Source organism: Oncorhynchus mykiss, chromosome 3, assembly GCF_013265735.2.
Source record: "Oncorhynchus mykiss isolate Arlee chromosome 3, USDA_OmykA_1.1, whole genome shotgun sequence".
NCBI classification, from domain to species: Eukaryota; Metazoa; Chordata; class Actinopteri; order Salmoniformes; family Salmonidae; genus Oncorhynchus; species Oncorhynchus mykiss.
In genome coordinates this window covers 21,076,799-21,361,685 of record NC_048567.1, presented here as the reverse complement: position 1 = coordinate 21,361,685, position 284,887 = coordinate 21,076,799, and the positions used below count along the sequence as shown (strand labels likewise).

Sequence of the window (284,887 nt, the reverse complement as noted above, 5' to 3'; positions counted from 1 at the left end):
CAATAATAATAAAGCCATGTTTGTTTTCCATGTGAAAAACATCTGAGCAGTTTGAATTTAGGACATTTCATTGGTATCAATGTCTGTAATTTGGTCATGAGTTACAGTTGATGGTCAGTGAACTACAACAATAACATCTGTGGTTCACCTAACCTACCATAAAAGATCATTCACAGCAGGCATGTTAGTATCATCTGATTCCCTGTCGTCTGCTGTCAGCTCCATAATTATATAATTTTCCATGAGTTACTGTTTAGTAAGGATGAATAAGTGACTTAATTAGTAAAGTGTTGCTCTATGCTCCCTATTGTTTCAATGACAGTGTCAATATGCAGCCCCTCTGCTGAGAGGTAATTTATGAAGGGCCATTGGTAAAATGCAGTGACAGGGTGAGGGTGGTTAGTGTCCACCCTGACATTGGAAGGTTGGGGGTTTGAGTCTTACTAAAGATGGCAAAAATGTGACCTGATGCCTCCCTGCTTGGCACTCAGCATTAAGGAGATGGATTTGGCGTAAGGCCCTGTTAACAGACTAGCGTCCTCTCCAATATATAGTTGTACATCAAGCTGCCTCATGCTACAGAAACAAGAGATAGGCTCCTGCTGTTCAGGCTTGGACAAGGGTTACTTACTGTTCAAATGCATTGACAACCTTGCTGGAATAGAACCAGAACAGACAAATATTTGTCATTCCTTGAAAGGAAGCTAATATAATAAAGGCAAAGAGAGAGGGAAACACTTCAGAATGTAATATATTTATTTTCTTTGCATAGAAAACCAACCCATAGGTTCTCCTCATATAAAATACTTCTCCCATTTTCACATACCCAAATTCAATACATAATGTAGATCTCTCATTTAGTCATTCCCATTCGACAAGAATGGTCGTTACCATGAAGTCACTCTCTTCTACCATAAACCACTGAGTTAAAATTCATGTAAAATGACCTAGTATAATCTGGAAGACTATTATGAATACAAAAATATGTCATTTTTCATTATCTAATTACAGAGCCATTTATATTAATATAAAGTGGAATAGAATGTAACATTAAAACACTTTCTATCCCTTTATTACTTTTGCATGGTCACAGCATCGTATCTGTCTGACCTAAAATGATAGCTGTGCACACTCAATGTATGGATGTGAATTCTAACATTGTTTCATTTCTCTGAGAGAATATGGCAACTGTCAAAATGCTCGAACACACTGAAGTACAGAACTACCGTGGAATGGCAAGAGGGTTACAGACAGACATAGGAACAATCAGTTTCTGAAGACTGCAATGGCGATAGTGACCGTGGACACCAACATCTACAATCCATATTCATTCAGCCTGAATAATTTCACTTAAACTTGACTCTCAAGTCCACATCTCAGTTCTGTTTCTTGAAAGAATCTTCAGAGCTAGGGTCCCCCACTCTTTCTGCTTCACAGCAGTGCTGCTCTTTAACCAGTCACCAGTCCGTTCCCTGACAATGCTTAGACTACAATGGGGATTCATTGCAACTCTTACTCGTGGTTCAGCAGACCTGAAGAACATGGCCCTTGCTGATTGAGATCCTTGTCGACCTGAGAGAAAGTTGGAAAGAAAGAGAAACAGTTGGAAAGAAAATAATTAAGACTACATTTGCAACGGTGCAAATTCAGTGCTATCTGCATCACCTTTCACTAGTAACTGACTATATCTGTTAAATCTCCATCTTCTATTCTCCATCTCCTTACCTCGGAGTAGGCAGGGGGAGGAGGGTACCAAAGCTCGGGGGCGCGCATGAACAGTCCTTCCTCCTCATCTGCGTCATAGTCGACCAGCAGCGGTGTGAGGGGGGAGTCGATACGGCAGTCGCGGGAGATGTTACTGTAGCTGGGGGGTTGTGACGGGAGGCGCAGTGACCCAAAGCTACTGGAGGGGGTGTTCAGGGACTCTGCCTGACTGCTCATGCTGTTGGTGCGGCTGCTAAAGCCATTGAAGGGGATGTTCCCAATGACCAGGGGCAACTCTAGGACCACCTTGTCACTGCCGGGAACGTGGACATAGATCTGATGGATAGATATATATCAGTCATTCCTAGGTCACAAGTCCATTTTCAATGTCAGGTTTATGGTATTAAATCAAGCAACAAGTTGTCTCAAGTTTGTGACTCACCCTAAGGGCATAGTCCACGTGAATGATGTCGCACCCCAGGAGTGAAGGCTTGAGCCTGGGCACTCGGATGGTCTTGCCCTGCCACATGTCACACATGCCCGAGATGATATGGTTGCCCCTCACGACTGACAGCTTCTGCCCTAGGACCTTGGTCCGGCCATTGGCCTGGTAGGTGTGCTTGACCATGATGGCTGCCTTGGGCACCACGATGCGTGAGCAGGTGTTTTCAAACTTGGCATTGATGCAGATGTCCTCGCCCTCGCAGAAGCCCTTGCGGTTGATCTTGGCACTGATGTACACATGTCCATCTGGGATGAACATGCAGGTGAGCTTCTTCTCCTTCGTACCTGCAGCTGGAGCCTGGATGAGAAACAATGAGAAACATTAACATGAGTTAAACATAAATCACTAAGTATGTTGATTCCAAGTCAACCATCATGCCTAACACCAACCATCCAGACCTCAAAATCTCTCATGTATAGCTAGTTATGGCAAAGTTATACAATATGTAATATGTAACCTTTATTTAACAAGGCAAGTCAGTTAAGAACAAATTCTTATTTACAATGACGGCCTAGGAACAGTGGGTTAACTGCCTTGTTCAGGGGCAGAACGACAGAGTTCTACCTGGTCAGTTCGGGGGATTCGATCTAGCAACATTTCAGTTACTGGCCCAACGCTCTAATCACTAGGCTACCTGCGCTCTAACCACTAGGCTACCTGCCGCCATGCATTAAGCCATGCATCATCATTACATGGCTCATTCAGGAGAACAAGGTGTATAATGTAATAACTATCAAGTGGCATATATTCCTTGTGGTGATAATTATGATGATGTGATGAGCTGTTATGTACCAGGAGGTCAGGGGTGTTGACGTCCAAGGGCTCCTCCACCTCAAAGTGTTTCTCGCACTGCAAGGCAGGCTGGGAAGGCCTCTCCATCACTGCCCTGACATAATACTGGACACAGCCAAACTTCCCCTTGTAAGACGACACCAGTTGCCTGTGACAAAAGCAGGAGGAATATTTATTGTGGGAGGCTGTCATTACCACATAATGCTATGCCTTTATAGGTAACAAACAACAAGGTTTTTACAGTCCTTGATGCTTACCCAGCATGTGGCAGCTCAAAGCCAAACATGTACTCATATCTGTTCCCTGGTCTGAGTGTTACCAAGCCATTGGAATCTGAGGATTAGAGAAATACATTATGGTCCATTCATTAAACTATGAACAGGTTCATATATTTTAGGCTATTTGTGCAATCCACTGTAGACCACAGGGCACCCACCATTGGTCCATTTATAGTGCTAATGGGCCAATAAAAATCACCACTGGTGCATTTGATCACCCATAAACATAAACGTATGCAAATAAAACATATAGCGAGTCTATAAAGCAGAATTTCGTATGCTCCATCTTTGCGTACTGTACTCGCAGAATTCAGTAGCCAACTAGTGGCAGTGCATACATCCTGAATGACAGCCTGCCGACTGCAGTGAATGTCTATATTCACATTCGATACAAAAACATTTACTTGTGTTTATATTTTAGTTTATAATCACATTCGATACAAAGACATTTACTTGTGTTTATATTTTAGTTTATAATATTACCTCTAGTCTGTTGGTCCAGATAAACGGTATCTTCGTATTTCAGATAGTCAATGTCTTCACGGCATCTGTGCTTTCCTTTCGCGTACTCTACTTTTGCGCATCCAATTCCAAACACTCTCATAGAGGACACCTTGGTCACCTCCGACACCTCAACCACAATATTCCCGGCTACCTTGTCACCACTGGAGTAGAAAGCCTTAGTAGGATCATGGAAAACGATCTCAAATATTTTCAATTTCTTTGTAATGATTACCATTTTAATATTCGTTTAGTGTGCCAGTGAGTAAGAAAATATAAGTGGAAAATAGCCGACCACTATTATTAGCTAGTTAAGCCTATCGAATTCCACGGATGAACAAATGTCCAACGTCTTGATTGCTATTCAAATAACTATACTGTCACAATGTTAGCTACTTATTGTCATCAACCGTACAATTGGGAGCTGACTGTAAACAGCAAGTCTCCGCTTTGGTTTTATATGGATGCCAATAGACATCCCAACCCAGTCTCGCCCGCTGCATACTCACTATCCCGTTTCGGGACTGTGCATGCTGTCGGTGAATGCACAGTCTGAACTGCTGCATGTACAGCGCTCTCATTGGTAAAAAAAATATTGTTTGTGCCCCTCCTTGCCAATCAGCACACAGAAAGACCGCGTGGACACCTCATGGTAAAGTAACGAAGAAGAGTAGCTCTATCGCATGTATAGGCGTGGTTCAGGGGTTAGATCCATCTAGATCTTGTCCCCCAAAATGAGTCAACCAATCATTATACCCAACATACACGTGTTAACAGAAAATGTTCTCTCAATCTCTAATAATAAAATGTTGATTGAACGCAAGCATTAACAAGTTTGTTACTTCCAACAAACACCTGTCATTTGGGTAGGTAGCCAAATGTGTCTCTGATGGTAGGCTATGCTTGCTGACTGTCAACAACACTCAAAAGGTAGCCAATAGGGTAGAGAGTCGGGTTCAAATCCCAAATCTGACAGGAAGAGCTGGTGTGATGTGAAAAGATGTTGCAACATGGTCTCAGAGCATTTCGTATTGTAGCGACCCGCACAGACAGCTGTGTGTTGTGAGTTATGCTGTTTGTTTGTTGTGTTGTACTTACCAGTACCCCATATTCTGACATGCCAGTCAACCTGCTATCTGCCAGCCTGGAATGTTCCGGTGCGGGCATCCTTGTGGTTGGTGGAGCGGTGGGGGGGTTTGGAAGGGGGTGGAGCACCGCAAGTTTAAGACCATGCTTAGCCATTGTTCTCTCTCTTAAGTTTTGTCTTAAAACTTCTTCGGGATCGGTGTCAAGTTCACGGGATGGTTGAGCTAACGTAGGCTAATGCGATTAGTATGAGGTTGTAAGTAACAAGAACATTTCCCAGGGAATCGACATATCTGATACTGACAGAAAGCTTAACTTCTTGTTTATCTAACTGCACATTCCAATGTACAGTAGCTATTACAGTGAAATAATACCATGCTATTGTTTGAGGAGAGGTCACAGTTTTGAACATGAAAAGTTATTAATAAACAAATTAGTCACATTTGGGCAGTTTTGGTACAACATTTTGAACAGATATGCAATGGTTCATTGGATCAGTCTAAAACGTTGCACGTACACTGCTGCCATCTAGTGGCCAAAATCTAAATGGCAGCTGTGCTGGAATAACACATTATGGCCTTTCTCTTGCATTTCAAAGTTGGTACAAAACAAATACAAAAGAACGGTTGGTTTTTTCTTTGTATTATATTTTACCAGATCTATTTTGTTATTTTCTCCTACATTCCTTTCACATTTCCACAAACTTCAGTGTTTCCTTTCAAATGGTACCAAGAATATGCATATCCTGCTTCAGGACCTGAGTTACAGACAGTTAGATTTGGGTATGTAATTTTGGGCGAATATTGAAAAAAAGGGATCCTGAAGAGGTTATTAACAAGAGATGATTCATTGTACTGTGATCCTTGATTTATTTGGCATGGGCTACGGCCAAACAGGAGCCTGTGTTGGGTTAATAAACCGGGAATTTGGCCTCCCGGGTGGCGCAGTGGTTAAGGGCGAGTGCCAGCTGTGCCATCAGAGTCCCTGGGTTCGCGCCCAGGCTCTGTCGTAACCGGCCGCGGCCGGGAGGTCCGTGGGGCGACGCACAATTGGCCCCTAGCGTCGCCCGGGTTAGGGAGGGCTTGGTCGGTAGGGGTGTCCTTGTCTCATCGCGCACCAGTGACTCCTGTGGCGGGCTGGGCGCAGTGTACGCTAGCCAAAGTGGCCAGGTGCACAGTGTTTCCTCCGGCGCATTGGTGCGGCTTGGAGGACGCATGACTTTCAACCTTCGTCTCTCCCGAGCCCGTACGGGAGTTGTAGCGATGAGACAAGATAGTAGCTACTACAACAACAACAACTCCCCACGAAATTGGGGAGAAAAAGGGGGTAAAATTCAAAAAGTAAAATAATAATAAAAAATAAAAAACGGGAATTCATCAACTGGTTGGAGGATCTTCAGTCGTACGACTTCATAGTGGTGCACAGGGCAGGGGCACGCCACTCCAACACCATGTCCCGTTGGCCCTGTACTGCAGACGGGTGCCGCCACTGTGAGTGGAGAGATGCCTGTGAGAGAGAGCTGTGTGCGGAGGAGGGGGTCTGGGCCACAGCATTTCGGGCGAGCGGGCCTGTCTGCTCTGAGCCGCAGTCTGTCGCCGTGACTGAATGGGGGCAGCAGCAGGGACGGGACACAGACCTACAGCCAGTGCTACAGTGAGAAGAGGTGGCAGTGCCATCACTCGTGACCAAAGGGTTGTGGTCAAAGTTTGAAAGACTGCGGCTGGCTGATGGTGTGCTACAGCGGGCATTGAAGGAGCCAGCTACGAGAGAGGAGAGGTGGCGGGTGGTGGTCCCTAAAGCACTGCGGTAGACTATGCTCCATGGCATTCATGGGGGGGTGGGGACTGGACAGTTTGGGGTCACAAAAACCCTCCACCGCCTCAGTCAGGGCTTTTACTAGAGGCAGCAGAAGAGGGGTGTGGAGGACTTTTGCCGTTCTCATGTTCGGCTCCAACAGTTCCCAATTGGGGCTCCCATGGAGAGGGTGGGAATGGATGTGGTTGGGCCATTCCCCACCACAGACAGTGGAAACCGCTGGGTGCTCACAGCCATGGACTATTAACAAAATGTCCTGAGGCCTATGCTCTGCCCGACCAGGAGGCAGAGACCGTCGTTGACGGGGAATAAAGGTGGCACTGCACCGGGACAGGTTAGCCCCATACAGAGGGGCCTCTTTTCCCCAAACCCCAGGGACCCCCACAATCCCCCCTCTGGCAATGACATTCCCCAAGCACCAGCACCCAGACAAGGCTCCAGACAGCCCACTCATCAAATCTTCCTCCCTGTGTCACCGAGTGGGTCCCCGGAGCCACGGACTGTATCCCCTGTTCCCTCATCCTTGTCCCCCATGTCCCTCCCTTCATCCCCTAAGCCCCAGAGGGGCTGCCCTCTACCATGGACTGAGCCCCCTGTTCCACATCTGGACACTCTTTATACGGTGATCCTTGATTTATTTGTTGTGGGCTACGGCCAAACAGTAACCTGTGTTGAGTTGTTTTAATAAACCCAGAATTTGTAAACTCAAGCCTCTGACTGGACATTTGTTAATTTATGATCTAGCCAGGTCATTACAGTATTATTCTGTTTATCTGAGACACTCCATTTTGTATGATATGTTACGTTTCGTATGGTATGTATCCATTTCTGGATGTCCATCATCCATTTCTTATGTTATGTTACAAATTACAATTCATATGATACTCTACGAATTTCAATTTGTACAATATGTTACATATTTGCAAAACATGTTAGGAATTCCAATTTGTTATGGCTAATGTTAGCTAGGTGGCTAACACTAACGTTTTCTAGCTCTAGGGGTAAGGGTTAGGAGTTAACCTTTTAACCTAAGGTTAGGGTTAGCAAAAAAGGTTTGGGTTAGGGGAAGGGTTAGCTAAAAGGGTTATGGGATAGCTAACATGCTAAGGAGTTGCAAAGTAGCAAAAAAGTTGAAAGTAGGTGCAAATTAGCTCAAATTGTCCGCAATGAGATTTCAACAAATAACCTTTAGGTTGCTAGACGTTCTTGTTATATGCCCACCCCGAACAACCACCCTCCTTTTAATTCTTTAACCATACCAAACCAAACGTATATCCTACTAATTTGAGTGTCCCGGATGTACATTTACTATGTTACGTCTAGTCTATAAGACCAGTCTGGATAATGAGGGGGATGTTGCTGGTTTAAATCTTTTAACTCGTTCATAAAGCACCTGTGGTTCCCTTTGCAAGGCATGGTCATAAAGCCTGGTTGCTATCTGGAACAGTGAAAGACTATCTTTCACGACACAATCAGAAGTTAAACATAGGCATAATCGTTTCACAGCGCTGAGGTAACAAGTAACAACCTTCAAAGGCATGGAGACACCTGTAGCGTTTGCCGGCAGAGTGTACTTGACAGAGAGTTGGCTACTTGGCACCTTTGGAACAGAGTGCAGGCTGTAATGTGCAAACCAAGAGCAAACCCATTGTGCATTTTAGAAACGGGCGAAAATGTTAGCAGTCAGAGACCTATATCTAGATTTGTTTAAGGAGAAAACACATCGCACTGAATGATGGTCTGCCTTGCCTTAGAATGTTGGTAAGCCTCTGACTACTGACATTTTCCCCTGAATCCCCTTGCAAAAAAGATTGCAGTCAGAGAGCAGTATAACTGCAGTATGCTGCAAATACTGCATCCAAAATAACACAGTTTTTAAAAACTGTAGTAATTTTGCAGTGTAACTGCAGTTAGAGTGCAGTTTAACTGTAGTTCACCTGCAGTACACTGCAGTTATTCTGCAAATACTAGGTCCAAAATACCACAGTTAAATCAAATATTGAATCAAATGTTATGTCACATGCGCCGAATACAACAGGGGTAGTAGACCTTACTGTGAAATGCTTACTTACAAGCACTTAATCAACAATGCTTTAAGCATTTAAGAAGAAAAGATAGCTACATTTTTTTAAAATTTGAAAACAAAAGTAACAAAGAATTAAACAGCAGCAGTAAAATAACAATAGCGAGGCTATATACAGGGGGTACCAGTACAGAGTCAATGCGCGGGGGCACCATTTACTCGAGGTAATTGAGGTAATATGTACATGTAGGTAGAGTTAAAGTGACCATGCATAGATAATAAACAGAGAGTAGCAGCAGCGTAAAACAGGGTCTGGGTAGCCCTTTGATTAGCTGTTCAGGAGTCTTATGGCTTGGGGTAGAAGCTGTTAAGAAGTCTTTTGGACCTAGACTTTACAATATGGTACCGGGCGGTAGCAAGGAGATTAGGGTAGCTGGAGTCTTTGACCATTTTTAGGGCCTTCCTCTGACACCGCCTGGTATAGAGGTCCTGGATGGTGGGAAGCTTGGCCCCAGTGATGTACTGGGCCGTACGCACTACCCTCTGTAGTGCCTTGCGGTCAGAGTTCAAGCATTTGCCATACCAGGCAGTGATGCAACCCGTCAGGATGGTGCAGCTCTAGAACCTTTTGAGGATCTGAGGACCCATGCCAAATCTTTTCAGTCTCCGGAGAGGGAATAGGCTTTGTTGTGCCCTCTTCATGACTGTCTTAGAGTGTTTGGACCATGATAGTTTGTTGGTGATGTGGACACCAAGGAACTTGACGTTCTTAACTTGCTCCACTGCAGCCTCGTCAATAAGAATGGGGGCGTGCTCGGTTCTCCTTTTCCTGTAGTCCACAATCATCTCCTTTGTCTTGATCACATTGAGGGAGAGGTTGTTGTCCTGTCACCACACGGCCAGGTCTCTGACCTCCTCCCTTTAGGCTGTCTAATCATTGTTGGTGATCAGGCCTAACACCGTTGTGTCATCGGCAAACTTGATGATGGTGTTGGAGGTGTGCCTGGCCATGCAGGCATGAGTGAACAGGGAGTACAGGAGGGGACTGAGCACGCACCCCTGAGGGGCCCCCGTGTTGAGGATCAGTGTGGCGGATGTGTTTTTACCTACCCTTACCACCTTGGGGCGGCCCATCAGGAAGTCCAGGATCCAGTTGCAGAGGGAGGTGTTTAGTCCCAGGGTCCTTAGCTTAGTGATGAGCTTTGAGGGCACTATGGTGTTGAACGCTGAGCTGTAGTCAATGAATAGCACTCTCACATAGGTGTTCATTTTGTCCAGGTGGGAAAGGGCAGTGTTGAGTGCAATAGAGATTGCATCATCTGTGGATCTGTTGGGGTGGTATGCAAATTGTAGTGGGTCTAGGATTTCTGGGATAATGGTGTTGATGTGAGCCATGACCAGCTTTTCAAAGCACTTTATGCCTACAGATGTAGCTACTGGTGTGTCCGTGCCTTTAGTATGGCCATCCCACTGGGCACAGACGTCAGTTCAGCGTGTAGTTTTGATTTACATCAGTTTCACGTTGATTCAATGTCATCACATGCATTTCTGGGGTTGAAATGGGGTGGAAACAACTTTAATTCAACCAGTTTTTGCCTAGTGGGATGGCTTCTGTTCAAATTCCTGCCAATTCAATCAAAACTTGCCAGTAGCTGTCTATGGCCCAGTCCTTTCTGTGGTTTTTGAGAGTAGACTAATGGAGTGGTGGTCTCTATGGATGTATAATGTTCTGAAACCACTTGTGTCTGCTGCATAAAATTAGTCAGACCAGGTAACTTTTCATGAGTGACTGCTGAGAGAGAGGAAATGGGCTTGTTACGTTATGGCGCCATCTAATGGTTAGAATAATTGGGGTTTGGTGTTCAGAATGAATGTTCAGAGCTCGACTTGTCAGTTAAAGCAGGCACACCATTACCACAACTGTCTGTCTGTGCACCTACTGCAGAATTTTTTTAAATTCAAATACTATTACTTCGGCTATCCGTCCTAAAAATATACCCCCTAGGGCAGGGCATCCTCATCATGAGCCTATAACGCCCGATTCATACCGACTACATTCACCCTACCTCCTCCCCCACGGGAGACTGCCCCACGTTGGGTGCCATTGTAACGGGCCGGATCTAAACCCTGGTCTCCCATGGGAGAAACTAACATCTTGACCATTAGAGAAGATTCCCTTTGGGCTGAGGGTGACACTGATTTTGAAGTCGCAGGCAGGGCTACCTCATAACGAGACCATGAGCCTGACTCATGTCCACTACATAGACATTTTGTACACATACATGTTGGTTGGTGTAATACCGGTAAAAAGCAATAAAGATTCAAACAAATTGGTTTGGTGACATCAGAGACTCTGACCATGAAGGGTATTGCCTGGGTCACATATCAGCTGGGCCAAAACATGTAATCCCCTCATGGAAGGCCCCAGTGATAATTGAACTTGCGAACCCTGATTAACAAGACCAGTGTTCATCTCCCAGGTGGCGCAGTGGTATAAGGCACTGCATCGCAGTGATATCAGTGCCACCAGAGATTCTGGGTTTGAGCCCAGGCTCTGCCACAGCCACAGCTGGTTTGGCAGGCAGGGATATCGTTGTCTCATTGTGCACTAGTGCACGCTGACCAGGTTGGTAGGTGTACTATGTTTCCTCTGACACATTGGTGTGGCTGGCTTCTTGGTTGGATGTGCGTTGTGTCAAGAAGCAGTGCGGCTTGGTTGGGTTGTGTTTCGGAGAATGCATGGCTCTCGACCTTCGCCTCTCCCGAGTCCGTACGTGAGTTACAGCGACAAGACAGTAACTACTACTAATTGGGGAGAAAAAGGGGTAAAATAATCATTTTAAAAAGAAGACCAGTGTTCAAGACAAGACCTGATCCTCTTCTAGGCGCTGCCCGTCACAGTCGATGAGGTGACACAACAAAGGCGGATTAATGCAATGAAACACATTTAGTTGGGCAGTAATTAGACCTATGGGGGGTGATTTGTGCCAGAATTAAGCCTTGTGAAGCTACTGATACCTCTCACCAAGTCACCTAACATCTTCCTAGCGCCATTAAATACCGGCATGAATTAACATGCACTGTCAATGGAGACAACTTTTTTTCTAAGGCGTCAAACTGCTGACGCGTTCCAGTCATGTTCATGTCACGTGACACATACACATTATGTAGACGTAGTGTTCACGTCACGTGACGTGGCACTGACACGTCAAGTGTCAGTTTGCTTGTAAGTTTACTATGAAAGATCTCACCATGAATTTCTTAAAAACGTCTACATGACATCTACGTGTACATCATGCTTTCACGTCGTGTACGTTAGTTTAAGTGTGTTTAGTTTATTATTAAAGATCTCACTATGATCTTTGCAACAACAACAAAAATTAATTGCCAGAGTAATCTAATCAATTTCATTTGTCTATTTAGCTAAAATAGGCATATCACTTCAATACAAATATTATTAGGCGAGTTGATTTGCAGCCAGCCACCATTACTGTGCACTGTAGATATGCATATTTCTCAAATCAAAGGGCTTCTTTGTTGGAGGTAGCCCTATTCAGAAATAAGAGGTAGCCTAGGTCTCAAGTGGCACATTCAAAACAACTCAAAACTTGTCAATCTCTGACTTCCGACATCAGCACAGTCGTGGCCAAAAGTTGAGAATGACACAAAAATTAATTTTCACAAAGTCTGCTGCCTCAGTTTGTATGATGGCAATTTGCATTTACTCCAGAATGTTATGAAGAGTGATCAGATGAATTGCAATTAATTGCAAAGTCCCTCTTTGCCATGCAAATGAACTGAATCCCCCAAAAACATTTCCACTGCATTTCAGCCCTGCCACAAAACACTCTGTCATGCTGATTGAGTTCGAATAACAGATTGGAAGCTTCAAAAGGATGTTGGTGCTTGGAATCATTGTTCTTCCTCTGTCAACCATGGTTACCTGCAAGGAAACACGTGCCGTCATCATTGCATCATTGCAACAGTTAAGCATCCTGAGACCATTCATGTGTGGGGTTGCTTCTCAGCCATGGGAGTGGGCTCACTCACAATTTTGCCTAAGAACACAGCCATGAATAAAGAATGGTACCAACACATCCTCCGAGAGCAACTTCTCCCAACCATCCAGGAACAGTTTGGTGACGAACAATGCCTTTTCCAGCATGATGGAACAACTTGCTATAAAGCAAAAGTGATAACTAAGTGGCTCGGGGAACAAAACATCGATATTTTGGGTCCATGGCCAGGAAACTCCCCAGACCTTAATCCCATTGAGAACTTGTGGTCAATCCTCAAGAGGCGGGTGGACAAACAAAAACCGACAAATTCTGACAAACTCCAAGCATTGGTTATGCAAGAATGGGTCAACACTGCAAATATTGACTCTGCATCAACTTCATGTAATTGTCAATAAAAGCCTTTGACACTTATGAAATGCTTGTAATTATACGTCAGTATTCCAAAGTAACATCTGACAAAAATATCTAAAGACACTGAGGCAGCAGACTTTGTGAAAATTAATATTTGTGTCATTCTCAAAACTATTGGCCACGACTGTTCGTTCAAGACAACTGGGAACTCTGAAAAGAACGAAATGTTTGAACAGTCATCCAACTTGGAATTCCAACCTAAAAATCACTGATAAAATGATTCAACCTTGTTTTTCCCCCAGAGTTCCCAGTTTACCACAAATTTAACGATTTAACAGACACAATCACTGTCACCATGCAATCCTTAGGCTATACATTTCTGTGGAGATGTTTTATGGTTAAAAGCAGGGCTTGAATTGAGGATATAGGCCTAACCCTTATATGCTACCCCTTGTTTGCTTAGCCTTAGGAAAAACAACGGTCCAGATTATATAATGTGATCTAGGCTGTAACAATGATTAATTCCACTATTATTTCTGCATAGTCTACTAGCCTATCGTAGGTCTTGCTCAGCCTCAGCTTAACAGATAAACACCTTTCTCTTAAGGAGAATCGCATTGAATCAGGCTATTCATTTCAGTGCAATTGCATTCTTACGCATAACCTTAGCCTAAACGGAACCGAAAACACCCCATGCTGTTTTGATCACAGACCATTAAGCCTGAACATTTCAGCTGTTTGTCATTGATTTAGCCCAAAATTGCAGACAGATTCGATACACATGAAGACCTATATTTAATCTGGATTTAACAAACAAAAGATTGACTAGGATCCTGACTTTTCCCCACGTTATATTTGTTCCCAATTAGGCTAAATCTTGTCCTATTAATAAGCTTTTAATGTTTTCCTATTCATTTGCATAGGCTAACCATTGCGATGAATGTTATTTACCAACTTTCGCTTTTTATGAATAAACAGGCATCAGGGTAAAACATTTTTTATATAATGTCAATGCCACCCCCACACACATTGTTACTTGCCTTACAGATCACAAAGTCAGGTTATTTCCACTACATTCATATGCAAATACATTTGATACGTATACTGGCTGGTCTGGCTGACATGTTTTCATTTAAAACTGGCCTTCCCTTATTATTATTTTTTTTTAAATTTTAGCCCTTTTTCTCCCCAATTTCGTGGTATCCAATTGTTGTAGTAGCTACTATCTTGTCTCATCGCTACAACTCCCGTACGGGCTCGGGAGAGACGAAGGTTGAAAGTCATGCGTCCTCCGATACACAACCCAACCAAGCCGCACTGCTTCTTAACACAGCACGCATCCAACCCGGAAGCCAGCCGCACCAATGCGCCAGAGGAAACACCGTGCACCTGGCCACCTTGGTTAGCGCACACCCCGCCTAGCCCGCCACAGGAGTCGCTGGTGCGCGATGAGACAAGGACACCCCTACCGACCAAGCCCTCCCTAACCCGGGCGACGCTAGGGGCCTTCCCTTATCTACACTGAAATAATATTATTTCAGTAGTCCTCTATTATGATTTAAATATTTTTTTAGTACACCCTTGTGGTTGAATATATATCTATCATAGGTCGTGGGATACACCAATGCATAATGTTGAACTAACAAATACCATCAACGGATACCTTACACCTTGTGAAACAGCTGTGAAAACCAATCTGTCAATATTTAAGGGATTTTTTTGGTACATGTGTGTCAATTGACTTTCACAGATTTTTTTTGTACATTCACATGGCAATCATAGACAAATACTGAATTATGGAGTGTGGAATAGAGAGGAGGTGCGTGCTCTGTGGGTGGGAGGTTCTGCCTGTCTCTTTTTCTCAACAGGCAGTCAGTCTTCGAAGGAGGACTCAAAGACAGAGACTGCAAAGTCAAGGCACTGCTGCTCTCTTTGTTCTTGTAGTATTGCATATTATGTGCCCAGTATGATAGTTTTCTTGCTCTTTCTTTCCTCCACATCTTTCTCAGCCCGTGTCTGAAGGTGGTCTTCGAAGGCGTTCTGATCTGGTTCGACAACTTCCACCACATCAGGTGGGGTTTCTGTGATCTCAAAGCACGTTATACAAAAACAGCAATAGACAAACAACACTAAGTCAATCACACATTTTTTATACTACATTATATGCAATAATTGGCTATACAACTGCATTGTTTACATTAGTAAACAGCTGCGGCTCCCGTCCGTATATCAGGTGATAGAGTGAGTACTCTGGAGGCCTGGACGCTGCTGTTGTGTGCAAATATAATTACCTTTAGGTGCAAAGATAATTATCTTCAGGTTGTCTTCCCACAATTAATGGTACCCTTCAAGTGATTTACCAGCCTTGAGGGTCTGGTTGGTCTGCTCATCCAAACCTGGTAGGCCTATATATAACTCACAATACTATCAGTGTCATTTTCGAGAAAATAACTATACATTACTGGAGGCCTATGTGAAACAATGCTACAACCATTACATTATTAACAACTAACATGTAAGCTAACAATGACTGAAACCAACTAGCCTAGAGCTAAATAATGTTAGCATTTAGCCAAGCTAAATTTGGTTAGCATCAAGTTGCGAACTGTTATATGCTATTTTTGTACAAATATTAACACTAACATATTTTATCGTGACATAACATATTTACATATATAGTTGAAGTCGAAAGTTTACATACACTTAGGTTGCAGTCATTAAAACTTGTTTTTCAACCACTCCACAAATTTCTTGTTAACAAACTATAGTTTTGGCAAGTCGGTTTTTATATGAACTTTGTGCATGACACAAGTCATTTTTCCAACAATTGTTTCCAGACACTTATAATTCACTGTATCACAATTCCAGTGGGTCAGAAGTTTACATACACTAAGTTGACTGTGCCTTTAAACAGCTTAGAAAATTCCAGAAAATTATGTCATGGCTTTAGAAGCTTCTGATAGGTTAATTGACATTATTTGAGTCATTTGGAGGTCTACGTGTGGATGTATTTCAAGGCCTACCTTCAAACTCAGTGCCTCTTTGCTTGACATCTGTCACGGCCGCAAAAAGAACTGGACCAAGATGCAGCGTGGTGAGCGTACATTTTCTCTTTTATTCGAAATGACGCCGACAAAACAATAAACAATACTAAACAAACCGTGAAGCTTAAGGCTATGTGCCATCAAACAAAGTTAACTTCCCACAATCACAGGTGGGAAAAAGGGTACCTAAGTATGGATCCCAATCAGAGACAACGATAGACAGCTGTCCCTGATTGAGAACCATACCTGGCCAAAACATAAAAATGGAAAATCATAGAAACACAAAACATAGAATGCCCACCCCAACTCACGCCCTGACCAAACCAAAATAGAGACATAAAAAGGATCTCTAAGGTCAGGGTGTGACAGTACCCCCCCCCCCCCCCCCAAAGGTGCGGACTCCGGCCGCAAAACCTAAACCTATAGGGGAGGGTCTGGGTGGGCATCTATCCGCGGTAGCGGCTCAGGTGCGGGACGCAGGCACCGCTCCACCCAATTTGCTCAGGTGCGGGGACCCTCGCCACCGACCCCGGACTGGGGACCCTCCTAGCGGGCCCCGGACTGGGCGCCCTCGTTGGGGGCCCCGGACTGGCGGCCATCGTCGCTGGAAGCTCCGGACTGGCGGCCGTCGTCGCTGGAGGCTCCGGACTCGCGGCCGTCGTCGCTGGAGGCTCCGGACTGGCGGCCGTCGTCCCTGGAGGCTCCGGACTGGCGGCCGTCGTCGCTGGAGGCTCCGGACTGGAGGCCGTCGTCGCTGGAGGCTCCGGACTGGAGGGCGTCGTCGCTGGAAGCTCCGGACTGGCGGCCGTCGTCGCTGGAGGCTCCGGACTGGCGGCCGTCGTCTCTGGGGGCTCCGGACTGGAGGGCGACACTGGAGGCTCCGGACTAGAGAGCGTCGCTGGAAGCTCCGGACTGAAGGGCGCCTCTGGAGGCTCCGGACTGGAGGATGACACTGGAGGGACTGGACTGGAGAGCGACACTGGAGGCTCCGGGCTGGAGAGCGTCTCTGGAGGCTCCGGGCTGGGCGCAGGCACAGGACTCACCAGGCTGGGGAGACATACAGGAGGCCTCTTCCTTGGCCGAGGCACCGGATACACTGGGCCGTGGAGGCGCACTGGCGGTCTCGAGCGCAGAGCTGGCACTACCCGTTCTGGCTGGATGCCCGCTTCCACCCAGCAAATGCGGGATTCTGGCACCGAGCACACCGGCCTGTGAATGCTCAGCCTCGACACAGTGCGCATCACCCCATAGCACGGGGCCTGACCAGTCACATGCTCGCCACGGTAAGCACCGGGAGTTGGCTCAGGTCTCCAATCTGACTCAGCCACACTCCCCGTGTGCCTCCCCCAAAAAATATTTTGGGGCTGCCTCTCGGGCTTCCTTGCCAGCCGTGTTCCCTCATAATGTTGCCGCTCCGCCTTAGCTGCCTCCAGTTCCTCCCGTGGACGGCGATACTCCCCAGCCTGCCTCCAGGGTCCCTTACCATCCAGGATCTCCTCCCATGTCCAGGAGTCCTCTTTACCACACTGCTTGGTCCTTTGGTGGTGGGAAGTTCTGTCACGGCCGCAAAAAGAACTGGACCAAGGTGCAGCGTGGTGAGCGTACATTTTCTCTTTTATTCGAAATGACGCCGACAAAACAATAAACAATACAAAACAAACCGTGAAGCTTAAGGCTATGTGCAATCAAACAAAGTTAACTTCCCACAATCACAGGTGGGAAAAAGGGTACCTAAGTATGGATCCCAATCAGAGACAACGATAGACAGCTGTCCCTGATTGAGAACCATACCTGGCCAAAACATAAAAATGGAAAATCATAGAAACACAAAACATAGAATGCCCACCCCAACTCACGCCCTGACCAAACCAAAATAGAGACATAAAAAGGATCTCTAAGGTCAGGGTGTGACAGTACCCCCCCCCCCCCAAAGGTGCGGACTCCGGCCGCAAAACCTAAACCTATAGGGGAGGGTCTGGGTGGGCATCTATCCGCGGTAGCGGCTCAGGTGCGGGACGCAGACACCGCTCCACCCAATTTGGTGGCACCTCTGGTGCGGGGACCCTCGCCACCGACCCCGGACTGGGGACCCTCCTAGCGGGCCCCGGACTGGGCGCCCTCGTTGGGGGCCCCGGACTGGCGGCCATCGTCGCTGGAAGCTCCGGACTGGCGGCCGTCGTCGCTGGGGGCTCCGGACTTGCGGCCGTCGTCGCTGGAGGCTCCGGACTGGCGGCCGTCATCGCTGGAGGCTCCGGACTGGCGGCCGTCGTCGCTGGAGGCTCCGGACTGGCGGCCGTCGTCGCTGGAGGCTCCGGACTGGCGGCCGTCGTCTCTGGGGGCTCCGGACTGGAGGGCGACACTGGAGGCTCCGGACTAGAGAGCGTCGCTGGAAGCTCCGGACTGAAGGGCGCCTCTGGAGGCTCCGGACTGGAGGATGACACTGGAGGGACTGGACTGGAGAGCGACACTGGAGGCTCCGGGCTGGAGAGCGTCTCTGGAGGCTCCGGGCTGGGCGCAGGCACAGGACTCACCAGGCTGGGGAGACATACAGGAGGCCTCTTCCTTGGCCGAGGCACCGGATACACTGGGCCGTGGAGGCGCACTGGCGGTCTCGAGCGCAGAGCTGGCACTACCCGTTCTGGCTGGATGCCCGCTTCCACCCAGCAAATGCGGGATTCTGGCACCGAGCACACCGGCCTGTGAATGCTCAGCCTCGACACAGTGCGCATCACCCCATAGCACGGGGCCTGACCAGTCACATGCTCGCCACGGTAAGCACCGGGAGTTGGCTCAGGTCTCCAATCTGACTCAGCCACACTCCCCGTGTGCCTCCCCCAAAAAATATTTTGGGGCTGCCTCTCGGGCTTCCTTGCCAGCCGTGTTCCCTCATAATGTTGCCACTCCGCCTTAGCTGCCTCCAGTTCCTCCCGTGGACGGCGATACTCCCCAGCCTGCCTCCAGGGTCCCTTACCATCCAGGATCTCCTCCACATCAGGTGGGGTTTCTGTGATCTCAAAGCACGTTATACAAAAACAGCAATAGACAAACAACACTAAGTCAATCACACATTTTTTATACTACATTATATGCAATAATTGGCTATACAACTGCATTGTTTACATTAGTAAACAGCTGCGGCTCCCGTCCGTATATCAGGTGATAGAGTGAGTACTCTGGAGGCCTGGACGCTGCTGTTGTGTGCAAATATAATTACCTTTAGGTGCAAAGATAATTATCTTCAGGTTGTCTTCCCACAATTAATGGTACCCTTCAAGTGATTTACCAGCCTTGAGGGTCTGGTTGGTCTGCTCATCCAAACCTGGTAGGCCTATATATAACTCACAATACTATCAGTGTCATTTTCGAGAAAATAACTATACATTACTGGAGGCCTATGTGAAACAATGCTACAACCATTACATTATTAACAACTAACATGTAAGCTAACAATGACTGAAACCAACTAGCCTAGAGCTAAATAATGTTAGCATTTAGCCAAGCTAAATTTGGTTAGCATCAAGTTGCGAACTGTTATATGCTATTTTTGTACAAATATTAACACTAACATATTTTATCGTGACATAACATATTTACATATATAGTTGAAGTCGAAAGTTTACATACACTTAGGTTGCAGTCATTAAAACTTGTTTTTCAACCACTCCACAAATTTCTTGTTAACAAACTATAGTTTTGGCAAGTCGGTTTTTATATGAACTTTGTGCATGACACAAGTCATTTTTCCAACAATTGTTTCCAGACACTTATAATTCACTGTATCACAATTCCAGTGGGTCAGAAGTTTACATACACTAAGTTGACTGTGCCTTTAAACAGCTTAGAAAATTCCAGAAAATTATGTCATGGCTTTAGAAGCTTCTGATAGGTTAATTGACATTATTTGAGTCATTTGGAGGTCTACGTGTGGATGTATTTCAAGGCCTACCTTCAAACTCAGTGCCTCTTTGCTTGACATCTGTCACGGCCGCAAAAAGAACTGGACCAAGATGCAGCGTGGTGAGCGTACATTTTCTCTTTTATTCGAAATGACGCCGACAAAACAATAAACAATACTAAACAAACCGTGAAGCTTAAGGCTATGTGCCATCAAACAAAGTTAACTTCCCACAATCACAGGTGGGAAAAAGGGTACCTAAGTATGGATCCCAATCAGAGACAACGATAGACAGCTGTCCCTGATTGAGAACCATACCTGGCCAAAACATAAAAATGGAAAATCATAGAAACACAAAACATAGAATGCCCACCCCAACTCACGCCCTGACCAAACCAAAATAGAGACATAAAAAGGATCTCTAAGGTCAGGGTGTGACAGTACCCCCCCCCCCCCCCCCCCCCCTCCCCCCAAAGGTGCGGACTCCGGCCGCAAAACCTAAACCTATAGGGGAGGGTCTGGGTGGGCATCTATCCGCGGTAGCGGCTCAGGTGCGGGACGCAGGCACCGCTCCACCCAATTTGGTGGCACCTCTGGTGCGGGGACCCTCGCCACCGACCCCGGACTGGGGACCCTCCTAGCGGGCCCCGGACTGGGCGCCCTCGTTGGGGGCCCCGGACTGGCGGCCATCGTCGCTGGAAGCTCCGGACTGGCGGCCGTCGTCGCTGGAGGCTCCGGACTCGCGGCCGTCGTCGCTGGAGGCTCCGGACTGGCGGCCGTCGTCCCTGGAGGCTCCGGACTGGCGGCCGTCGTCCCTGGAGGCTCCGGACTGGCGGCCGTCGTCGCTGGAGGCTCCGGACTGGAGGCCGTCGTCGCTGGAGACTCCGGACTGGAGGCCGTCGTCGCTGGAAGCTCCGGACTGGCGGCCGTCGTCGCTGGAGGCTCCGGACTGGCGGCCGTCGTCTCTGGGGGCTCCGGACTGGAGGGCGACACTGGAGGCTCCGGACTAGAGAGCGTCGCTGGAAGCTCCGGACTGAAGGGCGCCTCTGGAGGCTCCGGACTGGAGGATGACACTGGAGGGACTGGACTGGAGAGCGACACTGGAGGCTCCGGGCTGGAGAGCGTCTCTGGAGGCTCCGGGCTGGGCGCAGGCACAGGACTCACCAGGCTGGGGAGACATACAGGAGGCCTCTTCCTTGGCCGAGGCACCGGATACACTGGGCCGTGGAGGCGCACTGGCGGTCTCGAGCGCAGAGCTGGCACTACCCGTTCTGGCTGGATGCCCGCTTCCACCCAGCAAATGCGGGATTCTGGCACCGAGCACACCGGCCTGTGAATGCTCAGCCTCGACACAGTGCGCATCACCCCATAGCACGGGGCCTGACCAGTCACATGCTCGCCACGGTAAGCACCGGGAGTTGGCTCAGGTCTCCAATCTGACTCAGCCACACTCCCCGTGTGCCTCCCCCAAAAAATATTTTGGGGCTGCCTCTCGGGCTTCCTTGCCAGCCGTGTTCCCTCATAATGTTGCCGCTCCGCCTTAGCTGCCTCCAGTTCCTCCCGTGGACGGCGATACTCCCCAGCCTGCCTCCAGGGTCCCTTACCATCCAGGATCTCCTCCCATGTCCAGGAGTCCTCTTTACCACACTGCTTGGTCCTTTGGTGGTGGGAAGTTCTGTCACGGCCGCAAAAAGAACTGGACCAAGGTGCAGCGTGGTGAGCGTACATTTTCTCTTTTATTCGAAATGACGCCGACAAAACAATAAACAATACTAAACAAACCGTGAAGCTTAAGGCTATGTGCCATCAAACAAAGTTAACTTCCCACAAACACAGGTGGGAAAAAGGGTACCTAAGTATGGTTCCCAATCAGAGACAACGATAGACAGCTGTCCCTGATTGAGAACCATTCCCGGCCAAAACATAGAAATAGAAAATCATAGAAACACAAAACATAGAATTCCCACCCCAGCTCACGTCCTGACCAAACCAAAATAGAGACATAAAAAGGATCTCTAGGGTCAGGGCGTAACAACATCATGGGAAAATCAAAAGAAATCAGCCAAAACAATTGTAGACCTCCACAAGTCTGGTTCATCCTTGGGAGCAATTTCCAAAAGCCTGAAGGTACCACGTTCATCTGTACAAACAATAGTACACAAGTATAAACACCATGGGACCATGCAGCCGTCATGCCGCTCAGGAAGGAGATGCGTTCTGTCTCCTAGAGATGAACGTACTTTGGTGCGAAAAGTGCAAATCAATCCCAGAACAGCAGCAAAGGACCTTGTGAAGATGCTGGAGGAAACAGGTACAAAAGTATCTATATATATAGTAAAACTAGCCCTATATCGACATAACCTGAAAGGCCGCTCAGCAAGGAAGAAGCCACTGCTCCAAAACCACTATAAAAAAAGCCAGACTACAGTTTGCAACTGCACATGGGGACAAAGATCATACTTTTTGGAGAAATGTTCTCTGGTCTGATGAAACAAAAATAAAACTGTTTGGCCATCATGACCATTGTTATGTTTGAGGGGAAAATGGGGAGGCTGCCTCCCGGGTGGCGCAGTGGTTAAGGGCGCTGTACTGCAGCGCCAGCTGTGCCACCAGAGACTCTGGGTTCGTGCCCAGGCTCTGTCGTAACCGTCCGCAACCGGGAGGTCCGTGGGGCGACGCACAATTGGCCTAGCGTCGTCCGGGTTAGGGAGGGTTTGGCCGGTAGGGATATCACCAGCGACTCCTGTGGCGGGCCGGGCGCAGTGCACGCTAACCAAGGTTGCCAGGTGCACGGTGTTTCCTCCGACACATTGGTGTGGCTGGCTTCCGGGTTGGATGCCCGCTGTTTTAAGAAGCAGTGTGGCTTGGTTGGGTTGTGTATCGGAGGACCCATGACTTTCAACATTCGTCTCTCCCGAGCACGTACAGGAGTTGTAGCAATGAGACAAGATAGTAGCTACTAACAATTGGATACCACGAAATTGGGGAGAAAAAGGGGTGACATTTAAAAAAACAACAAACAAAAAAACACACAAAAAAAAGGGGGAAGCTTGCAAGCCGAAGAACCCCATCCCAACCGTAAAGCACGTGGGTGGCAGCATCATGTTGTGGGGGTGCTTTTGATGCAGGAGGGACTGGTGAATCACAAAATAGATGGTAGGAAAATTATGTGGATATATTGAAGAAACATCTCAAAACCAGTCAGTTAAGGCTTGGTCGCAAATGGGTCTTCCAAATGGACAATGACCCCAAGCATACTTCCAAAGTTGTGGCAAAATGGCTTAAGGACAACAAAGTATATAAAATAGCTACAAGCTATTGGAGTGGCCATCACAAAGCTCTGACCTCAATCCCATAGAAAATTTGTGGGGAGAACTGAAAAGGCGTGTGTGCGCAAGGAGGCCTACAAACCTGACTCAGTTACACCAGCTCTGTCAGGACAAATGGGCCAAAATTCACCCAACTTATTGTGGGAAGCTTGTGGAAGGCTACCCGGAACGTTTGACCCAAGTTAAACAATTTAAAGGCAATGCTAAACTTCTGACCCACTGGGAATGTGACGAAAGAAATAAAAGCTTAAATAAATCATTCTCTCTACTATTATTCTGACATTTCAATTTCAAATTCTTAAAATAAAGTGGTGATCCTAACTGACCTAAAACAGGGCATTTTTACTTGGATTAAATGTCAGGAATTGTGAAAAATTGAGTTTATATGTATTTGGCTAAGGTGTATGTAAACTCCCGACTTCAATTGTATCCTATAGGACCATGTGTATATTTTTATTTACAATTTAATTCATCCATTAAATAAATACTAGCACATCAAATTACTTTATTGTACACTAGCCTACTCCCCTATCGACACATTAAATAATATTGCCTACGTGCTTTCGACAATACGTTATCAAGTTGTGTAGTTGATCACTATGTGTTCTCTCCCAGGTGCTTGTAAGGGCACAGCTGACAGACAGGTAGGATTAAAATCAAATCAAATTTTATTGGTCACATACACATATTTAGCAGATGTGTAGCAAAATGCTTGTGTTCCTAGCTCCAACAGTGCAGTAGTATTTAACAATTCACAACAATACACACAATTCCAGTTGAGGTAGTTTATTAATGACGCTGATTCACATAGAGCAGGAACAGTACAGTGTATGGCTTGACAATTGTGTTAACCAAGAGTGTGTATGGTTCTGAAAAGGGGGAAATTAATTACAATAGTAAATGGCAGGTATAAACGTAATACAACCTCCAATTACATAAGCTATAAATAATATGGCTACAATAGGTTATCTGCTGCACAGGGCAATACAACCTAACAACATGGCTGTGACTTCACTAATGAATGATCAGAGGAGTGCAACTACACAGCCCTACCAAACAGCACCATCATCCTCCCAAAACTGGATGAACTTGAATGTATATAGCTACATCCACAAGGCTCATTGCTAACAAAATACCCACATAATATATACAGTATATTAGGTAAGACCTAAGTGCAGAGAGTGTTGAAGTAACAATGTTTATTGCAACAACAGGGTCAGGCAAATGACAGGTCAAGGCAGGCAGGGGTTGATAATCCAGAGTAGTGGCGCCAAGGTACAGGACGGCAGGCAGGCCCAGGGTCAGGTCAGGCAAGGGTCAAAACAGGAGACAGGAGACAAAGGGCAGTGAGACGTGTTTAGATCTAGTCTCATGAAAAGGAGGAAGTTTGTGGGCTATACTCGGCCTTGTCTCAGGATGGTAAGTTGGTGGTTGAAGATATCCCTCTAGTGGTGTGGGGTCTGTGCTTTGGCAAAGTGGGTGGGGTTATATTCTGCCTGTTTGGCCCTGTCCGGGGGTATCATCGGATGGGGCCACAGTGTCTCCTGACCCCTCCTGTCTCAGCCTCCAGTATTTATGCTGCAGAAGTTTATGTGTCGGGGGGCTAGGGTCAGTCTGTTATATCTGGAGTACTTCTCCTGTCTTATCTGGCGTCCTGTGTGAATTTAAGTATGCTCTCTCTAATTCTCTCTTTCTTTCTCTCTCTCGGAGGACCTGAGCCCTAGGACCATGCCTCAGGACTACCTGGCATGATGACTCCTTGCTGTCCCCAGTCCACCTGGCCGTGCTGCTGCTCCAGTTTCAACTGTTCTGCCTGCGGCTATGGAACCCTGACCTGTTCACCGGACGTGCTACCTGTCCCAGACCTGCTGTTTTCAACTCTCTAGAGACAGCAGGAGCGGTAGAGATACTCTTAATGATTGGCTATGAAAACTGACATTTACTCCTGAGGTGCTGACTTGCTGCACCCTCGACAACTACTGGGATTATTATTTGACCATGCTGGTCATTTATGAACATTTGAACATATTGGCCATGTTCTGTTATAATCTCCACCTGGCACAGCCAGAAGAGGACTGGCCACCCCTCATAACCTGGTTCCTCTCTAGGTTTCTTCCTAGGTTTTGGCCTTTCTAGGGAGTTTTTCCTAACCACTGTGCTTCTACACCTGCATTGCTTGCTGTTTGGGGTTTTAGGCTGGGTTTCTGTACAGCACATTGATATATCAGCTGATGTAAGAAGGGCTATATAAATTAATTTGAAGTATATGGAGGGTACGGGGCAACAGAGGACGAACAGCACAGAGGCTATTGATTTTGGAGCAGGGGGGGGGGGTCTCGGCTTCCGGGGATGTAATCACGGGGCTATAGCGGTGTGCCAGCGCATCCGGCTTAACCTCCTTGGGTACCGATCGGTGTTGTGGAAGCGAAGTGGCCCGGGCCTTACTGAACTCCCCCCACCGGAGGTCCTGGTACTCCGCGGGAATGGCGGAGTGGTTTGGGGCAATTTCCAAGCCCCCAAGACGATGTCCCAGGGCAGGCAGAGCTGATTTTAGGCAATGGGCGTGGCAGAACGGGCTCCAGCCCACAATGGCACCAGTAAACGAGTAGATTGAGGGATTGTGCCGCTGGAGCCAAGATAATCCAATACCACAGGAACCTGCGGGGACTCAATTACTTTCTACTTTTAAACTCGGACAAAACAGAGATGCTTGTTCTAGGTCCCAAGAAACAAAGATCTTCTGTTGAATCTGACAATTAATATTAATGGTTGTACAGTCGTCTCAAATAAAACTGTGAAGGACCTCGGCGTTACTCTGGACCCTGATCTCTCTTTTGACGAACATATCAAGACTGTTTCAAGGACAGCTTTTTTCCATCTACGTAACATTGCAAAAATCTGAAACTTTATGTCCAAAAATGATGCAGAAAAATGTATCCATGCTTTTGTTACTTCTAGGTTAGACTACTGCAATGCTCTACTTTCCGGCTACTCGGATAAAGCACTAAATAAACTTTAGTTAGGACCATGCCTCAAGACTACCTGGCATGATGACTCCTTGCTGTCCCCAGTCCACCTGGCCGTGCTGCTGCTCCAGTTTCAACTGTTCTGCCTGTGATTATTATTATTTGACCATGCTGGTAATTTATGAACATTTGAACATCTTGGCCATGTTCTGTTATAATCTCCACCCGGCACAGCCAGAATAGGACTGGCCACCCCACATAGCCTGGTTCCTCTCTAGGTTTCTTCCTAGGTTTTGGCCTTTCTATGGAGTTTTTCCTAGCCCCCGTGCTTCTACACCTGCATTGCTTGCTGTTTGTGGTTTTAGGCTGGGTTTCTGTACAGCACTTTGAGATTTCAGCTGATGTACGAAGGGCTATATAAATAAATTTGATTTGAGTTAGCAGGAATTGGATCGTCTCGCTGTGGTTCCCCGACACTCGTAGGTTGATGGGGGTGGTATGTTGGGTGACCTGGCCTATAGGGCGCCTGTCCAGCACTCTAACATCCATGGGAATGGAGAGGGGTTGAGTGGGGATGCCCAGCTCGGACGCCAGGGTAACGTCCATAAGACTCATTTCGGCCCGAGTCGATGAGTATCTGGAGAGACTTCGACTGGTCGCCCCACAGCAGGGTGGCATGGAGAGGGGGGCGAGTAGGGGGAGAAGCAACATTATCCTTAAGAACCACCAGAGTACTCATTCCTACCAATGAGCTAGGTCTCTTGAAGGGACAGGTAGACACATAATTACCGGCAGTACGGCAATACAGACAGCTTTGGGTGTTAAGTCTGCATATGCGTTCGGCTGGAGACAGCCTAGCCCTGCCGAGCTGCATCGGCTCTGGAAGGGGTAAATCAGAGGAGGCTCTTGGAGGAACTCGGGTAACCTCGGATCCTCTTAGGGACGAAGAAACCGGGGACTTCCGAAGTTCATCAGATGAAAGGTGGGATCCTTGATTGAGCGATAGTGACCACAATCAGACCTCTTCTCACTCCTACGTTCCCGTAGCTGACCATCAATCCGGATAAATAAAGCGATGAGTGAGTCGAGATCCATCGGTAGTTCCCGGGCTGCGAGCTCGTCCTTTACTTCCTCCGATATTCCTTGCAGGAACGTGTTGAACAGCGCTTCCGGGTTCCAGACACTCTCCGCTGCTAGCCTGCGGAAATCCACTGCATTGTCTGCCACACTGAGCGAGTTCTGCTGAAGCTGGAGTAACTTCCGGACAGCCTCTCTCCTGGACACCTCCGCCTCAAACTTTTCTCACCTCCTCCACGAATACCTCCAAACTGAGGCAGACGGCGGATTGTTGCTCCCACACCGCTGTGGCCCAGGCGAGTGTCCTCCGGGATATCAGTGTAACAATGTACGCTATCTTTGAGCGGCCCGAGGGGAGCGAAGAAGGCTGCAGCTCGAAAACAAGGGGGCACTGGGAGAGAAAAGCCCGGCAGGTTCGTTCTGGAATCTCCATCGTAGCGCTCCAGGGGAGGTAATCGGAGTACCCAGGAAACCGGGGTGAAGGCGCTGCTACCAGCCGGGTTACTGGGGGGCTGGGAGGTTACTGTCGTGGTAGGCTGCGTAGTAGGCAACCCACGGAATTGCTCCCACAAAGTGTCCAATGCTAGGTTGTGACGTTCGGCCACATCCTGGAACCCTTCCATCAGCCCACGAAGCAACTCCTCGGGTCTACAAATGAGGGCTCCTTGGGAGGAAATGGCATTGCAGACCTGGTCCAAGTCTGCTGGGTCAGTCATGGCGAGTTCGTACTATCAGGTTTCAGGTAATACCCAAGTGCAGACTGTGTTGAAGTAACAATGTTAATTGCAACAAAAGGGGCAGGCAAATGACAGGTCAAGGCTGGCAGGGGTCGATAATCCAGAGTAGTGGGGCCAAGGTACAGGACGGCAGGCAGGCCCAGGTTCAGGTCAGGCAGAGGTTGGTAATCCAGAGTAGGGGCAAAGGCATAGGTCGGCAGGCAGGCTCAGCGTCAGAACAGGCAAGGGTCAAAACCAGAGGGATGAGAAAGAGAATCTGGGGAAAAGCAGGAGCTGAGACAAAATGCTGGTTGACTTGAACAAACAAGATGAACTGGCACAGATAGACAGAAAACACAGGTATAAATGCACACAGGATAAGTGGGGAAGGGGGGGTGGAGACAAGCACAAGGATAGGTGAAACAGATCAGGGCGTGACACAGTATACATCCATACAACCACAGCGCATGTTAGACTAGACACTGGTGGACATTATACAATACACTGAAATGCTAAATGTCTTGAAATGAGATAACAGAAACAACAGGGTTAGCAAGCTTACATTTGCTAGCTTGCGGTAAAAATGCGTGTGTCCACAATACATGAATAGTAAGAAATATGAACTCACATTTTTGAAGGACGCACACTGGCCTTGGCTAAAACAAAGAATGCTAACTAAAGGTAATCACAGAAGATAGCTGGAACTTATCACTTTGTTTGTGTACGTTTTCTAGTTACTTCCTTCTCCTTAGTTAGAGATTGCCTAGCATACTCTGCTCCACATCACTGGTGGGTGGAACTACAGCTTTCCTATGATGAACTAATATTTACTCTCAATAGTCTTTCGTACAACTCGTTATCAACAAAAAGTTATTATCAACACAGTAGGACAAATAATTTCCTAATGATATCACAACTTAAAAATTGCGTATTTACTCCTCAATCAGATCAAGGACATTTTGGTAATTATTTTCATAGTCTCTAAAGAAACTACCTCTCGAAAAATCGCATCTGCCGCTTGTAAAAAATGTATGTCTGTGTCGCTGCCGAGCTCTCAAATATCGTGCCTGTCTCTCACTCTATCCAGATATCCAGCTATCCAGATATCCAGCTATCCAGATTCCTTGTTACATCCCTAAATTGAACCCTAAACTATAACCCTTAACTAACACGAAACTGAACTATTTTACTTTTATACTTGATTGAGGTATGGACATCCCAAGGAACACGAATAGCACAGACTTTCTGGGAATGCCTATGAACTCCTCTATTTGACTGAAAGCCACTGACAAAACTCTTAGTGGTTGTCTGATACTGGGACCTGGTAACAACACAGTCTGTGATTGGCTAACAACATTTAAATCAGTATACAGCGAGATAAGATAACATTCCATTCCATGAGGTGTTGAGGGAAAGACAGACCTATAGATTACCATAATATTTTCATTAGCGATAACAGGAAATACACAAGCCGTAGACTACACTATAGCGCAAGGTGGCTACATCGGAATGTTGGCTAGCACGGGAAAAATTGTACATTTCTAACATTTATGGTTGAGATTTAATTAATATGAATATAAACTATGCACCTTATGACTTTCATTAACATGTAAACGTTAGTAGGATGTTGGTATCATGTCATGTCAATCAGATGTTCAATGGTAGGCGACATTGTGGTACGATTGTCTAGGTTCAATTCGGGCACTTATCACCCACTCACTCACTATAAGACCTTTGCCAACTAATCGACGAGCGAAAACCACACCTCATGACACTCACTCGACCTTACTCAGCTGTTAGTGCAGTCTGCCCCAAGCAGTTTAACAGGCTGTTAGCAAAGTCAACTACTCTAGGCTTGAGTGTCTGCTGGTTTTCAGTATTTCCATTACATACAAATGTGATTCAGACCTAATACTTTTATTTTTACATCGCAATTTGATCAGAAAACACACACGCGGGCGAGCGATTTCCGTAGTACTGCCAGGACTAGCCACTAGAGAGCAGCAACAGACCATAAGATGCAGAGCCATTGATATACAGAAAACAAACACCTATAGGTGATGGGTCCATACTTACGACATATGCCTATACTGCTATCTGGCAGTTGCCCTCCAGCGGAAATGGCCGTCAATGACAAGCCCTTTGTAACCCGGAATCAGGTAGAGGATTCAGGACCACACCGCACGATTTGATGGACAGACAACACTATTGAAATTCACAAGAGTACTTGTCCCTGTACCACCTCTGGGTAGCTAAGAAAACCATATGGGTTTGTTGAGCATACAGGGTGGCGGGTAGCCTAGTGGTTAGAGGCGAGCCAGAAACTGGAAAAAAATGAAACCTTTATAAATTGTGTCTTTTTGGAGTGGTTGGGTTAAAAGCGGAAGTCAAATTTCAGTTGCATAATTTACCGATAAAATCATGTTAATCTTAAAAATTGCGATGAGTGTTGGCGGAGTGTACCATCGAGTCACTCACTATCAGTCGACACTTGAAAAATGTCCATTCGTTAATGCTTACTTTGTACCTATGTTTGTCCTGTGTATCTGCGTTTTTTTATTTGGGTGCTGCAATCAGTAGTTTTAGTTAGACACATCATTTGTCCTGTGCCGCAATCCGTAGTGTTTGTTAAAAATGTAATTCTACATACGGTTGTTAGCTATCTGGAAACGGCGTCCAGAGTTTGGTCCCACAGGCACTGCGTTTTTCTACACAAGAGAGGAGATCCAATGGAGTTGGTGAAGCGAGAATGGGCGGGGTAATCTCACCGGCGCCACTTTAAAAAAAAATCAGCCGCACAGACCTGTCAATCAACAAGCAACCCAGACAGACATCAGCCCCCGGTGGCTGGCTGTTAGCTGTAAGAGAGCAGCGTCATAGTTGGCGGAGAGCCCCACCGTCTGGAATGAAACGGGCGCAGCGATTGGCTCGAAATTTTGCCCGAGACAACTCACGCGTACGATGTTCTCTCTCTCCCCTTTTGTTATTGCAAGCAAACTAGAGAAGAGTCGAGGAAGCAGCAGGATGAACGAAGGGAGCGAGAGAGGGTGATAGACTGACAACAGTCGAGACAGTCAGCTCCACAGAGAGAGGGGTAAAGGGGGAAATACATTTGGAATACTGCTTCAGAGCTCCCTCTACATATTTGTCTAGTTCTCCTGTTGATTTGTAAGTAAACTACATTTTGGTATTGATTATTCCCATAGGGATTTTTTAGCTGACCAAACCAGTCTGAGTCACATGGATTGTTGACAGATTTATAGCCTACAGTTAGTGAGATAGACAGCCAAGACAGACCCCCCCATCCATCCAACTACTCTCAAGTCAATGTGTCTATCCTATGTCAAAGTACTGTGTACACTGTAGCCTACAGTGGTGATTATGTGTTTCCCCCCTAGTAGGCCTACATGCTTTTGTAAACATGTAAACAAATTACTTTTGACCTCCTAAATGCTCTTAGAATTTCTTGAGTGGAGCATTTATGTTTATTATAGTTTATTACAGTTTTATTATCATTATCAAAGTGGATTGTTATTTAGCCTACTTTAGGAAATCACACATTTTCTGCATTATTGTTTTTTTCAGACTAGTTGTGCAAAGCAAAACAAGCTCAACTTCATCACTAGTATGACACACATGGGGGGGGATGTTTGTAAACAACGTATGTCACACTCAGTCACCTACATTTACATCATTTAGCAGACTCTCTTATCCAGAGCGACTTACAAGAGCAGTTAGGGTTAAGTGCCTTGCTCAAGGGCACATCGAAAGATGTTTCACCTGGTTGGCTTGGGGATTCAATCCAGTGACCGTTTGGTCACTGGCCCTACGCTCTTAACCGCTAGGCTACCTGCCACCCTACTTCACATGGATCATAAGAATGTCAATTTTCTTTAGGTTAATGTAATGTATTTTCAAATAAGTAGTAAATACCTATTTAAGGATAAAGTCATTTTGGCCAACTGAATTCTGTGTTTACATGGCCTGCTTTGTATCTTCTGCTCTGTAAAAGTCCCATACATTTTGTGTTGTTAATACTGGTAAAGTTGTTATTTGATTGTTATTGGGTCCTTGGTTGCTGATAGCCTATGACTTGAATCTTGATCTGAAGTACCATCTCAGGTCCAGACTTCAGGGTTGTGTCAGTGATCAAACAACAATCAAATAAATCAATTGCATTTGGTTGCTTCACCATAGTGGTCTCTCACCTCCTCCTCTCCAACCCCCCTCAACCCAGGGAGATGTCAGTGAACCCCCCCAACAGCAACGATGCCTGCCTGAGCATCGTGCACAGCCTCATGTGCCACCGACAGGGCGGCGAGAACGAGGGCTTTGCCAAGCGTGCCATAGAGAGCCTGGTAAAGAAGCTGAAGGAGAAGAAGGACGAGCTGGACTCGCTCATCACCGCCATCACCACCAACGGAGTTCACCCCAGCAAGTGTGTCACCATCCAGAGGACGCTTGATGGACGCCTGCAGGTAGGCTACTGTTATGTTGGGTTGAATGAGGCCTAGGCCGGTATGGTATCACTGATTGTAGAGGGACTGTTTATGAAATCAGTGGATCTCATTAATTAATTATTCACTGATGAATTGTTATTGGTGGTATGGCACAAAGACTCTGTCAACTCAGTGACCAATAGCTGGTCGCTTTTGATGACTGACTAATACACCTTTCAGGTACTGCCAGCAACAAAGCCTATACTTTTATTTCAGCCAGTCATGATTGTGGTAATACACTACATGACCAAAAGTAGGTGGACATCTGCTTGTCGAACATCTCATTCCAAAATCATGGACATTAAAATGGAGTTGGTTCCCCCTCCATTCAGCCTCAAGAGCATTAGTGAGGTCAGGCACTGATGTTGGGCGATTAGGCCTGGCTCGCAGGCAGATGAAATTCACTTCCTTATGTTATAAAATATATTTTACCAAGACAAATATGATTATTCATGTTTTGAATCATTCAGTGGGGTCTTTCTCTAACATTTCATTAACAGTAACCTAATACATCCGATAATAAGCACTGAGCTTTGTTGACATAGCGGTGCATGTTTCTTGTAACAACTTTTGAGGATTTTACATTTTGAGGTCGTTGTCTTCAAAGTTATTTCTACTGGTCGCAAAAAGCAAAGTTATCATGACACAAGAATAATTAAATGTAAAAGGCTTTGAAAATAAAAAGCTTGTTATACGCTCAGTGCTCCGTTGACATTTCACAGAGACACGCTTGTTTGGGCAAAAATCCGGTGTTTCTATGTCAAACAGTTTTGTCATATTTCAGTCTTCTGTGATGTATATAAAGTGTAATATTGTGACGCAAAATCAAACCTGAATACATTTCAATTCTATATCTGACATGGCACAGGTGTCTTCCTTTTTTTTAAGCCCATACCATGTGTGTGCAACCTGGTGTCAGAGCATTTCATATTATTCTGTAGGTAAATCCGAGACACTTCATTTAGTAAGATATGTTACGTTTCGTATGGTATATATTCATTTGTGGATGTCTATCACCCATTCTATATGATATTTTGTGAATTACAATTCGTATTATATGTTATGAATTTGCAAAACGTATAATATGTTGTGAATTTTCTAAACTTATGATATGTTACGAATTCTAGCTACGTGGCTGTTAGGGTTAAGTTTAGGGGAAGAGTTAGCTAAAAGGGTTAAGGTTAGGGGAAGGGTTAGCTAATGTGCTAAGTAGTTAAAAAGTAGTAAGTAGTTGAAAAGTTACTAATTAGCTAAGTTGTCCGTGATGAGATTCGAACTCAACAAGTGAATCATTCAACTCGTGGGTTACTTACACACGTCAGGGAGGAGGAACAGGAGAAAAAGGTCAAGGGGTTTAGGTCTCCCTATAGGCTAAATTCTAGAGAATGAACATACTATTGAATATGTAGAAGTGTTACCCAAAAGTTGCTTACAGAGAGAGCAAGGGAATTAGAGAGAAGGAGACAGAGGGAGTTCCCCTCCCCCAGCTCTTGTGAGGGGGAGAGAGGGAGGGAGGGAGTACTGGAGGGGTAGCGCGGGTTGTTTTGTCTGAGACACAGGAAAGGGGCAGGGTTAAGTTAAGCCTGTCTGTCTCTGGTGTGTGTGTGCGTACGTGCGTGTGTGTGTGTGTTTGTGCCTGGAGTTTTTCAGTGTTAAAGTTTGTGGAAGTATATTTGTAATCTCAGACATACCACAGTATTCTCTGTGTGTGTGTGAGATTGTGATTATGAGAGAGAGATAGAGAGAGAAAAGTGTTTATTATTGAATGCAGGTTTTGACTTACATCAACAGTTTCTACAATTGAGATTGCCTGTGGATATACGGATGTTAGTGACACGTATTAATGTGATGTGTGAGAACTAGATATGACAATGTACTGTATTATTCTCTGTTCAGGACTGTAGGCTGTGTGTGTGTTTGTCAGTCTGCTGGCTGGAATTGGGCTGGCACTCTGCCAGCTCTGACTCTTTGTCTGAGGAAGGTCACTTTGGTTTTCAAGAAGAAAGAATAATAAAAAAGAAAAGGTAAAAGTTTACAGAGTCCATTTTGGCTTTCTCTTTATGTTAGTGGAGAAAGGATATGTTGATCCCAAAATACTGATCTCTCTCTCTCTCTCTCTCTGTCTCTCTCTGTCTCTCTCTCTCTGTCTGTCACACACACACACACACACACAGCAAAAGTGAGACAAAGTCATTCCTTTCCAGCTCAGCCTGCATTTTAAATCTCCCCCTTTTGTCACACTCTTCCTCAATAACAAATACTCAGATAGTCACTATTTGTGCTATTCATCTCAGTCTGAGATGTTTTAATGTCTCCAAGGCTATTCCTCCCCACCAAGAGTGTGTGCCTGGAGAGAGTGTGTGTGTGTATGTGAGTGTGTTTAACATTGATGTAAATTTCCATTCATGACCTGTTTCCTCGACCACTCCCTGTCTACCAGCTCCCTCTTGCTCTCCTCATTCTCATTCTCCCTCTCCCATCTTTTCTCTCCGTTTCTTTCCCTTGTTCCCCTCGACTTCGATTCCCCACAGTTACACTCCCTCCATGCTCAAATTCCAACACAGTCAAAGCCTCCATACTGTCCCTCATTCCCTTTCTGAGACCCACCATCCTATTGTAAATAATCACCCTAAATTTCCTGGATGGATGTTGGAAAGGAATTCCTCCAGGCCCTCATATTCCATTCTCTCTCCTCTCTCGATCCAGGTAGCTGGGAGGAAAGGGTTCCCCCATGTGATCTACGCTAGGCTCTGGCGCTGGCCAGACCTCCACAAGAATGAACTGAAGCACGTCAAGTTCTGCCAGTTCGCCTTTGACCTCAAGTATGACAACGTGTGTGTCAACCCCTACCACTACGAGAGAGTGGTATCGCCAGGCATTGGTGCGTCTGTTCACAATTTCACTTCCTCTAATGAAATAGGAGGACAAATGGGGAAGGGGAATATTAAGTTGTTAACAGGCTCTTTGGGTCACAGGCTTTTTCAGAACTACCATGCTGTTTCTAACTTTGTTTCCCTTTCTGTCCCTCTCCTCAAGTTGGTCTCAGCATTCAAAATGCAGGTGAGGAGGAAAACACTATTTTCAGCATCATCAAACATCATCAAAATGGTAATAAGCAATAGCAACTCATTCTAACCAATCTGTTTTTATCGCATTTCCCAAAGTGCACAGGCAATACTACTGTTTTTATACAGATATACTGTAGATGTGCTCTTGGCAATCTGATGAAAAATATGGAATGCAGAGCTTCTAAACCAGCCAGATTCATACCTGTCTGAGCTAGTCTACACAACAAGTAGGACGCCTCAATCAAATTGCAACAAGGTGTCACAGGCTGCATGACAGGGCAAAAATCACTCCCAGATAGAGGCAACAATAAATACCATCCATCAATTTGATCAAAATTACATTCAATTCCGGAATTTATTCTAAATGTATCCATTCATGAATCGAAAAATATAATAATTATCAGGTATGAAGGTAAGACACAGATGCAGACAATGTCGAATTAACAATGGTTTAATAATTCAACAGGGGCAGGCAATAGACAGGTCAAGGCAGGCAGGGGTCAGTAAACCAGAGGTGAGGCAACGGTACAGGGTCAGGGCAGGCTCAGGGTCAGGGTTAGGCAGAGGTCAGTAAACCAGAGGTGAGGCAACGGTACAGGGTCTGGGCAGGCTCAGGGTCAGGGTCAGGGTTAGGCAGGGGTCAGTAAACCAGAGGTGAGGCAACGGTACAGGGTCAGGGCAGGCTCAGGGTCAGGGTTAGGCAGGGGTCAGTAAACCAGAGGTGAGGCAACGGTACAGGGTCTGGGCAGGCTCAGGGTCAGGGTTAGGCAGGGGTCAGTAAACCAGAGGTGAGGCAACGGTACAGGGTCTGGGCAGGCTCAGGGTCAGGGTTAGGCAGAGGTCAATAAACCAGAGGTGGGGCAAAGGTACAGGTCCACAGTCAGGGGCAGGCAGAGTGGTCAGGCAGGCAGGAGAGAAAAAGAGAAAGAGAAACTGGGAAAAGCAGGAGCAGAGCCAAAAACGCTGGTTGACTTGACAAACAAGACGAACTGGCAACAGACAAACGGAGAACACAGGTATAAATACACAGGGGATAATGGGGAAGATAGGCGACACCTGGAAGGGGGTGGAGACGATCACAAAGACAGGTGAAACAGATCAGGGTGTGACAATAATAACATGACATGACTCATGCCTCATTTCTGCCTGTCTGTCTATCTCTCTCTCTCTCTCTCTCTCTTTCTCTCTTGCTTTCTGTTTCTCTCTCTGTTTCTCTCCCTCTCCATCCATCCCTCCCTCTCTCTCCCTCCCACTCTGTCTCTCTCTTTCTCCCCCTCCCTTCATTACAAGGTCCTCCAGGTCGGCTGATCAAAGAGGAGTACATCCATGACTGTTATGAGATGGACCTCCCCTCCAGGATGCCCCCCCAGCCCGAGCACTACAACCAGCCCCTCCCCCCTCTGCAGATGCCCCCCGAGCCGCCCCGCGCCCCATCCTCCGTCAACCTCTACCCCAGCATGCCCCTCTCTCCGCCAGGTGAGATAAACTGAACCTGGTAATAAGAAGTACTTCTGTACAAGCAATTCAGCTGAGAAGAACTAGACTCTTTTGCTTTCATGTCTAACTCTATCCCTTACAATTTCCACCCTTTATTCCCCTTCCCCCATCTTCCTCCTCCAGTGAGCAGCTCCATGATGGGTCCCATGTCTGGGGGCCACGGCGAGGGCCTGCTCCAGATCGCCTCTCCCCAGATCCAGGGCATTCCCCAGACGCCACCCCCCACCACCCCCACACACGGACCACCCCCCCAGCCCCCTACCCCTCACAGCCAGAGTGACTACAGCAGCAGCTCCAAACACACACAGACACAGAGCTCCTATCACAGTGAGTTACTAACAGACCAGGTTGGCAGTGTCACAGAGATGGTGTCAATTCCATGGTGTCAGTTTCAACTGTTTTTGTCCTCTTCCTTCACAATCTTCCAGCAACCTGGACAGGCACCAGCACGGCCTCCTATACCCCTGTAGGACCCCAGCAGAATGGGCGTGGCCACCAGCAACCACCACTGCACCACCCCAACCACTTCTGTATGTCAATCACCTGTCAATCAATCTTTCTGTTAGAAATGCAGGACTGTTACTTAATGTATATGGTAGCGTTGTCCTATTTGCTAATTCATTTATCTTAAAAGGGTCTCAGCAACATCACAGCACACCCGCCTTTCCTCAGCCAGTCTCCAACCATCCAGGTACACACCCAACGTTTACCCACTCACACACACTTACCCACACACATGGTGTTGGGCAACTCACCCCATCCACCACCAATGGACAGTACCCACATGAGGGACACATGGCAGCCATTTTGCAATGTTTCATATTATATTTCATGCTTTGTGTGTTGCCAGGTCCAGAGTTCTGGTGCTCCATCTCCTACTTTGAGATGGACATCCAGGTTGGGGAGATGTTCAAGGTCCTGGCTAACTGCCCCGTGGTGACAGTGGACGGATACGTGGACCCCTCGGGGGGCGACCGCTTCTGTCTGGGCCAGCTCAGCAACGTGCACCGCACCGACGCCAGCGAAAGAGCCAGGTCTATCAGCGTGCCCCTAATACACCCACCTTGCCTAACCGCTAGCTATTGGAGAACTTTGTTGGGGTGCAGAATACACAGGGAAAACATGTATTTATCGCCTGTATAGAAATAAATACAATCCCCAGTGCCTGTGATTTTCTCTTCACTGTGTGAACTCCTATTTCCATTTCACAGGTTGCACATTGGGAAGGGGGTGCAGTTGGAGTGTCGTGGTGAGGGGGATGTGTGGATGCGTTGCCTTAGCGACCATGCAGTGTTCGTACAGAGCTACTACCTGGACCGGGAGGCGGGGCGAGCCCCGGGAGACGCAGTTCACAAGATCTACCCTGGGGCCTACATGAAGGTGTTTGACCTGCGTCAGTGCCACAGGCAGATGCAGCAGCAGGCAGCCACGGCCCAGGCTGCAGCAGCAGCACAGGCTGCAGCAGTGGCAGGCAACATCCCAGGGCCTGGCAGTGTGGGGGGAATCGCCCCGGCAGTCAGTGAGTGCTTCTGTCCTTCTCTCTCACTCTCTTTCTTTCTCTCTTGCACTCTCTTTCTTTTTTTCCTCTCTCGCCCTCTTAATCACTCAGTAAATCTCTCTTCTCCCAGGTCTGTCGGCGGCAGCCGGGATAGGTGTGGACGACCTGCGGCGGCTGTGTATCCTGAGGCTCAGCTTTGTGAAGGGCTGGGGGCCCGACTACCCTCGGCAGAGCATCAAGCACACCCCCTGCTGGGTGGAGGTCCACCTGCACCGCGCCCTGCAGCTGCTGGATGAGGTGCTGCACACTATGCCTCTGGCTGACCTAGGAGGACATGGACATGTCAACTAAGCAGTGTGTGTGTGGGTGTATGTGAGAGAGAGGTGGCGGTGTCTCAGTTGCTTGGTTTGGATGATAACCTTCATGAACACTATAGTACGTTTTGGATTGGATACCTTTTTCCTCAGCACCTGAAACAAAGACTGTAGACTTTGATAGAAACTTATTGAACTTCTATCGAAAAGGTATTTTAATGCTTTTATATATTTTCCTGTTTGAATCGCCTGATTTTCCTGAAGCAGTTTAGACTGCAAAATGTACTTGCTCAACAGCCAATCTTTTCACAGAGACTGGAACTTGCACTAAAGGCATCAATGCTTTTTAGTAGTGGAAACTAGCCTCGCACCGCCAATGACCTGGTAACCTGCCTGGATAAAACACTTTGGGAATTGTTCAGAAAGTTAGAATGATAGCACATGTGCTGCAGTGGATTCTCACTTAAGCAGTGTTGGAATGATGCCTTGATTACAGGGCAGCAGACTCAGACAGGTATATTGCATCTGGAGAATGCTGCTGTCCTTTAACTGCCTTCAGTAGGGTCTGTTAGTTATTCAGGGAGAAATTGAAACAATAGTCACCACAATCTCCATCAACCTTTTCTCTTATCAGTATTTTTCATTAACCTGCATCATTTGACTCAGTTATATTTATACTGAACAAAAATATAACGCAACATGTAAAGTGTTGGTCCCGTGTTTCATGAAATCCCAGAATTTTTCCATATGCACAAAAAGCTTATTTATCTCAAATTTTGTGCACAAATTTGTTTACATTAATGTTGGTGGGCATTTTAGCCTTTGTCAAGATAATCCATCCATCTAAGAGGTGTGGCATATCAAGAAGCTGATTGGACAGCATGATCATTACACAGGTGCACCTTGTGCTGAGGACAATGAAAGGACACTCTAAAATGTGCAGTTGTCACACAACACAATGCCACAGATGTCTCAAGTTTTGAGGGAGTGTGCAATTGTCATGATAACTGCAGGAATGTCCACCAGAGCTGTTGCCAGAGAATTCAATTATCTGCCATAAGCAACCTCCAATGTTGTTTTCGAGAATTTGGCAGTACGTCCAACCAGCCTCACAAGCGCAGTTCGCATGTAACCACGCCAGCCCAGGACCTCCACATCCGGCTTCTTCACCTGCAGGATATTCTGGGAGTGGGGTATTTCTGTCTGTAATAAAGTCCTTTTTGTGGGGAAAAAAAACAATTCTGATTGTCTGGGTCTGGCTTCCCATTGGTTGAGCCTGGCTCTGAAGTGGGTGGGCCTATGTGCTCCCATGGCTGCTCCCCTGCCCAGTCATGTGAAATCCATAGATTAGGGCCTAATGAATTTATTTCAATTGACTGATTTCCTTATATGAACTGTGGCTCAGAAAAATATTTGAAATTGTTGCATGTTGCCTTTATATTTGTGTTCAGTATAGCTACCAAAAACAAGAAATGGAATATCAAGAATCTCCTCATTGATTATATTTATTGATGGAAGGTTTTACACAGTATTTGTAACGTTTTATTCAGTCAGACCAAAGTTGTCAGAAAGTGAAAGATTTTTCACTGCTATTTTATGGCCATAAAACCTTTGCTGAATGTGCCTATCTTCATTTTGTGTCCTGCCTTTGTTCAACCAAAGCATGTATTTGTGTTGATGTATGCCAAGATATGCCTTTAACTAAAGTACTTCTAGGCCTAATTAAAGAATAGGTAATTCATTAATTAAATTGGTGCCTTAATTTTGAAGTACTGACAAAGATTACAAACCCCACAGAAAAAAACGGCCTTCATTTGTTGGTTTTCTCAGTACATTCCTGCTGCAATGCGCCTCTTGTCAGTATCTACTGCAACTTACGATTGTGTTTTAGTAAAGTGGGAAAACAAATAGCCTCATGCTGTACATGTCGTGCAGTATGACTTCATTGGCTGTATTACATTTGTCCAGTAGGACACCTAGTGAACTTTATGGGTACTACGTGCATTTGCAGTCCATCCATGTTGATGTAGGGCCTGTGACTGGTTTACTTCACCAAATGATATGTCCAGAATATAGCGGTTTATAAAACAAATGTATGGTTTTATATGTTTATTTATGTCTAATTTGGGACATTTATAAAACACACATGAGGGTCTCTGCTTCTCTTCAAGCTCCTATAGGTAATCATGTGAGGGTTAAAGATGAGAACATATCTATAATATTAAATTATTTGTCATGTATTCTACTTGTAAATCATAATATTAGTAGCAGTCATTGTTTTTTACAGTGTACTTTCAGCTGTCTGTAGTCAGCTTGTTTCGGTCTCTAGTAGATATCAATATGATTTATTATTGAGTTAGAATTGACCAAAATATAATATTTTTGCATTAGTCTTGAACATAGCTTTATAATGGTTGTTTTAGTGGGGGCAGTATGTAAAATGATGTGCTTTGCAAATGCTGTATGTATGTTATAATTATTCCAAAGTTTGCCAAGAATTAAACAGTTTTTATAAAATCTGTATGGTCCTTAGACCTGTTGTGTAATGTTGCCAAGCAACTATTTGAATGAAAGTGAGCTACCCATCCACCAGTAATTGGTCCTTTACATACATACACTGTATCATATAAGAAAAAATGACATTCTGACGCCACCCGGGGGCGGGTCTAAACCCTCCTGCGAGTCGGTGAGTACCAGTCTCGAGCCCCACGCAGCATCCGAGATATAATAGCATCATTGAGTTTGGCGTATAGAGAGCGAATAGACCATACGAAAAGAGGAAGACAATCATTATTTATTAACCTGTGAGCTCATTTACTGGAATAGTTGGTTGAAGTATCGTTACTCATTCTCTATGGATATAAAATAGGGACAAATCAGCTTTATATTCTTTAATTTACCCTTTTTATCTGGGCTGCCAGTAAAGCATCCTGCGTTAATTCTCAAAATGGCTGAGATTACAGAATTACGACCTGCATATGGTAAGTAGCAGACATTTTTCGGAATTATTTGGCATTTTGTTTATTGTGTCGTCAGATGTTAACGTTATATGATGTCTTGTATTTACATTAGGCAAAATGTTCAAATAATGCCCATGCGTTTTAGAAATAAGGCCATATGAGAGTGAACACACCCAAATAGCATGATTAAATTGATTGCTATCATCAAAGATTGCCAAATGTAAATTTGACATTTATTCATTACCATGGCCTATGTAAATGTAAATAGCATCGAATGTAATTTGGAAATTGAACGAAACTGATTACACAGGCATGTTCAACAGAGATAGTAACATTACTAGGCACAGACGTCAATCAATTCAACGTCTATTCCACGTTGGTTCAACTTAATTTCATTGGAATGACGTGGAAACAACGTTGATTCAACCAGTGTGTGCCCAGTGGGAGCCTATTATTACAGTATTTGCTATTATGAAATTATTTGTTTTCAATCAGTGAGTAATTTGGTCCAACAACATAATAATTGTAGGCCTATTCTATCAAAAGATATTGAGTACTGCGGCCCATTCGCAACATTGTCACTTCTCCCCGTGGTCTTCAATGTGCGCGTACGATGGGGTGGATAGGATGACGTGATGTCTATTCGTGCATAAGCATCGCCAGCCCCGTTCCTTTGTTTTTGTTAAAACAAGCATCCCGGAACTAGGAGCTTGGCCAAATGGACATATTTTCATTGTATCAGACCCCGAGCTTTAAATTAAGATCCCTGAACAGTAGTTTAATGCCACATTGCCATAATAAGAAGTGTAGTGCTCAGAAGGCAGGGGGTGTTGGTGACCCAAACAGTGCCAGATCCTCTCAGCAAGTAACTTGAATAGGTGATGGGGAATGGGGAGGGTTATGGATATTATATCATCAGAAGAATAGGACAACCCAAGTGCAGAAACAAAACGGATTGTTCTAAAATATAAACCAATAAGCACTGCCAGGAATGGGCCTGTAACCTGATGGAGTTGATTAATGTCCATGCGGAAGAGGAGGCTTTTGTTAATAAATGCATTCTCATATTTCTTGGTTGATTTAAGATTAAACCATCAAGAGCATCTAAACATTGAACTGCTTTCAAGAACCTCATTACAACAAGCAGTTGACCTTTCATCTCATACAGGCTCAAGATAAACAGTTGTGCAATCTAGGCTGGAGTGTTAGAGATGTGTTATTGCAAACATAATGTTGGCCCTGAGCCTGCCGGATGCAGCAGAACATGAGAGTTGGATATCTGCAATTCAGCCCAACAGACTCCAGAAACCCAGATTACAGCCAGTGATCTAATCTGGGTCACTCATCAGGATTAAGACACATCTGGTCCACATCACAATCTGAGTTCTGCAAATCAACTGAATCTTATGTTCACAGGCAGTATACAATAAGACATGTTGCCAATGCAGACAGATTGTCTCTCAGTGCTCCATGGTCACTCAGCACTGTTTACCAGGCTGGTGGATGATGGGGTTTATGCTGTACCAACCGGTGCCAGACAGAAAGAAAGACGGGCCGTTGGTCAGAAGTTGGATAATTTTGCATTCTTCAAACACCAGAAACAGCTTTTTTCTTGCTTTTTCTTGCAATCTAGAGCCATAGTTATTATGACTAATTATATGTCAAAATTATGTCTATTTTTCTGCATAAATTATCTAAGCATATCTTCTTACCTCCTTATCTAAGCATATCTCCTTACCTCCTTATCTCTTTATCTAAGCATATCTCCTTACCTGTTCAACTGTCATGTTAATTAAGGATGCACATTGATTCTTTAAGAACCGTTTTGCCTTAGAAGTTTAGTGCATCATAACCCAATAATTAAAGCAATTTTAGTCAATTATGTATCAATTTATTGTCATTTGAGTTTTGAAAAGAACAATCAAATTGTCTGTCAATCTTTGCATGCATAGCTCTGTCTATGAACAGTGGTTAAATTCCCCAGCCCCATGACTCAGTTTATCAAACAAAGTGGCAGGGTCAGGCACTGGAAATGGCTCAAATCAAATCAAACGCTGTGTGTGTCACTCTACACCCTCTCCTCCACTGACGATACCTCACACACTAGAGTATCTAGCTTCCTGCCAAGGCATCTCTGCTCTGTGCACCTTGGAAGGAACCACTTACTAGGGGAGAATAGGTAGGGGGGTACACTTTGCCTGGTCCAGTCAGTGTGCCCCCTGCGAAAAGTACCGCTGACATATCTTTTTATAAATAATTATGATAAAATTAATTTTAAAACATGACAAATCTTAGGGGGCGCATGCCTTTGTGTCCCCTATAGGCATGATGCCACTGACAGTAGCTGTGCATATTTAAACAAAAAGGATGTCTTGAACTCGGCATGCGTGCTGTTCATATTTGGAATGGCAAACTACCTATACAGTAGTGTGGTCTGATCTGTAATCTATGGTTAGATAGAATTACATAATTCCTTGCAAATCAACCTGAGCTCTTTTTCTTGATGAAGGATCTGAAATGGGTTATGCAGAAGGCTAACAGATGGAATCCACAGAAAAAAAATATCTTTAAAGTTACCCACAGAAAAAAAAACTGAACTGAGGAGATTGGCATTGTGTCTAGTTAATAAAAAAAATGTACGGTGTATTTTTGGTTCTGTTAATCAGCACATTCAATTTATGCTTTTACTTAACACATTTTGTGGACAATTCCTGGACCCACTGAAGCGGCAGATTTGAGAGCTCACTACTGCCGTCCCCCTGGGGTATGTTTCCAGGGCAACGGGCTCAGCTGGCATTAAGCTCCTTCCAAAATCTGACATCATCCTCCTGGTATCCCTACCCAGAATGCCAATGAACAACAACAGGAAGGAAGGGCACAGTATTTTGTTGAAAGACAGACAGTTGAAGGAGGGAGAGGAGAGACAGACAAAGACAGATGAAAATGGAGACGGGAGAGAGATATAGAAAAACAGACGTAATATAAAAATAGTTCGATAGCTGAGGTAAAGAGGGTGAAAGATAGAGTCTGTGCGTGTGTATGTGCATGCATGTGTGCCTCGTGCATCACATATGTGCATGCTCATGCACATACACTGTATAGACTGACAAGTTTACCAATTGGAGTATGGTGACATGCTCAGAAGGCCAGCGCAGCTAGGGAAATGTTCCCTGTGGAGGGCTGAAGGGGGAGGGGGGCGGCACAATGCGTCTCTTTTCAGGGGCTTGGCCAAACAAAGGGCCCTCTCCCGGCCCTCCCGCCCCGCTGCAGCAGGCTCTGTCCACTGAGTCCCATTACAGCTGGGATCAGCACAGTCAGCCTTACCATGTGCACACAGCACATAGTCACAGTCTCACATTAACCCCAGCAGCAAATTAGTGGGTGGTGGCTCGCACACACAGTCACACATAGATTCATGCATACCTGCATGTGCACAGACACTTAGAACCTCACCCCTCGCACATACACATACACAGAGACACACACACACAGACAGGGTATGGGGCTATACCTCCCAGACACATTGAGGCAGACAATACACGACCTAGTCTGGCGTAATGACCAGCCCTGGAACATGGTCTGTCTGCTAGATAAAGCACACCGTCACTGGGATCAATTAAGGGAGGCAAATGACTAATGACTTAAATAAAGAGGTGGACTGTGTGTGTGGATGTGTTTAACTATAGTAAACTAACAGTAAAACATTTTTTATCAACTGGGGACATTTGGGGACATTTGTTTGTTGGTCCCCACAAGGTCAAATGCTATTTCTAGGGGGTTTAGGGTTAAGGTTAGAATCAGAGTTATGGTTTGAATTAGATTTATGGTTAGGAGCTAGGGTTAGGGTTAGGGTTAATGTTAGGTTTTTGTTTTAGGGTTAGGTTTAAGGTTAAGGTTAGGTTTTAGGGTTAAGGTTAGGGTAAGGGTTCGGGTTAGGGAAAATAGGATTTTGAATAGGACTGAATTGTGTGTGTCCACAAGGTTAGTTGTACAAGTCTCTCTCTCTGTGTGTGTGTGTGTGTGTGTGTGTGTGTGTGTGTGTGTGTGTTTGTGTGGTGTTGGGGGCTGACATTTAAGCAGCCTGGTGACACCTGGTTGAATGACGTCCATATTGCTCATGTGTTTCCCACTCACACCTTGCCTTGTGCTCTGTGACACTGTAGTGAAGTCACTCCTGCTGTATGGCACAGTCACAGTGTTGAGTCACAGTGGAGTGGAGTCACTCACCCTGGGTGGTGTAGTCACACGACTTACATTGTTTAGCCTACCTGACAATAATGAGCCACTGGAGGGCAGTTACATGATTTCCTATTTGATGTTCAGTACTGCATCACTTAAAGAGTTGAATTTCTTTAATCTGAGTCAGTTCCAGTTCCTGGATGAACTAAATGCAACCGACAGTTTGACTATCTACTTTATTTAGAGACTTCAGTATGAATATTTCTTACACCAGACATTGCAAACACATCCCAGTCTAGACTGTGCAAAGGCTTTTACTCATTCTATCTTCCCCTCTCTTTTAGACATGTCACCGGTGCTGGCTGGTTTTATCGGTGCAGCGGCTCTGGTGGTTGCCGTGGTGATCCTGGTTCTCCTGTGGTCCTTCTGCCAGCGTCGCAACCTCCGGGTGATGGGCCGGTACAAGCTCCATGGTGATCAGTACACCGACTCGGCTGAAGACCCGCCTTACAAGTTCATCCACATGCTGAAGGGCATCAGTATCTACCCAGAGTCCCTCAGCAGCAGCAAGAGGATAGTACGGGTGGCCAGACGTGCTGGGTGGCAGGGGGAGAGAGACAGAGAGAGGGGTGGTGGCCGCGGGATGGTCCTGGTGGATGCTGAGAACAACATCCTGGATGCTCCTACCCATCTCCAGATGAGCCACCTGGTGCCCCCTGCTGGCCAGCCCAGAATGGAGGCGGCACTGCCCGTCAGGGCCGACTACTGCTGCCTGGATAGCTCAGCTACCAGTAGCGAAAACAGCAGCAAGACTGTTTCACCTTTCACCCCCGCGTCCTCTGACCCAGAATCAGAGCCTGAAACCAGCCTGGGCTCCCTCAGCCTGGCTTTAGACTACAACTTCCCTAAGAAGGCCTTGGTGGTGACCATCGTTGGAGCCCATGGCCTGCCTGCAGTAGACGAACAGAGGAACAGCTCCGACCCCTACGTGAAGATGACCATCCTCCCTGAGAAGAAGCACCGGGTGAAGACCAGGGTCCTGAGGAAGACACTGGAGCCGGTGTTTGACGAGACGTTCACGTTCTATGGAGTGGCCTACAGCTCGTTGCCCGAGCTCACGCTGCACTTCCTGGTGCTCAGCTTCGACCGCTTCGCCCGAGATGATGTCATAGGAGAGGTGGTGGTCCCGCTGACAGAGTTGGAACCCAGCACGGGGCGGGTGCACATCACCCAGCAAATCAGCAAGAGGAACATGCAGGTGAGGAATGGGGGGGCAACCTACACATGTTTAAAAGCATGAACAGACAATTCCAACATATTCTTAGAAGTAGGGGCCCGGCGCACACATACACACACACACACACATGGAATTGAGCGCAGTGCAGTACACAGAGGGGGTTGTCTGACAGGAAGGTCAATGTGTCTCTATTGATTCGGTCCCCATTCAAGTCTTAACTGCAGCCAAACTGAGGAGACAGAAACAACGCCTCCATGTAATCTCTCAATCTAGCCAGCCATCAATCAGGCTCCCTTCATCATCACAGCCACACGTGTGCATGTGAGTGTGTACCCAACTCGGACTCACCAATAACTTTTGTTTTTTGTTCCTACATGTACCTGTGGCACTAGTCCTCCCTGTGTGACCATTGTGTATAACTCATCTGCTGTTCAATATAAGAAGGGCTAGATATGTTTTGTATGGATGCAATGCAGGGGTTATTACTTCCTCATTGAAAGAAGACGTCTGATCGTAAAAACGGGTCGTGTTCCTCAGTACTCAGTGTGGAGGGCAAGGTATTGCAGTAGCATGGGGGAAGTCGATACACCATGCATGGGAATCAACCTCATACCTGACTAGGATAGTAAGTTGCAGGTGTATTAAAACTACACTAGAATGAGAAGAGAACTTTGGCTCACTGTAGTGGTGTCAGGGCAAATTTGTGTGGCTAAGCTTTCGGTCAAACAACCTTCATCAAAGCAATGTCATCTTCTTGCTTATTGAAATAATCCATCATAAGCATACCAATCACCAGGACACTCACCTAGGGATTCTTCTCAGCAAATCCTCATTTTATAATCATTAGATTAGAAAATGCCCTTTTAGTGATGGGTTGGAATAATATGAAATCAATTGCAAGTCAGTGAATATGAGAAAGTGCATGTGTGTGCTGGTCTGTAGCATCATGCATCATGTCTACCTACTGTCATCTGTATTAATGTATACAGTACCAATATCTGATTTACATTTATATGGATATACAGTGTAAAGGCCAGGCATGACAGATTTTGTTCACAGTTTATCTGATTCATTGTTTAATTTCCTTGCTCTTACTATGCAGAACACCTAGATTATACAAACCGCTATACTGTATACGTTGTGCTGTTTCTCACATAAACACTAAAAGAATCACACTAGTCTGTTTCCACATGCAGATATGTATGGTATATTTACGCAATAAGGCCTGAGTGGGTGTGGTATATGGCCAATATACCACGGCTAAGGGCTGTTCTTAGGCAAGACGCAATGTGCCTGGATGCAGCCCTTAGCCGAGGTATAATGGCCGTATACCACAAACCACAAATACCACAAACTTATTGCTATAATAAACTGGTTAACAACGTAATTAGAGCAGTAAAAATAAAAGTTTTGTCAAATTGTGCATGTAGAACAAGGTTGGCAAATAGATCATTCCAAAGACTGCTGAGTTTTATTGTCTTGGCAGTTGGTGCCCAATTACTCTTTTAATCTATGACTGTACGATTATGGCTGTTTCATTGTTGTATTGTGTCTTAAAGGCTGAGTAGGTGGGTTTGATGATTGTTCCTTTTGAATGAGTCAATAGTTAAATCCTCTATGTGTCTGTCTCTTCCTGCAGTGCGAGAGCCGTGGGGAGCTGTTGGTGTCTCTGTCCTACCAGCCTGTCTCCCACCGCCTCAGTGTGGTGGTGCTGAAGGCCAAACACCTGCCCAAGATGGACATCTCTGGCCTGTCTGGAAGTGAGTTCAACCACTGTGTATGTCAGTGTGTGCGTGTGGACAATTTAAAAAAGCGGAGCTTGTGTAATGTCCCCTTTACATATGACAATATTCCAAAATGTCCTTCTCTCCCTTAGACCCATATGTGAAGGTCAATGTGTTCTACGGACGCAAGCGCATCGCCAAGAAAAAGACGCACGTGAAGAAGTGCACGTTAAACCCCGTCTTCAACGAGTCCTTCATCTACGACGTGCCCCCCGAGCTGCTCCCTGAGATCTCCGTGGAGTTTGTGGTGGTCGACTTTGACCGTACCACTAAGAACGAGGTGGTGGGGCGCCTGCCCCTCGGCCTGCACAGCCCCTGTCCCTCTGGCGCCGCCCACTGGCGGGAAGTCTGCGAAAACCCCCGTCGGCAGATCTCAAAGTGGCACAACCTCAGTGAATACTAGCTCCTCACACCACCTAATGCATATAGTTCTACCTGTGTATAGGGGGAGGTGGAGGAGGGGAAGAGAGGGACTTCTTGCCGAGAGAGTGGCTTTTCCCCATGCCATACATTCTCTTGTGAATAATACCAACAAAAAATGAACAACATTCCTGGTGGGACTTGTACAGTGGACTTTACAGTGGTTAAGGTTCAACTACAGGATCGAATTAAAGTAACAAACATGCATACAGATAAACATACATATATATAACCCACACCACTACAGAATTATAGAGACACTCAGTCTCAGCATTTGGGTACGAGTAATGAAAATAAAAAAGTTTGTTAACCAAAGTCTGACCAGGATCACACATTCAAGGCTGTTATTATTGTCTGGCCATGTTGTATGAAGTTTAGGCGATGGGAGGATACATGCAAATGCTTAAAAAATAAAGAATTGTCAGACTTCAAAATCCTCCCCTTGCCAATATTGTACTTCATTCATCGCATGTCTGAATTAAACAGAAATATCATCAAATCAAATGTAGGAAGGAAACAGAAGTATTGCTTATATTGATAGTGAGAATTTTTTTCTCTCTCTAAAGGTAGCAACGAATAGGACAGCTAGAAAATTCTACCCATGAAATGTTTTGGGGCCTAACTGTTGTCGTTCAGTGGCATTACCATATTTGATGACAAGCTCTGTATCTAACATGAAAACCATCAAGGTTTCAAACCAATTGATTCTTTGTTGTTAAGACAAATGTGATTTCACTGCAAATATATTTATTTTGGGTTCATTTTTAGAACAAATTCGGTCTGAAAATATGAATGTAATAAACAACCAAAACATTATTACATGGATACATGTAGCGTTTCGCTACACTCGCATTAACATCTGCTAACCATGTGTATGTCACAAATATAATTTGATTTGATTTGATTTAACATGTGATCACAAGAAATATGACATCTTCTCATACTGTGGCATTGAAAAAGCATTTACCACAGTATAAGCAAATTACTGAACTATCACTGCAGCAGGTTAGTCTTAGTACTGTAATAACCAGGTAATAACACATGCTAGTTAGGAGCTTGTAGTGCCAGATGTTTTTTGAAAGTCACTGATATTATTGTGAATAATGGTTTTGACATGAAGAGTTGTAAAGGGTCATGTTTTGCTGTGTGGTTTCCAAAAGGTTTATACAGAATATTCCAGATATATTTTGGCCTTTGCTGCCATGCTCATCTTTTAGGACTCGATTCAATCCGAATCACCGAAGTTCTGCGCTATAGCGTGCTTGAAATGTAAACGTAATTTTTTATTGAGCTGTCATATGCAGCGTTTACCGTGAATGCAGTCTTCGCGAACTTGGGAACATTGGCTTTACATTGCCTTTACATTTCAATAGCGCTGAACTTGAGCGATACGGATTAAATCGAGCCCTTTGTGTATTTTTGTCTCTTTCATTTGGCTAATTTCAAGATTATATTGTATAAAAGAACAGTACTTTATATCTTGAAGGCAACACTTTTCTATAGTGAATAGCCTCACAGGTTGAAGCTCCTGTATGTGTGTGTGTGTGGAGACTGCAGAGCCCAGGTGCACTGTTTAGAATAATATAAGTGGTGATGGGGTTCAGAGCAGGACATGGCAGTGGGGTGGCTACTGCTAACTTCTGGCTTGGCTAGGCTTTATGACCAGAAGGACGAGACACAGGTGGGCAAACCCCCACACCTCTACTATCACCAACCTCTCCATCCTCTCTTCCTCCTCTTTTTCTCCCGCTCTCTCACTCTCTCTGACCCTCCTTCGCACTTTCTTTCTAGCTCTCTCTTTACAGTCCCTTATTTCCTCAATCTCCTTCGTTCTCCCGTCTCCTCTCTCTAACTCTTTCTTTGCACCTTCTTTATTTGGATCACTAATATCTCAAATTCCTTTTAATGCTTCATTCCTCATAATGAGAGAAGTCACAGTATTTGACATATTAGTGAACCCATCATAACACCTATCACACCCTGTGAGGATTTGGCTGTATGACTGATGCTCTGTCATCATTGTACATCGTAGGTCAGGGGTGTCAAACTCATTCCATGGAGGGCCTAGTGTCTGCAGGTTTTTTGGTTTTTCCTTTCAATGAAGCCCTAGACAACAATTAGTGGGGAGTTCCTTACTAATTAGGGACCATAATTCATCAATCAAGTACAAGGGAGGACTTGCAGACACTCGGCCCTCCGTGGAATGAGTTTGACACCTGTGCTGTAGGCCTACTCAGTGGAGACATGGGGAGTCTAGCTGCAATGGCTTTACATCACACTGTGTAACATTTACTGCAGTGCAGTCTGGCAAATTGACTGTGTGAAACTCTGGGAGAACAGTAATCTCAGTGAAGCCAAGGTGAAAATACTTAAGTAAGACTGCAGGTTTGTGTCTTGACAGGGCAAGGGGAAAGCATAAAATTGTGTTGCAATACATATGAGCTGCCTTGTTTGCTTTTGGCAGCAAACTCCTGCGATCAGAACCCCCACCATTTTGACTGTCTATAGCCCCGTTTATACCTGGTGCTAACATGGGTCCTTAGTCCTGATCTTGTCTACATTCTGATTGTGCCCACATTTCCAGAAGTGTGTCTACACATGGTATTAAAATGAGTCTGTTATCTGTCCACTGTGTCTGCATTGTGACCAGAGTTCCTGGTCCCTTCCTTTATGCAAATCATGTCACAGCTATAATATTTGTATATATATTTACTGTAAGACACATATTGATGTAATCAGCCTCCTGTCACTGATTTTAGAGGCCGGAATAATGATGATTTAAATGGTTTTTCTGTCCAGATCTGTCTACACTTGTAAGATGTCTAGACACAAAAAGATCACAATGAGATCACAATGTGTCTTTTGATTGTCAACACCTGTCTAAAAATGTGGGCACAATCAGACTGTGGACAAGATCAGGACAAAAGACGCAAGTTAGAACAAGGTATAAAAGGGGCTTACTTCACCTTGTCTCCCCACCTTCGACCTTCAGTGTAGCTACTTCCTTTGTTGAAATATCCTTGTTAACTAATTTGGAATAAAATATGAAACGTAATGTAAACAAACTGTAATAATGACTGATCGTGGACTGGTACAAATGATTATTTCAAGGTATCTTCTATCCAAATACATGGAGTTAAACTATGTAATGAAATACTTGCCAGTAATGCAAACGGTGTCTAAAACGTACATTTTCCTATGTGCTGAGTATATTACGCGGATGCTAACTTGTGTGTTTTTTTTCATTAACAGTCATTCAACGTGCAAATAAAAAGTTATACTCCAGTGTTTGCAGCTCATTTTTTTAAAACAGCTTTACATCACCAGAATCTTGACACACATGCATGGAGGCATGCACGCACACAGGCTTGTAAGCGTGTACACACACTCACACACTTCTCATAACTGAGCTACATTAAGCACAATATGCAACATGAAAATACTGAAAATATCATGACAATCAACACCCTCTTCTGGTGTAATCTAGTTCTGTGACTGAAGTAACACTAGTCGTCTGTGTAATTTAAGAAAGTTGTCAGTCACATACATAGATCAGTGGAATAAAAGCGTTGATCATTGGTCCGTAAAGATTTTCATTTGAACTGTTACAAACAACAAAAAACAAGCAACAATATTCATACAACTGTAATAGAGTAGCAACAAGGATAACTTCAATAATCATAGAAGTAGACATCAAGGTCAAATTTAACAACAAAAGAATCATGTAGAAACAAGATGTGAATTATTATGTGGATTATAATTAATGGACATTTTGGTAGGGGTTATAACATTTTTCATTAGCGCAAATCAAGTCTTACATTTTTAAGTGGAAATTACAAACTTAAGAAGTGTTACACCCTGATCTGTTTCACATGTCCTTGTGCTTGTCTCCACCCCCTCCAGGTGTCGCCCATCTTCCCCATTATCCCCTGTGTATTTATACCTGTGTTTTCTGTCTATCTGTTGCCAGTTCATCTTGTTTGTTCAAGCCTACCAGTGGTTTGTCTCAGAGACTGGGTTTCCCTAGTCCCTCTTTTTCTCGCCCTCCTGGGTTTTGACCACTACCTGTCTCTGAGCCAACCTGCCTTCCTGTACCTTGGCCTCTGTTCTGGATGATCAACCCCTAGCAGCCTTAACCTGTCATTTTCCTCCTCCTGTGGTTACAATAAACATTATTACTTCACACAGTCTACACTTGGGGCTTACCTTGATTCCTGATAAGAAGCCTTTTTAAAACTTGAATACACTGCTGTGCAGGAAAATGTTCTGTTACAACAGAGATTCGGTACCTAATGGCAGCAGACTCAAGGAGAATTGGATCATTATCCTTTTTTTTTTTACATTATCTTGTAGTAGCATTGTTTGTGGACTTTGGCCTTTATACACTATATATATATACAAAAAAGTATGTGGACACCCCTTCAAATTAGTGGATTCGGCTATTTCAGCCACACCCGTTGCTGACAGGTGTATAAAATCGAACACACAGCCGTTCAATTTCCATAGACAAACATTGGCAGTAGAATGGCCTTACTGAAGAGCTCAGTGACTTTCAATGTGGCACCGTCATAGGAGGCCACCTTTCCAACAAGTCAGTATGTCAAATTTTTGCCCTGCTAGAGCTTCCCCGGTCAAAGGTAAAGGCTGTTATTGTGAAGTCTAGGAGCAACAATGTCTCAGCCGCGAAATGGTAGGCCACACAAGCTCTCAGAATGGGACCACCAAGTGTGTTACACTCACTACCAAGTTCCAAACTGCCTCTCGAAGCAACAGCACAAGAACTGTTAGTCGAGAGCTTCATGAAATGGGTTTCTATGGCTGAGCATCCGTACACAAGCCTTAGATCACCATTCGTAATGCCAAATGTCGGCTGGAGTGGTGTAAAGCCGGTCGCCATTGGATTCTGGAGCAGTGGAAATTTGTTTTCTGAAGTGATGAATCATGCTTCACCATCTGGCAGTCCGACGGAAGAATCTGGGTTTGACGGATGCCAAGAGAATACTACCTGCCCCAAGCATAGTGCCATCTGTAAAAGTTTGGTGGAGGAGGAATAATGGTCTGGGGCTGTTTTTCATGGTTCTGGCCAGACCCCTTAGTTCCAGTGAAGGGAAGTCTTAATGCTACAGCATACAATGACATTATAGACGATTCTGTGTTTCCATCTTTGTGGCAACAGTTTGGGGAAGGCCATTTCCTGTTTCAGTATGAAAATGACCCCGTGCACAGTGAAGTCCATACAGAAATGGCTTGTTGAGATTGGTGAGGAAGAACTTGACCCCTGACCTCAAGCCCATCGAACACCTTTGAGATTAAATGGAACCCCGACAGTGAGTCAGGCCTAATCGCCCAACATCAGTGCCTAATGTTCTTGTGACTGAATGGAAGCAGGTCCCCACAGCAATATTCCAACATCTAGTGGAAATCCTTCCCAGAAGAGTGGAGGCTGTTGTTGCAGTAAAGGGGCGACCAACTCCATATTAATGCCCATGATTTTGGAATGAGATGTTCGACGAGCAGGTGCCCACATACTTTTGGTCATGTAGTGTAGCTATGGTGATTAATGGCACTGCCAAGATGGAGAGGAGGTCCAGGAAAATTGATTTCATTGTGGATACGAAGGAGCTGTTCTTGGGACTGAAAGATTTCTCTGTGGAGAGGTTGCATGGAGTATTGTCACAAGCCGTACAACCCTCTCAGGCCCTAGAGCCTGAGAAGGGAGATATGGAGATTTGAAGGAAGGAAGAAGTGTTTTTTTAATTTTGTTTTTTTTCAATGTACAATTTTTTGGGGGGGGTGACTAAGTTAGTTTTCCATATCACGCATGGATTTTCTTTTAATCTTGTTTTTTCTCAATCCGTCCAGTTAGTGGTGGCAATACACCTTTTTGGGTTGTCGTCTACCATAAAACCCACAGAAGAAGGAGAAGGAGGAGGAGGTATGGGGTGAGATTTTCTTGTAGGCAGAGAGCATTGGAGTAGGATTCTATTGCATTGACAGGCACGACTCAGGCCTGTAATCTACACCTACCGGTGCACCTCAACCAATCAGAGCTGCAGCAGCCATCTTTGAAAAGCTAATCAGGTAAAGAACTTTCTTATGTCTTAAAAGGATGTGTGGTATTTTTAGATGGTCTTGAATAAGCTAAGTAGCCAATTAGCACAGCGTAGCATAATTTGTCTGATTCTCTGTAATAACGGTACGGGAATAATAATGTATTTTATTTCTGAAAGTAGTTTCTTTCATCAAACACAACATTTTCAGTCACTTTAATAGCTGAAGAACAAGTGGAAAACAGGATAATGTCAAGCACTGCATGTTTTTTTTTCAAAAGTCTCATGGAATGTAGACATTGAACACTACACATTGGCAACGGGAAGCGTTTTTCACATGGGGACAAAGATCATTCTTTTTAGAGAAATGTCCTCTGGTCTGATGAAACAAAAATAGAACTGTTTGGCCATAATGACCACCGTTATGTTTGGAGGAAAAAGGGGGAGGCTTGCAAGCCGAAGAACACCATCCCAACCGTGAAGCGCGGGGATGGCAGCATCATGTTGTGGGGGTGCTTTGCTACAGGAGTGTCTGGTGCACTTCACAAAATAGATGGCATCATGGGGTAGGAAAATTATGCGGATATATTGAAGCAACATCTCAAGACATCAGTCAGGAAGTTAAAGCTTGGTCGCAAATGGGTCTTCCAAATGGACAATGACCCCAAGCATACTTCTAAAGTTGTGGCAAAATGGCTTAAGGACAACAAAGTCAAGGTATTGGAGTGGCCATCACAGAGCCATGACCTCAATCCTATAGAAAATTGGTTGGCAGAACTGAAAAAGCGTGTGCGAGCAAGGAGGCTTACAAACTGACTCAGTTACACCAGCTCTGTCAGGAGGAATGGGCCAAAATTCACCCAACTTATTGTGGGAAGCTTGTGGCTACCCAAAATGTTTGACCCAAGTTAAACAATTTAAAGGAAATGCTACCAAATACTAATTGAGTGTATGTAAACTTCTGACCCACTGGGAATGTGATGAAAGAAATAAAAGCTGAAATAAATCATTCTCTCTACTATTATTCTGACATTTCACATTCTTAAAATAAAGTGGTGATCCTAACTGACCTAAGACAAGGAATTTTGCTAGGATTGAATGTCAGGAATTGTGAAACTGAGTTTAAATGTATTTGGCTAAGGTGTATGTAAACTTCTGACTTCAACTGTACATATGAGATGAGTAATGCAAAATATGTAAACATTATTAAGTGAATGAGATACCGTAGAATAGTATAGAAAACAGTATACACATATGAGATGAGTAATGCCAGATATGTAAACATTAAGTGACTAAGATACCATAGAATAGTATAGAGTACAGTCTATACATATGAGATGAGTAATGCCAGATATGTAAACATTATTAAAGTGACTAGTGTTCCATTCCTTAAAGTGGCCAGTGATTTCTTGTCTATGCCCATAGGCAGCAGCCTCTAATGTGCTAGTGATGGCTGTTTAGCAGTCTGATGGCCTTAAGATAGAAGCTGTTTTTCAGTCTCTCGGTCCCAGCTTTGATGCACCTGTACTGAGCCTGCCTTCTGGATGTTGGCGGGGTGAACAGGCAGTAGCTCGGGTGATTGATGTCCTTGATGATCTTTTTGGTCTTCCTGTGACGTCGGGTGTTATAGGTGTCCTGGAGGGCGGGTAGTTTGCCCCCAGTAATGCGTTGTGCAGACTGCACCACCCTCTGGAGAGCCTTGTGGTTGCGGGCGGTGCAGTTGCCATACCAGGCAGTGATACAGCCCGACAGGATGCTTTCAATTGTGCTTTCAATTGTTTTCATCAGTAAAGGTTTGTGAGGGTTTTAGGTGACAAGCTAAATTTATTTAGCCTTCTAAGGTTGAAGAGGCTCTGTTGTGCCTTCTTCACCACACTGTCTGTGTGGTCCATTTCAGTTTGTCAGTAATGTGTATGCCAAGGAACTTGAAGCTTTCCACCTTCTCCACTGCGGTCCCGTCGAGGTAGATAGGGGGTTGCACCCTCTGCTGTTTGCTGAAGTCCACGATCACCTCCTTTGTTTTGTTGACTTTGAGTGAGAGGTTGTTTTCCAGGCACCACACTCCCAGAGCCCTCACCTCCTCCCTGTAGGCTGTCCCGTCATCGTTGGTAATCAAGCCTACTACTGTTGTGTTATATGCAAACTTGATGATTGACTTGGAGGCGTGCTTGGCCACGCAGGCATTGGTGAACAGGGAGTACAAGAGGGGTCTGAGCACGCACCCTTGTGGGGCCCCAGTGTTGAGGATCAGCGGAGTGGAGGTGATATTTCCTACCTTCACCACCTGGGGGCGGCCCGTCAGGAAGTCCAGCGCCCAGTTGCACAGGACGGGTTTCAGACCCAGGGCTTCAAGCTTAATGATGAGCTTGGAGGGTACTATGGGGTTGAATGCTGAGCGATTGCATCGTCTGTGGATCTATTGGGGTGGTAAGCAAATTGAAGTGGGTCTAGGGTGGCAGGTAAGGTAGAGGTGATATGATCCTTGACTAGTCTCTCAAAACACTTCATGATGACTGTGGTGAGTGCTATGGGGAGATAGTCATTATGTTCAATTACCTTTGCCTTCTTGGGTACAGGAACAATGGTGGACATCTTGAAGCATGTGGGGACAGCAGACTGGGATATGGAGAGATTGAATATGCCTGTAAACACGTCAGCCAGCTGGTCTGCGCATGCTCTGAGGATGCGGCTAGGGATGCCGTCTGGGCCGGCAGCTTTGCGAGGGTTAACACGTTTAAATGTTTTACTCACGTTGGCTATGGAGAAGGAGAGCCCACAGTCCTTGGTAGTGGGCCGCATCGGGCGGGCACAGTCTTACCCTCAAAGCGTGCGGAGAATAAACTTAATGATGGTGTTGGAGTCGTGCCTGGCCGTGCAGTCATGAGTGAACAGGGAGTACAAGAGTAGACTGTGCACGCAGCCCTGAGGGGCCCCCATGTTGAGGATCAACGTGGCGGATGTGTTGTTACCTACCCTTCCCACCTGTGTTAAGTCCCAGGGTCCTTAGCTTAGTGATGAGCTTTGAGGGCACTATTGTGTTGAACGCTGAGCTGTAGTCAATGAATAGCATTCTCACATAGGTGTTCCTTTAGTCCAGGTGTGAAAGGGCAGTGTGGAGTGCAATAGAGATTGCATCATCTCTGAATCTGTTGGGGCGGTATGCAAATTGGAGTGGGTCTAGGGTTTCTGGGATAATGGTGTTGATGTGAGCCATGACCAGCCTTTCAAAGCACTTCATGGCTACAGACGTGAGTGCTACGGGTCGGTAGTAATTTAGGCAGGTTACCTTAGTGTTCTTAGGCATAGGGACTATGGTGGTCTGCTTGAAACATGTTAGTATTATAGACTCAGATAGGTAGAGGTTGAAAATGTCAGTGAAGACACTTGCCAGTTGGTCAGCGCATGCTCGGAGAACACGTCCGGAGTACACGTCCTGGTTGGGGTATGTACGTACAGTCACTGTGGGGATGACGTCATCGATGCACTTATTGATGAAACCAGTGACTGATGAGGTGTACTCCTCAATGCCATCAGAAGAATCCCGGAACATATTCCAGTCTGTGCTAGCAAAACAGCCCTGTAGCTTAGCATCTACTTCATCTAACCACTTAGATGTTGCTGTTGCTTCCTGCATTCATTTTTGCTTGTAAGCAGGAATCAGGAGGATAGAATTATGGTCAGATTTGCCATTGAGTCATCTGAGAAATTCAGCAGGGTTTCTGGGAACTTCCACTATACAGAAGCCCATTCGTGTCAAGTGTATTCAACTCCTTGGAAATTGAAATTATCTAAATTTCAGATTTGGCTTAAAATAAGAGAAAGTGTATTATGTGAATAACCTTTGCCTTAAGCTAGCATCTAAACTAAGAATTAGCCTTCTATTGTGATAGGATTGTTTTAGTAGAAAGAAAAAATGAAAATGTTCTTGAATGTGGGAATAAAGTTCAATAAAGATGCCTCCTTTTCTCTATAATGGATGAGATCAGGGAAAATTGCAGTAACAGTGTTGAAAATAAAAAACATTTAAAAAGTTTTACCACAATAGGCCTTCTTTGTTCAGGTCAAGTAGCTAAGTCTAATCAAATCAAATCCATTTTTTTTGTCACATGCACCGAATACAACAGGTGTAGGTAGACCTTACCCCTAAAATGCTTACTTACGAGCCCTTAACCAACAATGCAGAGTATTTAAAAAGTAAGTAAGAAAAACGTGTTAAATAAACTAAAGGAAAAATAGTAACACAATAAAAATAACAATAACAAGGCAATGTACAAGAGGTACTGGTACCGAGTCAATGTGCAGGGTTACGGTGTAGTTGAGGTAATTAAGGTAATATGTACATGTAGGTAGGGGTAGTGACTATGCATAGATAATAAACAGAGAGTAGCAGCAGCGTGAGTGAAGAGTGTGAAGGTGTGTGTGTGTGTGTGTGTGTGTGTGTGTGTGTGTGTGTGTGTGTGTGTGTGTGTGTGTGTGTGTGTGTGTGTGTGTGTGTGTGTGTGTGTGTGCGTGCGTGTGTGTCTGTTGCGTCAATATGCATATGTGTGTGTCTTGTGTTGTGTGTGTTTGTTGGAGTGTCAGTGTAGAATGTGTGGGTGTGTGGTTATGTGTGGGTGTGTGGTTAGAGTCCAGTGGGTGTACATCGATCCTGTGCAAGAGGACAAAATCCTGTGTCATTGCAACAAATAATAATAGATAAGGATAAAACAAGGGGGTCAATGCAAATAGTCTGGGTAGCCATTTGATGAACTGTTCAGTAGTCATATGGCTTGTGGGTAGAAGCTGTTGGTGTCAGAGAAACTCTGTTTAACGATATCTGTGGCATTTCAATTCAATTAGCTTTGGGCAACTAAGAACATGTAAAGAATGTAGGTTTCACACAATGTATCCTCTGTTAAAATTTGGAAATGTCCAAAGATTAGTTAACCGGAAAGGTTCTTGGGTTGTTTTTGCCATATCATCACACGTCATTTCTAAACTGGTTCACATAATTGAGTCATTAGAGCTGACCAACTTTAATAGCCTCCTCAAGTGGGGCTCTGTGTACATCGATGGTGCTGTTTTTATTTTGTTTCTTAACCTTTATTAAACTTGGCAAGTCAGTTAAGAACGAATTCTTATTTACAATGACGGCCTACACCAGCCAAACCCAGACGACAGTGGGCCAATTGTGCGCTGCCCTATGGGACTCCCAATCACGGCTGGTTGTGATACAACCTGGAATCGAACCAAGGTGTCTGTAGTAACACCTCAAGCACTGAGATGGAGCACCTTAGACCGCTGCACCACTCAGGAGCCCATGTTATGTTAGCCTACCAACCAGGACCCCTAAGTCATGGAGTTAAGTGGCATAGCTATAGTTGGCCATGTTTATCTAGACACGAATCAATGTATTAGTCTACCTAGACGACTAATAGGGTTGTAGTAAGCTTTCAGGTACTTTTAACATATTTTCAAAAGTGGTAACATCATCTACTATGTCAAGGTCAAGCCCTCTTACGACCTTGAGCAACTTCATCTCTAAATAATTTCAGTAGTCACAGAAAATTGACTCAATCTTGTGCCTGTAGGCCTATTCATGTTTTCTGGTTGAACCGTTGTATGGTGTTTCCAATGATGCTTTGGAAATCAAATCACTTATGCATGTTAAATGTATTTATTCAGTGACTGTTGCAAGGGATAGGACATTAAAAGCCCCTACTTTAACATTAGGTTTCTAGTACAGTTTCTGAAGGGCTAAGTAGTAGGCTTTAATTTAGATTTAGCGCTCAGGCTTCAGAATCCTGTTCAGCTTGGAATACCTGATATTCAAATGCTGACCCTTCTACCTCCGGAGGGAGTTTTCAGCTGTTATCGTGACTGTTGTAGACATTCCACCACAGAACAAAAAAATAATAACAAGCTGGCCCTTAACAAACTGTACAAGGCTATAAACAAGCAACAACAAAAAAAATACATCCAGAGGCTGCTTTTGTGGTGGAGTAAAGCCTAATGCATGAAATATCAATGCAGAAGCAACGTATCTGTCAATTTGCTATGCTCCTCTAATTGCTGAGAGCAAAACTGTGATTCGCAGTTCGATCACATGCGCATCCTTTCCAAATTGCAAAGATGTCATAACCTGCGCACTTCAGCAGCGATACTTATTTGGTGCTGAACGGCTCTGGAAGATAGGGAGGTGATAGGCCGTAGTGACAGTTGAGCAAGCCAGACCTGCATTGAAACTTGGAGAAGAGTTCGTTAAATTTCATACTATACTTCAAATCTTTAAAACTAAACTTTTCTGAGGTAAGAATGTTATTCCATAGTTTTTATCAGCCTTCAAGAAATGTTATATTTTTTGCCTAGGCGAGGCTACCTAGTTGGTCAATCTTGAGGCAGATGGAGTCATTAGCCTGGGCTACAACAAGGTGTTAGTGGTAGCCTATGTTGGTATGTATTTTTTATATGTATCATTGACAGTAATTATATCCAAAGCTCTGCTAACTTGATCTTATTCCAAGCATATAATTGTCTTGTCTTTCAATATTTTCCTTTAAATTTGATAGTCTGAGCAAAATTGCTTTCTGTTTCTGGTCAATACCACTAGGCTGTGGCTTAATATTTGATCATACTGAAACTTTGATGTAAGGATGGATGACCTCTGGTTTATGTAAATATTTATTCAGTTCCTTATTGTTGCCTAAATTAATTACAGAATGGTTAGAAATTGTTTCTTCATTACAGCACTTCTGAACAGATCATTCCCTTTCATGACTCCCATTGTTCACTGTCATCCTCCTTGGGTATGGTCAGCGCCCACTGAAGGGATAACTAGATTTCCATGCTAGGAGTATAGAACAGCTGTTATCATTGTGGCACCCTAGCAGCTGACATTACCATGTAAACAGGATGTTAGATTCAAGATAAGGAAGTCATTATGAAACAGATGTGGGAAAGAGCACTTGGGGTATTCTGCTTGGGTGTGCCCCTATGAGGTGTTTGCCTGACAGTCACTAAGGTAATTCACTCTTTATACATATTCTGTTTTACAGGATTGGTGAAAAAGACATGTCGTACACAAATAATCATCACATTGAGGTGAGCTGGAAAATATATAAAAACAATAACCAGGGATTAAACGTTTGATTCCAAGGGAGTAAATTGTCCTCTTTTCTCTCCTCCTTTCTCCAGGCCAACGCCGTGCAACGTGTGGCTAGTCTGCCTCTCTTCGACTCCGCCCTGAAAACTGTTGTTTCAGTTTACACGGACGTAAAGGGCCGTTACCCGCTCCTGAGTGTGGTGGGGGGCGTGGCTGAGATTGGGGTGCGTAATGTGTCCCAGGCTGCCATTCTCCGTGCCACCCCCCTCCTACTTAGTCTGGAGCCCCAGAGTAAGTCCATTGAATACCGAAAATTTTACTGATTGATTCTACCCTATTGCCTTATAACTCTCATCTGCCATAATATAAAATGTCAAACTTAAATAACTTTAACTTGAATGCCACCGCTGCCACCAAATACATTTTGGTTCTCATCCCTCACCATTGCTTCCCTCCTCCATATTGCAGTTGAGGTCGTCAATAACTATGCTTGTATGGGCTTGGACCAGCTGGAAAAGAACTTCCCCGTCCTGCACCAGTCTACAGAGGAGGTGGGTGTCTTCTCTCTCTGTTTCTGTTCTGCCTGGCAAACTGGGTGATGATGCAGTGTGTGAGGCTGACTGACTGGTCTGTTATAGTAGACACATTATGATTGTTCCAGCATTAACTGACCTTTCACACCACTTTATAGTCTATTAGATGCATTACCAGAGTTTCAATAGTTGACATTGAGTTTTAATGGCGTTAGACTATGTGGAAGGATACTGCTACTGTTCATTAATCATGTTGGATGGATTCCATTTATAATATCCTACTATTCGTCTGACTGATTATTTCTCCCTTTTTCCTAATTACAAATTGTCTCTCTCTCCCCCTTTCTTTCTGCCTTATCATCTACAAATATTCTGCCACTCCCACCTCCCCCTTTTTCTTCACTCGCTATCTTTCACTTCTTTCATTATCTCAACACCCTGCTACTTCTTTATCACCCTATTCCCTACAACCCTCCTCTCCTCCACCCCCCATCCTCCCCACAGGTATTGGGTCACCTGAAGGATGCCTTCTTTCTGACCCTGGATGACGTGCAACTGCGTGTGAATGATGAGCTGGACGGGATGCAGGGGCGCTGGGACAAGCTGACCAATGTCACCTGGTACTACCTCCTGGCTCTGCAGGAGTCACAGCTGGGTCAGATGGCCACCTCGGGCCTGGACGACATCCTCACACGCTCAGAGGAGGCCATGGCCAAGTACATGCCCCTGACGGCTACACTGCGTGAGTTTGGGTGAAGGGTTGTGGAGGGGCTAGTGCACTTTACACAGTCTTTGCCGAATGGTGGATTGGGAGGTTGTCTTTCCGCAGAAGTGTATTCATGAATGCTTTATGAGGTCTTTTGTCTAAAGTCAGGTTACAGTATACAGTGTGCACCACAATCTGCATGGTCATCCTATTGCTGCTTTCTGAACTTTACCACAGGGGGGCGTTAATGCTCTTCAAGTGTTAGATAATGTCCCTACTAATTTGCTTTGAGGCTGTTCTAATACACAATGATATCCATAATAACAGATTTGAAAATAAAACTTATTTTCAAATATTTCTATTATTTTGTTTTGTAAATATTGAAATCATAGGAAAAATATAATAAATAACTCATTAAAATAGAGTAGAATTGATATCCTGCTGTCTTGTAAAGGAGATCAAATCAACATGAAAACCAGATTGATGTGATGCACTGTTGTCTTGGTAACATTGCAGTACATTATCAAATCATACTGACTCATATCCTCACTTGAAATATAAAGTGTGCTTGAAAATTCAATTTTCTTTCATCATTCATTAACTTGTAAACAATCAAGTATGTTTTTAGATGATGGTGTGTAATTGTAGAGTGCATAGACTGTGTTGATAAGACAGTGTGTCACACTGATGACGCTCTGTGTGTGTGTGGGAAGAGGTGTTTGGAAGGGGTGATAGGAGTTGAAATGACACAGTCTACCGTGCAAATACAACCAACTACCAGTAACCCACTGGGCACAGACGTCAATTCAACGTCTACTCCACATTCGTCATTTCATTGAAATTGATTCAACCAGTGTGTGCCTGGTGGGAAGTACTAACACCTCACTCTGTCTATATGGCTATGTCCAGTCAGCTTCGAATATTGGACACTACAGTTACGAGGGCAAGTTTTGGCAACAAAGACACATCGACATCTTGCTGTTGAGTTTACTACACCATATTTGTATTTTGACTTGTCTCTGTGTGTTCCCCAGGCCTAGAGTGGGAGAGGAGGACACAGCAGTATGAGGATGAAGATGGGGAGGATGAGCCTGGGTTGTGGACGCGGTTCCGAGGCCTCCTGCTCTGTCTGAGCCTGCAGCTGTATCACCGCCTGCTGAAGCTCAGAAACAGGCTGGAGCGGGCCATGGGGATGCTACAGGATGCTACCGACAGGGTGAGAATCCCCTAGAACCCTCTCTATGGCTGTGTCCCTAAAACAAACCTTTGTCTGCTTTCGTCCCCTGTAGTCTCAACTACAGGCCTCTTGCTTTACACTTATCACGTCCTAGCCCAGGTCAATCTGCTCTCTCCTCTTTGTCCTTTCTCACACTCTCCACTCTCATTCATCTGAACCACCCATCCTTAGCCACCCTCCGTGTCTCACTCTCGTGTGTTTTTTACACCTTTCTCTTCCTTCTCATTTTCCTCCACACACCCATCTGTTCCTCATATCTGTCAGACCTCTCATCCATCATGATAAACTATACCGCCTCCTCCTTACTCAATCAGAGTACAGCACAAAATAAACAAGGTATTAAAGACATTTAGATGTACTGTTAAAATAGTCTAACATTCAGACAATATAATAATTGATACTAAAAGTGTAACATAATAATAATAACAATGTAATAATAAAATAACAAAACAACAGAATAACTTTAAATGGAAGAATTAAACAGAGCATTTTCAGCCAGCACCTCAGCTGCTCTTTGTTGACCTCCTCTGTAATCACTTGATGCTCGGTCCCTCAGGAGGCTGTCTAGCCATCACAACATCCTCTGCTGTCTCTGTCTACCTTTATTGGGTTTGGGGTAAATAGAAGCAGGCTACGTGCCCAGAGACATGGTCAGTGGTCTCTGTGAAGGCTCTAGGGCACTCCCTGCATTTCCTGTATACATGGGCAGAGGGCTCAGTATTATTCTTACCCAGGCACGGAGTTCTGAGCACATAGAACCATCATTAAGATGTACCAGACTCAAATCTCCTGGGGCTATAGCAGACTCTATGGCTTAGGACAGAAGGAAGGAAGGGAGGGAGGGACAGAGAGATTATGAGACAAGTGACAAGGCAAATCAGTTAAGAACAAATTCCTATTTACAATTACAGCCTACCAGGGAACAGTGGGTTATCTGCCTTGTTCATTGGGAGAACGACAGATTTTTACCTTGTCAGCTCAGGGGTTCGATCCAGAAACATTTTGGTGACTGGCCCAACGCTCTAACCACTAGGCTACCTCCCGTCCCGAGAATGGTCCCTGTGGGATTTGGCCTACGTGAGGTTTAGAGCCTACCACTGCCCCTGCAGCACACACTCAGACAGACAAACACACAGAGCGATGAGGAGATCCGAGAGCTGGGGGGCAAGACTTTGATGGACCGATAAGAGACAGACTGTAAACATACACAGCTCTCTGAAAGCAAGAGTTGTGGAAACTAACAAAAAACAGTATGGTGGCATGTTTAGAAATGAATTCATTGTGAGGCTTGTGGTTTTATGAAGCTCAAACTGGGTTTAGGTCAGTTGAAATTGGGGGATATTTTCAATAACAGGGTCACTATATGGGTCACCTCAAGGAGGTTTTAAGGAAAGAGGATGAACATTGAGAAGAATAACTACTCGAATTTCAATGGATTGTTTTAATACATTCATTTTTAGGTTTACGGTTCTCTGAACTCAAATTGGGTTTATAGTGAAGCTGTCAAAGTAGTTACTGAATAGAAAAATATAATAATAAACAGTAACACTAGGAACTGTTGAATGAACTTTCATAGAGAGATTATATTTTTTTCCTTTCTTTCTCTTTTTTACAGCACATTGTAATAAACCACATCACATTTGTAAGGATTAGAATTTTACAGTTTGGTAAAGTGTCAAAGCATTTTCCCCAGAATTTGGTTCAGGGGTAATTGGTGCTTAATGACCCTAACTGCTGCTGCAGGCTGCTGGCTGGAGAGAGAGGAGAATAGGCAATGAGGGTCGGCCTCATCAGACAAACACCCTCATTAATGCTCCTGCACACTCTCCCATAGAGACTAAGGCACTGGTACAGAAATGTGTGCGTGTGAGACAGCGATTGTGTGTGTGTGTGTGTGTGGTGTCCTCAGATGTCCTATATCGATGAAATTTGGCAGCGGGTATCATGCTGCATTGTTACGTTTGCCCTGAGTCTGTCCCCAGGCTACTTTGGGCCAGTGTCCTGCCCCCTCACCAGAATCCTTGATTCCAAGGGAGTAAATTGTAAATTTAGAATCCACAAAGCAGGAACAGAAGGGGATAGCGTGTCACTTAGCTGACCCAAATACCTCGTCCATCTCTTTTTCTCTTCCCCACCCAAACTGTGGGACTTTTGGCCTAGTTCTAGAGACTTGGTAAAACGTTTGCCTATCTAGAGCTGTTGATTCACACCACAAGCTCAAATGTAAAAGCCTGGAGGATGGTGTGATTTGATCTGCTTCTAAACTCAGCTAAAAAAGAAATGTCCTCGCACTGTCAACTGCGTTTATTGTCAGCAAACCTAACGTGTAAATATCTGTATGAACATAACAAGATTCAACAACTGAGACATAAACTGAACAAGTTCCACAGACATGTGACTAACAGAAATGGAATAATGTGTCCCTGAACAAAGGGGGGTCAAAATCAAAAGTAACAGTCAGTATCTGGTGTGGCCACCAGCTGCATTAAGTACTACAGTGAATCTCCTCCTCATGGACTGCACCAGATGTGCCGTTCTTGCTGTGAGATGTTACCCCACTCTTCCACCAAGGCACCTGCAAGTTCCCAGACATTTCTGGGGGGAATGGCCCCAGCCCTCACCCTCCGATCCAACCTGTCCCAGACGTACTCAATCTGATTGAGATCCGGGCTCTTCGCTGGCCATGGCAGAACACTGACATTCCTGTCTTGCAGGAAATCACGCACAGAACAAGCAGTATGGCTGGTGGCATTGTCATGCTGGAATGTCAGGAGTATGGCTGGTGGCATTGTCATGCTGGAATGTCAGGTGACATTGTCATGTCAGGATGAGCCTGCAGGAAGGGTACCACATGAGGGAGGAGGATGTTTTCCCTGTAAAGCACAGCGTTGAGATTGCCTGCAATGACAACAAGCTCAGTCCGACGATGCTGTGACACACCGCCCCAGACCATGACGGACCCTCCACCTCCAAATCGATCCCACTCCAGAGTACAGGCCATGGTGTAACGCTCATTCCTTCGACGATAAACGCAAATCCGACCGTCATCCCTGGTGAGACAAACTGCGACTCGTCAGTGAAGAGCACTCTTTGCCAGTCCTGTCTGGTCCAGCGACGGCGGGTTTATGCTTATAGGCGACGTTGTTGCCGGTGATGTCTGGTGAGGACTTGCTTTACAACAGGCCTACAAGCCCTCAGTCCATCCTCTCTAAGGCTATTGCGGACAGTCTGAGCACTGATGGAGGGATTGTGCATTCCTGGTGTAACAGGCAGTTGTTGTTGCCATCCTGTACCTGTCCCACAGGTGTGATGTTCGGATGTACCAATCATGTGCAGGTGTTGTTACACGTGGTCTGCCACTGCGTGGACAATCAGCTGCCCATCCTGTCTTCCTGTAGTGCTGTCTTGGGTGTCTCACAGTACGGACATTGCAATTTATTGCCCTGGCCACATCTGCAGTCCTCATGCCTCCTTGCAGCATGCCTAAGGCACGTTCACGCAAATTAGCAGGAACCTTGGGCATCTTTCTTTTGGTGTTTTTCAGAGTCAGTAGAAATGCCTCTTTAGTGTCCTAAGTTTTCATAACTGTGACCATAATTGCCTACCGCCTGTAAGCAGCTAGTGTCTTAACGACCATTCCACAGGTGCATGTAAATGACTAGTTTTACAGTAGCTGTCAGTTTGTCATGTTTGTTTTTTCAACTTCACAAATAGTGGCAAGAAATTGCTTTCAAGGGTCCTTCAACAATTTCCCCAAAGACTGATTAAATTCTTATAACTGACATTATAAGTCTGAAAGTCTTCAGCTAAGTGCTTTATCATTGTATCATCAGATGGGCCTGAGCAGGCTGCTGGAGGTGGTGAGCTCTGTGCTCCAGATGCTGAAGCTGTTCTACGTGTCCCAGGTGTTGCGTCTGGAGGCCATGAGGAGGCTGGCCCTGGACCAGCTGAAGGGTCAGGTACGGGTCCTGGCTGAACTGGGACCCATCAATCAGCTGCTGGGACTGCCTGCTCAGGTGCAGCTTGTGGTGGCCGACCTACAGGAGCTGGGCAAGATCCTACTGCAGCTGCTGGTCAAATGCACCCCTCTCTACAACATGGTGAGCCTTCTAGATTTTAGTTGCACCCTTCCTTACTAGGTTATTTAACCTTCCTCATTGTATCAACTCCCCTCGTCTAATCTCTCCTTTATTTGCCCTTATATGTCTCTCTGTATGTATATTCCCCACAGTCTTAATCCCCTGTATACCCCCACCTTTTTATCTCGGTCGCTTTCTCTCTCTGTCTCTTTCTCTCTCTCTCTCTTTCTCTGTCTCTGTCTCTCTTCCTTTCTCTGTATCTCTTTCTCTCTCTGTCTCTCTGTCTCTCTTTCTTTCTCTGTCTCTCTTTCTCTCTCTATCTGTCTCTGTCTTAGCTCCAGCAGCCAAGTGATCAGGATGTGGAGGACTTCCTCAACCAGCAGGAATCCTTGTCCTCTGACACCACTCGCAGCAGTTCTGCCAGTAGCCTTTTTCTCAAGGCCATGGACGGCCGCCCACACAACAGCAAGAGCTCATATGCCCGCTCCCAAACGGGCTCAACCAGTGCCCCCAGTCCAGCCTCAGCCAAATCGCCCAACGGCAGCCGTGGCAGCCAGAAGCAGGATGACCAGACTCTCTCTCTGGAGCTTAAGAACCTGGATCTCCCTTCCACCATTGCTGTGTGTCGTCGCTCTTCAGTACGCAGGGGCTCATCCAGCAGCATCAATGCCCCAGACCCCAGCCCAGTCCCCGGCACAGCCCCAGCCAACCCAGCAAACGACGATGACCAGTCTCTCTCTCGCCAGGGCAGCCAGAAGCCTGATGACCAGCCTCTTTCTCGCCAGGGCAGCCAGAAGCAGGAAGACCAGCCTCTCTTTGTGGAGCTGGACAGCACTGTGTGCCACCGCTCTTCAGCCATCGAGTTCCTCTTAGCCCCCATTCAGTACCTGAGCCCTGAGCAACTGTCAGATGAGACTGTTATACCTGAGGTGGAGACCACGAATTTCCATCCAGACACAAGAGACGAGAGCCTACCCAGACACCAGAGCCTGTCTGCCCGCTCCCAAAGAAGCTCATCAAGTGCTGGCAACCCGGATGACCAGTCTCTCTCTCGCCGGGGCAGCCAGAAGCAAGACAACCAACCTCTCTCTCTGGAGCTGGACCCCCTGGAGCTCCCTTCTACAAGCACCGTGCGTCGCCCCTCCTCGGCTGCTGAGGTCCTCCTAGGTTCCATCCTCCAGTACCTGAGCTCTGAGCCACCCTCAGACGAGTCCATTATACCTGAGGTGGAGACCACCGAGAACCACACAGAAATCAGAGACGAGAGCCCACCCAGACACAAGAGCCTATCTACCCACTCCCGCAAAAGCTCATCAAGTGCTGGCAACTCGGATGACCAGCCCCTCTCTCGGCGTGGCAGCCAGAAGCCTGACGACCAACCTCTCTCTCGCCGGGGCAACCAGATGTCAGATGACCAGCCTCTCTCTCTTGAGCTGGACCCCCTAGAGCTTCCTTCTACCAGCACCGTGCGTCGCTCCTCCTCGGCTGCCGAGGTCCTCCTAGGTTCCGTCCTCCAGTACATTAACTCTGAGCCATCCTCAGACGAGCCCTTTGTACCCAAGGTGGAGACCACCGAGAACCACATAAAAGCCAGAGTCGATAGCCTACCCAGACCTAACGGCCTGTCTTCCAGCTCCCACTTGAGCTTGTCCAGTGCCGTTGCACCCGTGGTGGAGATCACTGAGGACCTGAGCCCTGAGCAAGGCTCAGATGAGGCCGTTGCACTTGAGGTTGAGAGCATTGGGTACTACTCAGACACAAGAGACATGAGCCCACCCAGATGCAAGAGCCTGTCTGCCCGGTCCCGTCGGAGCTCGTCCAGTGTGGTTGCAACCGAGGTGGAAACCACTGAGGGCCTGAGACCTGAGCAAGTCTCAGATGAGGTCATTGCTTTCGAGGTGGAGAGCACTGAGTACTACTCAGACGCAAGAGATGAGAGCCCATCCAGACGGAAGAGTCTGTCTGCCCACTCCTGCAGAAGCTCATCAAATGCCGGCAACCCGGATGACCAGCCTCTCTCTAACCGGGGCAGCCAGAAGCCAGATGACCAGCCTCTCTCTCGCTGGGGCAGCCAGAAGCCAGACGACCAGCCTCTCTCTCTGGAGCTGGACCCCCTAGAGCTTCCTTCTACCAGCACCGTGCGTCGCCCCTCCTCGGCTGCCGAGGTCCTCCTAGGTTCCATCCTCCAGTACCTGAGCTCTGAGCCACCCTTAGAGGAGCCTGTTGTACCCGAGGTGGACAACACCGAGAACACAGAAGTCAGAGACGAGAGCCCACCCAGATGCAAGAGCCTGTCTGTCCACTCTCGCAGAAGCTCATCAAGTGCTGGCAACCCATCAAATGTCTGCCAGGGCAGCCAGATGAGGAATGACCAGCCTCTCTCTGTGGAGTTCGACATCCTGGACATCTCTTCTACCAGTGCTTTGCGCCGCCGATCCTTGGCTGCCGAGGTCCTCCTTGGCCCCATCCTCCAGTACCTGAGCTCTGAGCCACCGTCAGACGAGACCATTATACCCAAGGTGGAGACCACCGAGAACCAAACAGAAGCCAGAGACGAGAGCCCACCAAGACACAAGAGCCTGTTTGCTCGCTCCCGCTGGAGCTCGTACAGTGCCTCTGCACCCGAGGTGGAGACCACTGAGGACCAGAGTCCTGAGAAAGTCTCAGATGAGGCCGTTGCACTCGAGGGGGAAAGCACTGAGTACTACTCAGATGCAAGAGACGTGAGCCCATCCAGAAGCAACAGCCTGTCTGCTGGTTCCCACAGAAGCTCATCAAGTGCTGGTAATCTGGATGTCCAGCCCCTCTCTCGCCGGGGCAGCCAGATGCCAGACGACCAACCTCTCTCTCGCCGGGGCAGCCAGAAGCCAGATGACCAGTCTCTCTCTTGCTGGGGTAGCCAGAAGCCAGACGACCAGCCTCTCTCTCTGGAGCTGGACCCCCTAGAGCTTCCTTCTACCAGCACCGTGCGTCGCCCCTCCTCGGCTGCCGAGGTCCTCCTAGGTTCCATCCTCCAGTACCTGAGCTCTGAGCCACCCTTAGAGGAGCCTGTTGTACCCGAGGTGGACAACACCGAGAACACAGAAGTCAGAGACGAGAGCCCACCCAGATGCAAGAGCCTGTCTGTCCACTCTCGCAGAAGCTCATCAAGTGCTGGCAACCCATCAAATGTCTGCCAGGGCAGCCAGATGAGGAATGACCAGCCTCTCTCTGTGGAGTTCGACATCCTGGACATCTCTTCTACCAGTGCTTTGCGCCGCCGATCCTTGGCTGCCGAGGTCCTCCTTGGCCCCATCCTCCAGTACCTGAGCTCTGAGCCACCGTCAGACGAGACCATTATACCCAAGGTGGAGACCACCGAGAACCAAACAGAAGCCAGAGACGAGAGCCCACCAAGACACAAGAGCCTGTTTGCTCGCTCCCGCTGGAGCTCGTACAGTGCCTCTGCACCCGAGGTGGAGACCACTGAGGACCAGAGTCCTGAGAAAGTCTCAGATGAGGCCGTTGCACTCGAGGGGGAAAGCACTGAGTACTACTCAGATGCAAGAGACGTGAGCCCATCCAGAAGCAACAGCCTGTCTGCTGGTTCCCACAGAAGCTCATCAAGTGCTGGTAATCTGGATGTCCAGCCCCTCTCTCGCCGGGGCAGCCAGATGCCAGACGACCAACCTCTCTCTCGCCGGGGCAGCCAGAAGCCAGATGACCAGTCTCTCTCTTGCTGGGGTAGCCAGAAGCCAGACGACCAGCCTCTCTCTCTGGAGCTGGACCCCCTAGAGCTTCCTTCTACCAGCACCGTGCGTCGCCCCTCCTCGGCTGCCGAGGTCCTCCTAGGTTCCATCCTCCAGTACCTGAGCTCTGAGCCACCCTTAGAGGAGCCTGTTGTACCCGAGGTGGACAACACCGAGAACACAGAAGTCAGAGACGAGAGCCCACCCAGATGCAAGAGCCTGTCTGTCCACTCTCGCAGAAGCTCATCAAGTGCTGGCAACCCATCAAATGTCTGCCAGGGCAGCCAGATGAGGAATGACCAGCCTCTCTCTGTGGAGTTCGACATCCTGGACATCTCTTCTACCAGTGCTTTGCGCCGCCGATCCTTGGCTGCCGAGGTCCTCCTTGGCCCCATCCTCCAGTACCTGAGCTCTGAGCCACCGTCAGACGAGACCATTATACCCAAGGTGGAGACCACCGAGAACCAAACAGAAGCCAGAGACGAGAGCCCACCAAGACACAAGAGCCTGTTTGCTCGCTCCCGCTGGAGCTCGTACAGTGCCTCTGCACCTGAGGTGGAGACCACTGAGGACCAGAGTCCTGAGAAAGTCTCAGATGAGGCCGTTGCACTCGAGGGGGAAAGCACTGAGTACTACTCAGATGCAAGAGACGTGAGCCCATCCAGAAGCAACAGCCTGTCTGCTGGTTCCCACAGAAGCTCATCAAGTGCTGGTAATCTGGATGTCCAGCCCCTCTCTCGCCGGGGCAGCCAGATGCCAGACGACCAACCTCTCTCTCGCCGGGGCAGCCAGAAGCCAGATGACCAGTCTCTCTCTTGCTGGGGTAGCCAGAAGCCAGACGACCAGCCTCTCTCTCTGGAGCTGGACCCCCTAGAGCTTCCTTCTACCAGCACCGTGCGTCGCCCCTCCTCGGCTGCCGAGGTCCTCCTAGGTTCCATCCTCCAGTACCTGAGCTCTGAGCCACCCTTAGAGGAGCCTGTTGTACCCGAGGTGGACAACACCGAGAACACAGAAGTCAGAGACGAGAGCCCACCCAGATGCAAGAGCCTGTCTGTCCACTCTCGCAGAAGCTCATCAAGTGCTGGCAACCCATCAAATGTCTGCCAGGGCAGCCAGATGAGGAATGACCAGCCTCTCTCTGTGGAGTTCGACATCCTGGACATCTCTTCTACCAGTGCTTTGCGCCGCCGATCCTTGGCTGCCGAGGTCCTCCTTGGCCCCATCCTCCAGTACCTGAGCTCTGAGCCACCGTCAGACGAGACCATTATACCCAAGGTGGAGACCACCGAGAACCAAACAGAAGCCAGAGACGAGAGCCCACCAAGACACAAGAGCCTGTTTGCTCGCTCCCGCTGGAGCTCGTACAGTGCCTCTGCACCTGAGGTGGAGACCACTGAGGACCAGAGTCCTGAGAAAGTCTCAGATGAGGCCGTTGCACTCGAGGGGGAAAGCACTGAGTACTACTCAGATGCAAGAGACGTGAGTCCATCCAGAAGCAACAGCCTGTCTGCTGGCTCCCACAGAAGCTCATCAAGTGCTGGTAATCTGGATGTCCAGCCCCTCTCTCGCCGGGGCAGCCAGATGCCAGACGACCAACCTCTCTCTCGCCGGGGCAGCCAGAAGCCAGATGACCAGTCTCTCTCTCGCTGGGGTAGCCAGAAGCCAGACGACCAGCCTCTCTCTCTGGAGCTGGACCCCCTAGAGCTTCCTTCTACCAGCACCGTGCGTCGCCCCTCCTCGGCTGCCGAGGTCCTCCTAGGTTCCATCCTCCAGTACATTAGCTCTGAGCCACCCTTAGAGGAGCCTGTTGTACCCGAGGTGGACAACACCGAGAACACAGAAGTCAGAGACGAGAGCCCACCCAGATGCAAGAGCCTGTCTGTCCGCTCTCGCAGAAGCTCATCAAGTGCTGGCAACCCATCCAACGTCCGCCAGGGCAGCCAGATGAGGAATGACCAGCCTCTCTCTGTGGAGTTCGACATCCTGGACATCTCTTCTACCAGTGCTTTGCGTCGCCGATCCTTGGCTGCCGAGGTCCTCCTTGGCCCCATCCTCCAGTACCTGAGCTCTGAACCATCCTCAGACGAGACCGTAATACCCGAGGTGGAGACCACAGAGAAGAATGCACAGTTAAGAGATGAGAGCCCACCCAGATGCCAGAGCTTGTCTCCCCGCTCCCGCAGGAGCTCGTCCAGTGCTGTTGTGCCTGAGGTGGAGACCACTGAGTATTGCTCTGTCGAAGGAGACGGCAGTCCACTCAGACGCAAAAGCCTGTCAATCCGCTCCCGCAGGAGCTCATCCAGTGGAGGCAACGCCCCATCCCCCCGGCTAACCCCGGACAACACACATAATGGCCTCCAGGGCAGCCAGATGCAGGACAACCTGGATGAGTTGGACACCAGCGCTGTGCGTCGCCGCTCCTGGGCTGTCGAGGTCCTCCTAGACCCCATTCTGCAGTACCTGAACCCTGGGCACTCAGAAAAGGCCGATATAGAAGAGGCCGAAACACCCGCGGTGGAGGCCACAGAGCACTAAGAAGTCACCAGTGTCCTCGAAATGGCCCCCTTTGAAGGCCCAGGTGTAAGACTTATTAGTTGATTTTAGTTTGTGGGTACACATAGGAGGACCATAGATCATTAGACATAATCTGTGATTAATCCATTGTAATACAAAATGTGTCAATGTTTGTGACTGAAAGATTCAGGCGCTCTACTTAATGTACAGACGCCAACCCAAATTTGTTTTGGTTTCCTAACTAAGCATCATGTGACATTATACACCTTGTATCCCATTATATATTAGACCTAACTATTCTTATTTGACGTGCTAACCTGATGTCGCATTCTGTTTTCTCTTTCCCAAAGTAGCCGTGAGAAACAAAGCTTGTCATGATTAAAGGTAAAGTCTTGATTGATTGGCCTAAATATGGATGATGGAAGGAAATTGAATGTGTTGAGGAATGAGCATCGAATAGACAGTAGAAAATGTATTTATTACAATGTCATAACATTTAATATTTCAGAACATGTAATACATGACACGTTTAGATTGTCCTACAGAATACATAAACATAACATTGGTTGTATTCAAGAAATAAATAACATTTGTATTGCTGATGTGAAATGTATTGAGGTTATGAAGAGTGAAATAAAGTGCCATTTCCCCATCTACAGTACAGTACTCAGCTCATACAAGTACTTTCCAAGATTAACCCATTCCGGTTTCATGCATTGTATAAACATTAAAATTACCACATATAACTTTTCCCCAAGATGTATTACACAGAAATGAAATAGTTTTATCCACATTTCAATATGTTAATTTATTTATTTACAATTCTCAAACAAAGGTGTGCACAGCACATAAGCATCAAGTCTGCTAGAACTTGCAACATAGAATTACTAAGTTTAAAGTTGTTCGTTTTTAGATAAAGTATAATACTGAAATGTAATTGTTTTGCATTGCTGATTATACACACATCAAGCCTTCAACATTTTACAAACTTTGAGTGTACATTGTCACTGAAAATAAATTCCCTAACAATTGGCAATGGGTAGGCCTTCCATCAGATCAACAGTATTGTCAGATGTCAGCTACTTCAGATTCCTGCTCATGCTTCCCATTGAACACCTATTGAGTGAAGTATGGAAGCGCACATGATTTCTTATACAGTTTATCTACAGTACTGTATACCTACTTTTCAACTTCAAAAAGTAGAATAAATGATTGATTGATTGCTTCCATCTGCAATTCAAACTTTTGTGTAACTCTACAAAGAGAACCAATTTCTCCTCTCTAAAAAACGTCCAAATTAAGTTCCCTATCAAAACCTGTTGAAGTTGTTAGAACGCGCCTGCTGTTGCACTACAACCTGCCATAGACCATTTTTCTCAATTGCGCCTCCAAGCCTGCATTGGCCAACCGCGTAGCATACCTACATGTTCTGACCATCCAAATCCCATTGCGCATAATGTAGCCTATCCTGTGGTAGATTACTCTGCACGTTTCTTCCCGAATACAGCTGACATGCTTCTCACTATACTTTTAATACCCGCGGCACCTTTCCGCAGAGCTCTCGACTCTTTGATAAGATCTATCAGTCCATGGAACACCAGCAAAACACCGTGGTATGTTTCAGCTGCGGATATCTCAAAAAATACGCAGTCTTCCGAGAGAGCAAGGAGTCGGCCCTCCTCACTTGAGACTGTCCGTCGGTGCTGCAAATCGCGTTTATTTCCAACAATGATGATGGGCGCTGTTGCAGACATCTTCCTACTGGCGTGGCGGATGCGCTGCACTTGTTGACGCACTACCTCGAAGCTGGAGCGGTCGCATATGCTGTATACCAGTATCACACCGTCTGCCCATTGAAGCTGTTTCTCACTTATCGACTCAGTTATTGCACTGTCCTAAAAACACATAAAAACATGACATATGAGTGGTCACTATGGCTAGATGACAAACATTTGCCAATGGCAAATGCGTAATGATGAATGGCGACATTTGGGTAGTCCAAGAGTGTTTACCTGTGGGTAGAGCGAGTCCCATATGTTGAAGGATATTTCCCTCCCGTCAACTGTGTCAATATGACTGTAAATTGATTCTGACGGAGAAACATATGAATTAAATCAAAAACATCATAATGTATTAAATGGACAACATTACGCACAAGATGTATGTACTCATTTGGCAGGCTTACCTATTTCACCGTACTCGCCAATAAATCTTCTGGTAATAAATCGGACGGTGAGCGCTGGAAAAGACAAAAAGTTGTGTATAGTTTAATCAAAATGTATTTGAATGGCTTGTACAAACTTTGAGTGTACATCGTCACTGAAAATGAATTCCCTAATATGCAATTGGTAGGTAGGCCTTCCGTCAGATCAGATACTCCAGATGCCTGCTCATGCTTCACATTGAATGCCCGTTGAGTGAAGGATGGCAAAGCACATGATAACTCGTTAACTGTTGAAAATACCTCTCTGTGAACATTGCAAGGTGCATATTAAACACAAAGACAAGAACACATTCTTACCTGATTTCCCTACATTTTCAGCCCCAAGTAATAAGATATTAGCTTCCACTTTTTGCTGAGTTCCCTCAATTGTCTTGCTGCAGTGATGCGAGCTGGGTTTGACTTGGACAACCATTTGGAATGGATTATGCTTCAAAAAGCTATTTTAATTACCCTGTTTTGATATAGGCTACTGTACAGTGACAAGAAATATATACAGTTTGCAAGAGCTGGAGGATAGGTGGGGCCATTTATGAACCAATGAGAAGACAGCCTGTTTAAGTGGGCTAGGTCACAACTCCGATTTTTTGATAGGGCTGTTATGTGATCATGATGGCTAGTTTTCTTGTGATAATTAAAATAACTGTTTCAGGTTGGTTTAAATCTTACATTCAACATTTTTCATTACTTTGATCGATTGGTAAATCCCCTCTACACAAACCTACTGGAAATATGAACATGTCAGAGAAATGTGAATCACTAACCAAATAATTTTATAAACATTTTGATAATTTTAGACAGCGTTAACTCTGGGAAGGCAAATGTATGCACTGCACACACCATTGACAGTTAGTACACACACTGGGGAATCAATGATTTTAACTTATCAGTTGAGGGAAGATCAAAAACCATCAAGAATGCAGCCCTCGACGACAGCCAGAAGTTGTTCACTCCTGATCAGTGTGCTTTTACTCAGGCGCCATCTGGTGGCGTTGTATCAGCATCGCCAAGACCACTGGTTTAATCTTTGGCTGCCTTATGCTCATGCAGTGCACCTTTCATCTAGGCCAACTTTAGTACGTTCGAAACACAGGCATACATAGAATATTGGATATAAACTCAGCAAAAAAAAAAAGACATTTTTCAGGACCCTGTCTTTCAAAGATAATTTGTAAAAATCCAAATAACTTCACAGATCTTCATTGTAAAAGGGTTTAAACAGTTTCCCATGCTTGTTCAATGAACCACAAACAATTAATGAGCATACACCTGTGGAATGGTCGTTAAGACACTAACAGCTTACAGATGTTAGGCAAATAAGGTCACAGTTATGAAAATTTAGGACACTAAAGAGGCCTTTCTACTGACTCTGAAAAACACCAAAAGAAAATTCCTAGGGTCCCTGCTCATCTGCGTGAACGTGCCTTAGGCATGCTACAAGGAGGTATGAGGACTGCAGATGTGGCCAGTACAATAAATTGCAATGTCTGTACTGTGAGACGCCTAAGACAGAGCTACAGGAAGAGAGGCTGGACTGAGGGCTTGTAGGCCTGTTGTAAGGCAGGTCCTCACCAGACATCACCAGCAACGTCACCTATGGGCTCACACCCACCGTCGCTGGACCAGACAGGACTGGCAAAAAGTGCTCTTCACTGACGAGTCGCGGTTTTGTCTCACCAGGGGTGATGGTCGGATTTGCGTTTATCGTCGAAGGAATGAGCGTTACACCGAGGCCTGTACTCTGGAGCGGGACCGATTTGGAGGTGGAGGGTCCGTCATGGTCTGGGGCGGTGTGTCACAGCATAATCGGACCAAGCTTGTTGTCATTGCAGGCAATCTCAACACTGTGCGTTACAGGGATACTGACTGTTACTTTTGAGTTGACCCCCCCTTTGTTCAGGGACTCATTATTCAATTTGTTTGTCACATGTCTGTGGAACTTGTTGTTTATGTCTCAGTTGTTGAATCTTGTTATATTCATGCAAATATTTACACATGTTAAGTTTGCTGAAAATAAACGCAGTTGACAGTGAGAGGACGTTTCTTTTTTAGCTGAGTTTACTATCACAGTACAGTACAAAGGCTACAGTAATGCATAGTATATTGCATAGTTGTTACAAATGTGCAAAAACAAAGCCACACACAATCCCTTTTGTATTTAATTTAATTTAAAAAAAGTACAATGTCAGTTGTATATAACTGACTAACAACATAGCATTTCTGAATCTCCACTTCAAATGGCAATTTTTCAGTCTGCATCCTTTTTAATTTTCTTCATTTTAGTTTCATTTTCATCTGTTTCAACTCTGACCTGGGAGTGACGTTTCTTAGCTTTTGGCACTTTGGCCATATTCAGCAACTCCCTCATCTTCTTCAGAGACTCTGCAGCCGTTGGTTCCTCAGGTTCCCCCGTCTCAGTCCAGCTGCTGTTAGGGTGGCTGAGGAGGGAGGGGTGGAGAGCTGTCCCAAACACTTCCCCTAACTTCCTCTGAAAGCTGCCCCGTAGCTTGACAACCAACTCCTGGTCCTTTGAGATAATAAAAAATGCACATTCAATGTAATTTGCCTGGTATTTTTGTCTGTAAATTCTCAGGTAATTTGGTAGTTTAGCAAATGCTTTCAGGAGTGATTTTTTTACTATATAAATAACATTTTAGAAGATGTGACAACCTTTGAGTTCATCAACATGGTGTCGAAAAGGACCCAGACATCAGAGACAAATTCGGAGGGGGTACGGTAAGGGGGTGATCGATGTTGTAGCAGCCTTCCATGTATGGAGTCAAGACATATTGAATCTGAGGGGGGCTGAAGAGACAAAAGTATGAGAGCTCTCATTATAAATGTGCTAAATAATAGCAACAGATAAGATTATTTACAAATATCACTAATGCCATTGAGTTACAATAAGCCATTTTGGTTTTTAATATATATTTTCATACACACCTCAGCCGTGCTGCAAAGGATGTTTCTGTCATTCTCACACCTTAGAAAGAGTAGGAGATGCTCACATTTCTGTTAGCAAAGAAAATAACAAGATCTGGTTAATGCCAGCATTGAATCTAAGAAGTTACAGGTCCAAAAGTTCATTATAAATGCTATCCGACTCAGCAGGAGGATCCGAATTCAAATGCACAACGGGTGAATCTTACCCGCTGGTCTGCTAGGCTGAGGCACATAGTCCTGTGCCTGTCATCACTGTAGGGGTCTGTGGTGTCGGCCAGGTCCTGACAAAGTGAACACTTCCACTCCTCCCTACCAGAGAGGGAAACAGACAGCACACAGCTTTAACACAAGGAACTCAGACTAGCATATTCCCTCCATATCAACTCCACCAAACTGGAACTGTACACAGAAACTACTACTTTAAATCTTTATGGAGATTACCAGAAGGAAGGACCAATGGGTGGGATATGACAATCTTGGTGGTAGCCCCTCCCACACTCTACACAGAATAGCGAACCGCCAACAGTGTGACAGGCCGCACAGGTCACATACTGAAGCAGTGGGGGACTCTCTGGGGAGGATAGGGCCTTAGTCCAGAGGAGGCTGTCTGACTCTGGTGGTGTGATGTCATCGCCATGGGACTGCAACAATAGCGGAGGGGATAGATCATCATCATCATCATTATCTTGCTAAGCTAAAAAGGACAACGTAAAGTGCTTTATCACTAACCTTAACCCAGACTTTAAATCAAGAACAAACCATGTAGTGCAGCAACGTGCTTACCTGGTGGTCTTCTGCAATCTCTTGCAGAATAATCTCATCTTTGCTGGCCCCTTGGACAAGCAGGAACTGAGGAAGAGAGCATCCAGGAGTGGGGGTGGAGATGGGAAGCCGAAACATCAAGACCCTGGGTTGCCAGGACCTTGAGTTGTTAACATTGTTGCTATTGGTCAAGCTTGGTAGCTGGGTGGTGTTGGGTTGCCTGGTTGGCATTTCAGTGGCCACCACCGAACCTGTCCTGGTGGGGAGTGGAGAGGGTCCCTCCAGTAGCACTCTAATGCGTGTTGGCAGCTCAGTTCTCCAGTTATTCACACGCCGATGAAGAGACCTGATAGCCTTAGCATCCTCATGTTGTTGGTCATAAGCTATCTTTTTATTGTTGTGGGGGGCAGTATGGGTCCTACCCACAGAATAGGGTTTACTGTTAGGGTCCGTGTCAGTTTCTTCTTTGGGGTGGTGGGTGTGGGTTAAGACACTGTAAGAGAGATGATTAGAGGTCCTCTCAGTAGACAAAGTCCCTGTGAAAGGCAGATCTGAAGAAGTACTGTCCGAGCAGGCAGCTGCCTTTCTATCAGCCCAGGCTGATGGGACCTCCAACTCGATAGCACTGCCTGCCTCTGTGTCAGTCTCCAACTCAGTGACAGTAGAGGTGGGCTCGTTCTCCCTGGCCTGAGAGTTTGGGTCAGGGTCTGCCAGACCAGTAGGAGGCAGGCTTCTATCACAGGGGGAGTCTGCTAGGGCTTTCACCGGGAGGACAGGGATGGGGTTTACAGAGGGAGGCTGATGGAGGATCCACAGTAGCTGCGATTTTGGAAACTTCCTTTTCTGATGCTGAGCTACGGCTGCAGGAGAGGACGAGCCAGAAGGTGGGTGGCAGATCTCTACAGGTGAGTATGAGTGGAACGTCCAGGACTTTCCATCCTTACCTCTCCGAGATCGTCCAGGTGGAGGAGTTGCCTTGAACATACCATAAAGTCTAGGTGTGGCCTCGATCAGTGGTTGGAGAGATGGGGAGGTTGGAGGCTGAACAGGGGATAGCTGGGCATGGTTGGTGGGGACCAACGGTGACTGGACATGAAGTTTAGGGACAAGTGATGGCTGGGCAGGGTTTGGTGGTAGACAGAATGGTGGATTATGTATATTCAGGGAGGGGTGAGATGGGGCTAGTGTAGATGGGCAGGGCTGGGGTGTCACAGGATGGCTCAATGGAAGGCTTGAAGGGGTGTGGACAGGCAGGGAGCGATAAGGAGGAGGCTCACGGGAGGTGGAGGGCTGGGAAGTTGAGGGCTGACTGTGGGGGTTGGATGGGGCGGTGTAAGAGGGGCGTGGGGGCTGGAAGACAGGGTTAGGTGGAGGGGGAACAGAATGAATGGACATGTTAGGAGCAGTGGAAGAGGTCTGGCCAGAGGGAGCATTGGGTCTTTCTTGGTTTTCCAGGGGGTTGTCTTGACTAACATGTGATTGGGCAAAGGGAACAATATCACCCAAAAGTTTACCTGGAAAAAAGGAAGAAAAATAATACTATTGTAGGAGCGATGATATAAATGCGATGGTCACAACCAAACAGTCTCAAGCTTGTGTCCTGGGGTCCCCATTTCCAATGACAAAATTCATTGGGTTGATTTCGGCATGTTATTTTAACAACACTAAATGGGCAATACTGGACTACCACGTTATGTGGCAATCAATGCTAAAACCTTTTTTTCTTGATTTAATCTAAGAATTGTGTTAAGATCAAAGCCAGCACATTGTAGGGGAAGGGTACCATTGTTGATTAAGGGGACCTTAAGACTCATATGCTTGCTACATGCCTTATAATAGCAGGTCTCACTATTATACTGTTGCTATGTGTCTGAACTCTGCCACTATACTTTGCATAAGCTATCTATATTAGTCATTGTGGTTAAGACCTAGCTGTTGCAAGAATGTGCCTGCAGGCTAGGAGAGACCGGAACTAGGTAAAGTAAACACTGTCTAGGTTGGCCATTTTGATCTCGTGCGACAGTGGAAAATGCTGATGACACTTAGAATTTAGAGAAGCTACTGTTCTAGGTATTTGCATTAAGGTAACCTCAACTCATTGGACATATACATTGACGTAGGTGATCACACCACCAGGGAGTGATCACAGGTATTTAATCAGGTGCGCCCTTTGCTTGGTCGCAGAACTTACTCTCAGACATACATGCTGTGTTTCCATTGTTAACTTCTGTCTGCAATTGCATTAATAAAGGTTTTATTGATTTACTTAAAGAAGATATTGTCTGACTGCTGATTTCACCAATAAGTCAATGATTGACAAGGAACAAGGAACCTACCCTGACAACAGCCTACATGAATAGGAGATTGAGTATCTTGACTTACCAAAGGAAGCTATTTGTTTCTTGAAGTCATCCGTAATCACCAACTGCAACTTAAGCATGGTCCCCGGGGGCTCAGTACTCTGAGTCAAGAGATGCTGTAACTGGGACCCAATCTGTGGAGTGAGAGGAGCATATGTGGATAGGGTTGCGCATGTGTGTTGATGTGGTAATGTTTGTGACGCAGGATTGGGATCAATTTGGAATTTCTGAATTTAATTCAATTTTGAACAATACATTTTAAATTGGCCACACCCCACAGAAAGCAACATTTGAATTTGAATTGAAGGAAGTAACATTTAATTAAAACTAGAGGTTGACGATTATGATTTTTCAACGCCGATACAGATAATTGGACGACCAAAAAATGCAGATAATGATTAAATTGGCCGATTTTTAAATAATTATTTGTAATAATGACAATTACAACAATACTGAATTAACCATTTTATTTTAACTTAATATAACACAGAAATAAAATCAATTTAGTCTCAAATAAATAATGAAACATGTTCAATTTGGTTTAAATAATGCAAAAACAGTGTTGGAGAAGAAAGTAAAAGTGCAATATGTGCCATGTAAAAAAGCTAACGTTTAAGTTCCTTGCTCAGAACATGAGACCATATGAAAGCACACATACCATTTCAAATATTAGTTTGATTATAACTCAAAGATGTAATTTTCTTTGTCATGAGATGTTAGATTATTCCCTTCCATACTGCAGTTTTTGACCTAATGCATTCTGGGAAATGTATTGTATCTAAAAACATTATAGAAAACCCACAACAGGATCTTAAAATATTTCCAGACCACTGTAATTATTTTAAATGGTTTTAGGAGAATGACATTTAAAAATTAAAATCTTCAACCTTATGCAACATGGTATTGGTAACCATACATTATGTCAAAAACATTTCTATGGTGATTTGCTGGAAAAAATAAGCCATTTGAATTTCATTGAATTTTATAGAATTAAATTCTATATCCTTCCTTTCATTCAAATCCAATTCAAATTCTGCTTCATGTGGGATGTGGCCACTTCAAGTTCAATTCAATCATTTAAATTAAAGAGAAATTCACAACTCAATTCAGAATGAAGTGTCTTTGGTGGAGATGGGGGATAAGGCACTCTGATATAAGCCAAAAGAAAAAAAAAGAAATGTGTGAGTAGCTTTGTACAGGCAGAACAAGTGGGTTTCTACCTGCCCTTTGTAGGAGAGCAGGGCAAAGAAGTCCTCCACATTCAGGGCTTTCTCAGCAAAGTCAGCAACATAGTCCTGCCTCTGCCCCAGTTTGTTTAGTGCACTCCGTCTCGTCTCGATCCCTGCCACCTCGGCATTACACATAGTCTGGGTGGACATGAGCAAGCATTTTATCGACTCTGCCTGAGAGCAAAATCACATGAACACACACTTTCTTTAGCTTTCATGGATTGTGTTAGTCTTGGATAGCTAAAATACCTCTATGTTGTTGTAGAGCGACGTGGCTCTCGATTTCAAGAGTTGAACAGTAGCAAAAAGCATTCTCTTCAAGCTCTCCCTCAGCTTTGACTTGAGTTGTGTTATGTCTAGCAATCTGCGAGTGGGAGAGAACATGTGGGTATTTCCACAAAATTAATGCCTTTTGTGTTCCTTTGATATATACAGTACCAGTCAAAAGTTTGGACACACATTCTAATTAAAGGGCTTTTCTTTATTTTTCCCATTTTCTACATTGTAGAATAATAGTGAAGACATCAAAACTATGAAATAACACATATGGAATTATATAGTAACCAAAAATGTGTTAAACAAATCAAAATATATTTTATATTTCAGATTCTTCAAAGTAGACACCCTTTGCCTTGATATGACAGCTTTGCACACTCTTGGCATTCTCTGAACCAGATTCATGAGGTAGTCACCTGGAATGCATTTAAATTAAAAAGGTGTGCCTTTTTGAAAGTTAATTTGTGGAATTTCTTTTCTTATTAATGCGTTTGAGCCAATCAGTTGTGTTGTCACAAGGTAGGGTTGGTATACAGAAGATTGCCCTATTTGGTGAAAGACCAAGTCAAAATTATGTCAAGAAGAGCTCAAATAAGCAAAGAGAAACAACAGTCAACCATTATATTAAGACATTTAGGTCAGTCAACCCAGAAAATGTCAAGAACTTTTAAAGTATCTTCAAGTGCAGTTGCAAAAACCATCAAGCGCTATGATGAAACAGGGTCTCATGATGACCGCCACAGGAAAGGAAGACCCAGAGTTACCTCTGCTGCAGAAGATAAGTTCCTTAGAGTTACCAGCCTCAGAAATGTTAGCCCAAATAAATGCTTCACAGAGTTCAAGTAAGTGGCACATCTCAACATACAACTGTTCAGAGGAGACTGCGTGAATCAGGCCTTCATGGTCGAATTCCTGCAAAAAAAACACTACTAAAGGACACCAATAATAAGAAGTCTTGCTTGGGCCAAGAAACACAAGCAATGGGCATTAGACCGGTAGAAATCTGTCCTTTGGTCTGATGAGTCCAAATTTGAGATTTTTGGTTCCAACCGCCGTGTCTTTGTGAGACGCAGAGTAGTTGAACGGATGATGTTGGCATGTGTGGTTCCCAACGGGGAGCATGGAGGAGAAGTGATGGTGTGGGGTGACACTGTCAGTGATTTATTTAGAATTCAAGGTACACTTAACCAGCATGGCTACCACAGCATACGCCATCCCATCTGGTTTGTGCTTAGTGGGACTATCATTTGTTTTTCAACAGGACAATGACCAACACACCTCCAGGCTGTGTAAAGGCGATTTGACCAAGGAGAGTGATGGAGTGCTGCATCAGATGACCTGGCCTCCACAGTCACCAGACCTCAACCCAATTGAGATGGTTTGGGATGAGTTGGCCCGCAGAGTGAAGGAAAAGCAGCCAACAAGTGCTCAGCATGTGAGAACTCCTTCAAGACTGTTGGAAAAGCATTTCAGGTGAAACTGGTTGAGAGAATGCCAAGAGTTTGCAAATCTGTCATCAAGGCAAAGGGTGGCAACTTCGAAGAATCTAAATATAAAACATACTTTGATTTGTTTAACACTTTTTTGGTTACTATGTAATGTGTTATTTCATAGTTTTGATGTCTTCACTATTATTCTACAATGTATAAAAGTGTAAAAATAAAACAAAACCTTGAATGAGTAGGTGTCCAAATGTTCGACTGCTACTGTAAGTAGCCAAAAACCTGTTATATTAAATGAAGTGCCCTTTAATATAGACCACAAGTTGAATTAAATAAATCATATTTTCATTATGAATAAAGACTTGCCAAAGTACCAAAATTCTGCATATTGACGTGAACACTGTGAACACTCTGTGAACACTCTGTGAACACTCTGTGAACACTCTGTGAACACTCTGTGAACACTCTGTGAACACTCTGTGAACACTCTGTGAACACACTGAATTCTAGGAAGATTTGAACCTATTTAACTCCAAAATGGCTCATAGTTCTCACCATCATTGTAAAGCCCTAGTTATTTTGTTGCCTTGACAAAGTCATTTCTGAAGATTATTATTGATTTCATGTCATTAGAGATTAATTTACGTCTGTCCCTCATTTTAAGGTCATCCATGTTACTGTACTCTCGTTTTAAAATAGAGAAACAATTCATATTTACATATATTTTTTTAAAGAAACATTGAACATGTAATTGTCAAATTATAGTGTAAAAGCAGGTGAGCTGGTTTTACTATTTTTGGCCATTTTCTGGTGTTTTGTGATGGAAAACTGAGTGGGACGAGCATAGCACGTCAACCTGTTACCCATGGATAGACAGGCTAGAAATGTTTTAATTTCAACAACAAAAAATGAAGCTTGCATTCAATTGCCCCTCCCTGTTGCACACAACAGGCTTCCATTCCTCCGTCACAATTGGATTTATGATGAAATCCTCAAACCTGTTATTTATTTGAAACTTAATAGGCACTTACTATAGTCATATTCCTTTATTTAACCTCTTGAGTTGGGAAAACTTGTTTTTTTTATGAAGTTTTTATGACCGAACAGTAAAATTAGGTAAAATCAAACTTTTTTTGATCAAGTTACACTTCTCAAAAGGCACCGAATTGGTGGAACGTCCCATGTAATAAAATGTCTAGAGGATCATCCACATCAAAGCTTGTTCAATTCAAGCTACATTTCATGACATCTATTGTCTAGATTCCGCTAAAAACATTGCCTCAATCCAAAATGTGTGGGTAGGATATAGCACTTTTGTCTAGGTATTGAAGGCATGGACCCGGAGGTAAACCCTAACCCTAAACAACCATATAATTGAATACACCTGCACAGATGCTCGATCTTAGCTGTATTTGCTTACACTGACAGCTTCAATATGCAGCTGCAGTCTTTAGAAACTAACCAAAAACATCCTACTATATTCAGCTGAAGGTTTCTGTTCCAACTAAGATGCAGAGGACGCAGTTTTAAACAATACAGCAGATAGAAGATGTACTTCTGTGACATGAAGTTCATGCCCTGTGACAAGAAACTCCTGTTCCAATATTGTACTTTCATTCCAATGTAATTGACTAGTTATTACCTGCCGTCCATGTCCAGGAGGCTCTGCTTCACTGCAACTCTCTGCTGCCTCACTTTCTGCACCAGGGACTGAAGCTGCTCTTTCTGGCTGACCATCGCTTCATGGAGGAACTGGAAACTGCATGGGAATAGAAGAGGAGACTCAGGAGAACAGGAGAAGAGACTTCGGCACTGTTCAAATGCTTAAAGAATCCATCTTGTCCTCCTCTCTTCCTTGAAGTAATCAAGTGACTTTACCTTATTTTTTACCTATCGAATTGTGTTTTAGTGATTACTTCCAAGGTAGGTAAGGATGATTCTTCTACAGTATTTGAACTTTCCATGATACTGTGACTATATTTACAATATGCAAGGAAACTTACCTGTGGTTCCTGTGATCCATTAGTTGGCAGTCTCGACAGGTCAGCTGATCGCAGGTCAAACAGAAGAGTTTGATTGGCTCATGTTTGTGTGTAGGACAAAACACTGTGGGAGCGGAGACTCCTGCGGGGGAATACAAAAATATGATACAATCTAGTATATGAACATCCTATGTCAGTGTCCTGCTATTATCAACAAGTGTTTGATGGCCGTGTCTGGCTCAGTCGACCTCTAAGTCAATGTTTGGGAGGCCCATGTTTTTTTTGTGTGTGCGTGCGTATGTGCGTGTGTAGTGACCAGATAATAAAATATAACTTGAATATTACAAGGTGTTTGCATAAGATGGTATGATGTTTGAAAAAATATTTGAGCAGAAAAGATGTCTGTGGATAATTTAATCAAATTCTACATGAGTAGAAGTCTCTGAAAAGAATAGCCGTAGTGCTCAATAGTATGGTATTGAGGGTATATAGGGCAGACCTGTTGGGGGTTGGAGCCGGATAGTGTGGTCCTTCGTCACCTTCACTCTCCTGTGTGCAGATACACACTCCGAACACAGCGCCTCTCCACACTCCACACACCAGCCACTCGCCACGAACCCCTCACAACAGGTACACTGCAGTCACAGACGTGATGATGGAATACACCAAATTTATAAAGGCATTCACAGGCTATGGGAACAGCACTATCATTGACTGGGTTAATATTATTGATGGAGTTATTCATATTAACACCCAAAGTGTCTCACCTGGACATTACCAGTCCAGAGATCGTTGGAAGAGTTCTTAATAAAGAGATTATCTTTGACTTCCAGAATATTAAATGGCATGTCACAGGACGGACACGCTGGAGAGATAGAGAGATCTGGAGAGAGAGAGAAGTAGACCATTTTTGTAATGCTTCCCTTCTCAATGTTTCCTGTCTAAAACACTGTGATTGTCTTGTGGGAGTCTCGGAATAGTCTTTGGCCTCTCCCCTAGATAATGATACTGTGACTTTGGAATTATAAGGTTCTATCTGCCAAAAGTCTAGTTATGAGATATTGAGCATTCTCATATGTGGATCTGGGTTGAGTAAAAAGGTTCTGATACTGAATCATAAGATTAATTTAATTTCAAAAGAAAAGTAAAGCCATTTAATCGTTAAATGAAGAGTATCCCCTCCATCCTCCAAACCACAAAATGACAAATACACCATGGAGAACTAGCAGCATGGCTAAAGCTTAGCTCTGGATGAGTAAACTGATATATTTGTCTTGTCTTCGATGCCCAGAGCAAGCAAACTACTTAGTAGTTATCCATGAAATCTGGTAAGTTTGTATTTTCAGTTAAATTCTCCTTCAATATCTATATAGAACAAGATAATAAATAAAAAATTCAGGGATGCCTCTCCAATGGGCATTTAACATGCTCCAAGGTACCTGTATTTAATTATTTTTGCCATAAAGAGCAGAAGTGGTGGCCAGGAATTATTCAACAAAAGTGCTGAAAAAAAACTAAATACAAAAGAGCGTCAGAACCCATGATATGAATAATCAAGGACATGGAACTATTAGTTTGATCAAAATGTATAGTTTTGAGATAGGGAGAGTCCCAGATCTCAGAACTGTTTCGTTATGTCTTCCTCTTTAACGACATCACTTTACATCCATTTTTTATTGGAAATGCAGAATTGTGATTGAATTGCAAATATAACCTTATAAAACCAAGTTCAAAGCAAAACTGTTTGTGAAGATAAAACGTCCTATTTTTCCCTGTCGTAAATTGTGAAGAACATCTAAAGAACAACTCTGTGAAGGACACCATCTAAAGTCAAGAGGAACTCTAACTGGCCATGTGAATAACTAGTTTTTTACCAAAATGTCAGATAGAACATTCCTTATTCCAAAAGCTCGATACAGTAAATTCACCAAACCCAGTTGTGTTCAACAAAAGTGCTTCATACCTTTCTGCAACCCTGGATTGACTGGGGGCAGGCATGCTTGACAAATAGAGTGCAAACAGGGTAGAAGTTGGGGATATCGCCCATGGTTTAAAGTTAACCCACAGAGGACACAATTTCCATATGTTCCTGATTCTTTCACTACGTTCGGCCCAAACGGAAAGCCACCTCCGCTTTGCCCGCCATTGTTCATCTGTGTGGAAGAGTCATTCCGGGATAAATATTTTTTTATGAGAGAAAAACGAGCCTTGCATTACTAATCATAATGTATACATATTTAAGGCGAGACGTACCTCTATTGATGATCGTTCGCACGCAAATGAGGATAAAAACCGTTCAAATGTTTTTGTATTTACCTTGCGCAGGTTCTAAACCAGCGCAAGGTTACTCCGGATATTCTTTCACTGAAAAAAAATCTGGAACGGAAGAAGTTTGAGCATAGTCAAAGATAGTCCAGCTAGCCAGAAACTGCTTCTCCCGATCACGACGGTTGCAGTCGGCGAGGTCCATTGCGACGTTGGCTAGCTAAACTCATGCGCAGAATCACGTCATCTGGTCTAACCGTGATCTTGCGCCGAACTGCGCATGTGCATGCCAGCTGGCACTGGTTCCACATAAATTAGTTTTTGACGAAAATGTGACAGTTTGACACTTTCACGAGGTTGGAGTTATAACATGTTCAACTACTTAAGACATTAACTCAAATTTAGGTGTGCTTTTAGATTTCGAGAAAATTAACAGCTAATGAAGAATGTTTTACTTCTCTCATTGGACGTTCGAAGGTGCATCAGACAGTGCAAGCGACTGCCGACTGACATCATAAATAAATAACATAAATAACTACTCTTTATTATTTGTAGATCAGTCAATTTACCCACGATACGTTACAGTTTTGATCATATTGAGCAAGGCCATTGACTTCTCGAACCCAAAGTCCAGGCCTAGTCTGCTTGATCTGTTTGGCAAACGTTCCTTGAAGTCTCGCAATGTTGCACCTCTGTGTTTCGAAACTCTCTGGTTCGGGTGTTTTTGAGCGAGACATTGCCGCATAATCACAGATCTAGGATCAGAATACTCTACCTCTAATTCTGACATTATATCTAGGAATGGTATATTATCAGATCCAGAGTCAGTAGGTGGAGTCAGACCTACAAAAGGAGTAGACTGTATAGTGTTGTGTATTCTAGTGTTGGTAGCTTCCATGATATAAGCACAAACATGTAACAAAATTAAAAGTTTTATTCAACAAGTAATACAATTATCATGAACATAACACGCATACTATGTTTCATTTCTAGTCATTTTAGCATTAGACATGTTGGTTTTAATAAGTGTGACAACAATGTAAATAATGAAAACATAAATAGCATGCTATTATCCATAAGAACTGACATAACAATGCAGTTGAAATAATAATGTTGGGTAATTGCAGATGGAATAGAAGACTATAAAGTAAACCTTTCATTTAACCATCGAATAGGCCTACAACTTTATTAACCCCCTCTATGGCAGACACATAACAACTAGGTGTGAACAGCCAGGGAGGAGGAGTTAGGGAGTTAGAATACTAGGTTGGGGTGGTTGGGAGGGGCCCATGTTAAAGTGTGATTTTCTGGGTGGTGTAAACTGTTCCCTAGGTGGTAGGTTTGACCAGCTCCTCACTGTAGAACACAGTTACACTTGATTGTCTTCTCCTGGCTCCTCTGTCCGTATTGAATGGTGGCCAGTGTCTGGACTAAGTTCCAAAAGTTCTCAAAGGAGACCCCCTTTCCATCCTTCACTCCAATCTGCTGGAGCAGCTGGCTCAAGCCTTGTTCATCTCCTGCTGTCTATTAGAAAGGTTAGAGTTATAAAGTCCAAAAGTTATGGGTGGAGTTAGAAAGTTGGCTGTCAGAACTATTACAATATAAAAGTACTTTTAATCCGTCTGGCTGCATATTTCAAGACATGGAATATGAGGGTGCAGTGGGATACCCAATGGGTTGGACGATACTTTCATCATCAATCATCTTGAAAAAATGTACACTTAAACTGTAAATCAACCAATCCTTTGTCGTTAACACAATGTTGAAAGTTTGTGGGTGGCAGAGAAACAAAATGGTACAGTTTGAGGCCATGTGGCAGGGAGTGATGCAGGCGCTGGAGATCGGGGTGTGAGCATGTGGGTCTGGGCAGGTGTGATGTAGTTGATGTTTGTGTGATGTTGTCGTTTGTATGTGTATGTTATGTTTCAAAAATATATATATATTGAAAAAAAAGGGTTGAAAAATCAACATAATTTACAGTCCATATTTAAAGAGAGCCATCCAAACAGCTCTTATTGAACACTACCCCACCCCATCAATTCACCCTCCATGAATCAGTAATGGCTGGATAGATGTAAGAGTGTTGAACTACAGTTGAACTACAGTAGGTGGAGCCACAACCTAATTCCAATCCTCTCAGATCCACAAGGGGGAGGCAACACACAGCCAGATGGGAGAGAATAGACTGCTAAGGGATCATTTTGGGATTGCACTTCTATTTGTTCACAGAGGTTGCCATGGAAGGGAAGAATCTATCATGCAAAATGAGGGACCTCTCCCTGGCCTAATACTTAAACTGAATTCTTCCTTCATCCTTTCCTTGGGATAAAACATGTATATAACATGGCTGGACAGGTTAAAACCAGGGTTAAACTACACAGATTTCCTGAATTTACTGATGTCAGATCAGTGATTACCGCAAGGAAGGAAGGAACAAATTGGAAATATTGGAACAGAGTTGTACTTTACTGTGTGGGATCATATTACCTTGTCAAGGGTGGGTAGCTGTGTGGAGACCAGGGTTTGGAACTCCTCTGTGGTTAGTGTGGGGGCATTGTTGGCTGCAGCACCATGGAACTGACTTACCAGGGTGTTCAATGCCAACTCCAGATCTGAGTACTTGTGGTGTGTGAGAGAGAATAACACATAAAGATTAAGAGCAGATTTGAAGGGAGAATCCAATGTTTTAATAATGTATGACAAATAAATTGTACTATGCATAACACAACATAATCATGAGTGTAAGTTACTCATTTGCAATCACATTATGATCCGTTTCCTGCACAGTGCACACCTGGTAGTAAAGAATATATGCGTCACACACACTACTGTTAGGCTAATGTTTACCCAAGAACAATACCACAATGTGTTAAGCCTCAGGGCTAGTCATGAACATTGTTTAAGGCTTGTCGCTTGACACACCCTTATGATAAAATGTATTTTGAAGCATTTGAATGGAATTCCAATTGTGATTAATGAAACCGCTATTACACAGCAGACAGATTGTGACATTTCCTAATTTATTTGATATTTCAGCAAATGTTGATTTACCTGACACAATATCGGCATCATCAAGGGATTTTTTTTTATTGCAGAATCTCATATTCAGAACGAATTGCTGCAATTCCAAAATTCAATTGAGGGTGGATTGTATTGGATTCTGAAGTGTTTAACTTGTTAACATATACACTGAGTGTACAAAACATTAGGAACATGTGCACTTTCCATGAGACTGACCAGGTGAAAGCTATGGTCCGATATTGATGTCACCTGTTAAAACATCTTAAGGATCGGACCCTTTTTTCAATTTTCGCCTAAAATGACATAGCCAAATCGAACTGCCTGTTGCGCAGGACCTGAAGCAAGGATATGCATATTTTTGATACCTTTTAAAAGAAAACATTTTGAAGTTTGTGGAAATGTGAAATGAATGTAGGAGAATATAACACATTAGATCTGGTCAAAGATAATACAAAAATAAATGTTATTTTTAAATTACATTTTATCGTCTTTGAAATGCAAGAGAAAAGCCAATGTATTATTCCAGTTTAGGTGCAATTTAGATTGCGCAAAGTTTTAGACTGATCCAATGAACTATTTAATTACTGTAAAAAAATGTATCAAGTATGCCCAAATGTGCCTAATTGGTTTATTAATACATAGCTGTGCACTCTCCTCAAACAATAGCATGGTATTATTTCACTGTAATAGCTCATGTAAATTGGACAGTGCAGTTAGATTAACAATAATTTAAGCTTTCTGCCCATATCTGATATGTCTATGTCCTGGGAAATGTTATTGTTACTTACAACCTCATGCTAATCACATTGCCGCACGTTAGCTCAACCGTCCCGGCGGGGGGGACACACCGATCCTGTAGAGGTTTTAAATCTACTTTAATTAGTGTATATGAAAGGGAGGAGACAGGTTAAAGAAGGATTTTAAAGCCTTGAGACATTGATTGTGTATGTGTGCCATTTAGAGGGTGAATAGGCAATTCAAAATATTTAAGTGCCTTCCAGCAGCAGGGTATGTAGTAGGTGACAGGCGTACAGGTTTGAGTGTGCCAAGAACTACAATGCTGCTGGGTTTTTCACACTCAAGTTTCCCGTGTGCATCAAGAATGATCCACCAAACAAAAGGACACCCAGCGAACTTGACACAACTGTGGGAAGAATTGGAGTCAGTAAGGGCCAGCATCCCTGTGGAATGCTTTCGACAGTGTAGAGCCCATGCCCCGATTAATTGAGGCTTTTCTGAGGGCAAAAGGGGATGCTCCTAATGTTTTGTACACTTGGTGTGTATTTCAGTAGCACTTTATTAAACTAGTGATTGACTGACTGATTCATTCATTGATTCATTCATTCTCTAATATAACAATCCCACTCAAGCGTTGTAGAACCCCGTCAGTCTGCAAGCTCTCACAGATTTACCTTCTGGGTGTTGGCCAAAACTGCAGAACGTTACTCCTATTAATCTCGGGTAGCCTTTTGCCATACATTGTATATCCATGCGCTGAACTTTGGGCTCATTAAATCCCACTGTACTGCACCTATTCTAGGTGTGAGGCGTCTACTTATACTATCAAGGGTGGCTGGAAACCAATTTTCAATGCAATAAATTATTATTCAAATAGCCAAGCAAAATGATAGACTTTCCTCCTTAACAAAAAAGCGCATCGAAACTGTGCATGCAATGGACTCCATTCCAACGTTTCCGTAGGAAGGAATGCGTTAACCTGATTGATTCCCCGTGCTTTCTATTACTCTGCACCGACAGTCGAGGCACAGGGCATTCAACTGCTCCACAATAACTGGCACCCAGATTGCGCATTCCGTGTCAAAATGAAATCCACAAGGCCAGTGAGCATAATGTAGGCTCATGATATACTCTGGTTAAATCCCAAAATTGGTTTCGATTTGTTGCGTCCTAACATGTTAGCACTTTATCGTACATCATGCGCTGATGTCAGGAGAATATAACACAATAGTCTTATAGGTGAGAGCCGGCGCCCTAGTTTATAACTTGATGACAGTCTCCTGTGCGTTTGAATCACAAATTATGGATATCAAAGTAATAAACAGATAATGAATTACTTAAATATTATTAATAGCAAGAAAATAACTCTTACAAGGTGATATATCATACCTTCGTCGCCATCGAGTCCGTTTTGGTCTGTCCAGTCAAGAGGAAACGGACTAAACTTTTCTTGTCAGCGTTCCATTGCCATCCTGGCTGGAATCTCGTATCCTCCCACAAAAAAAACTTGATTCCACCCTCGCATCAGACAAGGAATGGGGAGGAGAAAGACCGAAATTTAACACTGGGCCTGTATAACGGACTGAGGGTGGAAACATGAGACGTGTGTGTGTGTGAGTTGATATTCAGTTTACTTATTTATTGTACTTTTTTAATTCCAACTTTGTCGGCGTTTACAACTCCATTTACAAAGTCATAGTGTCCTTATCTGTTTCCAACTTTCCACAGAGACATATAAATATGAATATCACAAAACAGTCTTTGACTAACATCATAAAATGTAAATCTTAAATAATGTATTTATTCTCTTAAAATGGTCCTAACATGGTTCATCCACAATCCATGACATCAGCTTGTACTATTCATCCTTAAAAAAAAAACTAAAACCCATTGACCCTATAGCATCTAAGGTTATCATCAGTTTGATTATAAATGAAGCGCTGGAGTGCAGGTGATTCATGCAGTGCATTCCACTGGCACTAAAGCATAAATGGGGGCAATTTAACCAAAACCAAACAAGCTCATTTACATTCTAGATTTGGAGAACACTTCAAATGAATCTAACTAGTTCACTATAAAGTTCCCCTATTTTTATTGCACTTACATATGGAAAATAAATGGGCTAATGCTTTGATAATATGGGAAAAAAATATTTTAATACTAAATGAAATGTATATAACTTAGAAAGTCATTTGCTCATCCCTATTAGCATCTGTAGCCTCTTTATCACAGACTGCAGTTCTGAGCTGAGCACAATTAGTTCCTTCTGAATGTCAATGGAGCTGGTTGGTTAAGGTGGTCATCCCTGAGAAAGTTTGTTGTTGTGAGTTGTGGTCAAGGCTGTGAACTGTGACCGTTCTCAGGCATCCATACTGAGAGTGGTCAATCCGGCCAGAGGTGACAGAGTGAAACGAGGCGTCACTGTCTGAAGTGTCACTCTCGCACCCTTGGGTCTCCAGCCCCCTGCTCACATAGATGGCCGAGAGGGACAATGTTGGGTTGGGGTTGTGGTTATAGTCATCGTCACTAGGCTCAGAGTGGTCCTGTTCTGAGTAGTCTTGGTAAATCATATCTGGCTCACTGGGGATGACAGGCAGAGATAATGAATGCTCAATTAAATGTCAGATCATGTTCATTCTGATGGTAATGACAGTAGTGATCATAATCATAAATATGAAGAGTCACATCTCCATTACCTGTGTTCAGAATCACTGGGGGGACTGATATGACCACTACTGTCCCCACTGTCTCCTTCCACCAGCCCTATACTGCTGTAGGCCCCACGCTGCACCCTGCTCTCTGAGGGCCGCCGCCGGGTTGCCATGGAGATCCTCCTCTTCATCAGTCTCCTGGTGCCCCTGTGGGTGATGTGGGGGGAAGTTAGGGCGGCGGTCCACAGGCCCAGCTGCTCATCATCACTGGAGTCTCTGGAACATACAGGTTATACCACACAACTGCTATTCTGTATGACTAAGGGGCACATTTTAGTTCATTAATTCATTTTTATTCCACATTAGTTATATGTTTAGTTACTGTGTGACAACTGGTTTCTAGTGACACAATGCAATTGGGGCAAGTGAGTAATTTACTGTATCTTAAGTGTAACCAAACAAAGTGTAACATGATAGTTAAATGGTCAACTAGAGTCTAACAGGTTTAACATTCTAACAGGTGGTCATCATGAGTAATGCCCCTGTGGAAGACTCACAGCTCTTCCTCACAGTCCTCCTGAAAGGTCAGGGGTCCCATGCAAACTGCACACACCTGGCCAATATTCTGGAAGCACTGCTTACAGTATACCCCTGTGTAATGTTAAAACAGCAGATGGGTTAGAGTGCAACAAACCAGGGTGGAGCAGTTGAATGGAACAGAAAAGTCAGATTGCCAAGGGCAACATAAAACTCAACAAGACCAGGGGCAATGTCACAAAATAATATCAAAGATATGGCTCGCAAATCTGGGTTAACATTCTGAAACAACAAGTAATCCCTAAGTGGTTTCAAAGAGTTTTGAAAGGGGTTTTGAGAAACACTCCTTGTGGTGCTTCACCAAAGGTGTTAGCTGATTTCTTATCCTTCTAGGGTGAGTCAACAGTTTAACAGAGTCAACTCACTCACTGTACACACAGTAAGGTCAAACTCCAATTCATTTTACAAGGAAAATGGAAAGATTTTATGATACTCAATGAAAAGCGGTACATGAAAGGCAGGTAAACATTTATGAGCTTGTAGAGTTTTTAAAGGAAACCAATCTACTTTTCAAGGGGGTCCTATAAACAAAAACAAAAAATCCCCAAACAAAGACAACCTTAAAAAGGTCTGAGTTCGGCTGCTGTACCTTTACACTGAGGGGTGATGCATGTGACCATGCTAGGGTCGCTCTGTCCCTCTCCTCTCCTTCCACAGGCCATGCAAGAGACAGAGGACACCCCCAGAATTTCAGCCAGGTAGGACCCACCTGGGAGGCTAGATTAAAGAACACATCATTAGCTGTAATAACATTAGTGACATGTCAAAGTTATTTGTACACACATCCACTATAAATATGTGTCATGTGTTACAGTCCTGGACTACTCTGGATTTGCATGGGCAAAGAAAATGCACTAGTTAAAATATTAATATGGTGAAATTTTTTTACCAGGTTGTGAGTGTCTGGAGGAATCTGGTCCCCTCTCTGTCTGCCCTGCTCCTGGCTACAGACCTCAGCAGGGCTTTACCTAGAGACTTACGCTGGCTCTGGATCCTCCTGTGGAGGAGATGCACCCGCTTCTGCCCCACAGAGGAACGAGAAACACCATTACCTGCTCTGTGTTATGTTAAAAGTGTCTGGATCTGGAAAAGGTGCTGGACAAATATAATTCATCTGCAGCCTGGCCCAGTTGATAATCTATAGAATTTCCTGATCATGCTTGTCAATCTCAGAGAGGAAATTAGATTGTCACCAGGGCAAGACAATAAATACCCATCGGCTGACAATAGACAAATACAGGTAATTGCCAAAATAAAGTAAACACTTGAGTAAATGAGGGAAACAAAATATATTGAAAGCAGGTGCTTCCACAGAGGTGTGGTTCCTGAATTAATTAATTAATTAATTAATAAATGCCCAGTTGCCCATTCTTTTGGCTAACATGGCTAGAAGAAGAGTTCTCAGTGACTTTGAAAGAGGGGTCTCAAAGCAGTATAAGGGTTTAAAGGGTGTGTGTATGTCTCAGTCACCAGATCTCAATTCTCATTCCAATTGAACACTTATGGGAGATTCTGTAGTGGCGCATGTTTACGGCGCCCTGTTTACATCGTGAAGTATTTCATTACACCGTGCGTCATCTTCACGGAGTCTTGCCCCGCTGCTGAACGGACAAGTGTAGTGTTTGCAATGCAAGATGGAGGAGAGCCTGTCTCTCATCAGAGATTGCACATATTTAGTGCAATTACAAAATGTGACCTTTTCATTCAAGACAGGATAAATATATTGTTACAGGTGATAATAAAACATGTTTTGTTGAGTTACTTTTTCCTCAACTTGTTTCTATAACTTTATAGCAAGTCAAGCTAGATTCCACTGCAGAACAGCTAGCTAAAAGCTAGGGCTAGGTTGACGATACCATTGTAGCTAGCGACCTCCACCTAATAATTATCATCAAAAACAAACGTTATTACCATCACAATAAACTTAAAAAGGGAGGCAACAGTCATATAGTAGAATTGGCTTAACAGCCTATGTGTATTATTTAACATAGCTATTAAAATACTATTAACTTATAGGAAGTTGTTAGCTATCCCATAAAGCCATTACCGAAAACAACATATTATCTTCTGTGGTCTGGCAACTTCCTGTTCTTCGACAAAATGTGAAAAATGTAAAAGTATGCAAAAATTTCAAAGTGTGCGTTTTCCGTCCTGCAACGGAGCCTTCAACCGCAAGGGGGCATTGCATTTGCACTCCGTTGAGGACTTCCCTATTGAAATGCATGACATCCGGTGTGAACGAGGTTTAAGACAGCGTTTTTCCACCACGCTTAATCTTAGGGATTAGGCATCCCGCTAGTGGTACACCAGTCGACAACATCCGGAGAAATTGGAGGGCGTGCAATTCAAATAAATAATCGGAATATTAAACATTCACTAACAAGTATCTTATATAATTTAAAAGTTTAAATTCTTGTTAATCTAACTGCGTTGTCCGATTTACAATAGGCTTTACAGCGAAAGCATACCATGCGATTGTCTGAAGATGGCACCCCACAACATATTTTTCAACCAGCACAGGCTTCATAAAATCACAAATAGCGATTAAATAAATCACTTACTTTTGAAGATCTTTCTCTGTTTGAAATCCCAAGGGTCCCAGCTACAACATGAATGGTCGTTTTGTTAGATAAAATCCTTCTTTATATCCCAAAAGGTCTGTTTAGTTGGCGCCATCAATTTCAGTAATCCACTCATTCAACATGCAGACAAAGGAGTCCAAAAAGCTACCGCTAAACTTCGTCCAAACAAGTCAAACGACATTTCTATGTAATCCTCAGGTGCTCTAAAATGTAAATAAACTATAATATTTCCTACGGAAAGTAGTATGCTCAATAGGAAAGTAGAATTAGTAAGCGTGCACCCTCTTCCTCACGCGCCGAAAGACTGACATTGTTCCGGTGCTCTCTTCACCAAAACTCAAAATTCTTGCTAGTTTAAAAAAAAACAAGCCTGAAACCTTGAATAAAGACCTTTGACATCTACTGGAAGCCATAAGAATTGCAACCTGGGAGCCGGAATTACATAGAACCCATAGCTTCCACAGTAAGAGCCTGGGACCTAAAAATAAATTCTGGTTGGTTTTTCTTCGGATTTTCGCCTGCCATATCAATTCTGTTATAGTCACAGATATTAATTTAACAGTTTTTGAAACTTCAAAGTGTTTTCTATCCAATGCTACCAATTATATGCATATCCTGGCTTCTGGACCTGAGTAACAGGCAGTTTACTTTGGGCACGCCTGTCAGGCGGAAATTCAGGAAACTAGACCCTATCGCTAAGAAGTTTTAACAAAACCCCAAATTATGGAATGTCTCATGGAAGAATGTTGTCGCATCACTCCAAAAGATAAATAGAGTTCCAGACACTTGTAGAATCTATGCCAAGGTGCATTGAAGCTGTTCTGGTGGCTTGTGGTGGCCTCGCGCCCTATTAAGACACTTTATGTTGGTGTTTCATTTATTTTGGCAGTTACCTGTAGATCGCGTTATGTGTGCACATAGACCAAGTTACATTACACAGACCCGGTGTCGATGCTCAACATTCTGTACATGGTTTCAATTCCAACAGTCTACTATAAAATGTAGTAACACTAAACCTGAAGCTGCTGGCAAAGTGTATGAACACTGCCATTAGAATGATGCAACACCTTCCCTGTCACACCAGTTTGTAATAGATCATGGCTGAGTGTGATGCTAACCGTGCCACTACTAGTATACAAACAATGACAAAGACCGCCACAATATAAGACCAGCATTCAATTTCTGTCTGTTCTTTTGTCCTGAAATCAAGATAAGCACATCTGTATTGCAGTGCAGTGCTGACCTGCCTGTTCCCCTGAAGTCTTGAAATTGTTTAAATTCTATGCATGGTTCACATTCCTCCCAGACCAGCAGACTACTGCAGAACAAGTTCTATTGTGCCTGCCCAAAATCACAACCTGAAGTGGCTATTGTGAACAAATCTATCTGTGGATCTTTTTATTTCAGTGTAGTTTTTATGTAACTGACAGCCCCTAACTCGTCGGTGTTTGCAGATCTAAAGGAAATGGATAGATGGAAGCAACAGCTAAGTCCAACTGGAAAGGTATCCATCTATTACTACACCTACCTGGTTCCCTCAGATCAGCAAACACAGAAGTGGTAAGGACTAGAGGAGGGGGTTTGGGACTGGACAGATAAGGAGAGAGGTGTGACTGAGTAATAACGTACCCGTTCTCGTTTTGGGTGGTACCTGGCACACACGAGTCTCCTTAACCGCTTGACGTAGCTTCCAGCGAACACAATGAACAAGGTGAGTCCATAGAGGAATCCTGTGATAAGAGAGGAAGCAAAGCGAACAGGTTATTTTGTCCACTGGGTGTCAGTGTCTTTTAGCAACAAAAAAAATATTTCCTTTCACAACAATTGTCCATTACAGAGACCCTGTAGCCAGAACACGAGCCAGAACAGCTTCAATGCACCTTGGCATACACTGTTGTGTCTGGAGCTCTATCGGAGGGATGAGACACCATTCTTCCACGATAAATTCCATAATTTGGTGTTTTGTTGATAATAGAAAACGCGTTCTCAGGCACTGCTCCAGAATCACTTCCATAAGTGTTCAATTGGGTTGAGATCTTGTGACCACTATCGCCCTGTGGATGGGAGTATTGTCATCTTATGGGAGCATAGCCATGGTAGCAAAAAGAATGGCAAAAATAATTTTATACATGACCCTAAGCATGATGGGATGTTAATTGCTTAACATTAATTGCTTAAGCATCTGCTTTCAATATACTTTGTATTCCCCATTTCCATTATTTTGGCAGATAATGTTAGGGGCAAGTTCTACCAGATATTTTAAGGTTAAAAGTCCCCACAAAATATATTTACTGAACAAAAATATAAACGCAACATGTAAAGTGTTTGTGCCATGTTTCATAAGCTGAAATAAAAGATCCCAGATATTTTCCATATGCACAAAAAGCTTATTTCTCTCACATTTTATGCACACATTTGTTTGAATCTCTGTTAGTGAGCATTTCTCCTTTGCCAAGATAATCCATCCACCTTACAGGTGTGGCATATCAAGAAGCTGATTAAACCACATGATCATTACACAGGTGCATCTTGTGCTGGGCACAATAAAAGGCCACTCTAAGATGTGCAGTTTTGTCACACAACACAATGCCATAGATGTCTCAAGTTTTGAGGTAGCATACAATTGAAATGCTGACTGCAGGAATGTCCCCCAGAGCTGTTGCCAGATCATTGAATGTTAATTTGTCTACCATAAGCCACCTCCAACATCTTTTTAGAGAATTTGGCAGTACATCTAACCGGCCACACAACCGCAAACCACGTGTAACCACGCCAGTCCACAACCTCCACATCTGGCTTCTTCACCTGCAGGATTTTCTGAAATCAGTCACCTGGACAGCTGATGATACTGAGGAGTATTTCTGCCTATAATATAGCCCTTTTGTGGAGAAAAACTAATTTTGATTGGCTGGATCCCAAGTGGGTGGGCCTATGCCCTCCCAGGCCCACCCATGGCTGCACCCCTGCCCAGTCATGTGAAATCCATAGATTAATACATTTATTTCAATTGACTGATTTACTTATATGAACTGTAACTCAGTAAAATGGTAGTTGACTATATTGCCACTCCTCTTTGCCATCTCTTCAATCTAAGCCTACAGGAAAGTGTGTGCCCTCAGGACTGGATGGAAGCTAAATTCATTCCACTACCTAAGAATAGCAAAGCACCCTTAACTGATTCACACAGCCAACCAATCCTGCTACTGACCCTTAGTAAACCTTTGGGAAAAAATTGTGTTTGACCAGATACAATGCTTTTTCAAAGTAAACAAACTAATAACTGACTTTCAGCACGCTTATACGGAAGGGCACTCAAAATGTACGGCACTGACACAAATGGCTGATGATTGGCTGAAAGAAATTGATGTCACAAAGTGCTGTACAGAAACCCAGCCTAAAACCCCAAACAGCAAGCAATGCAGGTGTAGAAGCACGGTGGCTAGGAAAACCTCCTTAGAAAGGCCAGAACCTAGGAAGAAACCAAGAGAGGAACCATGTGGGGTGGCCAGTCCTCTTCTGGCTGTGCCGGTGTCATGTACTGTCATGTTGTGTCTTGTCTCTGTCCTTTCCCTTCACCCTGTCTCCCTCTGCTGGTCGTTGTTAGGTTACCTTTTCTCCCCCGCTTTCCCCCAGCTGTTCCTTGTCTCCTCTTGACTACCTCGTCACCCCTTCTCCCACCTGTTCCCCTTTTCCCTCTGATTAGGTCCCTATATCTCTCTCTGTTTTTGTTCCTGTCCTTGTCGGATTCTTGTTTGTTGTGTTTCATGCCTGAGCCAGACTATCGTCATGTTTGCTGTAACCTTGTCCTGTCCTGTCGGAATCTGCCGGTCTATCTGAGCCTACCTATGTTTGGTTATTAAAGAAGCTGTGTTTAAGTTAGTTCGCTTTTGGGTCCTCATTCACTCACCATAACAGAAGAATCCGACCAAGAATGGACCCAGCGACTTCGGATCCTCTCCACTCAGCCGTCGGGATCCAGGGAGCGATGCTAGGCAGACACGAGCAGGAAGTGTCTGCTGCTCGACATGCCGTTGAGACCCTGGCCACCCAAGTCTCCAACCTCACAGAATAGGTTCACCATCTCCGCCTCGATCCACCGGCCACTTCCAGGGCTTTCGAATCTCCGGAGCCCAGAATCAATAACCCGCCGTGTTACTCTGGGGAGCCCACTGAATGCCGCTCGTTCCTCACCCAGTGTGATATTGTGTTTTCTCTCCAGCCCAACACTTACTCCAGGAGCACTGCTCGTGTCCGCCTACGTCATATCTCTCCTTATTGGACGGGCTCGTGAGTGGGGCACGGCAATCTGTGAGGCAAGGGCTGAGTGTACTAACCAGTATCAGGACTTTAAGGAGGAGATGATACGGGTTTTTGATCGATCTGTTTTTGGGGAGGAGGCTTCCAGGGCCCTGTCTTCCCTATGTCAAGGCAATCGATCCATAACAGACTACTCTATTGAGTTTCGCACTCTTGCTGTCTCCAGTGGCTGGAACGAGCCGGCCTTGCTCGCTCGTCTTCTGGAGGGTCTCCGCGCAGAGGTAAAGGATGAGATTCTCTCCCGGGAGGTTCCTTCCAGCGTGGATTCCTTGATTGAACTCGCTATTCGCATTGAGCGACGGGTTGATCTTCGTCACCGAGCTCGTGGAAAGGAGCTCGCGCTCTCCGTCGCCCCCCTCTCCGCATCACTACCATCTTCCTCTGCCGGCTCGGGTGCTGAGCCCATGCAGCTGGGAGGTATCCGCATCTCGACTAAGGAGAGGGAACGGAGAATCACCAACCGCCTCTGTCTCTATTGCGGTTCCGCTGGTCATTTTGTCACTTCATGTCCAGTAAAAGGCCAGAGCTCGTCAGTAAGCGGAGGGCTACTGGTGAGCGCTACTACTCCTGTCTCTCCTTCAAGATCCTGCACTACCTTGTCGGTCCATCTACGCTGGACCGGTTCGTCAGCTTCCTGCAGTGCCTTAATAGACTCTGGGGCGGAGGGCTGTTTTATGGACGAGACCTGGGCTCGGGAACATGACATTCCTCTCAGACAGTTAAAGGAGCCCACGGCCTTGTTCGCCCTGGATGGTAGTCCTCTCCCCAGGATTCAGCGTGAGACGCTACCTTTAACCCTCACTGTTTCTGGTAATCATAGTGAAACCATTTCTTTTTTAATTTTTCGTTCACCTTTTACACCTGTTGTTTTGGGCCATCCCTGGCTAGTTTGTCATAATCCTTCCATTAATTGGTCTAGTAATTCTATCCTCTCCTGGAACGTCTCTTGTCATGTGAAATGTTTAATGTCTGCTATCCCTCCTGTTTCCTCTGTCTCTTCTTCACAGGAGGAGCCTGGTGATTTGACAGGGGTGCCAGAGGAATATCACGATCTGCGCACGGTGTTCAGTCGGTCCAGGGCCACCTCTCTTCCTCCACACCGGTCGTATGATTGTAGTATTGATCTCCTTCCGGGAACCACCCCCCCCCCGGGGTAGACTATACTCTCTGTCGGCTCCCGAACGTAAGGCTCTCGAAGATTATTTGTCTGTAGCTCTTGACGCCGGTACCATAGTCCCCTCCTCCTCTCCCGCCGGAGCGGGGTTTTTTTTTGTCAAGAAGAAGGACGGGTCTCTGCGCCCCTGCATAGATTATCGAGGGCTGAATGACATAACAGTGAAGAATCGTTATCCGCTTCCTCTTATGTCTTCAGCCTTCGAGATCCTGCAGGGAGCCAGGTTTTTCACTAAGTTGGACCTTCGTAACGCTTACCATCTCGTGCGCATCAGGGAGGGGGACGAGTGGAAGACGGCGTTTAACACTCCGTTAGGGCACTTTGAATACCGGGTTCTTCCTTTCGGCCTCGCTAACGCTCCAGCTGTCTTTCAGGCATTAGTCAATGATGTCCTGAGAGACATGCTGAACATCTTTGTTTTCGTTTACCTTGACGATATCCTGATTTTTTCACCGTCACTCCAGATTCATGTTCAGCACGTTCGACGTGTCCTCCAGCGCCTTTTAGAGAATTGTCTTTTTGTGAAGGCTGAGAAGTGCACTTTTCATGCCTCCTCCGTCACATTTCTCGGTTCTGTTATTTCCGCTGAAGGCATTAAGATGGATCCCGCTAAGGTCCAAGCTGTCATTGATTGGCCCGTCCCTAAGTCACGCGTCGAGCTGCAGCGCTTTCTCGGCTTCGCGAACTTCTATCGTCGTTTCATCCGTAATTTCGGTCAGGTGGCAGCTCCTCTCACAGCCCTTACTTCTGTCAAGACGTGCTTTAAGTGGTCCGTTTCCGCCCAGGGAGCTTTTGATCTCCTCAAGAATCGTTTTACATCCGCTCCTATCCTTGTTACACCTGACGTCTCTAGACAGTTCGTTGTCGAGGTTGACGCGTCAGAGGTGGGCGTGGGAGCCATTCTTTCTCAGCGCTCCCTCTCTGACGACAAGGTCCACCCATGCACATATTTTTCTCATCGCCTGTCGCCGTCGGAACGTAACTATGATGTGGGTAACCGCGAACTGCTCGCCATCCGGTTAGCCCTAGGCGAATGGCGACAGTGGTTGGAGGGGGCGACCGTTCCTTTTGTCGTTTGGACTGACCATAGGAACCTTGAGTACATCCGTTCTGCCAAACGACTTAATGCGCGTCAGGCGCGTTGGGCGCTGTTTTTCGCTCGTTTCGAGTTCGTGATTTCTTATCGTCCGGGCTCTAAGAACACCAAGCCTGATGCTTTGTCTCGTCTCTTCAGTTCTTCAGTAGCCTCCACTGACCCCGAGGGGATTCTCCCTGAGGGGCGTGTTGTCGGGTTGACTGTCTGGGGAATTGAGAGGCAGGTAAAACAAGCGCTCACTCACACTCCGTCGCCGCGCGCTTGTCCTAGGAACCTTCTTTTCGTTCCCGTTCCTACTCGTCTGGCCGTTCTTCAGTGGGCTCACTCTGCCAAGTTAGCCGGCCACCCTGGCGTTCGGGGTACGCTTGCTTCCATTCGCCAGCGTTTTTGGTGGCCCACCCGGGAGCATGACACGCGTCGTTTCGTGGCTGCTTGTTCGGTCTGCGCGCAGACTAAGTCCGGTAACTCTCCTCCTGCCGGCCGTCTCAGGCCGCTTCCTATTCCCTCTCGACCGTGGTCTCACATCGCCTTAGATTTTGTCACCGGACTGCCTTCGTCAGCGGGGAAGACTGTTATTCTTACGGTTGTCGATAGGTTCTCTAAGGCGGCTCATTTCATTCCCCTTGCTAAGCTTCCTTCTGCTAAAGAGACGGCACAAATCATCATCGAGAATGTTTTCAGAATTCATGGCCTTCCGTCAGACGTCGTTTCGGACAGAGGTCCGCAATTCACGTCTCAATTTTGGAGGGAGTTTTGCCGTTTGATTGGGGCTTCAGTCAGTCTCTCTTCCGGCTTTCACCCCCAGTCTAACGGTCAAGCAGAACGGGCCAATCAGACTATTGGTCGCATCTTACGCAGTCTTTCTTTTCGCAACCCTGCGTCTTGGTCAGAACAGCTCCCCTGGGCAGAATACGCCCACAACTCGCTTCCTTCGTCTGCGACCGGGCTATCTCCTTTTCAGAGTAGCCTCGGGTACCAGCCTCCGCTGTTCTCATCTCAGTTCGCCGAGTCCAGCGTCCCCTCCGCTCAGGCTTTTGTCCAACGTTGCGAGCGCACCTGGAAGAGGGTCAGGTCTGCACTTTGCCGTTATAGGACGCAGACTGTGAGGGCTGCTAATAAGCGTAGAACTAAGAGTCCTAGATATTGTCGCGGTCAGAGAGTTTGGCTCTCCACTCAGAACCTTCCCCTTAAGACGGATTCTCGCAAGTTGACCCCGCGGTTCATTGGTCCGTTCCGTATTTCTCGGGTCATTAATCCTGTCGCAGTTCGACTTCTTCTTCCGCGATACCTTCGTCGCGTCCACCCGGTCTTCCATGTCTCCTGCATCAAGCCCGTCCTTCGCGCCCCCGCTCGTCTTCCCCCCCCCCCCCCCATCCTTGTCGAGGGCGCACCCATCTACAGGGTCCGTAGAATTTTGGACATGCGTCCTCGGGGCCGTGGTCACCAGTACCTCGTTGATTGGGAGGGGTACGGTCCTGAGGAGAGGAGTTGGGTTCCCTCTCGGGACGTGCTGGACCGTGCGCTGATCGAGGATTTCCTCCGTTGCCGCCAGGTTTCCTCCTCGAGTGCGCCAGGAGGCGCTCGGTGAGTGGGGGGGTACTGTCATGTACTGTCATGTTGTGTCTTGTCTCTGTCCTTTCCCTTCACCCTGTCTCCCTCTGCTGGTCGTTGTTAGGTTACCTTTTCTCCCCCGCTTTCCCCCAGCTGTTCCTTGTCTCCTCTTGACTACCTCGTCACCCCTTCTCCCACCTGTTCCCCTTTTCCCTCTGATTAGGTCCCTATATCTCTCTCTGTTTTTGTTCCTGTCCTTGTCGGATTCTTGTTTGTTGTGTTTCATGCCTGAGCCAGACTATCGTCATGTTTGCTGTAACCTTGTCCTGTCCTGTCGGAATCTGCCGGTCTATCTGAGCCTACCTATGTTTGGTTATTAAAGAAGCTGTGTTTAAGTTAGTTCGCTTTTGGGTCCTCATTCACTCACCATAACAGCCGGGGGAAGTTTATAACAGAACATGGCCAATATGTTCAAATGTTCATAGATGACCAGCAGGGTCAAATAATAATAATCACAGTGGTTGTCGAGGGTGCAACAGGTCAGCACCTCGGCAGTAAATGTCAGTTGGCTTTTCATAGCCGATCATTCAGAGGATCTCTAACTCTCCTGCTGTCTCTAGAGAGTTGGAAACAGCAGGTCTGGTTGAATACCAAGTAGATTTAGGCATACCTCAAGGTAGCTGTGTTGGCCCCTTACTTTTTAATATTTTTACCAATGACCTACCATTAGCCTTAATAAAGTCAGTGCATCCATGTACGCTGTTGACTCAACATTATACATGTCAACTACCACAGCAAGTGAAATCACTGCAACACATAAAGATCTGAAGACAGTTTTAGAATTGGTGGCTAGTAAAAAGATAGTCCTAAATATATCAAAACCTAAAAGCATTGTACTTGGAACAAATCATTCACCAAACCAGTGGTTCCCAAACTAGGGGTCGCCTGATATGAAAATGGGGTTGCGGGAGAATTTCCAAAATCCCCTCAAAATCTAAATATATACCTTTATATATAAATTATTCAAATCTAAAAGATATAATTAAACCAGAGAACGCGCTTAGATCATGGGAAAAGGCCGCACTTGACCGTTGCACTTCCCACGGTGAATGGCTAGGAGAGACTTTGATATTATCGGCTGCAATTGATATGGTGAAAACAATGTGTTGGGAGGCAGAGGCACAGAAACTCACTTCAATACCTTTGTCAGATAACACCTTTAAACAAAGAATTGATGCTATTGCTAGCAATCAAGAGGAAACTCTTGACTCAAAAACTTCCAAGCTTATCCTCTCCAAATGGATGTCAGCTTTTAGGGCCGAGATGCCTATGCATTGACTTTTGTTTGCTATACATGTAGGGGGATGCTATTTACAAGGACATATTGTTCTGTCTCACGATTCCCAAGTATGAAACGACATATGGGATGTTGAGTGTGCTGCGTGGCTACATTGATGACGAACAGATTCCATATGGGATCGAATGGTGGACTTTTGCACAGATATAGCTCCATCTATCACAGGACAGCCTCTGCACTCTAGTTATGAATGTGTCTCCCTCTGCAATATGGACACATTGTATAATACACCGAGAGCAACTGGTGGCAAAAGAGCTGAGCATAGAACTCGAGATATACTGCAGCAGGTAACTTAAATGGTTAACTACATCAAACCACATCCACTGAGCCCACGCCTGTTCGCAATACTATGTGGAGATATGTGATCAGAGCATGGCAATGTTTCACATCGAGGCTTGGTGGTTATCAAGGGGGAGTGTTGGGGGAAAAAATGTGCATTGAGAGAGGAACTGTTGTCATTCACAATGGATATGAAAACAAACAAAAAAACAGACTTGGTTGACTTTCTGTGTAATGAAAAAAAACAAACAGAAAACAGCATCATCAGAAGTGCCCTACACAAGTGACAACTGCTCACCTCCAACGCTTGGATGAGCAGTTTGGGACGGACCTACTTCCCAATGCATTTGAATGTGATCCTGGCTCAGTTGACATGCCGGGAAGTGAAATTGAACAGCTGACATAGCTGTCATGTGACCGAATACTGCAGACAATGCATTCACGGGTCACTACGGAGGAGTTTTGGTTCTTGACTCAAAGGCAATACCCTGCTGTCTCCCTCTGAGCATTAATGCTGCGTTCAAAACAACTGGGAACTCAGAAATCTCCGACTTCCGTATGCTCAAGGCAACTGGGAACTCGGAAAGAAATTAGCTCAGACTGGGAAAAATAGTTTTGAACAGTCATCCAACTCGGAATTCCAACTCAGGAACTCAGGCCTCTTTCTAGGCCTCTGACTTTCTGTTCTAAAGGTCACTGTCGTCATGATTTGAACTTGTTCCCAGTTGTCTTGAAAGCACCATAAAATTCATGGGTGGCTACCCTTGCCAGTTTATATCTGTGTGAAGCTGGATTCAGTGCTCTCTTCTGCATTAAAACCAGATATCGATCCAGGTCGACCACGCCCCCTGACTTTGAGAAGCTCCGATGCAACATGATTCAAGCACACCCATCTCATTAGTGGTGGTGAGATAAGGGACATTATGTCAGACTAATTTGAAAATAGGCTGCTCTCCATTAAAAGTATGTGATGGTGAGTTGAGAAGACAATCAGAAAAACTGTTAGAATGTTTTTCATTTCACTGCCTTAGCTCCCCCCCTAAAAAGTAAACATTGGCTGTACAATGTATAATTTTTTTCACATGGGGTGGGGTCACCAGAATTTTCAGGTTTGGGAACCCCTGCGCTAAACCCTAAACCTAATCTAAATCTTTTAATGAACAATTGAGCAAGTTGGTCTAACCCTAGATTTGAAACTGAAATGGTCTAAACATATTGATGCAACGGTAACTTAGATGGGGAGGTGTCTGATATAGCGCTGCTCTGATTTCGGACATCCTTATCTATAAAACAAGTCCTACAGACCTGGACTACTGCCCAGTCAAATGGTCAAGTGCCACTAAGAAGGACATAGGCAAATTACAGTTGTCTCAAAACAGCACGACTGGCCCTTAAATGTACATAATATCAATAACATTTATGTCAATCTCTCCTGGCTCAAAGTAGAGGATAGATTAACTGCATCACTACTTGTCTTTGTTAGAGGTATTGATGTGTTGAAAGCACCGAACAGCACTGTCTGTTCAAACAGCTAACACACAGCTCAGACACCCATACATATCCCACAAGACATGCCACCAGGGGTCTCTTCACAGACCCTAAGTCCAGAACAGACTCTGGGAAATGCACAGTACTACATAGAGCCATGACTACATGGAACTCTCTTCTACATCAAGTAGCTCAAGCGAGCAGTAAAATCAGATGACAAAACAACAGATAAAACAACAGATAAAACAACAGATAAAACAACAGATAAAACAACAGACAAAACAACAGATAAAACAACAGACAAAACAACAGATAAAACAACAGACAAAACAACAGATAAAACAACAGACAAAACAACAGATAAAAGAACACGTCACAGCACAACACGGGCTGTGAAAAGACACACACACTCTCTAACACACAAACGTTGCAATGTAATATTGTATTATACCATGGCATTCCTTTTTGATTGGCTTTAAGAGCTCGGTATATTTGCACTGTAGAATTCAATGGCTATAGTTCATTTTTATACGTTTTGTTTGAGCTGGTTTTAAAAGCAAAAGTCGAATTGAACACAGTATTGGTATTGTTGAATTTGATATTCATAATAGCAAGCTAGAACTGATGGCTTGGTTAGATACACTAGCAAGTCTGTTTGTTTGGTTACCACGGACACTACTGTAGCCATCTAGTAAACTTGCTAGCTACTTTAATGGATGTTGAACACATTTATACAAACAAATGAACACATTTCTAGTGCCAAATGTGTTAAATTGTAGCCATGGTATAAAAAGGATGATTAACTTATGACTCTATGCATTCTCTGGAAAATAATGTAACTCCATGGACTGTCAGTTCCACTCCACTAGCGCTTGGTGGAACACACCTTCCACGTCATTCAGAATTTTCAATAGAACACATACAGTATATCACAAAAGTGAGTACACCCCTCACATTTTTGTAAATATTTGAGTATATCTTTTCATGTGACAACACTGAAGAAATTACACTTTGCTAGAATGTAAAGTAGTGAGTGTACAGCTTGTATAACAGTGTACATTTGCTGTCCCCTCAAAATAACTCAACACACAGCCATTAATGTCGAAACCGCTGGCAACAAAAGTGAGTACACCCCTAAGTGAAAATGTCCAAATAGGGCCTAATTAGCCCTTTTCCCTCCCCGGTGTCATGTGACTCGTTAGTGTTACAAGGTCTCAGGTGTGAATGGGGAGCAGGTGTGTTAAATTTGGTGTCATCGCTCTCACACTCCCTCATACTGACTGGTCACTGGAAGTTCAACATGGCACCTCATGGCAAAGAACTCTCTGGGGATCTGAAAAAAAATAATTGTTGCTCTACATAAAGATGGCCTGGGCTATAAGAAGTTTGCCAAGACCCTGAAACTGAGCTGCAGCACGGTGGCGACCAAAGAAGTTGAGTGCACGTGCTCATATCCAGAGGTTGTCTTTGGGAAATAGACGTATGAGTGCTGCCAGCATTGCTGCAGAGGTTAAAGGGGTGGGGGGTCAGCCTGTCAGTGCTCAGACCATACGCCGTACACTGCATCAAATTGGTCTGCATGGCTGTTGTCCCAGAAGGAAGCCTCTTCTAAAGATGACGCACAAGAAAGCCCGCAAACAGTTTGCTGAAGACAAGCAGACTAAGGACATAGATTACTGGAACCATGTCCTGTGGTCTGATGAGACCAAGATAAACTGATTTGGTTCAGATGGTGTCAAGCGTGTGTGGCGGCAACCAGGTGAGGAGTACAAAGACAAGTGTGTCTTGCCTACAGTCAAGCATGGTGGTGGGAGTGTCATGGTCTGGGGCTGCATGAGTGCTGCCGGCACTGGGGAGCTACAGTTCATTGAGGGAACCATGAATGCCAACATGTACTGTGACATACTGAAGAAGAGCATGATCCCCCTCCCTTCGGAGACTGGGCCGCAGGGCAGTATTCCAACATGATAACGACCCCAAACACACCTCCAAGACAACCACTGCCTTGCTAAAGAAGCTGAGGGTAAAGGTGATGGACTGGCCAAGCACGTCTCCAGACCTAAACCCTATTGAGCATCTGTGGGGCATCCTCAAACGGAAGGTGGAGGAGTGCAAGGTCTCTAACATCCACCAGCTCCGTGATGTCGTCATGGAGGAGTGGAAGAGGACTCCAGTGGGAACCTGTGAAGCTCTGGTGAACTCCATGCCCAGGAGGGTTAAGGCAGTGCTGGAAAATGATGGTGGCCACACAAAATATTGACACTTTGGGCCCAATTTGGACATTTTCACCTAGGGGTGTACTCACTTTTGTTGCCAGCGGTTTAGACATTAATGGCTGTGTATTGAGTTATTTTGAGGGGTCAGCAAATTTACACTGTTATACAAGCTGTACACTCACTACTTTACATTGTAGCAAAGTGTCATTTCTTCAGTGTTGTCACATGAAAAGATATACTCAAATATTTACAAAAATGTGAGGGGTGTACTCACTTTTGTGATATACTGTAGCTCCTCATTGACTATCCCTTACTTAATGTAGTATTGTAAATGTATTGTAAAAATTATATTGTACATTTGTAATAAGAGTAACAATGTGTTGTATGAAGAATTATTGTATTTATAATGTAGGCTGTTTTGTTTTATTCCTGTTTGGACCCCAGGAAGAGTAGATGCTGCCTTGGTAGCACTTGGGGATCCTAGTAAATACTAAATAATACTAGTCTAGGTGTTACCTATGAGCATGTATCCTGAGTGGTCTGGCTCTGAAGGCTCCATCAGACACTTCTTGCTGAGAACAGTGATGTTGCCCTTCTGTAGAATGGCGAAGGCAGCCACTATGTCCTTGAAGATGTCCGAGGCATAGCCTGTGCCATTTACTTCCACCGCCACTACGATGGGTGCTAGAGAGAGCACAAAGAGAGAACAATGTCTTGGATGATGTTGTTCGTTCCAAATATGGTTTGATATACAATTTCATTCGAATAATCTGTACTATAGTATTTAATTGGAAACTGATGTCCAGTTTAATTCCTTGATTGTACTGAATAGAACGAAGTAAAGTGATGTTCAGGACAAGTCTCAGGTTTCAGGTAAGGCTACTCATCACACCAAAAAACAACTTTCTCTCATAAAATAAACTGTTCATTATGTCTAAAAAAACTAAGTCCAAAATATCAGCCCAAACAAAACGTCTACAAATAAAATAGCTTGAGACTTGGTTTGTTTGCAGTGTTTCTGGTTTCATTCAGGTAAATATCATTTTTAGAAGCAATAACGAATGCAGACATTATACCTTTCGTCTATTTCTGTTTTTAACCATGCACCTGTGAGTACACTGATGGGTGGGGTGGCTAGTAAGATTTCCAATGTATTTATTACAGTAAATAACCTTGAACTGAACATCATCTATTTATTTCCCTGTAGCCAGACTGTCTCACCTCTGGCCACGATGTCCCCCTGGGCTTGGTGGTGCACCAGGTCAAACATCCAGAAGACCACCAGGTCCAGCGCCACCACCAGGCATCCCATGGCTATGTGCCTGAGAATGGACACTGCGCTGAGGGCAGCCATCTGCCGCTCCCTGGCTGTCAGGTACACTGAGACTAGAGGACAGGGATGGGTGTGGGGTAGGGGAGGTTAGGTGGGTGGGTGAGTGTTTTCACTGCCATGACATCAATGTTACACTGACTTTCTCTTTCTTTCTAGACATTTTTGTTGTTCTCTCTCATTTTCTAACTTCTCTATATCCTTTCGCTTTGTACCTTTTCTCTCCACACCCCCACTGCTTCCTCCCTTCAATCCATTTATCTTATCTTCTCTTTCCTGTGCATTCCCTCTCTTCCTGCTCCACTCACATGGTCTGATGTAGGTGCGGGCCTCTCTCTGGCTGAGAGGTAGGACAGGGGTTTTTCCCTCACTAGCCAATCTCTGGTCGAGCTCTTCAAACTGCTCTGTGATGTAAGTGTTGTCAAAGTCATCCTGGTGCAGGTACTTGTGTTTGTACAGGACAGCCCTTTAAAACACACACACAAAGAACACACACACACACACACACACACACACACACACACACACACACACAGTATAGAGCATCATTTCCCAAAATCGATCCTGGGGTCCCCCCGGGTGCAAGTTCTGTTTTTTGCACTACACAGCTGAGGGGGTCCCAGGACCGGAGGGGGGAAACCCTGGTATAGAGTATACCGCTCCTCGTCAAACCTTGTTTGCATGACCCATGTGAATGAATATAGACTTACTGTAGGTACATTAGCAGCAGAAGGAAGAGGCCTATGTAGGCTATTAGCCCCATCACTTCCTGGAAACGTCCCAGCTCCACCGACACTTCCTCCATCATATCCTGTGACACCTGCTGCAGCGACTGACTGCTGTTCACATTCATGTCAAAGTGCATAGAGGTCGATATGTTGAACTCAAACTCCTTCTTCATCTTCTCGAAAGCTGCTATGGTTGCTAGAAGAGAGCAAAGAGACATGCACCAAAATGTGCCACTGTGCATTTGTGACTGTTTAGAATGGCCATCAAAAAGGAGTTACAGTAGAATGATGGTATTAAAGAATGTTCTACCTTTGAATAGAGAAATAGTTGAAACCATTATGAGGTCAAGGTTTTTGTACCTCTGCACTTTACTTACGGGCAGCAATCTTTGTCTTCATGTGGCCAACAATGTAAGAAGGAATGATGCAAAACAGCTGACCAACTGAAATGGGAGGAATGTAATTGAGAATTACTGTCCTCATACCTACAATGACATTTCCTCTAGCTAATTTACGTGACAAATGCATCTCTGCATCACAGGCTCTATTCATTGTCTCATAAAACCATTATGAACGGTCATTAAAAGTAAACCCAAATGTCATGTCAGGTTTATAAGACAGCATTATATAGGATTTATGACCCATAGTTTAGAAAGTGAAATGCCACCATTCACTTTATGCTGAGAGCAGCATTCTAGATCTCCCAAGGGCCAGGAAGTGTGTTTTATCTTTTCTTTCTCTTCCTCCTGTCTCTGGCCCTCAGGTCATGTTTGGATTAAAAAGTCACCCGTGCCCGGCTGGCTCCTGGCTGGCTCCTGGCTGGCCCGAGAGCAGCGGTGGATATAAAACAATAATTCATTTGAAAAGAAAACATGGGAGGCAGATGGATGGAGGGGAGGCAGAAGGACGGAGAGGGGGGGGGGGGGGGGGGGGGGGGGGTGATATGGATGGAGGGGAGGCAGAAGGACGGAGGGGGTGGGGGCATATGGATGGAGGGGGAGGCAGAGGGACGGAGGGCGACTCACGGCTATGCTCCTCCTGGAAAATGTGAGAGGAAACCTGAGAGCGGCGTGGGGCTGGAGGGTTTTAACAAGGCCTTGGCCCCTAAGTTACCTTGCCCTCCTAGGCTAAAGAATAACACAGCGCACTGCAGAGCTGCTAGAGAGGAGGGCTGTGCTGTACCTCCACACTGATGTCAACCTCACAACAATGGATTATCTATTTTTCCATGAGCTAACATATTTATAGTCAGCACTTTTTCACCAAAATCGGGAAAAAAACAGGCTTGGGTGTGAAAAAAGGAAACACTAACTGAGTATCAAAAGATTTTAAACCACTGACAACCCAGCTACCACATAATGTTCTGAGAACCTTAATATGTTGCTTAGAGCTTGATGAGAGCGTGGTTATCCTATGGTTATTTTGCATACAACCTTCCCATAACATTTCATAAAGGTTTCTTCGTGGTTCTACTTAAAGTAATGTTCTCAAATTGTTCAGAGAACGTTAAGAAACAATGTTCTTCTGTGGTAATTTCAGCATAAGGTTTTTTACAGGTTTCCTCATAGTTCTATTGAAAGTCATGTTCTCCGAATGTTCAGAGAACATTAAGAAACAACGTTCCTCTATGTGAATTCAAGAACTTCAGCATAATGTTTTCTGCAGGTTTCCTCATGGTTCTATTTAAAGTAATTTTCTCAGAATGTTCGGAGAATGTTAGGATATAAAGTTCTTCTCTGAAAATTCCAGTACTTCAGCATAACGTTTTTTGCAGGTTTCCTCATGGTTCTATTTAAACATTAAGAACATTCTCAAAACATTAAGAACATTCTCAGAACATTAAGAAAACTTTCCATAAAAACTCCAAGAAAACATTAACGTTTAAAGAACATAAACATTCCATTCTCAGCAACAACAAAAGTCTCTCTATCCTCTATCTTGTTCAGTGTTTTCAGGTGTGTTGGCCACACCTGATCTTAATGAGTGCTTGTTTCCTTTGAAATAGGGTCTTTTTGAATTGACAAAAATGAACGGCTTTGCATTAGTTAAAAAACCTGGCATGCTAGTTCCATCCTCGTGGCGCAGTGGACTAATTCCATGGATAGAGAGCTGACACCATGCCACTGACACCATGCCACAATAAAAAACAAATGTGCTTGCATGATTAATGCCTAAGCAAATTAATTTCCATGTGTCCTATCTATGCTTGGAGATCAAAACAATAAACCTAAGCTAGCAGTGTTATTAAAAGCAATGGAAAAGCAAACCAATGGGAAACCAAAAACGTACTTTCTCAAAACTGCTAAGGAACCAAATTTGCTAGCTGGGAAAGAATTAAAAACAGAGAACAAACATCTCAGATAAAATATGCAATGGTTAGGAGGCAAGGCCCTAACAAAGTTGTTCATTAAAATGGCTCTTTAAGAGAAACATTGAGCTAAGACTGCGACAATGACAATACAGATATGACAACCTAATTAAAACACTACCATAGATTTTCTTATTTTTAAACAACAGACACCTTCCACAGTGATTGATGTCATTTTCACATTTCCTTTGCTCTATTGATACAGCTGTACATGTGCTAAAGCCTCTCAGGTTCCTACTCTTGCGATTTGATCCTGCTTCTTTGTGGACAACAATGTATCCCTCTGACACTATGACAAACAGCTACCCTTCCTCTACTACTGACAGCTGACGGAAGTAAGGGTGAGTGAGGATAGTGATTCTACTGTATGATGGAACAACATGTCAACCAACCTCGAGCGAGACCACAGAGGGGGCGGAACCCATCCACAATGTGACAAAGGAAGTTGAACACAGACAGGAGCTCCATGCAGTCATCACGGGCATCATCAAACAGCTTGTTACACTTCTTATAGGGGGTGCCCAGTTTTTCATTACACACCTCGCCAATGCCAACCAGGAAGTGTAACACGTTTCTCAGGGAACGAGCTGTAACAGGAGGTAGAGGGCACAGAAATCAATGGAAGGCTTCATTTGGAAAGTTAAATTGTTAGATACAGTAACTGTACTAACAATGTCTTCAAGTAATGACAGCGCTAGTATAAGCATGGCCCACAGACTTACCTACGTGGCGGACAGACTCAGTCAGGGCCTGGATTAAGTTCTGTACCCTCCCAGCCACGGAGTGGACATTTTTGGTGATCTCTTTTATCTTGCCCAGTACAGCTGCAACACGTGGACATTAGGAGCTTATAAGGGTGTGTGACATTGCAGAGCACTCAGATTGTGTAGAAATTGTATTGTAAAAGGAGTCATCCACCATATTGTCTCCACCTGCAATGTCCTTCCAGTTCAGTGACCATGGAGAAAACAAAGCTAGTGTGAACTATTTGAGACACCATGTATAATGAGTGTAATTACAGCTGTGTGGTGTGATCTTATGGAACAGCTGGACTCACAGAGAAGAGGTGTAGCCGCTCGCTCCATCAGCTGCTGGGTCTGGTTCATGGCAAGTTCGGCCCCACACACCACGCTGTCCGCTGCACGGTCAAAGTTTTCCAGGGTGTTGGTCATGGGGCCCTGGACCAACATGGAGAAAATGAGGAACAGGAGGAAGTTCTTGCCCTTCACTGTGAGGAAATTCATAAAAAGGTGTGTTAGTGGTACCCAGAACAAGTTGGTCTACTGAGTAATACATTGTAGGTCATTCCTTCCACCCAGGGGTGTTTCTCAGATTTTTTTCTGGGGTGGCCATGGGAAATCAGCAAACTGGATCACAAATAGCATAGACAATTTGCTTAACTACTATGCAATGCATTGAATAACTGTTTCAACTGTTAATTTGCATCTGCCCTAATTTATTCAAATACATTTATTTGAAATGATCCATATGAATCCATATTCAAGTTATTGAGGATCTATACTGATCTCAAAAACGACCTCAGAATCCATATGATGGAAATCCGTCACAGTAATGGAAAACTTTAACCCCTGAATGAACGTATAGTTGGGTTCTTTGGCTAAGCAAAAACAAGCAAAAATGACTCCAGCCATTATCACCTTGGCTGCTTTAGCTTTATTCACCCATCGATAAGGGACGTACATAACATTCTAGAACAAACACATGCCATAGCCTACAGCAATTAGCTGCTACACACTAGCTCAGCACCGGGAATAAAAACTTGAATTTATTTTCCTGTCAAATTAAACAGCAGTTACCTACACATCTTCCACCTCTGCACTGCTTTTGTCATCTCAGGGGCGGACAGGGACCAGAAGTTGGTGCTGGCATTTCTAACACACTAGCCCATTTGTTTCCCTCGAGGCTCCCACAACAGCCCATTTTTTCAGTTGAGACTCTGATTATAAGCCAGATCATGATAATTTTGCACTAAAAAAGTTAGACAGGCCCACTAGAAAGAATATGGACCAGCCCTTCTGGCATCTCCAAACTGACTGTCCTAAAGAGATTGTGCTAGTGGGTGAGCTACTAGGAAACGTTGCCAGCTGCTCACGACTACTCTATGAAAGATAGCATACATAGTGCTTTATTTTTAGTAAATGTTTCTTTTCAAAGCGGGGAAAAATGTAAACAGGTTGGAGGTGCCCGTGCCTCTATTATGTTCTTCTTCTGTGGGGTATTCTGGCGGACTACAACCAAACAAAGGTTCATTCCATGTGTGGTAATACTGATGATTTGTCGCCACATATGGTATGTTTACATAGCAGGTTAACGTGGCAGATTAGGTGAATTAATGTAACAGGTTAGGAAAATGATAAGGGTTAGGCTTAGCTACAATGCTATTTGTCAACAATGGTTGACAACAGGCTATGACGAGGACGCACCTCCATCTGTTTCCACCTGTTTCGTACAAAATAGCGGTCTTTCCCTTCTACTGTAAGTGCCTACACCATACTGGGAAACAATATATCCAGTTTGCAGCAATCCCGTTTCAGTCGCTCTGTTTGAAAGGCTGCATTCTGATTTTTTTTTCACACTAATTGGTATTTTCAGATATTTTTCAGAGCTAATCTGATTGTTAAAAATACCAATTAGTGGGGGGGAAAAGGATCATAATTGGGCTACCTGTCTAAATATTGCCAGTGTTTATTTGACTGGGTAACTGGGTACATTTCAACGCACAGCACATACACAATTTTTTTGTGGTATGGTTAAAACAATCTTCATATGTAGGCTACTCACTTGAACACAGCATTGGCATCATTAGCATAACATTCGCTCGCACACGGATGGAGAGGCCCATACCAAATGCTGTGAGGAAAGCTATGGCGATCGTGGTATACACGCAATACCACAGGCCTTGGTTCTGTACGAACAGTGCAGTCATTCCGTACACAGAGGCAAGGAATAGGCCAAACAAAAACCCGCCCAAACTCCGCACAAGTCCACTGAGACAAGGTTTGGTCTTGCTTCGTGGGCGTCGCCTTGGGAATCTGGGAACCCTGTCAAAAAGGTTAGATATTTAGGCTAAACTCACCAATGACAGCATTATGTAGTAAGCCTATGCATCTCAACAATGTCAATTTGACAATTTATTCCCTTACCGCTTGAGGACCCCCCTCAAACACTCCATCGCGGCTTGACCACTTTGCACAAACCTTTGAAAAAAAACATGTATGCTATGCTGTCCCCATAGACATAATATTTGTTTTCTTATTTCTAAGTCTGTCACTAGAGAATCGTTATTGTTGCAGGCCTCCACAGAACTAAGTTGAATTATGAGGTCACCAGGATGGAGTTCTTCCCTCTTCTGGAATTATTCCCTCTTCCAGCATGTTCTAAACGAGTGGATGCAAAATTATTTAATGGCAGTGATAATGGTTCATTTGAGTGAACTCCGAAGACTCAAAAAAGCACCACATTCCAGTTAGTAGATTCCAGACAATGAGTTGGTGTTTGTGCCACTGATGATCAATTTGATTACTTACCGTGTTTGTGTGTGTTTTGTCACAGCCTTGGAGAGGATCAGTAGGTGGGTTCTCCCAGATTTTGCCCACCGGTTCCTCTTTAGTCGGTCACAGGAGTTCCCAGTTGCTCGTTTCTTCCTGGGAGCATTATTTGGTGCTCTCAGCGGTGCAGGTAGGGTCGACTGATTCCACAACGCTACAATGTTTCAGTTTGTAATTTGAGCAGTTCATTGTGTTAAAACGTGTCTTGTGAATTCTCCCCTCCAGGTTTATTTCTGGGTCTCTTCCACAATGTCTCAATGACCAGTGTAAACAGGCTCTTAGCAGGATATGCTTTTGTTGGTGAGTAGATTATGGTACTGCAATTGAACACTGTTTGGAGTCAATCAGTAAAGGAAACAAATTGGAAACATATTAGTCATGCTCTGTGTGTGTTTTTCAGCTGTATGTATTCTGGGTGGGGCGTTTTCCTCCTACTTTCGCTGCTCGGTCCTCCTGATCTTTCCCAGCATGCTCGGCTCTCGTGGCAGGGCGTACCTCATGCTGTTTGTCCTCTACGGCCTGTATAGGGGTAAACTGAAAATAGCTCTGGAAAAAATGTATTGCCTTGATACTTGCCAAATAGATTGCTAGCAGTATGGCTTCGCTGTGGTGTAAACCGGCAATCCTCTGATCATCCTGTCAGGCCCAATCGCTAACATCCACCGTAATGTCCAGGATGTGGCCTTCTCTATGGGGTGCAACATCGAGCTCCAGATCAAACACAGCAAGGTCATGTGGAGGGAGGTGATGGAGCCCTTCATGCAGGTGGTGCAGGGTATTGTGGTAAGTTACACATTATCATGGTCAGTGGACCACTATTGGCAGAAGAGCATTAGTGGAAACCAAGACTGTTCTCAGGGCAGGCCTGGTTCTAGCTAAATATATTTGCGATGAGAATTTTCCTAAACCTATTTATCCTAACCTGCTACGTTAATTATCCTAACCTGCTACGAAAAGTCACTTCTGCTAGTCAAAACCGGCAGACCTGCCCTAAGAGCAGTCTGAGTATCTACTAATGCGACACAGTTCACTATTGTATTAGTTCAGTAGGTTTGTTTCACATTATCAACTGATATTTCAAGGATATGTCCTCAACGTTTCCTTCATTCCTTCCTTTACTGGGTCAGGAGGATAATGGGGAGTTCCAGGACGAGGCTAAGAGTGTGAGCAGGAAGTTTCAGAGCATCAGGGATGAGGTCATGGGGCAGTATGGCTATGACTCCATGGAACAGGGCCCTGTTGCTGCTGGCAACAGCACCCAGGATTTGTATGCAGCAAAGACGATGATGCGATGTGACAGTGAGTGTTGGTTTGCATTTAAAAACCTATTCAGCAGATTGAAGTTGGTTGTTATTGGTCGATAATTAGTTCTGAATGTACGTATTAACATTACTCACCTATTTTTCTGCATTGTGCAACAGATGTGGTGGAGCAGGGGATAGAGCGCTGTCGGGAGTGGTTTGAGGTCAAGTGGCAGGACTGCATGGATGCCATCAAAGCCCCAGTCATCAACCACATCCTGTGTGTGTCCATGAGATTCCACTTCCTCTGTGACATCATGAGAGGTAGGGGTTCAACTTCATTGGTAGCCCAGATGTTTGGTCAAGTGGGGTGACACGCTTTTCTGATTAGAATGATGTTTGCTTGGTTGCTTTTCCTGTCAGTCATGAAGCCCTGGTGCAGGGAGGATATCCCAGTGGAAGGGAACTTTGGGCAAACATTCGACAAGCTCAACTTCTCCATTGACGCACTGTCCAGAGAATTCAGCACTAACGTGGTGCTGCAGGTACAGCCCAACTCCTCTGTCTGCTCTCACTAAAACCAAGGCAGTTAAGTAATGAAAGAAATACAAGACTGTAGTTTACACATAATTAGGTCATTTGGAGGTTTTCTCTACTCAAAATACATGTATTATGCCCTACTCCTTTGAAGATGCACTTTGCACAATACTTTAATTGGATGTTATTTACGGTTCCTGAGCTTCCACCTTTCCCTCGTGTGTGTGTGTGTGTGTGTGTGTGTGTGTGTGTGAGAGAGTGTGTAGGAGGAGGAGCAGCAGTCTGTGTTCGGTGTGTCAGCCCTACGGGAAGATTTCACAGAGGGTCTGAGTAAAGCCTTCGAGGAGACCAAGGTCATTCTGGACCAGTTTCTGGGCCTCATCCAGCTCCTCCTCTCCTGCACCTTCATCACCATCTTCACCTCGTGAGCCTACTCAACCACACAGCAACTCAGTTAGATATGATGGAATGACATGTGTATTTATGCTATCTAATGTAGGGGTGTGTTAGATGTTCTGCTTTTTGAGAAGCTGGCTATTTTAGTTCTCCAAAGTGGCAGTGTCCGTTTCTTTTCTTTTGTCAGTGATTGGCCAGAGTCCATACATCCAGTTTCCCAGGTCTGAATCAGTCAAGGTTGAAAGCCAGCCTACTGCAGACCTCGAGGACTAAAGTCATGCACCCCTGCATTGGACTCACTGCAGTACCATGATGATGTTTATTTTTATAAAGTGTTTATACAGTTTCTAATGTAATCAACGCATGTGTGCCTCTCTTCGCTCTCTGCCTTCCTGTGAAGAGCGTTTGGCTATGCGAGGCAGTATACACAAGACATTCGCTTTGACAACATCTACATCACCACCTACTTCAGACAGATTGATGCCAGGAGAAAGAGAGCAGTAAGCAAACAAAAGATAACGTATATATATTTGGTCAGTGAACCTAAAATGTTTAATTTGGCTCTATTCTCCAGCATTTTGGATTTGAGATCAAATGTCACCTTTTATTTGAGGATATTTTAATACATATCTGTTTTACTGTTTAGAAATGAATGCACTTTATGCATTTAGCTCCCCCATTTAAAGGTGTCACAGGTCCCATATTCCTAGCGCGCAATGACTACATAAAGCTTCTGACTCTCTACAAACTTGTTGGATGCATTTGCAGTTTGTTTTGTTATGCCCAATAGAAAGTAATGGTAAATAATGTATTCTTTTTGGAGTCACTTTTACGTATAGTTTCTGAACAATTTTACATTAATGTGGATGCTACCATGATTATGGGTAATCATGAATGAATTGTGCGTAAGTTGCACAAAGATCATGCCCCCCAAAACATGCTAACCTCTTACCATTACCAATAACAGGGAGGCGAGCGTTTGTGTGGGGTGGGTGATATTTGTATGTCTAACTTTCTCACTCATCATTACTCACGATTCATTCATGAGTATCCGTAATCATGGTGGCATAATGTAGAAGTGTTCAGAAACATTCTTATTTACAATAAAAGTGACTCCAACATGATATTTACCATTCATTTCTATTGGGCACTACATAATCTGAAACAACCTAAACAAACCAAATGCATCCAACAAGTTTGCAGTCACAAGCTTGATGTATTCTTTGCACGGAAAATGGGACCAAATAGTACATTTTTGACAAAATTGAATACACTATAAGTGAATTTTTCCAAATATTTATATCTTCAAATGGGGGGACTAAACACATAAAATGCTTTCATTTCTAAACAGCAAAACGAGTGTATGATAATACCCTCAAATCAATGGTGACATTCTGTACGGTCGCCTCATGTAAAACATTTGATCTCAAATCCAAAATGCTGGAGTATAGAGCCAAATGAATTGTTTTAGCTTCACTGTCCAAATAAATACGTAGGGGAGTGTATAACGTCTGGAAGCTGATATGTACATTTGACATTTCAGGACAAACGTTATCTGTTACCTTTGAAGAAAGCTGAGCGGGGCCTTTTCATCAACCCTCGCAGCCTGTCCATACATCCCAGTGAGCTTAAACTAGTGGTGCGTTGCTTATCTCTCCTGGGTGTATTTCAATCCAATAATTTTCTCCAATGACTTGTTCATTACTATCTTTCCAGTCCTTGCTGACTTTAGGGTTGTATAGACTGAATAACAATCTTGTGATTGATCAATATACTTGTCCAAGTGTTTTTACAATCACAAAAGGGAGTTAAATCTAATCCCAGATCTGTGTCATTGGGCCACAGATGGCGGGCCTGCTGCAGGTAGTCTCTCTGGCTGTGTTTGTCTGTGTGCTATTGGCTGTCGACATGGTCCTCCACCACATCTTTGACATCATCCGCAGACACACTTTCACAAAGTTCTCCCTCACCAGTGAGTCTCACACACACTTTCTCCTGTACCGTATCATTATCACAGTGTGATTGTGTTAACTCATGCCACTGTGTTCCACAGGCAGCCACCACATAGACATCAACGTGGGAGGACAGTCCATGATGGCCAAGCTCCTGAGGAAGACCATCGGGGCCTTCAACACCTCCTCTAACCTGGATATGCAGTCTAGTAACCAGCGTAGGTGGCCTCTCTGCTGTTATCTCACTGCTCAATGTGCCAAAGACTGATGTGCCAGATGTGTGTGTTGTGGCTAGTTAGTGTTGACCTGTCCCTGTCTTACTGGCTACAACACTAATCTGCTCTGGTCTAGTGGTGTACAGCCTTGTCTTGGCTAGATAGTTTAGACAGTGTTGTCAAGAGGCATAGAACACACATATACTCTAGCATCACATGTCTGTCCATATGCAGGATGACAACTAGGAGTTATCCATGCACAATAAAATGGGCATTCTCATAGTATGTGCTAATAATCAGGATTAAGTGAGACCACAGATTAGTCAAATCGTGGCAACATTTACAAGATCAACAACAATCCCCCTTTCTCTTTTTATTCTCTCTCAGACTGTCTGCCCCAGCCGAGGGCTCTCACCATAGAGGACTACCTGTGGAGTTTCGTGCCCCTCTTGATGATGGCGCTGATGTGCTGCCTGCAGGTGTACAGCAACCGCCTGCGCAGGGTCATCGCTGCCTTCTACTTCCCCAAGGTGAGGCCACACACGCCCACTCTCAACCACACCTACCATCCTCTTGGTTGAACGAAACCTCTGCATACTGTAACTCGGATGTATGACACAATGTATAACGTATTCACGGCACGTTAGGCTTGCCTGTATGTAATCTGTAGTATTTGTGTTAATTATAGTTCTCACATTAGCACCTTGTCCCAGTCATACATGTAGATCTTAAATCCTCTAAAGGGGATCTCTGCTCTTAAATCATCTGAAGGTAACCTCTGCTCTTAAATCCTCTAAAGGTATTCTCAGCTCTTAAATCTGATAATTGAACGTTCTCTTGTTAAGAGCCTACACTACAGTGTACGTGCCACAAGGTGCTGATTGATTGCTCTGATTTGATATACCCACTTGGATGGTTTCTCTGAAGTTTCAACTGTCTTTCAATGGGTCGAAAGAAAGGTGTGTGTGTATATATACGTAACCATTTCAAAGATTTTACAGTTCATATAAGGAAATCCATCAATTGAAATAAATAAATTACACCCTAATCTATGGATTTCACATGACTGGGCAAGAGCGCAGATGTGGGTGGGCCTGGGAGGGCATAGCCGGGCATAGCCAATCAGAATGAGTTTTTCTCCACAAAAGGGCTTTACTTACAGACAGAAATACTCATCAGCACCCCCTCAGACAATCCTGCAGGTGAAGGAGCTGGATGTGGATGTCCTGGGCTGGCGTGGTTACATGTGGTATGCGGTTGTGAGGCCGGTTGGACGTTCTGCCAAATTCTTTAAAACGACATTGGAGATGGCTAATGGTAGAGAAATAAACATTCAATTTTCTGGCAACAGCTCTGGGGGACATTCCTGCAGTCACCATTTCAATAGTACACTCCCTCAAAACCTTTTATTGTCCCCAGCACAAGGTGCACATGTGTATTGACCATGCTGTTTAATCAGCTTCTTGATATGCCACACATTTCAGGTGGATGGCTTATCTTGGCAAAGGAGAAATGCTCACTAACAGGGATGTAAACAAATTTGTGCTGAATTTAAGAGAAATTGCCTTTTTTATGTGTGTGGAAAATTTCAGGGAACTTTTATTTCAGCTCATGATACATGGGATCAACACTTTACATGTTGCATTTATATTTTTGCTCAGTATGGTAATTAAAAAGAAGAGGGAAATAAACTAGATTTATAAGGTCATAAAATAATGTATGCAATGTATCAAGACAGGTGACGACATCCACTGTGATCAAAACATCAATAGCAGCTACATTTAAACTCTACACAACATGCACATAGTCTATGTAACATTTTAAATAGGCAGGCTAACATTTATTATTCCCCCTTTTTTTTATCCCTGGTGGAATTGGCACAGGGATGGTTTGAACAAACAGTAGGGTCCTGTCGGTCGACCTCCAAATAAACAAAGAATACAATGTCCCACAAAGTAGAAGCGCTCCTTATACTGTTAGTATTTGCAGTCGATCTGGATATCACAAAGGGTGGATTTCCCCAGAGTTCTTATAGATGGTTTACGGATATCTCCCCGGAAATTGGAGCAGCTACTGGGTCGACTGCTGAGTATAAATGGAAATAAAACAAATCATTGTTCAGGAGAAAGCTTGGCCTTAATTTACATCATTCACTATTTGTGTGAAATTCAACACATAAGCTGAGCTACCTCATTAAGGCCAGTTGTGCACATTGTTTTTTACATGTTTTATTTCCCTTAATTGTTCCAAATGAAACAATGGGTTTAATGAAATGAACACAAATGAAGTCCAGGAACCTCTAGGCTTATAAGATGCACGTTCTTCATAAACATGCACATATGCATATAGGAACGTGACTAAGAGAAGAAACCTAGCCTAATCCAGACGTAATATATATAACTGTTCATGCAAACTTGTGCACCATTGCTGGTTGAGGTATATTTAAACAATAAGGCACAAGGGGGTGCGGTATATGGCCAATATACCATATATGTTCTTAGGCAAGACGCATTGCGGAGTGCCTGGACACAACACTTAGCCATGGTATATTGGCAATATATCACAAACCCCAGAGGTGCCTTATTGCTATTATAAACTGGTTACCAACGTAATTGGAGCAGTAAAAAAAAATGTTTTGTCATACCCGTGGTATACGGGTTTGTCAGCCAATCAGCATTCAGGGCTCGAACCACCCAGTTTATAATTCAATGTATTCAATAGGCTTTAGCACAATGTGTACACAGAGTGAATGTGGCCCTTTTCCCCCAATCCTGTAAGAAATGCACTGGCTCGTGTGTGTCGAGTAAAGCAGTGCTTACCTGAGAGCAGCTTATTGTAATAGCATTAGACACTACGTATTCTGCTCATACTGAAGCCCTACCTACAGTACTGCACAGAGGGGCGAAAAAGGAGTGTATACTGTATGCAGAGAAACTAAGAATTAGCGGGAGTAAGAGATTAACGGAGGGAAAGTGGGATACAGACATTTTTCATGCTGGCATTTCCACAACAGGGAGAGCATTTCAAAGGCATTTTGAGCACTTAAAATTCTGGCCCTGGTTGAAAGTGCATGTTTGAAATCTGGCCCTTGAGGTCCAATACACTTCTGGTTTTCATTCTTCTCTAATCAGGTACTGGTTTAGACATGGGACACCAGATGAGGTGAGTGCAATGATAAGATCAAGTAGGAAGAAAAACCAGAAGTGTTTTGCCATTCCAGATTCTTAATTGAATAGCTGCCTGGGTTTACTTAAGGGTTGAAAATGCCAGTGTGAAAGCACCTATAGAGAAACTACAGCGAGGGGAGAGACTGACATAGTAGATAGAGTGAAGGATTGCCCTCTGTGTGTTTCACTTAGCACTAAATCAGCTGAAGTGTCATTACTGTTATTAGTCTTCCCCTTATGCTCTCTGAAGGGGATTAGTTTCACAAATCAAGCAAAATTAAGCTGCTGCACGTAAAGCATGTGGGAGAGACGTGCAACATGGTGAAAGTGTGCAGCCCACAGACTAATCCAACTGGCCTCGGGTGTTCAGCGCTCCAGAAGCATCCTCATAGTGGACAGTATTGAGTGTTCATACAGAAATGGTGAAGTCTAGTACCCATGTTCAGGGTGATTCAAATATCTCATTCAGCAGAAAAAAAGGTATTATCTTTTCATGTCTCAATTTTTCTATATCTTACCTGTCTGTGGCCCTACTGTTCTACACAGTATATTAGCTCATTGTCATTTATCTGACTGCCCCATTTCTCTGTCTGTCCACCCTCTGCTGTGGCTGCCTGTCTGTTAGCGGGAGAAGAGGCGCGCTCTGTTCCTTTATAACCTGCAGATCCAGAGGCGCATCTCATACACCAAAAGGCAACGGACACGACTCATGCAGCTAGGAACAGGAGAGAAAACAGTGCGTACTGTGTGTATTTAACTACTCTTTCATTAAACAGAGTTGAAACATCTTTATTTTCCTAAAGGTCTTTGAACCCTTCTATTTCCTGATTTAGTTGATGGGATGGCTCTTGGATGACCTCTGAGAACTCATGACAGAATGACAGTGCCTTTAATTTGGAAGTCAAATGGGCTCACTCTTTTCCAGGAATGATGTCCAAGACGAATCTAAACAAACACAGACAAACTCTTTGGGATGCAGCCTCCCTCCCACTCTTCTTCCTGGGCCCTTCTCTCTCCATCCGGTCTTACATGCTGTTGTATTATCCTCTTCTGTCTTCACTAATGCTTTTCATTCCATGCGACACCCAATAATCTAATTAGGGAAATATGTTCCTTTCTTTGAATTGTACTGTTATTTAACACTGCCCCTTCTACCTCCTGTACTTTCCCCATCCCACTCTCTCTGTTCCTCCCACTTTTCTGCTGTCTCTCTCCCCTTCACCTCCACTCTCTCCCTCTCAGGTGTTGTCTGGTGTGTTGTCTAGACTGGAGAGGCTGGGCTGCAGGCTGCGGTGGTGCTGTGTGTGTGGGGAGAGGCAGAGGGGTGACCGGGCTGTGGAGTGCACAGTCCCAGGCTGCCAGGCGGCCTACTGTCCCCAGTGCTGGAGGGACCTGGGCAGGATCTGTTACGCCTGTGTCCCCACTAGTAACTGGGATCCAGTAGAAAGCTGTTCAGACACAGACATGTACTATGTCCATTAGGGTGACCACCTAAATCACATGCAGACACAGTAAAGATATTTAGCATATTAGCCCATTACAGGTTTTGGTCCTCAATCTTCTTCAATAACAATAAAAGCAAACTTGCCGAATGAACAGTTGTTCATCACACACTGTTAAATATTTATCTTGGTTCATTTCTTTCAAGTATTGTTCTGAAGGAAATTGTTTCATTCCTTGAATCCCTGTCCAAAGTTCTATTTCATGTGACTAATTAATAGTTAAATCACTAGACATGTATAACAACAGCATTTGCTTCTCCAGAGGTTTTATTTATTTAGCAATGCTGACAATTGACAACTGGAGATCCAGCTAATTATTTGGGATGTTCAGACAATAGGATGACATATTGTCAGATTAAATAGCCTATGTCTGTGTAAGGTAAACGTTTGCATAATTTAGTCACACTTAATTATCTTAAATGCAGGATTTTATAAATCGATTTTTTATTTTATTTTTTATTTGCTATATATAAATGTTGTGTAAGGTTTGTTAGAAGGCCGTCTAGAATGTGACCGCGCAGAAAGATTCAGGCAGTAAAGAGTTAAAGCACAAGAGAAAATCCCGCCCTGTACGGGGGTTGAAATGCGATTACACCATCGCTGTAAACACGCACTCAGTCTTTTGCCGAATGTCTTGCATGTGCGAAACTGTCTGCCTTTCAGGAATTAAGATATTCTGGATAGCACTTTGGGAGTTTAACAAGATCACAGTGGCTCATCTCCGCTACGGAAGGGACATATGTTGTAGTAGCTCTTGAGTGTGAAGGTAACGGTACTGGAAATATGACCCTGCGATAACTGCGGCCAGAGGCTACGGACAGCGGGCCGGTCTTGTTTAGAGGTTTATTACAGGACTTTATGGTGTGGGCTAATGGCGCAGGTAAATGAAGCCTCTTGAAATAAAGTTACACGTTCGATTGACTGGCCCATGCAACACTTCTGCTCTGCGCGTGCTTTTGTGGATGCCAATCATGGACTTTCGCTTGACATTTGCCCTTGTAGGCAAATTGAGGTAGCCACATAGTTGCCTCCGACAGAACCTGTTGCCTTTCTCCGTTTCTGAATGCCTTGTTTTACATCCTTTAGGTGGATTAATTGATGGACACGAGCCAATGTCACTGCGCAACAATGTTTCTATCTGGAGCTCTGGTAACATTGGTGCTACTCGAGACTGTTACATTTCGCCGGACTCAATCAAATACGTTACTTAGTAGCCGTTTAGGATTACTGGACGATAACGATTTGCAGGAATATCTGCTGGCGGAAAGTCATTTGAACTCAAATAAAACAGAGATGGAGAAGCCACAAGAGAAGCTGTCTCCTTTGAACGCAACAACAGTATCGTCCCACTCCTCACTTACAAGTAGGTATTTGTAGTAACCCTAGTTTAGCCCAGGCAACTTCAAAGGAACTGTCAGTAAAATGTAATTTCAGTCCTTGCCTGGGCACTCTCAAATGCATCCAAAATTACCTTACATTTTAGGCCTATCCTACAGTCAGTTAAACCTCTCTCGATACTGGAGCCTAGCATGTAACACTGCTAATTACAATGAATATTTATCTGATACCTTTTTTTTTGTTGTTGAATTTTTACCCCTTTTTCTCCCCAATTTCGTGGTATCCAATTGTTGTAGTAGCTACTATCTTGTCTCATCGCTACAACTCCCGTACGGGCTCGGGAGAGACGAAGGTTGAAAGTCATGCGTCCTCCGATACACTACACAACCCAACCAGCCGCACTGCTTCTTAACACAGCGCGCATCCAACCCGGAAGCCAGCCGCACCAATGTGTGCTTGGTCCCTGGCTCAGTGACTGTCAAACCCAACACCTAGTGAAGAGATTCAGACCTTTTCGCTTAACTTTTAAGTTGTTGGCTTGACAAGTTGTTGGCTTGTTCAAGTACCGTTGGGGCAAATTCTGTAAAATGATGTTGGAGGTGGCTTATGGTAGAGAAATAAACATTAAATTCTCTGGCAACAGCTCTGGTGGACATTCCTGCAGTCAGCATGCCAATTGCACGCTCCCTCAACTTGAGACATCTGTGGCATTCTGTGACAAAACTGCACATTTTAAAGGGACCTTTTATTGTCCCCAGCACAAGGTGTACCTGTGTAATGATCATGCTGTTTTAATCAGCTTCTTGATATCTTGGAAAAGGAGAAATGCTCACTACAAGGATGTTAACAAACATGTGCACAACATTTGAGAGATGTTTTTTGTGTGTATGGAAAATGTCTGCAATCTTTTATTTAATCTCATGAAAACATGTTGCATTTATATTTTTGTTCAGTAGGATATTGTAAAATGAGCATTGGGAGGTGGTCTGCTGCTATTTAGTCCTCGAGACACCTGCCAGCCAGCCAGTCATCTATAACAAGCCTAATACAGGCTCTGGACAACAGCTGTACTAGGAACGGACAGGGGACACAGAGCCTCTTGTACTGAAGTTAATGCAGCTGTGTCTGTTTTATGTGTGTGTGAAGAAAGGAGTCAGAAGATATGCGGGCTGAGAAAGGGAGAGCATGAGCTATTATAAGCACATCCGGCATCACTGATTGGTTTGTGCAATTATCTTGAATTGTACATGTTTAGATTGTAATGCAGAGTTTTTTTCCTGGCATATTGAAACCATTTAATGAAAATGTTAGATTTCCTACCCTAAGCCTGTATACCACATTAGTTTGTCCTTACTATTAAGGGATATCCATCTGAGATGTGGCTGACTTGATCTTAGAATTAGCATTGCCCCATGAGGAAGGGGGTTCACTGACTACTAGGGCTGGGTAATAGGTTGCCATTAGCAGAGAATTTAGATTTTAGGCTCAATACTAGCACTAACAAAATAGTTTCTCCATCCGCTGATGTTATAGTATCAAAGTTATTTATTCATCTGAATATAGCGCCTCAAGGGACATAAGACAATATTTTCCTATGAATCCCATCTCTCCCTGTCCCCAGGTCCATTGCACCACCATGGTAGTAGACACGGCAAGCCACTGGAGAGGACCAGGCCCTTTGTGGTAGTGGACGGACACAAGAGAAGTCTGAGTGAGGCCTTGCAGGTGAGACTACAGAAATCAAGAGAATGTATGTGTGAGAGTATCGTTCTACACAGGGCCATTTACATACATACTTTTACTCTGGGTCCTACTTCACTACCTGCTTTCTATTTCCATGCTTACATGTTACCATTCTTCATTCAGTGATCCCAGAGCACTTATAATGTGGCCTTTATTTTTTTAGATAGTGTCAGAGGTTAATAACCATTCTATTTTTACAGGTCCCATGGGAATTCTAATTTTAAAATGCAGTTTTATATCTCAGACTAACATCAAACCCACACCTGGTTATTCCAATTGTGAGGCTCACATTTATTTCTATTCGAAGGTCGTCAGTGTTATGATGTTCTCCTCTCTGGGTGGAGTGAGTGATATGGGGGAATTCTACAGCGTATGATTTCAGACCTCCTGTCAGCTGCACAGGAAGTGTCCGTCCTCTTAAAGTGCCCCAGTCCCCCCCACCTTCCTCAGATCATAGTTTTTATTCAGGAAGCTCCCTGTAAAATATGTCAAGGCACCTACTTCCTTCCTCTGTTATATTAGCACAAAAAAGGAAGCCAGACAGCAGACCCCCCACCCTCCTCCTTTCCACATACACATAGAGGAAAGTAGAGAATAAGAGCATGACAGGGCTACATTTTTGCACTTTTTAAGCCAGCTACTGGATCGGAATGTTAACTTTCAAAAGGTTGAATCCCATTGGCAAAGCAGTCTCCATCAGGCACCCAGGCGTTTGTTTACTGGTTTCAAAACCAACCAGGGCACTGCACTGTCATTCAAATAACAGTTGAGTGGGCCTCATTGGCTAAGACTCAGTGGAGAGTCACTCCTAATTCCTACATTATTGTGTGGTTTATCCTCTGAATCACTGCAGTCATTGATGAATGAGTAGCCGTTTCTCACTTGTCATGAGGTTACTGCACCCACAGCCTACTGCTCATACTGACGAACATAACACCAGTGACTCACATACTCACTCAAAGTACACGCAATGTGTAACCATGGTAACCGGGACCTGTTTTTAGATTGTTTGTCAGAAATGAGAGGAAAGGTGGGGGATGGTGCCATATGGGAGGGGTGTGACTATGTGTCTGTGATTCACACTTTGTCCGTCCACCCTCATCAACACCCACCCATCCCCTGAACAATGTAATTCCTGTAACGTTATTTTGATGAAATGCATGTAGCTCCCAGCCCCATTAGGATCAGACTGATTATACAGTGGGGAGAACAAGTATTTGATACACTGCCGATTTTTCAGGTTTTCCTACTTACAAAGCATATAGTGGTCTGTAATTTTGATCATAGGTACACTTCAACTGTGAGAGACGGAATCTAAAACAAAAATCCAGAATGATTTTTAAGTAATTAATTTGCATTTTATTGCATGACATAAGTATTTGATCACCTACCAATCAGTAAGAATTCTGGCTCACACAGACCTGTTAGTTTTTCTTTAAGAAGCCTTCCTGTTCTCCACTCATTACCTGTATTAACTGCACCTGTTTGAACTCGTTACCTGTATAAAAGACACCTGTCCACACACTCAATCAAACAGACGCCAACCTCTCCACAATGGCCAAGACCAGAAAGCTGTGTAAGGACATCAGGGATACAATTGTAGACCTGCACAAGGCTGGGATGGGCTACAGGACAATAGGCAAGCAGCTTGGTGAGAAGGCAGCAACTGTTGGCGCAATTATTAGAAAATGGAAGAAGTTCAAGATGACGGTCAATCACCCTCGGTCTGGGGCTCCATGCAAGATCTCACCTCGTGGGGCATCAATGATCATGAGGAAGGTGAGGGATTAGCCCAGAACTACACGGCAGGACCTGGTCAATGACCTGAAGAGAGCTGGGACCACAGTCTCAAAGAAAACCATTAGTAACACACTACGCCGTCATGGATTAAAATCCTGCAGCGCACGCAAGGTCCCCCTGCTCAAGCCAGCGCATGTCCAGGCCCATCTGAAGTTTGCCAATGACCATCTGGATGATCCAGAGGAGGAATGGGAGAAGGTCATGTGGTCTGATGAGACAAAAATAGAGCTTTTTGGTCTAAACTCCACAAACTCCGTGTTTGGAGGAAGAAGAAGAAGGATGAGTACAACCCCAAGAACACCATCCCAACCGTGAAGCATAGAGGTGGAAACATCATTCTTTGGGGATGCTTTTCTGCAAAGGGGACAGGACAACTGCACCTTATTGAGGGGAGGATGGATGGGGCCATGTATTGCGAGATCTTGGCCAACAACCTCCTTCCCTCAGTAAGAGCATTGAAGATGGGTCGTGGCTGGGTCTTCCAGCATGACAATGACCCGAAACACACAGCCAGGGCAACTAAGGACTGGCTCCGTAAGAAGCATCTCAAGGTCCTGGAGTGGCCTAGCCAGTCTCCAGACCTGAACCAAATAGAACATCTTTGGAGGGAGCTGAAAGTCCGTATTGCCCAGCGACAGCCCCGAAACCTGAAGGCTCTGGAGAAGGTCTGTATGGAGGAGTGGGCCAAAATCCCTGCTGCAGTGTGTGCAAACCTGGTCAAGAACTACAGGAAACGTATGATCTCTGTAATTGCAAACAAAGGTTTCTGTACCAAATATTAAGTTCTGCTTTTCTGATGTATCAAATACTTATGTCATGCAATAAAATGCAAATTAATTATTTAAAAATCATACAACGTGATTTTCTGGATTTTTGTTTTAGAGTCCGTCTCTCACAGTTGAAGTGTACCTTCTATGATAAGAATTACAGACCTCTACATGCTTTGTAAGTAGGAAACACTGCCGATTTGTAGGTCATCAAATACTTGTTCTTCCCACTGTATGTGTGAGATATTAAAGAAAACATGCAGTCACCACAGTGTTAGTTTAATTTCTTATGGTGGAGCAGGCGACTTGTGTCCTCTTGGGAGAGGCACTTGACTTGGCCTGAATAGCTTCTGTCAACGTTGAACCATGACTAGATCTACTTTGTCAGACAAACTTTCAGACAGTTGCCACATTGATGTTGGAAATAAATGTTTTAGAAGAAAATACAGACATGTATGACATGTTATCAGTTTGCAGGTAATGCTTTTTTGTTGAGTTGTTCTGCTGCTCAGTGCTCACCTCTCTGGTGCCTGCTATTATTAGCCTCCACACCAACTTGTTTATGAATGGACTTGTGACACACACACACACACACACACACACACAGAGCTCTGATGTGTAAGGCGTGCAGCAGGGGCTTCACCTTAATACAGCTTAAGAAGGGGATCTCAGCTAATTCAGAGCCTGATCGCTCTGTGTTGACAGTAAGCATTTCTGCCACCCCAACCCTTTATCCTACCATTAAGACGGCCGAGTGTGTGAGGGGGGGCATTATTGTCTTACACCCAAGCATGGTAAGACTGATTCTTTACGTGAGGGGAGGAGGGGGCTCTTATCTACTTAAGATAGTGTCTGTAGGGAAAGTGTGGTGGATTGAGCCGTTTAAAGAATGGTCTTGAGTTAATCTACAAGACCCTGCTGGGTAAAGTCCCCCCTTATCTCAGCTCGCTGGTCACCATAGCAGCATCCACCTGTAGCACGCGCTCCAGCAGGTATATCTCTCTGGTCACCCAAAACCAATTCTTTCTTTGGCCACCTCTCCTTCCAGTTCTCTGCTGCCAATGACTGGAACGAACTACAAAAATCTCAAACTGGAAACACTTATCTCCCTCACTAGCTTAAAGAACCAGCTGTCAGAGCAGCTCACAGATTACTGCACCTGTACATAGCCCATCTCTAATTTAGCCCAAACAACTACCTCTTTCCCTACTGTATTTATTTAATTTATTTATTTTACTCCTTTGCACCCCATTATTTTTATTTCTACTTTGCACATTCTTCCACTACAAATCTACCATTCCAGTGTTTTACTTGCTATATTGTATTTACTTTGCCACCATGGCCTTTTTTGTTGTTGCCTTTACCTCCCTTATCTCACCTCATTTGCTCACATCGTATATAGACTTGTTTCTACTGTATTATTGACTGTATGTTTGTTTTACTCCATGTGTAACTCTGTTGTTATATGTGTCGAACTGCTTTGCTTTATCTTGGCCAGGTCGCAATTGTAAATGAGAACTTGTTCTCAACTTGCCTACCTGGTTAAATAAAGGTGAAATAAAAATAAATAAAATCCCCAACCAGGGGTCCTGTTTATATAACCAGATCATTCATTATACCCCAAAAGTCATTCAAATCACTGAGTACTTCTCTGAGCCCAAGTGAAGGTAATGCCAGTAGGCAGGCTTTTCCTATTGGTGAGGTTAGTTCTGCATATCCATGCACAGCGGTATAGAAAACAGTCAGAGGCACACATGAGTTCCAGTGAAATGGTTTTCACTCTTGCCTTCATACCACAATCTGCTGAACATCTATAAACAGGAAGTGTTCACTCTTTGGTCCATCAATATGAATCAGTCAAGTGCTAGGGAAGATGAGCAGAGCCAGCAAACACCACTTTCCCTTTGGGACTGGAGTTGAATGTGACACTCCTCTACCTCATGTTGTCCATTGTACATGAATTCACTTGGCTGTTATTGTAATGCAAATGGATACACAAGTCATGAACTAACCCAGAGATTTCCCCCAGATAGTGGACGTGCACACCCCGTTCACATGTCCAGACTTGATCCATAAACAGGATCCAGGGCTGCTAAATAACAGACTAAATAACAGAGAAGCACTACAAGGACTGAGGAAGACAGACATCCCAGGAGCTGACTGATTGTATTTCCCTCCCTTGCACTCTTCTGTTGAGCTGAAAGAGCTGGAGAGGAATCACGACTTGCCCTGTCCCTGCCTCTCTCCCTTCCTCCGTTACACCCCCTCCGCCCATGTTCCCCTCTCCTCCTCCCTGGTTTATTTCTTCTGCTGTGGGTCACAAGCAGCTCTGGGTCTGAATGGACCCCACCCAGCATTCATGTGGCGGTGAGCTCATCTTGTTACTAGCAGGAGATCAGCCTGGGACATTTACCTCACTGAGGGAGAGAAGGAGAGGGGGGAAATAAGAGGAGGAGAGGGTGAAGGAGAGGTAATGGCAGCAGAGATGGAGTGGACATGGTTGTCGATAAGAGAGTGACAGAGGTGTAAGAAGCCAGTGAGAGTGAACCGAGAGACCTGTAGCGAGTGTGACGTAAGGGTTTAGCAGGGGGGAGAGAGTAGAAGATAAGAGAGAGAATGTAAGATAAATTGTAATGCTCAAATGAGAGGGTGAGAAAGGTAGAAGTGAGGCAACGACAAACAAAATGTGGAGAGGGTGGGTGTGTCATGGCTGAGCTACAGATATTTGGGTGTGATCCTCCACTAGAGCCCTGAACAGATGTAGCTCTGCTGTTCTCTGGAAGGAGCCCTGTTTCTACTCTGACCTCTCACCCCAAAACCCCAATCCAAGGCAGCTTGCCAAAAGCTGCAGATGTTTGAGTGTGTACATGTACTGTATGTCTTCCCATCTCTTTCTCTCCCTTATTCTTTCTTCTCTTTGGTTGCATAACTGACATTTTACTGTAGTTTGTTTTTTGCCTTGTAGTTTTTAGCCAGATCTCCACCATTGTGCCTGGAGTCTTTGTTGGTTACCCATTGGACTCTTGCCATGGCAGTACAACAGCACAGACCCACCCAACATAAGTCAGTCACACTCTCCTTACATACTGTGGTGAATGACCTCACCAAAGCACTCTGATTATGATAAAGACTCTAGAAACTAGAAATTGACCAGAGTTGTGTTTTCATTCAAATGTATTGGAAATCCCCCTTAATTATTAGCATCTACTTCTGGAATTCCTCTTGGATTATGATATTCTTGGATGTGGAACCAGTTATATTTTGTACATATCCAATGACTGGGTTCCAGTGTGAATAGTTATGTTATTACTAATAGCCTCTTGGAGCCTATGGTGAAGGGACACAGTTGTGTCATATGAACCATGATGATGTTACAATATTTCTGGGACTGTGGACAGTAGAATACTTCTGAGTGAATTGGGTGTAAGTTGTTGTTGGATTTAGGTACCCGGCAATGACATTATCCAGCATGATTTCGCCGGTCCACAGAGGAGGTAGACTTTTTGGTTCCTCATAGTCACTAACCGCTACTTGGAACTGAACAGACCTCTCTGGCATATTGTCACCACCCATTTCCTTTCTGCCAGTACTCCTAGTTCTAGTCCCATATCCAAGCCTCTGCCAATTCCTGTCAGTTAGCTGGAGAGGAGAAAGCAGCACTTTGCGGTGGGGAAGGAGGGAAGCACCAACAGGAAGGGTTGCACTTACTCACTGTCTTCAAAGGTGGAGCCGCTAAATGCGCTAGAAAGTGACTGATTGGCAGGAAGAGAGACAGTGTTGAGGGAGACAGGTTAGTTCCCGCTGGGGGGAATGACTATAATGAGATGGAAGCGCAGGGGAAACGGACATGAAAAGAGGGATAGGACGTCATTTATCCACTGCCCCGCTGCCTCTGCGTTTGGTGAGAGAAATGTGCAGCAGGTAAAGGAAGTCTATTTATAGCCTGGTCCTTAGTGCCTATGAGGGATAACCCTGGCTGACAGTCTGATTCAGCCCATTTGGGCTCTAGTATTGTGCTTAGGTGCCAGTGCCTACCAAGGACTGGGTGCTGCATGCATTTAGAGACTCGGTCTATTTCAGAGAGCATGCAGGTGTAAGAGTTGACAGGTAGTGCTCAGGGGCGGCTGCAGCCATAGACAAAGTATAACTTCAATCGCACCATCTCATTTCATGTCTGCTGACTGGTTTGATGGGATGAGTATTGATTGGCTGAAGGGATTCAAAGTATATAGTATTATCCAATCTGAGCATTGTGTAATAATGGAACTTTAGTGCAGAGAAAGGACAAGAGCTTCATAGCTGTCTACTACATCTGAAATGTTGTCCATCAGCCTCTAAAGGATATAGGTCATTGTGTACATAACCTGTTCTTTATGAACTATACAGGACTTCCTAAGCCTCAATCCTTTAACCTTCACAGGTTTATTAAGAAAGACCACATGGTGGTACTGGATATTACTGCTGTTTCACTAAGGAGATTGTCCCTTTGCCCCGTTTGCCACTTCAAGCTGCTCTTGGCTGCATTCGCTCATTAAGACACCCATCACATGCTAATCATGAATACACCATGTTGAAACATTGAGCGATTACAATAACAACAGCAAACAGTCATTTTTGTTGGACGACGAGTTAATTTGGCCACACAAAGTCCTTGTTCACCTTTAGCACAACAGTTGTTAGGGGGAAATGACCAACCGGTTTTCGCAATACAGTTAGTTAAATTATCCACTGACTTATGAGGATAAAAATCACAGTACACATTACCAGGTGTATGTTTCTTCTCCTTTCACAGAATGGTCACCCAGACAAGCTACAGTGTGGTCTTCAATTTGGAGGCAGCATCTATCTTTTGGACCTGGAGAAAAACCAGTAAGCTCACTAACATAATATACTCCCTTTTGAAATATCAGAAAATGACATATATTTTAATATTAGGCCTTAGCTACTTGAATGGGGAGATGTGATGCTGAAATGGCCCAACCTTTGCCATTGTTGAGTTAAGACTTCATAGTTTCATAAAGGGCTTTATCATTAGCAATAAAAAAAAATCGGACTTCAGACAAATCTTCAGAGGAAGTAGTAACAGTAACCCTGTCCTCTCCCTACAGTGATCTCCTGCCCAAGCCCCCCAATGTCTTCTACTACCTCCCTAATGGCACTGGGGTGTCTTTAGAGGAGAGCACAGTGGTAAGTAATGTGTTGTAAATGTTCTGATTTGTTATAGGTAGAATTGTTATAGGGATAGTTAACGGTAAGTTAGTTCATATGAGCTTGGATAATAATGTTGTCATTATATTATGTTGACTACTCTCTCCCTGGTTGTTATCTCCTAGACTCACTGCTACTACCACGGCTCAGTGAGAGGCTTCCCACAGTCCAGGGTGGCTCTCAGTACCTGCTCTGGACTCAGGTAATAATATCAACTCTCTGTCAAAACTACAGGATGGTATGTGGCCTGTCAAAATTAGGATAATTTCCCCTCTGTCACCACCCAAAGGAATCTACAATTTCACGGAACTTCACAAGCAAGGCAACAGCATGCGAACAATGTTCCCTGTAGATGTACCCAGTCAACATTCTTGATTTGAGAATGGTGCCCATGGAAGTGAGATCATACAAATTCATACTGTGTAATCATGCCTTTTAGGTTTTCCATTAAGAAATAGAGCCTAACAGCTCAATAAATTTACCCGCATGACCTTATGACCTTAAGCATATGCATTTCCTTCTCTGTTATGTAATGGTTAATGCATTTAAAACCAGTAAAGTGATCTAAACAGGGGTCAGCCTTATCCCACAATCACCCACCTCAGTTAAACCCTTTGTGGTGCACTATATGGTAAACCTATTATTATAAAGGGGAAGTCTTTTACTAAGGGCACTTTCACTTCACCTGCAGTACGGACAACGTCATGGTTATGTGAGTGGGGCGGAGTGATCGACTGTGAGGTGGCTTTAATCCAATCCAGATTAATCTGAAAGAACTCTGACCTCCTCAAGCATACTAATCACCCGATTTGAGAGAGCGCCAGTTTTAATCTGGGGTCCCTTCCGCTGGCTTGGATACTTTAGGGATATCCAAATGAACTTGGCGGAAATCCATGGAAAATCCTCTTGACCTTTATTTAGAGTTGGAGTTATTTAGAGCTCTTTACTGCGTGGGCAGACCATGTGGCCATATACTCGGTTTAGGGTCATGTTTATGTAGAAAGGGTCATCTGGTTGCTAGCAGAGCCTTGAACAATGTCCTCCCCTGAAGTAACTGTATTTACTTTGAACTTGGACGGCATTTTCTGCCCCTGTTGACTCCCTGTTGAGTGAGTCCCTGTTTATTCCCCTCTCTCTCAGGGGCGTGGTGGCCATCAACTCCACCCTGAGCTTTGAGCTGCAGCCTGAGGAAGAACATGAGGACGAGGAGGGGGCAGAGGAGAGTGGAGGGGAGGAGGAGGAGGAGGGGATGCACCTGCTCTACTCCACCAGACCTCTGGAGAGGGGTAGTGTTGGGGGCTGTGGGGTGTCCCATACACCTGTACCTCCCATCCACATCCCACCACAAGTCCCACACAGGGTGAGAGGGGCTGGAAGAACAATCAAATGTTTGTTTATCCTGGGATTAGAACTACTGACGTTTTTGCCACTGCTGGAAATTGTCGACAACGTAGTGTACATTGGCCCGAATGTCTTTTGTTTACACTTTGCTTTTTTGCAGAGTAAGAGGGATATTCTCTCAGAGACCAAGTACATAGAGCTTGTGCTTGTAGCTGATCACAAAGAGGTAATGTATGATAAGGCTAATGTACGACAATGCCCCCTAGTGTAAGCGAGGCACTGACATAGCTGCACTTTGAAGAGACCCCAGTACATTTAGACCAATCACATCATGTTCTGACTCTATTGTCCTAACCAATAACTGTTATTTTTTACAGTACCGTAACTATCAGAAAATCAACAAGACTATCATCTATCGAATGCTGGATGTGGCCAACCAAGTAGACTGGGTATGTAACCTAATATTAAAGTTGTCTCCTTTTCATCTCATTTAACACCTGATTTACTTGACAAAAGCCACATCTCAGTAAGTGGTCCAGGTAAGTCGTGACATGGCACAAGTGGTGGGGTAGGCCTTTCCTCTTCTATCGTCTCCTGCTCCTCTATTGTTCCTCAAGCAAGCAGGAGGTCGACGATATCGCGTATTCCCAATAGACCAGAACTCCTTGAATGCCCTACTCCTTGAAGTTTGCAGGTGTCTAAAAAACATTATTTTGCGAAAAACAAATGTTTTCACCCTTTAGTGTGTGTACTTTACTGTATTTATACTTGGGATATCACTTTTCAAAAGTCAAATTACATTTCTGGAGGATGTCTTACACCCAGTTTATTAGGTACAGCATCCCGTTCATGAAAATGGTTCGCTCCTACAGACAGTGTGTCACGTGGCTTGTTGTATAAAGCAGGCAGACTGGCATCAAGGCATTCAGTTACTGTTCGGTTGAACGTTAAAAGGGGCAAAAGGAGCGAACTAAGAAACCTTGAGCGTGGTGGGATTGTCGGTGCCAGGCGCGTTGGATCCAGTATCTCATAAACGACTTTTCACCCACGACGGTGTGTTGGTTTTACAGAGAATGGGTCCACAGACAAAAAACATCCAGTCAGCGGCAGTCCTGTGGGTGAAAACAGCTCGATGAGCGGTTAAAGGAGAATGACAAGAATCGTGCAGGCAAACAGGCAGGCCACAAACAGGCATATAATGGAGCAGGACGCCACCTCACACACAACTTGTCAATCCTTGTCACGGATGTGCTATTGCAGCAGACAACAACAACTCCTATCAGCTAAAAGCAAGAAGAAGCGGCTCCAGTGGGCACCCTATCACCAACACTGGACAATTGAGGAGTGGAAAAACATTGCCGGGTCCAACTTAACCTGGTTCCTGTTGCGTCATGCTGATGGCAGAGTCAGTATTTGGCATAGGCAGCATGAATCCATGGCACCGTCCTGTCTGGTGTCAACGGTATAGGCTGGTGGCAGTGGCGTAATGGTGTGGGGAAGATTTCCTGGCACACATTAGGTCGCTTGATGCAAATTGAGCAACGTTTCCATGCCCCAAATAATTCAAGCTGTTCTGGAGCCAAAGGGGGATCCGACCCGGTACTAGATGGATGTACCTAATAAACTGGCCACTGTAAATTTGTATTAGATTTTCATTGGTTTGTCAAGGTGGTCCTCATCTACCCCTCTCTAGTTCTACCGGCCGCTGAGTGTGCGTGTGGCTCTAACTGGGGTGGAGATCTGGAGTGACCAAGATAAGATCCAGGTTGACAAGAGTCCCTCAGACACCCTCAACCGCTTCCTGGAGTGGCGCACCAGAGAGCTGCTGCCACGCCTGCGCCACGACAATGCTCAGCTCATTATGTGAGTAGTCAAATGGACTTGGTTGAAGTTAATCGGTGCCTTTCTCACACCTGTACATTATGGAAGCAGATTCATCCCAAATACATGTGTATATACCAGTGGATGGCCTCTTTGTGAAAATAGACTAACTATAACTGTATGTGTTTGATCTGTTCCAGGGGGGGCTCATTTGATGGAACTACAGTGGGAATGGCATCTCAGTCTTCCATGTGCTCCAAGGACCGGTCAGGAGGGGTCAATGTGGTGAGTTAGTTAGCTTCAGTTAGGTTTATCAGTGGAGTACAGGGGTATCTGCCCCACAATGACAGTATAAGTCTGGTGGTAGACTGACTCTGTGTGTGTCTCTCTCTCCCTCTCCGTGGGTAGGATCACCTGGTCAGTGTACTGGGGGTGGCGTCCACCATTGCCCACGAGCTCGGGCACAATCTGGGCATGAATCACGACACGGCCGACCGGCGCTGCCAGTGTCAGAATGAACCACGCCTGGGAGGCTGCATCATGGAGCCATCTACTGGGTGAGGGTCTAGCGGGCTATGGTGGGCTAGGTTTGACGTGCATTACAGAAGCACCAGGCCATGCAATGTCGATGATACAAAACAGAGGGTCAGTTATGTGCAGCTGTGATCCTCACTTGCCTGATCCTCAGTTGCCTTTTATTATGTTCATTTTTAGGCACTTCATTTCAATGCACTTGTAAGAAGCTCTGGATAAGAGCATCTTGTCTTGTTCTCTTTGCCCCTCTCTTCCAGTTTCATGCCAGGCCAGCTGTTCAGCAGCTGCAGTGCCAGAGACCTGTCCCTCAGCCTGCTCCATGGTGGGGGGATGTGCCTCTTCAACGTGCCCCAGCCTGAGAAACTGCTGGGGGGGCCACGCTGTGGAAACCTCTACGTGGAGAAGGGAGAGGAGTGTGACTGCGGCCTGCTGGATGTATGTTGGACAGTAAATTTGATATTTTTAGGGAGGACAGCATAACTCACCATAGATGCAGGTTGATGTTTATTTGGATGAATCTTGCCCTGGAAGCAGCACTGAGCGGTTTCCTCTAGATGGGCCAGTCAAAATTGGCTATATCATACAAAATTAATGAAAAGAAATGTGCTTTTTGATCTTAATTTAAGATAAAGGCATAAGGTTAGCAGTGTGGTTAGGGTTAAGGTTTGGTTTAGGTTTAAAATCTGGTTTTGTGGCTTTGTGGATGTGCCAGCTACTGACCACCGTGCACAGCTGCCTCCTGGACAAGATTCATCCCAATGACAATTAACAGACTTTATGATTTAGGTCAGGGGTATTCAATTAGGGGGCCCGTGAAAATATAAATATCAAATTTCACATTTTATTTTGTTATTTCAATGTTTATGTTACTAACGTATGATGGGGGTCCCAGGGTCGCCAGTTTGCCTGGGAGGGGATCCCTGGGAAAGCAAGGTTGAAGATCCCTAATTTAGGGATTAGGATAAACTATTAAGTGTCTCTGTCTCTGGGTGTCCAGGAGTGTAACGATCCCTGCTGCAACGCCACCACCTGTAAACTGGTTCCTGGGGCCCAGTGTTCCTCCGATGGCATCTGTTGTGACAACTGCAGGGTGGGCAAGCCTCTCTGCCTCTGTCTCCTTCACTGGACTCTTACTGACACACACTCACACACTCAACCCCATCACTGAACACACTACTGAACACCTACATTTAAATCAGCTCAGTTCATTAGTCTCATATTTATTATAACTATAATTATATATGTTATGTTCTTGTCTATTACAGTTCTATATTTTGTCACGTATGTTTTATGTGGACACCAGGAAGAGTAGCTGCTGCATGTGCAATAGCTAATAGTGATCCTAATGAACTAAACTATTACATGATCTATCACAAGAAGCTGAACAAAGGTCCAAATCATAAACTCCTTTACTGATCTACTGTCTATTTTCTCTGTCTGACCAGCTGCGTTCAGGTGGATGGATGTGTCGGCAGCCCCTGGGGGAGTGTGACCTCCCAGAGCACTGCACTGGTACCTCTCCCTACTGCCCCCCCAACGTGTTCTTGCAGAACGGCGAGCCCTGCGAGGAAGGCTCCTCCTACTGCTACAGCGGTGTCTGCGCCAGCCTCAACACACAGTGCCAGATGTTGTGGGGACCTAGTGAGTTACACTATTGGTCAAATGTTCTGGACCCGATAACCATTGGGAGTGATACCACTGTGGGGAGCTAGTGGCTAGTTATTTTGACTTGTTTCAGTACTTTTACCAAGTACTGTGGAACCTCAAGAGATCTGAACCCCAGAGTTCTGGACTGACTGGTCAGCGGAACTGGAACTTTTAAAAGCAACAGAGAACACTTCCCTGGACAAAGGATTCCTATATATAATGTCACCACTAGTGTTTGATTGAAGAAACTGTTTTGGCGAGTTATTACATCATATCAAATCCTCATATGCCATATGTTGCAGAGATGGAGAATTAAGAATGGCTCATAAACTCAGGAGGCAGTGTTGTTCAGACACTTTTACTGTAAAATCTTTGCGACAACTAGGATTGTTTGAACTCCCCTTTCTTTTCAGATTCCACCAGGGCTCCGCCTGTCTGCTTTTCCTCCGTCAACAAACAGGGCAACAAATACGGCAACTGTGGCCAGATGGCCAACGGAACCTACATTCCCTGCCCTAGCAAGTAGGTACCACGTTCATTAAGGAACATCATAGCAAATGTTTTGCAACAGATTACACATTAGCATATTTTATTGGTAAGTTCCTGTAGTCCTGCCCTGATTCAGTCCTTTTTCTTCCATTTGGTGCCTAATGAACACTTCCATATGTCTGACTGTTGCTCTGACTGTGTCTGACTTTTCAGAGATGTGCATTGTGGGAGGCTCCAGTGCCAGGGAGGCAACGACCGTCCGTTGCTAGGCACCAGCGCTGAGATCCTGACCACCAAAGTAAAATTTAACTACAGCGACTTTGTCTGCCGGGGAACCTACTTCCACCTTGGCGACGACGTCTCCGACCCTGCCATGGTGGCACAGGGCACCGCGTGTGGTCTTGGCAAGGTGGGCATTTCCTCAACTATAGAAATACAATGCAAAATACTTCTGTTTTTGTGGAACGGGTCATTTGACCCTTTGGAATAGGGAGGTTTGCTGTGTTGTTATCTAAGCTTACATGCATATCTAAAATGATGATTGTTATTACTGACCATGTTGTGGTTCAGGCCTGTTGGAACCAGCGGTGTCAGGATGTGTCTTTGTTCGGCGTCGACGAGTGTCAGAGCAAATGCAACGGACACGGGGTGAGCAAGCCAGCTGCCTGTCTCCCCTTATAGAAGTAATATTGTATAGCTCTCAATTGACTGGTCCAAACTGTTGTTGATGTTAAATGAATAATATGGCTCAATATCCTCTCTCTGACATTGCCAGGTGTGCAACAGCAATAAGAACTGCCACTGTGACGTGGGCTGGGCTCCTCCAGACTGTAGGTACACGGGCCATGGAGGCAGTGTGGACAGTGGCCCTGCAAGAGCACCTAGAGGTACCTCACCGTTCCTCTGTTAATGCACAACTTGACTGCACTCATAGATTTACACTCCATATCTTAATCAAATCCTTGAGAAATTGGGACACTGTATCAATAAAAGTAGGATGAAATAAGTAACATGCACCCAGCTTTAATTCTATGTCTGCCATGATAACCAAGACCTCCAATTTTTTCTGTATCTCCAGGATCTGACCCGGCACGTGTGGCCTTGCTGGTCATCTTCCTCTTCATCCTGCCAGTGGTTCTCCTCTTCCTCGCCCTGCGTTTCCCCCGCTGTCACCGCAACCTGCCCTGTCTGGGCACTACCAGCCTCTTCCACAAGGGCACCGGACGCCAACAGAGCCGGTGAGAGCCCTGATCCAGGGGATACCAGCTGTGTTCACATATTAGTTACAGTGTTTATATAGCATGTATATGTTTGCGCAGTGCAGAAAACCGCTATCAGTATGGATAGAATTTCGGCCATGGTGTTTTTTTAATAGCTATAATGGAATGAAACCTTGTGCATGTCTAATTATCTTGCACTTCATCAATAAATGGAGGTCAGAGTTAACTGTGTTTTTCACTACTCATAATTCAGTGGGGTAAGTGTGGCCCATTGTGAGAGTTGGGGCTTGGTGTTTGCCGTGGAACAGGCTAAAAGGTACTAAATGTTAAGGGTAGAGTAAAGGCATGGAATTAGTTTCTAGCTGCTCAGTTCTGGGCTGTGTATTTACGACGAATCGTTACTGAAGTGCAACAGTAATGCTTAGTGTTCCATATAACACCCAAGAGTCTCTCTAGTTTGCAAAAATATCTGTGAACGTTGGTCCATATTAAAATAAGTCACTATAATCTAAAGAGAGAGAATTTGATTGATCAGTTTTAGTTCAACATATGTTTTTTGAGTAATCAGCTCAGATACTAGCGATGCACTTTAAGTAGGATGTAACGACCAACTAAATGCTACGAAGGCTTTGGGAAACTCACCCCAGTTTAGTTCCCCATTTCTTCAATGTTTTAGATAAGACTCCTTTAGAGCCGGTTTCGTGGATAGTGATGGTGACCATTCTGTAGAGTCTCAGTTTTATAAGCTTATTTTAAGTGTTACTTCTGTCAACCTCATTTCTACTTCTACTGTACCACTGCAATGACCTCTGACTCTTTAGAACCATAACTGATTATTCCCCTAGGTTGTAATATCATGTGTATTGTAACCAAACAGCCATTCTTTGAGGGCTGGACCAGTGTTATAGAGAAACATAATTCTTACCTCTTATGACAGTGCTCAGCTTACTATTTGTTAGCACCCCATTATTGAAATTGTGGTATGAACTTTATGGTAATGTGTGAGTGTGTGCTGTCTCCCAGGACCCCGGCCACCGAGCGAGTGGATGCTCGTAACGGGGAACAGGTTCAACCTCTGAGGTACCACTGGAGCCGCCAGAGTGACATCCAAATGACCCCATCGCTGCCTTCTAACAAGGTACCACGATGACCCAGCCTGGCCTTCCCTGACTGTCACTCAAATAGTTTTTCCACCTACACTGTTCATATGTGCCCTTATTATAGGTACAGTGCATTGCGAAAGTATTCGGCCCCCTTGAACTTTGCGACCTTTTGCCACATTTCAGGCTTCAAACATAAAGATATAAAACTGTATTTTTTTTGTGAAGAATCAACAACAAGTGGGACACAATCATGAAGTGGAACGACATTTATTGGATATTTCAAACTTTTTTAACAAATCAAAAACTGAAAAATTGGGCGTGCAAAATTATTCAGCCCCCTTAAGTTAATACTTTGTAGCGCCACCTTTTGCTGCGATTACAGCTGTAAGTCGCTTGGGGTATGTCTATCAGTTTTGCACATCGAGAGACTGAAATTTTTTCCCATTCCTCCTTGCAAAACAGCTCGAGCTCAGTGAGGTTGGATGGAGAGCATTTGTGAACAGCAGTTTTCAGTTCTTTCCACAGATTCTCGATTGGATTCAGGTCTGGACTTTGACTTGGCCATTCTAACACCTGGATATGTTTATTTTTGAACCATTCCATTGTAGATTTTGCTTTATATTTTGGATCATTGTCTTGTTGGAAGACAAATCTCCGTCCCAGTCTCAGGTCTTTTGCAGACTCCATCAGGTTTTCTTCCAGAATGGTCCTGTATTTGGCTCCATCCATCTTCCCATAAATTTTAACCATCTTCCCTGTCCCTGCTGAAGAAAAGCAAGCCCAAACCATGATGCTGCCACCACCATGTTTGACAGTGGGGATGGTGTGTTCAGAGTGATGAGCTGTGTTGCTTTTACGCCAAACATAACGCCTTGCATTGTTGTCAAAAAGTTCAATTTTGGTTTCATCTGACCAGAGCACCTTCTTCCACATGTTTGGTGTGTCTCCCAGGTGGCTTGTGGCAAACTTTAAACAACACTTTTTATGGATATCTTTAAGAAATGGCTTTCTTCTTGCCACTCTTCCATAAAGGCCAGATTTGTGCAATATACGACTGATTGTTGTCCTATGGACAGAGTCTCCCACCTCAGCTGTAGATCTCTGCAGTTCATCCAGAGTGATCATGGGCCTCTTGGCTGCATCTCTGATCAGTCTTCTCCTTGTATGAGCTGAAAGTTTAGAGGGACGGCCAGGTCTTGGTAGATTTGCAGTGGTCTGATACTCCTTCCATTTCAATATTATCGCTTGCACAGTGCTCCTTGGGATGTTTAAAGCTTGGGAAATCTTTTTGTATCCAAATCCGGCTTTAAACTTCTTCACAACAGTATCTCGGACCTGCCTGGTGTGTTCCTTGTTCTTCATAGTGCAGGTGCATTTATACGGAGACTTGATTACACACAGGTGGATTGTATTTATCATTATTAGTCATTTAGGTCAACATTGGATCATTCAGAGATCCTCACTGAACTTCTGAGAGAGAGTTTGCTGCACTGAAAGTAAAGGGGCTGAATAATTTTGCACGCCCAATTTTTCAGTTTTTGATTTGTTAAAGTTTGAAATATCCAATAAATGTCGTTCCACTTCATGATTGTGTCCCACTTGTTGTTGATTCTTCACAAAAAAATACAGTTTTATATCTTTATGTTTGAAGCCTGAAATGTGGCAAAAGGTCGCAAAGTTCAAGGGGGCCGAATACTTTCGCAATGCACTGTACATGAAATCGATAACACTGACTTTGTTGTAATAATATTAGCTATTTAGCAGACGTCAATCTCTCTGAGTTGACCCACATGAAAAAATACTACAGTTTACTATAGAATACTATAGTACTTACTATAGAATTCTGTAGTAAACTGTAGAATAGGGATTAACATGGGTAATCGAGATCCCTTGACTGACCCATGAACACACATTTCCCGAAAAGATTAAATGACAACACCTGGAAAATTACAAAAATGCTCCCCAATGTCAGCACTAATGCAATTCCACAAAATACACAACATGCGCATTTTCAGATTAGCAAAATATTTAATAGCACATTATCCAAACAGGATGTCGCATGGTAGCCTTTAGTCTAGCGTATTTACTTCACACAAATTCACGATAACTTCAAAGTACACTCGTAATTGCCACTGCTGGACTGCACACGCGACTCAACTGCAGTTAATGAACCCTACAGGAAAGCCCTACAGTATAGCCTATAAAACAACATGTGCCTCTTTGAGCTGTCATTGCCTCTTCAGTGAGTCTTCAGACAGTCACAAATTTGATAGGCCTATGCACAATTTATTACATAGTCATCTCTGTCACAGGCATGAAATCTATGGGTAGGGATGAGGGAAAAATAATATATTCTCCTGTCCTAAAGCCTAGGCTATTTTCTAATCCAAAACCCTGACTCCTGTCTTGCATGAAAATTCCTAACTTTATTCTGTAATCCATAGGTTGCATTATCAAAGCATGTCTCTCGCCTATGCATGTCAAAATACCGCTTTAACATCTCTTTAACTTCTCTAACTTCTCTGCGCTGTCTCGGACTTGCTGCCATAGAGCTTCGGTAGAGAATGTGAGCTCAACAAACAATATGGGAGTAGATATGGATGTTTTGAAAACAGAGTTACTTTGACGTTTAAACTATTTCCACTCTTCATCTTCCTGTTATTCTTGAGCTGATCTGCTATCCGTATGATCATTAACTCGATTTTTGCCAAAAAGAGGAGATATTCTGTCATTCGTTGAAGGTTATCTAGCAAGCTTAGCAACTTTGGTAATTTGACTTTTTGTTTGACTGTCGTTACAAAGTTTGAGTGATTCAACAACTCTACTCTGGGTGTGCTCTGTGTCGAGATGGCTTACTGCTGAAATTTGCTGAATTAATTGAGGAACGTAAGGCTCAGAATTTATGAACGGCCTGTTTCGCAATTCACAACGATGTCATTGGCGATCAAACACAGTTACTCTATCATTACTAAATATCAGTTTCATTTTCTCTGAAATCTTTACTCTCTTATTTGGGGAGAACCCTGGCAGAGTGACCATATCTTGGTTTTAAACTCTTTAAATGGGCACATCTGATTTTTTTTGCTATTTACCGGAACTTTCAGGATAAATATTAATTATTCCCAGTATTGGAACTTATATGGAAAATATTAATCCCTACTGTTGAATAATCTGCTACACACTGTAGTATCCCTCGATCGTGTAGTGTTTACTATATAATTTTGTAGTATGCTGTACAACACACTGGTATTCTCCTCGATTGTGTAGTGCTTACTATATAGTTCTGTAGTGTATTGTAGAATACTATACTACACACTGTAGTATACCTTAATCATGTGTAGTAGTTACTATAGAATTTCTACCTACAGGTTATGGAAATGTTTTAGTATTTGTCCAGTAGGATTCCTCAAGGACAAAGCCACCAATTCTATGTCAAAGATAATAAAACTAAAACACTATAATAAATACTATAGTATTTTAGGCTTGGGCAGTATACCGTATACTGGGGTATTTGGAAATAGCCACAGGATGGTTTTTCAATACTGTCAATATCTTTGAAACTATTTATTTTATTATTTATTTTAGCTACTTTTTAAGTAGGGTACCTGTAGTCAACTTGTGCAATACGTTAGGAGATAAAGAAGATTGCATTCTTCATTCCACCTGTCACATTATTTTTCATTATGAAGTTTACTGATAGTCCCTAATCACATTGTGTTTGTTTACAAGCACACAATGACAAAAGACCGGAGCCTTGTGAGTCACACACTGTTGCGCAGCACACGCCAGGTGATCTAGATACAGTATGGAATTCATCACTAAATGTTTGACAGCTAGATATCTTATAACTGTTAATTTAACTGTCTAAAATATACTCAATACTCTGTAGTTGGGCATTTGGTTTGCTAGTTTAGTAGCTAGTTATCTATGAGCCAGCAGATCCAAGCTGCTTGCTTATAGCTGCACTAGGTTCAAACAGCATTCCTGTGTAGATTAAAATGTACCTCAATCCAGGGATGAGAAATGTATTGTACTCCTAATTGTCCCATTGTCTTCACGGTGTAACAGTTGGGATAATGGGACAGTTCGGAGTACAACGCATTTCTCATCCCTGGATTGAGGTACATTTTCTAAGCCATATCTTGCGCTGACTCCGTGGTGTCTTAATATACACAGGAATGCTGTCTGAACCTAGTTGCAGCTGTAAGTCAGCGGGTAGAATTTTCTGGCTGGCTGGTTATCTAGCTAAGTGGTTAGCTTCTTGCAAAATCAGCATTGCTAACCTTTGGATTACAGAGGCTCAATGGAGTTTGAAAATAGCACCCCTTCTGTTCAGTGCCGGTATTACAGAATATTCCGGGATAGCTCAAGGCCGGTTTGACAATCTGGACACCGCCGAAGCGGAAGCTCTAACTATAGAAATACTACTGCATTTATACTATAGTAAATTGTAAATACTACAGTCATGTCCACACAAACACTACAGTGTACAGTAAAGTCAAAAAACACTACAGTGAAAACTATAGTATATAAATATAGTACTACTACAGTATTTACAGTGCCTTCAAAAAGTATTCAGACCCTTTGACTTTTTCCACATTTTGTTAGGTTACAGCCTTATTCTAAAATGTATGAAATTGTTTCTTTCCCGCATCAATCTACACACAATACCACATAATGACATTTTTGCTAATTTATAAAATAAACTGGTCGAGAGCCATGCGTCCTCGGAAACACGACCCAACCAAGCCGCACTGCTTCTTGATCCTGGTTCATGTCCGGGTTAGGGGAGGGTTTGGCCGGCAGGGATATCCTTGTCCCTTCCAGCTTAACCTGGAAGCCAGCCACACCAATGTGTTGGAGAAAACACTGTAGACCTTGAGACCGTGTCAGCGTCCATACGCCGGCCCGCCACAGGAGTCACTAGAGGGACAAGGATATCCCTGCCGGCCAAACCCTCCCCTAACCCGGACATGAACCAGGATCTCTAGTGGCACAGCTAGCAACTGCGATGCAATGCCTTAGACCATTGCACCACTCGGGAGGCCCTCTCTGTACTTCGCTCCCTTCATCTTAACCTCATTCCTGACTAGTCTCCCAGTCTCTGCCACTGAAAAACATCCCCACAGCATGATGCTGCACCACCATACTTCACCGTAGGGATGGTGCCAGGTTTCCTCCAGATGTGACACTTGGCATTCAGGCCAAAGAGTTCAATCTTGGTTTCATCAGACCAATTTGTTTCTCATGGTCTCAGAATCCTTTACGTGCCTTTTGGCAAACTCCAAGCTGGCTGTCATGTGCCTTTTTACTGAGGAATGACTTCCGTCTGGCCACTCTACCATAAAGGCCTGATTGGTGGAGGGCGTTTTTTAAAGGTTGGAGCATTGATCAGAAAACCAGTCAGTTTCTGGTATGACTACCATTAGCCTCATGCAACACATCACATCTCCTTCGCATAGAGTTGATCAGGCTGTTGATTGTAGCCTGTTCCACTCTTCAATGGCTGTGCGATGTTGCTGGATATTGTCGAGAACTGGAACACACTGTCGTACAAGTCTATCCAGAGCATCCCAAACTTGCTCAGTGGGTGACGTGTCTGGTGAGTATGCAGGCCATGGAAGAACTGGGACATTTTCAACTTCCAGGAATTGTTTACAGATCCTTGCAACGTGGGGCCGTGCATTATCATGCTGAAACATGAGGTGATGTCAGCGGATGAATGGCATGACAATGGGCCTCAGGATCTTGTCAGGGTATCTCTGTGCATTCAAATAGCCATCGATAAAATGCAGTTGTTGTAAACAAATTTCCAACATTTTAGAGAAATAAGCTTTTTGTGTGTATGGAATATTTCTGGGATCTTTATTTCGGCTCATGAAACATGGGACCAACACTTTACGTGTTGCGATTATATTTTTGTTCAGCATATGTTCAAGAAACCAATTCATTTTTTCTCAATCTGAGTTGTATATGTTCTGCTTAATTCTAATAACTAATTTACCCCCCCAATGCATGTTTCCATTCGCTGTCAAAACCCTTTGCCTCCTGTTTTCTCCTATCAGGTTCAGGACAGACCTGCTCCGCCTACTAAGCCACTTCCTCCTGACCCTGTCTTAAAACAAGCCCAGGTAACCTGGCCTAGGCCTGTGAGGTGATGGGTAGCTTGAAAAATGCTTGTGTGTGCGATGCAATGAGATGAAATCTCTAACTTATTTATCATTATTTATCTATAAGAATCCTCATGTTTTCTAGAACTAACATTCTGTCTTTATGTATGTGTAGTTGCAATATTATAGCAAAGCCGTGTTTGTTCCTCTACTTTTTCCAAATATCCATCATTAGATAAGAAAGAAACGGCCAGCCCCCACCAAGCCCCTGCCCCCCGACCCCAGCCCCCCTAACAACCAGGTACAGTCAGAGGTTGCCATTAATGACGAGATCTTCGTCCATATGTTGTAATAGTTGTAGTTGTTATTGTTCAGAGCTGTGGTTCCAAAATTGATTCTCAAGCAATCACCGTTTTTGTATCTGTTTAGAGGGCCATGCCATCACACTGTTTCTTTAAAATTATTCTATGAGGGGGCCTCCTGAGTGGCACAGCGTTCTAAGGCACTGCATCGCAGTGCTTGAGGCGTCACTACAGATCCGGGTTTGATCCCAGGCTGTGTTGTTAGGGGAGGGTTTAGCCAGCCAGGATCTCTTTGTCCCATTGTGCTCTTGTGGCACGCTGACTTCCGTCGCCAGTACTGTGTTTTCTCCAACAAATTTGGTGTGGCTGGCTTCCGGGTTAAGGGAGCAGTGTGTCAAGAAGCAGTGCGGCTTGGCAGGGTAGTGTTTCGGAGGACGCATGGCTCTCAACCTTCACCTCTCCCGAGTCCGTACGGGAGTTGCCGCAATGGGACAAGACTGTAACTACCAATTGGATATCACGAAAAATATATTCTATGAGGATATGACATGTCAGTCTGAATGGAAACCTGCATGTACAGGGTGACTTACAAATTGATGTTGAAAACCAACCACAGCATTACTTTGATTATTTAGCATTACTTACTGGCATGGGGGGGAGCATGTTCCTCCTAGTAAGCGCCAACAGTAGCCACAGTGTCTAATGCTTAACAGGGGTTTATTTTGGACAAGATTAACTCTCCTGTTTAGATGTGTAAATCTGCACTTAGCAAAATAACCCTCTACATGAGCGAACTCTATCCCCAGCTTAGATCTGGAAGAGTAGCCTATGTGCTGAGACACAATAATTGAACCAGTTGACAAAGACCTGTGGCTCCACACACCAGAGTTGTTAATCTCTTTATTTACATTCACTTTCGTAAATTGCGTGTCGAATCTTCTGTGATGATGCCTAAAAAACACGGTAGGCATTATTACATAACATTCAAATCTAGAGCTACATCGTTAATTAGCTGACGCTCTAAAGTCAATGTACGCTGAGTGTACAAAACATTAGGAACAACTTCCTAATTTTGAGTTGCAATCCTTTTTGCCCTCATTAACAGCCTTGAATCGTCGGGGCATGGACTCTCCAAGGTGTTGAAAGTGTTCCATAGGGATGCTGACCATTGTTGACTCCAATGCTTCCCACAGTTGTGTCAAGTTGGCTTGAGTGGGTGGTGGACCATTCTTGATACTCTCGGGAAACTGTTGAGCGTGAAAAACTCAGCAGTGTTGCAGTTATCGACCCACTCAAACCGGTGTGCCTGGCACCTACTATCATACCCTGTTCAAAGGCACTTAAATATTTTGTCTTGCCCATTCACCCTCTGAATGACACACATACAGTTCATGTCCCAAGGCTTAAAAATCCTTCTTTAACCTGTCGCCTCCCCTTCATCTACTGTACGTGGATTTAACAGGTGACATCAATAAGGGATCATAGTTTTCACCTGGATGCACCTGGTCAATCTGTCATGGAAAGAGCATGTGTTCCTAATGTTTTGTACACTCAGTGTAGATTCCCTACCACAGTTCCTCAAAAAGTGTCTTGGTCAAGTTGCTGATTTCTAACGTTTGTTCAGTGTGGGTAAATCCACATCATCTGTATGGCTTTGAGAAGCACTGGTGTCGCTCATCTTTCCCTCTTAGATTCCAATCATGGAAGTAGATGATGTCTCGTCAATAGTAACGTAATGGATTCTCTGCCATGACTTTAGAGTGCATTTGTTACCTGCATGGAACTGAGCATGATGGTGAATGAATAGAGGTAGCTGTCTCGTCTCTGTGGTTTGCTAATATAAATGATTTGTGTCTTTGACATCTCATTGCATGAGAATTCATCTGAAGTTTGTTGTTTTTATCGTACAAAAAGCAAACGTTTGAGTATTGTGACTTCTCTGGAGTCTCATTCAGAATAGCTGAATAGTCCATTTCCTTTGGTTGGTCTCTTCACCCCTCTCTCTCATTCTGTCCATCTATTCCTCCTGTTCTTCTGTTTTCCGTCCATTATTCTAGCCATCGTTGAGTCGGCCGGCTCCTCCCACCAAGCCTCTACCCCCTGACCCTGTGCTAACAGGCAGCCAGGTACCAGAGTAGCATGTAGACATGGCTGCATGTGGGTATTGGCATTGGGTCTGATTGGTTGATTTATGTGATGAGTGGGGTGGGTTGGTTAATTGATTGTGGAGGAATTGAATGGTTGATTGTGTGGTTAGTTGATGAGTCTGTCGTTGATTCGATGGATTTAATTATTTGAGACAATGAATCTAATCACGCTAATCAAGCTTTAGTTCCGAATTGTATTGTATTGCTAAATTTACAGTTGTGTGCAAATGCAGATAAAAAAGCACTTCATATTCACTCACTTGGACAGAAGTGGAAGTGGCTCTAAAAAGTTGGTTACAAAAAGAATGCACAGCTAATCTATAGCTATAGCTAATGGCAATGTTAGTAACTATTTGAAAATAAAAAAATATTTAGGTGAAATTTGCATTTTTAACTGCATTTTATTGATGTTGATACTTCATTTGCATATTAAACCATGCTTAATATATTGGTGTAGTGTAAATACACTCACTGGTACAGCACCCCGTTCACAAAAAGGGATCGCTTCTACAGACAGTGAGTCACGAGGCCGTGGCTTTCTATATAAAACAGGCATCGAGACATTCAGTTACTGTTTGATTGAAGGTTAGAATGGACAAAATAAGTGACCTAAGCAACTTTGAGCATGGAATGATAGTCGGTGCCAGGCGCACCGGATCCAGTATCTTAGAAACGGACGCCTTCCTGGGCTTTCACATGAGTGTCTAGGGTTTACTGAAAATGTTGTGACAAACAAAACATCCAGTCTGCGGCAGTCATGTGGCCAAAAAAAGCTTATTGATGAGAGAGGTCGAAGGAGAGTGGCAAGAATCGTGCAAGCTAACAGGTGGGCCACAAACAGACAAATGGCACAGTACAACAGTGGTGTGTAGAATAGCATCTCGGAATGCAAAACTCGTCAGTCCTTGTCACGGATGGGCTATTGCAGCAGACGACCACACCGGGTTCCACTCCTATCAGTTAAAAATAGCAAGAAGCGGCTCCAGTGGGCACGCGATCACCAACACTGGACAATCGAGGAGTGAAAAAACATTGCCTGGCGTGAGCTGCGCAGTCCCAGACCTTAACCCAATAGTGCATTTTCGGGATGAGATGGAACAGGCTGTTCGCAGCATAAATATACCACCGTCCAATAAGCAGCAACTGCATGATGCCATTGCGTCAGCATGGACTAACCTCCTTGTGGAACGTTTTGACCCCTTGTGGAATGCCCAGACCCTCTACTAGATGTGTGTACCTAATAAACTGGCCGGTGAGTGTAGTTTGCATCGTCCATGTACAAGCAGGCAACCTTCAACACATCGATATCAGCAAGTCGCATAAATGATTTCTAGTACTATTGTCAGAACAGTTAACTAAACCAAAAGTGAATCAATTAAATCTACTTTTGGTCTAGAGCAGGGATGGGCAACTCCAGTCCTCGGGGGCCATAGTGGTCACACTAGTTCCTCATCCCTAGCAAACACCGCTTATTTAAACTAATTGCTTTTTTAAACTGAAGATCATTAGTTGATAATTGGAGTCGTGTGTTAGCTGTGGCTGGGGCAAAAGTGACAGTAATCAGGCCCCCAAGGACTGGAGTTGGTCTAGAGCCCTCAATCTTCAATTGTCTTGTCTCTGTTACCTAAACTCTGTGTGACGAGACGGCTATAATCAACAAAAATCATCCTGTGTCACACCTGATTGTATTATATGTTTCTATTGTTTTTCTTCAGGCCCTTGTACCACCCAAAAAACCACCAGCCCCCAGGAAGTCCTTGCCTTCGGACCCCCCGTCACATCCCACCCATCCTGGGTATGCTGCATATGGTGCCCCCGTGCAACATGGAGCGAGTATAACTTCAGTTACACCTATTGGCCCTCCTGTTGCAGCCATCCCTTCCAGGTACTTCAGTGGCTGTATTGTTCGGCTAAGTTGATGAATGTATAGATGTCAGATGAATGGGCAGATAGACACATACAGTTGGCGTTGTACAGTATTGACCTTTTCTATCTTTCTATATCCCTCTCTATCTTACATAGACGTGCCCCTTTACCTCCAGTACGGACGTCACAACCCAGAAAACCTAACTCGACACCTCCGATTTAATCACCAAAGACCCTCAAAACCACTAGGATTCTCTTAAACCAGACAGCACGAATTGCACTGATTCAGCCAGGAGTTTTATTATGGAGACCCTTATAGGACGGCTCAGAACCCAGAAGTCTCCAAACGAAGGCTGCGTTTCACTCTCCCTGCCCCCCTAAACTATTTCCTGTTGCCTTCCTACTGAGAGACTGACAGGTTCCTTGGTTGGTTACCTGCCATGTTGGGACAGACTGGGACTCCGAGCAAAGCAGAGAAGGTCTGGAATGTTCAGTCAGGTTGATCCGTTGGCCATTGAGAAACTGAATGGATGTAGTTAAGTATCCATCAAAGATGTAACACTTCATGAAAACTGTGTGGCTTTTGACATTAACTGACAATTACAAAAACGGATGTCAACACAGAGGATAAACTCAATCAAGATTAAAGGCCCAGTACTGGTGGGCCTACTTTATGGCACTAGCACATTTGAATATGCTCTGTGATGCTTCAGAATAGCTTATTACTCTTCAAATTATAGGTTGAAGCCCAAGTCATCCTCCCATTCTGACTGTGGCCACCATTTTGCAGTATTTTATTTTAAGTGACTTGGTTAATGCAGGCCTCAGGAAACAAGTCCAGACCACCTCTGGCTCTCTTTCTGGAATAAAGAAGCATATCAACACTTTCATTCACCGCAATGATTCCTTTGATCTCCATCACAATGGTGTCATTGAGGGGGAGGACCTTGCATGCAACCCTCTGACTAATGAGATGAAATGAGAATAGTGTCACAGAAACTTTAGCCGTTCTCGGTTGCAGAGCTGTACAACTAACTGCACAACTGTAGATACCAGAAAATTGGAACTTGCCTACTAATTCTAATTCTAATTCAACTATTTAAAAGCCAAAGAGATGGATCTCTGGAGAAGTGAGGGGGGAAGTAGATTGAACTTTGTGAAATGCGAGGGCACTTCTCGAAGACTGACCTACGTTGTGACAGATCTACGTTGTGACAGATCGGTTGCCTTTTTTGTACCTTTCAGTTGTGCCGCACCAGTTTTGTCCGAAATGAGTTAAGTGCACTCCTAGAATGTCTTTACATATTCAGGTGAATTAAAACCAAGCCATGGGATTCACTTCTTAAACTGGGGAAATGCACAGACTGAATGTACAAAAAAACTATAGGCTCACACTTTACATTAAGTCACAGCAATGCCATGTAGTTACACCAAATATAATTTTCTGTCTTATTTCATGTAACTAGATTGGTAATTAATGTCAATTTTTTTTGTTGTCACTTATCCTTTTAGTGCAATTCAAGCATTGTTATGTTCCTTCTCTGCAGTTTGAGTAACTACATGGTATAAGGGCAACTTAATATAAAGTGTTCTGAGGGTCTGGAATAAACCACAATATAAGTATTACTACTCCTGAAGTGGTGGGCCACCTGTACAGGGGCTGTATGTCAACAGGCAACAGTATTGCTTTTGCCTGCATGTCATGAAAGTGTATTTCATTTCTAGTGAATGATTGTTGTTTTCTATGTCAAAACGTCTGTTAGTCTTCTATTTAATATTGTTTAAAGCGATGAATTCCAAGCCTTATGAGTTTTAAGTTAATAACATACACATATGAAGACCAAGTGATTGAATTTGAAAGCACTCCACGGCAACATGGCTAACTGTGTTTATACAGCAAATAGATGATGTTGTGTATCAATGATGGCTTATTTAGTCAAAGAGAACAGCTAGCAGGTATGATACTTGAAATTGGTAACTGATACTCTTCATCCTGATTTGAAATCTGCCAGTACTGGTATGCAATATACATTACAAGCATTTCAGATCATTTGACTGTTAATTATTTTGATTAATTACTAAAGGTGTCAAGGTTGATTTATGAAAACCTCTAAATGGCGCAGGCATGTGATTATGCCTTCCATCGGTCCATTTGATTTAGAATATGTAAATGTCCTTTTTTGACCTTCTACTGACAATGCTCTGTTCCAATGTTCTAAACACACTCTCCCTTTGGTTCTATTCATATGTCTTACATTTCTAATACGTCTGATTATCAGTATGAGAACACTCAGATGTAACATGAATTGTTACGAATTTTGCTCAATGCAATTATGAGATTGTCTTTTCAGGAGACTGTTCTACTTTGACCTCTGTCTGCAGTTTTCCTACTGTCTCAATTGAGACATTAACTGCTGCTGAGGGAAATAAAACAGACTGGACAAATTACTGGTTTTGTTGCCTGCTTAAATGTTCCTCTTTTGTATGAACCTTTTGGGCTGACTTACCCTTTCACACAGTGATATCACAGCACTGGGTGTGCAACTAAGTTGAAACAAGACAGGGTGCTTGGGAAGGAGGAAGGGGTTCACTGGATGATGATGATAACAGCTTGCATGCCAATTTGATCTAATACATTCTTCACATACATTGTGTGTGTGTGTGTGTGTGTGTGTGTGTGTGTGTGTGTGTGTGTGTGTGTGTGTGTGTGTGTGTGTGTGTGTGTGTGTGTGTGTGTGTGTGTGTGTGTGTGTGTGTGTGTGTGTATGCAGCCTGGATTTGCAGTTACTGGTTTCAGGGGATACAGATGTGAGAAATTATGTCATGTCGCTCTCACGTTTAACACAGAAGGAAACAGAACAAGAAGGCTTGATTCTGAGTCAGACTTCCGCTGAACATTTGCTATGAATTGTGCAGTTGGGTTAGAGTTTTGGGGAAATATGTATTTGTCTATCTCCAAGTAATGGAAGATAAGTTGGTCTATTTAGTCATTTCTTGAAATGCTTGCCTACAGTATTCTTCATCTCTGTTGTTGCTCGTGTCAACCCTTTTGGATCCATAAGTGTAGGTTTTGATGAAATGTCACGACTGCACTACGCACCATTCACCCTTGCACACAGTTGTAGAAAGTGTGTTGTTCAAAACCTATGCTTGTGTACTTAACACTAGAAAAACCGGGCCTCAAGGGACCCCACTTTGAGCCAATGAGGGGTCATTTTGACTGTAGTGTAATAAATACATTAAATGTATGCTATCGGAAAAATTTGATTTTGTGTTTATGAAGGCTTTGGGTAACGTTAGAATACGTAAATTAGTTTTTCCTCTTTAAACTGCTTAGAACACATTCTGTTCATGATATCGAAATGCTAACGTGTGAACTACTTATTTAGGAAAGGTCAAAGATGGGGGGACATTACTTTAAAAATGGCAGAGATATTTTAATTTTAAATTAATAAACAGTTAACACTAGAAGCACAGAAGCAGTCATTTTAATGCAGGAATATTTTATTTAGGTCTGCCAACCTCTGCCCAATGCACTTCCTCCCACAGAGGAGAGGTGATTGGTTGTCTTGGTCCACGTCTCTGCCTACTCCGTCCGTCCCCCGTAACCCCTCCTACTTCCCAATGACATTGACTGTAACCACAAGTGGGTCATTAGTGTAACTTTGTCAAAAAACTTGGGATTTTACATTGTGTCATAAAGAGCACATGTTAAGATGGTGCCGAAGAGGATGACATGCTCCTAACCAATTGTGCTACATGCTCCTAACCAATTGTGCTACATGCTCCTAACCAATTGACCCCCTCCGTTTTTATTTACGTCATTTACCAGAGCGACTTACAAGAGCAATTAGGGTTATGTGCATTGCTCAAGGACACCATTACCGATTGTTCACCTAGTTGGCTCGGGGATTCAAATCAGCAGCCTTTTGGTTACTGGCCCAAGGCTCTTAGCAGGTAGCCTGGCGGTTGACTTTTGTTTTTCCACGCACCACAAAACACCAGAAAATGGCCAAAAAGAGTAGAACCAGCTCACCTTTTTATGCTATGATTTGACTATTAGAACCCTCTACAGACTAAGCCCTGTCTAAGCCGGGAGAGGGGGGTCTACTGAGCTAATATATGGAATTTGTTTTAAGAAGGTCATACCAAGGATCCTTTAGATATTTGATTTTGAATTTTAAGACTCCTTGAAGTATCCCAAAAAAGAATGAACAACTTATTTGATGTATTCAGACCTTTTACTCAGCACTGAGGTCCTGAGCACATGTTTTCATTAAGGATCTCTCGAGACTCTCTGAGACTAGTCACCTTTACCTCAATCTTGACTAGTCTCCCAGTCCCTTCTGCTGAAAAACATCCCCACAGCATGATGCTGCCACCACCATGCTTCACTGTAGGGATGGTGGCAGGTTTCCTCCAGACGTGACACTTGGCATTCAGGCCAAAGAGTTCAATCTTGGTTTCATCAGTCCAATTTGTTTCTCATGGTCTGAGAGTCCTTTAGGTGCCATTTGGCAAACTCCAAGCGGGCTGGCTGTCATGTTCCTTTTTACTGAGGAGTGGCTTCCGTCGGGCCACCCTACCATAAAGGCCTGATTGGTGGAGGGCTGTAGAGATGGTTGTCCTTCTAGAAGGTTCTCCCATTTCGACAGAGGAACTCTGGAGTGCTGTCAGAGTGACCATCGGGTTTTTGGTCACCTCCTTGACGAAGGCCTTTCTCCCCCGATTGCTCAGTTTGGCTGGGAGGCCAGGACTATGAAGAGTCTTGGTGGTTCCAAACTTAAGAATGATGGAGGCTACTGTGTTCTTTGGGGCCTTCAATGCTGCAGAAATGTTTTGGTACCCTTCCACAGATCTGTGCCTCGACACAAACCTGTCTCGGAGCTCTACGGACAATTCCTTCGACCTCATGGCTTGGTTTTTGCTCTGACATGCACAGTCAACTGTGGGACCTTATGTAGACAGGTGTGTGCCTTTCCAAATCATGTCCAATCAATAGCTTTTTTACCACAGGTGTACTCTAATCAAGTTGTAGAAACATCTCAAGGATGGTCAATGGAAACAGGATGCACCGGAGTTAAATACTTAAGAACCGGAACCCCCATCAAAAGCTAGCCAGCTAATTGGCTACCAGCTAACTGGCTACTAGCCCGCCGGGGCCCGCTAGCTGTCTGGAGCACATCGGACTGTTAGCTTAAGAGGCCCATCGGACAAATTCTTTGGCTACTATACCTAGTTTGCCAATCTACCTGGTTTACCACACGGAGCCCATCCTCTGAACCGGAACCCCAACAGAAGCTAGTCAGCTCACTAGCTACTAGCTAGTAGTCAGCTAGCCACTGCTAGTGGTCATCAGCACAGCTAACTCTCGCCAGTCTACACCGCGCAATTTTTTTTTCTCCACATGGATCATCACAGCTAGCCAGCTGCTATTCGAGTGGCCACTCCAGGCTAACGTCTCTGTCCCGAAGCAAGAACCAATTAGCCTGGAGCTCACCTTGCTAGGCCCATCTGCTAGGCACATCTCCCGGCTAGCCAAAGAGGTCCATCAGCCACTCCTTGGGCTACAATACCTATTTTGCCAACTGGCCTGGACCCCCCGCCGACCCATCACTACTGGACCACCGACGTGATTCGCCCAATGGGGTTTTCTCAACTGGCTCCGCCATCGCGTCGTCCCCTGAATAGCTATCCACAGCCCGCTAGCTGTCCAGAGCATATAGGACTGTTAGCTTAAGAGGCCCATCAGACAAATTCTTTGGCCACTGTACCTATTTTGCCAATTGGCCTGGTTTACCACACGGAGCCCTGCTGATCCGTCTGCCGACCGTAATAGCACGAGGGGGTGACTACAGACTTTCTTCCATCGCAACGTCTTTCTGCTAGCTTGCTAGCCCCGGCCCGCTAGCTGCCTGAAGCCCCTCACTGGACTCCTATGATCACTCAGCTACGCATGCCTCTCCCTAACGTCAATATGCCTTGTCCATTGCTGTTTTGGTTAGTAATTATTGCCTTATTTCACTGTAGCCTCTAGCCCTGCTCAATACGCCTTATTTAACACTTTAGTTCCACCTACCACACATACATCACCTAGTTAAAATGATACTTCTAGAGACAATATCTCTTTCATCGTCACTCTATGCACAGGTTTACCCTCACTGTATTCACATCCTACCATACCTTTGTCTGTACATTGCCTTGAATCTATTCTACCATGCCCAGAAATCTGCTCCTTTTACTCTCTGTTCTGAACGTACTAGACAACCAGTTATTTTAGCCTTTAACCATACCCTTATCCTAGTCCTCCTCTCTTCCTCTGGTGATGTGGAGATTAATCCAGGCTCTGCAGTGCCTAGCTCATCATTTGTTGACTTCTGTAACCGTAAAAGCCTTGGTTTCATGCATGTTAATATTAGAAGTCTCCTTCCTAAGATTGTTTTATTCACTGCCCTAGCACACTCTGCCAATTCGGATGTCCTAGCCGTGTCTGAATCCTGGCTCAGGAAGACCACCAAAAATCCTGAAATTTCCATCCCTAACTATAACATTTTCCGACAAGATAAAACTGCAAAGGGGCGGTGTTGCAATCTACTGCAGAGAGAGCCTGCAGAGTTCTGTCTTACTATCCAGGTCTGTACCCAAACAATTCAAGCTTCTGCTTTCAAAAATCCACCTTTCCAGAAACAAGTCTCTCACCGTTGCCACTTGCTATAGACCACCCTCTGCCATATGTGAACTGATTGCCCCCCCATCTATCTTCAGAGCTTGTACTGCTAGGTGACCTAAACTGGGACATGCTTAACACACCGGCCATTCTACAATCTAAACTTGATGCCCTCAATCTCACACAAATTGTCAATGAACCCACCAGGTACAACCCCAAATCCATAAACACGGGCACCCTCATGGATATCAACCTAACCAACTTGCCAAATATACCTCTGCTGTTTTCAAACAAGATCTCAGTGATCATTGCCTGCATCCGTAATGGGTCTGCGGTCAAACGACCACCCCTCATCACTGTCAAACGCTCCCTAAAACACTATTTTGGTATATGGCCAATATGCCACAGCTAAGGGCTGTTATGTACGACGCATCGCGAAGTGCCTTACACGGAACCCAAACCAGCTGCGCGCGTGCGCCATCGTGCATACATTTATTTTGTCCCCCCACACCAAACACGATCGCGTCACGCAGGTTAAAATATCAAAACAAACTCTGAACCAATTATATTAATTTGGGGACAGGTCGAAAAGCATTAAACATTTATGGCAATTTAGCTAGTAGGTTTGCACTTGCTAGCTAATTTGTCCTATTTAGCTAGCTTGCTGTTGCATTGGACAATTGAGCTAGGGGGTACAATATCACATTACACAAAGACCTTAAGGGACATACTTATAATTCTAACAGCTTTTTGGTTAGTAGAGTACTTAATGGTCTTAAAAAAACAGTTCAATTTATTTTTGTAGGGTAAGAAAATTTGTTTTTTTTGTTTGTAAATTTACATTTGTGAATATTAAATTTGGCCAAGAGAATAATGAAATGAATTACATAAAAATGTTTCAGCTTATTCCTATTGTAGGTAAAGAATCCAAACAGCACATCTCTCCACAATAATGTAAGACATTTATGAAAGTGTTCAATTATAAATCTACTCATGTCAATGCCAAAAAAGATGCAACACTTTTTCTGGGTGGTCATTACAAAAGGAGCAATTTGAGTTGATGTTTTCCTTAAACTTATTCATATAGTGGTTGGCAGGATAATATTTATGAATAATTTTAAAGGAAACTTCCTTAATTTTGTGGCAAAATCCAAACCTTTTCCCAACAGATATTATCAATAAATCCATTCCAATAAGGCATGACATAAGCTATACAACATCCTGCTGAAACAAGGTTCATATCGCTCTGTTGTTGAATGGACCAAAAGAGAAACAAATCTTTCCCACTGATGAGTCAACAGGGTCAACAGAAGGCAGGCTCTGAGGGTCAGGTCTTGACACGTTCCTGAATAATAGAGCAACACCTGAGGGAATGGCATCTAAAACAATTGCAAAATCTTTATGTGTTACAGGGACCTTGTAAAGTGATGAGAATTCCTTATAACTGAGTAAAAGACCCTCTTCATTTACCAGTTGGCTCACCAATAGGACATTATTTCGGAACCAATATTCTAAAAACAAATAATTATTTTTATACAATATATCCCGATTATTCCATATATAATATCTGTGTGGAGAAAAATTGTGTTTATAGATTAAGGACCATGACAAGAAAACCTGCCAATGAAAAGCAGAAATTTCCACTGGAACTTTGTCAATATTATAATAGCAAAACAACATGAAGTTAAGGCCACCAAAAGTAGAGAAGACATGATGAACAAAATTCCAGATAGAAGTGGGTCTTCTTAGGAATTGTTTTATCCAATTGATCTTAAAAGTATTATTTAAAAGTATTATTTTTAAAAATCCCCAAAGCCAAGTCTCTCAAGGGAGTGGAAGAGGAACTGATGCTCTACTGTGTCAAATTCTTTATAAAAATCTAAAAATAAAATGAAGCTATCCTCGGTTATTAGGTCTGAGTAGTCAAACATGTCTAATACTAGTCTGACATTGTTAGAAATATGTCTGTTCCTCATGAAGCCAGACTGTGTTTCATCAATGATTTCATCCAGGACTTCTTTAATATTTTTGCAAGTAGTAAGGCTAATATCTTATAGTCATTATTAAGAAGACAAATTGGACGCCAGTTATCGATGAGCAGCACTTCTTTTTTAGGCTCAGTGTTATTAACCCCTGACTCATTGTAGGAGGGAGAACATTGTTTTTAATACTCTCTAAAAACACTTCAAATAGGAACTTGTTCAGAAAATAATTTGTAAAATTCTGATGTAATTCCATCAACACCTGGCGATTTATTGTTCTTTAGATGTTTGAAAGACTAATCTCTTCAACTTTGATGGGTTCATCACTGTTTAGATTCTATATCACTGATAAAGTGAACATTATTCAGTTAGTTAAAAAAAACATCTGTGGATTCCTGACAGTACGTAGAGCTATACAATTTTCTGTAAAATTGCTACAGTATTTATCGATTAATTTGTGGTCATCTGTAATAACACCATCAATGTTTAACTTATGGATAGTGTTATTTTTAGAGTGAAATTTCTCAAGTCTAAAGAAATAGGATGAATTCTGTTCTCTCTCCTCAATACATTTTTTCCTAGATCGAATAAAGGCTCCTTCTGCTTTTAATCTATATATATTATCCAGTTTATTTTGTAACTCAATTAGTACCATCTTCTCCTCCCCCGAGAGGCCAGCTGGGAACCTCTGAAAAAGGGAAGTTATCTTAATGATCACCTTGTCCTCCTCAGCTCTTCTGGTCTTAGCAAGATTACTACCATATTTTCTAAGGAGTTTGGACACCTCAAATTTAAAGAGCTCCCAGTTCTTGCAATAAGATTTTTCTTCACAAGCCCTTTCCCAAAAGTGTGAGAGCAGATCTTTAACCTCAAATGTAATTATTTTATTATTTAATAATGAGCTATTTAGCTTCCAGTAGGATTTTTATGTATTTATTTTACCTTATTTAACCAGGTAGGCAAGTTGAGAACAAGTTCTCATTTACAATTGCGACCTGGCCAAGATAAAGCAAAGCAGTTCGACAGATACAACGACACAGAGTTACACATGGAGTAAAACAAACATACAGTCAATAATACAGTATAAACAAGTCTATATACAATGTGAGCAAATGAGGTGAGAAGGGAGGTAAAGGCAAAAAAGGCCATGGTGGCAAGGTAAATACAATATAGCAAGTAAAACACTGGAATGGTAGTTTTGCAATGGAAGAATGTGCAAAGTAGAAATAAAAATAATGGGGTGCAAAGGAGCAAAATAAATAAATACATTAAATACAGTTGGGAAAGAGGTAGTTGTTTGAGCTAAATTATAGGTGGGCTATGTACAGGTGCAGTAATCTGTGAGCTGCTCTGACAGTTGGTGCTTAAAGCTAGTGAGAGAGATAAGTGTTTCCAGTTTCAAAGATTTTTGTAGTTCGTTCCAGTCATTGGCAGCAGAGAACTGGAAAGAGAGGCGGCCAAAGAAATAATTGGTTTTGGGGGTAACTAGAGAGATATACCTGCTGGAGCGTGTGCTACAGGTGGGAGATGCTATGGTGACCAGCGAGCTGAGATAAGGGGGGACTTTACCTAGCAGGGTCTTGTAGATGACATGGAGCCAGTGGGTTTGGCGACGAGTATGAAGATTGCACTGTAATAGACTGCATCCAATTTGTTGAGTAGGGTATTGGAGGCTATTTTGTAAATGACATCGCCAAAGTCGAGGATTGGTAGGATGGTCAGTTTTACAAGGGTATGTTTGGCAGCATGAGTGAACGATGCTTTGTTGCGAAATAGGAAGCCAATTCTAGATTTAACTTTGGATTGGAGAGGTTTGATATGGGTCTGGAAGGAGAGTTTACAGTCTAACCAGACACCTAAGTATTTGTAGTTGTCCACGTATTCTAAGTCAGAGCCGTCCAGAGTAGTGATGTTGGACAGGCGGGTAGGTGCAGGTAGCGATCGGTTGAAGAGCATGCATTTAGTTTTACTTGTATTTAAGAGCAATTGGAGGCCACAGAAGGAGAGTTGTATGGCATTGAAGCTTGCCTGGAGGGTTGTTAACACAGTGTCCAAAGAAGGGCCGGAAGTATACAGAATGGTGTCGTCTGCGTAGAGGTGGATCAGAGACTCACCAGCAGCAAGAGCGACCTCATTGATGTATACAGAGAAGAGAGTCGGTCCAAGAATTGAACCCTGTGGCACCCCCATAGAGACTGCCAGAGGTCCGGACAACAGACCCTCCGATTTGACACACTGAACTCTATCAGAGAAGTAGTTGGTGAACCAGGCGAGGCAATCATTTGAGAAACCAAGGCTGTTGAGTCTGCCGATGAGGATGTGGTGATTGACAGAGTCGAAAGCCTTGGCCAGATCAATGAATACGGCTGCACAGTAATGTTTCTTATCGATGGCGGTTAAGATATCGTTTAGGACCTTGAGCGTGGCTGAGGTGCACCCATGACCAGCTCTGAAACCAGATTGCATAGCAGAGAAGGTATGGTGAGATTCAAAATGGTCGGTAATCTGTTTGTTGACTTGGCTTTCGAAGACCTTAGAAAGGCATGGTAGGATAGATATAGGTCTGTAGCAGTTTGGGTCAAGAGTGTCCCCCCCTTTGAAGAGGGGGATGACCGCAGCTGCTTTCCAATCTTTGGGAATCTCAGACGACACGAAAGAGAGGTTGAACAGGCTAGTAATAGGGGTGGCAACAATTTCGGCAGATAATTTTAGAAAGAAAGGGTCCAGATTGTCTAGCCCGGCTGATTTGTAGGGGTCCAGATTTTGCAGCACTTTCAGAACATCAGCTGAATGGATTTGGGAGAAGGAGAAATGGGGAAGGCTTGGGCGAGTTGCTGTTGGGGGTGCAGTGCTGTTGACAGGGGTAGGAGTAGCCAGGTGGAAAGCATGGCCAGCAGTAGAAAAATGCTTATTGAAATTTTCAATTATGGTGGATTTATCAGTGGTGACAGTGTTTCCTATCTTCAGTGCAGTGGGCAGCTGGGAGGAGGTGTTCTTATTCTCCATGGACTTTAGTGTCCCAGAACTTTTTTGAGTTAGTGTTGCAAGAAGCAAATTTCTGCTTGAAAAAGCTAGCCTTGGCTTTTCTAACTGCCTGTGTATAATGGTTTCTAGCTTCCCTGAACAGCTGCATATCACGGGGGCTGTTCGATGCCAATGCAGAACGCCATAGGATGTTTTTGTGTTGGTTAAGGGCAGTCAGGTCTGGGGAGAACAAAGGGCTATATCTGTTCCTGGTTCTAAATTTCTTGAATGGGGCATGTTTATTTAAGATGGTTAGGAAGACATTTTAAAAAAATATCCAGGCATCCTCTACTGACGGGATGAGGTCAATATCCTTCCAGGATACCCCTACCAGGTCGATTAGAAAGGCCTGCTCGCTGAAGTGTTTCAGGGAGCGTTTTACAGTGATGAGAGGAGGTCGTTTGACCGCTGACCCATTACGGATGCAGGCAATGATCGCTGAGATCTTGGTTGAAGACAGCAGAGGTGTATTTAGAGGGGAAGTTGGTTAGGATGATATCTATGAGGGTGCCCATGTTTAAGGCTTTGGGGAGGTACCTGGTAGGTTCATTGATAATTTGTGTGAGATTGAGGGCAACAAGTTTATATTGTAGGATGGCTGGGGTGTTAAGCATGTTCCAGTTTAGGTCGCCTAGCAGCACGAGCTCTGAAGATATATGGGGGGGCAATCAGTTCACATATGGTGTCCAGAGCACAGCTGGGGGCAGAGGGTGGTCTATAGCAGGCGGCAACAGTGAGAGACTTGTTTTTAGAGAGGTGGATTTTTAAAAGTAGAAGTTCAAATTGTTTGGGTACAGACCTGGATAGTAGGACAGAACTCTGCAGGCTATCTTTGCAGTAGATTGCAACACCGCCCCCTTTGGCAGTTCTATCTTGTCTGAAAATGTTGTAGTTTGGAATTAAAATGTCTGAATTTTTGGTGGTCTTCCTAAGCCAGGATTCAGACACAGCTAGAACATCCGGGTTGGCAGAGTGTGCTAAAGCAGTGAATAGAACAAACTTAGGGAGGAGGCTTCTAATGTTAACATGCATGAAACCAAGGCTATTACGGTTACAGAAGTCGTCAAAAGAGAGCGCCTGGGGAATAGGAGTGGAGCTAGGCACTGGAGTAAACCTAGGTATTGAGTGATGAAGAGATAGATATTGTCTCTAGAAACATCATTGAAACCAGGAGATGTCATTGCATGTGTGGGTGGTGGAACTAATAGGTTGGATAAGGTATAGTGAGCAGGACTAGAGGCTCTACAGTGAAATAATCCAATAAACACTAACCAGAACAGTAATGGACAAGACATATTGACATTAAGGAGAGGCATGCTTAGTCGAGTGATCAAAAGGGTCCAGTGAGTGGAGAGGTTGGTTGAGGGTCACGGCGATTTAGACAGCTAGCCAGGCCATCGGTAGCAAGCTAGCATAGGATGGAGGTATGTTGTTAGCCACCTCTTGCGTTCGGTCAGTAGATTAGTGGGGTTCCGTGTGGTAGAGGGGATTAATCCTCTACCAAGGTTAGTATCAGGGGTACATATTTTGTGTTACGAATCCCTTTTGGCCCGACAGTCTAGGGGGGATGGTAGTGAGACCCGTAACATAACTCATGTAGATTATAATTGTGACAAAGTGTGAACGAAATAACCACGACAACCGAAATAATACCGTCAAACTCAGGGTTTATTTATAAACACACGGTAATGGGGGGAGCAGGAAAAGGGGCTGAGCTGGACCCAAGGAAAGAAACAAATATGCAAAAACACCCCTAAGCTAGACTAGCCTACTTTAACAACAGCTAACTAACAAAAAAATACAGTGGGTGGTCCGCCCAGTTCTAACTAGTGTTTTTAACAAAGTTCACCTACGGGTAGTGTATGCCCATGGGCGACTTGTCTTGGTTTCCCCCTTTTCCCACCAGCAACAAACAAACACCATAACCAAAACAATACTCACAGGAGATGAAAGTGATTTGGAGGTGCTCAAACAAAAGAAGAGGTTAATTAATACACAGAGAGCGAGTCAAACACAGAGCTCTACCAACATGGCATTAACAAAGAGATTGAGCTACTGAAATCTATAAAGACCAGCGATCTACCCACATGGCATTAACAAAGAGATTGAGCTACCGAAATCTATGAAGAATATAGATCTACCAACATGGCATTACAAAGATTGAGCTACCGAAATCTATGAAGAATATAGATCTACCAACATGGCATTACAAAGATTGAGCTACCGAAATCTATGAAGAACAGAGATCTACCCACATGGCATTACAAAGATTGAGCTCCTGAGCAAACAAATGATGGGGTTTTTAAACCATGGGGAAGGAACTGTGATAGGGTAGGAAACAGGAGGAGGTGTGTCTTCTGATTGATGGGTTGATTGTTGACTGATTGGGGAGTGATGATGTTCACCTGTGAGGGGAGACGGAGAGAAAAGAAACACACACAGGATACACACACAGGATACACACACAGGATCCTTGTATCCGTAACATTTTGATATCAATGTAAATGGCCCTATGGTCTGTGAGGGGAGTAGTACAAATATTTGTAGTAACACACTCACTATCAATACATCTGGATATAAGCCAAAAATCTATTCTGGATTGTCTGGAACCTGTTTTGTTACTCCAAGTGAATGATCTGTCGGCCGGAAACCTCTCTCTCCATATTTCAGTAAGATCAACATTTTCCATAAAAAATATTGAACCCAAATTCTGATTGTTTGGCCTATCAGGGGGCCATCTATCAGTTGAATTATCTATAGTAATGTTAAAGTCCCCTCCTATCAATAATAATGAATTAGGAAATGTAGATAACCAATGAAGTACAGTGCCTTGCGAAAGTATTCGGCCCCCTTGAACTTTGCGACCTTTTGCCACATTTCAGGCTTCAAACATAAAGATATAAAACTGTATTTTTTTGTGAAGAATCAACAACAAGTGGGACACAATCATGAAGTGGAACGACATTTATTGGATATTTCAAACTTTTTTAACAAATCAAAAACTGAAAAATTGGGCGTGCAAAATTATTCAGCCCCCTTAAGTTAATACTTTGTAGCGCCACCTTTTGCTGCGATTACAGCTGTAAGTCGCTTGGGGTATGTCTCTATCAGTTTTGCACATCGAGAGACTGAATTTTTTTCCCATTCCTCCTTGCAAAACAGCTCGATCTCAGTGAGGTTGGATGGAGAGCATTTGTGAACAGCAGTTTTCAGTTCTTTCCACAGATTCTCGATTGGATTCAGGTCTGGACTTTGACTTGGCCATTCTAACACCTGGATATGTTTATTTTTGAACCATTCCATTGTAGATTTTGCTTTATGTTTTGGATCATTGTCTTGTTGGAAAACAAATCTCCATCCCAGCAGACTCCATCAGGTTTTCTTCCAGAATGGTCCTGTATTTGGCTCCATCCATCTTCCCATCAATTTTAACCATCTTCCCTGTCCCTGCTGAAGAAAAGCAGGCCCAAACCATGATGCTGCCACCACCAAGTTTGACAGTGGGGATGGTGTGTTCAGCTGTGTTGCTTTTACGCCAAACATAACGTTTTGCATTGTTGCCAAAAAGTTCAATTTTGGTTTCATCTGACCAGAGCACCTTCTTCCACATGTTTGGTGTGTCTCCCAGGTGGCTTGTGGCAAACTTTAAACGACACTTTTTATGGATATCTTTAAGAAATGGCTTTCTTCTTGCCACTCTTCCATAAAGGCCAGATTTGTGCAATATACGACTGATTGTTGTCCTATGGACAGAGTCTCCCACCTCAGCTGTAGATCTCTGCAGTTCATCCAGAGTGATCATGGGCCTCTTGGCTGCATCTCTGATCAGTCTTCTCCTTGTATGAGCTAAAAGTTTAGAGGGACGGCCAAGTCTTGGTAGATTTGCAGTGGTCTGATACTCCTTCCATTTCAATATTATCGCTTGCACAGTGCTCCTTGGGATGTTTAAAGCTTGGGAATTTTTTTTGTATCCAAATCCGGATACAAAAAAATTTAACTTCTTCACAACAGTATCTCGGACCTGCCTGGTGTGTTCCTTGTTCTTCATGATGCTCTCTGCGCTTTTAACGGACCTCTGAGACTATCACAGTGCAGGTGCATTTATACGGAGACTTGATTACACACAGGTGTATTGTATTTATCATCATTAGTCATTTAGGTCAACATTGGATCATTCAGAGATCCTCACTGAACTTCTGGAGAGAGTTTGCTGCACTGAAAGTAAAGGGGCTGAATAATTTTGCACGCCCAATTTTTCAGTTTTTGAATTGTTAAAAAAGTTTGAAATATCCAATAAATGTTGTTCCACTTCATGATTGTGTCCCACTTGTTGTTGATTCTTCACAAAAAAATACAGTTTTATATCTTTATGTTTGAAGCCTGAAATGTGGCAAAAGGTCGCAAAGTTCAAGGGGGCCGAATACTTTCGCAAGGCACTGTATATGTTTCTCTATAGATTCAAGCAACTCATTCTCATGTTTGGTGTTGTACCCGTAGACGTTTACAGTAATGAGCGTGATGTCATTGTAACTGATCACAAGACAAATAAAGTGACCAAAAGGGTCGCATTCCGAGTGCAGAATATTTCCACCAAAGGTATTTTTCATTGTAGTGACACCAGCGGAGCGTTCAGATCCATGGGAGAGCCACATATCGTTGCCCCACTGTGACCTCCAGAAGTTGGCATCAGCTGAAATTGAGTGAGACTCATGAAAAAAGCAAAAATCTGTTCGAAATTGTTTAGCAAATAAAAATTAGGCCTTGCGCACATTGTTTCGTAATCCCCTAGCATTAAGAGAAACTATAGACAAAGACAAAACAACAAAGATTATATAAAAGTATAAACTGTAGTAGGATGAGTCAAAGACGTAAGAGCAGTGAACGTAAACAATAAGGAACCCGAGATCTGCACCATTTAAGTGAATTTAAAGTGAAAATAGCTTATTCCATAAACTTAGAGCTAGACGTTATCTGGCTTTTAAATTCAAATCAACTAAAAAGTATGTTCAAGACCAAACCAAGGGTTCTTGTAGTAAGAGAGACTAAAAACCCTGTTTAGTGTAATCAGGAACTATTCTGAGAAATAAAATACAAAATAATAATTTAAATAAAAGGGTACCTACTATTTTAAGTGCATATGAAAACTGATCATAAAATGTTTTAATAAAAAATGTTTTATATAATCATGTTCCTAAGACTTGTTTCACTTGGAAATAAACATTAATAACCAAATAGAACAATAACTGTGTAAAGTCAGAGCAGACATGTATGCCCTTTAAAACAGTATCTTAGTTACTGTATACATAAAAAATAAATACAGCTTTCAGTCTTCTTCGTAAGTTTGTAAACAAAAATGGTCTTCTTGTCATACAAGAACAAACTAATAAATTGAAGTACCTGAGCACTCTGAAAAATAGTCAGCTGATGCTTGTTAGGTAAACAATGTAAGGAAAATGAGAATACCATGGCTGAAACCATCAACCTGTTCCTTTTGGTGAGATTTTAGGGAGGAATATGGATTTCGAACCGTTGATGAAGCCTCGTCCTCCGACAAAGTAAGCAGCATTTCCCTCATTTCGTGCTTTCTTGATCGTTGGCCACTACTTGTTCCTTCTTTCTTTGTCCTCCGGGCTGAGAAGCTTGGCGAAACGCATACCATGGCTCTGGAGGAAGGCGTTCTTCCTAGCAGCTTTCCAGACAGCATCCCTGTAGAATCTGACAGTGAAGAGGATGAGAATATCCCTTGGTCTTGAGTCGTTTTGCTGTTCCTTGTTGCCGAGACGATGCCCAACATCAATGGTATCACCAACTTCGTTCTTCTCTGCAGGCATAACTTCTTGGCAGATGCGGATAGCCTCTCCTCGCACATCTTCAGGAGAGGTACTTTGCCCATCTTCTGCTGCTCTGGATATCCAGGAAGCTCTGGCAGGTAAAGCTGTATTGCCCACATTCTGTGCAGTAGGAAGGTCAGCAGTTGGAACATATGGTTCCTTACACTTTTCCATGCAAATACACTGGTAATGGCAATATACTTTTAATGTAATTAATAATCTAATGCAGCTTTTATATTTAATACAAACAGCAACACATTTCTCGTTGTGAAATGTTATAATAGAATTATTCCATTCTCAGTCCGGGGTGTATTCTCAGAACTAATTTGGAGTACCTCTTCTATCTAATTGGTTTGGTGCTGCAGGATTATAAGGCTGCCCTTGCAGAACTGGTGACAGGTGATCCTGATGTCCAAGGGGAGGATGATGAGGGCTTTGTTGAGCTTGTGGAATTTCAGGACCTGACAGTTCCAGTGCTGGAGACAGCCCTGCCTCTTGTTGGCACCTTTCATCCTACTCCCACCCCCTCTATCAGCATCCAGTCCACAGCTGCATCAGTCAGTCCCCTGTCCTCCACTCCTGTATGGGCTACTCCACCCCCTGGGCCTCTATCCTCCACACCTGTGCTCGTCAGTTCCCTGTCCTACGTTCCTGTTCGGGCTAACGTTAGTCCTTAGTCCATGGACCATAAATGTTATTTTTAAAGTGTGAATTGGCTTTGGCTGTCAGCTTTAATTTGAAGGTATTTTCATCCATATTACAGCACTTTTTATTACAACACATTTTCTACATAGTCCCCCCATTTAAGAGGAACCAAAAGTATTGGGATAAATTCACTTATGTGTATTTAAGTAGTCAAAAGTTTAGTATTTGGTCCCATATTCCTAGCACGCAATGATTACATCAAGCTTGTGACTCTACAAATATTTGCTCTTTGTTTTGGTTGTGTTTCAGATTATTTTGTGCCTAATAGAAATTACTGACAAATAATGTATTGTGTCATTTTGGAGTCACTTATTGTAAATAAGAATAGAATGTTTCTAATCACTTCTATATTAATGTGGATGCTACCATGATTACAGATAGTCCTGATGAAATGTGAATAACGATGAATGAGAAAGACACACAAATGTCATACCCCCAAGACATGCTGTATGATAAAGGCTATGTTGAGAGGTAGCTTGCAAGCAAGCACTTCATTGTACTGTTTACACCCCGCTGTATTCTGTATATATGGTGAATAAAATTTGATTTGACAGTAATGATGCTTGGCATTTCAGCAGACATAGTTCTAAAAGAGAGTACACCAGGGCTATATCTCTGGATAAATTTGGCCAGGAGGGCTGTACTGCTCTGAGTTGGCAACCCAGCAACAAGGCACATTTGTTGGGGCAATATGAGATGCAATTCAGCCTTTAGAGGAAGCAGACCTTCAAGTAGGTTGTTGAAAATGCTCTGTGGTATGCTGGGTATTTGGTGGCATTGATGAAGAGTGATGCAAAAAAACATGCTGCCAATCAGATGACTTTGTAGGAGTCCCACCATCCAGCATCCATTTCACACCTCTAACAGCATCAGTCCTCCGCTCCTGTACGGACTACTCCACCACCAGCTGGTTCTCTGTCCGTGGCCTTGGCACCTGTGCCCTGCTGGGCCTCTGTTTATGAACGCCACGCCTGTGCCCGGCTGGGCCTCTGTTCATGATCTCCACACCTGTGCCTGGCTGGGCTTCTGTCCGTGCCCTCGACACCTGTGCCTTGCTGTGCCTCAGGGCACGACACCTGTGCCTTGCTGTGCCTCAGTTCATGATCTCTACACCTGTGCCCGGCTAGGCCTCTGTCCGTGCTCGACACCTATGCCCGGCTGACACTTAGTTAGCCCCATCCTCTGCTCCTTACGAGCTGGGCATTCTGATGGAGCCAGCGATCAGTTGCTCTCCATTTTCAGTTAATTATAATTGTAATTATTTGTGTTCAGTTGTTTGCCCCTCTGTGGTGTCAAGTATTCTACCCTTAATTCACCCAAGGGCACAAAAGCTGAATTCTCTAATTACATTTTGATCAATTAATGTCAGTCTTTGAATGCTCCATTGTATAAACTATTTAATTGTCCTGCTTGTGTGCCTTGTGCACTGATTTCAAACAATTAAGAGTATATTTGTCGTTTTCACGTTTTCCTCCAATTCTGTGTCTTCAAATACTTCCTTGATTTACAATCAAAACAATTTCGCCAACATTACATTTTCGATGTGAACTTGATATAGCGTTTATAAATTAAGCCATGTATCTTATTTGAGATAAACAAGCTTTAACTCCTGTGGTGTTTAGGCTTAACACATTTCGGCTACCCTTCAATAAATTCGAATCCTGAAGAGGGTGAGCGGTTTGACAAAAAGAGACAGGTTTTCATAATAAAAAGTTATGGATGATGATGACAGATTTACAGGCTGAGAGGAACGAGGATTGTCGTATGAATCCCGATACTTTTCAACTCAGACTCTCAGTCACCGTAAGAAAAATAAATCATTAAAAACGATTCAAGGCTAAATACAGCAGCAGTGTTTGGATTCGATACATCGGCGAGTATGTTCATTTGGTAGAAAATGCACCCCGAATTCGATACACTTTATTCCTGGTGTCGCAACCTCGATTGATAAACTATATCCTCCATACCCTGCGTCTCGTCAGACGTCATGAAACGTTATCTGAAGTGTCGACTAAATTTGAGGGGAGAGGGTGTGTCTGTTTAAGCAAGCGTTCCCAGAAATATCGCGGTCTCTTGAGTTTATAAACTGCGATATTGGTGCTTTCAAGCCAACTGGGAACTCGGAAAAAAATAGGTCAAATCATGACGTCAGTGATCTTCAAGTCGGAAAGTTGCAGCTCAAGAAAGATGCTCCAGCTTCCGACTTTGAATTCCGAGTTGATTGACAGTTCAAACGTTTTTTTTCCCAGAAGTCCCAGTTGTCATGAACGGACTGAAGTCGGATATTTCCGAGCTTCCAATTGTTTTGAACGCGGCATATGATATGAAAGAGTAGACGCAACAGGGCTCTGTAAACGTTGTAAAAGGATCCTAGATTATAGCCTAGTACTTCCGTGTTTGTACATTAGCTGTTCCCGAACCTGGAAAAAGTGGGCAAGTGGTAAATTGTCCAATTTGAATTGTTACAAATGTTGGCTAAATTAATGTTGATTAGGCGATTTGTGTTAACAGCTGGAGGACTAATAACTGTAATAATGTGCCAGCTTCCATAGTTTTACATTCAATTTCCATTGAATTACAAAACACAGATTTCCAAGTGCAACTCAAATGTGTCTTGAAAAAACAATCATATATTGTAATCATTGAGTGTTGTCAATATTGTATTGATTTATTTAACCTGTCAATGACGTTAGTCTCATTGTGATCAAATCCCGTTTGCGAGACCTAAGAAACGCCCATTCTGTGTTAGTTACCGCTGTTTTTGGTCATTTGAGGTACACCTACATTTTACTCTTCAAACCTCAATTTTGTTCTTCAAAAGGCTAGTGTTGAAATGTTATTTCTATACCAAGGACAACCTAGAGAAGACTTAGGTTATCTTTAATGTCATAACTAACAATGATAAAATGTCTGCAGCTGTATTAAAGTATCAAGCTTTCAGCGTGTAGTTTTCTTTGCAGGTGTTTGTTGAAGTCAACCACCCACATAAGGATCATCAACCATGTCCACCTCTATCACCACTGCAAATGGAATTGTGGTAGTGTCACAAGTTTTCCACTTGGCGGAGAATGACAAGGCTTCAGTGCCACTTCTGAATGTCACTCCCCAGATCCAGAGTGCGCCCCCTGCTGTGCCACTGCCTACCACTAAAGTGTCAGAGATGACAAGGGTGTTCCTGCAGCTTCAGCCACAATCTCTTGGGGTGAGAACAGAATATTACTGTCCTTTGTCTTTAGTGCTCAGGCCATCCATTTGCCATTAGATTCAATCATTGGCTGTACTATTGTAAATATCTATATTTAACATCCTTTGAGGGCAATTTGATTTAGAAGAGAACTTCTAGGCTAAACTGTGAACCACTATTAGTTACCATTTCCACTATTGTTACTCAATGTTCCCCGAATTACTGTTGTCTCAGATTGTGCAGATCGTCCTTGGATTGGTGTGCATGGTGGTGAACCTGTCTGCTCTTCTCACCCCTATCATGTATGACCAGTTCCCACTCTTCATGGGAGTTGCTGTAAGTTCTTGGTCCCAAGGGGGAAAGTAATATTCAACACACTTAATGCTACATGGACACATGCAATTTTAGAGATGTTTCCTCAGAGTAGATCTGCTGTCATCTATCTTACAGTAGTACTATTGTAACCTAGAAAAGTAGGTGAACAAGAAGGATAACTGACTTCAGATCAGCACTCATGCTGCGCATCCCACACCCACAGGAGACGGCAGAACTTGTGTTAATCTATAAAGTGTAGACCTCTACAGTAGGTGACATTGGATGTGGCAGTTGATTGGTCAGCATCACCTTAGCTTCATATGTCAATGGTCTAAAGTGTCTTTCTTTCCTGTTGCTCACACTTTCCAGTTTGTCCTCTCTGGATCTCTCACTGTGGCTGCCCGGAAAGGAACACGTTTGAGTCTGGTAAGTCATTCACTGTGACTGCGCACTTCAAGTTTGCTTTATTAGATTTATAAGTTGAGATGTATATCAGAAATTAAATCTTTGCTATTAGGAAGTAAAACAGGATATATTTTCCTAGACAAACTCACAAACCCAAATCTAACCAATTGGAACAGTTAATAGATTTCCTATGTCCATATATTTTTTTTAAACACAAACTAACATTGTCATGCAATGGTTGTTCTGTTTCCCCTCTCCATTTCTCACCCTGTCAGATTAAAGGGACTCTGGCTGTGAATGTTGTCAGTGTTCTTGTGGCTCTGGCTGGGGTTGCCTATATTTGTATGCTTCTGACTGTGAAACATGAAGATAGTTTCTGCACCAACACTGATGACAACTATACTTCCAATTCCAACCAGAACAGGATAAAGGAATGCACAATTATGGTTAGGACACTATATGTGAGTATTTATGGAAGTGACCTGGTTCATGTAATTTTGCTGTATGCATTTTGTTATACTGACCTGAACGCAGCTGGTCAGACAGAGAAAATAGACAGTAGATCAGTAAAGGAGTTTATGATTTGGACCTTTGTTCAGCTTCTTGTGATAGATCATGTAATAGTTTAGTTCATTAGGATCACTATTATCTATTGCACATGCAGCAGCTACTCTTCCTGGTGTCCACATAAAACATACGTGACAAAATATAGAACCGTAATAGACAAGAACATGATCAGAGTTATAACATATAGAATTATAGTTATAATAAATGAGACTAATGACCCGAGCTGATTTAAATGTAGGTGTTCAGAAGTGTGTTCAGTGATGTGGTTGAATGAGTGACTGAGTGTGTGTCAGTAAGGGTCCAGTGAAGGAGAGCGAGGCTTGCCCACCTTGCAGTTGTCACAACAGACTCCTTTGGAGGAACACTGGATCCAAAGAACATTCCGAATGCACTGTATGTCCAAACATCCACCCTACAAACAGGACAAATACCCCTGCAAAGAGGATTACCACTACTCCAATTTCTTTGGAGACCCTGTGGTAGGTATTTTCTTCAATACCCCTGAATTCAAGCAAAGGCCAGATGTAGATTGGTCTGTGTTGCTGCATCTGATAACATGACCATGACGCTGGTGTGGTGTGTCTCTGCATGGCTTCCTTCCTGTGACGCTCCTGATCAATGGTATGCTGGGCATTCTGATTGGTTTCTTGGTGCTGGAGATGCTGATCAGTGTGGTCCTTATTCTGTATGGGCTGTGCACCATGGGTACCGACAGCCCAGAGGTAAGAACCATCTCCTCACAACCTACTTTTGGGCTGCTTTTACACAGGCAGCCCAATTTTTATATTTTTTTCACTAATTGGTCTTTTGACCAATCAGCTCTGAAAAGTATCTGATGTGAAAAGATCTGATGTGATTGGTCAAAAGACCAATTAGTGGAAAAAGATCAGAATTGGGCTACCTGTCTAAACGCAGCCTTGATGTCACTTTCTGAATAAGGTGACTACATTGACTAAGATTAGATATGTCCCTCTCTCCTCCCTGCTCAGGTCCCTCAGGAAGAGACGGACACCCCTCTGTGTGTTCCCAGCAGCACTGCAGACCCCCTGTGCTTCCCTGGCACTCAGGGTGAAGTCACCACAGTGTTGGCACTGCCTTGAAACATTCAGACATGATGATAAAGGCTAAATCTCTGGCCTAGAGGCAAGAAAAAAGGGGAAAAAACGAATTCCTTACTGTTATGCTTGCCTTTCTTGCACTAAACCACTTGCACTTGTGTTTTTTTACTAGCACAGATTCTGCTGAAAGTTGCTTTGTTGAGGAAAGTTTTACTTACAATGATTGCATCTTATTCATCCCTTACATTTGTGTGTATAAGGTAGTCGTTGTGAATTTGTTAGATTACTTGCTAGATATTACTGCATTGTCGGAACTACAAACACAAGCATTTCGCTATACTCACATTAACATCTGCTAACCATATGTATGTGACCAATACAATTTGATTTGATTTGATTGTGATATGCAGTTGTCTTACCTAGCTAGCGCATTGAGTTAAATCCCTCTGGATTATATACAATTATTTTAAGAAGGTCATACCAAGGATCATTTAGCTATTTGATTTTGAATTTTAAGACCCCTTGAAGAATCCCCCCCCCCCCAAATAAAAAAAAATATTTGATGAAATATTATATTTGGCCCATACAAATGCAATGAATAACAAATTCACTACATGGAACAACAGATAGTCCCCCCCCAAAAAAAATCTAAAGGAAGTTTGATCTGAACTGTCTGTTCTATATCTGAGAGCTATATCAAAGATCAGGAACATTTTTTTGTATTATTATTTGTATTTATTTGTACATGTATTTAACTCTGTATTTTTGTCACTAAACAGTGTCCATATATACTTCCATACATTTTTTAAACTGGTACTGGGGAACTTCAGACGAGTCTTGTGAGGCCTGTGGGTGTCCTAAAGCAAAATAACACGTACGTGTTTGTGAGTCTCACCTTTCCACAGAGGGGTCATATTAGTGTGTAGCCAAAACAGTTTGGATACTACAGACAGAAGTTGGCAGATCGGCAGTAAGATTATGGGGGTCATAGAGCAAAATGTCATCACGAGAGTCTCATCTTTCCATAGAGGGGTCATATACACTACTCAAAAAAATAAAAGGGAACCGTAAAATAACACATCCTAGATCTGAAGGAATTAAATATTCTTATTAAATATTTTTTTTTTTACATGGTTGAATGTGCTGACAACAAAATCACACAAAAATTATCAATGGAAATCAAATTTATCAACCCATAGAGGTCTGGATTTGAAGTCACACTCAAAATTAAAGTGGAAAACCACACTACCGGCTGATCCAACTTTGATGTAATGTCCTTAAAACAAGTCAAAATGAGGCTCAGTAGTGTGTGCGGCCTCCACGTGCCTGTATGACCTCCCTACAACGCCTGGGCATGCTCCTGATGAGGTGGCGGAAGGTCTCCTGAGGAATCTTCTCCCAGACCTGGACTAAAGCATCCGCCAACTCCTGGACAGTCTGTGGTGCAACGTGGCGTTGGTGGATGGAGCGAGACATGATGTCCCAGATGTGCTCAATTGGATTCAGGTCTGGGGAAAGGGCGGGCCAGTCCATAGCATCAATGCCTTCCTCTTGCAGGAACTGCTGACACACTCCAGCCACATGAGGTCTAGCATTGTCTTGCATTAGGAGGAACCCAGGGCCAACCGCACCAGCATATGGTCTCACAAGGGGTCTGAGGATCTCATCTCGGTACCTAATGGCAGTCAGGCTACCTCTTGCGAGCACATGGAGGGCTGTGCGGCCCCCCAAAGAAATGCCACCTCACACCATGACTGACCCACCGCCAAACCGGTCATGCTGGAGGATGTTGCAGGCAGCAGAACGTTCTCCACAGCGTCTCCAGACTGTCACGTCTGTCACATGTGCTCAGTGTGAACCTGCTTTCATCTGTGAAGAGCACAGGGCGCCAGTGGCGAATTTGCCAATCTTGGTGTTCTCTGGCAAATGAAAAACGTCCTGCACGGTGTTGGGCTGTAAGCACAACCCCCACCTGTGGACGTCGGGCCCTCATACCACCCTCATGGAGTAGACTCCGTCTCATGCTACCACTAGAGTGAAAGCACCGCCAGCATTCAAAAGTGACCAAACATCAGCCAGGAAGCATAGAAATGATGACATTTTGCTATATGACCCCCCACTGAGAAGTGGTCTGTGGTCCCCACCTGCAGAACCACTCCTTTATTGGGGGTGTCTTGCTAATTGCCTTTAATTTCCACCTGTTGTCCATTCTATTTGCATAACAGCATGTGCAATTTATTGTCAATCAGTGTTGCTTCCTAAGTGGACAGTTTGATTTCACAGAAGTGTGATTGACTTGGAGTTACATTGTGTTGTTTAAGTGTTCCCCTAATTTTTTTGTGCAGTGTATATATATATTTTTTAAAATCGGACACTACAGATGATTTTGTGAGAAGACTGATTTTCGGGATGTCTCATGGTCTGACAAACACTACTCTAGCTCTGTCACTTTTGGTTGCAGATGTGGAAGAGCGACATATGGTGGATTGAGAAACACTATGCTAAAATTGTGCTGTTTACTTGCGTGAATGTATTATTTTTATTTAACTAGGCAAGTCAGTTAAGAACAAATTCTTATTTACAATGACGGCCTACCCCAGCCAAACCCGGATGACGCTGGTTCAATTACAGCCCGATGTGATACAGCCTGGTTTCAAACCAGGGACTGTAGTGATGCCTCTTGCACTGAGATGCAGTGCCTTAGACCGCTGCACCACTCAGGAGCTGAACATAAATAAAATAAAATACATCTCATTCTTCCATACATTAGATCTTACATATCTTACATTGTTGGTATCAGTAGATTTGAACAGTTTGGTTGTGTTTTTCCAAATTGTTATTTTAGGCTAATTTATTTTACTGAAGCATCTTCAAAATAATATTGGCCTTTAGCGCCACCTACCGGATCAATAATACATTGAAAGGGGCGGCACATGGGTGCAACCACAGTCATAGAGGAAAAGGCAAAGCTAAAAGTTTCACTCTTCTAAAAATCTGTCCAAAATAAGGCTAATGCATTTCTATTGGTTTATTTAAACATAAACTTGTCACTTGCCTTCCCGCCTTTGGGACAACGACTCCCATTGTTAGGGGGGAGACATTAGCATCTCCTCATTACATACAAATCTGTATATGGGGAGCTCAATGTCAGAAAGTTATGAGGTAGATAATGCTACCCCACCAGGGAAGTGTGATTAGTCCTTTGTTGTTCTCCATTATAATTGATTTTGTATTCTCTCAGGGGAGAACTGATATTGGGAGGTCTCCGTTTGCGGATGACAGGGCACTGTGGAAGAGTGGGAGAAATATTCCCCATTACCCAAGTCAGGAGAGTTCAAGAATTAGCAGAGAAGTTGAACAGTGGTCCCACAGGTGGGGGTTCAAGTTCTCAGTTGAGAAAACACAGACTGGTTGGGGAGGAAATATGCCTGAAGCTGTACAGGAGGAATCTGGAGAGGGTGAGAGTGTTTAGGTTTCTGGGGATCTGGTCTGACACTCGAATGACATGGGCGGAACACATTAACAGAGTAGTTATCAAATGAAAGAAAATATTGAATGTGATGCATTGCCTGTCAGGAATTACGTGGGAGGGGGGGGGGGTAGAATGACATTGAAAATGTTATATATAGCGATATTAAGATCATCACTGGACTATGGTAGTGTAGCATATGCATCATCAGCTCAGGCATCTTTAAAAAAAAGCTAGATGTAAATCCAGGCTCAAGTATACTCTTGGCTGCAGAGTGGGTGGAGGAGGAGAGGCCAGACAGGGTCGTCATCTGCTCTGACTCATGTGCTGCACTGATGAGTTTTAATTCAATTGTGTCATGGAGCAGACAAGATGTATTGTATGAGATTTTGCAGTGCCTGTGTAGGGTGAGACAGATGGGGGTATTTGTGAGGTTCCTCTGGGTACCAGCTCCTGTGAGAGTAGAGGGGAATGAGGAAGTGGATGTTCTTGCCAAGCAAGCTCTCAGACATCATAAAACTTAAATGTAATGGAATTGTCTATCAGTAAAGCAGAAGCCAATGGATTAATAAGAAGTGGTCAAAAACAAATGGCAAGAGTTGTGGAATAGGAAGGGAAAGACTCTTGTGTAAGATCCAGGAAAATGTGGGGGCAGGGAGGTCCTCAGGTCGAGAGAGATGGGAAGAAAGTGGAATCACAAGGCTCTGGGACACACAAAGCTCAACAGTACAAAAACATCTGACTGGGTGTGATCACTGCCAGGAGAAGATGGAGACAGTGACCAAAGACCTGTTATTTCAGTGCCAACACTATGGGAGGGATTGTCATGGGATTTATGGACAAATATATAATATATGCCATTTAGCAGATGCTTTTATCCAAAGTAACTTCGTCATTCGTGCATACATTTTATGTATGTGTGGTCCCGGGAATCAAACCCACTGCCATGGCGTTACAAGCGCCATGCTCTACCAACTGAGCTACAATGGTATTGAACGGCCAAGCTTAAGTTAATAGCTGAGAAAATCTTCAGGGGATGTAGTATTTAATTATGTATTTAGTTTCCTTAAAGGAAAAAGGCTTCCTTAACTATCTTTCGGTATATGTTTCATTAGTATTTTTTTTTTTACATTGTCAGCATTCTTTCAAAATAGAGAAATACAGCAGGTAGGATGCATTTTGCACCACATGATGCTGCCTTTTCCATCATATGATTCATAATGCATCATACCAGCTGTAGTTCTGTATTATGAAAGTTATACTGTATATCTTGAAAACCTTATTGCTGACATGCAACACATTTTGATATCAACAATGGACTAATGACAAAAATAACAAAATATGGTTTTGGGGTGGAAATTTCAGGAGACGAGAATAGTGGGTAGGATTTAGAGTTTTTAGACCTGGTCCACACTCCAGTCCAGTTCGTGACGGTAAAGCACATTAAAGTTAGTTGCCAACCGCCATATATAAACCGAGGAAGAAGAAGAGCCACATGTGATACCAATGTAGCCAATGAATGTAGGTAGTTAGCTACGTGTACATTTGTGTTTATATTCCTTGGACATGACAGCCAGCCATAGAAGCTAAGATCAGTGGGCAGGAAACAATTTTGTTGCATGAACCATCGACCTAGCTAACAAGGCAGGAGCCCACTAGATAGATTGATAGCTAGTAAGCAAAAAACAGCTTGGGAATTGATCATAATAATAACGGCTAGCTATAGAGTTAGCTTGGTTGTCAATTGCGCTACTAGTGCTCATTTGAACAAATGTGAAATGTGGTAATATTAGCTAGCATTGCCATTCTTATTTTGCTATCAGAAATCTGATTTGTTATCGCTCGCAGGATTATTTTACACATTGTTTTGTAAATTAGGCTAGCTATCGTTGCTAGCTATCTGTCACCTGCATTAAACTACTGTATCTATCAATAAGGAGAATAATTTACAACCATGGAAAAAGTCACGAAAATACTGGTTCATCTTTCGAAGAATAATGTCGCACCGCAATGTGCCCGTTTTGCACAGGTCAGTTGTGCATGTGCATTTTTGCTTGTCACTTCAACAAGCCAAATGCCATTGTCACGTGTCATTTTTGAAAACGAGGTGGGCGCTATGGCAGTGTTTGGTTTTACTGTAGTACCATTTTAAAGGGGTAGGTCACCCAAATTAAATGTAAGGTTAAAGAAAAATAATAATACTGTACATATACACTACGTGACCAAAAGTATGTGGACAACTTCATGTCGAACATTATTTCCAAAATCATGGGCATTAATATGGAGTTTGTCCCCCCCTTTGCTGCATTAACAGCCTCCATTCTTCTAGGAAGGCTTTCCACTAGCTGTTGAAACCTTGCTGCGGAGCTTGCTTCCATTCAGCCTCAAGCATTAGTGAGGTCAGGCACTGATGTTGGGCGATAAGGCCTGGCTCGCAGTCGGCGTTCCAATTCATCCCAAAGGTGTTCGATGTGGTTTAGATCAGGGCTCTGCTGGCCAGTCAAGTTCTTCCACACCGATCTCAACAAATGGACCTCCCTTTCTGCACGGGGCCATTGTTATGCTGAAACAGGAAAGGGCCTTCCCCAAACTGTTTCCACAGTTGAAAGCACAGAATCGCCTGGAATGTCATTGTACGCTGTAGCGGTAAGATTTCCATTCACTGGAACTAAGGGGCCTAGCTCCAACCATTATTCCTCATCCACCAAACTTTACAGTTGGCACTATGCTTTGGGGCAGGTAGCGTTCATCTGGCATCCGCCAAACCCAGATTCGTCTGTCGGACTGCCAGATGGTGAAGCGTGATTCATCACTCCAGATAATGTTTTTCCAATGGTGGCAAGCTTTACACCACTCCAGCCGATGCTTGGTGATTTTAGGTGTATGTGCGGCTGCTTGGCCATGGAAGCCCATTTCATGAAGCTCCTGGCGAACAGTTATTCTGACATCTGTCGTTGCTTCCAGAGGCAGTTTGGAACTCGGTAGTGTTGCAACGTAGGACAGACGATTTTTACGCACTACGTGCTTCAGCACTCGGCGGTTCCGTTCTGTGAGCTTGTATGGCCTACCACTTCGCAGCTGAGCTGTAGTTTCTCCTACTTCACAATAACAGCAGTTATAGTTGGCCAGGGCAGAAATTTGACGAACTGACTTGGAATGATGGCATCGTATGACGGTGCTACGTTGAAAGTCACTGAACTCTTCAGTAAGGCCATTCTACTGACAATGTTTCTCTATGGAGATTGTGTGCTTGATTTTATACACCTGTCAGCAACAGGTGCGGCTGAAATAGCTGAATCCACTAATTTGAAGGGGTGTCCACATACTTTTGTATATATAGTGTATATTTCCTTAATTTATGGGCTAGAGATTGCCATCCATAATCAGGATTTATAAATTGATAACCAAAAAAAAACAATGGCTGAATGGACCCATAGCAGGCCCACTATTTTCCCTTCCAAAATACATTGAAATCAAGTAATTTAGCTAGATGGTTAGCCTTTATTCTTGTAGTTGCCGATACTTCAAAGGTTATATGAGGTGAATTGTGCAACAGTTAAACTCTTTTTATTTTTAAATGTACCACTTCATTTTCTGTTAGAGCATAACAGGTCATTTTACAGAGACTCTTGATGAGGTGGAGGTGAAGTGTTCTTTGGAGAACAATCGATTTACACTGTGTGAGTGCGAGAAGGGGAGAGGAATTCCGCTGAAGGTAATGACTCAATGAAACACATTCAATTTAATAAACTGATAGGTTTAATTGTTTTATCAGTTGTGGCCACATTTCCATACCTCAGACAGTTGTTTTGTGTATCCCATAGAAATGATTGTTGGTTGACTGAAAAAAGTGTAATGGAAAATGTTTGAGTTTATTTGGTTGATATTTGTTTTTTCTCAGAGGGCAACCTTTTGCCCCTTCAAGTATCTGTCTGTCGCAGAGGCAGCTGCAATCCCATTGGATGTTCAGAGCCGCGGAGTGGACGTGGGGGTTGCTATTCTTCTGCAGTCAGCCAATCAGAAGGTGTTGTTAACTCGACGGGCGTCCAGTCTCCGCATTTTCCCCAATGTGTGGGTTCCACCAGGTACGACATCATTCTGTGGACGTAACCTTTCAAAATGAAATGGCATTCCATAGGAAGACACTTTGGGTAACCCAATTTACTTTTTTTATCAGGTGGCCATGTGGAACTGGATGAGAGGGTAACGTTTCTAGTTGCAATAGATATTAAACAGTGGAAGATAAATGAGATTATTCCTCATAAGTGTATTTGCCTGTGGTTTCAACCCCCCCTCATGGTCTCTGTGGTCAATTCCCTTTTAGCTCAATCAAGCTTCGTGTGTGTGTTTGCCTCATATCTCTCTTGTTTGTCAGCTCCTGGATGCTGGGCTGAGGGAGCTGAGGGAGGAGACAGGACTGAAGCTGGACCCTGGAGACGTCTCAGCTCAGCTGCTGGGGCTCTGGGAGGTGGGAAATCACTGCCACTACACATCACATTTCTAGGCCCAGGGAATAGTTTTGTAAATAATAATCATCATATGTAAATATATTAGAAAAAACCTACTGGCCACAATTCCACAGACATTTGATCAATTCTGATTTGTCTGACAGTCCTGTTTGCTCAGTTTTCCCGCCCATGCTGAGCAGAGGGATGCCACAGAGGCACCATGTGGTCACCTACATGCTCCTAAACACCTCCCTCACACACCAGCAGCTCCAGGTGTCTGTCTGTCTGCCTGACTGTCCTGTTGGTCTCTGTCTGCCTGGTGTTATCATTAAAGGCACACAAAGCCAAATCAAAGAGAATGCCTCTGACTCACTAAAGACCATCTTTATTCTAGGCCTCTCTGCGCCCCGAGCCCGCTGAGGTCAGTGGCTGTCTGTGGGTGGACGCCTCGCTGGTCAAGGCCATCGTATCCGCCGTGGACGGAGAGGAGGGTTCTGTGACACCGCTGGAGGGCGTGGCTCCAACCATAAGGTACATCACATCCACAAAGTAATGTACTCAAAACATAAACAGACATACAAATATATATTAAATACTGTACCATTGACAAGTATTTGTGAAAAAAAGTTTTACTAGGCTAATTTCCTCTGACATGAATTATTTAATTGGTTTCCTCTTAACAATGTTACCATTTTGTTTCTGTGGCGTTGGTTCTCCAGTGTATCGGAGGTCTCTCCGGAAGGTGTGCTCAGTGAGTCAGATTTGCCATTGTCTGTTTTGTGTAACCGGGCCCCGAATAGTGGAGAGGATGTGGAGCGGGTTAGCACTGGTACCAAATACGCCCTGGAGCTCTGGCTTAAGAACCTGGAGGGACAGGGGACCCGATGTTAACTGTCTTCCCTAAACCTGGATGTCTAGCCCTGTGATGAAGTGACTTCCTGGAGGATGAAATCACTTCAAGGAGTTTGCCTTAACCGGTGAAGGTCACCTAAAGTGAACTATCATCTTTCAAAAAAATCTTGTACATATTAACCAATAATGAACTTTGGGTGAACTATCCCTTTAATATCAGCAGCAACACCTACAAGTCTTATATGGCTGTTTGAGGGCTTTGCATGAGCTATCAATTGTGTTGTGTGTAAGAACAGTTTTTATTGCAAGGGTGTTGTTGTTAGTGATGAAATGTTATGAACAAAGTGGATTTATACTGCAGATGCTTTTATGATCATTATATTCCATTTGCGCCTTCAAGCCACAAGATGGCAATGCATAGCCTACACAGTGATTTCACATTTGGAGACTAGTGTGAAACATCAGAATTCTGAGTTAAGTTTACATAATTATCTAGACTTGTAAATAAGAATGTGTTCTTATTAACTGACTCGCCTGGTTAAATAAAAATGTATACAAATATTTTATTTTTCTAACTGAAATTATTTTCCTCAACCAGCATATTTACTATTATTATTATTTTTTTGTTTTACTATACTCAGACAGAAGTTAGGTTTGAAGTTAGTTAGGTTAGGTCTTCATTGTAAATATTGTGTTGTACTTTCAACTGAAGATAGTAAATATTGGATGTTTGCAGTGATTTAATAATTCACATTTAAAGACTACATTTGTATATGCCATGAGTGGAAGGTGTGTGTCTTTGTGTCATATAACGAAACCTCTTTTCTCACCAACACCCAGATTAATATACTGTACATCATGGCAACCTCACCCATGGATAAGCTACTGGGAAATATCCTTACTTTGTTATTTGGCTGCATTTAGACAGGCAGCCCAATTTTGATTTTTTTCCCAGTAATTGGTCTTTTGACCAATCACATCAGATCTTTAGCAGGGCTGATCTGATTGTTCAAAAGACCAATTACTGGGAAAAAATTAGAGGTCTACCGATTATGATTTTTCAACGCCGATACCGATTATTGGAGGACCAAAAAAAAGCCGATACCGATGAATCGGCCGATTGTTTTTTAAATGTATTTGTAATAATGACAATTACAACAATACTGAATAAATACTTATTTTAACTTAATATAATACAGCAATAAAATCAATTTAGCCTCAAATAAATAATGAAACATGTTCAATTTGGTTTAAATAATGCAAAAACAAAAAGTGTTGGAGAAGAAAGTAAAAGTGCAATATGTGCCATGTAAGAAAGCTAACGTTTAAGTTCCTTGCTCAGAATATGAGAACATATGAAAGCTGGTGGTTCCTTTTAACATGAGTCTTCAATATTCCCAGGTAAGAAGTTTTAGGTTGTAGTTATGTGAATTATAAGACTATTTCTCTCTATACGATTTGTATTTCATATACCTTTGACTATTGGATGTTCTTATAGGCACTTTAGTATTGCCAGTGTAACAGTATAGCTTCCATCCCTCTCCTCGCCGCTACCTGGGCTTGAACCAGGAACACATCGACAACAGCCACTCTCGAAGCAGCGTTACCCATGCAGAGCAAGGGGAATAACTACTCCAAGTCTCAGAGCCAGTGAAGTTTGAAACACTATTAGCGCGCACCCTGCTAGCCATTTCACATCGGTTACACCAGCCTAATCCCGGGAGTTGATAGGCTTGAAGTCATAAACAGCGCAATGCTTGGAGCATTGCGAAGAGCTGCTGGCAAAACGCACGAAAGTGCTGTTTGAATGAATGCTTACGAGCCTGCTGGTGCCTACCGTCGCTCAGTCAGACTGCTCTATCAAATCATAGACTTAATTATAACACACAGAAATACAAGCCATCGGTCATTAATATGGTCGAATCCGGAAACTATCATTTCGAAAAAACAAAACGTTTATTCTTTTTTTTGCGAATGCGCACCGCATCGATTATACGCTAGATAAACTAGTAATATCATCAACCATGTGTAGTTAACTAGTGATTATGATTGATTTGTTTTTTTATAAGATACGTTTAATGCTAGCTAGCAACTTACCTTGGCTTCTTACTGCATTCGCGTAACAGGCAGGCTCCTCGTGAGTCAGGTGGTTAGAGCGTTGGACTAGTTAACCGTAAAGTTGCAAGATTGAATCCCTGAGCTGACAAAGTAAAAATCCGTCGTTCTGCCCCTGAACAAGGCTGTTAACCCACCGTTCCTAGGCCATCACTGAAAATAAGAATGTGTTCTTAATTAACTGACTTGCCTCTTTAAAAAAAGTTGTAAAAAAAAAGAATTGGCGCCCAAAAATACCGATTTCCGATTGTTATGAAACTTGAAATCGGCCCAAATTAATCGGCCATTCCGATTAATCGGTCGACCTCTAGAAAAAATAATCAAAATTGGGCTGTCTTTGTAAAGCAGCCTTTGTGTGTCAGCTGTTTATGTAGGATTTAACACCTACTGTTACAGTGTTGCAAACTCATGGTTGATCTGAAGCAATGCGTGACATTTGAATGCAAATCGGGCAATTTCAAAGAGAAATATTGAATGTTAAATGGGGGGTAATAATGAAATGTAAAACTGTTTTAAAATGGTTTTCTACAGTAACTAATTAACTAAATTTTTGCGTTAATTTAGGGACTCAATTCACATCAACAAGTCAAAATCCACAGTGAAAAGATTGGAAGTGTTGGATTTCTCTAATTCATTATAAGTCATTACATTTTATTGTCACTAGGAATAACATTCAGGTGGAAAGAGTTGGAGAATAATCTTCATCAGATCCTGAACTATCCCATTTTCCCCGAACTGTCCTGGCTTTTACCATGCAGAGGTAATCGGACCTGCTGTTAGTATTAGGAGCACCACACCCTCTGTGCCAATATCAGTGGGCAAATATGTGGCAGGGCATTCAAGGTATAATCAGGTCTTGATGCCACATTTCCTTGCCAGCATATTGTCTGTATTGGTGATGTCATATTACTGTATAGGTTATATTTTCTAGATTTGTCTTATCATCATAGTGTGTCACTTGTCTGATTTGTTTGTAAGTTACATGAGAGTGACTCAGGGACTTATTCATTACCACTAAGGTATTTGTGTCTGCATACCTTCATATGTGGATTTTACCTTTTGCCATAGACAATTGACTTATCCTCTTGATGGAATTAAACTCAGCAAAAAAAGAAACGTCCCTTTTTCAGGACCCTGTCTTTCAAAGATAATTTGTAAAAATCGAAGTAACTTCACAGTTCTTCATTGTAAAGGGTTTAAACACTGTTTCCCATGCTTGTTCAATGAAACATAAACCATTAATGAACATGCACCTGTGGAATGGTCATTAAGACACTAACAGCTTACAGGTACAGGATGGCAACAACATCTGCCCGAGTTACACCAGGAACGCACAATCCCTCCACATTATTCAATTTCTGTTAGTCACATGTCTGTGGAACATGTTCAGTTTATGTCTCAGTTGTTGAATCTTGTTATGTCCGTACAAATATTTACACATGTTAAGTTTGCTGAAAATAAACGCAGTTGACAGTGAGAGGACGTTTCTTTTTTTGCTGAGTTTATTTGAACAGGTTGACTCTGTTGGGTAAAGAAGTCTTGCATGGGTGTATGCTTCTATTAGTATGTACATCTACATGCTGGAATAATGTTTGGTTACACTGTTAGCAAATGACTTAAGATTGCATTCTGACTTCGCCCTTTTGGTTGATAGATTTTTAAGCCCAGCCAAGTGATAAATCATATTGTTTCTGAGGTCATAATCAAACAATGACCTCAGTGTGTCAGAAACAATAAGAACTGATCTTATTTGTTTTGGTTGAAGGTTTCTCTCTGATTGATTATCTTCCTGCTGAACAGTATTAGTAACAGCAACCACTGTGATGTTTTCCAGGAAAAATACACAATGCGACTGCAGAAAGACATTATCTAATACAGACTACAAAGATAGGGGATATGGAGAGGAATGGACATATACACCTCATGCATTTTGGATAAGAATGCGATTTGTACTGCACACCTTGAAAAATGTAAGCGTTCAATTCTCAATGTCACTTGGTAGCTGGTTATCATGAATGTTATGTATCTGTTTCCAGGACATCCACATGTCAAATATGTATGTTAAACCTTGTCCAAATAACAGAAAAAGGTGTTGCCTTTTTAATACACACCGACTTGCATATAATGGACAACGTTTGAGTAATTCATAATTTTATGGAGTCGGACTCATTTCGTAATTTAATACAATACCTTATTCATTATCACACCGCCACACCCTGCCTAACTGTAACGCACGTTATCTAGATAGCTATTTACTTGTTCCTTTCACACAAAGAATAAAAGAAAGAAAAGCCAGGGGATGTGGGCAGGCTTGGATAGAAACAGAGGCATGTCTGTTCTGCCCTAGCTTCAGTTCTCCTGATGAACAGAATCATCCGACTCTTTTAGAAACCATGAACGCATCCAAACTACGTCTGCCCATAAAAATCTAACTGACACTTTATTATTTACAAATATTTAATCTAAAAATGATTTAGATGTATTTTTATGCAAAGTTTAAAGCGTCAATGCACGATCACTTCAAATGTTTACAGATAGTTGCATCTCACAGATTTGATTAATAATGGTGGATTTATTTAATCAGATTGTCAAATATACATAACATTGGTGTTTCACTCACTGGGTTGGGTTTGTGGAATAGTTAACTGTTTGGCATGCTAGCATCCTATCTCAAAACATGTCTTATCCAGCGGTAGGGAATTAGATCTGGATCTCTCAGCCCAAGTCAAAAGGTTTGATTTATAGTCTTTGAAAACAATGAACTTCTCGTTAACTGTACCTGATTGGGTATTGCACCCCTACTCATTCTTCTTACATGTTAATTGCAGGATACATATGTTGACCCCATTTACTGATCTAGGATCAGCTTTCTTTCTTTTTTTTTACCAAGGTTAAGCTTGCCTTCAGTAAAGACTGAAAATACAACTCAAACTATTGCCACAATGAAGCCAAAATGGCCAGCCTGGCCTCAGAGCCATTCAAAACATACTTTACGTATTTCTGAGCACGTCAAGACACATGATACCTTTTAATGGCCTAGTTACTTTAGACAGAAACTAAAGTAGGGAGGTTGGTCAGGGAGGAGTAACATATACTAAATGGAGTGTCTCGGATTTACGTACAGAATAATAGAATGGAATGGTAACAACTACATGGAAACCAGCTGTTTGATGTGTTTGATACCATTACATTGACTCCATTCCAGCTATTATTATGAGCCGTCCTCCCCTCAGCAGCCTCCACTGGTAAAAGCATTAGGAATAAAATAACATTAGGACATCTGCATTGCTTGCTGCTTGGGGTTTTAGGCGGGGTTTCTGTATAGCACTTTGTGACATCGGCTGATGTAAAAAGGGCTTTATAAATAAATGTGATTTGAATAAATACAGGTTGAAATTACAATCAGTGAGCCAACGCCATGATCTTCATTCAGATACTTCAGACATAATTGAACCATTTGTACAGAATTGTCATTGCTCCCATGCATGTTACTTCATAAGGCCATTTCAGATGGTCTTCTTACCCAATTGACTGGAGCTTCTGGAGGAAAGAGAAGTAGAGAAGGGACAACAACAAAAAATATATTGTAAAAACAGTAAATTACTTGAATTAAATATATACAGTATCTTCAGTATGTTGACACGTCTCTACACACCTATATCTACAATAATCAGTAGTCTACCTATTCAAACCTCTCATTGAACACCATCCCCCTGATGTATGGAAGGAAAGAAAGCATTCAGGGGAGATTGTCTCCTGGAATTGAAAACATGAAACTACATTTCCTCTGTTGTCTACCTGACAGTACCACTGAAGTACATTAGCATACAGAAAGTGTGTCACCTACTGTACCTGTGTGTCAGTACTCGTTCACCACATACATCCCTGTTTGGTTTTTCGATAGTTCTCCCATTTCGTCCTGTATCAGAGAAAGTATCAGCTCATCAAAGGTGTAAAACAGTCTGTGAAGATGATACTGCACACAATATAATTTATCAGGCAAAACTACATTTTGCAGTCTGTTTTTGACCTGTTCTATAGAACTGCAATGTTAGCTTATCTTGCAGACGTTCGTCTGTTTTAAAGCCTTAGTTAACTAAGCCTGAAAGACATCCACTCTGCTTAATTGCAACTATAAATCAAACCGGTGATTCATCAATTAAAGGGGCTTTGGAAGGAGAAGGTTATGTAAAGAGAACAGAGTGGTTGTGGATTACAATGTGTCTGTCTACTGCTCTGTTGCCATAGAGACAGGTGACAGAGGGGGCACTCTTCTCATTATATGATAGTCAGTCTCGGAGCAAATGTTGGCAGACTAGTGTGGAACGACTATGCTCAATAAATTGATCAAGGAGAGTTGGAGGCTGTGAAAAAATTGTCCTCCAATGTCTTCCACTGTCCCCTTTCCAAAACAACATAGCAAACATGTTCAAACCACTGCTAGCAGCAACACAGAATTTTAAAATATATCTATGTAAATGTAGCACAATTATATGGAGTGCATAAACACAAACACACAACAATATCCGTATACAGTAGATTGAATATAAGCAAGCTAACTCAAGCTGTACATTTCCAAAACTAAACAAATATCTATGACTCTACATATCAACACTAGAAAAAACCTGAGTAGATTCCCTCCTCACTTCCCTACCTCTCAGGTGTGTGTGTGCTTGAGGTGTGCAATGCAGTGTGACGAACATGCAAGTCTCATTAGTACAGTCAATGGTCTCTTTGTTTGGTGTTAAGGGAGAGATCTCTCTCTCTGACGTTGGTAGATTCCATGGCATTTGTATTTAGCATCCCTTTCATAGCTCAATCGAAAATATATATTTTTGATGTCCAGATTAAACACTGCCTTTTTTCAGTCAAATCATGTTGTTGCCAGTCATTCATAGTGACATTGATGAGTAACATGCCCCATACAGGAAGGTCCTTGGATGATAACTCTGGTATCATCCCTCATACGTACCCAAGGCAGGATTAAAGCTATAAACTCACAGCTCACAGATGATTGCTTTAAATTGGTTGTCTGGTCTACCAAGAACATCTGCTTATGTGGGGGTTTGATTTCGGAGATAAGCAACTTAGTGCATCAATGAAAATAGGTGGCTTGGGGGGAGGAGTATGGCTTGGGACCCCTCTCTGGAAGCTGCAGGGGTAGTTCGGCTGAGAGGTTAGAGGGGAAGGCTAGTGTTTCCCACGCCTCAGGTTTCCCTGGTCAAAGCTGGAATGGCACAAAGAGACGTCTATCTAACACTGAGGCAGAGCGGCCAGTCTTAGTAACCATAGCCAACCTGCTGAATACAGAATCTGAGCCTGTGTGTGTGTCTATCTGGCCTCTCTGCCAAGAAATAGGACTTACATTAGGCTTGCCGTTGGGCACGTTGAAGCGGCTGTGTGTGGAGTACATTTGGATGTCTGCCCCGTGGTTGATCTGGTTATATGGGCTGAAACTTCCACATCTCTGCCTACAGCACAACCACACTAGCTAAAGGTCAAGAAAAGACAAGAATCATAGTAAAATGGCCTTCTTAGCATGACATACTGTAACTGTTAAAGCAGGGTTGTGGCTGTTTCTGAGAAAATGGAGGTCTACAATGCATTCCGGGAGAAATAGTGTACATCTGTGTGTCTGTTTGTTTTTCTACTCACCAGCAGTATTAGGAGAATAAGGAGGATTAACAAGATCAGGGCAGCCAGTACCAATAGAGCGATCCCCCATCCTGGGACTCCCTCTCCGCCCCCAGCAACTACAGCTGCAGCATGATCTGTGGTCTTATGGGTTGCCTCCGTATTCTCTGGGTTCTTATGACTGATTGTTTCGTCCGTGGCATCCTGATACCTGCTTGTTGCTCTCTCAGTAGGGGCAACTGGTGGGTTAGATTGGCCCGAGGTAGTTGTTGATAGAAAGGTTTTATGAAAGACAGTCGTGCTAATGGTCTGGGGAGGATTTTTAGGGGTAATAGGGTTAGTTGTGTTGCTAAATGTAATGTTATGATCTCCAGGACTAGGGGTGGTTATGTTGCTAGTTGTAGTGTTATGGTCTCCAGGAATACGGGTGGTTATGTTGCTTACTGTAATGTTATGCTCTTCAGGACTAGGGGTGGTTATGTTGCTAGTTGTAGTGTTATGGTCTCCAGGAATACGGGTGGTTATGTTGCTTACTGTAATGTTATGCTCTTCAGGACTAGGGGTGGTTATGTTGTTAGTTGTAGTGTTATGGTCTCCAGGAATACGGGTGGTAATGCTGCTAATTGTACTGTTATGGTCTTCAGGAATATGAGTGGTAATGCTGCTAATTGTACTGTGATGGTCTTCAGGGATATGAGTGGTAATGCTGCTAATTGTACTGTTATGGTCTTCAGGGATATGAGTGGTAATGCTGCTAATTGTACTGTGATGGTCTTCAGGGATATGAGTGGTAATGCTGCTAATTGTACTGTTATGGTCTTCAGGGATATGAGTGGTAATGCTGCTAATTGTACTGTTATGGTCTTCAGGGATATGAGTGGTAATGCTGCTAATTGTACTGTTATGGTCTTCAGGGATATGAGTGGTTATGCTACTAAATGTATTGATTTTGTCAGGACTAGTGGCGGTGGTGGTGAGTGTCTGACTACTTGTGATGCTGCCAGACGAAGTAATTGCTGTAGATGTAGTTGCATCCCCGTCCCTTCCTAAACGGCTAGCCATACTAACTAAGGCAGCTACGGTTGCTGTGGTACGTGCTACAAGAGGTAGTGTGGCTTTTATTGGAAGTTGACCTAAGGAATAAAGAACATATTTGTGATTCCGGCTTTATTTGAATTAATAGCAGTTTCTTAAGCTATTTACAACCCTGTTTTTTTTTTAAACAAATGAATCAGGATGCTACAAAGCAGAAGTAGAGAAGGTTGCCATTTTCTTTACCTTCAGTATAGGCGCGGTCCAGGTCAAGGGTTTTGGATTTATTTGATTGGATATGTGTGTAAAATAGACTTTTAACCAAAGTTGGAGTGATCATGAATGTAGTCCCAAACATTACTGTCGAGTTTGCAATGACAGATCCATTACTGCAAGAGTGAGACCAGTAGTCAAAAATAATTTTAGCGTATAATTGTCAATGTCCTTAAGAATGCTATTTTTTTTCAATGGCAGAATTTTAAATTCAACATTAGAGCTCACCTGAAGATGATATCAAATACACCCATATATTTGTCAGACGCTGGTAAAGGGCTGTGGATGTCATCCACCTGAAAAAGAAAGACACAGCAATCAGAGGAGCACTTTAATATTATCCTACAGGCCTACAAGGCATGTCTTCACACCTTTACTTGTTTGAATATTGAGGAACAGGTTGTAAGGGGGGTGTCTATAGTATCCTTGTCTATGGTGTAGTGGAGTGGGTCAACTGGAGTGTGAGCTAGTAGTGATGGCTCATTTTGTTGTTGACTGCTAAAATAGTGCTCACTGCTAGGTGTTGGAGAGCTGATGATGTTGGTGACAAAGAAAAGAGTGAATAGAATAGCCTTGGGAACATCTAACTCTGGCAATTTGACTGGTAAACTCATGGGTACACTCACAATGGTTGCTTGGTATAAATGCAGTAAAGACATAAATTGAACTTTTGGCCAAAACAATGGAAATGCCATGGAGCATTTCCATTTTCTTGGAAAGCATGAAGTATCTCCAGGACAAAGAGTTATTTTGTGGGTATAGACTGAGTGATGAGTTAAAGCTCTATGGACTGACCTGAGCAGTAAAAAACACACTCTTACCATTTGCTCCACCTGTTTCCTCAGCTGTTTGTACTCCTTAGAGCTTTGATTATTGAGTGACTCAGTGTAAATCCGGTTGGTGATTCTGACGCATATGTAGTAGGCGGACAGCGTAGCTGGGGTGGTCTCGTCATTGCTGCTGGGTGTTGCCCTCCGTAAATGGGAAACAGGCACAGCATCCTCAAAGAAAAGGAGTGCTGTACGGGTGAATGGAAAACAAGCCGAAATTCTGAAATTAGCAGAAATACTGTTACACAGCCATCTAATAAATTACTGCCATTACCCTTAGAGACTGACTGATTGAAGTGCCAATTACAGCCAATAAAGGATGCCTTGTACCGTGGAAATTATTATCTGTAAACAGACACTTTGAGTTGAAAGGGGGGGGGGGGGGGGGGGGGTCACCATCTGTGACCTCAATCAATGCAATAATGCAATATTTAGACTAATTTAATCCAAAACAAAGTTTGCAAATTTGTCTTCTCAGCGCGGGAAATAAGTTGTTTTGTCTTATCCCAAATATTTGATTGAGTGGGGTTGATTGTAAATCTATAATACTGTTCTGCTACTGCATAACCCTGAAGACACTTTATACATTATGACAGATTATGACAAATTATGATAGATGCTTTGCTACGATTTAAAAATCTTGTCAATGTGGGTTTTAACTCCAGTGTATTGATATCACTTGAGGCACCTGAGGAAGCAATTTAAAGTAAAAAAAAAAATAACAAGGCAAAATGTCATCAAAAAGGCTCCTGAGCAGCCGGGGACAAGAGAATCATGAAAAAGTGGTATTCTGGTTGTGTGCTGATAAGGTTTTACTCTCCGTAAACCTCAGTATGATTTACTTAGATACAGGTAACTGACAACATAAAGGAAAAACCAACATAAAGTGTCTTAATAGGGTTTTGGGCCACCACGAGCCAGGACAGCTTCAATGCACCTTGGCATAGATTCTACTAGTGTCTGGAACTCTAATGGAGGGATGCAACACCATTCTCAGTTTACAATCATAGCCTGAATAAAAGCAGGCTTCAGGTAATGCATGAGATTGCCATGATTTTTTCAGACCTGTTTAGCATATGTTTTCGGTCCTGTTGATTGTCACATTAACAATTGAACCCCCATCTGACTCCCACGTCTAAGAAGTGTAGGTTACAGTACAACAATGCTTCCCATGAAACAGTGGTTCCCAACCTTTTTGGGTTACTGTTTCACCGACAGAATTTTGCTCTGCCCGGAGTACCCCTGAAGTACCCCCTCATGTGCATTTTACCAGTAGGACTATGGTCTCATGAGTCTTCTCAAGTACCCTCTGTGGATAGGCCGATTACCTCCAGGGGTCCTAGTACCCCTGGTTGGGAATCACTGCCATACAACAGAAGTCTCTAAAGAAATGTAATGTGTAAATGTGTTATAGTCTACATATTTTAGTAAAATCAATAAATGAAGATGCATGGAAGAGTAGATAGATAGATAGATAGATTTATGTTTTCTGTCATACCTGAAACAGCCAAAGTAAGAATAATCCCAAATTTGATTGGTCTTTTCTCCATGATGTATCAAACTGGTAGACTAACGTTTTTTTTAAAATAAAAGACAAATATACACAGTGGACGTTGGGAATTAGCCGGGTTGCTTACTTGATGAGAAACGATTTATGTCTGAAAGAAACTGTTATTTTATCATCCAGATAAGTGTGCAGGTAGGACAGGTATATGGCGCGGGGCGGACCCTAGAGTGTGCGCGCTGGAAGAGAACACAAACATAGACATTCGTGGTGTATGACGCCACCCCGTGGCCAGAAGGATTTGTTGTCGGACTAATCAGTTTCACCTTGATGCTGTAAACCTTTGAGAAAAGCAAGGCACAAAAAGGCACGAGGCAAAATCAAGAGCCTGACCCAGCCACTATTTAGTAAACTGAGGGAAACTCCTCTCAAATTCATAAATGGAGCAATGGTAAGGACTGAAAGCCAATGAGGTCGACATGATGTGTGCAAAGACTAAAATAACAACACAAACATAATCCACCCTTTGATCTTGATAAACGATAGGATTAGTCTTGTGCTAAAAATTGTACTAAAATCATGTATATCTTTCCAGAATAAATGGGTATGTATCATTCATTGAAATGGCTATTGAACAACGGCAAATATATATATATATATATAAATATATATATATATATATATGTCCGTTTTGAAACTACAGTAACAGTGCAGTAACTGCAGTCGACTGTGGTATTTTGGACGCAGATACTGCAGAACACCTGCAGTGTACTGCAGTTACACTGCAAAATGACTGCAGTAAAAAAAAGTTATTTTGGAGTAGTTATTCTAACTGCAGTTATGCTACAGTGTACTGCAGTTATCCTGTTGTCTGACTCCAATATTTTTTCGTAAGGAAGATTGTGCACATCATTCACAACTTCCCTTATCCGTATGTGGGACCTTGTCTTCTACTCGGAAAACTGATGACTTTGCGGTATCTGAATTAAGGACATGCAGTGATTAGCCTACTTACTATTTTATTTGACCAGAAACACATGCGAGAATTCATTTGAAGCAACTACGCAAAGTAAACTAGCTAGTTAAGCTTTCCTACAAGTGCACGATTGTTACTTACCTGCAATAATGATAGTTTTTCTCCCTGATAACAGTAATCAAAGTGACACATCTCTCTTTCTCCCTATTCTCAATCCCACTCCACTCCCCAAACTCACTCTCTCTCGTTTGCGCGCAAACTCTCTCATATAGACAGGACATATATAAAGATCAAGGAACAATATGTGACGTAGTTGTAGACATGTAGGCTACAGTTAGTTTGGTGTACTGTAGATGTCAGGGAATCGCAAAATTGAGGACAGGGAGGTGAATTATAATACAAACACTGCCAAATGGATTAACCTTCTTTGTACTTCTTGGCACATTCGCCACCACGTTGTTCTGACACCCTATTTCACAACAACATTGATGCAAAAAGTGTAATGCAGCATTCAATCCTGAGGCTTTGAAAGTAAACCTGAATTGTTAAACAGAAATATGGGGTAATATATTACACGTGTTTTCACTTGTGTGAAGGAATTTCCATTGATTTCGAAAAAAGATAAGTGTGTGTGTTTTTATGATACTCCAGGCTGTAGAACAATGACATTGTTCATGCATCACTTTGAAGCACATTTTAAGCCATGTAATGACTTGGGTCAGTGCTGCTCTCTTCTGCAATGATGGAGGAGTGGTGTGAGTTGGTGACCTATTCCACTACATAGATATTCCGCACTCTTTGGCATTCTCGGCAGTTTGGCACTTGATATGTGTGCTACAACTCCACCATCATTACTGAGTGACAACACCTCAGCCTAAAGATGTGTTCAAGTTGGATGCAGGTGACATTTCGCCTTGCACACTTTATTGTTGGTAAGATTTTTGAAACGCACAACATCTACTATTGTTGTATATGACTGTACATGAAATGTCAAGTTGCAGATGATTTAGTCCCTATAGTCAGACTTTTAACTATGTGTATGCTCTCCCACAGCAGGAGCAGTGGTATACCAGTACCCAGGGTCACTAACAGTGGCAGAGGGTACCAATGTGACGTTTCACTGTGACATCAGTGAAATGGGAGGGGAATGCTCTTATATCGTATGGGTGCAAGTGGGACCTATGAGAAAGCTCATACTCTGGCCTCGAAAAACCTACAGTGTCCACACCAACACGGCCTGCCTCCTGAACATCATCAATGCCAACGGGACAAGTGTGGGCATCTTCTAATGTGCTCTGCTTAACGGTGCCATGCTGAACGTGGGCAATGGGAGTGTGCTGAAAGTCTCTGGTAAGATCAGATGCTTCTCCATGCTTTATATTAGTGTTCATATTTTCTAGTCCTGGGAGGTATACATTTGGTAGTTATGCCATGTCATGTAATGTCCTCTGTCTTTCAGACCCTATCACCTCTGAAGCTACTCTGGAGGTCCTGGTGCCCGTGGACTGGCAGGAGGCCCCCTCATCCCCAGTCCCACTACTGTGCCTGGTGTCTGGACTGGATCTCAGTCAGGCTAGGGTGTACTGGGAGGTGGAGGGAAAGGTTCAGTCCTCAGAGCGTTTACCTGAGGTTCTGTCAGAGAAGCCAGCCAGTGTCAGAGTCCACATTCCTGTACCTGGCCATACCTGGGCTGAAGGTAAAGATATTACCTGTGTTATGGAGAGTACCAGTGGGGTGAAGATGAGCAAGACAGTCAGCAGGATGGGTAAGAGAGATCGCCACAGGGCTCTGAGTTGCATTTGTTTAGAATGTCTCTCTGCACAAGTTTAAACGGATGTAGAACTCTTATGTGTCAAAACAAATGGTGTCTTTTTATGAATGGAGAGGTCCAGACAGGGAATGTTTCTGGCCATCTCTTTGGGCGGCATGTGTATCCTTCTTTCTATTGTGGTGATTGTCATCACATTGTATGTCTGCAGACTGAGACACAACCCTCGTAAGTACTGTTTGTATTTCATTAGTTATTCATGATTGATAACTTTACCACATCTATAGCAGCAGTATATTATATAGGCTATCAATTGTATCTTTAACATATTGTATCATAATATTTCCAAAGGAAAGAAAATATTTCAAGCCTATGAGCACAACCAGGACGGAGCACAGGTAAAATAACTTTTTTCTAAATGTTTGTGTATTATACCATTATAAGTATTATTTTTGTGAGATTATACTATTACTACGTTTTCTATTATTACTATTTGTAATGATGATGATGATGGTGTTTCCTTGTCATTCAGGGTCTGACTGAGGTGCAGTATGACAGTTTGAAGTTTGGAGCTGGTCGTGGGAGACCCTTCCTACAACCGCAGCTAAAAAATAAGTAGGCTAAAGCTGCCCTTGTAAGACCTGCCCTTGTGAGTCAATGATTTAAGGATTCTTGCTTTTAGAATAAGGAATTTATGCTGTCGGATTGTGTAGTCATTTTACAAGCTTTGTGATTGAAAACCATTTGTCTTGTTGAAATAATAGCCAAATGTAAATTACATTAAAGACAAATACAAGTTTCATTTATGGAGTGAACTAATTTCTCTAGTCATATGCTGATGAGATTTTTGTGATAATAGTCAGCTATAAAAATGGGTCACAGATGGAATCTTTTTCATCTTCAACATTAATAGTACATCCTGTTTGTTTCACATAATGCTCAGCAAGTACAACAGCACATCCTCCATTTGATGGTAAGCATTTTTGTCCAAATGCTCTGCCTCTTAGTATTTCAAAATGTCTCACAAGTTCGGTGCGTTCTATAACTTAAATGATTGAGCATCTTTCATCTCTGTGATGTTGCAACACAAACCCACAGATTTACATCATTTTAGCAGACGCTCTTACCCAAATATAAATGGTGTTTGACCTTAAGCTATTTGAAAGTGGTACTAATTCATGTATTATCTATACAGAATTCATATTCTGTGTTATTAGTTTATGGTTCCCATACACCATTGTAAGGAAGGAAGGAATGGTGATCTTTGGCTCCTGCCCCCCGTCCTGATAGGAATGAGTGAACTCCTTTTCTCCTGCTCGGTTTGATGATGTCATGGCTTGTGCATGTCTCTCTGGCATGGGCTCTTTGCGCTGCTAAGCTGTTTGTTGCAAAACAGACACAGCATTATTTAATTTTTTAAGAGCTCCGTCGGGTGGGTTAAAACATTGCTTTTAGGTGGATCATTCTCCCCCGTCTTCTCCTTCTATCAATGCTTACATTGTTGGCATTAATCTTTAGTGAGTGAAAGAAAGTGAAACAGAAGCATTTGAAATAGATTATACTGTAGTGTCATTCATATTTTATATTCTGCCTTATGGATAGATAGGTTGAGTTCAAAGTTATTGTTACACTACCACTCTTAAGAACACATAGAGCTATGAATTATCCATTGCATGAGTTTCTTTCATTTTCCACAGATGTCAAAAGTACAAATGCCTCTTTAACGGCTAAAGTGAAATATTCCAGCATTAATATTCCTCAAACACATATTAAAAGGCCATGTATTGGTTTAGAAGAAAAAAACACACTATCCTTATTCAGAACATCTGCTAAATCTATTCTGACATAGACACTGGAAGCATTTTCCAGGTCAAAGTCCTGCTCCAAATATTTGGAAAAGACCGTCTGGAGAGTTGACCACAGTTTGTTGGACCAATTTGACCACTGTTTATAGAATATTTACAACATTCGGATAAATATTGCACCACAAAAACATAGGGAAAGCACATACGTTGAATTCTATTTCTAATGGCAAATGTTGTTCAAAGTTCTATTGTAATAGACATAATATTGATAATCATACATGATTTTGATATCAAAGGACTCTATCAATGGGCCGGGGTGGCTAGTTTCAAAAACGTCGAGACAGAACGTTCATGAAGTCTGGAGCCTAGACAATAAATGTAAACGTTGTCAGTGGCAACGAAAGGTATCACTTCCGAGTGAAAGGTTGTTAAATTATTTCAAGATGGCTGCCCCCTCGCAGATGGCAACCTCTGAGCTGTACTGCTGGGAAGGCGATTGGGATTTACCGTCTGTCGACACTGAGTGTTTCATTGTATTGGTAAGATATCAATTATGATGTAATTCCAGCAATAACAACACTGCAAGATAGCACAGCTTGGCTGCCTTCATATTCAGTTGCAAGCTAATGTCAATGTTCATGACGTTGGCTTGGACATCACGTCTCTCACTGACATGGCTATCTATTAACGTTAGTTGTCTAGCTATTTGTAATAAACATTTCACCGTAACTACTGGTAACGATTAGTATTTTTGCATGATAGTTATCGTTATATGGGCCGTTACCATGTAATTGCATTGCAAGGGGAACATTGTTACATTAGCATCTACGGCTGGCTGACTTATACCCCTTTCAGACACTGTTAACCTTTCAGACCATTTAAAAATGGTCGCCATCGACCCGTTACTGTAGCGACGTCCTATGTAAGAAAAGGTAATTAGTTAACTTTGCTAGCTAACAGCAGCTAACTAGCAACAACAGCAGCATGCACTGGCAATTTGCAAATAAATCTCACAAGAATGTAGAGAATTGAATGTACTTAGCTAACCTCAATCAATGCAAACAAGCAGGTTTAGTTAAACAGCTGTAAGTACAGTAAACCTTCACTCTACCTGCCTTTGTGTGTGTCTCAGTGAAGGCTACTCAGAGGAGGAAGGGGAGGACCATCCTACTCAGTGAATTTCAGAAGCACTATGGTGTAGCCGGAGGACACCTAGTTTCCATCCTCCTCTGGGTACATTGACTTCAATTTAAACCTTAGAGGCTCATGGTTCTCACCCACTTTCATAGACTTACACAGTAATTATAATAACTTCCAGAGGACGTTCTCCAACCTATCAAACCTCTTGCAGCATGAACTGACATGTTGTCTATCCAATCAAAGGATCAGAGAATGAATCTAGTACCGTAAGAATAATCTACAGCTAGCTAGCACTGCAGTGTATAACATTTGGTGAGTAGTTGACTCAGAGAGAAAGAGAATAGTTTTACAGATTTAAAAAAAAAAGTATTTCTTCAAAAATGAAGGAGAAACAGCAGAATGAGCGAGAGAGAGGGGGAGCTAGCTATATTTTTAGTAGTTTACCTTGCACTTACTTAGCTAGCTAGCTAATTTAGCCTACTCAACAACCTGACTCAAACAGAGAGGAATGCTATTTTAATGTTAGCTAGCTAGCTAAGGCTATCCTAGTCAAGGTAAGCTTTTGGTTTTATTAATTTATTGCCACAGAGCCAGTCGGTGTAACTGCTAAACTGCTTGCTGTTCACAGGACTGTGAGATTGTACACATGGGTTGGATTGTGGGTTTGCTAGCGTGTTAGTTCTAGTAGCTATGTTGACTATGAAGTTAACTGATATGGCGTTAGCGATTATGGTATGACGGTTTGGTTTGTAGAGTTTTTTTGTTGCCTGGTCACAGACCGATGTTGTGTTGTGCATTGAAGTCCACAAGTGAAGGGAAAAGGAGAGAGGAGGAGACCATGTAGATGCGAGAAGGATTTATTCAGTGAGCAAAGTGATGATGCTGTTATGAAAGTGAACTGTGTGTGCGGGTGATCAGGGGTGTATTCATTCTAGAGGTCGACCGATTATGATTTTTCAACGCCCCGATACCGATTTATTGGAGGACCAAAAAAAGACGATGCCGATTAATCGGCCGATTTAAAATACAATAAAAAATAATAATATGTATTTATTTGTAATAAGGACAATTACAACAATACTGAAGTTACACTTATTTTAACACATCAATAAAATCAATTTAGCCTAAAATAAAATGTTACATTTGGTTTAAATAATGCAACAACAAAGTGTTGGAGAAGAAAGTAAAAGTGCAGTATAAAGCTGCATGTATGTAAGAAAGCTAACTTTTAAGAACATATGAAAGCTGGTGGTTCCTTTTAACATGAGTCTTCAATATTCCCAGGTAAGAAGTTTTAGGTTGTAGTTATTATGGGAATTATAGGACTATTTCTCTCTCTACCATTTGTATTTCATATACCTTTGACTATTGGATGTTCTTATAGGCACTTTAGTATTGCCAGCCTAATTTCAGGAGTTGATAGGCTTGAAGTCATAAACAGTGCTGCGCTGCAAGCATTGCTAAGAGCTGCTGTTTGAATGAATGCTTACGAGCATGCTGCTGCCTACCACCGCTCAGTCAGACTGCTCTATCAAATATCAATCCTATACTTAATTATAACATAATAAACACACAGAAATATGAGCCTTTGGTCATTAATATGGTCAAATCCAGAAACTATCATTTCAAAAACAAAACGTTTATTCAGTGAAATACGGAACCGTTCTGTATTTATAAGTCTAAATATTACTATTACATTGCACAACCTTCAATGTTATGTCATAATTATGTAAAAATCTGGCAAATTAATTATGGTCTTTGTTAGTAATCAATGGCCTTTCAACAGTTTGCAACGAGCCAGCTGGCCCAAACGGCTGCATATGGCGAAGTTGAAGTAGGCTGTGATTCTATTTTTTTATTTTTTATTTATTTCACCTTTATTTAACCAGGTAGGCTAGTTGAGAACAAGTTCTCATTTGCAACTGCGACCTGGCCAAGATAAAGCATAGCAGTGTGAACAGACAACACAGAGTTACACATGGAGTAAACAATTAACAAGTCAATAACACAGTAGAAAAAAAGGAGAGTCTATATACATTGTGATGATATATTAACAGGCATCGCATTGATTATATGCAACGCAGAACAAGCTAGTTAACCTAGTAATATCATCAACTATGTGTAGTTAGTTAGTGATTATGTGAAGATTGATTGTTTTTTTATAAGATAAGTTTAATGCTAGCTAGCAACTTACCTTGGCTCCTTGCAGCCACAAGGTCCTTTTGATGCTGCACTTGCGTAACAGGTGGTCAGCCTGCCACGCAGTCTCCTCGTGGATTGAAATGTAATCGGCCATAATCGGCGTCCAAAAAGGCAGATTACCGATTGTTATGAAAACTTGAAATCGGCCCTAATTAATCGGCCAGACCTCTAATCATAATTCAACATAGGAATGCAGCATAGCCTAACACATGATTAACCACACAGACCATACAGGTGTTTGGCTACCCTCCCAAAGTTATAGCTCTGAAGTTGACAAATGAAGAGGAACTAATGAAGGAATCTGTGCAGTGTGCAATCTTGGAAGACATCTGGATCGAAGATAAGGCTATTCTTAAGGCTATTGTCTGGTGCCCTTTGTCTTACATGCACCTCTCTGTACACAGCTTTTAGGGGATCTGGCTTTATTAGCTAACTCCAAGCCTCTCGCTACACTGCAGCAGAGTAACTGGCTTTAGCTCCCCCCTCAGTTTCTTACAGGAAATTCCTGGTATGTCCATCATGGTACAGTTCTCATGGTACCCATGTATTCAAAACCCAAAGATTGTGTTGTACGTATCTGACTGGAAGCAGTGTTTTTGATGTAGCTGAACATTCTTCCAATGTAAAACCTCTAATAATGTTCCATTTGGTTTGCTCTTAATACAAGGCCACCCCAAAAAATCTATTGTATTACAGTAAACCACAACATTTCCATTGCATGTTCAGTTAAATGACTGATGTGTTCACAAGCCACATATGACAGCTTATAATACCTTGCAGGCTTGACTAAACCAGATTTAAGCATCATAAGCTACCTTTCCTCCCTGGAAAATCTTCAGACATGAAACTTTTTTTTAAAAACATGTATATTTTGGACCCACATCTTACTGGAGGGAACAAGATGTTAAATGTGGGTCTGGAAAGTGACTTTCCTCCCCTGATACTTTTTTTTTGTGGTTGGAAAATGCACATCTTGCTTGCTTTTAGTTTGTGTCTCAGTGTCGTCTCTAAAACCCCAAATTGGCTATTGAACTGCAGCCATGTTAGTGACACATCAAACTCTTGGATGAACTCTTGTCTGGAAATGAGCAATTTCATTCAGAGTTTTCCAGGATGCCCCCCGGGTTTTCACTGCAACTGGGTAAATTTGTGTCTGATGATGTGTCACATTCACAGACCTCATTATTTCCATTCAGTTAACTGGCAAAATGTCACTGCATTTAGGCTAGAGGTCTGTACATTCAACCTATTAGGTAATTGCAAAAGTGAATTAGAGAACCCTCCAGATTTTTCTTTAAAAAATCTATGTTTTTGAGTTACTTAAAAATTACAGCATTAGCATATCTACTTGATGGTTACTGCTAGATTAGCCTATGTTTATAGCATATGTTATTGCCAATGGCTAGTCTAATTATCATATTAAACATAGTTAATTGGAAAATCATGTAAGAGATTGATGTTTAGTTAGTAACAGACTGATGCTGAGACTCAGATTTTTTCACTTTAAAATGTAGGTCAAACAAAAACAATGATTTAAAAGTTTAACAAACTGTACAAGTCTATGCACAGGGACTACTTTTAACAATGCAAAAACACATTTACTTGAACAGTGCAGATGCAGAGTTTGGCATACATTTTAAAGTGAAAAAACAAATTCAGTAGTAGCCTACCATGTCTTTCTACTACAGGCAAGTGGCATTCATACATATCTAGAAGAGGAGTCTCTCTTTACATTCCTCAGATGAGAAGTGTGTTGCTCTGTTTTATTAAGCAATGATGGAAAAAAAATGATTGGCAGTGTAGGCTAGCACTCAATTACCTGCACCTGTTTGTAGTCTCTCATGCAGAGTAGAGGACGGTGGGGTCTGAATACTTATGTAAAAAAGGTAATTCTGTTTTTTAAATTTTAAATACATTTGCAAACATTTCTAAAAACCTTTTTTCACTTTGTTATTATGGGGTATTGTGTTTAGATTGTTGAGGAAATGTTTTTATTTAATCCACTTTAGAGTAAGGCTGTAACGTATGTGGAAAAAGTGAATGGGTCTGAATACTTTCCCGAATGCACTATATAGTATATACACTGAGTGTACAAAACATGAAAAACACCTTCCTAATATTGAGTTTCAGCCCCTTTGCCCTCAGAACAGTCTCAATTCGTCGGAGCATGGACTACAAGGTGTCGAAAGCGTTCCACGGGGATGCTGGCACATGTTGACTACAATGCTTCCCACAGTTGTCAAGTTGACTGAATGTCCTTTAGGTTGGGGACCATTCTCGATACACTTTGGAAACTGTTGTGTGAAAAAGCCAGCAGTGTTGCAGTTCATGACACTCAAACCGGTGTGCCTGGCACCTACTACCATACCCTGTTCAAAGGCACTTCAATATTTTGTCTTGCCCATTCACCCTCTGAATGGCACACATACACAAGGCTTAAAAATCATTATTTCACTGATCTCCTCCCCTTCACTGATTTTTAAATTGGATTTAACAGGTGACATCAATAAGGGATCATAGCTTTCACCTGGATTCACCTGGTCAGTCTGTTATGAAAAGAGCAGGTGTTTTGTGTGTGTGTGTGTGTGTGTGTGTGTGTGTGTGTGTGTGCGCATACTGCATACCATAACACACACACACACAATCATTCAATCTAGCTAGGCCTTCACCTAGGCTACATATCTGAATAGGTCTACCAATATATTATTTATGTATTTTAGACCTGTAGGGAAGATATGAATATATGAATGTTTTATTTTCAGTCTAGCTAGTCTTCGGTTTACGACCAAAGATAAAAACGTTGAGAAGGAATTTCCTAATAAAGTCATAGCCATGATGTCAGCTTTTGATGTGTTTAATTACATTTTTTCCAACCGGTTGGGTAACTTTGGCCAACAGCGGACAACTTCTCTCCATTCCTCCCTCCTAACTGTCACTGGCTATTCCATTATTGAAGATCTAGTTCTGCCTTCTTGAATGAGTTTTTCTTTCAATCTGAAGTGAGATCTGTCCTTCACAGTGGAGCACCAGGCCCAATGTTGATACTATTGCTGTACATTGTACACTATAAATAAGCTATGGTTGTGTACTGTACTTGACTTCTTACAAATGTCTACTTGTGATTGTGATATGATCAGTTTGTCATTGTTGTGGGCAGACCCTAAATTATATGATTATGTCTTCTGAGGTAAAATGTATTGAATGACTGTATCTAAATTATTTTAATGTGTTATCGGTTTTGATGATTGTAGGATACATTAAAGCAATAAGGCCATTCTCAATGCCCTGGGGCCAGCTGAAAGTGGGATTTGTAAGTACTTGTGGACACTGTGGAAGGAATTACCTCTTCTTTTCCATGAAATGACATCTCGTCACGCCTGTCTGCAAGCATAGTCGGGTCGATCTGTTCAACTCTGCCAAACCACATTTATAGGAATTAGAGGTCGACCGATTAATCGGAATGGCCGATTAATTAGGGCCGATTTCAAGTTTCCATAACAATCGGAAATCGGTATTTTTGGACACTGATTAAAAAAAAATATATATATATATATATTTTTAAAAAAACTTGGCAAGTCAGTTAAGAACACATTCTTATTTTCAATGACGGCCTAGGAACCGTGGGTTAACTGCCTGTTCAGGGGCAGAACGATAGATTTTTACCTTGTCAGCTCAGGGATTCAATCTTGCAACCTTTTGTTTTCGAGATGATAGTTTCTGGATTCGACCGTATTAATGACCTACGGCTCGTATTTCTGTGTGTTATAATTAAGTCTATGTTTTGATAGAGCAGTCTGACTGAGCGATGGTAAGCACCAGCAGGCTTGTAAGCATTCATTCAAACAGCACTTTCGTTCGTTTTGCCAGCAGCTCTTCGCAATGCTTCAAGCATTGCGCTGTTTATGACTTCAAGCCTATCAACTCCCGGGATTAGGCTGGTGTAACCGATGTGAAATGGCTAGCTAGGTAGCAGGGTGCGTGCTAATAGCGTTTCAAACATCACTCGCTATGAGACTTGGAGTAGTTGTTCCCCTTGCCCTGCAAGGGCCGCGGCTTTTGTGGAGCGATGGGAAACGCTGCTTCGAGTGTGGCTGTTGTCGATGTGTTCCTGGTTCGAGCCCAGGTAGGAGCGAGGAGAGGGACGGAAGCTATACTGTTAAACTGGCAATACTAAAGTGCCTGTAAGAACATCCAATAGTCAAAGGTATATGAAATACAAATCGTATAGAGAGAAATAGTCCTATAATAACTACAACCTAAAACTTCTTACCTGGGAATATTGAAGACTCATGTTAAAAGGAACCACCTGCTTTCATATGTTCTCATGTTCTGAGCAAGGAACTTAAACGTAAGCTTTCTTACATGGAACATATTGCACTTTTACTTTCTTCTCCAACACTTTGTTTTTGCATTATTTAAACCAAATTGAACATGTTTCATTATTTGAGGCTAAATTGATTTTATTGATGTATTATATTAAGTTAAAATAAGTGTTCATTCAGTATTGTTGCAATTGTCATTATTACAAATACATTTTAAAAATCGTCCGATTAATCGGTATCGGCTTTTTTTTTTGGTCCTCCAATAATCGGTATTGGCGTTGAAAATTCATAATCGGTCGACCTCTAATAGGAATGTAATTTTATGTATAGCTATCTATCAGCCATACACAATCAAATGTTGCTGTGTATTTTCCTTGTCAATCTACAGTGCAATGTGTCTTTAGGCTACTTTGTATCAAGTCTGCTGCAATACAACAATTGCTTTGAGATCCATTGAAAGGCATATTAATGCAGTCAATTACTGTTAGCTTAATGCAGGACCATTCCATGAATGGTGACCTGGGCCCAGATTGACACAACCTTCTTATTAAGAAGAAATTTCTTCTTAACTGCCATTTTTCCCATAACTCTAGATTTATGAAGAAAGTCAAGCAAAGTTGCTATTCCTAAAAATATGTAATTGTAAATGTTCTTGCTCTATTTCTTATGTTTCTCCTTAATCAAAAAGTTAAGAAGAAATTAGATTCTTGAAAATAAAGTTATTGGATTTGTTCTTAATTCCAACATAGCTAAACCCTTGTCCTAAACTCTGGGCAGTGAGAGAATAAGCTCATGAAAGCAATTGAACATGTTCAATTCACTCAAACTTAATCTTGAAAGTTTCTGTATGGATTATTTTAAACCCAACAACATGTTTTAGAACAGTAATCTCAGTACGAATTATGCTAACATGATTGTCATTGCTGGCTAGATAGCTACCTAAATTAGTTGCCTAGCAACAAACATTTTAAGATTCAGAAGATATTTGTAAGAAAATCAAGATATTATTGAGGAATTGCACTTACAAACTATCTTATGAACTTGTTTTTTTTTCTTAAAAGCTTAAGTTTTTGTGTAAGAAGTGTTTTGTGAATCTTGGCACTGGTCTTAGTTTGAGAATGTAGGCTATGTTTAGACACCTAATCTGTTTCTATTAGGCCTATTGAAGTTTCTCCTTCACAAGCATTTTTACTCTGGTATTTTACTGCGTTCCTTCTACTTTTCAATCTCCTTACAGGTTATTTATCTCTTCAGGAACAGTTTGTTACATCACAACTGGCAACTGGCACAGCTACCCGCCACTCCGCCACTCCCCTTCCCATGCCTAATCACACTGCATGCTCCAGGACTCATTCAGTCAGGGCAGGCTCCACATCCTTTCTTCCATAATCTCTATCCGAACAGTCTACAGCAAGAAATGTCCCTCCCATTGATAAAAATAAGTATTGTGTAATCTACAGTTGAAGTCGGAAGTTTACATACACCTTAACCAAATACATTTAAACTCAGTTTTTCACAATCCCTGACATTAAATTCTAGTAAAAATTCCCTGTCTTGGATCAGTTAGGATCACCACTTTATTTTAAGAATGTGAAATCTCAGAATAATAGTAGAGCGAATTATTTATTTCAGCTTTTATTTATTTCATCACATTCCCAGTGGGTCAGAAGCTTCCCACAATAAGTTGGGTGAATTTTGGCCCATTCCTCCTGACAGAGCTGGTGTAACCGAGTCAGGTAAGTCGGCCTCTTTGCTTGCACACGATTTTTCAGTTCTGCCCACACATTTTCTATAGGATTAAGGTCAGGGCTTTGTGATGGCCACCCCAATACCTTGACTTTGATGTCCTTAAGCCATTTTGCCACAACTTTGGAAGTATGCTTGGGGCCATTGTCCATTTGGAAGACCCATTTGCGACCAAGCTTTAACTTCCTGACTGATGTCTTGAGATATTGCTTCAATATAGCCACACAATTTTCCTACCTCATGATGTCATCTATTTTGTGAAGTGCACCAGTCCCTCCTGCAGAAAGCACCCCCACAACATGAGGCTGCCACCCCCGTGCTTCACGGTTGGGATGGTGTTCTTTGGCTTTCAAGCCTCCCCCTTTTTCCTCCAAATATAACAATGGTCATTATGACCAAACAGTACTATCTTTGTCCCCATGTGCCGTTGCAAACCGTAGTCTTGGCTTTTTTTGGCTGTATTGGAGCACTGGCTTTTCCTTGCTGAGCGGCCTTTCAGGTTATGTTGATATAGGACTCGTTTTACTGTGGATATAGATACTTTTGTACCTGTTTCCTCCAGCATCTTCACATGGTCCTTTTCTGCTGTTCTGGGATTGATTTGCACTTTTAGCAGCAATGTACGTTTATCTCTAGCAGACAGAACACATCTCCTTCCTGAGCGGTATGACGGCTGCGTGGTCCCATGGTGTTTATACTTGCTTACTATTGTTTGTACAGATGAACGTGGTACCTTCAGGCGTTTGGAAATTGCTCCCAAGGATGAACCAGACTTGTGGAGGTCAACAATTTTGTTGTCTTAGGTCTACATCCACAGGTACAGCCATCACTAACATTGAGTGGCTGCTGCCAACATACTGACTCAACTCTAGCCACTTTAATAATGGAATAATTGATGTAATCAATTTATCACTAGCCACTTAATATAATGCTTGCATACCCAACATTACTCATCTCATATGTATACACTGTACGCTATACCATCTACTGCATCTTGCCTATGCCGTTTGGGTATCACTCATTCATATGTTTTTATGTACATATTCGTATTCATTCCTTTACACTTGTGTGTGTATAAGGTAGTTGTGAAATTGTTAGATATTACTGCATGGTCGGAACTAGAAGCACAAGCATTTCGCTACACTCGCATTAACATCTGCTAAACATGTGTATGTGACAAATAAATGTGATTTGATCTGTTCCACATTTTCTGGATTTTTCCAAGCTGTTTAAAGGCACAGTCAACTTAGTGTATGTAAACTTCTGACCCACTGGAATTACGATACAGTGAAATAATCTGTAAACAATTGTTGGGAAAATTACTTGTGTCATGCACAAAGTAGATGTCCTAACCAACTGGAATGGTTGAAAAACAAGTTTTAATGACTCCAACCTAAGTGTATGTAAACTTCCGACTTCAACTGTACATTGTTACATCTACCGGTGTTTATGTGCATCCACACAGATTAGGGACAGGTTTAATTTTAATTAATTATAATTAATTGCAACTGCGCAAAGTTTTTTTCCTATCCTTTTCAGAAGGCTCAATGTCTCATTCCAAGTGTCAACCTTTAAATTCATCCTTTTTGTTGTTCCGGGTGTTTTTGTCTTTGGGGTTCCTGAGTGGCGCAGCGGTCTAAGGCACTGCATCTGTAGTATAGGCTTCACTACAGACCCTTTTTTATTCCAGGCTGTATCACAACCGGCTGAGATTGGGATTTCCATAGGGCGGCGCACAATTGGCCCAGCCTCGTCCGGGTTAGGGTTTGGCCGGGGTAGGCCAGACTTTGCTGTGGTGCTAAAGGTTATCGAGTATAGCCTGGTGTCTGTGGTGTCTAGAGTTAGGCAGCCTATCCCACAGTCCTGTTGTTTAGATGCTTGCTGTTTGTTTTTACACATTGTCTATTCGGTCCTAAGGGTCTGCTTTAATTGAGGTGTTCATTCCTCCCTACCCCTCCCTTTATGTTAGTGGAATTATTTTGTGCCCAGCTCGGATGCTTCCTGGGGTTTTTGGCCTGTTTAAAAAAAAAAATGTGTACACAAGGCTGTGGAAACTAAGGTATGTCTGGCTCAACATGTTTTAGCTCAGCGTTAATCTGTTAATCATCTCCCTTTACTTCAGGCTTATGCAAAGTTTGCAGGCGCACCCCTCAAATTTCACAAAATCGGCAACCCCTGGAGAAGTCCCACTGGTAAGATGTCTTGTCTTTCGTTTTTAGATCCTTTCATTTTTTGTTGTCTCAACTCGAGAAACATGGCTGCATTAATTCACTTCAGAACTAGGCATATTCTCCTATAATCAAAGGGAACACAGGGAGACTAATAAATGGAATGGAAGGAAAATGTGCTCTCTATAAAATAGAGAGAGCTCCTTCTTGTTTGTTATTCCTTTCTCTTTTACTACATTATTTCTCCATCTGTATAGTATGTTTTTCTTGATTCTTACTTTCCAGACTTAATGTCTTCCCTCTCTTCACCAATGGCTCTCCTCTGCCTTTTCTCTCTATTCTTCATCTCTACATTCTCTCTCTATCCCACTCTCCTGTTTTCTCAGCCGATCCCACAGATCCATCGGTCTGTAATGGTCGTATTAACAGTGGCTGTTAATGAGTGGTGTTGTGAGGTGCCTGTCTTTATGATGCATTTTCCCCCTTTGGTAGGCTCCCTGCCTGCCCTGAAGACCAGGGAGAATGGGAGTCTCTCTCAGCCCAGTGACATTATCATCCACCTCAGGAAACAGGTGACCGAGAGACCGCCTGCTCATGTACAGTACAGCACAGTCCTCTTCTTTGTCTGGAAGAGTTGCTCCATGCTCTGTTCCACACTTTCTTAAAGTGAATTATGGCCCCTGAATTCAAAACTACTGATGGATTCTCGTCACATTTCCTATGACCCGATTTCCCATTGAGAAAAGCAATGTCTCCTATGATCTTTCCTCCCATCCCTCAAGCTCAATTAAATGCACACTTTAGCTAATGCCCAGATGGAACCCATTATCCAAGATAATAACTGCCCCCTGACTGTGGTAGGTGGGTTGTGAGCTACTGCAGTAGGGATGTTGGAAACCACAATGTCAAGCAGATTGATAAGTGCCAAAAACTGCTTATTTTATCCTCCAGAGTGAGTGAGTGAGGGAGGGAGAGAACCTCTCTTAGATTTCCAATCAGGTTGAGTTCTTCTTGATCCCAGCATGCACCATTTCAGACTGACTGCCTTGCAGTCATGAGGTTAAATGGAAAACACTTGACCCAGAACACCTAGACTGCCAGGAGTCCCATAAAGACCTTCACTTAGAGGTAGCTTTTTAGTTTTTTGAATGGGTTTGTGGAGAACATAGAAAGTGCTAATGGTGTAATCGGGCCAAGGCGGCTCATGGTATTGTTCCAGAAGGGCTTTTAAAACTATTTTGAATACCTGACGACAGCGAGACTGGTTTAAAATGTTGTGGTCCGTGAATCCTGTCGTGATGTTCGTGAAAGGTGATGAATCTCCTGAAGTGTGTTGTGATATGATCCTATCTTTCAGAAATACAATGCCGACTTCGACCTGTCTGCCAAAGAGGAAGCAGACACTCTGGCCTTCATCTCACTCCTGGAGGAAAAACGGATGCCAGCTCTGGTGAGGATCACTGTTACTCAGAGAACAAGACAGATAGGGAGGGGGCTGAAGGGAATGAGAGAGAGCGTGTGTATGTGGAGAGAATGAGTGAGGAGGTTGTAGAAGACATTTCTGCAAGAATGAGATGACGTGGAAGATGTCACTAGTTGTGCACTAGTGACTGGGTTGTGCCACATCACTCCGATTATGGCAAAAAGTTATTAGAATTTGCTTAATTTATTTTGTCAGATAACTCTGTCTCGCTAGAAAAAGTGTAGGTAATTATACCTGGTGCTTCATTGTGTCCTATAAAGAAATACCTCAAACGTTGTTTCCTGTGCCAGCAGAACCGTGTCAACATGGAACAACCTGTGGCTTCCTGCAGCACTTTGAAGTGGGATAAACAGCCACTGTGCTCTCAATGCCAAAATGTGTAGCTCAACTGCTGTATTTTGTGTCTGTTTGAAATAATCTGAATATCCTAAGGATTCTAATTCATAGTGACTACTATGTCATTACCTCTAGCTTGTTGAAGCCCTTTTGCATCTCTTTCACACTTTTGTGCTTCTCTCTCTTTCTGGTCTAGGTCTATACTCGGTGGATTGACCCTAAGAACTATGTGGAGGTGACTCGGCGCTGGCACGCGAAGCACGCCCCATTCCCCCTGAACTTCTTCCTGCCCGGCAGCATGGAGGAAGGAATCCATGCTGAAACGCCTGTGCACAGTAAAAAGCAATAAACAATATTCTAAATGAAAAAATAGGTTTAAGACTATTTCCTGAATGCCAACCACATGTTAGGGTTTTGAGTTCTTGTCCAGTTCAGTCTTGTACAACACACATTTAAATATACCACTGCCATTAGCAAGTTAGACTACTACTTTTCATTAAAAACACCTAAAAAGGGCCATAAAATTCCAGTTGTGTGAATTGGGATAGGTTATAAAAATAAAAATGTTGTGGGGGTGTTGCGCTGTGATTTAACCATGTGCTGAGAGAGGTGTGAACATTGGACTTGCCTCCGTAGCTGAGCTGACGCATGCTTCAGACATCATTGCTCCCTGTGATGATGTAATGGTTTATAGGGTTGCCATGGGAACTCGACTTGTTTCCCAAAGCGCTGATCCAGGGCAAAGCCTTACCTAAATACACGGCTCTGGTCCAGGGTACCTTTTTTCAGTCTTATAATGGTTAAAGACTTGTAATGGTCTCTTGTAATTGGAACAACACAAATAAATAATCATAACATTTAAAACTATATAAATATATATATACAAAAATAAGACTCATAATTATCAAAAAGAAGTAACAAAGACAAATAGAAACAAATTGTAGTGTATATAAATAAAAAAGATGATTGAGTTATTACACTATTACCCTATTGCTAACAAAAAAACACAAATAAAACTAAATTGCACAAATCCTATATCATACAAATATACAAATAGAAGTATACACTTATGAAGAACTATTGCACTATTACACTTCAAACAAGAAATACACTAACTAAATTGCACAACTAATTGCATTACTAATTGCATTAGTACTGTACAAAATTAGAGGTGCGCTATTTGATAGATTCCCCCGCTTCCCCTACCTTGGGCTTCCAGTGGGGAAACCTGAGGTCAGCCTTCCCCCGTCCCCTCCCCATCTCGTACTTCTGTGTGAGAGACCTTCCCAGGCAGTAGCCTGCCTAGCTCACAAACTAGAGCAGGCAGGGCACCCACTCCGACAAGGTTAATTGACTCACAGTGCCACACGGTGACATGATATAATTTACGTGAATTGCAAATGAGCGATAGAAAACCAATTGCGCAAATGTCACCATTCAGAGTCTTTAATTGTTTTTATTTAAACATTTTTGTCTGGGTGCCCCATGCCACCCCAGGCAAGATGCCGCCCTGGGTGGCTGCTCATGTCGCCTATGCCTCAATCCGTCACTGGTTCTTATGCACGATGCAACGCGGAGTGCCTGGACACAGCCATATATCAGATATGTGGCCAGATATATTGGCCATATATCACAAACCCCCGAGGTGCCTTATTGCTATTATAAACCGGTTACCAACGTAATTAGAGCAGTAAAAATAAATGTTTTGTCATACCCATGGTATGCGGTCTGATATACCACAGTTGTCAGCCAATCAGCATTCAGGACTTGAACCACCCAGTTTATAATAAGGAATATATCATGATTCAAAATTATTTGAGAATTTGGCCTGATGTCGGTTTGTCAACACCTTTCTCTCTCCAGCTGTACTGCGATGCTATGGAGTGTATGAACCATCTCTCGCAGAGGCTGGGCTCAACAAGTTCTTCTTCCGGGACTCGTAAGTCCACACAGAGAGGTTCTACCTCAATACATTAAACTGGGAATTCAGCACTTCAACTTAATTCACTTGCATGGCATCCATATGCATCTCTAACTACATGACACTGTTCCCTCCAGACCTTCATCTTTGGACGCTTTTGTCTTTGGCTACTTGGTGCCCATCCTGAAGATGAAACTGCCCAATGGAAGACTCCAATAGCACCTCAAGTCACTGGACAACCTGAGCCACTTCTGCTCCAACATCCTGGCGCTCTACTTCCCCAGTGAGGGACGAGATGTGGGACCACATAACATACTGTACATGCAGTATATTGTCTTCGATGATATCTATTATATAACTTGCTATTGTTGTTTAACTTTTGAATTCCATGTCTCACACTTTTTCTTGTTTATCTTTTGTGCAGAAGGTTTTAGTCGCAAGGTGTCCTCTCAGCCTGAAGGGGGTGACGCTGATAACGAGCCTGGTAAGAGGCGCAAGCAGCTGGGCGCCATGTTGAGCTACGCCCTCCTCACTGGCATTGTGGCTATTCAACATGTCAAGCAGGAGGCATTAGACCACCGTTCCCCAGGTCTCATGTCACTCTCCTCCAACGAGGAGGAGGATGAGGAGGGCAGAGGAGGAGGAGACGGCTGCAATTCAAAACTGATCTCCTGTGTCTATTCCTAATTCTTCGTTGACGCTCCCTCAGAAGTCTGGAAAAAGACTGGAAAGGTGTTAACCAATATGGCAGAAGCTCCAGTTAGCCTTTTAGACTTGGTGGAAGGTTTACTCTAATGCTGATGCCTCAACAATCCCTTCAGATCCTGGAGGAGGAGTCAATACAAAGAAATTTGCTATGTATGCTATAGTGAAGACTGTGCTGGCCCTATTCCTGCATTGCAGCAAGTCAATAAAATAAACAGGGAAGTTCAATAAATCACTTCAATGTTCCAATACATCTATCTGCTTGAGGCTTGCTTTAGGATGCCAGCCATACATACATTATTGTCTAATTCAGAGTTGCAAGAAGCTCTTTGACTTTGTAAAGCAAGCCTTTACACAGCGAGCAGATGTATTGGAACATTGAAGTGATTTATTGAACTTCCCTGTTGGATAATAAATAATTTATGGTATGTAAATTTGTAATGCAATTGTTAATAGAGTTAACCTTATTCAATCTTGGTTTGAGGGCAGAAGTAATGTTACACACAGGTTGCACACAAACACCTTAACCATAAACATTTCTTGCCTAAACTTTTTTTTTCTTTTTTTTCTCCCCAATTTCGTAGTGTCCAATTGTTGTCTACAACTCCCGTACGGGCTCGGGAGAGACAAAGGTTGAAAGTCATGCGTCCTCCGATACACAACACAACCAAGCCGCACTGCTTCTTAACACAGCGCGCATCCAACCCGGAAGCCAGCCGCACCTGGCAACCTTGCACCTGGCGCACTGCGCCCGGCCCGCCACAGGAGTCGCTGGTGTGCGACGAGACAAGGACATCCCTAACCCGGACGACGCTAGGCCAATTGTGAGTCGCCCAACGACAGAGCTTGGGCGCGAACCCAGGGTCTCTGATGCTGCAGTACAGCGCCCTTAACCACTGCGCCACCCGGGAGGCTCTTGCCTAAACTCAATCCAACCCCCTGAACCTGCCTAACCTTAACCAATTAGGATTACTTGCCTAAACTTAACCAAACACATTTGTTTCTGCCCTCGAGGCAAAGCTGCCCTCGGGACCAGATACAATAAATATATGCCAAAAATTAGGATGTGGGGTGTAAAGATGAGGATGGAACACCCGTAGCATGAATATATAGCATTTTTTATAGTGCGAAAAAGAGTTGAAAAACCAAACTAAATGTATTCATGTTGGCTTTATTTTCATGGTTGAATAAATGGGTCACATACATACTTTATATTGTGTGAAGGAGATATGTTTTTTTGTGTGTATTAACTATTGTGACACCCTGAACTTTTGATAGGCCTATCTGGGACAGGGGTACTTGTGCTTGGAAAGATAAAAGAGCATTCTGCACCTCATCTAACATGTTACAACTCATGGCTACATATTTCCGCCTGGTTTCATAGACTAGACGTAACATAGTAAATCCAGGACACTCAAATTACGCTGAACAAAAATATAAATGCAACCATTTCTAAGATTTTCCTGAGTTACAGTTCATATAAGGAACTCAGTCTGTTGAAATAAATTCAGTAGGACCTAATCAATGGATTTCACATGACTGGGAATGGTCACAGATACCTTAAAAAAAAGATAGGAGCGTGGATCAGAAAACCAGTCAGTATCTGGTGTGACCACCATTTGCCTCATGCAGTGCAACACGTCTCATTCGCATGGAGTTGATCAGGCTGTTGATTGTGGCCTTTGGAACGTTGTCCCACTCCTCTTTAATGGCTGTGCGAAGTTGCTGGATATTGGCGGGAACTGGAACACGCTGTCATACACGTTGATCCAGAGCATCCCAAACATGCTCAATGGGTGACATGTCTGGTGAGTATGCAGGCCATGGAAGAAATGGGACATTTTCAGCTTCCAGGAATGGTGTACAGATCCTTGCAACATTTATTGCCATTGATAAAATGCAAGTGTGTTTGTTGTCCGTAGTGTATGCCTGCCCATGACATAACCCCACCGCCACCATGGGGCACTGTTCACAATGTTGACATCGGTAAACCGCTCGCCCACACGACCCCACAGTCTGCTATCTGCCTGCTACAGTTGAAACCGGAATTCATCCTTGAAGAGCACACTTCTCCAGCAAGCTAGTGGCCATCGAATGTGAGCATTTGCCAACTGTCAGTTTTGACGCCAAACTGCAGTCAGGTCACCCTGGTGAGGATGACAAGCATGCAGATAGATGAGCTTCCCTTAGACGGTTTCTGCCAAATTCTCTAAAATGACATTGGAGGAGGCTTATGGTAGAAAAATGAACATTCAATTCTCTGGGAAAAATTATGGTGGACATTCCTGCAGTCAGCATGCCAATTGCACACTCTTTCAAAACTTGAGACATTTGTGGAATTTTGATATGACAAAACTGCACATTTTAGTGGCCTTTTATTGCCCCAGCACAAGGTGTACATGTGTCATGATCATGCTGTTAAATCAGCCTCTTGATATGCGACACCTGTCAGGCAGATGGATTATCTTGACAAAGGAGAAATGCTCACTAGCAGGGATGTAAATACATTTGTGCACAAATACGCCTTTTCTGTGTATGGAACATTTCTGGGATCTGGGTGGTGTTCGAATCTCATCACGGACAATTTCAGCAACTTTTTAACTACTTACTACTTTTTAGCTACTTTGTAACTACTTAGCATATTTGTTAACCCTTCCCCTAACCAACATCTGCTGTTGACGCCAGCGGCAAGGAGTCCCGCATTGTCTCATGTTGACGCAGGGTTTTTGGTTTGTTTAGCGTGTGCGGGCGTGGCGTGGCGCGTCTCTTTCCGCATCGGAATATTTGAGATCCACCCGTTTCTTCCCCCTTACGCGTTTTGGAACAATCATAGAGCTACACCCCGATCAAAAGAAACTCCCTCTGCTTTCAATGAAATCTCTAGGGGCTGAGTTTAATGACCTTGAAAAATGATCTGGAAAATAATTCTTGTTTTAAGAGCGGGGAAAAAACGCAACACTGCATGTGCGCAATTTGCAACAATGAACAGAGGTCAGAAATTCGTCTGGATTTAGTTTGGTAAATAGTGCTATAACGGTGAGTCATAACATATTCATCTCGACCAGGATAAGACTCAATACATTCACTCATATTTTCCTCTCAGGAAAACCCATATGAAAAACCAGACACTGGAATCCAAAACCATACATAGTACAGGCTTGTTGGAAAGGTGTCAGTCCAGAAATGTGGCAACAATGAGTGGGTCTATATTTTGCATAGGCCTATTCAGTTGTCATCATGGTCCAATAAAGAAAATGTATGAGAAATATATTTTCTCCATCACATGCAGTTAAACCCAAGTTGCCCCGGCAACTCATAAGTAATCAAACAAAAACATTTCACAAGCTGAGGGATAGGAAAAGGAGGAGGGCTGGAGACTTGAGGAGAGAAGTTTTATGCATGTAGAAGATTTACTCATGTAGCCTTTTCATGAGAAAGTGAAATGGCCATTTTACATAGATTCAAAATATTTGTTGAATGTAGTCATTTCTGTAGCCTTCTGTTAACACTGATGTTAAAAAAGATATGTGTGCTTTGTAATGACATGCTCTCGAGTGCACATTTATACTGGGAAAAAAATAGAAATGCAACAATTTCAAAGATTTGACAGAGTTACAGTTCATATAAACAAATCAGTCAATTTAAATAAATTCATTAGGCCCTAATCTATGGATTTCACATGACTGGGAATACAGATTTGCATCTGTTGGTCACAGATACCTTAAAAAACAGGTAGGAGTGTGGATCAGAAAACCAGTCAGTATCTGGCATGACCACCTATTGCCTCATGCTTCACGACACATCTCCCTCACATTGATCAGGCTGTTGATTGTGGCCTGTGGAATGTTATCCCAGTTGCTGGATATTGGCTGCAACTTGAACACGCTGTCCGTAGCTTATGCCTGCTTATACCATAACCCCACCAACATCATGGGGCACTCTGTTCACAACGTTGACTCTGTTCACAACGTCAGCAAACCGCTCGCCAACATAAAGCCATACACGTGGTCTGCGGTTGTGAGGCCAGTTGGACGTACTGCCAAATTCTCTAAAATGACATTGGAGGTGGCTTATGTTAGAGAAATTAACATTCAGTTATCTGGCAACAGCTCTGGTGGACATTCCTGTAGTCATCATTCCAATTGCACGATCCCTCAAAATTTGAGACATTTGTAGCATTGTGTTGTGAGACAAAACGGCACCTTTTATTGTCCTCCAGCACAAGGTACACCTGTGTAATGATCATGCTGTTTAATCAGCTTCTTGATATGCCACACCTGTCAAGTGAATGGATTATCTTGGCAAAGGAGAAATGCTCACTAACAGGGATGTAAGCAAATGTGCTCAAAACATCTGAGAGAAAGACACTTTTTTGTGTGCATGGTACATTCATGGGATCTTTTATTTCAGCTCATGAAACATGGGACCAACACTTGCCATGTCATGTTTATATTTTTGTTCAGTTTAGTTGCAAAGGTTTTGTGCTACTTTCAATAACAACATGAATTTATTTAACTGCTATTTCAATTATTAACCATGTTTGCATCCACTGTTTTTCTGCAAGAGTTAAAAATCATAACAGCTGTGATGGAAACAGGAAGTTTCAGTACAATTTTATAAATGCCAACAGATAATTTCTTCATTAGACATGGTGGGATTTTTTTGTGTCTGTAAAATTAATAATACGAGAAATTGTGGTGGAAACAAATATTGATTTAATAACAATTATTTTGAAGTAAACTTGGAGTCACGCTTTGATATGGTGTGTGGTCCTCCCACTAAGGACTTGCGAAACCATGCAGTTTATTAGGTAGGCCACAGATGAAATAAGTTATGATGAACTTCACAGGGTGGTGAAAGTGTGTGGTGATCTTGATACTCCTTTTCAAGAAATGTTAAGTGTCTTATTCTGGTGACATGATGATCAAAGCTTGACTGGCGTTAGAGAAATAAAAATATTCTCGCTGTTATCCATAATAATCTCATGTATTTGTATTTATATTTACTATGGATCCCCTTGGCAGCAGCTACTCTTCCTGGGGTCCAGCAAAATTAAGGCAGTTATACAATTTTAAAAACATTACAATACATTCGCAGATTTCACAACACACTGTATGCCGTCAGGCCCCTACTCCGCCACTACCACATAACTACAATACAAAATCTATGTGTACGTGTGTGTCTAGTGCGTATGTTATTGTGTGTGTATGTGCATGTGTCTCTGCCTATGTTTGTGTTGTTTCACAGTCCCCCTGGTTCCATAAGGTGTATTTTATTTATTTTCTTGTATCAAATTTTACTGATGGTTCAGTTACTTGATGTGGAATAGAGTTCCATGTAGTCATGGCTCGATGTAGTACTGTGCGCCTCCCAAAGTCTGTTCTGGACTTGGGGACTGTGACGAGACATCATGTGGCATGTCTTGTGGGGTATGCATGGGTGTCCAAACTGTGCACCAGTTGTTGAAACATATCAATACTTCTCACAAATACAAGTAGTGATGAAGTCAATCTCTCCTCCACATTCAGCCAGGATAGATTGACATGCATATTATTAATGTTAGCTCTCTGTATACATCCTAGGGCCAGCCGTGCTGCCCTGTTCTGAGCCAATTACAATTTTCCTAAGTCCCTTTTTGTGGCACCTGACCACTCGACTGAACAGTAGTTCAGGTGTGACAAAACTAGGGCCTGTAGGACCTGCCTTGTTGATAGTGCTGTTAAGAAGGTAGCGCAGAGCTTTATTATGGACAGACTTCTCCCCATCTTAGCTATTGTTGTATCAATATGTTTTGACCATGACAGTTTACAATCCAGTGTTACTCCAAGCAGTTTAGTCCCCTAAATTTGCTGAATTTCCACACTATTTATTACAAGATTTAGTTGAGATTTAGGGTTTAGTGAATGATTTGTCCCAAATACAGTGCTTTTAGTTTAAGGATTTAGGACTAACTTATTCCTTGCCACCCAGTCTGAAGCTAACTGCAGCTCTTTGTTAAGTGTTGCAGTCATTTCAGTTGCTGTAGTAGCTGATGTGTATAGTGTTGAGTCATCTGCATACATAGACACACTGGCTTTTCTCAAAGCCACTGGCATGTCGTTAGTAAAGATGGTAAAAATGTAAGGGGCCTAGACAGCTGCCCTGGGGAAATCCTGATTCTACCTGGATTATGTTGTAGAGGCTTCCATTAAAGAACACCCTCTGTGTTCTGTTAGACAGGTAACTCTTTATCCACAATATAACAAGGAGTGTAAAGCAGTAACACATACGTTTTCCAGTAGCATAATCCCAAAAGCCGCACTAAAGTCTAACAAAACAGCCCCCACCATCTTTTCATCATCAGTTTCTCTCAGCCAATCATCAGTCATTTGTGCAAGTGTTGTGCTTGTTGAATGTCCTTCCCTATAAGCATGCTGAAAGTCTGTTGTCAATTTGTTTACTGTAAAATAACATTGCATCTGGTCAAACACGATTTTTTCCAAAAGGTTGGTAAAAGGTTGATTGGTTGGCTATTTGAGCCAGTAAAGGGGGCTTTACTATTTTTAGGTAGCAGAATGCCTTTTGCTTCTCTACAGGCCTGAGGGGGCACACACTTTCTAGTAGGCTTAAATTGAAAATATGCCAAATAGGAGTGGCAATATCATCCGCTATTATCCTCAGTAATTTTCCGTCCAAGTTGTCAGACCCCGGTGGTTTGTCATTGTTGATAAACAAAAATAATTTAATCACCTCTTCCACAATTTCTTTACGGAATTCAAAATTACAATGCTTGTCTGTCATCATTTGGTCAGATATACATGGATGTGTAGTGTCAGCATTTGTCATTGCTAATCATGCCAATGAAAAAATCCTTAAAGTAGTTGGAAATATCAGTCGATTTTGTGATGAAGGAGCCATCTGATTCAATGAATGATGGAGCTGAGTTTGACTTTGTTTCCCCAAAATGTTATTTAAGGTGCTCCAAAGCTTTTTACTATCATTCTTTATGTCATTTATCTTTGTTTCGTAGTGTAGTTTCTTCTTCGTTTTATTCAGTTTAGTCTCAAGATTTCTCAATTTGCAATACATTTGCCAATCGGTTGTGCAGCCAGACTTATTTGCCATTCCTTTTGCCTCATCCCTCTCAACCATACAATTCCTCATCAATCCATGGGGATTTAACCGCTTTTACAGTGATTTTCTTAATTGTTGCATGCTTATGAGTAACTGGAATAAGCAATTTCATAAATTTGTCAAGTGCAGCATCTATTTGCTCCTCGATATACCCCACGGACCAACAGATATTATTTACATCAACAACATAGGAATCACTGCAAAACTTCTTGTATGACCTTTTGTACACTATATTAGGCCCAGCCCTGTTTTTTTACTTTGGTTTTCCTAAATATGGCTACTATATTGTGATCACTACATCCAATGGATCTGGGTACTGCTTTCAACCACATTTCTGCAGCATTAGTAAAGATGTGATCAATACATGTTGATGATTTAATTCCTGTGCTGTTTGTAACTACCCTGGTAGGTTGACTGATAACCTGAAACAGGTTGCAGGCACCGTCACAGTTTGCAGCTTTTTCTTGAGTTTGCAGCTTGGTGAAAGCCAGTTAATATTTAAATCACCCCAAAAAATACCTCACTGTTGATGTCACATACATTATCAAGCAGTTCACACATGTTATCCAGATACTGACTGTTAGCACTTGGTGGTCTATAGCAGCTTCCCACAAGAATGGACTTAGGTGAGGCAGCTGAACCTGTAGCCATATTATTTCAAAGGGATTTAACATCAGATCCTCTCTAAGCTTTACATGAATGTGGTTCTGAATATAAACAGCAACACCTCCACCATTTGCATTTCGGTATATTCTGTCAAATGTTTTAACCTTGTATTGCTATCCCTGTATCAACAAAAGTATTATCTCAGTGAGTTTCAAAGATAGTCAGAATATGAATGTCATCTGTTACTAGCAAATTATTGATTTCATGAACCTGGTTGCTTAAGCTACATATGTTAACATGGGCTATTTTGAGCACTTTTCTGGGATGCTTACTATTTTTCATTGCTTTACTGGGAAGCTTAGGACAGAAGTAGATATGTTCATGTTATTTATGTTAGTGCAGGGTGAGCTGCACACAGTGGACTTCCTACTAGGGCACATCGCCTCAGTGCTAACATTATAAATCTGGTTCAATAGGCACATGATTACTACATACAATAGCTGTCGGATCAGCAGAGGCATTCAGGGCAGTTAGAGGGACATCAATTAGGCTACTTAAATTGTGTCTACCAATGCCCCTGGTATAATGTACATTTGCTGAAGCATTATGACAACTCAATGTCACAATGGTAGGGATAAGATGAGTTGGGCTTGGGTCATTGATAAGTCATTGTCTCAACCCAGCCTTATAATGCTGTGAAAGGATCCAGGAACTCAAATGATTTGTGTGGATCCCATCCTCCTTATAAAACGTGTTTTGTTTCCAAAAGGTATCGAAATTGTCAACAAAAGTTATACCCATTGAGCTGCAATAATCACGTAGCCAGTTGCGAAGAGAAATAATCCTGCTAAAGCGTTCAATGCCACGATTCAGAGATGGCACAGGGTCAGATATGATGGGTATTTTATTAGTGTCTAGCAGAAAGTCAATCAGCTATTTTAAAATCCAGTTTCAACTGTTCAGAGCTGCCCTTCATAATGTCATTAAACCCCACATGGACTACGATAGAATCAATGTCTTTGTCCTGACGTAGTACATTCGGGAGCAGCTTAGTAATGTCAATTTCTCGAGCTCCGGGATAGGACATTACTGACAGGCCTGTATCTGCAAGCTGTTGGCTAGATCGCTGTTGGAAGACCAGAGTAGGCTATACACATTTGCTGTTTAATGCAAAGGTTTTTGTGACAGACTATTGGTCAAGTTGAAAACGCGATGGAAACACATTGAACTTTAGATTTGGCCTACAAATGAATATAACCCCTCTATGGAAAGATGAGACTCTCATGAACAGGATGGTGTTCTCAGTATAACCCTACAACCCCTTGTCTCATAGTATCCCATACAAATTAATGGAAGTATGGATGTCGTTTCGTGCCAAAAAGTTTAAGGAGTGTCCAAAAAAACAAAGATATTTCATGAGCTTTCTTCTATCTCCTAGATATAGGGCAGACACTTCAAAACCTTATTCCTTATTATTTATTTATTGACTATCAATTTGCCATTTATGAATGTGTTATTCAATACTTTTCTATGGCCTATAGTATTTTAATTTGATCAACAACCAAAAAATATTTATAATTCTGGTAGGCCACCTAAAGGGGTCCTAAAATGTAAAATCAAATAGCTAAATGATCCATGGTATGACCATCTTAAAACAATTCCAGATGTTAGCTTAGTAGAACTTAGCCTACAATCATGGAAACACATGTGAACCATTTTATGACATCTTGTTTGTTTTTCTGTTTTGTTCTTCTTTCCTTCCCCTCTTTATCTTAATGCCCTGGGAGGATAGTCTGATATGTTTGAAGTACATCGCCTACTTAAGGCTATATGCCTCTCAAACTCAACTCTGGACCTCGAAGCCAGTTCTACCTGCGTTCATTCATTGTTCCCTTCTAATCAGGGGCATATTTAGACCTGGAACACCAGGTGGGTGCAATTAATTATCAGCTAGAACAGAAAACCAGCAGGCTCCGGACATCATAGGGTAAGAGTTGAATAGCCCTGCTATACCTTAAACAAAGGAAATCACCTTATCAGATGAATTACCATATAGACTACGGGCACAGCCTATATTATGTCTGTATAACATGAGAATTTAGAAAGTTGGAAACACCGCACGCCTCAGTTTATAGCAGGCGAATGAACTCCCTCTCTCACTGTCACATCCACTCTGTGCGGACGAGGTACTTGGCTGGAGCGCGCCCGTAAGAAGCCAGTCGACATTTGTAACTGTTCTTAAACCTACATTCTGCGGTCAACTCACTCTGCAGACTTATTTTTGTTCACTTTGAAATTAAGCTCCATTCATCAACATCAAACTGGACTCTCGGCGGATAGTAATTTACTGCTGTTGACTTTCTTGTCAACTTTCACACACCGTTTCTTGGGACATGGGTGCGAGGCGCGATGTGCCAACTTTTCTGGCTCTATCCACATTTCTATTCGTTGCAACATGTGAACCAATGGATCAGAAATATATGCAAGGTAAAATAAATAATACTAACTAACTCATAGTAGTGCGTATTTTGTGAATCATCTAATTCAATTAAGGGGAAGTGTGTTTTCGAAATGAATTAATGCAGACAGTTATTTCAAACAAGCTTGCATTTTTGGTCTGGACTTCACTTTGTTCTGCCATAGACGCACATAAACTCGAGATGGTTATTATAATCCTGAAAATATTAGTTACAACTGTAATAATATTTAAAATGAAGTGTCTGCGCGCCCTATAACCATTTCTAACTCGAGTTTAAAACACTCCACACACAGGGTGCAAAGTTTGTCTCTCACCTTTATGGCTTGAAATGTGCTATTTTATCTCTAAAGGCTAGTTTCTATCATCTGTTTTCTCATTCATCTTGGTTATGTTGGTCTTGTTTCACTGCTGGTTAATTAGGTTCTTTATTTTCCATTTCATACACTAATAATATATATATTTTTAAATTATATATCCTCTCTTTTTTCTTTCTTTTTTGAGATGACAAGTTTTTTCCTTCCACATGTCATAACTGTTCATGTCTCCTCCACTTGTATTCTTTCTGACATAGACAGGAACAGAGAAAGTGCTAAGCCAACTATTTTATGACTTCCTTGGCTGACTTTCCCCTTATTCCCCTCTTTCCCCTTTGAGTGCTCACAGCCTGCTTGTGGCAGAAATCCTGACCATTGCCAAACCCCATTGTCCAAACCAGTGTGTGAATGGGTGAGGATATGTCAGGAATAATAGCAGAGAGAGTGAGGCAGAGAGAAAAGGAGGAAGGGGAAAGCCTTCTTACTGAGAGCCAGAAAGCAGCCAGGAGTCCTGTTCCTTTTATTACTCTCTCTTTTGTTTCCCCGTGGGTTTTAATATCCAGCAATGTGTCAGCATGGGCTTTGACTTTTGGCACTATGAAGTTCTCTGTGATAATGTTTCAGGAATGCCACTGCTAAAATTGATGGAAGTAAATTAATTATGTATTGGTGCACAATCTAGGAAAGACAACAAAGACAGAGGGAAATTCAAAGTCATAGGAAGAGAAAGTAAATTGAAAAATATGTATAAGAAAATAGTTGATATGTGCTATGTATTTGAACCTACAATGTTATAACACTGTACTATCTGCCGATGAAACGGACATGTAAACTGTAGATTGGGACAATTTTTTAGTGAAATAAAATAACTTGTAAAACTTAAGTCTTCATAAGGGATATGGTTCTAATAAGAGTCAGATTTTTTTTTGTTAATTTGGATGTTGCTTCAGAGATGTCAAGAAGTCACTCAACAGTTGTCCTCATATACCTGGGCAAGGGTCAAAGGTGAAGCGTCATCATGGGACTGGATGAGAGCCTTTGATCAGGGAAAATGGTAGATAGATACCCGCTCTCTTCTTCATTATCAATCTCTGTCATTCTCTCCTTCTCTCTCTCTGTCTCTCTCTCCCCACCCCCTCTCCAGTCATTGACATGCTAACCCTGGACTCCAAGACCAGTGTGTCTGCGGTGGAGAAGGTGACAGGTGCCATGAGTGTGTTCAGTGACATCTACATCGTGTCCACATTCCGCTTGCCTCCCAAGATGGGAGGGGTGCTGCTGGGCTTCTACAGCAAAGAGGAGAACAAGAAGTACCTGGAGCTGGCCATCATGGGAAAGATCAACAAAGGTACTTAGATCCTGTCACTCTCACTCACTGACTAAAACAGAATGAACTATTTCCCAGTTTCTCTGTGAAGGAGCATACAACTAACTCAGTCTCAAACCACCTTTAGTATTTAAAAGTGTTCACATGAATATCAATCTGTCCATCAAGTTTCCCTTTTTCATCCCCCTTTTTTTCTATCCATTTTACTTTTCTCTCCTTGTTTTTCTTTTGCTGTTATTAGTTACCTGTCCATGTTCAGTAAATCCCTCAATTTGAGTTTTTCTCCCCCTGTTACCCTCTCTCGTAGCTCTGGTGCGTTACGTGAGGGAGGATGGCAAAATTCACACAGTGAACCTCCAGAGCACAAACCTGGCTGATGGTCGCACACACTCCATTATTCTCCGGATCGGAGGCCTGCGCAGAGACAACCTACACCTGGAGCTCTACGTCAATTGTCGATTGGCTGACTCCAGCCAGGGCCTCCCTCCATTGGTCCCTCTCCCCGCGGAGAAGGTGGAGATTCGTAATGGCTTCAAGGCCTACGCAAGGCTACAGGTGACAAGGAGCACTGAGTCTGACACTAAGTCCCAAGTAAATCCCATGCCCCTTTAGCTAGGGGCCAGGGCTTCATCTCAGTAGCCCAACGTGGCTTGTTATCCTCGTCTCCTATCCTCAATCTGCACTTATTTAAAACACAGGGTGAAACAATATTGTGGATACCTACTGGAAATTAGCTTTCACCTGTCAAGGTCTTTCACATCAGTGTAGATGAAGTGGAGCAGATGAGGAGTGGAGGCAACTTTTAATTGAGAGGTGGTCCTCTTTGACTACCTTTATACATGGCAACAGCTGTCATATCTAATCATATCATAGCAGCTTCAACCACTGCATGGTGTGATCCAAGCTTCTCCCATTACAGGGTGCTGTGGAGTCCCTCAAAATTGCGCTAGGGGGCAGTGTGGCCAAAGCAGGTACCCTGACAGACTGTCCATTCCAGGGGGATTCATCAGTCTACAGCACAGGTGTGTCCAAAATCACTATATGACTTTCCAAGATGAAGTCTGTTGTGAAAATGGTTAATCAGATGTGTATCCTGAACATGTTTCAACCTAAAGTCCTTTTCCTCTTCTCACAGTCGGTGCGACTGCAGAAGTGAACTCCATTCTAGGTGAGTGTATCCAAATGTCTCTTTTCAAGTATACAGTGAAATCAATGTATTATGGAAATGTGTGTTGGCTTTACTTGACAATGATTGGGCATTCTGTGGGTATTGTATTGTCAGGAGACCACACAAAGGCTCTGATTGGTCAGCTGATCATCTTTAACCAGATCCTAGGAGAGCTGCGAGAGGACATCAGAGAGCAGGTGGGTTGTGTGTGTGTGGGTTTGTACAAGTGTATGCATGCAGCATGTATGTGTGTCTGCATACTGTATGTGATTGTGCATTTTCATTGATGTCTCCAGGTGAAGGAGATGTCCCTGATTAGGAACACCATTCTGGAGTGCCAAGTGTGTGGTGAGTGAACAGCCATGGGAAAAAAACGATGTGTACTGAAAAATTTGACCCATTCCTCATGTTCCCTGTTCTTGTCTTGCTCATAAACATGAAACCTAAACCAACAGTGTGTTGACCTCCAGGCTTCCACGACCCTCGTTCCCGCTGCTCCCCCAACCCCTGTTTTAAGGGCCTGTCCTGCATGGAGACCTTTGACTACCCAGGGTACCGCTGTAGTCCCTGTCCGGAGGGCATGACGGGCAACGGAACCCACTGCCAAGACATTGACGAGGTATGACACAATAACAGATAGGAAATGGAAATTAGCCTGGCTGGGTTTTAAATTGTGTTTTTTACACTGCCTCAAGCTCACAGTTGAATGAAATGTGAATTGTCAAGGCTTTTAGGGTGACAGCTGAGCTGTTGTCAAAATAGGCCGCGTCACATCAAGTACTGTACTCAGCACGGCTCTTATTTCAAAGAGCCCCTACTTTACCACTTATCTCTGTCTATTTCTCTCTCGTCTCCCCCACTCTCTCTATTTCTATTCTCTGTCTCTCTAACCTGTCTCAGTGTTCCATAGCCCAGCCCTGCTACTCTCCAGGTGCGTGTATAAACACAGTGAAGGGTTTCAGCTGTGAGCTCTGCCCCCCTGGTCTCTGGGGCCCACCCCTCTTTGGGGTCGGACTGGAGTACGCCAACCACCACAAACAGGTACAAACACACACACACTATTACTTTTTTCCTTACTGACATAATCCATAATTCCCTATTGTCTTATTTCTTCCTCACACACCTTGCTGTGGTTTTGTCTACAGGAGTGTGCAGACATTGATGAGTGTATTGAAGTTGCCAACGCCTGTGTGCCCCACTCCATGTGTACCAACACCATCGTAAGCAGAAACCCTTTTCAAATGTGTTTATTACAATGTATGTACAGCGTCAAATCTTCACAAACGAGACATCGCTCTCTTGTGATCATGTGAGAGTACTGTAGAGCCGCTGTGTACTAAAGCTGTTCTCTCTCCCTTGCTCCTCTTTCACCCCCAATCTCTCCTCTCTCGCCCCTCCTCCTCTCACTCTCTCCCACCTCTCCTTCTCTTTCTACCTCGTCCTCCTCCTCTCTCTCTCTCTCTCCCACCTCTCCATCTCTCCCAGGGCTCATTCAGGTGTGGTGGCTGTAAGGTGGGTTACTTGGGGAACCAGACAGTGGGCTGCGTGCCCCGTAGGTCCTGTGCCACACTCAGCTTTAACCCTTGTGATGCCAACGCCCACTGCATTATAGAGAGGAACGGAGAGGTGTCCTGTGCGGTAAGCAACAGTGGTCTTTTACTACCTTTGCCCTCCTGGACAGGAACAGAGGAGCCACACTACCCTATACTGCCAGCCTCGGTATACTACTTTATAGATGTTCTTTAGGTTTGGTTGAAAATGCTCTCCTTTGTTCCACTCTCCAGTGCAACATTGGCTGGGCCGGTAACGGGAACACTTGTGGCACAGACACAGACATTGATGGATACCCAGACCGCTCTCTGCCCTGTATGGACAATGACAAGCACTGTAAACAGGACAACTGTGTTTACACACCCAACTCAGGCCAGGAGGACGCAGACAACGACGGCATCGGAGACCAGTGTGACGAGGACGCAGATGGGGACGGCATCAAGAATGTGGAGGTGTGTTTCCATCTCAGACCCTCTGTGGTAATTGTATCTGGGTGTATGTGAATGATTGTAAGTCATTGTTTCTCATTTTTTCTCATGACCATAACGGTTATATTTTGCAGGATAACTGTCGACTAGAACCCAACAAAGATCAGCAGAACTCAGACACAGACTCTTTCGGTGACGCCTGTGACAACTGTCCCAATGTCCCTAACATTGACCAGAGGGATACGGACAACAACGGGCAAGGAGACGCCTGTGACAATGACATAGATGGAGATGGTGTGTATTCACACAGGCGCGTGCGCACACAGACTCACACTTTCACTCACACACTCACTCACACATAAACGGCAAGATGTCTGGGAGACATTGAAGTTGACATTACACTCATTGCAACTAGGTGATGGCCCTCATGTCGCCCCCCTGTCTTACCCTGGTGTTCAGGTATCCCCAACGTGCTAGACAACTGCCCCAAAGTCCCCAACCCCATGCAGACAGACAGGGATGGAGACGGGGTAGGAGACGCCTGCGACAGCTGCCCTGAGATCAGCAACCCCATGCAGGTAAAATAACCTTCACACACCCCCAACTCCCAAAATGTGGATCTACAGAATATATTCAGCCACTCTTGGCTGAAACAGGGGTTTAGGCTGCTCATTTGTCTTGTCTTTGGTTTATTCTGACCTTCTCCCTCTAGACGGACATTGACAATGACCTGGTGGGGGATGTGTGTGACACTGACCAGGACACGTGAGTCTCTGACTTCAACACGCACGCACGCCTACACACAAACAGATACAAACTGCACTCACACTGCTACAGCTGTCACACAGCGCTACACCTGCTGTGGCTAACACACACATGCATACACCTGCTGCGCTCATATTCTCAAAAACACACATTCACTTTACACCTGCTACAAGTAGACACACACACCTGCTGAGACTTGTTTTTGTGCTGCAGTTGTTAGACCTTCCTGATGGTGTTTTTCTAGGTGATCAAAAAAATGCAAACTATTTCAGTACAAACAAAATGAGTGAACATAACACGACTTGGGCCAGGATTCAATGCAAGGCACACTATACCCGATTTTTAAAGGTCATGTACAATTGAGCCGACATGCGCAGCATTTACCATGAATGCGATCTCTATGACCGTTGTTTAAAATGCCTAAGGCCCATTGTTGGTTGTCTAGTGCACTGCGCTAGAGCATGTCTTGAATTAAATCCCATCCTTTGAGTTGAACTGAATTCCAATGCGTCTATGTGTGTTCCAGGGATGGGGACGGTCACCAGGATTCCAGGGACAACTGCCCTGACCATCCCAACAGCTCCCAGCTGGACTCGGACAATGATGGCCTTGGGGACGACTGTGACGATGACGATGACAATGACGGATTCCCAGACGTACAAGACAACTGCAGACTTATCACCAATCCCAACCAGAAAGATTCCAACAGTAACCAACCGTTATTAAAACTTGAACAGTGAACTATCCCTTTAACAGTAACCAACCGTTATTAAAACTTGAACAGTGAACTATCCCTTTAACAGTAACCAACCGTTATTAAAACTTGAACAGTGAACTATCCCTTTAACAGTAACCAACCGTTATTAAAACTTGAACAGTGAACTATCCCTTTAACAGTAACCAACCGTTATTAAAACTTGAACAGTGAACTATCCCTTTAACAGTAACCAACCGTTAAAGGGATAGGTTCACTGTTCAAGTTTTTGCTTATTTATTTACTTCTGCATTGCTAAATGCTTCAAAAGTGCCCCTCTGTCTTTCTATGGCCGTCTCCCTCTCCTGTCCCAGGTAACGGGGTGGGCGATGTGTGTGAGAACGACTTTGACAATGATTCAGTCTGGGATCTGATTGATGTGTGCCCTGAGAGTTCAGAGGTTACACTGACAGACTTCAGAGCCTATCAGACAGTCATTCTGGATCCAGAGGGCGATGCCCAGATCGATCCCAATTGGGTGGTGCTCAATCAGGTGAACTCGCTTGACCTCTTTGGCTCAACACATGAACAACTTTGATCGTAGGCTGAAATATCCCTTTAAGGTTATCCTCCTACTCTGAAATCAGTTTACAAGGAGCACCATTATGGTTATTATAAATAGGCCTATGTTAGTGCATTGACTACAGTCTAAAGCCTGGTATATTGCATTGTGCATATTTGTCAAGTTCTTATGGAATACTCAAAAATTACAGTGAGGGAAAAAAGTATTTGATCCCCTGCTGATTTTGTACGTTTGCCCACTGACAAAGAAATGATCAGTCTATACTTTTAATGGTAGGTTTATTTGAACAGTGAGAGACAGAATAACAACAAAAAATCCAGAAAAACGCATGTCAAAAATGTTATAAATTGATTTGCATTTTAATGAGGGAAATAAGTATTTGACCCCCTCTCAATCAGAAAGATTTCTGGCTCCCAGGTGTCTTTTATACAGGTAACGAGCTGAGATTAGGAGCACACTCTTAAAGGGAGCAGCTTGTTACCTGTATAAAAGACAACCAATCAATCAATCAGATTCCAAACTCTCCACCATGGCCAAGACCAAGAAAAAAGAGCTCTCCAAGGATGTCTGGGACAAGAATGTAGACCTACACAAGGCTGGAATGGGCTACAAGACCATCGCCAAGCAGCTTGGTGAGAAGGTGACAACAGTTGGTGCGATTATTCGCAAATGGAAGAAACACAAAAGAACTGTCAATCTCCCTCGGCCTGGGGCTCCATGCAAGATCTCACCTCGTGGAGTTGCAATGATCATGAGAACGGTGGCGAATCGGCCCAAAACTACGCGGGAGGATCTTGTCAATGATCCTAAGGCAACTGGGACCATAGTCACCAAGAAAACAATTGGTAAAACACTATGCCGTGAAGGACTGAAATCCTGCAGCGCCCGCAAGGTCCCCCTGCTCAAGAAAGCACATATACATTCTCGTCTGAAGTTTGCCAATGAACATCTGAATGATTCAGAGGACAACTGGGTGAAAGTGTTGTCAGATGAGACCAAAATGGAGCTCTTTGGCATCAACTCAACTCGCCGTGTTGGGAGGAGGAGGAATGCTGCCTATGACCCCAAGAACACCATTCTCACCGTCAAACATGGAGGTGGAAACATTATGCTTTGGGGGTGTTTTTCTGCCAAGGGAACAGGACAACTTCACCGCATCAAAGGGACGATGGACGGGGCCATGTACCGTCAAATCTTGGGTGAGAACCTCCTTCCCTCAGCCAGGGCATTGTAAATGGGTCGTGGATGGGTATTCCAGCATGACAATGACCCAAAACACACGGCCAAGGCAACAAAGGAGTGGCTCAAGAAGAAGCACATTAAGGTCCTGGAGTGGCCTAGGTAGTCTGTGGAGGGAGCTAAAGGTTCGAGTTGCCAAACGTCAGCCTACTAAATCATGTTTTGCAGAAGGGTCAAATACTTATTTCCCTCATTAAAATGCAAATCAATTTCTAACATTTTTGACATGTGTTTTTCTGGATTTTTTTGTTGTTATTCTGTCTCCCACTGTTCAAATAAACCTACCATTAAAATTATAGACTGATCATTTCTTTGTCAGTGGGCAAACATACAAAATCAGCAGGGGATCAAATACTTTTTTCTCTCACTGTAGGTGTGTGATTCATTGTGGATACAGATTCTGATTTTAGCGAGTCCTCTTTTATTGCAGGGCATGGAAATAGTTCAGACCATGAACAGTGATCCTGGTTTAGCTGTGGGTAAGTTCATGTTATGGGTTAAGTTGTTTGTTACTTCTTGTCCTAGTCCTGTGATGTATGTACTCTAAATATAATTGCTCATTTTTAGCCCTACACAGTGATTTCATTATAGCAGTGTATTGAAAAGGTGCTGGAAAGAAATATATACATTTTTAAATTCCAATGAACTGAATTGATCTGACTCAACGTAATGACCTCCCCCAGGCTACACAGCGTTCAACGGGGTGGACTTTGAGGGCACCTTCCACATCAACACGGTGACGGACGACGACTATGCAGGCTTCATCTTCGGCTACCAGGACTCCTCTTCCTTCTACGTGGTGATGTGGAAACAGACAGAGCAGACCTACTGGCAGTCGACACCCTTCAGGGCCATGGCCCAACCTGGCCTGCAGCTCAAAGTGAGTGATGGGACACAAACACAGCAGCCTATAGGTGGTGCTACTGATAAGAACCTTGGCTGAATCGGGACACTTCCTGAGAATCACCTTCAGACAGACTCTGTTGTTGGATATAAGTACAACAAAGCATGTTGTGGTGGCATTGTAAAAACCTTTGATGGTTATATAAAATATAAAATAATCTACTACAGGGTTCAGAATATACAACAATCTCTGTTTGTCTGTCTGTCTTGTTCCCCTACAGGCAGTGAAGTCCCGTACAGGGCCTGGTGAGTACCTGCGTAACGCCCTGTGGCACACAGGGGACACCAACGAGGAGGTGAAGCTGCTGTGGTCGGACCCACGGAACGTTGGCTGGAGAGACAAGACATCTTACCGCTGGCAGCTCAGCCACAGGCCCCAGGTGGGCTACATCAGGTAGGCCACACCCCTCTTTCTCTCTTAGTTATTTATTATTTGTATTTTATTTTAATCTACTACTTTCTATTTGTAGCCGATGTTCAGTAACTGTTTTATTGTCAAAGTCCTTTAGTACCTGCTTAACTATGTATCAGAATTCCATCGTTTTTTACTTAATTAGGGGCAGATGGGTTCGATGGGTTTGCACTTGAAGCTGAGTTCATCCTCACTGGACAGGACACAGTTGTGGTACACAGCTGTGTGACCACTGTTGACCACTAGAGGGAGTTTACACTGCCTTGGCTTGGCTTGGATGATTAAAAAATAAAAAGAAAGATGGCTGGTGGCAGTTTGGTGGACTTGGTGGCTATTCACCAATTTATACTCCATATTTTTTCCCTCCTAAACCTCTTTGTGACTTTTACAGAGAGACCGGGCCCCCTGGCCCTCTATTGTCCCTGTTGCCATGCCAACCAAATCCTTGGCAAGAATTTTCTGAGTGCCGTTCATATGCAGATCCAGAGGAAACTACTGTAGAGTGGGGGGTCTGAGAGAGAGAAAGCGAACAAGAGAGAGGGGGGGAGGCAAGAGAGGGAGAGTATCAAAGTCAGAGAAATAAACAGAAAGATAAACAAGTGTGAGGGAGTCACTGAGAGTAACATAGCAGAATAGGGAAAAATCTCAAGCAGATTGTCAAATTCTAAGAGTGTAAGAGAATATCTTGAATCAGATGTCATGTCCGAGGAACATATTGCTTATGCAAATAGTTTAATAAACCAGATTTATTGGGTGGCATAAATACCATATTGTGCTCAACAAAGCATCAGCAAGACATTTTCAGAAAACACATTCATTTGAACCAACACCTGCGTTTGAGCATCTCTCAAAACCCTCACATCTCTGGCCCATTATCAGTAGCGATGTGTAGGTAAAATCACTGGGGAAGCCAAGCCAGAACAAAAAGCCATATTATGTTGTGATATTTATTTGCTCTATAACCTGCCTTGACACCGTGATTTATAAGGCATAAGGCCGAGACAATAAGAAGACACAGCGGCAGAATAAATTCAACCACATATTTGTTTCATTACAAAACCGGAGAACAACCTCTGTCCGGTGAAGTCCACAAAACATATTGCCTGTAACAAACAGTTACATGACCTACAGCATGGTCAAGCAGGGTAATGTTTCTGACTATTTTTGGACCACTAAACAACTGTTGATTTAGAACCACGGAAAGTTACCACAAGTTGCAAAGAAAACAGGAGCTGCCTCCGCTATTCCAGCACCATTTCAACTTCAACATCATCAAATCACCTCTGCTTAGTCTAATACAGTGACAACTAAAATATACCAAAAACGATTTAGTCCAATCAACGTAAGCTAAATATGATGTGGCTGTCCATGGAACTGATTTGTGTGTGTATATTTGTGTGTGTTTGCATGCGTACAAGTAGAAAAAACTTGTTGACGCACCTGACTTGTAGAGAAACGCCAATGTCATCCTCCTCTCTAATGTTGCCTAAACGGCCTATGACTCTGTCATACAATACACACTTGTTGTTTTCCTTGCCATTTAGCCTAACTACCTTTCACTGGCAATGATGCACCAGGCCAGCATACTACATCTAGCTACTTGTTAACGTCCAGGGGCACAATGTATGAATTTATGGTTAGATCAGAATCGCTGTTATAATCATTGGCCAGTACGGAGAATTAAGTAAAACCACAAGTCCAAATCCCGATCTCCATCCATTGCTAATGGACACAAAGAGATGCAACAATTCACATTTTTTTCGGTCAATGATGATGTTTGGCTTGTGATGTGATTAGTCTGAAGCCAAATCCAAACTGGCTTCCCTTGACACTTTTTTTTGTTTTGTGCTCCAGGACCATTCAGAGCTGAGCTCACACAGTTTAGCTCAACACTGATTGGCTATTATTATTTTTTATTTCTAATCAATGGAGACCGAATGCTCGCTGGCTTCCCTTGCATTCAATGCTATGGGCAGCAACAATTTCATACTCTTTCTGACCAGACAGCGTCGGATAGATACGCTACACATACTGAGACAGAGGGCACTGTTACGTTAGATCAGATGCTTTCTCTGGTGAGATACATTCATCCTGTTGCGAATTGAAGGAAATGTATGAAACACAGAGGCAAAAGATACATAATTTTTAATGTTTTTTTCTTGGTCCATTTTTTTGGGGGAAGCCTAGCTTCCCTTGGCATCCATGAATACACGCCACTGCCCATTATAAAAAAAGTTGCCAGGGAAAAGGAGAGTTGGGGGGTGGAGTTTAAGGAGGTTGTGGAGGGAGGGGTGGGGTCTCTCCAGTTGGGTGCAGTGAGGGGAGAGTGGAGAAAGAGAGACATGTTTTTTAGAGGCAGGGAGGCCCTATTCAGACCCAAACAGAGAGACACCTGCTTTGTATGCTGTGCAGAGGAGTCAATGGAGCACTGCAGCGATGCACTCACTCAGGCAGCGACTGGGACAGGGGCTGGGCCTGCTCTCTCTGTCTCTCTTTCTCTGTTCATCCAAATCACCCATTTTGAGTTATGTGTTTACTTGCCACTGGGTTTTAGTTTGGTAGCACTTCATTTGACTAATCTCTTATATGACCACATGCCAACTACTACAGCTACCCACAACAATCCCGTTATGGGTATGTGACAGTGGTATAAATAAGGACAGTGTGAAGTTATAGGATGACTTTCATTTTGATAATTACCAGAGGGAACATGACTTGAAATGACAAGGGAATTTAAAGGTCCCCTGATTTGTGCATTGTTCTGCGCTCTGTGGCAGGGTGAAGTTATATGAGGGGACGGAGATGGTGGCTGACTCTGGCGTGGTGATTGACACTACCATGAGAGGCGGACGACTGGGGGTCTTCTGTTTCTCCCAAGAGAACATAATCTGGTCCAACCTGCGCTACCGCTGCAACGGTAAGCAGCGTTCTTCACATTGCTACTAACCACTAACGATACTTGTATTGAACAACATAATGCTAGTGAACTAATTTACTTGTATGTTCTGCTTCATGTATCTGCTGTTTCTTAGACACTGTTCCAGATGACTTCAACCCATATCGCAAACAGGTTCTGCTGCACATCAAGGTGTGAGAGGATTCGAGGATGTGTGAGTGCTGAGGCATGTAGATGAGTAACCTGTCCAGCACTGTCTCTCTACACACAAACACTCACACACACACTCGTATTGCCTCTCAGTACAGAATTTCAACTGCTGTTAAAATGTGTGTGACTGTCTGCCCATGAGTGAAAGGGGAGGAGTTTCAGAGTTGTGGTAAAGGAGGAAGAAGAACCCATTTACAACATTGTTATACCAGACTGGAAAAGCAAAAAGGTACTAGACTTTGGAAGAAAGTATACATGATAATGAATGTATGTAGGACTGTGTTACTTCTGGGTTTGAGTTGCTGTCCTTGCCTTCAATTTCACTGTATGAACGGTGGTTGTGTGAATGATAGCGGTTAACCGTTGAGTTTGACTGTTGCGTTAGGTATGAGTGCTCTTGTTGCTTTGTGTTTGTGTATTTACAGCTATCATAGGAATAAATTGATTATATTTTGTGTTTTAAGACTGAACAGTTAAAGGATGTTTTTTTTAAATCTCATATCTAACTGTAAAATAAAAAACATAAGCTAGTGTTACAGGGATGATGGGAATTTGAAAAATACTGTACATCCTCTGAATATGAAACTCCGGGTAACTCTGTCATGACCAGATAATGTCATCTCAGCAGCAAAATACAGATCTGTCACAAGAGACTGTAGACTTGCAGTTATTTAGCCATATTACTTTAAGCCTTTAATAGTGGAATTATGTCCCTAATTTGAATAAATGTGGATTCTAGTGTATACTTTCCTGGGCATCTGATTCTGTGCCCAGTAATTGAATATGAAATAAAGCCTTATTGGATGTGTTTCTTTAAGTCATCTTTAACTGATTAGTTAAACAGAAGCATAAACAAAGAGCAACACAGTCTTTGTCCACAAAAAAATAATAAACAATTGAATGTCTTAATGTTTATTTGACCTTTGTGATTCTGTACACAACAAGAATGCTAATGAATGATACGACTTAGAAAAAAAAACTGTCAAGAGCAACTGTGAGTGTGCACTGCTGTTCCGAGGTCATCCAGTCAGTGAAGTATGTGGTGACACTGGTGCTAACTGTATCTAATCGTTGAGTGCTGTGGTTGTCATCATACCTCCCAGGAGCAGACAGACCCCAGGGCTCAACTGACTGAACTGCCCAGTCTGTCTCCACTGTCTTCTTCTTTGTTCCATATTAATAGCCAGTCATAGAAATCCATATACCTTGTACAGAACTTGCTATATTTAATATCATATATTATGTGTCACATAGCCTAATTACGTTATTCTTATGTCGGTGTAGTAACACTGTAATAACTCAATGATGACACTGTATTTTAACATGTTACATTGTAACTTGCTTTGTAATGGAGTTGAGCATTTTTGTGCTACCACATAAGTGAAATAAAGCCTCTTCCCATTCTACTTGTGTAATAACAACAAAACAAGTTCCCTGCTGAGGACAGACTTGAAAATGAATTTGGATTCCATTTAGAATGGAGTATTTTAAGCATTATTCTATTAAGCTGGAGATGTCCTGCTATTGACCCCTGACTACTGTGTCTGGATTCCAATCTGATCATTCATTCTCTTTGCTCTATCCTGACTAACTCTCTCACAGGTGTGAATAGATGCAATATGATAGGCATTTGTCATCCTAGGTCTTGTTGGCCATACAGAGTTTGTGCAGTACTGCTTCCTATCCCAATATGAGGGAACTTTCAGAGTGAAGTCACAAGGGCAGAGGGAAGAGAATGACTTAGTGGAGTTGGCAAAGCTCCTCACGTGGCAGCTAGCCAGCCAGTGTCTGGTGCGGACAGTGGGACCGTTTGGAAGCAGAGGCTTGCCAACTGTATAGAATAAATTCACTGGGTTTCTCCCATAACAGGGAGAATAGATAGAATAAATTGGGTCAATATGGCGAATGACATAGTATCACAGATATTTTTCTCTAAATAATTGTAGTAGCAAAATGTATTGAAGAAAGTGATTTTGAAAATTTATTTTTAAGTGAGAACAAAGTTTTCAAGTACATATCACAGTGTTCTTACACACATGTACGGAGAGAAAATAATGAGGAAAAACAACCTTTCTGAGCTCCTCTGTTAAAGATGGAATACCCTGGGTCCGGGAGGCCGGGACGAGTGCAATATTGGGAGGGCATTGTACAACAGTGCACCACATCCCACACCTGCCTGGCCCTGGGAGGGGTTAACACTTAATCTGATTCCCCAAGCACCAATATTTCATGATCTGGCTGCAGTCCCAAGTTTACCCTCTCTTCAGATATGTCTGAGACTCACATTGCCTGAGGAAGACAAAAGTGTTGCATATTAGTCACTGTCTAAAAGAGAGCCTAGGCTCTCTCTCTCTCTCTCCCTCCCGCACACACACACACACACACACACACACACACACACACACACACACACACACACACACACACACACACACACACACACACACACACACACACACACACACACACACACACACACACACACACACACAAGCCCTAACAGTTACCAGGGCAACAGGTCTCCAAGCCACATAGGGGTAATCTGCTAGGGTAGCCAAAAAAGTCAAGGGAAAAAAAGTTTTCTATGGAAAAAACACTTCCACATTCTAAAATGTATTGTCAAAAGTATTATAATAAAAAAATATATATTGTGATACATAACAGGTGCATAATTTCGTTTGGGGAAAGGTTTGGACTTTGGAGGAGTGTGTCCAAACACACACTGTCTAAGCCCTTATAAACAAGTACACTAACTAAGATAAACATTTAGACCAATGAAAATGTGTTTAAAACCTTACCTCAAGTCACAAGTGATTCATTGCCTCTTCATTCATATAGTGTCGCCATTCTCTTGAATATGTTTGATATGGCTTATGAAAATGCATCATCAACAATTCGCCAGGCAGTTAGAAATATGGGTTCTTATTAGTCCAGAATTCCTTATATGCTGGATCTGTTTTCTTAAATGCATTCCGAACCCATTCTGCAATTATCCATAGCCGAAGATACAGGACTTCTTTCCTCTCCTAAAAGCTCTCTGACAATGGACCTCGCGCTCCGAATAGCCACTGCTTGGTCAATGGACCCCGCCTCCACTGCTACAACAAACAAAGGCCACAACGCAACGCTCACTGAGGCATGTTGGTGCCCCTCTTAAAAGGCTAATAACTTCGGACATTCTCCGCAGTTGAGTAAACATGTCTGACTATCCTTCCCTCTGTATGTATATCCCTGCAGGAATGTCTACATTTTAAAACATTTAGTAAATCATGATTAAATAGGTTAAACTACAATGGACTCACCCAAATTCGGCATTAATGATATTCAGAAGTCAATCAATGAAATTTCGCGCCACTGGTGCCCGCCACATGTCACGTGAAAACCTAGCGATAAATTGAAAGGGTAAAACGTGTAGGCATGTCATTTACTGACATTCGCCTACTGCCTGAAAACATTATCACACGTTTGGTCACTTGGTTGCATTTTCTATACCAGTTTCAAAGTTTCTAAATACAGTATAGCCTTACAGTTTGTTTGGGGGGTTTGGCACCTGTCCTATTCCTGCTGAGTTTAGCACCTTGGCTGTGTGAATGGTGCATGGTGCAGGCCACTGGCTTGGTTGGGTCATCATACAAACCACGCAGCCTGGCCTCAGAGCCATACGGAACATACTTTACGTATTTCTGGGCACCTCCAAGCCCTATGTTATCTACTAATGCACCCCATTATTTTTATTTCTACTTTGCACATTCTTCCATTGCAAAACTACCATTCCAGTGTTTTACTTGCTATATTGTATTTACTTTGCCATCATGGCCTTTTTTGCCTTTACCTCCCTTCTCACCTCATTTGCTCACATTGTATATAGACTTGTTTATACTGTATTATTGACTGTATGTTTGTTTTACTCCATGTGTAACTCTGTGTCGTTGTATCTGTCGAACTGCTTTGCTTTATCTTGGCCAGGTCGCAATTGTAAATGAGAACTTGTTCTCAACTTGCCTACCTGGTTAAATAAAGGTGAAATCAATTTCAAAAAAATAAAAATAATGGTCTAGTTACTTTAGACAGAACTAAAAGTTGGGAGATTGGATCAGGGAGGATTGATGAGCGTAATCCAACTGTTGCGTGTTTGAGTCAAGTTGGGGCAATGTAGTATTTTAGCTAACCCTTATTCTAAACTTAACCAAATTCACTTAACCTGCTATGTAAATTTACCTAAATTTTGTCTTTTTAGTTCTCCTAACCTTTTACGTAAATTATCCTAACATTTGTCGTTAGTTTCCCTAAACACCAATGTAAATTCTCCCCGTAATTCTCCTTTGTTGTGGTATACTACGAGCTAACTAGATCTACTCAGGCTTTTATAAAGCTAGCTAGCTTCAGTTACCTTCACATTCCAGGTCAGGCTTCACCCGTATGATGGTGGATATTGCTCGTCCGCCTGCCGCTAACTGCGTGTGCATGTCGCATATGGCTAGTCGAAGGCGAACTCTTCATTGAGACAATGCTGAAATATCAATCCATTGGCGGGTCAGTGCCACATTTTCATTTGTGCTGAAATTATAATGAAAGAAAAGTTATCCTTATTTTATTACTTATCGTTAATGCTATGTTTGGTGTGCTTATCAATGCACGGCCATCTTTTTCCCACTACTATCGCTCCTTCTTTGATCTGTGGAACAACTTGCTGCATTGTGGCTGTATATAGACATATAATCCATAGCAGGGTTTTGGAATCTTTAACCCTGGCAATTTTACAGATAAACTCATGGATACACTACCAATGGCTACCAGTCTTGACTAGAATGGGAACTGCCATCTATGGATTATTTGTCATTGGTTGGTTGTGGTTGTCAGTTTTCTTTTGGCCAATTTTAAAATACAATTCCGCTAAAACATTTACAGTTTGGAAAGCAAATGCTGTCATTATTAAATGTGCAATGTGAGGGTATTTTAACATTGCAAAACATTTTTACACACACATGTTTTTTAAATTGGTCCTCAACTAGTGGCTCAGACACTCCTTCAGGACACATTGAGTTAGCCCTGAGTTAGCTTGCCCCAAGCAGGTTAGTTCTGAAGGATTCGTTGCCATAGAAATTTACCTGGCTAAAAGGTGAGCGACTTTTGTGGTACCGGTTAACCCAAATTGAACTCAGAGTTGACCAAAGTTACAGTACCTGCTAACTCCTCAAACCTGATTCATAGTTAAGGGCTCTGGTCTCAGAGAAAGATGTACAATACATACATCATCCAAGACGTATGATAAATTACATAATCCAATTTGTATGCTATTGTATGACCTGGTAAGAGGTATCCCACTGGGTACACCACCTTATCTCAACGTGGATAACTGGGTAGTATTTGGTTGAGATGTTGATTAATGAAATTACAAACTATATTCATCCACTCAAAAAGATAGCCAAAAGTTTGCTGAATTTACAACGTGTTATCAATATGCTTCCAACCATCTAAAAGAACAACCTAATTCCAATGTAAAAACAATAAATGTTTTGTTTAGTTGGCACCCGAATGTCTATCACTTCACTTTCAACCATTTAAAAGTAGAGCAAAGTTCAAATTGGAATATAATGTCAGATATTTTATTTATTTATACAGTGTCATGTGTTATCACTGTGCTTAATCTAGTGATCAAGGTGATCAAGGCCATTTAAGATTCTGCACAGATTATTACAGCAATTGTAATAAGATAACATGTATGTTATCTTGATCATACTGTATACATTTTATATGATTACATAAGAAGTATAGTTACAATAACCTCAAAATGTGGCCATGGATGTGTTGCTCTTTAAGGTTGAATGTTACATTAGTTTGGAAGATAGCCTTAACTTTAGGCTATTTACTGTATTAAAAAAGTAATATTGAATTGTTTTTGGTTTAAAATGCAACCAAATATCAACATTTATATGTACAGTGCATTCGGAAAGTATTCAGACTCCTTTACTTTTTCCACATCTTGTTACGTTACAGCCTTATTCTAAAATGGTAAAAAAAAAAAATTAATCCCTCAATCTACACGCAATACCCCATAAAGCAAAAACAGATTTTTAGAATTTTTGCAAATGTATTACTAATAAAAAAACGGAACTATTACATTTACATAAGTATTCTGTGTCACGATCGTCGTAAGGAGCGGACCAAAATGCAGCGTGGTATGTGTTCATGATGATTTTTTAATTAAAGAAAGCACTGAACACTGAATACAAACTATACAAAAACAATAAACAAATAACGACCGTGAAGCTATAATGAGAACTTTGCTGACACAAGCAACTAACATAGACAATCACCCACAAACAAACAGTGAAACCCAGGCTACCTAAGTATGATTCTCAATCAGAGACAACTAATGACACCTGCCTCTGATTGAGAACCATACTAGGCCGAAACATAGAAATCCCAAAATCATAGAAAAACAAACATAGACTGCCCACCCCAACTCACGCCCTGACCATACTAAATAACGACAAAACAAAAGACATTCAGACCTTTTACTCTGTACTGTACTTTGTTAAAGCACCTTTGGCAGCGATAACAGCCTTGAGTGTTATTTTGGGTATGATGCTACAAACTTTGCACACCTGATTTGAGGAGTTTTTCCCATTCTTCTCTGCAGATCCTCTCAAGCTATGTCAGGTTGGATGGGGAGCGTCACTGCACAGCTATTTTCAAGTCTCTCCAGATATGTTCAATCTGGTTCAAGTCCGGGCTCTGGCTGGGCCCCTCAAGGACATTCAGAGACTTGTCCCGAAGCCACTCCAGCATTTTTTTGGCTGTGTACTCAGGGTCGTTGTCCTGTTGGAACCATCGCCTCAGTCTGTGGTCCTGAGCACTCTGGAGCAGGTTTTCATCAAGGATCTCTGGCCCCCTCCCAGTTAGGGGGAGTGATGAGCTCTACAGCAGAGTCTCACAACTCAATCGCTGGTTGAAAACTGTTTTCTGCCCCTCCCAAAAGATAGAATTTGTAGATAATTGGCCCTCTTTCTGGGACTCACCCACAAACAGGACCAAGCCTGACCTGCTGAGGAGTGACGGACTCCATCCTAGCTGGAGGGGTGCTCTCATTTTATCTACCAACATAAACAGGGCTCTAACTCCTCTAGCTCCACAATGAAATAGGGTGCAGGCCAGGCAGCAGGCTGTTAGCCAGCCTGCCAGCATAGTGGAGTCTGCCACTAGCACAGTCAGTGTAGTCAGCTCAGCTATCACCATTGAGACCGTGTCTGTGCCTCAACCTAGGTTGGGCAAAACTAAACATGGCGGTGTTCGCCTTAGCAATCTCACTAGGATAAAGACCACCTCCATTCCTGTCATTATTGAAAGAGATCATGATACCTCACATCTTAAAATAGGGCTACTTAATGTTAGATCCCTTACTTCAAAGGCAATTATAGTCAATGAACTAATCACTGATCATATTCTTGATGTGATTGGCCTGACTGAAACATGGCTGAAGCCTGATGAATTTACTGTGTTAAATGAGGCCTCACCTCCTGGCTACACTAGTGACCATATCCCCCGTGCATCCCGCAAAGGCGGAGGTGTTGCTAACATTTACGATAGCAAATTTCAATTTACAAAAAAAAAAATGACGTTTTCGTCTTTTGAGCTTCTAGTCATGAAATCTATGCAGTCTACTCAATCACTTTTTATAGCTACTGTTTACAGGCCTCCTGGGCCATATACAGCGTTCCTCACTGAGTTCCCTGAATTCCTATCCCTGAATTGTAGTCATAGCGGATAATATTCTAATCTTTGGTGACTTTAATATTCACATGGAAAAGTCCACAGACCCACTCCAAAAGGCTTTCGGAGCCATCATCGACTCAGTGGGTTTTGTCCAACATGTCTCTGGACCCACTCACTGTCACAGTCATACGCTGGACCTAGTTTTGTCCCATGTAATACATGTTGTGGATCTTAATGTTTTTCCTCATAATCCTGGACTATCGGACCACCATTTTATTACGTTTGCAATTGCAACAAATAATCTGCTCAGACCCCAACCAAGGATCATCAAAAGTCGTGCTATAAATTCACAGACAACACAAAGATTCCTTGATGTCCTTCCAGATTCCCTCTGTCTACCCAAGGACACCAGAGGACAAAAATCAGTTAACCACCTAACTGAGGAACTCAATTTAACCTTGCGCAATAGCCTAGATGCAGTTGCACCCCTAAAAACTAAAAACATTTCTCATAAGAAACTAGCACCCTGGTACACAGAAAATACCCGAGCTCTGAAGCAAGCTTCCAGAAAATTGGAACGGAAATGGCGCCACACCAAACTGGAAGTCTTCCGACTAGCTTGGAAAGACAGTACTGTGCAGTACCGAAGAGCCCTTACTGCTGCTCGATCATCCTATTTTTCTAACTTAATTGAGGAAAATAAGAACAATCCGAAATTCCTTTTTGATACTGTCGCAAAGCTAACTAAAAAGCAGCATTCCCCAAGAGAGGATGACTTTCACTTTAGCAGTGATAAATTCATGAACTTCTTTGAGGAAAAGATTATGATTATTAGAAAGCAAATTACGGACTCCTCTTTAAATCTGCGTATTCCTTCAAAGCTCAGTTGTCCTGAGTCTGCACAACTCTGCCAGGACCTAGGATCAAGAGAGACGCTCAAGTGTTTTAGTACTATATCCCTTGACACAATGATGAAAATAATCATGGCCTCTAAACCTTCAAGCTGCATACTGGACCCTGTTCCAACTCCAGCTTGGCCCTCCTATGTTGAACATAATAAACGGCTCTCTATCCACCGGATGTGTACCAAACTCACTAAAAGTGGCAGTAATAAAGCCTCTCTTGAAAAAGCCAAACCTTGACCCAGAAAATATAAAAAACTATCGGCCTATATCGAATCTTCCATTCCTCTCAAAAATTTTTGAAAAGGCTGTTGCGCAACAACTCACTGCCTTCCTGAAGACAAACAATGTATACGAAATGCTTCAGTCTGGTTTTAGACCCCATCATAGCACTGAGACGGCACTTGTGAAGGTGGTAAATGACATTTTAATGGCATCGGACGGAGGCTCTGCATCTGTCCTCGTGCTCCTAGACCTTAGTGCTGCTTTTGATACCATCGATCACCACATTCTTTTGGAGAGATTGGAAACCCAAATTGGTCTACACGGACAAGTTCTGGCCTGGTTTAGATCTTATCTGTCGGAAAGATATCAGTTTGTCTCTGTGAATGGTTTGTCCTCTGACAAATCAACTGTAAATTTCGGTGATCCTCAAGGTTCCGTTTTAGGACCACTATTGTTTTCACTATATATTTGACCTCTTGGGGATGTTATTCGAAAACATAATGTAAACTTTCACTGCTATGCGGATGACACACAGCTGTACATTTCAATGAAACATGGTGAAGCCCCAAAATTGCCCTTGCTAGAAGAATGTGTTTCAGACATAAGGAAGTGGATGGCTGCAAACTTTCTACTTTTAAACTCGGACAAAACAGAGATGCTTGTTCTAGGTCCCAAGAAACAAAGAGATCTTCTGTTGAATCTGACAATTAATCTTAATGGTTGTACAGTCGTCTCAAATAAAACTGTGAAGGACCTCGGCGTTACTCTGGACCCTGATCTCTCTTTTGAAGAACATATCAAGACCATTTCAAGGACAGCTTTTTTCCATCTACGTAACATTGCAAAAATCTGAAACTTTCTGTCCAAAAATGATGCAGAAAAATTAATCCATGCTTTTGTCACTTTTAGGTTAGACTACTGCAATGCTCTACTTTCCGGCTACCCGGATAAAGCACTAAATAAACTTCAGTTAGTGCTAAATACGGCTGCTAGAATCCTGACTAGAACCAAAAAATTTGATCATACTCCAGTGCTAGCCTCTCTACACTGGCTTCCTGTCAAAGCAAGGGCTGATTTCAAGGTTTTACTGCTAACCTACAAAGCATTACATGGGCTTGCTCCTACCTATCTCTCTGATTTGGTCCTGCCGTACATACCTACACGTACGCTACGGTCACAAGACGCAGGCCTCCTAATTGTCCCTAGAATTTCTAAGCAAACAGCTGTAGGCAGGGCTTTCTCCTATAGAGCTCCATTTTTATGGAACGGTCTGCCTACCCATGTCAGAGACGCAAACTCAGTCTCAACCTTTAAGTCTCTACTGAAGACTCATCTCTTCAGTGGGTCATATGATTGAGTGTAGTCTGGCCCAGGAGTGGGAGGATGAACGGAAAGGCTCTGGAGCAACGAACCGCCCTTGCTGTCTCTGCCTGGCCGGTTCCCCTCTTTCCACTGGGATTCTCTGCCTCTAACCCTATTACAGGGGCTGAGTCACTGGCTTACTGGGGCTCTCTCATGCCGTCCCTGGAGGGGGTGCGTCACCTGAGTGGGTTGATTCACTGATGTGGTCATCCTGTCTGGGTTGCCCCCCCCCCCCCCCCCCCCCCCCGTGGCGGAGGTCTTTGTGGGCTATACTCAGCCTTGTCTCAGGATGGTAAGTTGGTGGTTGAAGATATCCCTCTAGTGGAGTGGGGGCTGTGCTTTGGCAAAGTGGGTGGGGTTATATCCTTCCTGTTTGGCCTTGTCCGGGGGTGTCCTCGGATGGGGCCACAGTGTCTCCTGACCCCTCCTGTCTCAGCCTCCAGTATTTATGCTGCAGTAGTTTGTGTCGGGGGGCTAGGGTCAGTTTGTTATATCTGGAGTACTTCTCCTGTCCTATTCGGTGTCCTGTGTGAATCTAAGTGTGCGTTCTCTAATTCTCTCCTTCTCTCTTTCTCTCTCTCGGAGGACCTGAGCCCTAGGACCATGCCCCAGGACTACCTGACATGATGACTCCTTGCTGTCCCCAGTCCACCTGGCCGTGCTGCTGCTCCAGTTTCAACTGTTCTGCCTTATTATTATTTGACCATGCTGGTCATTTATGAACATTTGAACATCTTGGCCATGTTCTGTTATAATCTCCACCCGGCACAGCCAGAAGAGGACTGGCCATCCCACATATGCTCTCTCTAATTCTCTCTTTCTTTCTCTCTCTCGGAGGACCTGAGCCCTAGGACCATGTCCCAGGAATACCTGACATGATGACTCCTTGCTGTCCCCAGTCCACCTGACTGTGCTGCTGCTCCAGTTTAAACTGTTCTGCCTTATTATTATTTGACCATGCTGGTCATTTATGAACATTTGAACATCTTGACCATGTTCTGTTATAATCTCCACCCGGCACAGCCAGAAGAGGACTGGCCACCCCACATAGCCTGGTTCCTCTCTAGGTTTCTTCCTAGGTTTTGGCCTTTCTAGGGAGTTTTTCCTAGCCACCGTGCTTCTACACCTGCATTGCTTGCTGTTTGGGGTTTTAGGCTGGGTTTCTGTACAGCACTTTGAGATATCAGCTGATGTACGAAGGGCTATATAAATAAATTTGATTTGATTTGATCTCTCTGTACTTTACTCTGCATCTTTCCCTCGATCCTGCTCTAACCTCCCAGTCCCTGCTGCTGAAAAACATCCCCACAGCCTGATGCTGCAGCCACCACGCTTCATCATAGTGATGATGCCAGGTTTCCTCCAGATGTGACGCTTGGCATTCAAGTCAGAGGCCCTGAGCGCTCTTGATTTCATCAGACCAGAGGATCTTGTTTCTCGTGGTCTGAGAGTCTTTTAGGTGCCTTTTGGCAAACTCCAAGCTGGCTGTCATGTGCCTTTTACTGAGGAGTGGCTTCCGTCTGGCCACACTACTATAAAGGCCTGTCTGGTGGAGTGTGGCAGAGATGTTTGTCCTTCTGGAAGGTTCTCCCATCTCCACAGAGAAACTCTGGAGCTCTGTCAGAGTAACAATCGGGTTCTTGGTCACCTCCCTGACCAAGGCCCTTCTCCCCCGATTGCTCAGTTTGGCCAGGAAGAGTCTGGTTGGTTCCAACACTTCTTCCATTTAAGAATGGAGGACACTGTGTTCACATTTTTTGGTACCCTTTCCCAGATCTGTGCCTAGATACAATACTGTCTCAGAGCTCTATGGACAATTCCTTTGACGTCATGGCTTGGTTTTTGCTCTGACATGCACTGTCAACTGTGGGACCTTATATAGACAGGTGTGTGCCTCCAAATCATGTCCAATCAATTGAATTTAACACAGGTGTATTCCAATAAAGTTGTAGAAACATCTCAAGGATGATCAATGGAAACAGGATGCACCTGAGCACATTGTTGAGTCTCATAGCAAAGGAACTGAATACTATGTAAATAATGTATTTCTATTTTTATTTGATAAATTACCAAACATTTCTAAAAAACTATTTTTGCGTTTGTCATTATGAGGTATTGTGTGTAGATTGATGAGAACCATTTTTTAAAATCAATTTGAATATTATTTTAGTTCCATCTGAGCCATCCCATTTTTACTTTTATTTTTGGTTGAGTTGGAGACGTGAATCCAACATATTATTTGTTAACTTGTCGACAAGTTAATAGGCTATTTATTGTATTTCAAAAGTGTGGCACAGAGTGAATTGTCCAAGCAGAAGATACATCTCCATCAAATGTTGACATTTGGTTGCGTTGACAACCCAACACAATTCAATATCACTAAATATCTTTACATTTTAAATCAAAGGTTAAAACCTTAGGCCTTAGGCCTATTATATTGTATATTTTTTGTTGAATTCTTTGAATTATAATTTCTTTCTGATAATGGATCTAAAGTTGAAGATCTGATTTTGTTTTAAAGGTATAAATTCAACATATTTTATACAAGGTTTGTCAATGTTGAAATTTGGTTACCATGATTACATAATCCTTTTGTTTAAATTTCACCCTAAAAACAACAGTTGATTGCTTTTTTCAAATCCAATGTATTTTCCATGTATACTGAACAAAATTATAAACGCAAGATGTGAAGTGTTGGTCCCATGTTTCATGAGCTGAAATAAAAGATCCCAGAAATATTCCATATGCACAACAAGCTTATTTCTCTCAACTGTTGTGCACAAATATGTTTACATCGCTGGTAGTGAGCATTTTTCTCCTTCGTCAAGATAATACCTGACCTGACAGGTGCGGCATATCAAGAAGCTGATTAAACAGCATGATCATTACACAGGTGCACCCTGTGCTGCGGACAATAAAAGGCCCCTCTAAAATGTGCAGTTTTGTCCCACAACACAATGCAACAGATTTCTCAAGTTTTGAGGGAGCGTGCTACTGGAATGATGACTTCAACAGTCTGATCAACTCTATGCAAAGAAGATGTGTTGCTGCATGAGCTAAATGTTGGTCACACCAGATACTGACTGTTATATATATATATATATATATATATACCCTTACCTTTTGTTTAAGGTATCTGTGACCAACAGATGCATATCTGTATTCCCAGTAGTGTGAAATCCTTAGATTAGGGCCTTATTTCAATTGACTGACTTCCTTATATGAACTGTAATTTAGTAAAATCTTTGAAATTGTTGCATGTTCCATTTATATATTTTTTTCAGTATAGATTCCACGTCACAATACCTTGACAGATTACCTTGAAACAACGTTGATTCAATTCAATTCAGTTTTGCCCTGTGGGAGGATACTATACTCCTACAATTCGTATGAATAACTTAACATAATATATCATACTAAGTGTAAAAGGTTTATGCACAGAATAATACGAATTTTCCCGAGATCAGCCAGTGCAATACTAACAAATGTCAACTTTTTTTACTCAACTGGCTACGATATCTGTCAAAATTACATGAACCGATTTTCTTGGGGATTTATGATAGCCTGCGAACCAAGAGGGCAACAAATATAGAATGGCCTCCTATAAAAATAAGAAAACACACTAGCAACAACAGGATGCAAATAGAACAGGTTGCCAGAGCCGCTGTGATAGTTTGAAATAGCCCCCCGGTGGCTAGCAGAGTGTGCGCCCAAGTGGACAGTTGTTACGCGAGCAGCAGGTGTTCGACACGAGTGATTTATACCGACATCGAGGGAGGAAGGAAAAGCGGCTTGCCATGAAACCAGTTTGAGACTGGACATCAGTGTCGGCAGCTCACTCGGACAGTTTGGGACTTTGGTGTCAGTGCAGGCAAAACCTACTTCGCCTTTTTCCTATTGGAACGAGTGAGGTGGGGACGTTTACGCAGTGTCTCATACGGAGCTACAACAGAGGTGTGATTTTGGTGAGGATATGAATGGTGCTTTGCCTGGTTCATTCTTAAAATAATCATGTGCTACACAATTCAGAAATGTGGCCTATTATTTACCTACCCACTGGGCACAGACGTCAATTCAACGTCTATTCCACGTTGGTTAAACCTAATTTCATTGAAATTACGTGGCAACAATGTTGATTTAACCAGTGTGCCCAGTAGATACTACTATTTAATTGTGAGCTATGAAGAATGTATGGATTGGGTCAAGCAAGTGTAAAGCTTTTATTTGGTTGGAACATATGTTTTTCTAACATTGTACAATTCACTTTGTCCCCTAATGGAACTTGTTGCTTTAAATACTTTCTCCATGGCCTAATATTAGAACAAATTCCCTGTCATTGTGAGTAAATCAAGAAATACAGCCTAATGGCATGTACTGTAGTCTGACATTTGGGTGACATTGGCAATGTGGAATTTAAGGTTACATCAGCAGTTATATAACAACAATAGAATGATATCCTTATATTTGCCATTCATTAATATAATAATACCCCTTGAATAGTCCTGAAGTACAGCAATTGATTGTCATAAATATTTGTTTTAATCAAACCTATGCTTTCACAGATATTGATATAGATAGAATGTACAATAGATAGATTATCAATAAAATAGATCATACAATCAGTCAATCAGTCTAAAGTTATTTGAATGTTTGATAGTGTCCCTCGAAATACACTGACCTTCCCACTGTCACAGTTAAGACATGTGACAGTGGGAAGGAAAACTTCAGGTGGAAGGAAACCTTGAGAGAGCGAGAGATGCTATGATGTGCATACATTCATTGACCTTTCCTATGCAGACACAACCAGATTGGATTCACATTAAATTCTCATTCATCAATAAATCAAGTGAGGTTGAGCCAAACATCCAATCGCTTGCTCTGTGTTTGTGGTCTTTGTGTCCAATACAAGTTGGGGATTGATCTAATGAATGAGTGAAAACCACTGGTCTTTAAGTGAGCTGGAGTTGACATGTAGAACCACATGGACATGTCACTCCAGGCCAAGCCGTGAGAAAAAAACATCTCTGAGTCTCACATGTGACCAACCTCTATGGTGACGTCGTGTGTGTGTTTGGTTTTACTATTCATGTGGGGACCAGAGATCCTCATAAGGGTGGTAGCCTAAAACAAATCAAACAAGTGGGGACATTTCACTGTTCCCCACAAGGAAAAGGCTGTTTTAAGCTTAGGTTTAGGGTTAGAATTACATGTTAGAGTTAGTTTTAGGGGGTTGGGGTTAAGGTTAGGGTTAGAGTTAGGTTAAGGGTTAGGGCTAGGTTTGAACCCCACAAGGATAGTAAAACAAACGTGTGTGAAGGGGAGTTAGGGTTTTGTGGTTAACAAGTGTACGGGTGCAGTGTTGCACAGAGGGAGGTCACTGTGATTTTCAAAGCAGTGCAAAAAAGAAGGTGGGGGGGGGGGGCATACACCCCCACTCCAAAAGTGCAGCTGCATCAGAATCCATTGGTCGACATTCCAGACCTCAGCCACTACACTAGTGAACACAATGCCCACCGGACAACAAAAGGAGACTAATCTAGGGCATTGAAAAACATTTATTAAAGAAGTGAAGAGACTAGGTTGGGGCTGTTAGTTGGAATACAGTTTAAGAAGATTCATTTGATAATGTAAGTTGAAGATGTGTCTGATTGAAGACTGATTGTGACAACTAGTAGCCATAGCCACTCCCTCCCTGAGTAGTGGAACTGCCGTTGGGCACACCTGCTTACCCTTCCCTCCTCTGCCTTGTAGCCCTGACTATTTCAGACCAGGGGAACACATGAAGGAAATGGCCTGGGTGGAGAGAGAGAGAGTCTGGTATATTTAGCATGTTCTATTTCTGCCCCTGCTGCTCGTAACCCCCCCACCCCTCTTCATTCCCCCTCTCCCTGGTGCACTGTACAGGTCTCCCAAACTGTAATAAAGGTCAGACTGTAGTGTTGGTTCAGAGAGAGAGAGGACCACACACAAATGCACTGCACACATGGTTCAATCTGGCCCATGCCATGACGCTTTCAAAGGCACACTTGGCACCAATGCTTTAGGAATGCCTTGTACTGCCAAAGGTTTCACTATGTAATGCACATAAGCTCTGTGAAGGTCTTACCAGAATGTAGGCTTACACCTTTCCTTAAACTTAGATCTTTCCACACATAAATAAAATACAATAATGCCATCCTTTTGGTTACTAAATTGGATATGACAAAGAGAGACTTTCTCTGGCCCTTGTTTGTTCTCCGATGGCAAACGGAAAAGGGAGAAGAGTCCAAATTGAAAAATGCCCAAGTGACCAACATTGTTGTAGCCTAGCTTTGACAGGTAAATGCTTGCTTTATACCAAGAACTGAAATATAACATAAAATGGGGTTTTGATACATAGTGCTGTGGCACACATGGTAGCCATAGTTTTTCTTTGTTTTACTATATTTTGTCTCAAGCCTAGCTTCACAACACAAACAGATAATTGTTTATAATGGCAGTTTATCTACTGTATGGAAACTTAAGCTCTGTAATGAAAATACTGAAGATTATAGGACTAGTATTATGGCTATGATTATGGCTGCTTCAAACATGATCTGATCATGATCTGATCTGACCGGTGGTCAGGTGGATAAGACTGTTGATCAAATTATTGGTCCTATTCCTAAATGTGACCAAATGGTGGCCACTGGTGTTGCTTTTCTCTGATTCTTGAATGTTTGTTTGTCAACAGTTTTCTCTCAATTGTCCTCATCTTGTTCATGTCCAAGCAGAACGGTGTTGACTTCAGTCTGAGTGCTGTTGATGGGTTCCAAGAGTGTGGGAGATCGTTTTGCAACAACACACAGTCTTAAATAGTTAGCGTCTATTCAAATAGGTATGAACTACATCTACTTAATTACTTACAATTACAGTTGAAGTCAGAAGTTTACATACACTTAGGTTGGAGTCATTTTTCAACCACTCCAAAAATGTATTGTTAACAAACTATAGTTTTGGCAAATCGGTTAGGACATCTACTTTGTGCATGACACAAGTATTTTTTTCCAACAATTGTTTTACAGACAGATACAGACAGATACAGACAGAGATTATTTCACTTATAACTCACTGTATCACAATTCCAGTGGGTCAGAAGTTTACATACACTAAGTTGACTGTGCCTTTAAACAGCTTAGAAATTCCATAAAATGATGTCATGGCTTTAGAAGCTTCTGAGAGGCTAATGACATCATTTGAGTAAATTGGAGGTGTACCTGTGGATGTATTTTGAAGGCCTACCTTCAAACTCAGTGCCTCTTTGCTTGACATTATGGGCAAATCAAAATAAATCAGCCAAGACCTCAGAAGAAAAATTGTAGACCTCCACAAGTCTGGTTCATCCTTGGGAGCAATTTCCAAATGCCTGAAGGTACCACGTTCATTTGTACAAACAATAGTACTCAAGTATAAACACCATGGGACCACGCAGCCGTCATACCGCTCAGGAAGGAGACATGTTCTGTCTCCTAGAGATGAACGTACTTTGATGCGAAAAGTGCGAATCTATCCCAGAACAAAAGCAAAAGACCTTGTGAAGATGCTGGAGTAAAATGAGTCCTATATCGACATAACCTGAAAGGCCGCACGGCAAGGAAGAAGCCACTTCTCCAAAACCGCCATAAAAAAGCCAGACTTTGGTTTGCAACTGCACATGGGGACAAAGTTCATACTTTTTGGAGAAATGTCCTCTGGTCTGATGAAATAAAAATAGAACTGTTTGGCCATAATGACCTTCGTTATGTTTGGAGGAAAAGGGGGAAGGCTTGCAAGCCGAAGAACACCATCCCAACCGTGAAGCACAGGGGTGCCAGCCTCATGTTGTAGGGGTGCTTTGCTGCAGGAGGGACTGGAGCACTTCACAAAATAGATGGCATCATGAGGTAGGAAAATTATGTGGATACATTGAAGCAACATCTCAAGACATCAGTCAGAAAGATAAAGCTTGGTCGCAAATGGGTCTTCCAAATGGACAATGACCCCAAGCATACTTCCAAAGTTGTGGCAAAATGGCTTAAGGACAACAAAGTCAAGGTATTGGAGTGGCCATCACAGAGCCCTGATCTCAATCGTATAGAACATTTGTGGGTAGAACTGAAAAAGCATGTGCGAGCAAGGAGGCCTACAAACCTGACTCTGTTACACCAGCTCTGTTAGGAGGAATGGGCCAAAATTCACCCAACATATTGTGGGAAGCTTGTGGAAGGCTACCCAAAACATTTGACCCAAGTTAAACAATTTAAAGGCAATGCTACCAAATACTAATTGAGTGTATGTAAACTTCTGACCCACTGGGAATGTGATGAAAGAAATAAGGGCTGAAATAAATAATTCTCTCTACTATTATTCTGACATTTCATATAAAGTGGTGATTCTAACTGACCTAAGACATGGAATTTTTACTAGGATTATATGTCAGGAATTGTGAATAACTGAGGTTAAATATATTTGGCTAAGGTGTATGTAAACTTCAACTGTAGATCTTGTGATCCACTTGTTATATGATAAAATATTACAATTTGTATTCAATACAAATTGCACTCTATCTTGACAAATGGCCGACTGGAGTTGAGCCCAGATTGTGCCTGTGGTAGTGGTGTGGTAGGTTTCCACCTACAGGCCACAGTGTGTAATGTCTGTCTCTATCTATGCCCTGCTTGCATCTGTAGCCCCTGTACTGAGCCTGAGCCTGGTCTGCAGCCCTCGGCCTGAGGCTGGAAGGGGATGGGGACACTGGCCCTTTGCAGCCACTACTCACAGCTGTCATGGAAACGCAGCGTCATAGTGGCAATGCTACTGTTTCACCTGTGCTGCCTGCAAGGTGCTTTCTATGATCCACAGCTTTTTTTCTTCAAACTCCCCAATAATGTCAAGCAATTGTGATATTTCTGTTACATGCTCAATGGAAAGACATATTTTTTTCTCCTACTATTGTTACGTTATTATTGATTAATAAACTGGAGCTTCCAACTCTCTCCCTCCTCCCACAGTATGGGCATCCTGTCGCATCCTGAGGTGCAACTCTGACTTTGTAGCTGTCACCCTGGACCTTGGGGGCAGCGGAGGGGGCGGAGGAGGAGGCAGCAGAGAGGGCAATGCGGGCTACTGCAGCGCCCTCCGCTCCTATGCCATGTGTACCCGCCGCATGGCCCGTGCCTGCCGGGGCGACCTGGTCTACCACTCGGCCGTGCAGGGCATCGAGGACCTCCTCATCCAGCACAGCTGCCCCAGGACAGGCCCCACCGCTCAGCCCCGGCCCCTGCCACAGGCCCCCATCTCTGGGGACGCCTGTATCTATGAGAAGGGCTACCTCCAGCGTGAGGGCCGGACCCCTGACTATCTCCACTGTGGAGTGTTCGGGGATCCCCATGTTCGCACCTTCCGTGATGAGTTCCAGACGTGCGCTGTACAAGGGGCCTGGCCACTGATAGATAATGAGTATCTATACGTTCAGGCAACAAGCGCCCCCATGAGAGGAGGGGTGTATGCCACGGCTCTCATCACGGTAGGCCTCATTTCTAAAATAATATATAGTAAATTATATTTTATAAAAATAAAAATTACAACTTACGATCTGTTCTTAAAGGTCCAGTGCAGTCAAAAATTTGATTTTCTACCCTGAGATTTGAATAACACTGTGAAAATTATGATAATGCCATTTTAGTGTAAGAGCTGTTTGAAAAGGCCACCTGAAATTTCTGCCTGTTTTAGTGGGATGGAGTTTTGGCCTTCCTGGTGACATCACCAGGCGGTAAATGAGGTAATATGGCAATAAGAAAGAGAGTTCCAAACCTCTGCCAATAACAGCTAGTGTCACGTTGGTATGGAGGATCGGGAGACAGGCACAGGAATGCATAATAGGGTTTTTAATTTCCCAAATTACAGCGTGCCGTGTAAAGGCACAGGGATGAAGACCAAACAAACATGTATACAAAACACAGGGTAGAAATCCAAACAAAAGTGCGAGGAGATCCTCGAATAAATAACACAAGCGCACAATGATACCACACGGGACGAGACCCGTAATCATCTGCGCAATCCACAATGGCACAATAGCTAAAACACACAGCACAGGACATTGGAACAACAATCGACAGGACAATGGTGAACAAAGGGCACACTTATACAATTACTAATCAACCGGGAATAGGGACCAGGTGTGCGTAATGACCGTTCCGGAGGGATCTGTGACAGCTAGTTTTCAGTTTTCCCTCCCCGCTCTTGCTTGAGAAATTGCTTTTTGACAAGAAACGTTAATTTTGGGAGGTACAATTTTGATTGAAAATAATCACAGTAAGATACTTAGTTATTACCCAGAAATGATTTATTATTGAGATAAAAATGGCTTCATTGGACCTTTAAAATATAACTATGTACAATGCATGACATGTCTTTATACATAAATAAAGCATACGTACGTCTAGCTCATTGGAAGGGTGTGTTTAACAACAGGGTTGTCTCTCCACCAGATTACCATCATCTTTAAGAACTGGCGCCAGTGTATCGAGCAGCAGATCTACCAGGCGGAGCTGGACAACGTTCCCGCAGCCTTCGTGGACGGCTCAGTGACCAGCGAGGAGAGGCAGGGCCAGCACAGCCTGAGCGTCCACTCTGATCTGCCTGGGCTCCAGGCTGAGATCCGTGCTGCCCACATCGGCACCACCCTGGTGGTGCGTCAGAGTGGGCGGTCCCTGGGCCTGTCAGTACGCTCGCCAAGTGCCATTGCTGAAGCATTCACCCCCGAGCAGGACCTGCAGCTGTGTGTATATGGCTGCCCACCTTCACAGCGCCTAGAGACGCTACCCAGCCCCTCTTCTTCCTCCTCCCTTTCCTCCTCTTCCTCCAGCCAGCCCTCTGCTGCAGCCCATGTCCACTGTGCAGCCCTCCTCCCTGCTAGGGACATCTACTACCAGGCCTGCCTGTTTGACCTGCTGGCCACAGGGGACCTCAACTCCAGCACGGCGGCTGTGGCGGCCCTGGAAGACGCCCGGGGAATGATCTCAGACCCCAATAAGGTGCATCTGCTACTGGTGGGCAATGCCGATGGTAGTAGCCCATGTCTGCCTCTGATCCTGGCTGTGGCTGTCCTATCAGAGCATCTGTTGGCTCTGTGGACGGGGCAGTGTTTATGAACTAGTGACTGGTAGGAGCTGTGGGCATAGCATTAGCCACACTGACTCTGACTGAGCAGATGCTTTAAAAAAAAATCTTGATGGCCTTGTTTCATAAACAACAGGCATCACCTTTGACTGGTTGGAACCCAGTGGCATTGTGCCTGGTTACAGAGGTCAATGTTTCCCTGATTTGTTTTCTTCCAGCAGGAGAAGAATGTTGATAGGAATAAATACAGGTCAATGCTCTCCGTGAGGATAGAAGTGAACTATTGAAGCCTGACACTAGTTGTGTTGATTCTAATCCCTTAACTACGCTGAGACAAATGTATTAAAACAATATGTATTATCCATCTCAGCACAGAGGATGGCCTGTTGAATAATCCAGATAGTTAATGGAATCTTCAACTCTTTTTTTTTATATACTTTCTGTTATTTTCTGTTTATGATGGAGGGGAATTTAGTAGTTTGTTTATAGTAAATATAATACTACAGTGGTATCATCCTCTGTAAAGAAACTAATTTATCACTAATTTATTACGTCATCTTTGTGTGTCTACATTTGGTTTGCAGTGAGTTGTAATAACGTCTCGATTCATTTCATAAGGGACTGTTTTTGAATGTACGTTTGGTTCATATGTCAGTATTTGTAAGACAATGTTTACAATGTATTGTTCATCCTGTTCATATTTTTACCTACTGTAGTTGCCAAAGTAAAAAAGATATCTTCCCAAAGTTACTCATACCATCTTTCTAAAACAATAGAGATCAAACAAGGAGTCAATTAAAATAATATATTGTTTTCCAGATGAAATTATCTCCAATTTCCTTCCATGTAATAATGTGATCTCTGTCAAGGATAAAACATATTTATACCTACAGATTCTAATATATTTCCCTTTGTGAGTTTTATTAAATTTGATCGTTTTTTTCCCCCAAGACCAGAAAATGGTCTGTATAATGTCCTGAGTGTGTATTTTTAATGAGCGACCTTAACTGGGGTTTTGTGAACCTTGAAATGTCCAATACAACTGCAGTATTCCTCTGGAGGGGCTACTGAGGCAGCATTTGGGTGAGTTGAGTTCTCCTTCGCTGTGACTGGTAGCTCTCTTCTGCCATCTGATGTCAGATGTCTTCTCTGGTGTACTGTCCAGCATTCCTGTTGTTGCTTCTGTGATAGCTGGAATGAGTCCATTCTAGACCCCTCTTAGCTTCTCCGATGGAATAGGTCAATGTAGAAAGTGACAGGAGGGGGGTTGTGGTGTCCGGGGCAGTGGTGTGGATCAAAAAGGGGGGGAAATTGTATTGTTTTTTTATTGATTGTATTGGTTTTGATGTGATTCAATAAAAAATTGTTCACAATATAAAATAAAGTGATAAGAGACAGCGAGGAACCACACCTTAATACAGTAAACAATATTAGAAAATGTATACTTGGCAATTAAGGACACTTTATTTCAATGATCTTTCAGTATTCTTCCGTATAAAACACAAATCAAATTTGTAATGAGAATCCTTCATATTACATACTCTGAATTATTAGAAGTGAAGTAAATTGAAATTAAGTTTGAACCTTACTCTCTTATTGCTCTATTCCATCAGATCCACTTTAGCCGACATCTGCATAGAGGTTGTTTTGGCGGTGTCGGAGGTGAACTGCGTTAGAGCTGTCAAATCCACAAGGGCTCCTGGCATTATACCTCCATCGGACATTGCCATTGGCTGCACAGCGTCGCATTAAGAGAAATCCCATGTAGCCTTGTTTACAAGTTCGAACACTAGAATGTGAGATGTAATCTTCACCTCGATTAGGCTGATAGAAATCATCATGATTTAGTTTAATGATTTTCAATTAGAGCGTCATTTCTATATAGCCTACACTTTCTTATTCTGAACTTCTAACGCCAGTGGGACGGTGTGGCTTCATGACAGTGATCAAGAGCAGCTGCTCACCGATTTGACTGCTCTAATGCAGCTACACCTCCGACACTGCCAAAACATCAGCCATTTTTCTACCCAAGCCTTTTTTCACTTTAGTGGATAAGTTTATATCTTTTTGGGGGGAGCGGTGGGAGTCCAATAATACATAAAGCATTCCTCCAGAGAGATAGAACACACAAGTCCTTCCTAACCTTATGCATTATTGCTGGGCATCGAATATACAAAATATTGTTTACTGGCTTCGCACCCCAGAAACTGACTTGTGTCAAACAGAAGTCAACTCCTATTTCTCTTCTTCTTTGTCAGCTTTAGTCACCTCCAATCTTACTATTTCAGCTTCGCGCTACACATCCAATCCAATTGTTGTCAATATTCTTAAAATTTGGCCTTAATTCCGTCAACACTTTAAATTCTGTGAATTCTCTAAGTTCCTATATGTAATAATCACCTCTTCCTTTCAGCCAAACCAGCCAAACTGGATTCAGCTTGAAGTCTGTGGCAGAGGAATGGCCTTACTAAGTTTAATGGCCTTTATATTGATGGCACCTTTACATTTGATAGCGAGGTCATCAACATTGGCAATCTACCCCATTCAAGTGTATTTAGGTATTTCCAAATGTAGGTATTTTTGAGATAATCATGTCCTTTGATAACCCATCACTTAATAAAATTAGATCTGAGCAGGAAAAGGAACTTGGTTGAGAGACCTCGAACGAAGTCTGGAATAGTGCCTTGCTTAGGGTAAATGGAAGCTCCTCTTGTGCCCGGCTCAGCTTTATACTTCACTGTATCCATTTCAGTAAGGCCAGGCTCTCCAAATTCAACCCAAATATTGATGGTACATGTGACAGGTGTAAAAGCTCTTTGGCACACTTGACTCACATAATCTGGTTTTGTCCCTGTCTGGCAGACTACTGGTTCACTATATTTAAAACACTTTCTGAAGCATTTGATATAGAGTGGCAGCCTAGTGCAGAAATGGCTATTTTTACCAAACAACAATCCTTCCCTGACCAATAGACTGCTAGATGCCATTGCCTCCCTGTTGGCACACAGAAGGATTCTATTGGATTGGAAATCTATCAACCCTCCCTCAGCCTCTCTTTGGCCCAACTCATTTTCCTAAAATTAGACAAAATTAAGTAGACCTTTCAAGATTCAACCAACTAATTTTATTCCAGCTGGGACCTAATGATATCCTATTAGTATTCTTGTCCCCACCTCCAGCCCTTAAGGTTACTGCTACATAGGCCTATAGCATCACCTTCCTCCAGATTAGTATTCTTGGCCCCACCTCCAGCCCTTAAGGTTACTGCTACATAGGCCTATAGCATCACCTTCCTCAAGATCAGTATTCTTGGCCCCACCTCCAGCCCTTAAGGTTACTGCTACATAGGCCTATAAAATTAGTACTCTTGGCCTCCCCGCCAGCCCTCGAGGTTACTGCTACATAGGCCTATAAAATTAGTACTCTTGGCCTCCCCGCCAGCCCTTGAGGTTACTGCTACATAGACCTAGAAGATCACCTAATCACTTGAAACTGTTAGGCTATTACATTTTTGCTTTGTACTGAAGTAATATTATGTTGTATACTTTAGTGTTGTGTTTTCTGAGATGTAACTCAATGACTTTCCCTTTCTTTTTAAATGTGTTTGGAATCATTCTGGGTTTGTCGGCTAGTTATGGGGTGTCAGCTAGCGCCTATTAACAATTGGTTTGATTGAATCTAGTCCTAAACCTCTCACATTGGATGCTAATGTTAATGTAGTTCCTTTTGTATTTAGCCCAGTCCCACGTTCTCTTTTCTAAACAGTTGGACCCATTATAAACACTTCTCTCTTTCAATACTTACAGTGCCTTCGGAAGGTATTCAGACCCCTTGACTATTTCCACATTTAGTTATGTCACAGCCTTATTCAAAAATATCTTCAATTGTTTCCCCCCTCATCAATCTACACACAATACCCCATGATGACAAAGCAAAAACAGATTTGGTCATTTTTGCAAAGATTTTTGGAAATATGACATTTCCATAAGTATTCAGACCCTTTACTCTGTACTCAGTACTTTGTCGAAGCACCTTTGGCAGCGATCGAGGGAAAGATGAACAGAGCAAAGTGCAGAGAGATCCTTGATGAAAACCTGCTTCAGGGCGCTTAGGACCTCAGACTGAGTTAAGGGTCGGAATACTTATTACATATACTTACGTAAATGTAATTGCTCAGTTTTTTATTTTTAAGAAATGTACAAAAATGTCTAAAAACCTGTTTTTGCTTTGTCATTATGGGGTATTGTGTGTAGCTTGATGAGGGAAAATAATGATCTAATCCATTTTAGAATAAGGCTGTAACACAATATATATTTTTTTTAAGTAAAGGGGTCTGAATACTTCCTGAAGGCACTGTATATACTAATATGCCAACAAAAACACTCACATAGACAATAGTATACTAACTAAACAATATACACAAAGAATTTGAACACCAAGTTCTAATAAAATAATACCAGTGTAAACAAGCTTCAGTATCACACAGAATGTCCCAATATTGCACATACACCATCCATAGATATATACAGCCCCCTATATGTGTGTGTGTGTGCGCGCGCGCGAGCGAGCGTGTATTTGTGTGTGTGTGTGCATTTGATCAATGGTGGAATGCATTTAACAGTGAAAGCAGGCAGACACAAAGTCACTGACATCAGATGGTAACTCCATTTGAAGTTAGCCAGACTGGTTAACTCCAACTGAATTATCCAACCATACAGATCCCCAAGTAGTCTAACCCACAGAGGCAAGCGGTGCATAGAAACATATTCAACTACAAGCAGGGTTAGGACCAGAGTCCATTCTACTGTCCAAGATTGTCTTGAGGCCTTCTATACATCCAAGTGGTTGTGTTTGCTTAAATAGTGTTTATGTGTGCAGTTCCATCTGTGTGGGTTGTTCCCAGTCTCTCTGGTGATGTTTGAATACAAGTCTTAATGGCACTTCAGCCTTTGGCCTGTGAGCTTGCAGTCCAATCACTGATGACAGATCAGCTTTAAAAGGGGTAAAGAACCTTTGATCTGTGAGTGCAGTCTGCCTGCAGATCTCATTTCAGTTTAATTTCACTTGAAGTGGAACTCCTCCCAAACAGCTTCCTTGAATCAAGAACTGGTCTCCATGGCGCGAGTGGGTGCTCTTAGGCGTCTGCTAATTGGTCAGAGGTCAGCTGCTCACGATCTGACACGTCATCCGCTGGCAGCCGTGCTCGGTCAAAGAACCCACACTGAGGAAGAGAGGGTTAAGTTATACTAAAGTCGTTTGTGTGTGTGTGTGTGTGTGTGTGTGTTTACCTTCCACATGGCCAGTGTTAGCATGGCCAGGACCAGCAGTCCCAGTAGGATGGCCAGGATGATGACCCACAGAGGAACAGCAAACGCCACATCAGGAGTCCCCCACAGCACCAGTGTACCCATCTTTAACACACACAATCACAGTTAGTTACAGGCTGGGTGGGGTTCAGGGTAAAGGTTATTGTAGGTAATAGTTAGGGTGGATGTCACATCTTACTGAAGTGGTGTGTTGGTGTAGGGAGGAGGACTGGAGGCTATAGGGCAGGGTAGAGGTAAGGGTTAGTGTTATCTTATTGAGGTGGTGTGTTGGGGTAAGTAGGAGGTCTGGAGGCTATCCTGCAAGGTAGAGGTCAGGGTTCATGTTAGGGGTATCTTATTGAAGTGGTGTGTTGGGGTAAGCAGTAGGGCAGGGTACACTCTTAGAATTAGTGGTGACTCTAGGAACCCTGGAGATCCTTGAGTAACCATTGATAGTCAATGGTTCACATTTGCACCTATGGTTAGGTTCATGGAGGAACCTTTAATGTTTCAATGTAGCAAAACCCTTGACTGGAGGCATGTCTTAGTGTGGGCGTGGCTTTTCAGGCCACCCGTGGGGGTAAATGTCATTCCTGTTCATCTGTTCTGTTGCATTGTCATCATATGTTAAGGTTGAACACTGACAGTTTTGTAGCTTCAATGGGGTTTACAGAGATGTATGAGTTCCTCGAGAGTCCATGCAAATCCCAAAGTTGGAATAGTTACTGAATGAAATTGATATTTTCTTTTCAAATCGCCAACCCATCCCTTATGGGATTAATTGACACATAAACAAACATTACAATAATTCGCTATGGTAATTAAATTATCATTCTTCTTCCGGAGTTCTCAGCATTGCGCATTGCATATCGTTCAAAAGTTTGGGGTCCATTAAAATAACATCAAATTGATCAGAAATATGGTGTAGACATGGTTAATGTTGTAAATGACTATTGTAGCTGGAAACGGATGATTTTTTATGGAATATCTACATAGCCGTACAGAGGCCCATTATCAGCAACCATCACTCCTGTGTTCCAATGGCACGCCGTGTTAGCTAATCCAAGTTTATAATTTTAAAAGGCTAATTGATCATTAGAAACCCCTTTTGCAATTATGTTAGCACAGTTGAAAACTGTTTTCCAGATTAAAGAAGCAAGTTGACTGAGAACTGAGAACACGTTCTCATTTGCAGCAACGACCTGGGGAATAGTTACAGGGGAGAGGAGGGGGATGAATGAGCCAATTGTAAACTGGGGATTATTAGGTGACCGTGATGGTTTGAGGGCCAGATTGGGAATTTAGCCAGGACACCGGGGTTAACACCCCAACTCTTACGATAAGTGCCATGGGATTTTTAATACCTTTCTTTTAAGGTACAGTAATACAGTACTTTTACTCAAGTATGACAATTTTTCCACCACTGTCGAAAACCCTTTTCAAAGGGGTTCCTCATGGAACCTTTTTGAACTGGAAAGGTTCCCCGTGCGGCAATTTTTAGAACCTCAGAAGGTTGTTCCAGGCTCCTTTCCTTCTAAGACTGTATAGGTATGGGTAAGTGTTAGGGGTATCTTACTGAAGTGGTGTGTTGGGGTAAGGAGGCGGGCTGGAGGCGATAGGGCAGGGCCGTCACTCTGAAGGACACGGTGGAGTTGAGGAGGTATGGGTCGTTACGTCTCTGCAAGGTGAATAGATGTTATAGATACTTTATTTCTTAATACTAATAATAACATATGAATACTCCCAGTAGTACATAAGTTTGGGTTTATGTTTGTGTGCTCACCTGGAGGAAGGTGTGAGCCCAGAGTCGGGAGCGGATCTTGACTACAGCGCTCTGACCACGGTCCAACCGCCCGACCACACACAGAACTCTTAGACAAATGATGTTACTGCAGTTCTACAGAGCGGGTGAGACAGAGAGAGAGAGAGAGAGTTCATATACATTCCAAAACTGCTGCTGTATAGTAATACCAAACAAGCTGACAGTGAAATCCAAGGCTGCTGATAATGAAGTGCACGTATTGTAAGTACCAGGGTCTTGCTGCTGTAGGGCTGGGCAGCGCTGGTGGCTCGTCTGTAGCGGTGAGGAGAGCTACTGTTTCTCAGAAAGCCCAACAATTCTGGAGTGTCCTGGACAGAGGACATCTGAGAGAGAGAGAGAGAGAAAGAGAGAGAGAGGGAGACAGAGAGACACAGACAGAGAAAGAGTGCGCGTGAGAGCAAGAGAGGAGAGAATTAAGTCACATTATTACATACCACTTATAAGACCAACCAACCATCTATACAAAAAACACTACAGGTACACACTTACAGTGCCTTGCTAAAGTATTTAAGCCTATTTTTACTCCTAAACTCATTTAGGCTTGCCTAAACAAAGGGGCAGAATACTTATGCAACGACTATATTTTAGTTATCACATTTTTATGAATCTTTTTTAAAATGGAATTTTTCTTTTACTTTGACATTACATACAGTGGGGCAAAAAAAGTATTTAGTCAGCCACCAATTGTGCAAGTTCTCCCACTTAAAAATATGAGAGAGGCCTGTAATTTTCATCATAGGTACACTTCAACTATGACAGACAAAATGTGGGAAAAAAATCCCGAAAATCACATTGTAGGATTTTTAATAAGTACTCGATTGAGGGACTACTCGATTGAGGGACCTTACAGATAATTGTATGTGTGGGGTACAGAGATGGAGTAGTCATTAAAAAATCATGTTAACCACTATTATTGAACACAGAATGAGTCCATGTAATTTATTACGTGATTTTTGAAGCACATTTACACCTGAACTTATTTAGGCTTGCCATAAGAAAGGGGTTGAATACTTATTGACTCAGGTTTACATTTTGTATTAATAACAAAAAGGTGACACAAATCTCAATGTAATACATTTTTAATTCAGGCTGTAACACAACAAAATGTGAAAAAAGTAAAGGGGTGTGAATACTTTCTGAAGGCACTGTATATACCTATTTCAATATTTTTTAAACTTTCTTTACTTTAGGTAGATGTTACATATTGTCTACTATATTTATATCATTCCAGGTCAAGCAGCACTAATGTTATCCTTGGGAAGCCAACTAACAGCCCTTCAGAGCCAGATGGCAGAACTGAAGAAAGACAATGCAAGTAATAATGAAATGTGTTCTGAAGAGCTATTGAGTTAATAATTTGCTCAATAGAAAAATAATCACAGTTCTGGATAATGCCTTTAGCCTCTATCCAGATCAAGCAGCAGAACTGTCAGCCCTGGAGAACACAGTGACAGCCAGTGAGAGCCAGGTGGCAGAGCTGATGGCCAAGAAAATACAGGTGACTAAAATGTTTTACTTATCAGAGCTACTACATGTACACTTCACCTGAACATGAATGTTAGGATGTGATCAAGCAAAGCAATGTTCTAAAGCTACATCACAGTATGTTGTTTTCTTGTATGCATTATTTTCTGGCCCTGGAGGCCAGGGTGTCGCGGGGGAGATCTTCGTGTGCTAAACTCTGCCTTGTCTCAGGCAGCGCATCAACTCTTCATTTAACTGATTACAGTTTGAATCGGACAGCAGTCAATCAAATTGTGCCAGGTGAGAAAAAGTTGCACGCGGCAATGCAGATGAATGTCGGTGGGTGAATTCAGTCGTAGCCCATGGAATGATGATACACCAAATTATTATTTTCGGACATAAATACTACGCAGAGGCGCAACAACTTCCAACTTTGTTTCGACATTTGAAGCTACACAGAGAACGGTAAGTTGTGGCTAATATAGCCAACAGCTATATATAATTTTGCTTGTGTAGCATGTAGGCTAACGTAACATTAAGTCAACGAGCCTCCATACAGTCAGTCAGTGCGGGAACATGATCATTGCACCCAAGATTGAGCTACAATTGGTTAGGCAGTTGGTAGCCTAAATCCTGCCTGATGTTACTGCTGTTCCTAAAACCATTGACATACTACGTTAGCCTATTGTAACCACGCCTACTGTGTGTGTGTGTGTGTGTGTGTGAGAGAGTGAGAGAGAAGGTTGGGCGATTGTGTAACGTTAAAGCCTACATTGCCCGATTGCGCCCATAGCGGGGGGGGGGATGTCTTTCTCATGACTACCTGGCCTGACACGCCAGATAGGATTTTTTTTTTACGGTTAGTCTAGCTGTCAAACCTAACTTTCTTTTTTTTTTAAATACTTTTTTGTGATGGAAGGTTTTGAAGGTGATCATACTCCGCACTGTAAAGTAAGCCAGGATGTTTATTTTGTGTCCCCAGTCCACTTGGTCGTGCTGCTGCTCCAGTTTCAACTGTTCTGTCTGCGGCCATGGAACCCTGACCTGTTCACCGAACATGCTACTTTGTCCCAGACCTGCTGTTTTCAACTCTCTAGAGACAGCAGATGCGGTAGAGATACTCCGAATGATCGGCTATGACAACTGATATTTACTACCAAGGTGCTGACCTGTTGCACCCTCTACAACCACTGTGATTATTATTATCTGACCCTGCAGGTCATCTATGAACGTTTGAAAATCTTGGCCATGTTCTGTTATAATCTCCACCCGGCACAGCCAGAAGTGGCCACCCCTCATAGCCTGGTTCCTCTCTAGGTTTCCTCCTAGGTTCTGGCCTTTCTAGGGAGTTTTTCCTAGCCATCGTGCTTCTACACCTGCATTGCTTGCTGTTTGGGGTTTTCGGCTGGGTTTCTGTACAGCACTTTGTGACATCAGCTGATGTAGGAAGGGCTTTATAAATACATTTGATTGAGAGTGACAGCCAGTGAGAGTCATGTGGCAGAACTGAAGGGAAAGAATGCAGGTGACTATATATCTTTATTGGATTCATTCTCATGTGTTCGCACAGAAGACAGTTGGCTTTTTCTGTTGGTTTGACGGACTCAGGATATGTGGGACCCTTTCAAACTGAGATCACTCTGGTCTATGAAAAAGTCTTCACCGACATTGGCAACGGTTACGACCCAAACTCAGGTACAGCTTACGCCGACAATACTACAGATGAAACTTACACCGTAACAATACTACAGGTTCACCCACACAGCAATACATCTACAACTCAGATAAAGGTATAAACATAAACACACAATCTCCATGCTCACGTGTCCACCACAGGAGGCTGCTGAGGGGAGGACGGCTCATAACATTGTCTGGAATGGCGTGAATGGAATGGTATGTGTTTGATGTGTTCGATACCATTCACTTCAGTCGTTCCTATGAGCCCGCCCTCCCCCAATTATGGTGCCACCGGGCGCCTGTGGTGCCCACAGGGGCCAGCTACTGGCACAGACCCAAACCACTAACAGGCAGCTACAGTGCCTAAGAGAGACGGATAGTGCTGATCTCTCCCTGCTTCCCCTCTGATACAGGTATGTTCTCAGCACCAGTGAGAGGAGTCTACTACTTCACATTCACCTCCATGGGTCGAGAGCCTGGACAGAGAAAATGGGTGTTTACTTGGTCAAAAATGGACAGCAAATGATATACAACGTCGAGGACAACTTCCATGGTGGTTATGAGTACATGACAGGTGCCGTGGCTCTGGCGCTCGATAAAGATGACCTGGTGTACTTAAGTCTTCCTAAGGGCTGGGGGCTGTATGATGACAACTACAACCACATTGTCTTTACTGGCATCCTGCTCTTCACCACCAACCCTGCTATGGGCCGACTCCACTACTCCCTCTCCGTCCTCCTACAGTCTTCAATAAACATGGAATGAGTGACTTTGTCCTGTCATCATTAAAGCACATTACTCAGTCATCATCACAAACATAAACCAGACGGTAGATGACATCCTGTTACCCTATTTTATTATGAGAAGAACTGAGCTGCATCAATGCTAGATCGGGTCAGTAAATATTTGATCTAACTGAGCTGTAATTTCACAAAAGCATTTATGCCATAGTTTCTGAAGAATTGGAGACCAATACATGTTAATAAATATAGAACATTAGTGCATGAGTACAGTGTCCAGTGTCCAGTCTCAGCAGGAGGTGTTATTGTGTTACCTGTAGGCCCAGGAGGTTGAGGCTGGTGTTGCTCCGGCAGCTGATTGGTCCTTCCGTTAGAACCTCCATAGCGTAGAGCAGGTGTTCGTCACGGAAACGAGAGGGCCAGCCCACCTGGAGCTCCGCCTCCCGAATACTGCTGGGACCTGAGTTATGGAGCTGAGAGAGTAAGAGGGAAAGGAGACAGAGATGAGAGGAAGAGAGAGGGGGTAGTAGAGAGGGAGGGGGAGGGAAGTAGAGTGAAGGAAGAAGAGAGAGAGTATGAGAACACCAAGCCACTCAGCTTAGCCCCTTTCCATTAACTCTGAGGGTGGTGATGGTGAGTCACCCAAACAGGACATGGTCCCAGTGCTCCAGGCAGGAATTCTCTGAGAGAGCAACTCTGGCCGACCTAACTATAACCAGCTGGACAGACTGCAGGACAGGAGCACTGCAGACATCCAGCAGATGTCCCTCTTCACTGCATCTTCAACACACACACGTATAATATCTACATAGGTATACAGAGGCTCATTATCAGCAACCATCACTCCTGTGTTCCAATGGCACGTTGTGTTAGCTAATCCAAGTTTATCATTTCAAAGGCTAATTGATCATTAGAATACCCTTTTGCAATTATGTTAGCACAGCTGAAAACTCTTGTGCTAATTAAAGAAGCAATAAAACAGTCCTTTAGACTAGCTGAGTATCTGGAGCATCAGCATTTGTGGGTTTGATTACAGGCTCAAAATGGCCAGAAACAAAGAGCTTTCTTCTGAAACTCGTCAGTCTATTCTTGTTCTGAGATATGAAGGCTGTTCCATGCCAAGAAATTGAAGTTTGCGCTGTTCTGTGAAGGGAGTAGTACACGCAGATGCAATATTCGTGTTGTGGGACTCCCGGAAAATTCTGAAGGGACACGTTCAGTAAAATTCTTTGAGGAATGGATCCCTGGCTACCTACAAATGGACACTAAGGCTGGTCGTGTGAAGCTGGACAGAGCCCATCGCTCTCAAGCACCGATACCCGGTCCCAACCAGCGCCCACGGCCGGTAGTTATAAAGTTCCACAACTTCACCGACAAGCAGCGCGTCATGGACGCGGTTAGAAACATCAGCTCTGATGGTAGTCAACGTAAAAGTCCAAAGGTCTCATTCTTCAATGATTATTCCACTGAGGTTGTACGAAGACACAAAGCGTTTGATGAGGCGAAGGCTCGACTCAGGAGAATGAAGATGGACTACGCCTGTTGTACCCGGCCACATTGAAGATTATGGTCACCATTGAGGCTGAGATATGTGTGAATCCATATTGTTGCCCAGGCTTAGTTTTAGGTGGAAGAGCCTCAATCTTCTTCTATTGATTTTAATTTCCATATATATAAAGGATGAGGCTATTGAGCGGCAATGCGGACTTAAGAGTCTACATTGGAGAGTTGAAATCCCCTGCATGTTAGCTAGTGGGAAAACCCCCTTTTGGATCTTTACATGTTTAATTTCTGGGTTTAGTATAGTTCGAGTTCAGGGTTCATATCGTTTGTTTATGCTCGGTGAGATAGAGGAGAGTTCAACACATGGAAAAAGGTACCACCCCACTTTTACAGTGGGATCCAGTCTGGATATTGAATGGTCAAGACACAATGGCAGGTAACAGACTGCGTGTATGTACATGGAACATTAGAGGGAGCCATAACCCCATTAAAAGGAAGAAGGTACTGTCTTTTTTGAAAAATGAAAATATTGCCCTGTTGCAAGAAACTCATTTGGATGATAAGGAGCCCCTGAAATTACAACAAGGGGGGTTCGGTCAAGTGTTTTTCTCATCATTTACATCCAGAAGTAGAGGTGTAGCAATTCTGGTGAAAAAGAACTTACCACTTAAGGTCTTGAATTGTGTGAAAGATAAATTTGGTCGCTTTGTTATAATTAATGGTACTTTACAAGGGCAGAACATTTCCATAATGAATATTTACTTCCCCCCTGCTCACCCCCCTGGTTTCCTCACTAAGGTATTCCTAGACTTTTCAGAATTGAACTCGGACAGTGCAGTGGTTGGAGGAGATTTTAACTGCTTGTTAAACCCCTTATTGATACGTTTCCCAGCGGTATAGCTTCACTCTCTCCTCAAGCTAAGTCACTTAAAGCTATTTGTGATGATCAGGGGTATGCTGATGTTTGGAGAACTTTTCATCCCTCCAACAGAGAGTTAACTTTTTTCTCTGCACTTAATGGATGTCAGACTAGAATAGATTACTTCTTTATGCCCAGGACATCTTTGCAGTCTGTTTTATCCGTTAGGATAGGAAGCATAGTCATATCTGATCATGCAGAGGTGATCCTGGACATAAAACTCAGCGGGGCATTCAATCGGTCAAGACATTGGAGGTTGAATACAACCATTCTTAAAGACCATACATTCACATCATATTTTATTACAGAGTTTAACGCATTTTTCTCTATTAACTCTCAATCAACAGATAACCCCTCGCTCCTTTGGGAGACCTGTAAAGCGTACGCCAGGGGGCTGATTATGTCATACACAGCTACTAAGAGGCGGAAAAAGCGTGAAAAGCAACATAATGTTAGAGGGTGAATTAGGAACTAAAGAGAAGGACTACATTAAAACTCCCACTCCTGCCCTATTAAAGGAAATATCAGTCATTAGATCAACGTTAGACTCTCTCCTAACACAGGACGCTGAAAAGAAAATGAAATTTGTCAGGCAAAAGCTATATGAACATGGCGATAAGCCAGGAAAGTACTTGGCATACCTAGCTAAAAAGAGAGCTGACTCTCAGTCAATTGCTACTATTACTGATTCTGATGGTAATCATTTATATGAAAATAAATTGATAAGTGACTCATTTAAGAAATGTTATACAAACCTTTATGCCTCAGAACTGCCAAAGGATGCACCCAAATTAATGGAGAACTTATTTTGTAAGATTGAGCTCCCTACTATCTCCGAAGAACAGAGGTCTCTCCTTAATGCCCCTATTACCAAGGAAGAGATAATGTTCGCAATTAAGAATCTGCAAAATGGTAAGGCCCCAGGACCAGACGGGTTTTGTAGTGAGTTCTATAAAGAGTTCCATGGCCTGATCCTTGAGCCATTGCGTGATATGTTTAACCACTCATTTTCAAATGACCAGCTCCCTCAAACGCTGAGAAGCCAACATTTCACTTATTCTCAAAAAGGGAAAAGAGTCTTATTCCTCGTACAGACCAATTTCCCTTCTGAATGTGGATAGAAAATTGCTTTCTAAAATTCTAGCCACAAGATTAGAGGACTCACTGCCACTAATTGTGAAAGGAGACCAAACTGGCTTCATTAAGGGCCGTAAAGTCATGCAACAATGTCAGGCGGCTTCTTAATGTAATTCAAGCCTACCAACAAAGTGCTATGGATGGTCTTGTGCTCTCCCTAGATGCTGAGAAAGCATTTGATCGTGTGGAGTGGTCTTACATATTATTTGCTCTAAATAAATTTGGTCTAGGGACAACTTTATAAAATGGGTGAAAGTTTTATATGATGATCCTCAGGCTGCTGTCCTTACTAATGGAATAAGGTCAAATAGCTTCTCTATACACAGAGGTACCAGACAGGGCTGTCCTTTTTATCCCCTCTCCTCTTTGCACTCGTTATGGAACCACTGGCCGAGTCCATCAGGGTAACGCCTGCTATACAGGGGCTGCTCATTGATGATGTTCACCATAAAATAAGCTTGTATGCTGATGATGTCCTGATATTCATCTCTAGTCCCGAGACTTCAATTACATCTCTTATTAATATTATTTAATTATTCAGCGAATTCTCAGGCTACAAGATTAACCTAACTAAGTCAGAGGCTATGCCACTTGGTAGCCTACACTCTGTACCTAATATTTCTCCCCCCTTCCCTTTTAAATGGTCTCCCTCAGGTTTCATGTATCTGGGTATATTTGTAACTCCTAAATTCCAGCAAATGTACAAAGCCAATTTTGTTCCCTTGTTTGATACAATAAGACAGGATCTGGAGCGCTGGAACTCTCTCCCAATTTCTTGGTTGGGTAGAATATCCCTCTTGAAAATGAACATTTTACCTAGACTACTTTACCCAATCCAAATGATCCCAGTATTACTCTCCAATAAGGTAATAAAGGATGTAAATGGATGGCTAAGTTCCTTTATATGGAGTAAACGCAAGCCAAGACTTAAGATGGAAATATTGCAGCTGCCAAGTTCTATGGGCGGCTTGGACCTGCCCAATATCAGGTTCTATCAATGGTGTGCCCACCTTTGTTATATTTCTGACTGGATCACAAATGATGACTCCTCTATTTGGTTAGACATTGAGACTTCTCTTTCAAAATACCCCTTACAGGATATTTTATTTTTCAGAAGTTTCAAGTCTGTAGAAGATCACTGCAATAATCCCGTTACACTTAACACACTCAAAGTATGGAGGTCAGTTCAACGCTTCCTGGGAAGGTCCAAACTAACCTCTGCTCTTACCCCAATTCTTAACAACCCAGATTTCAGTCCAGGATTGCTGGATGCTGGCTTTAACTTTTGGCTTAATAAGGGCATACGCAGGCTAAATGACTTATTTGCTGATAAGATTTTATTGTCATTTGAGCAGATGGTCGTGAAAT

At 43.2% G+C, this 284,887-nt stretch overlaps 15 protein-coding genes and 1 long non-coding RNA gene across 34 annotated transcripts in view; 8 read left to right on the top strand and 8 right to left on the bottom strand.

The window, feature by feature from the left end:
• Positions 1–861: 861 nt before the first annotated feature.
• On the bottom strand, positions 862–4,241 carry LOC110513274 (thioredoxin-interacting protein). Its single transcript, XM_021593203.2, has 6 exons — positions 3,763–4,241; positions 3,259–3,334; positions 3,002–3,149; positions 2,147–2,506; positions 1,726–2,040; positions 862–1,572 (listed from the first exon to the last, which is right to left on the bottom strand). Exons 1-6 carry the CDS (start codon positions 4,016–4,018, stop codon positions 1,513–1,515), a joined length of 1,215 nt encoding a protein of 404 aa, XP_021448878.2. The 5' UTR covers positions 4,019–4,241; the 3' UTR covers positions 862–1,512.
• Positions 4,242–30,173: 25,932 nt separating this feature from the next.
• On the top strand, positions 30,174–41,494 carry LOC110503878 (mothers against decapentaplegic homolog 4). Of its 4 annotated transcripts, none has more exons than XM_036971855.1 (11): positions 30,174–31,269; positions 32,339–32,579; positions 35,307–35,481; positions 35,637–35,708; positions 36,968–37,144; positions 37,289–37,492; positions 37,594–37,695; positions 37,800–37,856; positions 38,016–38,199; positions 38,377–38,684; positions 38,794–41,494. In XM_036971855.1, the coding sequence occupies exons 2-11, from the start codon at positions 32,343–32,345 to the stop codon at positions 39,012–39,014; spliced, it is 1,737 nt and encodes a 578-aa protein (XP_036827750.1). In that variant the 5' UTR covers positions 30,174–31,269; positions 32,339–32,342; the 3' UTR covers positions 39,015–41,494. The 4 variants fall into 4 exon arrangements, with proteins under 4 accessions (XP_036827750.1, XP_036827746.1, XP_036827757.1 ...); XM_036971851.1 differs by having other exon boundaries at positions 36,959–37,144; XM_036971862.1 differs by having other exon boundaries at positions 30,175–31,269; positions 35,637–35,660; positions 36,959–37,144.
• A 184-nt stretch (positions 41,495–41,678) lies between these two features.
• Positions 41,679–52,842, top strand: LOC110513266 (synaptotagmin-11). The gene is made up of 4 exons (XM_021593198.2): positions 41,679–41,958; positions 46,461–47,374; positions 48,993–49,113; positions 49,230–52,842. The coding sequence occupies exons 1-4, from the start codon at positions 41,925–41,927 to the stop codon at positions 49,538–49,540; spliced, it is 1,380 nt and encodes a 459-aa protein (XP_021448873.1). The 5' UTR covers positions 41,679–41,924; the 3' UTR covers positions 49,541–52,842.
• Positions 52,843–75,944: 23,102 nt separating this feature from the next.
• Positions 75,945–78,189, bottom strand: zgc:171704 (RERG_RasL11_like domain-containing protein). The gene is made up of 4 exons (XM_021593188.2): positions 78,007–78,189; positions 77,671–77,724; positions 77,498–77,574; positions 75,945–77,380 (listed from the first exon to the last, which is right to left on the bottom strand). Exons 1-4 carry the CDS (start codon positions 78,119–78,121, stop codon positions 76,964–76,966), a joined length of 663 nt encoding a protein of 220 aa, XP_021448863.2. The 5' UTR covers positions 78,122–78,189; the 3' UTR covers positions 75,945–76,963.
• A 1,663-nt stretch (positions 78,190–79,852) lies between these two features.
• trim33l (tripartite motif containing 33, like) lies at positions 79,853–91,170 on the bottom strand. Of its 2 annotated transcripts, XM_021593181.2 has the most exons (15): positions 90,954–91,170; positions 90,664–90,853; positions 89,468–89,583; positions 89,200–89,335; positions 88,722–88,842; positions 88,361–88,477; positions 85,250–85,364; positions 84,992–85,138; positions 83,794–83,905; positions 81,433–82,925; positions 81,091–81,290; positions 80,856–80,958; positions 80,650–80,718; positions 80,377–80,511; positions 79,853–80,233 (listed from the first exon to the last, which is right to left on the bottom strand). In XM_021593181.2, exons 2-15 carry the CDS (start codon positions 90,851–90,853, stop codon positions 79,955–79,957), a joined length of 3,333 nt encoding a protein of 1,110 aa, XP_021448856.2. In that variant the 5' UTR covers positions 90,954–91,170; the 3' UTR covers positions 79,853–79,954. The 2 variants fall into 2 exon arrangements, with proteins under 2 accessions (XP_021448856.2, XP_036827732.1); XM_036971837.1 differs by lacking the exon at positions 90,664–90,853.
• Positions 91,171–91,881: 711 nt separating this feature from the next.
• LOC110513224 lies at positions 91,882–96,268 on the bottom strand. 2 transcript variants are annotated; one of them, XM_021593175.2, is made up of 3 exons: positions 96,114–96,268; positions 93,453–93,584; positions 91,882–92,489 (listed from the first exon to the last, which is right to left on the bottom strand). In XM_021593175.2, exons 1-3 carry the CDS (start codon positions 96,123–96,125, stop codon positions 92,319–92,321), a joined length of 315 nt encoding a protein of 104 aa, XP_021448850.1. In that variant the 5' UTR covers positions 96,126–96,268; the 3' UTR covers positions 91,882–92,318. The 2 variants fall into 2 exon arrangements, with proteins under 2 accessions (XP_021448850.1, XP_021448844.1); XM_021593169.2 differs by having other exon boundaries at positions 96,097–96,237.
• Positions 96,269–98,532: 2,264 nt separating this feature from the next.
• On the bottom strand, positions 98,533–121,651 carry dcst2 (DC-STAMP domain containing 2). The gene is made up of 13 exons (XM_036964655.1): positions 121,623–121,651; positions 121,261–121,520; positions 119,516–119,686; positions 119,181–119,282; positions 118,851–119,045; positions 116,468–116,533; positions 116,073–116,286; positions 115,671–115,828; positions 115,254–115,418; positions 114,549–114,716; positions 102,184–102,284; positions 98,862–98,992; positions 98,533–98,689 (listed from the first exon to the last, which is right to left on the bottom strand). Exons 1-13 carry the CDS (start codon positions 121,649–121,651, stop codon positions 98,533–98,535), a joined length of 1,917 nt encoding a protein of 638 aa, XP_036820550.1.
• Positions 121,652–121,895: 244 nt separating this feature from the next.
• Positions 121,896–131,017, top strand: dcst1 (DC-STAMP domain containing 1). The gene is made up of 16 exons (XM_036964648.1): positions 121,896–121,944; positions 122,032–122,157; positions 122,253–122,327; positions 122,428–122,556; positions 122,671–122,810; positions 123,155–123,326; positions 123,449–123,592; positions 123,692–123,843; positions 124,072–124,229; positions 124,602–124,701; positions 125,733–125,840; positions 126,047–126,173; positions 126,255–126,371; positions 126,756–126,898; positions 130,161–130,271; positions 130,778–131,017. The coding sequence occupies exons 1-16, from the start codon at positions 121,896–121,898 to the stop codon at positions 131,015–131,017; spliced, it is 2,091 nt and encodes a 696-aa protein (XP_036820543.1).
• Positions 131,018–131,619: 602 nt separating this feature from the next.
• LOC110513176 (disintegrin and metalloproteinase domain-containing protein 15) lies at positions 131,620–162,921 on the top strand. 3 transcript variants are annotated; one of them, XM_021593155.2, is made up of 24 exons: positions 131,620–132,400; positions 133,997–134,100; positions 141,478–141,554; positions 141,794–141,872; positions 142,019–142,095; positions 143,034–143,253; positions 143,395–143,460; positions 143,612–143,683; positions 144,928–145,097; positions 145,256–145,340; positions 145,464–145,612; positions 145,847–146,024; positions 146,587–146,679; positions 147,035–147,230; positions 147,650–147,758; positions 147,939–148,134; positions 148,296–148,373; positions 148,501–148,612; positions 148,804–148,963; positions 149,969–150,083; positions 156,114–156,179; positions 158,518–158,586; positions 160,323–160,492; positions 160,630–162,921. In XM_021593155.2, the coding sequence occupies exons 1-24, from the start codon at positions 132,136–132,138 to the stop codon at positions 160,694–160,696; spliced, it is 2,973 nt and encodes a 990-aa protein (XP_021448830.2). In that variant the 5' UTR covers positions 131,620–132,135; the 3' UTR covers positions 160,697–162,921. The 3 variants fall into 3 exon arrangements, with proteins under 3 accessions (XP_021448830.2, XP_021448831.2, XP_021448834.2); XM_021593156.2 differs by lacking the exon at positions 158,518–158,586; XM_021593159.2 differs by lacking the exons at positions 156,114–156,179; positions 158,518–158,586.
• A 26,284-nt stretch (positions 162,922–189,205) lies between these two features.
• Positions 189,206–193,546, top strand: LOC110513123 (nucleoside diphosphate-linked moiety X motif 17). 3 transcript variants are annotated; one of them, XM_036971768.1, is made up of 9 exons: positions 189,208–189,354; positions 189,618–189,709; positions 191,304–191,395; positions 191,582–191,765; positions 191,858–191,883; positions 192,056–192,148; positions 192,303–192,401; positions 192,523–192,659; positions 192,848–193,546. In XM_036971768.1, exons 2-9 carry the CDS (start codon positions 189,691–189,693, stop codon positions 193,017–193,019), a joined length of 822 nt encoding a protein of 273 aa, XP_036827663.1. In that variant the 5' UTR covers positions 189,208–189,354; positions 189,618–189,690; the 3' UTR covers positions 193,020–193,546. The 3 variants fall into 3 exon arrangements, with proteins under 3 accessions (XP_036827647.1, XP_036827663.1, XP_036827657.1); XM_036971762.1 differs by having other exon boundaries at positions 191,282–191,395; XM_036971752.1 differs by having other exon boundaries at positions 189,206–189,709; positions 191,282–191,395.
• Positions 192,396–195,136, bottom strand: LOC118946533. The gene is made up of 3 exons (XR_005041413.1): positions 195,078–195,136; positions 192,818–192,992; positions 192,396–192,685 (listed from the first exon to the last, which is right to left on the bottom strand). It is a non-coding gene; the product is annotated as an uncharacterized LOC118946533 (long non-coding RNA).
• Positions 195,137–197,647: 2,511 nt separating this feature from the next.
• Positions 197,648–204,510, bottom strand: LOC110513109 (uncharacterized protein PB18E9.04c). Of its 2 annotated transcripts, none has more exons than XM_036971736.1 (8): positions 204,363–204,510; positions 202,856–203,052; positions 202,263–202,330; positions 202,008–202,150; positions 200,751–201,862; positions 200,461–200,586; positions 198,948–199,014; positions 197,648–198,635 (listed from the first exon to the last, which is right to left on the bottom strand). In XM_036971736.1, exons 1-7 carry the CDS (start codon positions 204,412–204,414, stop codon positions 198,955–198,957), a joined length of 1,758 nt encoding a protein of 585 aa, XP_036827631.1. In that variant the 5' UTR covers positions 204,415–204,510; the 3' UTR covers positions 197,648–198,635; positions 198,948–198,954. The 2 variants fall into 2 exon arrangements, with proteins under 2 accessions (XP_036827631.1, XP_036827638.1); XM_036971743.1 differs by having other exon boundaries at positions 197,648–198,632.
• A 4,819-nt stretch (positions 204,511–209,329) lies between these two features.
• Positions 209,330–225,609, top strand: LOC110513075 (metaxin-1). 5 transcript variants are annotated; one of them, XR_002471958.2, is made up of 8 exons: positions 209,330–209,456; positions 220,450–220,519; positions 220,988–221,067; positions 221,853–221,945; positions 222,511–222,649; positions 224,178–224,253; positions 224,373–224,518; positions 224,660–225,609. XR_002471958.2 is itself a non-coding variant. In XM_021593124.2 (7 exons), exons 1-7 carry the CDS (start codon positions 209,361–209,363, stop codon positions 224,452–224,454), a joined length of 636 nt encoding a protein of 211 aa, XP_021448799.2. In that variant the 5' UTR covers positions 209,330–209,360; the 3' UTR covers positions 224,455–225,609. The 5 variants fall into 5 exon arrangements, 1 of the variants encoding a protein (XP_021448799.2); XR_002471957.2 differs by having other exon boundaries at positions 224,373–224,532; XR_002471956.2 differs by having other exon boundaries at positions 224,373–224,552.
• Positions 225,610–227,790: 2,181 nt separating this feature from the next.
• LOC110513063 (thrombospondin-3a) lies at positions 227,791–249,464 on the top strand. 2 transcript variants are annotated; one of them, XM_036971713.1, is made up of 22 exons: positions 227,791–227,976; positions 236,597–236,800; positions 237,087–237,334; positions 237,699–237,801; positions 237,915–237,947; positions 238,062–238,144; positions 238,244–238,295; positions 238,418–238,566; positions 238,848–238,988; positions 239,093–239,167; positions 239,433–239,585; positions 239,732–239,950; positions 240,061–240,220; positions 240,386–240,504; positions 240,639–240,691; positions 241,218–241,399; positions 241,760–241,938; positions 243,638–243,686; positions 243,891–244,087; positions 244,332–244,504; positions 247,300–247,439; positions 247,555–249,464. In XM_036971713.1, exons 2-22 carry the CDS (start codon positions 236,605–236,607, stop codon positions 247,614–247,616), a joined length of 2,766 nt encoding a protein of 921 aa, XP_036827608.1. In that variant the 5' UTR covers positions 227,791–227,976; positions 236,597–236,604; the 3' UTR covers positions 247,617–249,464. The 2 variants fall into 2 exon arrangements, with proteins under 2 accessions (XP_036827608.1, XP_021448791.2); XM_021593116.2 differs by lacking the exon at positions 227,791–227,976 and adding an exon at positions 234,730–235,146.
• Positions 249,465–261,578: 12,114 nt separating this feature from the next.
• LOC110513019 (hemojuvelin) lies at positions 261,579–269,899 on the top strand. Of its 4 annotated transcripts, none has more exons than XM_021593101.2 (5): positions 261,579–261,787; positions 264,586–264,689; positions 266,521–266,672; positions 266,842–267,356; positions 268,321–269,899. In XM_021593101.2, exons 3-5 carry the CDS (start codon positions 266,576–266,578, stop codon positions 268,981–268,983), a joined length of 1,275 nt encoding a protein of 424 aa, XP_021448776.1. In that variant the 5' UTR covers positions 261,579–261,787; positions 264,586–264,689; positions 266,521–266,575; the 3' UTR covers positions 268,984–269,899. The 4 variants fall into 4 exon arrangements, with proteins under 4 accessions (XP_021448776.1, XP_036827579.1, XP_021448783.1 ...); XM_036971684.1 differs by having other exon boundaries at positions 261,579–261,796; positions 264,585–264,689; XM_021593108.2 differs by lacking the exon at positions 264,586–264,689.
• A 494-nt stretch (positions 269,900–270,393) lies between these two features.
• The window catches only part of itga8 (integrin, alpha 8), a 65,156-nt gene continuing 50,662 nt past the window's right edge, over positions 270,394–284,887 (bottom strand). Inside the window, exons 25-30 of the mRNA XM_036971671.1 lie at positions 280,275–280,433; positions 276,289–276,402; positions 276,041–276,154; positions 275,834–275,935; positions 274,240–274,362; positions 270,394–274,172 (exon numbers count right to left, since the gene is read on the bottom strand). Of these exons, the coding sequence (XP_036827566.1) occupies positions 274,086–274,172; positions 274,240–274,362; positions 275,834–275,935; positions 276,041–276,154; positions 276,289–276,402; positions 280,275–280,433 (699 nt within the window). The 3' untranslated portion in view covers positions 270,394–274,085. The remainder of the gene's footprint in view (positions 274,173–274,239; positions 274,363–275,833; positions 275,936–276,040; positions 276,155–276,288; positions 276,403–280,274; positions 280,434–284,887) is intronic.

What these genes read in the sequence shown, in the direction of transcription:
- LOC110513274 (XM_021593203.2), bottom strand. Translation starts at nt 4,018, where the DNA reads ATGGTAATCATTACAAAGAAATTGAAAATATTTGAGATCGTTTTCCAT. An exon ending in TCTGGACCAACAGACTAGAG is followed by an intron (nt 3,335 to 3,762) that starts GTAATATTATAA and finishes TCTAATCCTCAG; the next exon opens with ATTCCAATGGCTTGGTAACA. An exon ending in ACGTGGACTATGCCCTTAGG is followed by an intron (nt 2,041 to 2,146) that starts GTGAGTCACAAA and finishes TCTATCCATCAG; the next exon opens with ATCTATGTCCACGTTCCCGG.
- LOC110503878 (XM_036971851.1), top strand. Translation starts at nt 32,343, where the DNA reads ATGTCAGTGAACCCCCCCAACAGCAACGATGCCTGCCTGAGCATCGTG. An exon ending in CGCTTGATGGACGCCTGCAG is followed by an intron (nt 32,580 to 35,306) that starts GTAGGCTACTGT and finishes CTCTCGATCCAG; the next exon opens with GTAGCTGGGAGGAAAGGGTT. An exon ending in CATGCCCCTCTCTCCGCCAG is followed by an intron (nt 37,145 to 37,288) that starts GTGAGATAAACT and finishes TTCCTCCTCCAG; the next exon opens with TGAGCAGCTCCATGATGGGT.
- LOC110513266 (XM_021593198.2), top strand. Translation starts at nt 41,925, where the DNA reads ATGGCTGAGATTACAGAATTACGACCTGCATATG. An exon ending in AGAATTACGACCTGCATATG is followed by an intron (nt 41,959 to 46,460) that starts GTAAGTAGCAGA and finishes CCTCTCTTTTAG; the next exon opens with ACATGTCACCGGTGCTGGCT. An exon ending in TCAGCAAGAGGAACATGCAG is followed by an intron (nt 47,375 to 48,992) that starts GTGAGGAATGGG and finishes CTCTTCCTGCAG; the next exon opens with TGCGAGAGCCGTGGGGAGCT.
- zgc:171704 (XM_021593188.2), bottom strand. Translation starts at nt 78,121, where the DNA reads ATGGTTGTCCAAGTCAAACCCAGCTCGCATCACTGCAGCAAGACAATT. An exon ending in TGAAAATGTAGGGAAATCAG is followed by an intron (nt 77,725 to 78,006) that starts GTAAGAATGTGT and finishes TGTCTTTTCCAG; the next exon opens with CGCTCACCGTCCGATTTATT. An exon ending in TGGCGAGTACGGTGAAATAG is followed by an intron (nt 77,575 to 77,670) that starts GTAAGCCTGCCA and finishes TTTCTCCGTCAG; the next exon opens with AATCAATTTACAGTCATATT.
- trim33l (XM_021593181.2), bottom strand. Translation starts at nt 90,853, where the DNA reads ATGAACAATGGCGGGCAAAGCGGAGGTGGCTTTCCGTTTGGGCCGAAC. An exon ending in CGCTCTACAACAACATAGAG is followed by an intron (nt 85,139 to 85,249) that starts GTATTTTAGCTA and finishes ATGTCCACCCAG; the next exon opens with ACTATGTGTAATGCCGAGGT. An exon ending in TCCTTTGCAGCACGGCTGAG is followed by an intron (nt 80,512 to 80,649) that starts GTGTGTATGAAA and finishes TTGTCTCTTCAG; the next exon opens with CCCCCCTCAGATTCAATATG.
- LOC110513224 (XM_021593169.2), bottom strand. An exon ending in AGCTACCCACCCTTGACAAG is followed by an intron (nt 92,490 to 93,452) that starts GTAATATGATCC and finishes CCTTTCTAATAG; the next exon opens with ACAGCAGGAGATGAACAAGG.
- dcst2 (XM_036964655.1), bottom strand. Translation starts at nt 121,651, where the DNA reads ATGGAGTGTTTGAGGGGGGTCCTCAAGCG. An exon ending in TTGAGGGGGGTCCTCAAGCG is followed by an intron (nt 121,521 to 121,622) that starts GTAAGGGAATAA and finishes CCTTTTTGACAG; the next exon opens with GGTTCCCAGATTCCCAAGGC. An exon ending in CCGCACCTACATCAGACCAT is followed by an intron (nt 115,419 to 115,670) that starts GTGAGTGGAGCA and finishes CCTGTCCTCTAG; the next exon opens with TCTCAGTGTACCTGACAGCC.
- dcst1 (XM_036964648.1), top strand. Translation starts at nt 121,896, where the DNA reads ATGGTTCATTTGAGTGAACTCCGAAGACTCAAAAAAGCACCACATTCC. An exon ending in TGGTGCTCTCAGCGGTGCAG is followed by an intron (nt 122,158 to 122,252) that starts GTAGGGTCGACT and finishes TCTCCCCTCCAG; the next exon opens with GTTTATTTCTGGGTCTCTTC. An exon ending in CCTCTGTGACATCATGAGAG is followed by an intron (nt 123,593 to 123,691) that starts GTAGGGGTTCAA and finishes TTTTCCTGTCAG; the next exon opens with TCATGAAGCCCTGGTGCAGG.
- LOC110513176 (XM_021593155.2), top strand. Translation starts at nt 132,136, where the DNA reads ATGGACACGAGCCAATGTCACTGCGCAACAATGTTTCTATCTGGAGCT. An exon ending in CACCACAAGTCCCACACAGG is followed by an intron (nt 143,254 to 143,394) that starts GTGAGAGGGGCT and finishes GCTTTTTTGCAG; the next exon opens with AGTAAGAGGGATATTCTCTC. An exon ending in GTGACTGCGGCCTGCTGGAT is followed by an intron (nt 146,025 to 146,586) that starts GTATGTTGGACA and finishes CTGGGTGTCCAG; the next exon opens with GAGTGTAACGATCCCTGCTG.
- LOC110513123 (XM_036971752.1), top strand. Translation starts at nt 189,635, where the DNA reads ATGGAAAAAGTCACGAAAATACTGGTTCATCTTTCGAAGAATAATGTC. An exon ending in GGAGAGGAATTCCGCTGAAG is followed by an intron (nt 191,396 to 191,581) that starts GTAATGACTCAA and finishes GTTTTTTCTCAG; the next exon opens with AGGGCAACCTTTTGCCCCTT. An exon ending in AGCTGCTGGGGCTCTGGGAG is followed by an intron (nt 192,149 to 192,302) that starts GTGGGAAATCAC and finishes AGTCCTGTTTGC; the next exon opens with TCAGTTTTCCCGCCCATGCT.
- LOC110513109 (XM_036971736.1), bottom strand. Translation starts at nt 204,414, where the DNA reads ATGGAGAAAAGACCAATCAAATTTGGGATTATTCTTACTTTGGCTGTT. An exon ending in GGAAACAGGTGGAGCAAATG is followed by an intron (nt 202,331 to 202,855) that starts GTAAGAGTGTGT and finishes TTTCTTTTTCAG; the next exon opens with GTGGATGACATCCACAGCCC. An exon ending in GTATTTGATATCATCTTCAG is followed by an intron (nt 202,151 to 202,262) that starts GTGAGCTCTAAT and finishes TCACTCTTGCAG; the next exon opens with TAATGGATCTGTCATTGCAA.
- LOC110513075 (XM_021593124.2), top strand. Translation starts at nt 209,361, where the DNA reads ATGGCTGCCCCCTCGCAGATGGCAACCTCTGAGCTGTACTGCTGGGAA. An exon ending in CCCCTGGAGAAGTCCCACTG is followed by an intron (nt 220,520 to 220,987) that starts GTAAGATGTCTT and finishes CCCCTTTGGTAG; the next exon opens with GCTCCCTGCCTGCCCTGAAG. An exon ending in TCATCCACCTCAGGAAACAG is followed by an intron (nt 221,068 to 221,852) that starts GTGACCGAGAGA and finishes CCTATCTTTCAG; the next exon opens with AAATACAATGCCGACTTCGA.
- LOC110513063 (XM_021593116.2), top strand. Translation starts at nt 235,053, where the DNA reads ATGGGTGCGAGGCGCGATGTGCCAACTTTTCTGGCTCTATCCACATTT. An exon ending in CCATGTGTACCAACACCATC is followed by an intron (nt 239,168 to 239,432) that starts GTAAGCAGAAAC and finishes CATCTCTCCCAG; the next exon opens with GGCTCATTCAGGTGTGGTGG. An exon ending in CAATGACATAGATGGAGATG is followed by an intron (nt 240,221 to 240,385) that starts GTGTGTATTCAC and finishes CCTGGTGTTCAG; the next exon opens with GTATCCCCAACGTGCTAGAC.
- LOC110513019 (XM_021593108.2), top strand. Translation starts at nt 266,576, where the DNA reads ATGGGGACACTGGCCCTTTGCAGCCACTACTCACAGCTGTCATGGAAA. An exon ending in TCACCTGTGCTGCCTGCAAG is followed by an intron (nt 266,673 to 266,841) that starts GTGCTTTCTATG and finishes CTCCTCCCACAG; the next exon opens with TATGGGCATCCTGTCGCATC. An exon ending in ATGCCACGGCTCTCATCACG is followed by an intron (nt 267,357 to 268,320) that starts GTAGGCCTCATT and finishes TCTCTCCACCAG; the next exon opens with ATTACCATCATCTTTAAGAA.